Source organism: Cheilinus undulatus, linkage group 16 (assembly GCF_018320785.1).
Source record: "Cheilinus undulatus linkage group 16, ASM1832078v1, whole genome shotgun sequence".
Lineage (NCBI taxonomy): Eukaryota > Metazoa > Chordata > Actinopteri > Labriformes > Labridae > Cheilinus > Cheilinus undulatus.
In genome coordinates, this window is record NC_054880.1 from 34402305 (window position 1) to 34672584 (window position 270280).

Sequence of the window (270280 nt, forward strand, 5' to 3'; positions counted from 1 at the left end):
ACGGGTAAAAAGTGGCAAGTGATGAGATAAAAGGAAAAAAGTGTCAAAAATAGGGAAACCTGGTAAAATAGGTTACATTTTGCAAAATGAGAAGCACATATGGGTTAGAATGGCAAGATAAGTGAAAAAAATTGTCAAAAAGTGGTAAAAATTGGTGTAAAGTTACAAAATGGACAAGAATATAAAAAAATGGGTTAAAAGATGCAAAAAGAGTTAATAGACGGGTTCATTTGGCAAAAAGGAAAAGGTGACTGAAAGCAAAAAAAAAAAAGGCTGAAAATGGGTGGGAAAAGTGGTGAAAAGGGTTAAAAAGTAACACGAGTAAACAATTTCACAATCAGAACCCATTACAGTTTTTCTCAGTCGCTTTGGTACATTTCTCGAATCATCCTGGACATTTGAAAAACAGTAAGTGCATTTCTCAAAACAAATCGTACAAATAGCAAAAAACACCATGGATTACCTGTAAAAGCCAGTCCCCTGCTCAAAATCCTTAGTTAATCTCTCGAAAGTAAATATCTGTGTCAATGAACATGTCAGTGCCATCAGAATGACTAGTCCTTGTGTCATTATGAACGGATAAGACAGCCAAATCACTTAGTCATGTTGTCAATATAACAGTGTACTCTGGAGGGATGTTCTGATGTAAACTATGGCTAAAGTTTTGATGACAGTTATTGTAAATTGTAAGTTACACCTTAGTGTATGTGGGAGATTGATTTCATTGTGATACAGAAAGGAAAAGACAGCACTGCATAGCTCAAAGAAAAAACAAACAAGAAAAAGTAGAAATGTGAACATAGGACAGTCTCAGTGAAAACTGTAGGAATAACAGTGCAGTCTTCCTACACCTCCTGACGTTCCTCTCTGTTGGGACACAAATTCTCATCCACATCACAATGAATATCTTCTCTTGCGACGCAGCGTCGAAAGAATCTTTAGAGTGTCTTATCCAGCCTCTGCAGGTATCGGCTGTGATGTCACCACACGCTGCATCCATGGCAGCCAGAAGGGTCATCTGTGTATGTGGCTGGTGATCATATACTCTCCATCTCCATGCTGAGAAAATTCCTCAATCATCAAATTCTCCTCAATCAAAATCTTTGATCATTGGTTGATCTACTGCTTCACACATTTCCCTTCGTTAGAGAAAGTCAAGATTCACCTGGGAGCAATTTACCAATTCAGGACAGATTTAGGAAAAACAGTAATGGAAATATGCTGACATATTATGACAACATGTTCAACCATTATGCATGTAAAGATTTATGTGATGAACTAGTGCCTAAATGTTGTGGGGGGTGGGACTGTTCAACAGAGACCCATTATAATACATCTTGATCAACATGACATAAGCAATAAGTAATGTAGGAAACAGCTGAGAGTTGTACATAATCATTTGCATGGATGTACCAAAGCATTTGCAACTTGTTCAAAGAAATGAGAAACTGCTTTTTTGATGTGCACAAGTGACACAATGATGTGAAGATTGAACAAGTAGTTTTGAGAATTTCAATTCTGATCTGAGAAACGTACCAAAGCCACTGAGAAAAACTGTAACAGGTTGATACACATTTCAGCTCCAAAATGAAGTAACTGTTAGCCAGGACTGTTGGCCACCGATGCTACTAATTCAATACACATACATTTATATCATCAATAAATCACAGTTGGAGGTCCAGTCTCTGGGGTTTTCAGCGTCCCAGCCAAATCTATGGGCAGGCCTGGGTATCTTATGTAAAATAATATGACTTTCACACATAAAAAGGGTTAGAAAATAGAACATATCCGCACATGACAGATGCTTAAAGATAAAATAACTCTACTGAGACAAAACAAAGCGATGCAAAGAAACCACTGAAAAGCAGCTCATGTTTTCCAGTTAATCATAGTATTTGCATGGTAGACACTGCTGCAGAACAAGTTCATCATCCCCCACCGCCCCTCCTCTTCTCAGCCTGATGACGTCACGAACAGCCGGTATAAATCCAGCCAGTAGGCTCGCAGCAGCAGCCGGTGGCGCTGACTACACTCTCCCCGTCTCTCTGTCTGTCTCTCTCTTTCTCTGTCGCTCACGCCCTCACACCGTTTCTTTCTCGCGCCTGTACCTCCACCCTGCTGCAGACATGGACGCTTTCGTTGGCACATGGAACCTGAAGGAAAGCGTCAAGTTTGACGAGTACATGAAGGAGCTGGGTAAGAGATGGTGTTTTTAATGCTTATAAAAAAAAGATACAGTATGCGCATGCGCGTGAAAGAAGAGAAGCTGCGATGGTAGCGCTGCATGCGAGCACGTGCAAAAATTACAGCTACAGGACACATAAATATTGGTGTTTAGCGTGTTTTAGAGCTGTTGCTGGTGAATATAAATATAGGAAGATTTATACGTAAATATGTGAGGGATAAAGATGGAGGCTGAGAAAAGATGAGGAGATAAAGGGGAGAGGGAGGGAGATGAAGCAGGAGGAATGTTGAACCGCATGGCTTCGGCGCTGGAAACGGGAGGGGCCGTTTTTAAGTGGAGTAACGGAATAACCCCCCACTGTGAAAAAAACACTGAATGGGAACCACAGGCATTCACTCACAGTAGTACACAGACTAACACTCGAGCGTAATGTGGGTGACCCTCGCTGAAAGCTGCTCATTGTTAGAGGCTATGGGAGGAGGAATATCTAAACGGGTCAGTGTAGGATACGGTCAAGAGGTTTTGGTTTAATAATGAGAAATCCAAAATCTGTTTCCATACTGCTGTTTAAAATTAGGAAAACACTGAAAAACCTGGCCTTGGAGTCTGTATATTGAACAGCCAACAGGTTTTTAATTTTAAATGTGAAATCCAAATCAACTTAAAAAAAAACAAAAAAAAAACGAAAAACAAAAAATGAAGTTTCTCATTTTTTATTTCCTGAACCCAGGGGGGTGAAGAGAACACTGATGAAGTACCATTCTTTATTCACAACACCTCCAGGGGGCACTAATATAGGATAAAAATATGAAATTACCAATTTTCTATTTGTGATTTTCCTTTTTTCTAAGAACAAAAACAGCAAGATGAGAAACATACCTTTTTCATTTATTTATTTATTTAGGAAACAAAAGGGTTTTTTGTTTTCTCATGTTTGAAGTGCCTTAAAGAACCAAAGGCAGTTTTTTTCTGTTTCTTGATTTTGGATTTTGCGTTCCAAATGAAAATCTGTTGGCTATCAAATACACTGAGCACCCCTTGGCCCTTTCAGGCAGTTTGTATTAAATTTGGAATCTAAAAGCAGAAAACAAAAAAGAGCCGTTTTAATATTCATTTTCCAAAAAGAATTGAACAAATGAAATATATTCTTTCAATTAATTGTTTGTTGTTCAGATTAAAAAGAAGAAAAGAATGTAAGATCAGTCTCCTAGTCTTTGGTATTACTCCAAAACAAGCAGTTTTTCATTTCTTTCCTTTGTTGAAATTAAAATAGAAACATCACAAGAATCAAAAACAGTTATTTCTTGTTTTCTGTTTTTTTGAATCCAAACTTCAGAAGAACTGCCTGAAAAGCTAAGGAAGTTTTTTTAAAGGCCGGTATTGGGAAGGATGCTTGATGATTCTGTAACGAAATATCAGTTGGCCGTGAAATACACTGGCCTTTTTCAGGGAGTTTATATTAACTTGGGAGTCTACAGATTGAAAACAAGAAAGAGTGTTATCTTTTTTCGAATCTTTTTTTTTTCTTTTTTGCAGAAAGAATTGAATAAATGAAAACCAGTTTTTTTTTCCTTCTTAACATATTTTTATAGAAAGAGAGAAACCAGACACGAAAGCGTGTTTTTTGTGTTCCGTTTTTGATTCCTAGTATAATATGAACTGCCTAAAAGGGAAAGTAGCCTATGTGTGTTGTTTTAAACAGTCATTGGGGAAACAGCTCGTTTCTGGATTTTGGATTTCTCATTTCAGATTAAAAATTGGTTTGCTATAAAGTACACTGACCAAACCGTCCCCTGTGCCAGGGCAGGGAGCTACTGTGAGGACAAAGTGGGCTCTAAATATTTCACACATGCACTCTTCTAGTTTGGTTTATGTGTGTGAGATGTGGTCAGACTCTCTGATTTTACAACCAGGAAAATGCCACTTAGCTATTTGACTCTGGAGCGTGGGAGATATGTGTCGGGTAACCTCACAGCCATATTAACATCGACCTATCCCCTAGTCACCATAGTACCCAGAGACCCCCCAACCTCTAACCCCCCTTGATCAATGAGGCATCAGCACGGACATACAGCGGCTTTTTGTTGTATTGATTGTGGGAAAAGTCACTGCTCTTGCTTTTAGAGACGAACTGGATAGTCAGCCTAAACAAAAAGTAGGTTGTAGAAAAGGGCGTGAGTCAGTGTTGTCCAATGAAATGAACTCTCTTGATCCTTTACACACACTCCCTGAAAGGAAAATGTGTAATCATTGGCACACGTACACGCCTGGACTGGCAGTCAGGTCAATGGGACCATGCAGCGTTTGAAGAACATGCTGCAGGTTTGGACGATAGACCAACAGATAAGAGAGTTTGACTGCTGAAGGAGACCCAGAGGGCAAATTAAGTTACCATACTGACACTTAATAATCCTTCTCTATTTAATAAGTACAGAAGAATTGGATTTATAACTAATATCAGATATTTAATACAGTTAAAGCACATATATGAATAAAGTTTTGGGATGTTAGTTGTGGGCAATCACTTTGATAGAACAGGAAATGTCTTAACTGTTGTATAACTGCCTTGAACCCCTTTGCAATTCACAGAAGACAAACTTTTCTCACTCTGGTGTGACATTCACTTCCTGTGAGGTGTCACTCATTTGACTTTTATGGCATTTGGCACCTGCTCTCAACTAATATCAAAGGAACTGCCTTGAAATTTCATATCAGTTTTCACATTTCCAACAGAAAAGTCAGTGTTACTACCAGCTTTATCAGCAAAGTTTTTCTTATCCTGTCAGATAAACCAACATCTCCGTTATGGACTTGTTGCAGAAGCTCATTGACCCGAGAAGAAGAATCCCATTGACAGTGGTGATCCGAGGCTTCTCCTTTAGCGCATACTCAGGAAAAGTCAGAGCCATACGATGATTGATAAGAGCAAAATGTCTCTGAGTGAACTGATTGCCATTGAATGTAATGTAGATGTTAAACTCACCCTAATGCTGTTATCAGACCAAATATGAACTCAGGTTAGGGTTAGGGTTGGGGTAGGGGTTAGTTTTCAAACCTTTTTATTAGATGAATTCTGTTCTGGGACTCCTCATTGAAATTAAAAATCTATACAAATATGGACAATTTAAAATGATTTTATTTTTTGAAATGTATGTTTTGCAACATTTCTTTAACCAGAAGAGGCAGCCATCAGATTTTGTTTGATTCAATTCAACAACTTTGTTAATCCCTCAGGGGTATTTGGTTTGGCAGCAGCTTGTATAAAAAAATATCGATAAAACACAGTGACGCAGAGCAACAATATGTGTAAACTTAAATTTAAACACACACAAGCTACTCCTGGGTCATACAGGTACAGGCATGCCTTCTGGCAGAGCTATCATTAACAAATGAACAAATTTGTTTGAGTTAAAACGTCTCTAAACAGCAATTTAGTCCGTTGTAATACGTGTTGCTGCAGCTCATATTAAAGCCAGACAGGACAACAGAGTACGTTCGCTTCAGAAATTAAACTTAGAGAGGAGAGAACACGCCTTTACCTCATTACTGTGCTTCACATTAACCACACAGACACTAACGAATGATGTTTGGGTTCTTATCTGACTGTTCTTTAGTGTTTGAGTGAAAAATGATGATGGGTGGACTGAGAATGAGCTGCTTTCTCCCATGTAGCTTGCTGCTACACAAGCCGCATTGTTTACAACACATTCATGCTACCACGCCCAGCAAAAACGTCAAAATTTGGATCGGTGATGTTGCTCGGCACAATCAGTCCAATGTCCGATATAAAATTAACGTCAATATCAGACCCTATACTGATATTGGAACTGGTCTGGCCCATTCCTCAAGATAATAGATAGGGAATAATGGCACTGTGCTCTGCATTGCTTACTTTCCGTCTCGAATTCAGGGCTCTTAAAATTAAGTGCCATAAGCTGTATATACTAAACCATAAACTGCCATTTCATTTTGGGAGAAAACCTGTTAAAGGTGGCCTTGCAGGTTGGCCTTGGTACTCGTGAAGCATTCCAGGATTGATTGAGGACAGCTACTTTTACCAGCTTTTCTCCTCCATTGTGTGAATTACATATATGGAACCACAGCGGTAGTATACTGTTGAGTAAAGGCACATTACATTGTGCAGTTTTGTTGAAACAACTCAGTTCCAATTGACAAGTAAAAATGAAATGTGGGTGGAGCTGAGCAGCACAATCTTGTATGCATATTGGAAATGTCTATCGTAACAGCATTACAGCTAAAAAGTAAAAGATTTCTCTGACTTTGAAAACTGTTTATTGAAGTACTTGACTTGAAATTCAAATAAAATGGGCATAGTCTTTTTTATTAGTCATGTTGACATTTCAGTGTGAAAATTTTATGCATTTCATCTTTACTCTTAAATTTTAGGGCCATTAATTAGTTAATTATCCATTTGAATCCAAGGCTGATAGGAAAACATACGCATATTTTTTCTTTGCAGAAGAGGAATTTCCTTTGAATCATAAAGCTATGACTTCATTTATACTGTCCTTTCTGCCTAAACGCCCTCCTCATAAAGAGAAGCATTTAATCAGCCTCTGGTGTTTTCGCTACGTTAGAGCTAATTTGCATGTAACTTACTTCTATTAGCCTAAAGCACCTCTGTGTGTCGGAACGGTTAAAAGAGTTTTCAGTTCATTTGACGTGTCTTTTTTTTTTTTTCTCTGCAGGTGTTGGCTTTGGAACACGTAAGCTCGGCAACATGACCAAGCCCACCACCATAATCTCAGTGGCAGACGACACCGTGAAGGTGGAGACAAAGAGTGCAGTTAAGAACACAGAGCTCTCCTTCAAGCTGGGAGAGGAGTTCAATGAAGTCACTGCAGATGACAGGAAAGTCAAGGTGAGAGGGCAAACGTGGAGGAAGAGCAGCATGTAGGAGTTTACTAATAGTCACCAAACGTGTTGAACTTTCAATGATAATGGTGATCTTTACAGTCACTAGGATGGTTTATCAAACACACAGCTGTCTAGACTGTGTGTTTCCAAGACTAATTGGAAACAGTAACTACTACATGATAACATCTATTCTGAGACCAAAAATAATCACAACACATTTAAACTAACAACAGAATAGATTTTTCAAAACTATCTTTTGAAACCAGTAACTGTTAGATTGTTGTATATATTTCTACATTATGAACAAAGAACTGCTTCCTAGAACAAGGAGCTGTATCGGGGCACTAGGAGCCTACCGGCTACGGGGTGGTGCTCCACGTACAGAGGTGTTGGTCCTTGAAGCAGGCAGCCTGGGTTCAGTCTGGCCTGTGCCTCCTTTCCCACATCATTCCCCACTCTCACCCCAGTTCCTGGCTATATGCACTGTCTTATTTCTACAATAAAGATATAAAAGCCCCAAATCAATCTTATCAGTACAAAACAAAAACACTCCATCACTAAATATAGCCATAGGTTTGCTGGGCTGGTCCTGAACTGACCGCATGTTGGCGTGCTTCAGTATCACTTTCCTGTTGTCATTTTGAGGCAGGGCTGAATTTAACTCTGCTAGTTTCCTGTGTGCATTTAGCTCTGTTTGAGGTATAGATGTGTTTGAGTTCATAGGCCCAGCAGATGTTTACTCTAGGAAACCTAATCTGCTACTAAAGCTAGCTACTGCAGGCAAAAAATATCTGGGATATTAAGTATACAGCACTAAAGAGGATTTAATAGCCACTGAAAACATTTTTTGGATGCAAATGGGTGTTTTTTTTTTTCCAATTCTAACAAAAACTCAGAATTCTGAAAACTAGAGCCCTGTGCAGGACTCTTCTTTATCTCACGCACGCCCACTCCTGCTGGATTTCTGACCATAACCACCCACTTGCACAGTTGCATGCTGTCCACACCTGCACAGATTCTGACAATCAATGTTTAATATTCAGAACAACACACATTACGTTCAATTAATGAATGGCAATATTACGGTTTTCACTTAAGCACCACGGTGAAAAATCATGAAAAGGGGTGTTTTTCCCAAAAACCTGCATAATGGCTCAGTGACTCCAAGCGGCATTGCTTGTGTGCAATGATAGGCCTACAACATAATAAAAGCAGCATTAAAGCCATGCCTTTTAACTTATTTACAAAGTTTTATATTGCACACTTTATTGTGGAGCTTTAAAAAAGCATTACAGAGGCAGACATAATCTAACACGTTTATGCAGCACCGCCAGACACAACTGACAAAAACAGCAAAGTAACTGTGATTTCTCACACCAGCGTTTAGCACATGTCTTGTATTTTATTGTTTAATATGAGCAAAGGTACTTTAAAGAGAGCTTACTTCAGTCTGGGGTTGTGGATCAGGTGTATCATCACATCCAGGCGTGTCAAATATGTTTCCATGTGGCTGTGTTTCGAAGTGAGTGAAACTGAAGTGAACAGTAAATAGAATATGTTAATATGTATAGAAAATCTGTACATATTTATGTTTTTATGGCAACAGTTTTGAACCAGTACACCTAAGAGGTCTTCTTAGAGGTGTCAAGGACAATTGGAGCAAACGTGTGGTGTGCAAATCAAGACAGACATACAGATGGACAAGCTGCCAATTACAGGAGTCAGATAAAGTCAGAATTCTGACTTTTTTCTTAGAATTGGAAAAAAATTAGCATCTCATTTTTTTTTCAGTGATCCAGATCCTCTTCTGTAATACAGCAAGTGAAGACCCAGTTAGAATGAGAGTGACCTTTACAATTAGCTAGTACTTGGAATGAATAGTCCTGATTTTATTCAGTGAATCAAACATGAATTCATGTGATGATTATGATCTTCCATGAGCACTGAATTTATAAACCGTCTCTGTCTCAGTCTATCGTAACATTAGATGCTGGGAAGCTGGTTCACGTACAGAAGTGGGACGGCAAAGAGACCAGTCTGGTTAGGGAAGTCAACGGCAACAAACTCACGCTGGTAAGGACCGAAACACAATGACCATATTAAATCTCTAACACATGATTGCTTTCTGAATTTTAACTCTATCTTTGTCTTACAGACGCTAACAATCGGCGAGATCGTCAGCACTCGTCACTATGAAAAAGCAGAGTAAAAATCCAAACTCTGGCTCCTTCCTGCAGCATCTTCTTGCATCCCCTGAAGCTTCGTTACCCCAAAACTTAACATCACTTCAGCCCTGGCCAATAAAACCTGTTCAGTGTCCTTAATTTCCCTTCATGCTGTGGAAACAGTATTAACATTTCTGCTGACTGCGACCTTTCCCTTTCTCCATGTCCCTCTTTTTCCTTCTACTGTAAGAAACACTGAATAAATTCCGATTGTGTTGTTTTTGATGTTTTTCTCTAAAATCCCAGGTCTGCATATTTCTTTTGTTTTTTTAGAAAATGTGTGATGCATGGTGCCCATGATAAACCTGGACAGTGTAACATTTCAAAGTTTGCCTAAAATATGTGTACACTACCAAATAAAACAGAAAAACTATGGTTTTGTCCTGAGTACTATCTCTTTTCCCTTTCATACATTTAGTTAAAAAAAGTTTACTCTTTAAATACTAAGTTTACTTAACTTGATTAACTTAACTGTTACCCTGAAGTCTACCAACACTGTTGTGAGCAAATATCCAGGAGGGACAGTACACATTATTCCAGTTTACTACACAATGCAAAAAGTCGATCGCATCAGATACTATTCAGGTTAAGGCCACATAAAACATGAAGTAAGATGAAATTTCAAAGTGGGAAGGCCAATAATTAATCTGAAGTTAAGCTTTGGTTGGCTGACTAAAGAAAAAAACAAAAGGGGAGCCAGATTTCAGAAGTGCAACACAATTGTAGACGTCAAAATAGATCCAAACATGTGACCAAAGTTTCCATCTCAACTAGTTTAACAGACTCCTAGGGAGGTTAATTATAGCTCCTGCTACGGTGTGAGTTTGTATCGTGCCCAGTGGTTTAGTGCAGGGTATACACGAGAATATGGATTATACCCACTTATCTTTTAGTCTTCATAGAGCACAGGTAAAGGTGCATATCATGAAAAAGTTCATTTATTCTTGTGATTTAATTCAAGAATTGAAACTTCCTTATATTCTAGATTCATCTCAAAGTGAAATATTTCAAGAGTCTTTGTTTTAATCTTGATGATTATGTCCACCACTCATAAAATTCAAAAATCCACAATCTCTAAATATTAGAATATCTCAAACACCAGTCCAAAATGAATACAGAAATCTCTCAGTACTCAGTCAGAGCTCCTTTCCAATGAATTCCTCCATCCATGTAATGTATCATGGAGCCAATTAGTCTGGGGTCCTGCTGGGGTGTTATGGAGTCCAGGTTGCTCTGACAGCAGCCTTCAGCTTGTCTAGATTGTTGAGTCTGGTGTCTCTCATCTTCCTCTTGACAGATCCTCTATGGGGTTCAGGTCAGACCAGTTGGCTGGCCAATAAAACACTGTAACCCCATTGTCAGTAAACTGATGGAAGCATGAAGGGCTCTAAAAACTCCTGGCAGGTGGCTGGCAGGATTTACTCTGGATTTGATAAAGACCAGTTGACCAACAGCAGCAGATGACATGGCACCCCAAACCATCACTGACTGTGGAGACTGGAAACACTGGACTTCAAGACCTGAAGAATTCTGTGCCTCTCTGATCTTCCTCCAGACTCTGAGACTTTGATTTACAAATTCAAAATGTACTTTCATGTGAAAACAGGACTTTGGACCACTGAGACCACAACAGTACAGTTCTTTTTCTCCTTTGCTCAGGTGAGACTGATGACACCTATGGTTAGGGATTGGCTCCACTCTAGAAACAGGACACTTGTAGTCCATTTCCTGGACCTGTCTGTGTGGTGGTCCTTCATCCACTGACTCCAACCTCAGTCCACTCCTTGTGAAGCTCCCCTGAGTTCTTGAATCTGCTTTGTTTGACAATCCTCTGAAGGCTGAGCTCATCCCTGATGGTTGTGCTTTTATACCACACTTTTGACTTCAGTTAACTTTCCATAAATCTGCTTTGATACAGCCTCTGTGAACAGCCTGACCTTTCAGCAGTGACCTTCTGTGGCGTACCCTCCTCCTGGAGGGTGTCAATGATTGTCTTCTTGACATTTTTTGTCAGCAGTCTTCCCCATGGTTGTGACTGTGTGAGCTGAACCAGATTGAGAGATTGAAGTCTCAGGGAGCCTTTGCAAATCCACAATATTCTAATATTTAGAGAGAGTGGATTTTCATGAGCTGTTAGCTGTATTCACCAAGATTACAACACAAAAAGTCTTGAAATATATAACTTTTTATGAGATGAATCTAGATTATATGGAAGTTTAACATCCAAAAGTGTAGAAAATGACATTTTACATGATATTAAATGTTTTGAGATTCACACTTGTACCTCTAAAACCACTCTGGTGCCCATCATTCAGTAGTTTGCTGCATATTTTCCCCAATGATGGAGAAGAAACTTGCCTTACTGGGCCTCTTTATTGGCTTGTCCTCATAATTGTCTTTGTTGGTAGCTGATGGCAGCACTTCTTCTAAGCTTGCTTCCTTCATCATAATCTCATGAAAATCCTTTCTACCTTAGGTCAAGCAGGAGAAGTTTAGTGTCAATGTGCAAATACAAAAGGCCTGTTTTTAGGTGAATTATATATCCAAGAGCAATCCTTTCCTGGATAGGTTGTTAAAAAATTTGCAGCATTTATCAGGAGTGTATGTTCTTCTGCTGGCATCACTATGCCATTCTGGTCTGGCATGGTGAGGGGAAAGTTTAATCAAAGCCTGGACTAGGTGTTCTCTGTATGTTGTGTACTCGTACATTCAGTGTGTGAGTGTGGTTTCTAAATTCAGATGGCTCCCTCCTTCAGTAGACGGACGTCATGTGTTGGTGACACACTGCCAACTGGAATCAGGGTGAAGAGGTGAAAGGTTACAGGGCGATTCAGGCCACCTCCTACGGTTACACTGAATGGTCACAAGACAGAATGAGCCATATACACAACAGAAATAGATCATGGCTACAATCTATTTATGACATATGCACAGCTGAAATACACACTTTTTTGTTTGTTTAGGAGAAATGTGGACGCACACTGCACATTTTTAATACTTTAATAATTTTGTTATTTTACTGATTATTACCATTAGAAACAATGGAGAAAAGAACAAGCCCTTCAGTCATGTCTTTAACCACAATGCTGCAGTTTGCATGTGTTTGTTAGGTAATTAGAAACAGTCAGGGCATGCACTATTGACTGCCAACAACTATTATCAGTCCCTTATAGTGATAATTCATGCAGCTATGCTGTGTGTGGATTCATATTTGCCCACCGTGTTAGTTCTCAAAGGTGATCTACGAACAAACATTGTCATAAAGAGGTTTATAAATCACACCTGAAAGCTTGGTAAAGGTTTGTATAAAGGACCAAAAGCAGTACAAATACAAAAAAACATAGCAGGAGAAAAACTCAAGATCATTCATTTAAAAAAAATTGAATATTGAGCAGGGATGAAATTTCACCAACCGTCTTATTGCAAAGGTGGCATCACTCACAGTACCACTCTTGAAGTCACTGATCTCTTCAGAACAACCAATTTATATCACAAATGTTTGTGGATGGAGACGACATGGCGAGGTGAGGATTTTATACACCTGTGGCAACGGGTCTGATTCAAACACATGAATTCAATAATCAATAGGTGTGGCCAAACACTGTTGTCCATACAGTAAACCTTTGCCACAAACTTGGTTCAGACCATGCTATAAAACCCAACTACTGGTTCTTCATATAGACATGAACTTTATGAGTTATGAGAGAAATTCATAATTACAAGATACAATTTACTTTAATAGAACTTTTGTTATCCCTTGAAAAATGCAATTAATTCAGAATCTACCCCCAAGCAATAACACTTATTAAGGAATTATGCAGAAATAATTTATCTTTTTGCTGATTATCATGTTTTTTAGATCACACAGAGGCATCACTATTCATTCTGTTTTGTAACCATATAAAAAAATAAATCCTCACGAGTTTTAAGGTGTAAAGAAATTATGTATAGGGGCTTTTTATTCATGTCACAAACCATGGGCACATACATGTTTATCAGTGTAGAATAACTGATTCACACATTTGTTTTGCAAGTCAAGTAGTGTAATAATTTAGGGATCTTTGCTGACTTACAAAGAAAAATTAAGACTATATAGAAGAGCATGTACTGTTCTCCAATCAGAACTCCCCGAGACAGCCTTGCTGCAGACTTCTCACAGACCGTTATTCTTAGACACCGTCTATTTCAGAATGGAAATTTACGCTAAAACTTTCTAAATAAAATCAGATTAAACTTCCATTCAGGGTAAGGGTTAAGATAAGAGCTGGGATACCGAAATGTAAAATTTACAAAATCTGACCTCATTACAAAACTTTTAATAAAGCTGAGTAAACAGTCTGCAGGAAAAGAAGTTAACCTTCATGAATACATTTTCATGGAGGAAACATAGCTTACACAGCGGCGTTACGTAGCTTACACAGCAGAGTTATGTAGCTTACACAGCGGAGTTACGTAGCTTACACAGCAGAGCTACATAGCTACAGCTAAGCTCACAAAGCAGTTATGCAAGCCACTTATCTATGCAGCTAAACTAACTTTAGCTATGTTTGCTAAAGCTCACATTGCTAAAGCTAACTTAGCTATAGATAGGGCTACGTAGGGGCTACGTAGCTATGTTATCTAATGTAGCTATGTTAACTTTAGCTATGTTTGCTTAAACTCAAGTCACCAAAGCTTACTTTGTTATATTGGCTTATGTTGTAACATCAGTTACATACATTATGTTAGCTTTGACAAAAGCTAACAAAGCTGAAGCGAGCCACTGTTCGTGTAACTACTCCTATAAACAGACCTATACACAACCTTAACCAAGATTAGGACTATGATCTTTTCTGTTTTATTTTTATAAAATGTTATCGTTTAATGAATGTACTTATACATATGTGTAGCTAGTTAGCTTAAGCTAAGTCAGCTAAGGCAGCTATTTAAGCTAAGGAGCTATATTAGCTTTTGTTACGTTTGCTATGGCTGACGTAGCAATGTTATCCATGTTGCTATGGGAGCTTGAGCTAGGATTGTTTAAACTCATGTAGCTATGTTTTCTACGTAGCTACATAAGCTTTAGCTATTTGATGCTAAAACTCAAGCTACCAAAGCTAACTTAGCTACCCTGGCTTTTGTAATGGAGGCACCCTTCATGTAGCTACTCCTCAAACAGGTGTATTCATAATTTTATCCCAGATTAGTGCTCTGATCTGTTTCTCCGTTTTATTTATGAAATGTTTCTTAGTCTGTAATGTTGGTTATGTGGGTACTTCATGAATAAAACTGCCACACTTTGTTAATGAATATAGTTCAATTAAAAAAAAAAATCTAAAACTGGAAATACGTTGCAAATTACAACACTTCCATTCAGAGATACATCTCAGATGAACAGTCTGTGAGAATGGACAGTCTGCAGTTAGACCCCACCCATCAGAACAGATATGCAAAAGTTGTCCAGGATGTCCTGTATGTGGAAACAGATGCCCAGCAGTCAAATTAAACACTAAAATTCAAGACAAAAAAGCATGCCGATTTTTTTAAGAAATATTTTCCACCGGCTCATTCTATTTATGGTGTTTCAATGATGTGCAATTACAGAAGTCCCACATGTGGTTGTGCAAGCTTAGGGTCATGCTTAAAGTTCAACTGGCCATGTCTGAAGTTATCTAAGACATCTGTCTTGTGCAAGCAACAGAAGGAGAACGTTGGGAAATGAAGAGGAGTCTTGAGACTGACCGGTGAACTCAGAGCACTGCCAGAGGAGTAAACTGGATGCAAGTCAAACCGCTGCAGCTGGAAACAATCTTTTTCTCCACAAGCGTAAAATTACGGGTTTAGGAACTGAGTCAAAACAGGACAAAAGAAACAAGAAGCTGATTCCTTAATGCAGCCTAATCTTTTCTTACATTGAAAGGGAGTTTTTAAAATCAGCCATGTTGTTTGTTTTGTGCTTGACCTTATATTTTATGACCTGATCAAAATTCAAACAAGTTAACGTGCCTTCTTACTCTGAAATATTAACTTAGAAGTCTTTAGGTTGTAGTGTACTAAACCTGAGGAATTCATTAGTTATGTTTGTGTTTCCCTCAAGGGCAAGCAACATTGTGAGCTCAAGGTCCAAGAACAAAGAGATCAGGAGTCACATCACAAATGAAAACACTTTTAATGAAGCTAACAGTGGACATGCAGGAAGACGGATGCTTATGTGTGCTGAGAGCAGTCCCTAGGAGGCAAGATACACAAACCACATGTATGCACAACAACCAAGGAACAGACAACCTCAGGATATCACTGAAACTCTGAGTTCCTGTCAGGCTCACTTGTGCTGTAATACACGTCCTGTTAGTGTTCTTCCACTTCCTTTAAACGTGTGCATATTCATCTGTATGTTTCTGTGTTTCATTCAGGGTTTTCATGACGGGTGGAAGAAATAAAAAGTAATGATTAAAATATATATGAACTGATGGATTAAGCATCAAAAATATATGTAAATTTAAATATTAAGTGATGAAAATGTTTGTGGTTGAATAGGAGTGATAATCTAGTAATCAAATACTCATTTCTTGACATTTTCATCATGTAATTTTTGTGAATTCCGCCTAGAAAAAAGATCAAACTGCTCCTGAGCTCATGACGAAAAATATCTGAAACTTCACAGCAGCGATGGAGAGTGTCTAAAGACTTTCGGGTACTTGTTCATCACTTAAGTTAACTTCTGGGAATTTTTAAGACAGAAATTGATGTTGGTGATTATTAAAGTCCCTGTAAACTGATAAAAAATTCTGTATTTCATCTTTGTTGTATGACAGGCCACTTTGTTATGAACCACTAGGCCAAATTTCAGTTATGAAAAAGATCTCTAAGTTTATAAAATCAAGCTTGAAAATGATGAAAAATGAGGCCATAATATCTGCTCTATGTTGGTGTGGGCGTGTCGGCCGAATGAGCTGAAGCCACACCCGCTAATCTGATGGGTGAACCTGACTGGAGGAAACATTTGTGTGCTTTGCTGGACCTGTCAGCTCTCTGTGCCAGCCACCAGAGAAACAATCACATTTATGTCATGACAGTTTAAAGCTAAAAAGTCTCAGCTTCATTTTCTCTTCTAATTTTCAGTCACAGTCTGCTTCTTTTAATGATCCAGAACTAAAGACAAGTGAAACGGGATTAAACACACCTTCAGCAAGAAGATGTTTGTTCCTGCTGCATCTGGTTCAAGTGAAAAACAGACAAGCACTCCAGCAATTAGCCTTCCCCCTGACCTTGTAGTGAACTCTGGTCTGAGTGCGGCTGCCTGGCTCTGTGCCAGAGATGGAAGTATGGATTAAATTTACTGTTTTCTGGTACAAATCTCTCTGTGATGATACTTTAAATGACATGTAGGCCACCGAGGCTGATGGATTTGGAAAATTTATTTTTCAAATGCTCAATTTAAACCAAGCCAGGAAAGAGGGGAACAACTTCACCACAAAGACACAAAGTTTGGATTTCACTTCAAAGGGGCTTTAACATTTACAGTTTCACCAAATTTGATGTTGAATTGGAATATGCTCCATCGTTTCTAGAGTTGAGAAGCTCCAGGCTTAGCCAGGTAAAGTGAGCCAGCAAGCCCATCAGAGACACTCTTGACCTACAGGGACGGACCACAGCAGCTGGCAAAAGCATCCTGGATATTGGACAGGAGGTGTATTTTTTCAGTAATTTATCTAATAGTAGAAACATCCAGGTGAATTAAGCAAGCCTAGATCTCAGGCAGAGGGCGTTTTTCTCTGGTTTTCTATTTGTAAAAACATCACTAATTTGTCACTAGATTGGTATAATTCACCTGGAGCTTCTCAACTCCAAAAACAATGAAGCGTATTTCTAATTCAGGGTCAGATTTCATGCAATGGTAAATATTAACAATGACCAAAATCAATTTATCCCCTCAAAATAAAAAAGTCTTTAAAACCTCTCCATCGCTGCTGTGAAGTTTCAGACATTTAATTCCAGAGTTGAGCAGAAATATGAATTTTTTTTCTAGGTGTAAGTCACAACAATGACATGTAAATGATAAAAAGTGATTACTTAATTACTGGATTATCGCTTTTATTTCCCTTCACAAAAATTTTCATCACCTAATACAAAAACAAATACTATTGCCACTATTTTCATCAAATTGCAACAATTTCTTCAAATCAACCTCAAATGTATCAAATCACTACATGATTTTTTACCTAATTTTTAAATTTACGTCTTTTATCACCTCCACTTTCATCATTATTTTTTCTTTCACTTTCACCCTCCATAGGTTTTTATGCCAGACCCCCTCTAACAGTCCCTCTCTTCATGTCAGCTTAATGGATTTCCCAGAGTCAGAAACCAGATCTCTGGAAATAATATGTGGATTCAGAGAGGGATAGCCACTTGCTGTCATATTGCTTACACCTCTCCTGTTACATATGGTGTGTAAGCCCGTCCCTCTGTGGGAGAGCTGGAGGTTACTTTAGGACAAGTGGAGCAGATAACCTGATTTTTACAGCACTGACCTTTCTTCTTTTTGACTTTTTAAACTTGGTGTAATATCTTAATAAAGAGGCATAAAACATTCATAACTTAAAAGTACAGTTCTCTACAGTTATTGACAGAGACAGAGCAGGAAGTCTGCCACCTCGTCTCTGACCAGCTACTTCCTCTCTTGTGTCTGTGTGTGTGTTACTGTAGAAGTGTGCCAGCCTCAGCTGTGTTTGTGGGATTTATGCTTCTTGTGTTTCTTCTTCTTTTTGTCGTCTCTGTCTGAGTCACGGTGCCTCCTCTTGGTTTTACACTCACTACTGCTGCTGCTGTCGCTCTCAGATTCCTTCCTCTCCCTCTTCCTCTTCTTTTTCATTTTCTTCTCCTGGAGGACAAAAATGCACACGAAGCAAGAGTGTAGAAATAAATCAACTTGAATGAAGACAGGAAGAGAATATCAATGGGGTTGTTTTGCACTGGCATGAGATTGTCCTTCCTTTAAAAAAATACAAAGGGGTTTAAAAAAAAGCTGTTCATATCGTCCTGTGCAGAAATGCAGTATGACACAGACACTGTCGGAAATGTGTGGGTTGTAGCATCAGGTAACTCGAGAAAGTTTTAAACACACAGATAAGAGACAGTAAAGGAGGAGAAGAACTGAAATAAAGGTTATGGTGAGAACCATTAACAGATCCATACCAACATGCCTGCATGTGAGGGACAGAAAAAAATCAATATAAAACACCTGAAAGATGCTGCGATAAAGGTGTTTAATGTGAAGGTTAAAAAAGGACAAATTAAAGAAGGACAGATATGAAAATAAATACATTTATATGGTACATTAATGACTGCTTGTTTACCTTTTTCTTTTTCTTCTTTTTGTCTGAATCGAGCTGTGCTGCAACTGTGGAGGTCTGCTGCTGTGGCTCTCCATCGTCATCTTCTGGCAAAAGAGAGTACTGCAAGCCTGGAGCTGAGAAACAGTCCTTTGTGAAGTGACCTAAAATGAAGGAAAAATACTTAATTTCAAGGACAAATTTCGAGCTAAATTCCAGCAAAAAAGGAAAGATATAGGAGGATTTGTTGTCCTGTTACTGTCAAGATTTTCACCAAGAACTAACAGCATAAGGAAATCCAGACAGACAGATTATGCTCATTGCATAAAAACAGCCTGACATTTAGGCCATCTCTTACAGTAGCTCATCCTAACATAAAAACAATTGAAGAGAGGAGAAAATTGTCCATAGCTGAATCTCAATCTCCTCCTTAAAACCTGAGCCCCTGTGGACTTAACTGACTGCTCCTGTAAAGTCATTGAGTGCATGAGGCTGCAAGGGCTAAAAGTGGTATAAATGGGAATGGGACAGCCCTTTGTTTTTTGTTGATAGTCAGCATCTTGTAGAGATAAAAACAAAGACAAAAACAAGCATGCCTCGCCTGTAGGCCCATTTTCACAGTGCATGAAAGCTGTTTTATTTGATATACTCACAGGAAAAATTCTTCTTTTTTGTGGCGTCAATGCTTATTGCATCCTCCATGTTTTTTGTTTACTGTTTGGCTTTTTTCACTTCACTTAAAACGCGTTCACTAGCTGGCTTCCCCAGGGAATTCCTGTTATACGTCACAAAGCTATTAACTATGGGCAAGGCTATGTCTGCAGATATAACCGCTCATGGAAAGGGTGCAGAAAGGGTTCTAAAGGTCTGTGAGAGATCCCTCATGCACTTTAGAATTTGACATTGGGACAGCCCTGAGCCCTCAAGGACTTAGCAGGAACACGCCTAAAAGTCAGTGAATGTGGACACTGAGACTGGGCCAGCGTCTATGTGTGAGGTCCTATGAAGGACAGGTGGAGACAGTGGCCTGGGAAGTGTTGTTCAGGGTCATGAAACAAGCCCAAACTAGCACATAGCATTTACAGCTTGTCTTTTGCCAGTGGATGTGGTTGTTCATATTTTTAATTGAATATTTTTTAAAGTGTTGTGATGTTTTTTTGTTTTTTTTAATTACAGGATACATTTAGTGGCCCTTTTGGGTCCCAACACCATTATTATAGACAAACTAGATAGCTAACACTTGGACCAATTAAACCACATCTAAAAGTAATGATCTTCATGAAGTAAAACCTAAACTAAAATCAAGAATCCAAAACTAAACAGTAAACTGTATCAAAAAAAAGTCAAAACTAAATAAAAATAAAAACATATAAAAAATTAAAGGTCACATATTTTACCCTCTTAAGACAAGTTTATATTGGTCTCAGAGGTCCCTAAAACATGCCTGAGAAGTTTGTTGCTGAAAAACAATGAAGTATTACATTTTGCATGTCTAAAAACCCCTCTGTTTCCGCCCTGCTCATAACGAGCTGTTTCTATGTCTGTGGCTTTAAATGTTTCTGAGCTTTCTGACTCCGCCCCTCTCAGGAAATGGGTGTGGCTTAATGGATGTGGCTCTCCTGATCAGGAGAGGAGGGTGGAACTTTCTTTCCAGAAGGCAGAATGTCTCACTGGATCAAATTTAACCTACCATGTATAAGTTTGACAACCCTAATATAGATGTTAAGATGGCGAGCTGTGTTGTTTTTTTTTAAAAAAAGAAAAAAAAAAGAAACTGAAGACCAATCTGGCTTTTAATTTAGAAGGATTTATAACCTAGCCATTCTTATCCTGTTTTAAAATGATGTTTTAACCAGCTTTACTGATTTACTTTGTTGCTTCCTAAAAGTTTTGTTTTAATTTTGCCTTTTTAGGATCCTTTGGGGATTTTGCCAGCTACTGTCTTTATGATCTGTTCTTAGTGAAGCACTCTGGGCCAGCTGTGTTAAATGCTACACAAATATATAGAGTTCAGAGTTGGTTCATGGTATTATACCTTTGCATCCACACTTGGAGCACGTCGTGTTGAGAACAGCCTCCAGTGTGATTCTGTTGCCCGTGTGATCTCTAAACTGTTTACGTCGCCTTGAGTCCTGCCTGCAATCACACACACGGTCATAAATCACGTCTGTTCAACATCTGTTCGTGCAAACACACGACAAAGATCAAAGTGTGGAAATGTACTCTGCCATAACGTTGTTCGGGTCCAGGTCCCGCCCTGTTCCCTGATTGACAGCTTTCATGGAGAAGGACAGCTTCACCTTGTCCCCTTGAATCTGTCAGAGAGGATGGAGCAGCAGTCATCCCACTAACACTACAGCCAGTCTGAGTGTTTGTGATTACAGATGTGTGTGAGTGTTGTTACCTCTCTGCCAATGACTTTAATCCACACCTTTTCCCCAACATCCACAATCTCGGAGGGATTTTCAACCCGAGAGGCCGACATCTCACTCACATGTACCAGACCTGAATATGAAGAAAGAAAGAAAGAAAGATTACCTTTAATAATTTATTTAAAGATAAAGAGAAAAAGATTCATAACGTGTTGAACACCGACTGTTTGTGAGGATGGCATGCCTTCATTTAGTCAAGGCTCAGTCTGCCCTCTAGTGGTGGTAATGAGTGAAGCTTGTGTAAAGCTGAGGGAAGGAAGCCAAGCTGCCTTCTTTGGGCATCATCTCTTAGAGCCGAGGATTAAGGTTTAATGCCTTTTATTAATCAAGGCTGATCTCATTAAAAAGACAGATAACCAGGAAAAACTAAGACTACTTTCATTCCCTTTTTCTGAGTTTAACATGTGAGTCAAAGATCTTTGTTGCACCACAAAAAAACGTTTGACTTCAAAACTTCCTGATTCCATTCTACTTACTGATATCCTTGCAATACACAAAATGCTTCTTTGCTTATTTTCTTTTCCCAACATACATTCTGCTTTTTCATTTTATATCTACATTTCCCCAACACACATTTCTGAAGTGAAAATGTCTGAAAAATTGGGTTCAATATCAGTCATAATGGTGATTTTACTAAAACATAAAACCTTTGTACTTACTTCTCTGCATCATTTTTGTATGAGTTGTGCTGCCTTATCAAGGATGCAGACACCCTTAATATTGTGTAAAAATCTATAAGCAAAACTATCTCTCCCCTATTTCTTCTTGACTGAAAAATAACTTGCTTGATGTAACTTAAGTGTATTGCTGTCTTTTTTCTGCACTATCTGCACTGACTCCGCTTTACTCTTTGAACTGGCCATCATCCAATCTCTGACACAGAAGTTTGGACTGGCAAGGGATGTACACTTACAGGCCAAACATTTGGAAGCAGCATCAAGTTTCTTTTCACAATGCCTTTCTTAAAAACCAGTATGAATTCTATGGATTTTGAGACGTATTTACTGCATGATCAGACTTTGGTTTCACTGGTATGCACCCATTTTCCCCAATTTGCCTTTAGGTATGCACTGATGTTACCAGACCATTGCTGAATAAATGTTCACACAAGAAATGAAGGGCTTAATTTTAGGGTTGAGAAGACCTGCCAGAGTCACAACTTCAGTGCAAAAGTTTAAAAAAAAATTAAAAAAAAAATCACAGTTTGCATTATTCACTTTAGCTCTTTGGCTTTTGAGAGTTTGCATGCAAAAATCCCAATAAATCTCAACTGTGTCCATATTTCTGTCAAACTGCCACAAAAATGGCTAGAAAGAAACAGCTAAGTAAAGAAACAAGAGTACGGGTCTGTACAATGAGGAAAGAAGGATACACTGAAAGAGAAACTGCAAAATGCCTACAGGTGTCAAACAAAGGATTTCACTGCACCCTGAAGAGACGAGAAGAAACTGGAAGTCATGATGATAGAAAAAGGTCTGGAAGAAAGAGCATTACTACAAAAGCAGAGGATAACCATATCATTGTCGCCTGTAAGAGAGATCAGCCAAAAACAGCACCACAAATATGGGAGGAAATCAACAAGGTCAAAAGCATTATCACTGACAATGTGAAAAGACGTTTGGGAAGGCTGGTCTGAAAGGTTGTGTATCTGCAAAAAAACAGACAACTTTGTCCCAAAATGAGAAAAAGAGAAATGAGTGGGCAAAAGCACACAAAAATTGGACCTATGATGACTGAAAACAAGTTCTCTGGACCAACAAAAGCAAGTTTGAACTATTTGGTTCAAATGAGTCTATGTCCACAGACAAACTGATGAATGTCTTAAAGCACCATGCCTAACACCCACAATAAAGCACGAATCAGCAGTCTGTCACTGATGATCTCAAGAAAGCTCGGAATAGGATTTCTGGCACCTTAAAAAACTTGTGGAATGAATGCCTCTTATATGCCATGCTGCTGTTAAAGCCAGAGGAGGTTAGAAGAAAGCAAAGTCTAAGCAATACAAACCCCAACACCTGATAATCATAGTAAAAATGAATTCTGATGACTGACTCTTATATAACAATCATGTTTATTTTGTTGCAAAGTATATCAATGAAACTATTATCTTTTTTTGTACAAATTTGATCTTGATTACAAACTTTTCTGTAGTTAAGGTACTCACTAAGCAAGGTACTGCCGCCACATTTCATCTGTTTTTTTCCTTATAAAAAAGTTCCTCTTTCTCTAAACTTAAATGCTTTCACCCATCTCAGGCTCTATAATTTGATCTTACAAGGGTTTCAAATCTTACTGGGTTACCCATCTTATTCAATTTTTGCAATTCATGCATATTTTTAAAATATGTTTCATGATTTTTAAGGCAATGCAAACCTGAATTCCCATCTAGACACCTTGTACAAAGACGGATTTTTGCTGAAACTGATATGCTGATATCTACAGGTACTTCTGACATTAAACTTCCATCCTTAAAACACATAATTTAGTTAAAGGATGATCAAATAAACAAATTTCAGTTCTTAAAACACACTTTAAAGTGTAAGGAATGATGAGGAAAAAAAGAAAAGACTTCAGCTGATTTAGGTCTGTTGGTCCAGACTTCTACTCCACTAACATATTTCACAACTTATGTGTTTGTACGGACGTTATTTAGAGCTGATATTGTTTTGTTTTTTTTTACAGGCAAAATATTGGTTGTAAATATTGGTAGAAATGTTCATATCTGCAGATACTGATATCATATTGATATATTGTGCAGCCCTATTGTAAACAATCCAACATTTCTTTTAATATCTTCAATAAAAGAGTACATATAAATGAGTCAAATACATTTTACCAACCTTCCTTTTTGTATCCAGACAGTCTGACAAAGGCCCCATAGGTCTGCACAGAAACAACCTCTCCTTTGAAAATGCTGTACAGGGGGGGCAGACCTTCCAGTCCAGCGGGCTCAGGTGCTGGGCCATCACTATCAGACATCGTCACAGCTGAGGTACACCACAGGCATCAATGGGAAGATCTGGAAAATTTACAAAAAGATTGAAAATTAAGGATGTTTTGTTCAGCTGATGATGAATACAGAGTCAAGAGAAGACATAAAAGCTGTGGTTTGTTACTTCTTGTAATAGTGAAAAAAAGTCAAAACATTGAACTGACTTAAAAGAGGCCATCCAGCCAACAAGCAAGAAATAGTTTGTTAAAAGCATTTAAATAATAAAAAAATATATCTAATATACTAAAACTACAAATAGAAAGATGATCACCATTGCTCAAAGGTTAGAAAATGCACGGTCCTAACCTTAATCTAACGTATAACAGGTATCCTTTACTCTGAAAAGGACAAGTTTTTGTGGTTGCAAAATTGATAAACTGTTTGATATGTAAGAGCTGATGGATAACTCACTCTATGTCTACTGATTCAGTTGTGTTCTTTTTTGTTTTATTCTTCCTTTCTTCACTGAAATGTGAATTAATAAAGATGTAACAACTACGATGAACACTATATTAACAAAAGTAATTGGCTGCACCTGTTAATTATTGAATTCTGCTTTTTCAGTCAGCCTGTTCCCACAGGTGAATAAAATCATCATCTAGCCATGCAGTCTCCATTTATAGACATTTATAATCCTAAATGGGTCGTTCTAAAGAACTCAGTGACTTCAAGCGTGGTACTGTGATGGATGCCACCTTTGCAATAAGACAGTTGGTGAAATTTCATCCCTGCTGGATATTATGGAGTGGTGTAAAGCACACCGACCCTGGAAATGAGTTCTGGTGAGTGTAGGTTTGGAGGGAGAATGTTACCTGCCTGGCTGCACTGTGCCAACTGTGAAGTTTGGTGGAGGATAATGGTATGGGGCTGTTTTTCAGGGTCTGGGCTAGACCCCTTATCTCCAATGAAGGCCAATCTTAATGCTTCAGCATACCAAGACATTTAGGACAATGCTATGCTTCCAACCGTGGGGCAACAGTTTGGGTAAGGCCCTTTTCTATTCCAACATGACTGTGCCCCAGTGCACAAAGCAAGGACTATAAAGACATGGTTTGATGAGTTCAGTGTGGAAGAACTTGACTGGCCCATACAGAACCCTGACCTCAACCCAATCCAGCACCTTTGGGATGAACTGGAACGGAGACTGTGAGCCAGGCCTTCTGGTCCAACGTCAGAGCCTTACCTCATTAATGCTCTACAGGATAAATGGGCACAAATTCCCACAGAAACACTCCAAATCTTGTGGAAAGCCTTCCAAGAAAAGTGGAGGCTGTTATAGCTGCAAAAGGGGGGCAACTCCATATTAAAGTACATGTATTTGAATATGTCATTACAGTCTGTGTTGGTGCAATGGGCAGACGGCTGAATACTTTTGTCCATAATATTTTTGTGACACTGACTGCACCTTAACAGCTTGTTAAATAGTTAAAATAAATCATAACCAAGAGCCAGTGTTTAGCAAAATTATTTCTATGGTTCAAATGCCCTTAACTGTTTTAAAATGAAGTCTTTTTTCCTGCCCAAAAAAGCTCATGAATGCTTTAGTACAAAGATAACATGGAGCTGTTGGCAGTGACTTGCCACAGTGGGCTGTAGAAGTTAAGCTGTAGTCACAGAGGAGCTCATCATCAATAGAAGCACGGGAGCTAATATTAGCTAGCTATGCTAAAGCAATGTTATGTTGCACATTAACCTGAGCAAAAATACTACTAACTTTAACGGCTGACTGTCCGAATGTTTGGCTTTAATTTCAGAGTAGAAAACAATGCAAATATAGCGTAAATTCAGCAGAAATCAACCATGATATTTATTACCTTGCGTGCTAGCGTAGCGGTTCCAGTTTGTTCTACCTCCGGTGCATCTCGGTTTGACAACAAGCCCTCTGACCAATCAGAGCGGCCGGTGTTACTCTCCACCAATCACAAGCCTTTCAGCCAGCGGAAGTAATCCAGCTTTTCTTCGTTGGTGCTGTTTGGGTCGACGTCCCTCTACGAAAGACGTCCATTCATTATTTCCAGAAGAAAACGGTCAGATTAAGCTGTTTTTGTTTATTTTTTTTTGGAATAAGTCGAGATGATTGAGCCTATGAAGAGGGCGGCGGACATGGCGGTGGTTCCTACCGCTGTGAAGCGGCCCAGGACGGAGCTGGTGGCGGCGGCTCAGTCCCAGCAACTCGTGGCCATGGTAGGGAGCGTTATAGTCAGGGTAACATGTTCTGTTGGTGATTGTTAAAGGGGTTTTAGTGACTTTCAGAGGCAAATACAGTATTTACATGGTGATTTACATTTGCATATTTTCCAACCACATTCTTAGTTGCATTAATTAGATATATTTACAGGGCCAGGTCTAAGTTTACAGCTCTACAGGAAATGAAAACTACAATGCAGTTAGCACTAAAATATGAAACCCATCATTGCCATGAGTTTATTTTGTTATTTTAATATATTGCAGGTTCAGATGACTAAGGGACATCTTAAAATATTCTTCCGCATTTTAGTACAACAGTATAGTGACTCGTCTCATTAAAAAATAAAACTTCAATATTAAGTTTGGCCAAATAGTTCTTGATAGGTTATCATTTTTACCCTTTTACACCAGACTTCACATTAAGTTAGCTCTGATATTTCTCTTCTTCGTTACTCTTTGCGCTTTAAATAATGGCCTCTCTTTTCTCACTTTATTGTCCCCTGTAATAAACATTAAGTGGATAACACCTGAATGAGAGATGCACGATATTGATTTTTTTGTTGATATCCAGTATGCTGATATATATAAATTAGTTTTAGCAAATAATGATATTTAAATGTAGTTCAGACATTAAACTTCAGTCCTTAAAACACTCAATTTGTAATCCGATGATGAATAAATTAACAAATTCCGTCCTTTATCACATTTTAAAGTTTAAGGAATGCTGATGAATAAAGAAAAATACTTCAGCTGATGTACGTCTGTTGGTCCAGCCTAAAACTCCACTAACTATTAATTTGTACAGCTGATATAAGCAGATTTTTATAGCCAAAATATTGGTTGTAAATATCAAGGGAAATGTTCATATCTGTCATTAACAATATCATGCCGTCAATAGCATGCATCCATAGAAATTTCTCTTCTTGGTGTTGGTCTTACTCTCTGTCTTCCTTCCATTTTTTTTTTAACTCTGCTTGGAATATTTTATCTTATTTCTCATCCTCATCATAGTCTACCACCTCCCAAACTCCTCTTCAGGCTCTCAGATAGTCTCCATCCGTCTTTAATGTCAACTTTAACTCACTTTTTCTCTCTGAACTGACCTAAACTGATCCCACATCATTAGAGACAAGTATTTTCAGTTTTAATTGGCTGTGTTTAAACAGCGACAACTGCTTAAATTGTTGTTATAATTATGTTTTACATTGCATTACAATGCAAAATGAGTTTTAGAGGGTGAAGTTGTGTTTAGAGTTAGCAAAAAAACAGCAAATGTGTTTTGAAAATTGAGTCTACCTAGGAAAGGTGTTTTAAGTTTTGCCAACAGAGGAAATGATTCAATAAATGCATTTAGGCAACTGACCATTTGGTTCTGAGAACGGGAAATCGCAATTGTGAAAAAGTGTAATTGAGATTTGTTTTGAAAAGGAACCTTTTTTATAGTAGATTTTATCTGCAAGGCCTGGGAGAAAAGGCAGAATGTAAGCTTATTGTTTGTTACTGAGCTGGGAAAATGTCATGCAACTTTGTGATTGCTTGTACTGAAGTGATTATTTTGGGACACTGTAGTTATATTTCTGGTGTCTTATAAACCCATGAGAGTTGGACACTGACATGTAAATAAAGTACAATCAATTGAATCAGATATTCATGATTAAACCTTTTCTAATTTGTCATTACTCTGCTATCCCGAACTATTTAAAACAACATTTATCAGTGGTCATCTACGTCTCTGTTTGTAATTTTACTTGTTTGATGCACACACTGCTCTAACCCTGAATAATATCAAATTGAACTGTCCAACAAAAATGCAGCCAGAACTTCAACTTTCATTGATTTGTTTTATTTTATTGTTAACACTTCATCTTTTCTGACTTAAACCTCTATTGAAGGGTCCCCCACGCAGCTCCAGCCTGCAGGCTCCCATCATGCTGATGTCTGGCCATGAAGGCGAGGTCTACTGCTGCAAGTTTCACCCCAATGGAGCCACTCTAGCTTCCTCTGGATTTGACAGGCTCATATGTAAGATGTTACTAAAACCATAATTATTAAGAGTAATTATTCTCACACCTACTTCAGTGTAACTAGTTTTACACCGTGTTTATTTGCTGTGTTCCAGTGCTGTGGAACGTGTATGGAGAATGTGAAAATTATGCGACTCTGAAGGGCCACAGCGGAGCAGTGATGGAGCTGCATTACAACACAGACGGAAGGTATGTTCATCAGTTTAAAGGCTTGACTCGAGGTAGAGTAGCAGATAGTCCTGGAACTGTTTTGAATGATTATTGAAACACTTTCATGTTAGCTGCAAATATTAGCTGTAGATATCTGTAGTTTTACAAACATCCTTAGAACGGTGATAAACTAAACATTTACAGTTATTAAACTACAAAGACAAGGCTTCCTTTTGTTCCAATATTTTTTAGATGTAATGAGAGCGGCACTTTCCCAATTTTGTTGTTCTTTATTATGTGAGAAATTTTTTTTTAAATAAAAGTGCCAAACATCTTACTTCATGTTAATAAATTGTTAAATGTGTCTTAAAGGTTGACAGTATCTTTCTGTATTTTTCAGCATGCTGTTTTCAGCGAGCACAGACAAGACTGTGGGCGTGTGGGACAGTGAAACCGGAGAGAGGATCAAGCGTCTGAAAGGCCACACCTCCTTCGTTAACACGTGCTACCCAGCTCGCAGAGGACCTCAGCTCGTCTGCACTGGCAGTGATGACGGGACAGTGAAGGTGTGGTCCCCCTCTTTCTGTTTTATGACATAAATCAGCTGATCTGTGTGGATCTTTTTTTTATTTTTGTGTTTAATTTTAACTATAGTTTATCCTCTGGTCTTATTTGGTTGTGTTTATTTTTCCATGTGTTCCTCTTTTAAGCTGTGGGATATCCGTAAGAAAGGGGCGATCCATACTTTCCAGAACACCTACCAGGTGCTGGCTGTGACCTTTAACGACACCAGCGACCAGATCCTGTCAGGAGGCATCGACAATGACATCAAGGTACAGTCACAAAGAACCCAAAAAATAAGTCATCAACCGATTATTGGCCAGGCCGATTAACCAGGGCCCATATTTGACTTTTTGCCGGTTATCTGTACTGGCATTTGATTTTACAGAATGACTGTTAAGTTGATAGGAAAGTGTGCTACTTTGGCTTCGCTGTGACATTTGTCCTCTCCTCTGACTCTGTTTTAACTCTCTAAGGTTTGCCTTTTGTCTTGCCTATATCTGATTGGCTAATATTCTACGAGTGAGCCTTTTTCATCTTTTTTAGTTAGAATTATTCTAGTTTTTTAAATTTTATATTATATCACATGTTGTAAATCTCAAATAGAAATTACTGAAACTTACTGAAATCTCCTTTTTACTCTAAATTCATACTGGTTCCTAATATCAGTCACTGGTCTCATGAACTATTAATAATCAATATTAGAAATGGCCCAAAAAGTCAATATTAGTTGACCCCTACTATAAATGATCCTGCAAATGATAATGTCTAGAAAATCAGGTTTATTCAGAAGGATTTGATAAATGCCACATTGACATTTTAATATTTTTGATGTTTAAAACAGTAGGATGTGTATTAAACAAAAAGAAGTCTTGAATACAGTGCATTCAGAAAGTATTCAGGCCCCCTTCACTTTTTTCTATTTTATTATTATGTTGCATCCTGATGTTACATTTGAAAAAAATCCGTATGTTTCTCTCATTAATCTACAATCAGTACCCCATAATGACAAAGTGAAAACAAAATTTTAAAAATGTTTGCAAATTTATTAAAGATAAATATCTGAAATATCACTGACATAAGTATTCATACCCTTTACAACAACACTGTTCATTTAGCTCAGGTTCCTCCCAGTTGACTGGATCTTTGCTGATATGTTTCTACACTTTAATTTGAGTCCACCTGTGGTGAATTAAATTGATTGGACATGATTTGGAAAGGCACACACCTCTCTATGGAAGTCGTCACAACTGACAGTGCATATCAGGGCCAAAACTAAACCATGAGGTCAAAGGAACTGCCTTAAGAGCTCAGAGACAGGATTGTTGACAGGCACAGATCTGAGGCTCCAAAAACATCTCTGCTGCACTGAAGAACACAGTGGCCTCCATAATTCTCAAATGGAAGAAGTTTGGCACAACCAGGACTCTTCCAAGAGCTGGTTGCCTGGCTAAACTGAGCAGTCAGGGGAGAAGGGCCTTGGTAAGAGAGGTGGCCAAGAACCTGATGGTTATTCTGACTGAGCTCCAGAGATCCTGTGTGGAGATGGGACAAAGGTCCAGAAGGACAGCCATCGCTTCAGCCTTCCACTGACCTGGGCTTTATGGCAGAGTGGCTAGGCCAAAACCTTTCCTCAGTGCAGAACACATGAGAGACTCCAAGGAACAAGATAATCTGGTCTGATGAAACCAAGATTGAAATGTTTGGCCTCTTTTCTAAACCTCACGTCTGGAGGAAATCAGGCACCGCTCATCACTTTCCCAATACCATCCCAACTGTGAATCATGGTGGGGGCAGCATCATGCTGTGGGGGTTGTTTCTCAGCAGCAGGGACTGGGAGACTGGTCAGGGTTGAGGGAAAGCTAAATGGAGCTCAACATAACAAAATTGAAAAACTGAAAGGGGGGTTTGAATACTTTCTGAAGCACTATTAATATTTTGACTTTACCATAAATTTCTTCTCAAACTGTTGAAGAAAAAATATTCTACAGACAGAAAAAGTAATACTCCAGTAATAATCCATTAATAGATGGTCTTAGATTTGAGTAAATGTGTCATACTTATCACTATTTATCATTATCTTAGATGATATAAACCTGTTTTTTCTCTGTAACTATTACTGCTTTTGTCTCAAAATCAATTTTTACAACTCTACCTGCAAATACAGAACACTTAAGATTGCTGTCCTCAAAAAGATGCATGGAATTTATTAAAAATAAATCACTTGTGGTAAGGACTGCCATAGACAGGGTGCAAGAAATTCAACTGGAGTTTTTCCACAAGAAGGCTTTAAACTCCAGATGGGCATTAACGAGAGCATTTGCAGTCAACCACTGATGTTAGTCTATCTCATCCTCACCGATGTCTCTTAAATGAGCAGACATTCATCATTACTGTAGCTTGCCTGTAAGCATAGTCTTTTTGTTGACGTTATCTCCGTAGTGCCTGTTAGTTTCACCCAAAAAATAACCCAGAAATGTCATATCTCTGTCACTCATTCACTCCACTCTGCTGCAGGCTTAAATGCTGCACAACAGAGCCCCCTTTTCAGGTTTCGGGTGCAACCTTCCCTCACTAAGCAGGTTTCTTCACTTGTGTAATGATATTCCAGAATCGCTCTGTTTTGTCCTCATTCTGTTCGCTCCTCTTCTACAAACCCTGCTGCAGGCTCCTTTGAGATTTCTGTTGCTGACATGTGTTGGAATTTGTGTAGGACCATATGTTTTCTTTTTTCCTGACTCAACAACTTGCACTCCATCTTTGGATATTGCCACAGATCTGACAACGACACATTAGCTCAATAACACAATCACTCAATTACACAAAGGCTTGTATATCAACTGTGTCCAAGCTGTTTTGTTTGTATGCTGTGCAGGTGTGGGATCTGAGGCAGAACAAGCTGATCTACAACATGCATGGACACGGAGACTCAGTAACCGGGCTGAGTCTTAGCTCTGAGGGATCGTACCTCCTCTCAAACTCCATGGACAACACAGGTACGTGGTTTTTGCATGTTTATTTGCTGGATATGGAAAGCCTCTCCTTTCCCTACAGTGCTTGAAAAGTGGTTTTCCCTCTTCCTGATTTTTTTTGTATATTTATCACACTTAAATTTTTCAGATCTTCAAAAATATTGGTCAGAGATAACCTGAGTAATACAAGTGTTGTTTTTTTAAATAATGATTTCATCTGTTAAGGGAAAAAAGCCATCCAGACCCTCCTGGCCCTGTGTGGAAAAAGTCATTACCCCCTAAACCTACCAACTGGTTGTTCCATCCTTGGCAGCAACAGCTGTGCTGTGTGTGCGATAACTGTCATTGAGTCTTTCACATCACTGTGGGGGAATTTTGGCCCACTCTTGTTTGTAGAATTGTTTTAATTCATCCAAACTGGAGGGTTTTCCAGCATGAACGCCCTGTTTAAGGACAGCTTCTCAATCAGATTTAAGTCCAGACTTTGCCAAGACCATGGTAAAATCTTCATTTAGTTTTTTAGTCCATTCAGATGTGGACGATGCTGGTGTGTTTGGGATCATTGTCCTGCTCCATAACTCAAATGCTCTTGAGCTTGAGGTCATGAACTGATGGGTAGACATTCTGTTTCAGGAGTTTCTGGTAGAATATTTTCCCAAAGGTCTTGAAGATGATCAGGATGTTTTTAGTCAAATGTGAGACGGGCCTTTGTGCTCTTTTTTGTCAGCAGTGGTTTTGGCCTTGGAACTCTCCCATGATGCATTTTTTGCTCAGTCTCTTTCTAATTGTTGAATCATGAACACTGACCATAGCTGAGTCAAGTGAGGCCTGCCGGTCTTAGATGTTGTTCTAGGTTTTTTCTGGCCAGCCACTCCTGGGAGGGTTCGCCACTGTTCACAGTTTTCTCTATTTGTGGATAATGGCTCTCCCCATGGTTGGCTGGAGTCCCAAAGCCTTGGAAATGTTTTGGTAACCTTTTCCAGACTGACAGATTTCAATGACTTTGTTTCTCATCTGTTCTTGAATTTCTTTAGATGGCGTCATGATATGTTGCTTTTTTAAATTTTTTAATCTATTTCATTTTGTCAACTTTCCAAAATATGTGATTAATCATAGTTAATTCAGGATTCAAAAGGAGGGGGGGTTATGACTTGTCCACACAGGGCGAGGCAGGTTTGGATGGCTTTTCCCTTTAGTAAATGAAGTCATCATTTAAAACATTTAAGTCTGACAAAAAGGCTGAAAAATAAGAGATCAGGAGTACAATACTTTTTTCACAGCATAGTATTAGACTTTTTTCTCTGACTGTTTTTTGTGTGCCTCTATGTGTAGTTCGTATTTGGGATGTTCGACCGTTTGCACCCAAAGAGAGATGTGTGAAGATTTTCCAGGGCAACGTCCACAACTTTGAAAAGGTAACTTATAAAAAACTCTTTGACCTTTTTTATTGTTCAGGTCATCGTCTACAGCTTACAGTTCACCTACTCCTGATTCAGCCTGTGTGTAACATTTTTCAAAAGTGTCCTATCGCTGCAGTCCAGCTGGTGGGGTTAATACAAGCTGATGAATAAAGTAGATTAACACAGCTTTATATCATCGCGTCTCTCTTAAACCCTCTCACATAAGATATCTCTTTAATCCTTAATTGTGTTCACATGTGAAACAGTCATCTCAATTAGTTCCTGAATTCTCTTATCCAGAATCTGCTGAGGTGCTCCTGGTCGACTGACGGCAGTAAGATAGCTGCAGGCTCCGCTGACAGGTGAGAGGAGAAAATGATTTTTACACACATAAACAAACATGGACATACTCATGCTCAAGGTCCTTGAGCTCAGGGAAAACTCTTTTTTATTTTTACTATGATGAAATATAGGGTTGTGCCCCATTTACAGATGCATAAAAAAATAAGAATACCATGAAAAAGTTCATTGATTCCTGTGATTTAATTCAAGAAGTTAAACTTCCATGTGTTCTAGATTAATTCTTACAAAATGAAATAATTCAGACTTCAATAATTCAAGACTTTTTTGTTGTAATCTTGATGATTACAGCTTACAGCTCATTAAAATATAAAATCCATTATTTCAAAGTATTAAAATATCACAAACATAAGTCTGTAAAGGATTTATAACACAGAAATATTGACCTTCTCTTTAATTCTGCTCATTTATCACTCAGCACTTGGTCTGAGCTCCTTTTTCATGAATTCCTGCATCTATGCTCGTGTCATGGAGCCAATCAGTCTGTGGTCCTGCTGTGGTGTTATGAAGCCCAGGTTGCTCTGATAGCAGCCTTCAGCTTGTCTGGATTGTTGAGTCTGGTGTCTCTCATCTTCCTCCTGACATTTCCCCAGAGATTGTCTATGGGTTTCAGGTCAGAATTAAACGCAGTCATACTATGGTCAGTAAACCAGTTTGGATGTGTGGCTCTAAAATGTCCTGTTAGACGGCTGACAGCGTCAACTCTGGACTTGATAAAGACCAGTGGACCAGCAGGAAAAGATGACATGGCACCCCAAACCTTCACTGACAGTGAAAACTGAAAACACTGGTCTTTAAGCACTGAGGGGTTCTGGGCCTCATTGGTCCTACTCTAGACTGTTGGACCTTGATTTCCAAATGAAATTCAAAATTAAATTTCATCTGAAAACAGGACTTTGGACCACTGAGACCACAACGGTCCAGGTCTTTGTCTCCTTAGCCCAGGAGAGACGTTGATAACATCTGTGGTTCAGGATTGGCTCCACAGTAAGAACATGGCACTTGTAGTCCATTTCCTGGACCCATCTGTGTGTTGGCTCTTGATCCACTGACACCAGGGTCTGTCCACTCCTTGTGAAGCTCCAGAAAGTTCTTGAATCTGTTTTGTTTCACAATTCTCTGAAGGCTCAGCTCCTTTTCTTACCACACTTTTCCCTTCTGTCAACTTTCCATGAATATGCTTTGATACAGCCTCTGGGAACACCCTGCTCTTTCAGCAGTGACCTTCTGTGGCTTACCCGTCCTTGTGGAGGGTGTCAATGATTGTTTTCTGGACATTTGTCAAGGCAGCAGTCTTCCTCATGGATTTGGTTGTGTGCACTGAACCAAATTGGACTTTTCAACAATATCCTATTATTTAGAGATAGTGGATTTTGGATTTTTATGAGCTGGATTTTCACCAAGATTAAAACAAAAAAGTCTGCAAATACTCCCCTTTGTGTGAGGTAGAATTTATAAAAGCTTAACTTTGAAGTAAATCACAGGAAACAATGAACTTTTTCATAATATTCTGATTTTTTTGAGGTGCAGCTGTAGGTTTTATGAGGGCACAGGAAGATGAAGATACACTCACCACTTCACCCTCCTCACCTCACAAAACATCCGTGGAGTTTGCATGCAACAATATACAACCTGCATATGCTTGTTCACTAATCACTAATCATTAGCAAGATATGCATATAATATCAAAATTTACAGCCATTACAAACACATTGTTATTCCTTCACAATTTTTACATCTATTTGTTTGGAACAAGACATGTACAGTAAGATATTACACTTTGCAGGATTGCAGTTTTTCAGAACATTATTACTCATTGAGAAACTTTAGCATAATCACAAGCTTCCTCAGCATGAGAGTTTGCTTAGCATAGCAGAACTAAAACAGCCATTTTGAAAGCCGTACGTCAGGTACTGGCACACCTGGCTGTTTAGTTTAACTCATGTTATACAGGAAACAAGTATTATGAATTAAGAGACTAAAAGCAAACATACACTTGGCTGCTGGTGCGTTTCTGAGCAGCAAGATGATGAGCCATTTAATAAGGCAAGGCATGGACAGCACACCTGCAGTTTAACAAGTGTTTCTTTATGTCTCTGCGGCATTTATATTTAATTGATGCAGGACATGCGGAGGTTAAAAATCAGTGCATAGAATGTTCTCAGATAAAGGACTCAATCAAGCTTTTTATGTCTTCTTACAGGTTCGTGTACATCTGGGACACTACATCACGGAGGATCCTGTACAAGCTGCCGGGCCACGCTGGCTCTGTCAATGAAGTGTCCTTTCACCCAGAGGAGCCCGTAGGTGAGTCAAAGGCTCAGTCCTGTTTCTTTTGCCCCAAACCCTTGTTTCAAAATGCTCCATGTCACATGTTTGATGGACAAATTTCCCCATTTCAAAATTGGTCGACCCTGTTAATTTACCAGTAGTGTCAATGGTATGGACGTATATAGATGCAACAACATTATTGAACATTTCTGCCATAAGCCATTTTTCAGTTTTCATTTTTTCCATGCTTGTTTAAAAAAGGCGCATAATGCATTGAAAAATCATTAGATTAAGATATTTTATTATGAGATTCATTTCTAATTTAAAAAGGAGTTACTTTGTATTTATTATTGTTGTAGTAATATATCCTTTAGTTATTTTAGTTATTTAAGACATGTTTGAGTATTGCTAAGTGAGTATGTTGGGGCGATAGTGGCGGCAGTGATGGGGGGCCTCATATCAGCGTTTGCTTAGGGCCTCACTTTGGCCAGGGGCGGTCCTGGATCAAACTGTCCTTCAATGAATAGAGTATTTCAGAATCACTGTATCATGATACTATCGGTATCATGGACAAAATTGTATTGTAGCAGGGAAAACACTAGAGTCCTATTTGTTGCGATTGTTCTTGCTTCACCAAGTGCTGCAAAGTGTCCTCCTATTCGGTGCTGTGGAACTGGCCACCCTACACTACACCCTTCCCCTCCATTCCAGCAAGAATCAGGACACCCTAGCCCTAAACGTGGACATGCAAACATCAGGGTAGGGCTAAGGCCAGAGATAAAACTTACTGTTAACTACTCATATGTGGATGCATCATGGCTGCCAAGCATCCCCAGTGTCAGTTTGAAGCCTCTGCTGTGCACATCCTTAAAAAATTAACATAACAAAGACGCAATGATGTATTCTGCACAAGTGTGGTAGAGGAAGAAGTGTAATATCAAAATTGCAGCAGAGACGTCAATGGCTTCAAGTTTGAAAGACAAACTGATAAACCGTGATAGTCCATAACACTTCGCATCATTGCAATGTGTCATTGTCACTTCACAGAGACAAACATGTCACAATGCTGTTTGAGAGGTCAGTGTCTAAACCTTTAAAAATTATCAAAATAAGATCAGTGCTGCAGTTCAAAAAATGACCAGCCAGGTGTGTCCGTGCTTGTTTGTAATAGTTTTGGCTTTTTTCATTAAATACATCTCTGATGAGAGTATTGTGATGTATTTACTGTTTTTTTTAAGGTTAAAAATGTTTTTATTGGCTTGAATAGTGAAAAAAAAACATTGCCAATGTGAAATACATCAAAATAATCAACAAAACATCTTTACAAAGTATTGACAATCACTTAATACTACCATATAAATATACAAATATACTATCTAAAAGTAAAGATAATATAAAATTGATGACAATGAAACTATATCTGATAACAAAATTTATCTAACTAACAATCTATTTTCTATTGTGGTGGCATTCAGTAACTAGTAACTAGCATAGCTGAAAATAGCATAAAAGCTGAAGAGTGTAAGAGTTCAATTGTAAAAATGGGAAAATGAAGCTAAATGTGAGAAATGAGTGTCAAAGTTGAACACTGCTGCACTGGGACTAATAACAGCCTGAAATCAGAAAAGCCTTAGCTATAAAAGCTTAACGGCTTGCTAAAACTGCTAAAGATGGTGGGAATCAAAATCACGGGGAGTACGAATAATGGCTGAGCTTTCTGAAAGCTTTTACAGCAGCTAAATAAAACTTAAGTTATGGTGACAATGCTGAAAAAATAGTGCTGTAGGAGACTGGAAAACTGAAACAAATGTAAAAATTTAGTGTGAAAAATTTGTGCAAAGGAAACACCAGAGGCTTGGTTTTTAGTGTTAAAATAGCTAAATTAGACAGATTATACCGTTTAATGAGATAGGTTGTTTTCAGGTTTACCAATTGTGAGTTGAAATGCCTTGAATCAATGCTAAAAGTTAAGCAATATGTAGGAAGCCAGCTAAAAGCTGCAGATTTGATTGTCTTTTCGCTAAACAACATGAAAATTTGATGAGCTCGTTAGAAAAAGCTTGTTGTAAAGAGCTGTAACCTGATAAAAGGAAAGTAGAAACTAAGCATGCATGTCTTTAGAAGAGCTTAGTTAAGTGAGGACAATTAACCAAAGTTTATATGAGAGGGTAGAATTGGTTACCTTGCAAAGCAGATGGATACACCCGTTTCCGTGTTTCTCACTGGCAAATCCATCTTGCAAAACTCCCATCTGAACCACTTGGGCCCGGTTAGAAAGTGACAGGACCAATCAGCGACGAGGGGCGTTACTTTCAGGCACCGCAGAGTCGTGACGTAAACAGGCAGCAGCAAGAGGCCGGTGCAGTTGGCGGAAGAGATTAGCGTGGATGCTGCTAAAGCGCCCGTTTTATCAGAACTTGACGACATTTCTTCATTAAAGGAAGAACAAAGAACAGCAGTGAGTTTTCTTTTCAAAAAGACAGAAGTCGAGTACTTACATGTCTTTAGTTTCCATGTTTCCATGTCACGCGCAGCTTGATGGCAGCTACGTTACGTGTTTTGTTGCTCTGATTGGCCCGTAGAGATGTGACAGACAGAACGTTCATCCAATCACACTACAAGTTTTTTTCAAAGCCTCTGCCTTTTCCCAAACATTTTCTATTTAAGCTTTCCCAGATGGATGTGTGAAACAAATCCATCTGCCATGTCAGGTTATAGAATTGGATTTACAGAGAAAAAATGGACATAAAAATCACGGGAAACAATGAACTTTTTCATGATGTTCTTCACCCTCCTCAGCATAAAAAGAAGAAGAAATAGCAGTAGAAGAAGAAACAATCACATTTGTGGAGATAGTGGTGATGTCAGCATACAATGAGTGGTCAGACTCATTCTTGTAGTGTGGCCAGTCTGTCAGCCAATACTGGACAAGATTTTCATTGCATAGTCTGACTTGCTGCTGTCAAGAAAGACCAAAACATAGTATGTGTAGTCTGAGTCAGCCTGAAACACGTTCTCATTTGTTCCTCCTGTGATTCTGCTGCTGTAACTTGGCTTAAGAAGCTTTTTCTGGCAGCTTCATTCAGCGGGTTAAATAACGAGAAAGTGGACTTTATTGAATATTTCTGATAGTTTACAGTGTTAACAAATTCTTTGTTCTCTAGTTTCTAGTGCTTATGGCGACCTATTTCAATATCTAATGACAGGTCCCTTTTTATTAACAAAACAAACAAAAGGTTACTCATTCATTCATCAGTCATTTGTAACAACCACATTTACAAATACAGTTGGCTAAAAGTCACCAGTGAACAAGGTCACTAATTAAACTGATATACAAGAAGCGTCACATTCATGTACGGGTGAAATGTTGTAGAAACAAATTGCAGACAGTGTTTTTACCACCAGTTATCAGTCTGAGCTGATCTGATGTTACTGTGATTCTAGTATTATGTTTGTGCTGATCTCACACTTACCATTGCATTAACATCCTCAAGTGTTGCCATGTTTGTAGTTTACAGCCCACATACAGGCAGTTGTATACAGCTTGAGCTCTCTAGCAGTGTCTTCCTGTAACCTGCATCGCGCATAAGTTTGTTTACAGGAAAGCTCATGACCCAGCCAGACGCACACGCTAACGCGAGATCAAACGGCAAATATACCTCCGGCCGAAGTGGCAGAGGCGAGGGCTGTATTGGGACTGAGCCACAGTTTCATGTGCAATACACTTTGATGAGATTTGAGATATTTTAAGAGCGTCTGAGTGTCATCATCCAACATTTCTGGTTAGTCACTGAAGGATCATGACTTATAAAAAGAATTTAATCACTTCTCTCTCTCTCTCTCTCTCTCTCTCTCCCTCTCTCTCTCTCTTTCTCTCTCTCTCTTTCTCTCTCTCTCTCTCTCTCTCTCTCTCTCTCTCTCTCTCTCCACAGTGCTGTCTGGCTCCAGTGATAAACGCCTCTACATGGGAGAGATTCAGTAGTATGAGTGAGTGAGTAACCCGGATGAGTGTGTGTTTTTGAGTGTGTGTCCCGCCTGAAACATGGATGGGTGGTGTTCACTGGGTTAGGAGTCTGTAATTTCACATGCTTCAGCGTCATCACAGAACGACCTCAGGATGCGTGTTTGAAGTTTATTCTGCCCCGGGTCAAAAAGGAAAAGAAAAACCTCCACAATGACTGTTTTTTAATTACGATTTGTTTCTTTTTAATAAACTTCACAATTCTGTAAAATAAAGTCTTTTTTGTCACTAACATGGATTCATTTTGGGATTTTTTTAGAGTAAAAATAGAGAGCAGTGTGACCTGATTATGCTTGGAGGAGCTATTTTCGATCATCATGCATGACTACTTTAAAAGAAACCCTGTACCTCTGTGCTGTTGTTGATTGCTGCTGTTACCTAGTTAGTCAGAGAGTGTAGGGGATTGAAAATACTCAGGGAAAAACACAATTCATTCTGATAACACGTTTCTAAAATTATCAGTCATGTTTTTATTGTTATTAGCCATAACACCAATGAATCAAAAAGGAAATGTTTTCATTAATCAACTTCACTGGGAAATGATTTAAAATTTAAACTGGTGTGTTCATTTCATTCTCAGTATCCTTCAAAGAGCACAGCGCTATTCAGCCCGTGGATAAGTCTGTATCCATAGCGATAAATTAATCAGGTCAGTTTAATTAGGACTGTGAAGTCACTGGCTTGTGACTGAAGCTACTTTCCAGTCTAGTTGAACAATGAAGGGGGGGGTTAGTAGCCAAGTAGGGCTTTTATTACAGGTCACTTCATCTAATGGCATTAAATATTTCTGAGTTTTCATGGAAATGCAACATTACACATTCAAAAAGCTTTATACAAAGTTAGGAACTTCAATAACACTGTAAGTAAAAGAAACAAAAGAGCGACATCACAATAATAAATGATTAAAATGTAAATGAAAAGGAAGTTTCTTTTATGCAAGTTCATACGTGAACATCATATAAAAATTATTTTTTCTCCTGTGATTTACTTAAAAAAATTAAACTTTAATATGTTCTACATTCATCTCATACAAAGTAAATACTTTCTAAGACTTTTTTGTTTTAATTCTTAAATTTTGAGCTGTTTACAGCTCATGAAAATACAAAATCTACTATCTCAAAATATATGAATATTGTGGAAAGGTCCAATTTTTAAAAGTTTCCTGAGCCTTCATTCTCTCACTTTGGTTCAGTACACACAAACACAATCATGGGGAAGACTGCTGCCTTGACAAATGTTCAGGTGGCAATCACTGACACCCTCCACAAGGGAGAGGGGTCCAGCTGCAGACCTCCACTGTCATTCGGCTTAACAGCTCCTCCAATGTGAAGTGGAAGCCACCTCCAATCTGGGTTTAATAGCGTTGACCCGAGGTCTGCTACTGCACGGCCCGGCGTAGACCCATACAGCATAGATGTCGGGGTCTGCTACTGCACGGCCCAACGTAGCGAATATACACCTACCCCAATGAGCTGCCCCAAACCAAACCAGTTGAGATTAAAATGCTAAACCTAAGCTAAAGCTAAGCAAGTATTCATATCCTGATGTCACTTCCTTCTGATGGTGGAGGGGATCTCAGAGTGGAGCTTGCAAGAGTGGAGGTCTGCAGCTAGACTGTCTTGCCACAAGGAGGCCAAGCCACAGAAAATCACAGCTGAAAGGTCAGGCTGTTCTCAGAGGCTGTATCAAAGCATACTCGTGGAACGCTGACTGAAGAAAAGTGTGGTAAGAAAGGAGCACAACCAGCAGGGAGCTCAGCCTTTAGAGGATTGTCAAATACAAGATTCAAGAACTTAGGAGAGCTTCACTAGGAGTGAACTGAGGCTGGAGTCAGTGGATCAAGGGCCACCACACAGACGGGTCCAGGAAATAGACTGCAAGCATGGAGTTTCTAGTATGGAGCCACTCCTGAACCACATATGTCATCAATGTCTCACCTGGGCTAGGGAGAAAAAGACCTGGACAGTTGTGGGCTCAGTGGTCCAAAGTCCTGTTTTCAGATGAGAGTTAATTTTGAATTTCATTTGGAAATCAAGGTCCCAGAGTCTGGAGGAAGATCTGAGAGGACTAGAATCCTTCAGGTCTCAAAGTCACGCATTTTCAGTTTCCACAGTCAGTGATGGTTTGGTTTGACATGCCATGTGCTGCTGTTGGTCAACTGGTCTCTATCAAGTCCAGAGTCAACGCTGCCAGCCGTCACAATGAGCAAGACTGGACAAACATCAGCTGAGGAATTACGGGTAAGATCAAAGATTATTGTGCTAAAACAAGGAAAAACTGGAAACAAACCAGAGGGCTCTGTGGAAACGGAACTCACGTATGGCTCATCCAGGCTTTAGAGGGAGGCTTTTAAAAATTCCTGCCTACTTCCTTTTTTTCTGTGACTTTTTAAAACTTTTATTTTTGCCAGAATATTTCACTACTTTCAAGATGCAAACAAAGCTCAAAAATTGGGTATTTTTTGTATTTCCACTTTGAACAATAGGTATAATCGTAAACTGCTCAAAACATGGCCATTTTGGTAGAGTTTCTTTATGCAGAAATCACTACTTGCCCCCCATCTGGAGTTCTCCATTGATGTGTGGCGTCATCTACAAAGGACCTATACTAAAACAGTATTAAATGTTTATGGGGGATAATAATTTGGTCCGCATCTGCATCTTATCATGGGTTGAGTGTTAGATCTCCTTATGTTGTTTCTATTTGTGTTCTGGACGTTATAAACGCTATTTAAGTAAGCTGGGGCAGTGAAAGGAGTGTTTTTTAAATCCTAACTGTCAGTGTATGCTTGATATAATGGTTCTTTTCATTGTCAGATCGGATGTAGTAAGGATAATAACGCTCTTTTTCGTTGATTGTCATATGGCCTCGCGATAACCGCCCACGCGCTCCTATCTTCCTCTTCATCAGTGATATCTAAGTTGACTTTAGAGGAGCTAAATTGAGATAAACAGGGCTAATCTTTGTGTTTATTCTGCTCTGAATAACTTAAGCCCGAGGAAACCAGCAGCGGTGGATCAGTGCCCTCTCCTCGGACTCAAAGGTGAGGTCGGACTTGCATACAGTCTGAGCCTCCATCGACAGCGCGAGCCCCGCTTTCTTTTGTGCTCCGTTCCAAAAGCCTCGCGGGGCTGTTGCTCGGCCGCGCGCACGCACGCGGGTCTGCAGATTCCATGCAGCTCCTCCTCGAGGGGGTCGCGGTGACTGAGAGCCCCCACCCCCTCGTTTCTCTCTCTCTCCCCCCGGCTCCTCCTGCGCCCGCCCCGGCACCGATTGTTGACAAAAGACGCTGCGAGACGGAGCGAAGGAGACCGGTGCTGGTGAGCTTTTCTGTCCGTTAACTTGACTACTTTCTCCCTCAGAGAGGGGAGCGGAGTACCGGGGTGAGGGTGTTTTTTAGGGGGGACGAGAACGGTGCCGTTCCTAGAAAACCTTGAGTCACAGCGGGCTGCTTTGTGTCCGTAGAGGAGTGCATGTAGCCCAACGTTAGCCGTAGTAACGCTGCGGGGTCGGCTCCCTCCTCCCCGCCGCCCCCGTGTGATTCAGTATCATATGACGCTCATTTCTGTCTGCTGCTCGGGGTCGGTTATGACAGCTTTCCGTCTCTCTTTGTGCCTTTGTGTGTCCCCTCTCCGGAAGGTGTGGCCGAGGTGATTCTGTTGTCGGTGGTGGTCGGACCGCAGCAGGCCGGCGTGAACTGGACCCCTCCTCCTTCTCTCCTTCCTGAAAACCTCCGTGATTGGTATTTACCGACAAAACCAGCGGCCGAGATGGGTCACCCACTGTGAGAGAGAGAGAGCAACAGTCGCGGTAAAGGAGGAGGAGGAGGCGGCCTTGGGCTCGTCTACTCAGCCGGGAATGGTGTGAGCTGGGACGGCCAGGCAGTCTGGATCTGACCGGGGACCCGTCATTCCCCCGGAGCCTCCGCGGCCCCAAGCCGCGTCCTGAGCCCTCCAAGATGGGGAAGTGCGACGGAAGATGCACGCTGTTGGTGATCTGCTCTCTGCAGTTGGTGAGTGTTTGTGTGAAGCTGCCTCTCTCAGCACAAAGATATAATTAGAGCAGCGTGCTTCAGACACGCACATTGTAATCAGACATTTTTGTCCAGGCTGAAAAAGCTCTGAGCTGCAGCTGCTGGGGGGCCATGCCACATTACAGTCCAGGGTGTGTATGTGCCTTTGAAGCAGGGGGAGCAGGGCAGGGGGTGAGTTGGTGTCAGGGTGGTCTGTAGGGAGAGAGAGAGAGAGGGGTTACAGACCCATACTGACCAAACCATATGAATGTAAAGCACAGGAGGGACAAGCAGGCCATGTTCACCATCTGGTCTCCATTCTGCATTTAAAGTTAGCTGCTCCTACAAATAACTGGAGTCTATCCCTCTACAATGTAATAAGAGAGTAATATGAGACTGTGGTGGGACCATGAAGTCAGGGGCTTTTGTGTGCAGGGCTGATGGGTTGTTGTTTAGGGGCAGGGGGATTCAACCCATAGATTCTCATTAGTTTGGTCGAGCTTTTGGGGGGATGCTCCTCTTTTTACAGTCACTGGACTGGCTGGTGCTCCAGGCAGTTACCATGGAAACAACTGCGGCAGACCTGTATATGTGTGTCCCTGTCACATAGTGTGTGTGCGTGTGTGAGAAACCTGGATCACTTGTGTGTGTTGTATTTGCATACGTCCTTTAGTGGGGCATCTTTTTCCTTTAATCTTTCCCCCTTTTATGTTTGTTTGTGTGTATTTATCACCCCTCCCCCGTCCTCTAGGTGGCGGCCCTTCAAAGGCAGGTGTTTGATTTTCTGGGCTACCAATGGGCCCCCATCCTCGCCAACTTCCTGCACATCATGGCCGTCATCCTTGGCATGTTTGGCACGGTGCAGTTTCGCTTCAGATACCTCATCTTTGTGAGTGAAGCCCCTTTCATGCTCCTGCTGATGTCACACGTTAACCATGAGTGAGTGTTTCCTCTCATTCAGTGTCTGATCTGCTGTGTTTGTCCCGCAGTATGCAGTATGGCTGGTCCTCTGGGTCGGCTGGAACTCATTTATTATCTGCTTCTACCTGGAGGTTGGAAACCTGTCTCAGGTGAGCTCTGTGTGTTTATATGTCATTGGTAATCAGTGAGGTAATAAAAAACAGTAGGGATGCACAGTATCATTGGTATGATATTGGTACTATAGCTTAAAAAGTCAAATATTAGTGTTGGCAAGTATGAACATTTCTGCTGATATTTACAACCAATGTGGAGGAGACCCTCCCTATGTATGAATAAAATTTGTACTCTAAGTTAATGAAAAATAAAACACTTATATATTTAAGGTGATTCAATACAAACTTAGATAGGCCTACTGATGAATATTATGTTCCATGTTTACCAAGTTTGTTCTGCTAAATGCTACCAAGCTAAATATTACAAACTGCACCTTTAAATGTGTGAACTATACTAAATATCCACAGTTCACTTGGTCATCTCCAAAGGTCTGTAAATATCAAATTCTGTATCAAGAATTATTGCATTAAAATCAGGGATGCACAATATTGGATTTTTGCAAATATGGGGATATTTACAAATTAATCTGAGCCTACAGCTGTATTTAAGTGTAGTTTAGGCCTAAAACAACAGTCTTTAAAATACACAATTTAAAGTTTTAGGAGGAAAAGATGAACAAATCTCAGTCCTTTAAATCAACTTGTGGCCCAGAAGTAAAAAAAACAAATTCAGAAGATGTGAGGAGAAGAATATTTTCTGGTATTTAGGTTATTCTTTCAAAATCCACACAGCTTTTAAACAGCTCCGAAAACACCTATCAGCCATGCATGATAAACAGAAATTCTATTCTTCATTAAAACTACATCAAATTTCCATGCCAGGGCTTTTGAAAGTGGAATATCCATGCATGAGAATCAACAGCAAAGACCTGGTTCCTGCACATATTTTCCACCAATCAAACACAGCATTTTAGCATCAAATATAGTATGGTCAGCACAACAACCAAAGAAAAATGTGTCTAAAATACTTCATTTGCTCAATTTTGGCTGGCTGCAGTATAGGGGATTTCAGTGCTAAAAGCTTAAAATTGCACAAATTTCAGAGAAAATAAAAATATTTTGCTGTTTAGATTAATTAATTTGAAAGTCTGGCCCCCAAAGTGTCTGTCAAGAAGAAAGCTGGCCCTTGTACAAAGTAGGTGATGAGCCCTGCTTTAAAGCATAAGGGATAACGATTTTAAAAAAGTAAGACTTCAGCTGATGTAGGTGAGTTGGTCCACAATAAAACTCCACTTACTTACTTGTTCACACGGCCAATATTAACAGCTGATAGAGGCAGTTTTTTATAGCCTAAATATTGACAAAAATTTCCAAACCTGCCAACACTGATATTTGAATTTTTAAGCTAACATACTGATATCATACTGATAATGTCATGCACCCCTAATTAATATCAAAATAATCCCATTCCTGGTGTATTTAGACAGTGAACAGCATGTTTAAAACGCCGCTGTTAATGATGCATTTTTAACTTTGTCCAGTTATGGGTATAACGGCTAACAGCAACAGGTACCAGAGCTCTGGTGTTTCTGAATATATAACTTTCAGCATATAATACCATTCATCTGGATGCTTGATTTAAAAGAATAAAGCAGTACTTACTAAATTGAGGATTTATTCCTGTCAGAACCTTCCCCACTGGTGCTAATCACTGGGAGCCACTGGGAGGAGTATGTTTTTGCTATTATCATCATTACTGAACTGGAAGTCTGCTACAGCAGACCCCCCAGAGGGTGGATATAAAAAGGCGGAAATATTAAAGATATGAAAAATAGATTAGAAAAGGGCTTCTTCCTTCCCTGGCTTTAACAGAGAGATTTATTTCTCCCCTTATCTTTAAATCTTGTTGGATATCCAGTTCTGTATGTGTTGCATCAACTTCTTTCATTAACTGTCATCTCACATGTCTCTTATTATTAAAGGGATACTTCAACATTTTGGCAAATTCGCCCATTGCCATAATTCCTATAGTCTTAGTAGTAGGTTAGTTGCTTTAAGTTGTCAGTGCAAGCTGTTTTTAGATCTGGGGGGACTGATATACCAGCTGCACAGCTAACGCTATGGAGACAGACGGTATTTTTTGCTTTTCCTCATCAAACTCATCAAATACACAATCCAACAACTCCAAAATGCTCTTGTGGACTAGTTATGACCTGTACATTCACCACGCTATGAAATAATAATGTATAATTATGTAACATTACGACACTACTTTCTGAGTAAACCACTGGGCGGAGTGACACAGTGCGCGCCTGTGGCAGTGCCGTAGTTACTTGGTAGTTCCGGCTTTGCATTTAGCTTTAAAACATCTCCATCTCGTAATGTTCCATGATTATTTCATAGTGTGGTGAATGTGCAGGTCACAACTAGTCCACAGGAGCGTTTTGGAGTTGTTGGATTGTGTATTTGATGAGTTTGATGAGGGAAAGCCAAAAATACCGTCTGTCTCCATAGCGTAAGCTGCGCAGCTGGTATATCAGTCCCCCCAGATCTAGAAACAGCTTGCACCGACAACTTAAGGAAACAAACCTATTCCTAAGACTATAGGAATTATGGCAATGGGTGAATTTGCCACAATGTTGAAGTATCCCTTTAAGACAGTAGACTTCATTTGATGTGAGACCTTGCTGTCTGTTGAACTGTTATACTGCTGATCTTTACAGCGTTATTTTGATGCTAGACCCTCCTGCCTTTTGATCCGTGTTGATTTCACAGTTCTATACAGTCATAGGTTTGCTTTCATTTAAGCTCCTCATCAGATGTGATTCAGTGTTTGTCTTTGTGACTGCCTTGTATTCTGTGCTCTGTTATGTGTACTATTTTTCACGCTCTTATTTGCAGTGAGGCAGCCTGTTCTACCTATTTCTGGCATTTTTCATATTATAATGTTTGATTCCACACAATTAATCTTGCAGTCAGATTATGATGACTCCTTTAGAGTCTATATTGATGTTTTTTGTGGCGACTATTAAGGCTGAATAGTTTGGGAAAATAATTGAGTTTTTCCCCCAACATTGCAATTTAATATGTTATTATTTATGATTCCCTCATCTTTTGTATCTTTCAACAAACACAGGCAATCAATCATTTAATTTCACAATCATTTAATGTTATAACCAACGCATTACATATCTAGTTGCAATTATTTTGACTCATATTGCAAATTTGATATTAATGTAATTTAGAAGGGAGTGATCATTCTTATGTTATTCTCATTTTGATTAGGAAAACGTACAAAAATAAGGGAAGTAGGATTTTTTTTTGGAAACTAATAAAAAATAACACTTGAATGACTGCATGATGTGTAGGGCATAACATCTCTGCAGCAAAAAAGCTTTCAACTGGCATTTTGACACATTTCAGGTTAAAGAAATATTACACCTTCTTTGATTTGAAAATTGCAGTCAGACATACTACAGTTTAATCTAACTTTCAATTAATTACCCAGCCCTAATGACTACTGTTACTGGATTTTTATATGTGCATTAGAAATAATAGTTTGACTCGTCACATGACACCTCACCTGTATTTAAACACCTGTTCTTGATCTGTCTATTATGTCCTGATAAAGACTTCGAGTGGAAATGTGTAGACATCCCTATTAATAAGGAATTTTAATCGCATCAGAGTGCCTCGCTTCCTCAGTTTCTGACTGCTATTTCTTCCATCGACTCTATTTTGAAAATAATCTGGCAAGTCATTTGTTTGTTTATTTTGCTGTTTTTATCCTTGTCCTCTCATCCTAGAGAGCACCTGTTGCTGGTTACATTTTTAGACATTGTAGGGTGACTGTGGCTCAGTAGGTAGAGTCTGTTGTCTTGCAATTGGAAGGTTGTGGGTTTGATCCCCAGCTCCTGCAGTCACATGTTGATTTGTCAAGTCACTTAACCCCAATTTGCTCCGATTGCTTCAACGGTGATGTGTAAATGGTACTATGGATGCATAGAAATGAGATTAGCTATTACTGATGGCCAGAAATCCACAGTAACCTCTGCCATGTGAATGTGGATTGAATAGAGTGAAAGGGTGTAATTGGGTAGCTGTGACCTGCAGTGTAAAAGTGCTTTGAGTAGCCAGATGACTGGAAAAGCACTATATAAGCTAGCCCTCACTCTCCTCTCTCTATGTAAAAATGTATTTAGCTTTAATTTAGTCCAGTAGAAATGTGTCGGTGGTCCATCTTGCACTGGGAATAGAGGTCGGCCGATTATCTGCTTTACCGACTATTGAGGCTGATATTTAACATTTGGTCAATTATAAATGTCAGCATTTCATTTTGCAGATTACTGATAAAGTTAATGAAATCATAAAGTGTGCTACTTTAGCTGCACTGTAAGGTGGGTTTCCCCTCTGGCTTCATTTTCACTTTCTTCAGTCTTACCAAAGGTCCTTTTTTCAACACAATCTGATTTGCTACATGTCATATGAGTACCATCTAATCAGCACTTAAGCTTGGGTGCCACTGACACAGTGATGGATGGAACCACTTCCTGTTTTCCTGTTTCTACTGTGTTGCTAAATTATTTATTTTCCATCATTTTTTTTAATCATGCAATTTAACTTTTGCTCATTAGGTACATTTCTTACATCATAATAAATGTGTATTGCTCCAAATATCGTTTATCAGCCTCATGAACTCCTGATAATTAGTATCAACCCTGAAAAAACAATATCAGTCCACCCCTAATTGGGACACCTGAAATCTGTTGGTAACTATTCTGATTTTTATCCTGTAACATGAGTATGACGAGTTTACAGCATCTCAAAATGAGGCAGAAGCTTCTTCTGTTTTATTAGTTTTCATATGTGGCCAGAAGAAGGTGTGACATTTCTCTCTGTTGTAATTTTAATTGTTGAAAACATATTTAATAATAGTTTTCTGTTTGTGAATTTGTGCGCCCGTGTTTTCAGGACAGGGACTTCATCATGACGTTCAACACATCCCTTCATCGCTCGTGGTGGATGGAGCACGGTCCTGGCTGCCTCGTAACACCGGTGCTAGACTCTCCCATCGCCCCCGATGACCACCATGTCATCACCGTCTCCGGGTGTCTCCTGGACTACCAGTACATCGAGGTTTTGAGTTCAGCCATACAGGTCCTGCTGGCTGTACGTATCTAAAAACACACACTCTTAAACTATTACCCACCAACGTTTTGATGAATCTTTGTCTGAACTTGGCTCATCTCTGACCATCTCTCCTCCTCAGCTCTTCGGTTTCGTGTATGCCTGCTACGTGAGCAAAGTCTTCCAGGACGACGAGGACAGCTGTGAGTGTTTTTGTCTTCCTTTAAAGCTCCTTGATCCTCCTGTAGCGCCTCATTCAGCCGATCAGGTTTACTTATGTCACACTATGGCGGGGGCTTTAGTGTTAGCGATCCATGGCTCTGGGGTGTTATCGCTCCTTGTTTTCTTCTGCCTGAGTCACGCTGAGCTCTGTCACTGCTGAGGATTCCCTGTGGCTGATCTGAGTGCTCCATCTGTAGGGAATACTGGAGAGGTCTACTGGAATATTTCCTCCAAGTGTACGTCTGTCTGCCTGAGAGTGCTCGAACCGTCTTTTCAATTGTGCCATCTGTGAGTCTGAATGGTCCGTCTCCTCGGGTGTCTCCTGTGTGCGATTCTCTCTCAGTCAATGGAGGAAATAAAGTCCTGGAGCTATTTATGACATCATTAGCCTGATATCCTGTTAAGGGGAGCATCATGCTGTGATGTGATGAAGCGTCTTATGTGGTGTTTGTGTGCTTGTTATATAATAACATGCTATATAACATTTATGCATTAGAAATATTTACAACTTTTACTGGGTTTTGTTGCAAGTATGAACATTACTGTCATGTAAGTCTCAGTTATACTCTGTAATGATGAAACGGTTCAAACTAAAGCTTTCGATGAGCATTTGTTTAAGTTACAATGTCAGGCTGTGCCATAACATAATTAGGTCTGACACTTTGAGCTCTTATCCAACCAAGATCCGGTCGGTTTGTTGCAGACGCACATTTGTGTTGGTGAAAATGAAACATGCAGCTGGCAAATAGAGAGATGTGCAGAAGGCAAAAGAAAGAGGAGCAATGCAGCACTGGGTAATCCAGGTAGAGAGCCAACAAAATGATGCAGAACATGTTTGGTTTTTTTTAAAGATTTATTTTGGGCATTTTTGTGCTTTTATTTTGAAAGAGGAGGACAGTGGATAGAGTCAGAGAGGGGGAGAGACATGCGGTAAAGGGCCTCAGGCCAGATTTGAACCCGGGCCGTCCACATACACGAGGTGAGCCTTAAACCACTAGGCAACCTGCGCCCCAGAATGTCTTATTCCAGTTGTTTCACAGCAGTTATGCGATAAATAACTTGTAGACACGAAGTTGCAGGATGTTTGTAAAGAAGTGGCACTGCTGAGAGTCTCTGCTTTGCCCTCTCTCAAATCATTAACTCCTGTAGTCTGTTTCATTTACCGGTCAGAAAATACAAGTATTAAGTCCCTTTATCATCTCATTGAAATGTACACGTCAGCGCACCTTCGTGCATGTCAGAGTTTGGTGCACAATGGGCTTGTGGCACAGCTGCTTTGTTTCATTGACATCTTTTGAACACAGAAAATCCAAAATTCTCTGATCTGTCATGTCTGTTACAGCCAACATGAAATGAAAGTGCACAGTGTAGCTGACTAAAGCAGGTCATAAAAATATTGCTTTGTCTTCATTAAAATTATGACGGCACTGAGTCAATTTGCAGCCATGCCCTGTGTAACGGCAGGGGTCGTATTCTGCACAAACAAAGCAGCAGCAAATCTTCTAGCTGCAGATCAAACTTCAAGACAATTGTAAGACTCTTAGAAAAGTCAAATCTACAATGATCCCTGGAAATAGCTTCATTTTCCACTTTAAAAAAATGCCGGACTTCCTGTTGATTTGATGACATGGAGTCATAGACTTTTTTGTAGGTCCTGTTGCGCTGATTATGTGTACCAAATTTTAAATTTCTAGGTTGTATGTGGTGCGGGCGCTAAGCTTTAAAACTTTATAGGCGGTGCAGCTGAGCCATTTAGCCACACCTACCAACTACATTATTTTTAAGAAATATTACCATAAGAGTGTGTTTGGGTCTGAACCCTCATTATATATGAATACTTTCATTCAGATGGGACCATGCACAGCTGGGTTATGACAACTCCCTTTTTCTTAAAAAAAAAAAATAGAGAATATGAGAGCTCGCCATGGCACATCCTTTGAGTTTTGTACAAAAGCCACATAACTTCTGATTATTAATGTCTCTTCTATGCTTAAGCCAAATTCCACATAAAAACAGCCTTGAACAAGTTAGTCCTAGAAGTACCACAGGAAATGGCAAAATTTCATACATTTTTTCAAGATGACTGACTTCCTGTAGGGAATTCACCATGATGATAGGAGACCTTTTTGTGCATGTTGAGAAGCTGAATATGTGTACCAAATTTCATTCCTGTAGGTGAAATAGTGTCTATGGGCTGTTTTTTTTTTTTGTTTGTTTGTTTGTTTTTTTTATTTTTATTTAGGGTGATGTTATTGAGCCAAGTTTCCAACCTCATATTGAGGAGCAGAAAATATCCAAATTTCTGGCAGGCCACATTTTCCATGAATTTTTGTGTATATATAGATACTCAGAAGTCCAGCCAAACAAAAAGAATAATAATCCTATGAATTTCACATCGTGTCTTGATGAAAAAAAATATGATTAAAGGAAGGTGCATGCTGATCAGCAGTAGGTTTAGTACAAAATCATGAGGTTAAAAAGGTTAATAATGCTTTATAAAGCTTGTTATGATGATTTTTTATTATCCTTTAGAATACCAGAAGGGTGCAATGAGGACCCTTAAACTGTTTTTGAGTTAAAGGAAAGTTTAGTTTAGTTTATTATTACCTGAACAACCAATCATTGGTTGGTGTGTGGGTGTAATTTCAGCTGACCAACTATTTCTTTGGTTGACTACAAGCCTAAATATAACCACATAAAAGGCTGCATTTATTTTAGTATTCTTCTTGAAAGTTTTACTAAAATGCCTGCAGAAAGACCTTTAAGTTTACAGCGGTGCCGCTGTTGTACTTTTTAGAAGTACTTTTATATAAAAAAGGAAAAACTTTTAGTCTTGTTGGAAAAAATGAATTTATTTTCAAAGCATTACAATGAAAATTTCAGGTTTTGTATTTTTTATCCTTTTTGATATAGATAGAAGCCTTTATTGTCATTGCATAAATACAACGAAATTGTACATGCCCCTCCCTGCAAAAAAACTACAAAGAACATCCAAACTACACACTCAGAAATACGCTCAGTAATCCAAACAGACACAATCAGGGGACCTCTGGGGGGGCGCGGGACCCTGTCCGCTCTGACATCGTCAAAGTTAGATGTTCATTAAAAAAAATTAATAAAAAATTACAAACCTAATGAACAATAGGGGCCAACCTAAAAGATTAAAATATAAGGAGAATCTGTCGATTTCTAATCAAAAAGGTCGAAAAAATTGGTTTTGGAAAAAATAAATAAATTTTTGAGATAATAAAGTCTTATATTTACAACATTACAGTGTTTCAAAAGTCTGGGATTTACAAGAAAAAATCAAAATTTCAGAATTTATAACGTCTTAAATTGAACTTTTTTTTTTAAGTTTAAAAATTTTTTAAATCCTTATTTCACAACAGTGTAAAGTCAAAAATGTAAATGAAACCAAACTGAAAACAGTGGTCAGATTTTGACTTTTGGGCTTTATAATCTTAAAAATCCTTATCCAGGGTTTAGGGACGTTTACCGCTTTTAAAGTCATTTTTTAATGAATACATTTTTTAAACCTGATTTTTTTCTTCTTGAAATTAGTCTTTCTTTTTTCCAAGAGGGGTCCTAATGCACTGTAATAATAATGGATAGTTTGGGCATTGATCTTTAGTGAAGAGCAAGTCTATGTAGGTCTGTTATGTTGGGATTTTTTCAATGAAAACAATTTCAAATGATGTGTACTTTTTCCGAGTGGGCCTGAGGGGGGCTTAGCTTTCTCTGATGCCAGTAGGGGGGCTCCTGAGGAAAAAAGGTTGGGAACCACTGGTCTAGAGAGTGGATGGCATCCGGCAAGAATCTGTTTAAGAGTCTGATGGTACGAGACGTGATTGACCTGTATCCCCTCCCTGAGGGCAGACGGGCGAATAGGTGATAAGGGTGAGAAATGTCTGTGATAATGTTTTTTGCTCTTGAATAGTAACAGATGTTTGCAATGTCCTGAAGTGAAGGAAGAGGGCAGCCAATGATTTTTTGGCAGTTTTGACAATCCTCTGTATGTGTGTGTTTTGAGTAGAGAAATACACACTTCCAAAATGTCATTATTCTCTGCATTTTCATTGATAACCAAGCAAGTAGACTGATGAGGCAATTTATGTCATAATTACAAATCACAATTTTGTGCAGTATAATTGCAATCACACATCACTAACCAATCCTGCAGCACTATTAAAAGGTTCATCATTAGTAAAGCTTTGGGAGGTGAGAGGACATTCATGCCATTTTGGTAGTTTTCTAGAAATTGTGAGAAATTAACGTGTTATCACTGGCAAAACAGCTCTTTCATCTCAAGATAACAACATGAATAAGTTAAGATCTCAAGAAAACAACCAAAATTGACACTGCAATAATGGACTAATATAATAAGTGGATGTACAGTATGTCTGTTAAGGGTTTCTATACATGAGACTTCGCCACAATTTCGTCCTATTTTATCCTTATTATGAGCAGCTGCAAAATAGACCATTGCAATGATATAGAACTTGCAGAATAGACACAGACAAGATTCAATAAAATGAATAAACAGACATACATCTGACACTAATACATGTTCAATAGCATGATAGAAATGATATAGTCTATTGATGTTTTTTTTTTGTTAATGCAGATTAAAAATTGAAAACTAAAATAATGCATATAGACTAAAGCAAAGTGAGTCTCAAACTACCTGCACAGGTGGCCTGTGCAATATACAGGAAATCAGATCAAGTCTATGTGGACCTCTACTTTACTTATGCCTCATGAGATGGGCTAACTACTATAGTGTCAGGTTCTACTGTACAAATATTATTATGACCCTTAACCTCCAAAATGTAACCAGTTTATCTACGGATGACTTTGAGCATAAAGGCAAAGTCTCATGAGATATTCATTTCACAAGCAAAGGATGAACACAATATCCAATGACCTTGACTGATGACCTCCAAAATTTAGTCAATTCATCCTTGGTCTGAGTGGACATTTGTGCAAAGTTTGAATAAAAATCCTCCTCAAAGATAATACGTTTATGTGTAAGAGGTGCACACAAGCCCTTTGACCTTGACCTTTGATACATGACCTCTAAAATCCACTCAGTTCATCCTTTGGTCAGGGCGAATGTCTGGGTAAAGTCTGATGAAAATCGTTCATATAATTCTTGAGATATTGCACTTCTATGAACCACAGCCCTAAAACATGATGCCTCTGGCTTTGTTGATCTCCAGCATGGACACGTATAAACAGGGATATAAATGTATCAAACATTAGATCATACCTTAAAGAAAGCAGGTCTCAAACCTGAGGTGCAGTCTGCATTTATAAAGACAGCGCTGCTCCATTCTGGCCCACACATTTGTTCCACTGAATCGATGCAGAAAGATTAGAACAATGTATCAGTGACATAGCAGCAGTGGATCGGTGATGTATCACATGCTCCACCTGCAGTCTGTGCTGGATTTATAGTGTTGTAGAGGTACACTGAGACCATCATGTAATACCTCAATAGATTTTTATGTCATAACAGAATCTGATCTTGAAATACAAATCTTGCTTTAAAAGATTGCAGATTTAAGGGAATGTGAAATGATGTCATCTCTCCCTGTTTCTCTGTTTAAAGTTGATTTCATCGGTGGCTTTGACTCGTACGGATACCAGCCTCCTCAGAAGTCCTCCCATCTGCAACTGCAGCCTCTTTACACGTGAGTTATGAAAACATATATCCTTAAATATTTTTAATCTCAGATATGAAAATCAGTGTAGCAGGGGCCGAGATTCCCCCAACTTTCAGTTTCATGTGTGGGTCAGGAGCCTACATTTTCACGTATGAAACTTGGATGGATTTGAGGTATCCCAGTTCTCATCATATTCAGGATACAGTGCTTACATGCGCACAGATAAAACTGTTTATTAATATCCCTGTACACATGAGAACTACTAGTATCCTGGTTTCTAATTACTGAATCATAGCTGTGTAAGATCTGTGATGTTTACTTTTAACAAACCACTACAATTTTTAATTTTTTTTTTATTAAAAAAACAAACAAACAAACAAAAAACTGAAACTTTTTTCTGGCTTAACACTATTAAATGCCATCGTCATGTTTAAGATGATGTGGTATTCACCTCGTTCCAATTCTTATGAATATGAGGCGATAATAAATATTATTAATCACCATGAAAGTTTAGCCGAGACTCAAAGAAAGAGTTAAGCAATCCTACAGGTGAATTTATTCGCTAAATAAAGGTCTTCACACTCTGGGTCTATTATTTTCTTTGATGTGTTTTTTGGACCTTGCACACTGAGTCTGTTGTGTTTTATTTGCCTTCACTGTGAAAATAGCCGATTGTAGCAAATTGCTTGGTGCTATGAGCCTGTGGCTCTGTCACTCAGGACAGATGAAGGTTTCAGCATCAGTGTGCAAACATGGTTAGAACAACACGAGATCTATTTTCTTTTTTAAAGTGAAAATCCATCCATCCAATGCAGGCAGCTCAAGCTTTTACTGTGAAAATAACACTGGAAATGTTATCGTAGGAAGCTTAGTGAGTGCTGTCTCTCCATACTCAGCTCGCAGACCTCTAAATCTCTGCTACTCGTGAACTGAAGTCCAATTTCATCCAGGGCTGTAAAATAAACAGTTCGGTTCACGTTTATTGAGATATGAGCGCGTTTGGGCACAAAACTGTCATCAGCTCTCACAGACTGATCTGCTGCAGATACAGAAGCCTGATTCTCTCTCTCTCTCTCTCTCTCTATGGGCAGGACCGGACTAGCTGTCCCTCTGCCCCACATCCAACAGATTTCAAAAAGTGTCTAGAAGTGACAGTTTCATCAAAGTCGCGCCTGTACAGGCAGTCTGCAGCTGTCAGAAACCGGGATACGGCGGAGACATTGCACAGTATCCCGTTTTATTTATGAGTTACGAGTAGCGAAACCAGGTTTCTCAAAAACGGGATACTGGCATATCTCGGTTTCTGAAAAGGTCCATGCACAAACAGAAACCAGGATACTCAAGTCCATGTAAACACAGTAGTAGTAGTTTTTGGATTTTGTCAAGTACTTTTGTTTGTGTCCAAAGTATAACAGTGTTTGCATCTAAATTAAAGCCAAGGTTTTTGGAAAAGCTGTGTTAAAAAGTCCTTGCTCTGTTTAAAAGCACTTGGAAAACACTTAAAAAACAAAAAAGAAGAATTTTCATGGGGGGGCTAATAATTTCCTTATCTGTGTCATACAGCAGTTTATTCTAACACTGACATCTAATCTGATCTTTCTCTGTATCTCAGGGCTGGATAACTGCTGGTAGCGCCCCCTTCAGGCCAAACCCCGACAGTGTCACTGTGGATGGAGAGCGGCAGTAGTTGCCTTGGTTACACTCAGTCTGTGTATCACAGTTTATCCGAAGAACGGACTTAACCCCACCCAGAGGGAGCGACGTGTGTGTGTGTGTGTGAGAGAGAGAGAATTAGAGCCCTGATGAGAATGTACGGAGCTCAGGGACGAACCAGCATGCCAGGTGGTGTGAGGAGAAGAAGGAGGAGGAGGAGGAGGAGCTGGGGACACCTCTGTTAAATCACCGAAGACACACTTCACTAAACTGCCAGCTCTCAACGCTCCCACAAGTGTGTATGTGTGGATAATGTGTGTGTAACTCCACAGGACTGAGCTGGAGCTTTGTGGTAGCACCCTGGACTTTTACCACTCCACATCCCTGTGTTCTTTGTTTTTTATTTTGGGTGCTCGGCTGTGTGAGTGAACGTGCGTGGCGCGGGGGTTGTGGGTGGGGGTCACTATAATAAGAAGTGGCACGGCTCGTTCCTGTTGTCGTATTAGAGTGTGGTGATGTCAAACTAGAGCAGTCTTACGATTTCCTCTCCCAAAGCCATCTCTCCCTCCTCCAGAGCCACAGGGTTGGAGATTAACTTTCTCATCTACCTGCCACTTTGGCTGGTGGATTCAAAAATCTACCAACATTTTTACAAGCCACTTTAGCATAGTGTTATAGTATAGTATTCAGGTTTCTCAATCAAGATCGCCAAATTGGGTGGGAGTTAGTGCACCAGAGTGTTGCTCTTTTGAAGCCGTGTTTCCGACCAGTTTGTCCTATAATCGTCCATGCAAACATACAGGGGCACTGTAAATTCATGCGTCCTGCATTATGAGTGTCAGACTTCCATCTATTTTCTATACCGCTTATCCTGTATGAGGCCACAGGGGGCAGAAACCTATCCCAGCTGTCATTGGGCCAATACATCCTGGGCTGGTTGTCAATCATTCGTAGGGCTGCAGACAACCAGGTGCCCTCACATTCACACCTACGGCCAATTTAGAGTCACCTATTAACCTAACAAGCATGTCTTTGGTGGTGGGAGGAAGCCGGAGGACCCAGAGAGAACCCATGCATGCACAGGGAGAACATGCAAACTTCCCACAGAAAGGTCCTGACCGGGAAGTGAACCAGTGAGCTATGTTGCAACAGCCCTAACCCCTGTGATGAAGCACCGCCGTGCAGCTCTATTGCCAGACTTGAGAGAATTAAATATTTTGTGCTCAATTCCTGCAATCTTACATTGGAATTCAAGCCCTGTTTACCTATCTTGGACTTAAAACAAGTGGTTTAAAGACACCTCTAGAAGCCGCAGCACTACTCATATAACACTGAGTCAAATTATCCCAGCACACAGCCGTCTGTAAAGCCCTTTCAGACTGGCTGGGTGTTTTGCTGTGTGCATGTCCGCTCTGGCTCCTGTCTTCAAAAGTTTTACCTCAATAAACTGTCCTACATGTATCTTGATTCAGTGTATAGGGGAACCCTTCAAAATAAAAGCATTCTGTACAAACGATGGAAATTTCCCTAAAGAAATGAAAAACGAAGCTTTTATTTTGAAAAGCACATATATATGTAGATGTATTTTAGGTCTTGCCTTCATCAGGGGTGTTCGGAAACAGGAATATTTTCTGCCATTGTGAACATACGTATTTGCCACGACAAAGTAAATAGGGCTCTCTATTAATCATTTTCCTGTCTGTTTATTCTATAACTGCGGTTTTCTAAATTCTCTGCACCTGAGCCATGCAAGATGCGGCACACATTCAGGCAGTCTGAAAGCCCTGACTTGTAAACATGTAAACAAACTTGTAAACAAACAAACTGAAAATCCAGCCATGTTGCAGCTGAGACGGGTATCTCACACATCCAGTCTGAAACGGCTTAAGCATTTGACAGCAGCTCTGACTCTGAGATGAGGAAGCAGGGTCCTTCGGTCAATCAGTGAATAGGTCTGCTTGGTTCTGGTCACAAAGTTGGTGGAAACACGCAAAAAAAACACTTCAGCCCCTCCAATGAGGCAGCAAAACAAGGCTGGTAGAGCATAAAGCGAAAGCTGTTTGGAGGATCAAGCTGGGTGTTTTATGTATTTTTATCAAGCAAAACAAACAATATCTCTTACACACATTTGTTTGTTCTTTGTGCTGTAAATTAATTTTAAAAAGTTGCAGAAATATACTAAAAAAAGAGAAAAATAATACCCAAAATAGCCAGGCAGTGTAGCTTTTCACAAATATCACCCAAACAACGGCATAGTGCTTTCATGTGGGACTATTTTTAGCAGCGCATGTGCTGGAGCAGTGAGTCTGAATGGGTAACATCAAAACTAATACATGATAATGAAACGAGTGCAGTTTTAGAAGTGAATGGATATAAAAAAGGGATTATTATATTGTTGTTCAGGGTTTGCTGACATTATGAAAATTACATAAAATCACCAGATTCACCCCCCAAAGTTCAGATCTAAAACAGCAACCCCAGGAGAATACATTTGGCCCACCCTCCATGTAATACCGCTGATTAGGGATGCAGATGGCTTTGGGATCAGGCATTAGTGTGTCTTTTGGTGGGGGCGGGATCAGGGGGGGATATTGTGCATGTAAATAACCAGCCAATGATTGTTTTGTTGGTTCCATTTAGAAATAAAAGGGGGTTGCATTAGGGGGTCGGGCTGGGTGAAGAACGGTACTGTACACATCAGAGTTTCTCCTCATACCTGTTTCTCTTTCTTGGGTTGTATCCATGCTGCCCTTTACCAACTCACAGCAGCTAATTCTGTCCAGAGGGGAAGCACGATCTCAAAGAGAAGAAAATATATGCAGTGACATGCTCTGAGTAGGCTGTCTGGACACAGGAAGAGAGAGACAGGTATGACCTGAAGACCTAAATGAGCGTAAGTTGAAGTTTGAAATAATAAAAACCACTTTCTACATTGAACTTGACTCCTATCGATCTGTGCGTCCATGCACGTTTAGCTGAGCATTACTGAGAGTTTATTAAAATGAGTGCTTCCATTCCCGTCTTTGATTAAATTATAGTAATATCGGAATTACGCCACACAGAATCACATTTGTGCTAGATTAGTTAAGAAGATTATAGAAATAGTGCTGCCTGCTGAGGTCGTATTGCCTAAGGAGGATTTTATCGATCAAAGTAATAGGATGCATTTCATGGAAAGATAGCTCAACTTTACGAAATACAAAAATAGAACAATTATGATGATGATATTTATCATAGTAGTCATTTTTATGCCTGTCGTGTGATAAAATGAACCATTTCCTCAAATGAGGTCTAACGTAATTTTCTTCTTTTCAATTAAGCTTAAGTAACAAAATTCCCACAACAAAAAAAAGGTTGATGATGGTGCCCCCTGTGGACAAAACAGCCTCTTTTCCTTACCATAATTTGACCTGTACGAAGGGTTTTGCTGTGAAAAACTCCCCTTGCTTCCTTATTTCAGTCTGTTTCCCTTGAAAATAAGAAAGTCTGCAGCAGAGGTTTACAGAATTAGGGACAACTCTGTGACTGTCCTAGAGGGGACCAGCCAGAACCCTGACTTGAACCCCATCCAACATCTCTGGAAAGACCTGAAAATGAACATAAAATTCAATCTTATGTTTTTCAGTTAAACTCATAGATGGTTTGTGTGCAAACCCTGCAACCCTGGATGGTCCAGATAGATGGAGTAGTGGGTGGTTGGTGGATGGCCACCATGTCCCAACAAGGCTGTGACATCAGCAAGGAGGGGGTGGATTCATGAGGAGAGAGCTTGTAGGCCCCTTTAGGGTCCCTGAAGGTGTGAAAATGACCTCGGCAAAGTATATAGAGTTTCTGACTGACCACTTTCTTCCATGGTACAAAAAGAAGAACCATGCCTTCTGTTGTAAAATTGTCCTCATGCATGACAATGCACCATCTCATGCTGCAAAGAATACCTCTGTGTCATTGGCTGCTATGGGCATAAAAGGAGAGAAACTCAAGGTGTGGCCCCCATCCTCCCCTGACCTCAACCCTGTTGAGAACCTTTGGAGCATCCTCAAGCAATGGATCTAAGGTTGAGAGGCAGTTCACATCAAAACAGCAGTTCTGGAAAGCTATTCTGAAATCTTGCAAGGAAATTCAAGCAGAAACTCTCCAAAAACTCACAAGTTCAATGGATGTATGAGTTGTGAAGGTGATATCAAAGAAGGGCTCCTATGTTAACATGGAACTTGGCCTGTTAAGATGTTTTTGATTGAAATAGCTTTGATTTCAGTATATATGACCTCCTAACAGTGGTAATTTTGTTGACAAACTATTTTCTTTATAGTTTTCGTTAATAGCCTTATTTCCCCTGACAAAAACTAGACAGTAACTAATAAAAACAAGTGCACATGGACAAAAACTAAAACTAAATTAATTGACATTTTAGTCAACAAATAAAAACGAGACGAAAATGTTTGACAGAGACTTTATCCAATCAAACCTAATTTCGTCATGTAGAAAGTAGGGGCAAGTTAGGCATATATCAAATCACAGCTACTTTGGCTGTGTGTGAAGGTGGGACGAGATACGGGGGAGATCCAATCACAACTGCTTTTGCTGCATGGTGGCAGGGTAAGTTGGGGAGAGATCCAATCAGTTGACTAAATTTACTGTAAATTTCGTCGACTAAAATGTTGGGAAGTTCTGTTAACTAAAACTAGACTAAAACTAAAACAATTTAGATGACTAAATTATGACTAAAACTAAAATATATTTTTGGCAAAAGACTATAACTAAAACTAAATTAAAAAGTGCTGTCAAAATTAACACTGCCTCCTAATGCTGCAAATTCAACAAATGACCATTTTCAGTTCTTTACAACCTATACAATGCTTTGAAACACTGTTGTGCATAATAATGTGGAACAGTAAATTCTGAGTTTTATTTTTGGAAAAAAAGTTATCATTGGGAGGTTTGTTCAATAAAATTTGAATTATGCTCTAACGGTTGATACCTTGCAAAATATACTGACTGTCATTTGCATCAACTATTTAGGAAAATCAGAGAAAAATATAATTTGCATGATAATGTGGAACGTGGTGTACATAACTACCAGCAGAGGGTGATTTACCATTAGGCAGAGATCGGCAATCACCTACCATCATTAACAACAGACATCATCTTAACCCTTTCTCCTGCACCAGCTGATATCCTGGCTGTGTGGAATTTCAAGGGCTTTACACTCTCATTAAAAGTGTGAAATATAAAGTAAACTTGGTCATGTTATAGGCTGTCAGGAAAATCTCAAGATTCCCAAAGTCCAGCAGTAATAGCTCACAGAAACAGAAACTAACCCACAGGAAAGAGAAACTGATTATCTCCATAATTTTGGTTTTCTATTTGTCATGTCTGACAGGGGCAGTGTATTTAAGAAAGTTGACCCTCTGTGTCTCAGAGACTGTAACAAACAAAACAAACGCACCCACATGATCCTGTTGTCTGTTCTAGCTGAATTATGCTGGCCTCTTTTTGAGAGGTTTTAGTAAAACATGACCAGAAAGCAAGGCTGTAGCCAGTGTTTCAAATTAGTGAGGTCCAGAATTTTATATATATATATATATATATATATAAGAAAACTTGTTATGCTGTGGCATGACACACACACATCATCTCGGTATTACAATAACACATAGAGTCTGTGCAAATTGCAATTTAGCCTGAGTTAGTTGAATATAAAAGATGCCATTCTTAGTTGTAAATGAGTCATCACCAAGGATAACATACCAAATCTACCACAGGCCTGTGTCTTTCAGCAAAACTAACTTTTATCTGAAAAAAGGTCATAAAAATGTCTGACTTTTTAAAGTTATTTTCATCATAACATTAATCCCACATTTTTTAGCTGTTTTATTGGGGTTTTCCCTCAGAATTAAACTAGCATAAACCAGTGAGCTTGCCCCCCTCACCCCCCCTCAAATACACCCCTGCACCCCTCCCCTTCCCTGACACAGCAGCTCCTCCGTTTTGCTTTTGTATCTCCCTCACTATGTTTCTGCTTCTGTGTCATTATCATAACTATTATATCTTTTTTTTATTTGTTTTCACCCGCGATCTGACTTTGAAACAGCTGATCAGCGCGAAGAAGTGCTACAACGTCAATTAATTCCTGGTCAGAACCAGCGCAGGAGCTTTAAGGAGTTTTACCATAAATTCACAAACAAAAGGATAATAGGAGCTGACTTTTGACAAGAGAGGTTGCAGAATAACTAATAGATAGACAAATAGAATAGAATAAATAGATATCGTGAGGGTTGATTTACTAAAGTAACGACCAGGTAAAGTTTTTGTTTGGTCAACATTGCATATACATTACCACGATCATATTTATCATACAAACACTGGACTGTTGTGCAGAGAGAGAGAGAAGAAAACAGATGCTCAAAGTGAGGCCCCCCCTAGATGTTGAGGCCTTATGTGCTATGCGTAGTTTGCGTCCAGCTGCAGCAGCTACAAACCACGCCCTGTACAAAACACGCCTACCCCAATGAGCTACCCCTAAACCTAACCAGTGGAAACTAAAATGCTAAAACTAAGCTAATAATACAAGTGGGCGTGTTTTGTAGGGACCGGTTTTTTTTGTAGGGGGCGTGGTTTGTACCGTACCCACAGAAGTGGGCGTATTTTGTGGGTAGCATGTTTTGTAGGGGGCGTGGTTTGTACGGTGGCCGCAGCTGCAGTTGGGTATAATTGTCTAGGCAGGGGCAGGCCTGACGTCAGATAACTTCTTCTTCTTCTTTTGAAATAAGGCAGTTTAGACACTTCCAGGTGTCTTCAGATAATTTCCTGCATACAGTTTTAAAATAAAAGCTGTCCGGTGTGTTAATATGTGTTTAACATGCTGTTTTGGGCTTCTTCTATTTTCTTCTCTCTAAAATTTTTACTGAGGTCTGGACCTCGGTGACCTCATGCCAGAAAGCAAAATAATCTAAGATGGAATGCCGTTTTTTTTTTTTTTCGCTTTGGGTTAGTTGTCATTTAATAAAAACTTACATTTTGTATCCTTGGGTGATGATGTTAGAATCAGTCAACCGTGTTGTAGTTCAATATAGCATAACATTAGCTTTCTACTTTCGTTAATGATATTTACAAACCAAATATGATACTTTTATTATTGTTTTATGAAGATTGTCTTTATGGACAAAAAGTGCAAACTTTTATTGGACACAGCTCTATTTCTTCCAGGTTTTGTGTAAAAAATCCTCTCATCACTGCATCACTTTGTTTCTCATGAGTGGGCGTGGCTTCAGCTCATTCAACTGACATGTCCACACCACCCTAGAGCAGATTTCACTGCCTCATTTTCATGATTTTGAAGCTTAAATTTATAAACTTAGAGATGTTCATAAGATATTCTGTAGCACAACAAACCTAAAATAAAGATTTTTTTAAAATCACTTTCCAGGGACTTTACTGTTTATATGCTTATATTTTTCAACACAGTCCCAGATATCCTTACATTATTGTTGTGTGGAGATTGATTAAAAGACATTACTAGTTGCTCTTTCTTTGATAAATAAGAATTGTTAAAAAGGAGGGGGGGGGGTTAATGTGGAGGGCCCCCATGCCTATGTTAATGCTAAGTCCGCCCCTGACTGGCAGTCTGTAGCCTGTGTTACACCCCGTCTCCGTAGATGTGAATAGATTTTCTGTCAGGGCTGCCGTTCGCTTGTAGCATTACGTCATTCACTCCGAGGTTGAGGACAGTTTTTCGACAGTCTGCAGTCTCGGGGTCTCCATTAGCACACTTTAAAAATGCTAAGGGGGGATTAAGGGGGGGTATTTTGGGCCACACCGCTCCCGTACATACCGGAGGTGTAACGGAGCGGTCAGCAGCTACACACTCCCTGACCGTGTGGCGCAGCACGTTGCCATGGCTGCCAAGCACCCCGTTACCGGGGAGACCCCGGTACATTGTGTCTAGTTTCAAAAGACTTTAACCGGCAATATCACCGTATAGTAGGAGATAACAGGTGTTTATTTTATAGTTTATGCTGTAAGTGACACAGGTTCACTAATTAAGATAAACTACATGCATCGTTTTTTAGTGTCGTCCTCACTTCAGCTCTGTAGCACGTGAGTGTTTTCATTTTTTCACCATTGATAAATAACTATAATTAAGTTGGGATAATATAAATACACCCTTTAGTACAAATAACCCAGAGACATAACAAAGAGACCCGTCCGGTATGACCCTCCCTCTCCTCCCGGTTGGCGCAATGAACCGCACGCTCTCTCTCATCCCTTCCCATCATGCAGCGCTCTCGCCTGCTCCTCCGTCGAGCCGCCATGTTGTCGGAGTGAAAGCCTGGGGTGTCAGAGAGAAACTGGGGCCGAAATCCGCGACCATCCACCCTCTCCGCCGGTGAGTATCACCTGCTACCGGTCCGCGACACCTCGGGACATTGTTTATTCTTCCAACGGGGCGGGTATTGTCGCTAAAGCCGCCCTGAGAGGGGATAAAGGGGGCTATTTAGTGAAGCTGAAGCGGCTACCTCCCTTTCTGCTGCTCGCCTCCTTCCTCTCGTTGTGTCGGTCTTCCGCTCCAGACAGCTCTCGGGCCTTTGTTAGCATCCGCGTCACGGGGACCTGTGGGGCTGCGAGGTCGGCTCACAGGTAGAGACCCCCCGCGTGTTTGTTAATAACAAGAATATGTTGTTTCGGGGCTACTGCGGCTGTGTCAGAGATGGTCTGGAGCCCTAGTTTGGCCACCGGTTCTCCCGGGCTGTGCTTGTGTCGGGAGGCCGTGTTATTGTTGGTAGACATGGGCAGTGAACCCTCCGTAACACATCCCCGACTGGTGCGAGTGGACACGGGTGCTTGTAAATGAAACCCCCGGTAAATGTGACAGCTTGTTTTCACTCTTTCTCCCCACATTTCCTCGGGTTTTGTTGTGTCATGTCTGTTTGGAGGGAGATGTTTGGTCTGTGTTGAGACACCTAACGTTAGCTAGCTGCAGGTTGCTCGCTCGTATTGTCACACCCCTGTCTGTGCCCGGTATGCGGTGGATTGATCCCCGGTATTGAATAATGATTAACCCAGTTAGATTGGGGAACACAGAGCCTGTTTCCGCGTGCTAAGTGGAACTTGTAGCATAACAGGTCGTGTGCAGCTCGCTTTTGGGATCGGCCACAGTGTTGTGGATTTCCGGGTGTTTCTCTACCTGATTTAGCAGAGGAGAAACGAGCTAACATTTCCATGTTTCTGAATGAAGAGTGGAGCAGGGAAACAAACACGAGCACATATGTGAATGATCACTTGGCAGGCTAGTTTGTTTTTATTTTTCGGGACTGTTCAGCCAGTCAGCTTGTGTTTTTGTGTCTGTATGGAGGTGGTGTGTTGCACAGTAGTTTGAGTCGACTACAGAGAAAGCTGCATGCTTTTGATGATGTCCAACATGCAGACAGACTCTGACAAAGTTAATTGCTGTATTTAGCTCCGGGTGAAAGAAGTGCGTTTAATTTCCATGTGGTCTGTAGGAACACTAATGTGAAACTTGTAATTTTAACAGAGATTAGGGCTTGTTGAATAAATAGAGATTGTAAAATAGAAATTATCCCTGTGAATGCTGGAAACCACTGAGGGTGTTGTGCCCAACATTGACCCTGATCACCAAAGAGATGGGCCTGTGCACATTCTGCATGTGTGTTTGAGCAAGATGACAATCTGCTCACCACCCTTGAACCAGGATTAAATGACAGGGCCTCTCCAGCCTTTCTGTTTCAACACCCCCAATTAGGCGCCATTCTTGGTAAACAGTATCAGAGGACACCCCTGTCAAAACTTCTGAACATGATTTGAATTGCTCGTGTTTAAAAAGTATAATTAGTTGCATGTTAATAATTTGCACTATTAGTTCTGTTCAGGTGTTTTAGAGCAGTGGTTCTCAACCTGGGGGCTGGGACCCCCCTGGGGGTTGTGAGGCACAGAGGGGGTCACCAGATGCCTTCCAGAGATAAAGAATACGTCAGTGATTTCAAATGGTATATTTTACCCAGTCCCAATAAAATTCTTAATAAAAATGCATGCATAAAATTAGTTAAATGTAAACACAAACATGGTCATTTGGTGAGATTCACACAATAAGCAAAGCAATGTTTTTTAAAACAAATCTTTATAATGTAAGTATGCACATAACTATTCTTGAATGTGCATGGCTGTGTTCAACTGTGCTTCAACCACCCTCAGATAGTGAGGGTGGGTGGTCTCTGGCACCTTTTTTGTAGGGAGTTGCAGGCTGAAAAGTTTTAGAAGTCCTCGTTTAGAGAAGTGTCATCCAAGTTTGTTGTCACTTTGACAGATGAGCTGTTATAGCTACACTGGGGTTGAAATAATCTAACTTATATTCCCCCCCTCCAATATTGCAATCACAGTTTATTTCATATGATTGTGTCTTGTCAGCATCTTTGAGCCCTTTGCACATCTTTCAACCATACTATCACTGCACACAGACTTTTTTTATACTAGAAATACTACCTACAAGAGCGAGCTTGTACATATTTATGTTTTGGAACTGTTTAAATTACATTTTGCAAATATTTTACAAAATGGACATTTCCACCAGAGCTTGGTTTATAATGTAACACTGCTTATTTTAGTAGTTTGCTCTTTAACTCTTGCAACAACCCATATTATACTTACATATTCAAATATATTTGACACAATTCCAGTCATCTGTTCCATTTAGTAGACTTGTTTGAGTCTCTGCATTCACTGGGCCACTGTTGGTAGTTTTGTCTGTTTCCAGTGCAGTTATCTTTTTTTTTTTTTTTTGCAAACAACCTAGCTATCACTAATGTATACCTGTGATCTGTTTTGTAAATCTCATCAGGTGAAGTCCCATGAAAATATTTTCTTTTTTTTATTTTTTATTTTTACAGATTTCTGAAGGTCTTTAGTTCTTGGGCTATCCCAAAATATATGTGTTTAATAGCTTATACATATTTCAATCTATCTTTTTACAGTTTTTCAGTTCTTTTTTTTTTACATGTGTAATTGCATTGAGAGCAAAGCTAACTGGAGACAAATTCCTATTTGCGTAAGCATACTTGGCCAATGAAGGTGATTCTGATACGTGATTATTTTTAAATTCCTCATCTAAGGCTCAACAGTTTTAGAAAAAATATCTAATTGCAATTATTTGGACTAATTGCGAATTTGATATGAACTGTTGTATTGAAGGGGATAATGATGCCCTCTAATTTTTGAGAAGACAAAGAAACATACAAAAAACTAGGAAAGAGCATAACACCACTGCTAAAAACATGAGTACCTGCCATATAGTTCACTCATTCTGTCCCACAATGCATTGTGACAAGTAGGGAACAACTGATGGTCACTAGCCTTACAATATTTACCATCATGCGTTGCAGCTCAAAACGTTACTGAGCAGAAACGGAAGGTTGAGTTCTCTCATAAAAGACGAAGGTTTTCATTGTGAGTATTGTCGGAAAACATTTTTATGTTGTGCCGGTGAGTCCACTGTATAGTTCAAGACGGCTCACTATAGACAGCCCACTATAGATGGCCCATTATCTAGTGCAGTAGTACTGAAACAGGGGTCTGGGAGCTGCAACTTGTGTCCGCACAATAATTTAAGATTAATTATTAAAGTAATGCCATGTCATTCAAAATCAAATAAATAAAACACATACACATAAAACAACCTTACTTAATCAATGGTTCCCACATAAGTGTGCTATGGGCCAATAAAAACTCAGATGTGATTGTGACATATCACCTCGTTCTATCATTCAACACGCATCAGTCCCTTTGCTCAGGACGCCTTTGATGCACAGGTCAAGCTAACAACACTGGATAAATAATCATCCCGTGATGCTTGGCCCAAACCAGTTAAACTGAGAAAATATGATGAAGCTATCTGGAGTTTGGTTTTATTGAGAACAGTGACGGAAGATCAAAATGTGTCGTGTATCTTCATGTTAAGCAAGTCCGCCAAGCTAAAGTGTCACCTGATAAAAAAAGCATGCAAAGTTTAAGGACAAAACTAAAGATTCTTTCCAATGAAAGGCTGAGAAATCAGCGTGAGGGTTATGTGGAGGTCTTTGGAAGTGGGTCCATAGCCCTGAAAAGTATGAGAACCCTGATCTAGTGGATAGGTATTAAGCAATAAGTGTGGTTTCAGACACAGCCACAGCAAGCCAGTGGTATCACTTCTTGTTTTCCTGCTGCTGCTTTCGTTTTGTAATGTTTGTCATACTGATAAAGATAAGGGCTAAACGCTTTTTTCAGCATTTTTTTTTATTATGCAATTCTACTTTTGCCACATTAAGTATGTTTAGTACGTCATAATAAACTTGTATCAGTCTCATGACCTACTAATAAGTTGTACCGTATCGGTCCTGAAAAATCAATATCTGTCACGATACCAGACTTTCAAACATCATAATTTTAGCATGGCTGGAAAGTCACTGATAACAATGACTCATAATAAAGTAATTTAGGAGCTCCTTTGTGTTTTTGTCCTTTTGAGTAGTTTTTAGAATCAGTACTTTCACTTAAATATATATATTTTTGAGTTTAGTATTGTATATCTAAGCTGTTTATGTAGAGTATAAGCTTACTGTCAAAAATATGAAACTGGCCAGTCATTTGGCTTCGATCACATGTTGACTGAAAAGTTTAAATTGTGTGTTTGAAGGACTGAAGTCTTAAGTCTGAACTACATTTAAATATCTGTATCAATATCAGTATTGACTGAAATAAACTTGTAAATATCGGCACATCAGATATTGGCTAAAATTTAGTTTTGTGCATTATTAAGTGATACTTGTGCTAAAATGCAAGCAAAAGTTCTAAAAGCTACCTTAAAGCTACCTAAAATGCAAGTTTGTGCAATATTGTGTGCTTTATCCCCCTAAAGGGAAGATGGGGGTCCCCAGTCTCTGATGCAGTTTTGTTGGGGACCATGGGCTGAAAAGTTTGGGAACTCCTCATCTAACAGATCGTATCACTTGATATCGTGTTATATAAAGCATTTTCAAACTACTTAATTTATTGACAGCCTTTATTTGGCGTGTTCAAGTTTAGCTAAATGACAGACTGAGATTCAAGTCTCTAAGTTACTCCTTTAGTTGTGTTATGTCATTTTTGGAGAGGGATTTATCTGCATTTGTTTTCAATTTTGCAAATAAATTTTTGTTTGTTGTTGATCTACACTGTCTACCACATGAATATTAAATCTGCCCACACTGATGTGAATAGACTGCACAGAATATCAGAGAAAAATGTCAGAATAATGCAATGAATTTCAATATCTCCAAGTGTAGCATCCTCAGGGGGCACAAAGCTGTATCATCAGCACCTCTCCAAGACAGAGTAAACTACACTGTTCATTATTATATGAAAAATTGGAGGATGTACTGCTCTATTGAATAGCATTTGCTTTTGTTGTTTGTACATAATTCACATGCAGATGATTGTGTATGCAGTACTGTGGGTGAGTAGGGTTGCTAAGATGACATTATAAACATTGCTTAAAACTGTAAAGCTAGTAAAACGAATCAAATAAGTCTGAGTCTTAACCAAGAAAACAAAAATAGAAGTCCTAGGCGGAGTTGTCTTAATAAAACGGATGGTGGGGTAGAGCAAAGAAACTCAGGGTAGGACGGAGCGTGACATCAGCAGCAATCAAAACAAAATTCTGCAGTAGGGCCAAATGATTTCTAGGTTTCAGTAATAAGGCAGTGTGCACATGAACAGTAGCCACTTCGCAGGACATGTGATGTAAGTCACGTGAAACACTTCAGGCTAACATTTCTTTGTCATTAGAGTTTTCTCCTCTCTGTGACTTATCTGCTGTATGTTAAAATCTCTGATATCACCATCAGTCAGAGAACCAAACGTGCAAGTATGTGTTTGTGTATGCAAGTTCAGGTTACAGATAATGCTACTGCCGTTACGGATACACTTACGCAAATGCAAGGCCAGCCTGAAGCCAGTGTATTCCAGCAGTCAACAGCACCTCGTCCTGGTGCTTGTTAAAACACTGTCTGTAAATGGTATGCATGTGCTGGTTGTTTACTTTAAATCAGTAAATGTAGTAGAGGCTTTGTCTGATCATAAGTTACACTTGCAGGGCTAGCCTGGGTGACTAAACATAACTTTTAATGTTGGTAGGAAAGGTCGATAACATTGAAGTAAATAAGCAACAACTTGGTACGTAAAGATTATTAAAAAACGAGTCACTCTGTCCACCTGCTGTCTCTCTCCTCTTTTCCTCCTTGGTGTGAAGGTGTCAACACTGTACAGTGCGTTTCAAATCTGTAAATAACATTGAAAAATGTTTAATTTAAAATAAAAAGGCAATGCATGCATCTGGTGTATTTTCCCTGTTTGTGAAAAATAGCAGAATATATTGCAGGAAGAAAAAAAATCCCATTGTTTGATTTTTCCAGTATTCTGCTCTATCCTGCACCTTCTTCATATTTTGTGAAGGTATTGACGTGCTACTTTAGCATGTCTCGTTTGAGTTGAAAAGATGACTATAATTCTTCTTTTTCCTTTTATAACTTTGGCACTTATTGTTTCTATCAAACATGAGAATAACAGATATTGTACCGTTTATTATATTGTTATTATGAAGTGTTTAATCATTGTTTTTTTTATGACCAAAAATTGCAGACAGGCTCCTGCACAATATCTGAATTGCACATTTCTTTGTAATATTTCTGTACACAAACATTGCCAGCATTCTTATGTAATTTTAGTGGTATCTTGGGTTGTAACCAAAAATAGGGCCTAGATCCATTCTTTAGTATTCTCTCTCAGTTATTACACAAAATGTAGGTGAACGGACCTTTGAATTGATCTACTCTGATCTGAAGAAGAAAAAGAAACTGGAACCTGGGTGATATCCTGGCTTAGAAGATGCTTTAGTTGTGTTTATGAGTGCTGCCATCTTCATGAGTCGTAGATGTATAAAATATCTGGTTGGTGATAACTATGGTCTGCTCGCTCCCACTGTTTATTGCAGGGATTCTGTCTGAGGTGGCTCAATCAGACCTAAAATCAAGTTTGTTGCCATCTTTACTTAAAGTCAGGTTTACACAGATTTTAGAATGATTGAACTCTGGAAGAGACCTGACTAATATGTATCATCCCAGCGTGGGAAACTTAAATCCATCATACTTAAGCCACAAACAGGAGGATGATGTCTTCAATGTTTTATGAGTTAATCTAGAATACATGTTTGCAGACTGTAGATAGGTTGACCCATCCTCTGGGCTGGTTAATTGAATGATTTTCCAGTCTTGAACTGTTGATCCCTTCTCTGGTTTTAGATAGTCAGTAAATGAGTAGCTTTAAAGCAGGTCGTTATTTAGCTGTTTGACGCACCATATGAGTCATTTCATGCTGTTTCCTATGAGACTGTAACCTGTTAACTTTATCATGAACTTTGGGCTCTTGAAGAGGATTAACCTGATTAGGTTAATAAATTCAAATAATCCTTATGTCAGTTTATTTTACTAAGAGGACCAGTTTCTTTCACAAAGTGAGTGTTGTGGCATTAACAAGTATTTTTTATTTACTTCTTTGGCTCTAAACTCAAAATATTACTTTTCTGTGAACGTTCAGAATAAAACTGACTGGGAAACACACATTTGAGGTACCTAAAACTATTACAGTTTAACAAATATTAAGCTGACTTAAATTATGTTACTCTTCATTTTTTGTTGAGGCCTTTTTAGACAGATGTAATGTTGATGTTGAATATTTAGATTTCATGTGTTGAAGTTACAGTCGGTATATTTACATACTACGTAGGGGTGGACAGTGTGGAAAAAAATCATACATACAAAAAAATCTGATATGCTTTGTATGTATCCTTGTTGTTTGTATGTATTCTGCTTTACTTTTGGTTAGGGTTGGGTGATAAATTGATTAAATCGATAAATCAGAACCCTGTAAACAAAATGATCGATTTTTTTTCTTACATATTGCTAATGGGTAACCACAGTGTTCTCAAATAAAGAAAAACATCCTGCTCAGCTTTAATAATCACATTCATTCTGAATACGTTCAGTAGAAATTGAAATTAAAAGAAGTTTTGGTCTGCTTGCCAACATTTTTATCTGACACTGGTTCTGTGGCAGAGATGACAAGAAATCAGATACAGTAATCAATATTCCTCTGATGCTCTTGTTTACTTGCATACGTCATGGAGAGACTTTAGCGTTACTTTCTGTCTGCTTCTTAAGCAGATAAAAACTTTCAGAGTCTGAATGTTCATGTAAATAACCCTCAGTGCACTTTTAAAGACAAGTTTACAGCTCACACTTTAGCCTTTAAAGGAACAATCAGTTCAATTTTGTTACAAATAAACATTATAAAAACATTATTATTATTATTGTAATTCTTATTATCATTATTGATAAAAATGAAAGAAACCAGTTCGAGTATTTTTCTTTTTCATATGAAAACAAAAAAATAACATTGATTAAAATCATTAATAGAGTTTAGTGTGGGAAAAATCAGATATTCCATTTTTTTAACCATATCACCCAGCCCTACTTTTGGTACAAATGTGATAAAAGCTGTTCCACTAGCTTATGGTGATTTTTGAAGGCTGCCCGTAACAATGACTTTCTTTATGCTTAGCATTTATTCAATTATAACTCCAGGCCAAAGCCCACTGTGGAGACTGACATGTGTACACAACACCTCGACTAGTCTGGTCTGATTGAGTCGTACACATGCAAGGAAAAAAAAGCATCTCTAATGAACATGCTTTTTAAAAGCCAAAATTAAGTCTAACACAAATATCTGATGTTTGTTAATGCATGTTAACATACTGAATGTTTGATGAGCTTTATTTTGCATGTCTTTTTTGGCCTGCAGTTGTCAGATGTGGGCAACCCTTAGAGACAGATCATGGTTAAGCCCCACCAACACCCAAGAAGAAACATTTTTGGTCAGTATTTTCTGTTGCTTCGAGGTGCCTCCTGGTCAGTTTATGTGAAATTGCAACTGGCATTTAAAGGCCTTAAAGTTGCTGTGTAATGGGTTGCATAACCAACAAGGTTAAGGATGGAAAGTTTTTTTTTTTTTTTTATATATAAGAACTAAAACAGTAAAACAAGCAGCTTTGGAAGTCAGAAATGGCTACAGGCCATAAGGAGAGAGGTAGAAGCAGCAAAATGATAAAACTGAAAGATAGAGGATGAGTAATTTGGCCTGAAAACTGTCGAAGTTCAAACTTGGTGATTGTTTGACTTTGTTCCTCCAAAGTTGATTTGATCAAAATGTGTTTAACCTTTAGCATTCATTTGGGCTTTTTCCCTGAGAAAATGGAGGAGCAAAAGTAAACAAGAAAAAAATAAGGCCTAAAATATAAGGTTTGCTCATGTCTTTCCTAAAATAATCAAAAGACACTGAAACTGAACATTTTTAGCAAGCTAACGTCATTTTATCAGTGAACTGGCTGCCTGGGGTTTCATATTTTGCCGCATGGCCCTCAGTCTCTACTACTACTCTGATTATGACAAAGTTATCAGCTGTATTTACATGCCATAGCATAGAGACTCTTGTTTTAAATGATGGAGAGCTGATGTATCTGGCATTCAGAGCAGCAGCAGCAGCTCTCTGAACTTTGATCGTAACCATTTGGGAGAGGGAAATGATCAGAGGGCCCATTTGTTTGAATCTGCTGTCACGCAGTCTTCACTCATGTTTGGCTGCACAACATGAATCATAGTTTGTCATGATTAAAGTGCCGTAAACATTAGGGTTATACACTAAAAACACACTGGCAAAAAGCCTTAAAAAGTGCATTTGAACAAAGTCACAAAGTCTGGTTGACCTGCTGCTCCACTTTGACTGGACTTATGTTGCTACAGCAGAGGTTTGCATGCTAAATGCTATACACAGTTTAGTGCATTTAAACTCATGCAAAACTGACACCTTAACAGCCCTGCTGTAAAGCATACAGAGATATTACGTCCCTGTCTTATTTAACTGTTAAAGAAAGCTGTTTGTTTTAGTTCATGGTCATTCTGTGAGCTGTACTCTGCAGTGTTCTTCAACTGAGCTGTTGATGCTGAAAAACATTTCAGGTATTGGACAGTTTTGTCGTACAAAGATGCAGCATATTTCCTTTTTTAACTACGTCCTTGAAGCATCTTCTTTATCACTTGTTAAAAGAGAAGTGTTTAATCTTTATGAAGCTTTCAGTGACGTTTATTTCCATTATACTGCATTAGTTTTGCATAGACTGAGTTAAGCGGTCACTTATTTATTTTTGTTGTGTGACGTGTGACATTTGTGTGTTTTTTCTCCTGACAGGCTGTGGTGGAATGAGCAGTGTGTGTGTGTTGAAGAGGAAAGCAGTGCTCTGGCAGGATTCATTCAGCCCCCACCATAGAACTACATCTCCCAGCATGCCTGTGGTGCTGAGCAGCGGAGGACATGCCCCTCCAACTGGGCAGACCCCTCAGGCCACACCCCCCAGCCAGCAGGTAAAAACCCAAACACCTTGACACAGTTCATAAATCTACTAAACAAACATTCCCATAGTAAACCTGCCCGTTAATAGTTTGCATCACAAAATATTAAATCAAAATATCCATTGTTGCTGTCAACGTGCTGGAACCAAGCTCCTTATCGTTAAGTGAAGGAAATAAATGAAAACACCACATAACAACTAAATCTTTACTAGTCACAAGAAATAAAAAAAAACTCTTCCATTCATCAGCTTTTCCCACAAACTCTGAAACCCTAAATAGAGAATGAATCAGCTAATCTGATAGGTTATTTTTTATTATTGGGCGGCCAAACTGTGCTAATGTTCAACCTACCCAGACTGTCTTTGAGTAAACTTGGCTTGATAAAGCCTGAGGTCATCGTCCGAGATATTAGCTATCATAAAGCTGATTATGAACTTCCTTTGTGAACTCAGACTTCCTGCTTCAGGCTCTGTGCGTGCTCACACAAAACAGGGTGTGTAGTGCGTCATTTTGAAGTAATTTATTGTCATTGTAAAACCAGTTGTGTTAAACAAACTTTTCAAGGTGTTAGAATAAACATAAAAAGCATCAGGTTGTCATGATGCTATGTCCTCATCAGCAGGATAGATGGTAAAGGTGAAGTGTGTAAAACTGGGAATATCAGCAACATCTAACAATCGGTTCTAGATTGCGGGGCTGTACCTTAACTTTTTGTCCACAGCACTGGTGTTACAGAGGTTGACAGTCTTGTAGCACAAGATAAAAACTTGTCTGTTGCATTGCTAAAACAACTCGATGACCTAAAATAATTCTTAGTGATTATATTTTAAAAACCAGTCGACACTAAAACTTTCCATCAGTGGCACCAACACAGAATGGCCCTGTCTACCACTGACTCTGTCCCTAGCCAGGATGAGAATGACACTGTGCAGCAGAGAAAGCAGACGCTGGCGTTTCATCACTACATTCAGACACAAACTGCAGGACACTGCCAAACTTCATAAGAGTGTTGGTGCTTGAAGATGATGAAAGCGTTGTGATTTAGAAATAAGACTTTAAAACGGAGCAGATAGGGGTGCAAATAAGGGTTTTTCACACCGCCATTGCTGTTGTAGTCCTTTTGAAGTTTTAGGTCTTTTAGGTTTTTGGAAGGCATCTGACGAACCTCTCTCAGTGTCTTGTGACCCCCAGGGGGGTCCTGAACCCCACGTTCAGAACCACCGGCCTATCCAATGGGCCTAAATAAAAACACTCACAGGCAGCGCTCTCCTTGTGTAATGTTTACCTTGAGTCGGCCCGTCTGTCACCTGCAGCAGGTGACATCCTTGCCATCTTGTCAGCGTTGGCTGCCCGTGCTCCGAGTTCAGAGGGTTATGCACGGTGGACTGACATTCAGCTCCATAAAAATGTTCCACAAATACAGCATAAAGAGAGTGGAAATGGCACGAGTCTCAGATCTCGACTCCAAGTCGAGTCTGGAGCCTTTGAGAGGCAAATTAAAGTTACATTTAAAGTCACATATGTGTGCATGACAGTACACATAGATATACCTCTCTCCCAGTCTGTCATCCTGCTGGTGCTATGAGATGAAATAACATTTTAGCACAGAGGCATGCACAGCCCTGATTGTGATTCTCGTTTGTCTTGTGGAAACCAGTGGAATTTTGAAAAATGTGTATCCGTTATTTGGTTGGAGTAAAAGGCTTATTCTGAGTTAATTAAAGCAAACATTTGTTGTATTCAGGTAGACCTACTTATAAATATTGGGGTTGGGTATTTTCATATAGAAACATCCTACACCAGTGGTTCTCAACTGGTCTGGACTCAGGACCCACTAGTCTGTCTTATGACCAATCATGACCCAAGTTTCCAAAACATTTTCAGTGCATGTTTAGTTAATTGAATATGCTGCAGTTTGGAGCAAGATTGAACCAAAACATCTGATATAAAAAAGAAATGGGACAACAATTTTAGACACATTTTATACCCTCTTTATACCCTCTTTCCCCATCATTATGTGTCAATATTTGCCAATTTTCCAAAGAACGTGTGAAATTATTTCATTATCATGGGAGAAGTAGCCATTAATTGCAGGAAAAGGAACTAGATTAGTTGAAATATTGATCAAACATTTAAATTCACCCAATTTCACAGTGAAACGGTAAAATAAAAGGTATCAGTGCGTATGCAATAAGAACTTCAGAACTTTAGGCACCATTTTTTTTTCCAGACACCTAGTCGTGACCCACTGAAAACTGCTCAGTGACCCACTTTTGGGTCCTGACCCACCAGTTGAGAACAGCTGTCCTACACAGATTTCCCCACCTGTTCTGTGTTGTAGAGGATAACAGAGGAGAGGTAAAGTTTTATGGCTCTTAATGTCAAAACACCTAAATTCAGATCTCCAGAGATCCAAGTAAATTTCAATAGTCTATTTAAAATTATTTAGCTATTAATGGATGCAAATACAGTAATACTTAACTTCTAAACTTAAAATGGCACTCTCTTGTCTCTCTAGGTGTTTTTCTTCATGCTTTTCATACAGTATTCTGGTTTCACTTTCCTATAAGCCCACTTGCATTTGCATAAGAATGACATTTTGCTTTACTTCAGCATGAAACAGCAGCACTGTTTCTGTAATGAATGAGGAGTGAGGATTGAACGTTACTAACATTGTCTGAAGAAGCTGCTTGAAGTCTTCATTATCAGCACTGCTGTTCTCCTGATCCCGTTTAGAAGTTGAGGGAAATTTTGACATAGCAGTGTCATTCACTGCTGAACAGGACAGCACAGATTAGCCTTGCTGTTGTTCAGGAAGAATGGTGTTGTTGGAGTTTTTTACCTTGAGTTTGGACAGCTTGAATGACTCACACCTATCTGCTGCCTTTGGGGTGTTTGACGGAACCAGAAATAATCCAGTATCTTTGCTTTTAGTCTTGCTGGCAGCAGATAAAGACTATGGTCCACTTTACCTGATTTGAGTATCACCTTTAACTTGTTATGGTTAAGTGAGAGGTGTGCGCTGCATCATACAGTTTTACAACTGCTGCCATCTGCTGGATTTTTTTGTCAACTTTCCCCTGGGAATGTACATTTAAACTGCTGTCACAGCATTTATGTCCATATTGGTTATGCGAAATATAATATTGATCCACATATTGGAAAGATGCACGTGACGATATATTGCCATATCAATTTTTCAACACGGTTTCGTTTTACCAAGTATGTTCAGCTGTAAGCTACTAGGCTTAATATTGCACACCATACCTTTTAATGAGCTCCTTTAATGAGCTAACTAGCAAATTATAATGTGTTCAAGGTCAGCTGGGAAATTTGAGTATTAGAGGAATGGGCATCGGTAAATAAAAAGATAACTCCATTCCATAATTTATTTCAGTATCTTTATTTATTCAAGACCTTCTTGGTAGGGGTTTGCAGCATAATTCTTGATTTAGATGCCATTTATTTTGATATATTTTATTTCTAATAAATGTAAAAAAAAAAGTAGGCCTGGGAGTCTGAACTAAAGATGCTGCAAGTGAGACAATGTGTTCATGGGAAGTTTTCAGGTCTCCAGTCAAGAAAAAGAAACTCTGGGTTGTGTTTACTACATTAGCGACCGCACCAAAGACGTACTGAAAACGCGACTTCTAAAACTGAGGTGCATACCTGTCTGTATTTTTTTAAACTTTACTTTGAGGGGAAAATGAGGAACAAGGATCAGTAACTGCTCAGTCCAGCCTGACTGGTCATCTTTAAACTTCCAGCTCCATTTTCAAATAAAACAAATAACAGAGCCGGGCTGTTTTCTGTACATACTGCTTGGTTTTTGAATGACTGTTTCCTGTGGGGAATAATGAGTTTACCCTCAGTGAGTAAGACAGGAAGTCAGTGCAAGTTCTTCATATTATGTACAAAGAAATTCTCCCCCCTCTTTCTCAGTACTTGAGTTTTTGAGAAGAGGATGTGGCCTTGAACCTTTCAGACTTCTGCAGTCAGAGGATGATTGATTCAAAAAGTTTTTATGATAATTTTGTGTCACCTGGCTAAAAAAATATGCTGTCAAAAAAGCTTTGATAGATTTTTTTTTCTTGTGAGCCTTTTTTTTATTATTTGTAATTATTATTTCTTAAATTTTGATAATACACCAGTGTTTCCCACACAATTTTAGGACACGTTTTAAAGTTAGATGCACTAATCTTGTACATTTTTAGAGTAAAATAAGGAGGCTTTATCTGTGGAAATTTCTTTTGTAGTAATCGAATCAGAGGAGAATGGAGTGAGGTTTAGAATATATTCATCACTAACTGAATGCTTGTTGTATCTACTGTTATAGTCCAGCTTCATCTTGTGTCTTTTTTGATGTACCGTTACGGCTCCAAACATTTCTATAAACAGATTCTATAATCAGATTCTATCAGGTGAGGATCTGGACTGACCATGGTGAACACCGTCAAGATGGGTATTAAAAACACTTTTTGGCTGAAATAGTGCGTTTCCTGCTGTAAAAATTGAATAAAGTATTTTTGATTAGTCCGAGATATTTAGTCTTATAAAGCTGTTAGGAGGCTGTGTAAGGCTGCCACTGTGCTGACTGCATGACGGCTCATACATTTGCCTGCATGGTGTTGTGATGGTCTGCTTCAGCATGCGTTGTCATGATTCCACTAACTGTCTATTCTCTGAGTTTCAGTGCCGTTGAACCTACCTTTATAAGAACTACCAAAAACAAGGTCATAAGCAAACGTTAGTAACATTTCTGGGCTTTATAAATGTCAAAAGAAATGATTCAGGAAGATCAAAGAGGTACGCTACATGACAAAATTCACATGTCAACAAAATATACAGTACATATGAACTACTCTTCATTTAACAGGCAGTTAAACTTTATTTACAATGGTGGTTTCAAGGAGTTGAGCTTTTAATGAAGACTTTATTTACATTAAAAACAGGTCCTTAATTTACATTTAGCCTCAAAAACACCTGTGTAAAGAGAGAAGAGGGAGATGAACAGAACGAGAGATCACACAGGGATAAATGCTCCCCCTGTAACCTGTTGTTACTGATTATTAAAATGATGTAGTCACTTAGATCTAATGAGAAAACATGTTTTTTATCTTTCTGTCCTGTCAGGGAATGCTTTAATGGGTTGTTGGGGTCATGCTTTTTAGAAACAGTGTCATAGTCTACGTTTAGACCGGAGTTTAATTTACACAAACAGGAGCAGAGACACTCAAGGTGTGTTTCTATCAGGTTTGATTGAGTTAAGTTTGGTAGGGTGAACTCCAAAATAGCTTGTGTTTCCAGACACCTGTACCCTCACTTGGTGGGTGGACTGTAGAAGGTGGTCATGTTACGTCACTGGCAACATGAGTCTTTGTTGTTCCAGCTGCTGAGTGGCAGAAATCAGTCAGGAAACAATTACTGTAAACCGAACCGGACCTCTTGGTGGAAATGACTTATCAGAACGAGAGAAATATCACAAGTTACCTGATTATCTTTCATTATTTACAAATTATATATCAGGCCTTCTGTGACTTGTGAAAGTCTAGCAGAAATTTGAATATAGAAAAGGCATCATGAACCCCAAAGCTTTTCTTATTAGGGATCATGACTAGAAAAGGTTTGGAACCACAGTTGAATTGATGCTGAATTACTCATTTCATTGATACTTCTTTCTTCAGTTGACACCTCTAGTTGACACTTACCTGTTCCTGTTGTTGGTAATTTTTTAGATAATAACCACCTGTACTTGTCTGTCTGTGTGTCACCCAGGGTGTGGCGGGTGCTGGACGTTCTCAGGACGATGCCATGGTCGACTATTTCTTCCAGCGGCAGCACGGAGAACAACCTGGCAAACATCGCTGGCCCACCGGAGACAACATCCATGACAGCCAGGTGTGTGTTTGTTCACCATGTGTGCATATGTGTTGCACAAGTACCAGCATACTTTTGCAGCGCTGGCGCTGTTATTGTATTATGTCACGCACTGTTGTGTGCCTGTACAAAGTTCACAGGAACGTATCGAAATAGAAAAGTTTCTTAAAATGTTTTCTTATGTAAGTGTCAAATCCAGCCAGAGACGTATACAAATAAAATCTCTGTCTGCAAAATATAGTTTTAGCTCTCATGAAAAGGCACAGAGGTTGATGAAAATGGCTTTGATAGGTTTTTAACATGACCATCAATGGTCTTAAAAACTAAACTGTAGACATAAAGGGCATAATTTTTATTGTCTTTTCTACATTTAAGCTAAATCATTCATGATTGCTAATTAACAAAGATGATTAGAGCTTGTATGTTAGTTAAACATGGGATGGCGGTCATTTTTCCTAGCTTTAATGTCTGACTACCGTCTCTCTCTCAGTTCAGTTTAGTTGGCTTCATTGAAACGGAAAACATTATCAGTTTGATTACAAAAGCAATGTACAGATTTTCAAAAAGAATAATGCATTCTCTGCATTTACTGCATGCCTTATTCTCATGCATTATTCTCTCTCTGTGCAGGTTCGGTCCATGGACGAGCTGAACCATGACTTTCAGGCTCTGGCTCTGGAGGGGCGGGCCATGGGAGAGGTGAGACATCATGGCCAGTGATCTTGCCTTTTCTTTAAAATAGAGAAGCAGGAAACACCTGAAATAAGCATTTACTCCTATGCTTTTGTTTCTTTCTTGACATTTAAACTATGTAGTAAGCTTTTCAGCTCATAAGTTTGTCTTTAGAAGCAGCTGCCTCATATTTTGTGACTCTGACACCTGACTGAAAAGACACATGATGATCTGCTCACAGAGTCAAACTTGAAAAACAGGAAATCCCAGGAAAAGAGCTGGATCAGTTGCTTGGTTGAAGGCCACTGAGTCAGAAGCATTGTGGACTTGTGTCAGCTTTGTTTCTCCTGGCTGAAAAACTCTGAAAGATGAGAAGCTTTGGACTGACTGTTGGCATTTATTAAACAGAGTCTACACATTCTGTTAATGCTGGACCTGTGCCTGAAGTTTGTTTTAGGTTTGTGAACAACAAAGTCCTGATACTTACTCTGTTGTGTCTCAGTGGCTGGATATGATATGGCTGCAGTATGATAGTGACATTTACATTGGTTTTATTTTTACACAGGGGTTTTTCCTGCATATAAAATTACAAGGCGGCTGCCACTAGCAAATTTTTCTACTTCCCCCAGCTGTCAAAACTCTGACGTCATGAACTTTCATTTTCTGACTAGCGTTGCATGAGGTGGATATCATCATTAACTGAAATTGTTACACTGATTAACGCTGTGCTCTGTGCGTGAGTGAGCTAAGGACACAAACTTTAGGAGCCTATGCATTTAAAGCTAAACACGCAGCTTTCTTTACACTTGTTCCTCTCCACTGCTGTGGGATCGGAATATTAGGTGTGCTACCCCAATTTATGCGAACGCTTCCACTGTCCAGTCCATCCGTCTGTCACATGTGCACATGCTGGGTAGTGTCCAACGTTTGTTTAGATAATATTGCAGTAATGTCCTTTTCTTAAACGATTAAACCGTAGCATATTATTACAAAGACTGATTATATATTGATCAATATTGAGAATTAGGGCAGGTATGAACCTTAAATAAAACTTCTTGCACACAAACCCGGTTTACTGACACACAGAGAGGGAGGAAGCTGTCAAGTTAACAAAGTGAAGCAACAGCTGAACCAGGGATGTTAGATGCGAAATTTTAGCGTATCTACATCAGCTCTAAAGCGAGTACAATGTACCATATTTACTCATTTATTGCATCGTATTATGATATTTCAGTTCTATATTATAGTTGGATCATGAAAAATGAGTGAAATTTGTATTTTAAACACCTAAGTTAGTAAATATTGAAAATTAATATTAAAAAAAATGTCCATCTTTTACCCTAAACGTCTTGCACCTGCTGGCGGGCCGGAAGTTTGACACCGCTGCACTAGATTGATGTTACTAACTTTTAACATGTACACTCTTTTCTCCTGGAGGAGCATAGAAAGAAAAGTCAGAGTGCTAATGATCAGAATGCCTCAATTTGAGTCAGGAAAAACCCTGTTTTTAAAAATATTTGAGATTTTGGAAATATCAGTGCAATGGATAGCTGTTATTTCTTGTTGCCTAAATAGAAGGATCATTTGTGCAGATCAAAAACACATTTTTTTATAAAGATGTATTAAAATCATTTACATTTTTTTTGTTTACAGCCCAAAATCTCATTTTAACTATATAGGTTACTGGCTCCCTGGTCCACTGACTAATCGTGTTTGATCAGTTACATTTGCAGCTCAGAACTGTAGTCTTTTGATGTTCTTCTGTGAAGGTCCATATTACCTCAGCTGATCTCTGAAAACCCCCTCAGCCCTCAGTGTGGTTACAAAGTTTAATAGGCCTCATCGCTGTGGATGCAGTGACCTACTGGCTTAAGGACAAACCTTCAGTGTTTTATAAAATAAACTGTATTGAAATGAAAAAGGCTTTGCAAAGAGGCCTCTATGGAATAATTTGGACAGACATTTCTAAAGAGGCCTGGACTGAACCCGAACTCAGCCCTTACTCAAGTGGAAAACGGCCACACTACTAAATGAATACACTGTGAGAGTATGTTGGTATAGATAATGTGTTTATTAAAAACTTCTGTTCATATAAAATAAACAAACAGAAACCCTGTAGTCTAGAGGCGTTTCTGGCCTAGCAGTAAGGTTGCATCTAATGTACGAAGGCTGTTGTCCTCAGAGCAGGTGGTCCAGGTTTAAGCTCCTCTCCAGCGTATCACTGCCCCACTCTTTTCCTCCTCTATCTGCTCTTTTTCCTCGTGCCCCAGACTTGCATCGCTCATATACTACTTTAACCTGACTTGTACTTTTCTCAAAGTCTTTGGACTCAGATTAGAGGTTTGAAACTTGAACCAAGTCATTTTATTTTGTATATCTGGTGCGTTATCCATGCTTTCTCCCTCACATCATGCATAAACTTTTGTGTCTGCTGTAGCCAAACTTTTCATGTGACTCGGTGATGAATGTGAAACCTGAAGCTGCAACAGACCAGGCTGACTCCCACACAGTAAGGGTGATCACCTGGGGTGGTACATTCTGGAGGAGCGCTGCCTCAGACCCTGAGTTTTTTGTAAAAGCCTCGTATACAATGCTCTGTACAGTTTGCTTTATTCTTTCAGTGTCAGTTGCTGCTTTTCTGTGAAGTTTGGTCCATAGCATGAACATATTTCTTTTCAATAATAATAGGAGTCGGTAGAAAAGGCTAATTTCAAGTATTTCTCATGTGAAAGTGGGCAACAACAACTGTGTGCAAAAATCAATTGTGAGTCAGAAGTCAGTGTTTCCCATCTGTGAACATTTTTGGCACTATTTTATGATATGTCGGTAGTCAAGACCTTGAACTACTGGAATGTGTTTTTTTTCCCCATTGGAGAGACGATGATGCTCTTAACTGGCTGATTAACAAGTTCAGGCGTTGTCTGTGTCCAAGAGTGAAAAGCAATATATTAAAAAATGTGAGCAGAGCCCTGATAAGAACCCAGAGTTTCTGTGAGAGTCTGAACAAACAGAAATATAAAACCACTGAAATGTCTGACATTTGAAATACAAAGACTGAGCCCTGATGGTTAGTACTGCTTTTGGACACTTGATTTTAGACTTTAGTCACTCGTCTAGTTTGAAAGGACTCTGCCTGTTTGTTTGGGGGGCTGTCAGGGGTCAAAGTACTTCCACTGATGTGTGTGTTTGAGTGTGTTTCTGAAAACTGCAATGCAGCACTGACAGCTTGGCAGGAAAAACACAAAAGCCAAAGAAAATGTAAGAGATTATGAGGGTTGTTGGAGATTTTAGGACTCTGTCTTTGAAGGTTATTCGCCAAGACAGTCTTAAACTGACTTTCTATGTCCTTCCTTTGTAAACATTCCTCCTCTGTGTCTTTACAGCAGCTGCTAACTGGTAAGAAGTTCTGGGAGACAGACGACTCTGGGAAGGATGGACCAAAGGGGATCTTTCTGGACCAGTGGAGGGACAGCGCCTGGGGGGCTTCAGGTATCGACAGTGGTGTTTATGTTTTTGAAGACAATCCTATAGGAGGATGTCAGAAACACAGAAACAGTTTACTAACTCATTAGCTAACCAGCAGACCAATCATGTCGGAGTAACATCCATGTGATGAGTAGATTTCAGATTGCTGGTGTATCATACCAGCAAAGTGAAGTTATTTCTCCCTTCATTATGAGTAGGGATGGACATCAAAATCCAGTTCTGCTCAGACCTATATCTGGTCTGAGCAGAACTGGAGGTGAGTAAGTAATGAGTTCTGCATAGAGAAACTCTACCAAAAAATGGTTAAAATGATAAACCAGGGACTCCTAGAATTATAGATCTGGAACTTTGTTCCTTTTTTTTTAATCAGTAAACGTAACCATAACACGTCTGACATTTGGAGGTTGCCATACATTAAAATATTTGAATAAAATCTTGTTTGGGGAAAATTATCATACATTTGGGTCACAATTTCTTATTGAAGAGTTGATTTTGTGTCTTGAAGTTCCACCAGTGGATAACCTCTGGTCTGGACCTGCCCTCCTTGTAAAGTGTGTCAAGATAACTTTGGTTATGAATTTAAAAAAAGAGATTGATTGATTAATAGGAGCATGTCTATTAGTAGTGATAGAAGTGGTAGTGTATCCTCTTTCTATTGTGCACTGGGAAATGGCACTGTGGAAATTTAGTCCAGTTTAGATAGTTTTGGTTCATCAGTTTGAGTTTCTAATGAATGTAAGAAGCCTTAGCAGGAGAATCAGGAGTGATATTTCATTTATTGGATTATAAAAAGACTGATTAAAGTTTAAGGGCCAATAAACGTACCATTAAAAGTCTAAAAGGTGATCTAATACAAGAGAAACGGATATCTCTCTGAGTTATATGATGAAATGGATATTCCCAGAAAAGAGACAGTAATAGTGAAAAGTGAGTTTTAAACTACTGAAAGACTGTAAAATTAAGTCAGAGAGGAGATCTGTATGAAAAGACTGGAAAAATAGAAACAGACCTCTCCAGAAGCACCTTTATCTGTGGTTTTTGACCTCACACTAGGAACAACCAACATTCAGGTGTGTGAGAGTAATAAACTGCTGGTTACAGTTAGAATAATTTAGGTAAGGCTTCTAATGATGTCTTTATGTTAATACTGTTCATGTGATGGAAGCTGTCATTTTATGACTTAACAGTTTGTGTAAATCCCTTTGTGCACGAGCATTATTCAACCCTCCCTGCTCTTCTCACTTCAGATCACTCGGTGTCTCAGCCAATCATGGTGTCCCGTCGGCCCGGGCAGGGTTTCCATGGCGGGGGTGAAGTCGGGGTGGGCTCGGTGATGTCACCGCGCTCTGAGAGTGGAGGTCTGGGAGTCAGTATGGTGGAATACGTCCTGTCCTCCTCGCCGGCCGACAAACTGGATTCCTGCCTCCGAAAAGGCCCCTATGTGAGTCCGATCTGTGGTTCTGTCCATCAGTGTTTCATTACTCAAAATGTTTGTGGCACTGTTGACACATCAGCACCACTCAAGAGTTTCTCTTCTTCATTTTTATCCGACAGGGGCAGCGAGACGGAGAGGTGGAGGAAGAGAAAAGAGAGAAGCCGAAGGCGACGTTTGAGGGAGAGAAACTGAAAGAGTTAACAGAAGGTGAAACTGATGTCATCGGTGATGTCATCAACCCCAACGGGCTCCCAGTGCAGAACGGCCTGGACGTTGACGTCAAAGAGTTTGGGTAGGACTCAGCTTGACAGACGGTGTCTGTGAGACAACTTTGTCAACGTAAACTGAACTCCTCCCCCTTTCTCTCCCTCAGTCGACCCCCAGGCAACATGCCGGCGCCTGGCCCTGAGGCTGACCTGCTCGGCGGTCCTGGTGGCGTAGGTGCAGAAGGCCTGACGCCCCTTGGAGGCGGTGGAGGCCCCAAACCTCCTGAGGACTTTTCCGGTGTGGACCAGGGCGGTGTCACCATGGACCCCATGGAGTCAGTGATGGAGCCGCTTCAGTTTGACTACAACTCCCAGATGCAGATGGACTCAGCACCCACTGTGGGCTTATTTGACTACACCAACCAGCAGCAGGTAAAAGCAACAGTTGTTTTTATAATCAACACCTGCCATTAACTCTGAAGCAGCTCAGCTGATATTAAAGCAGGGTGCCTGCAGGGTTTTAAAGACTATTAAAATGTCTGAAATGGCAGATCTTCAGGTCCTAAATTTTGTCTATGTTGTACTTTTTACATTTGTCTGAGGAGGTTGTAGGCTTGTTTTTCTGCTTTTATTTTTACATTTACTTTGAAGTGAGATTCTGATGAACTCCTCCACATCTGATGTCAGTCTGTACGCTTGTGTTTTGGCCTGTTGAGCTATCCGTGCATCCTTGCAGCTCTTCTGTGTCTCTGTCTCGCGAGTTATCTATCTGATCTGGTGATGTGTGCATTTAATGAAGGTTATATCAAGTGTTCTAGGATGTGATTGGAGGAGAGAGTGTTGGAGCTGAGGCTGGGACTTATCCTTATCAACAATCTGCAGGATTTTGTAAATAATGCAGCTTTGCAATGAAGCTTTTTCCTCGTGTATAGGGATGCACAATACTGGATTTTGCTGATATATGATATGGCCATATTTACTAATAAATATATATAGATATCAATATTTAAATGAAGTTTAGACCAAAAACTTAAGTCCCTTAGAAAATTTCAAAGTTTGAGGAAGAACAAATTTCAGTCCTTCAAACAGACTTTAAAGTTCAAGGAATTAGGAGAAATAAATACAAAGACTTCAGCTGACATAGGTCTGTTTTTCCAGCCTAAAATTCCACTAACTTATTTGTTTGTTGGGCCAATATTTACAGCTGATAGAGGCAGATTTTTTAGCCAAAATATCAGTTGTAGATATCAGCAAAAGTTCATATCTGCTGATACTGCTGGTTCACTTTGTGAGCTAATATTTGCCAGTATGGATATTAAGGGTGTGACAATTCAGAGGTCACGGTTCGGATTGAATTTGGTTCATCGATTAATAAAGAGGAACATAAAAGTCCCAGATTTATAATTCTATATTTCCCTCTCCTGTTATTGCTATTTTTTAAACTAAGATTGATGCAGCTTATTCTTTCATCAACCTAGTGTTACATAGAACTATCAGTGATACAGTTGGTTCAGCCTGTGATGAGACATAAAAAGAGGAAAGCATAAAATATGCAAGAAAACAGCTTAATACCTGATTTGAAAAAAATAATAAATACAAAGTAAAATGTGAATTAAGTTCCTGCGTTTAAGAGCAGTGTATCGTATTTATTATTTATCAAGTGTGCTATGTTGGTAAAATGCTGGTGCTGTGGTTACTCCAAATCCTGACTCATGTCAGTGAAGGACCGCAGACTTTCTAATGTAAACACGGGACGGGACGTTGTAATGGAGTCTGAGCAGACCGCTCAAAAACATGCTTGTAGTTGCTGTTTACTACTCCTACCAGTCCATGCATTGACTTTGGAATATATTAGCAATAGGGATGGGCGATATGGACGAAATTTATCGTGATGTTTTTCTGTATTTATTGCGATAATGATATACTACACGATAAAAAATAGCACCATTCAACACAACCTTTTTGGCTAGGTAAAATATATCAAATTGGCTGCTTAACTACACAAGCTACATATAAATAAAGATATATGAATACATCTATATTTATGTAAATAGATATCTATTCATGTAGGGATATTTTTGTAAAAAAAAAAAAAAAAAAAAAAACCTATGTTGCTTCTACATTTAAGAGATTCAAAGAGAAACGTAGTTAGAAATAGTACAAAGAATGTTCCAACTTGGTACATTATTAAAAATTTCAGTGTTAGCATTAAAAATTGACCTTAAACTAGAAGTATTTACATCACTATTTTACCTTCTTGTGGCCCATCCTGGATATGTCCAGTTTGCCTCTGTCTTTGTAGTGTTTGAATCCAAAATTCAGTCTGATATCCTCTTTTACGTCTGGAGGTTCCTTTAGTGGAGCAGAGCTGCCAGGCTCCACCATGTTTGTTTTTACAGAGATAAGTCACTTACTGCAAGTCCAAGTTGAAACTCTTGTTGTTGAATTAATACAAATAAAAATCAGTAAATTGGATACATTATTTTTAACTGAGTTTGATTAATTCCACGATGGATAATAACACTGGAGCTTATAATGTGGTAGTAGTAGTAATAGTCAAATTTTCAGATATAGTGCATACAGTGTGGTGTTTTAATGTTTATCTGTCCCTCCATCATACACTTCTGTCTGTCTGTGAGGTGTGCACTATAGACACCTGTGCACCTAAAAGACAGAACCCACAGCGTTGATAAAAATAAACGTGCATCATGTTATCTATTGTGACATGTACATTCTATGTTGTTGTAAATGCTAAATTACGCTAACCTTATAGAAAATCTGCATTAGATGCGAGTTTATTACTCATATCTTTCTAAATATTAGACTAAGTGCTCCTAGTTTCCTTGTATAAATGGTGGGGCCATGCGTAATGTCCGCAGCTGTAAAACGGAGGAATAGGGGATCTTAAAATAAAGAACACAATGCAGTTTATCGTTGTCTGCTCCCTTTCTGATTTCCTCTTAACAAAACCATTTCCACATAGCTCCTCCTTCAGCAACAAACTCATCCTCTGTTTCAGCTCCACCTTCGGCCGTGTTTATGTTTCTGCACTTGAGTTACGAGTGCGTCGCAGTTGATGATGTATGTGAGCGCCACAGTCGCAGACACATACGCCATCAACTATAGTTTATCGTTATTATTGTTGAACGCCGTTTTCTCACGGTGGTAAGTTTTTTCTCGGTATATCGCAAACAATAGGACATCGCCCATTCCTAATTAGCAACAGTAATATCTTTGACCCTGTCTGTGCTTGTGTCCTTTTTTAAAACAGCGGGGTGACGAGGGGAGGAAAAATTGCCTTCTGGTCCCACTTGTCTGCTTCTTTTGCAGCAGGAGCAAACTTTTGTTCTTCATGAGTTTTGTTATACTGGCGTCTTTCTCTTCTTAGTTGGTTGTTTATCTGTAGTTAGCAATCAATTAAGAACATTACTGCCTCCTATGCTAGCGGTTAATCCCTCGTCACATTTGCTTGGTGGTTTGCTTTTCTTTTTTTAATGATTCACAATTTTTTTAACAATCAGATATATGCAAAGCTTGCAGCAGTACAGCTTTAAGCATGCACATGTTCTGTTGTCATATCTATGATACATTTATTTATTTGTTTCTAGTATTCTTTTAATCTTTGGGCATTGCTGAAGAGCATGCAGAAATATTCCTTCCGAGTCCGGAAATTTCCAGCACTGTGCTGTGTTTTTAAGGCCCAGTCGATGTAACCTAAATGGTTTCCAGTAAAAGTGGTTAAGAATTTTAAACTGGATAAGCCTCACTTTTGTGTCCCTTGACAGCATTCTTACATTTCGGGATGTCTTACTCCATTCTGAACCTCTAAATGACCCTTTTCAATCTTTTTCCCAAACCGTCTTCAGAGCTTATGAGGGTGAATTGGTCTGGCAGAGTAACTTGAAGTAATAATGAGAAACTTTGTGGCCTAGCCCAAATATTTTAATAACACCAGAGAGCAAATTAGAGTGTTGTGGAGGTGTTGTTAGAAAACCCAGCTCTGGTTTGCTTCTCAAATGATTAGGACATATTCGTTGGACTAGTTGTACCAGACTGGGACCCCCAAGCTGTGACTTTACGGTATTTTTGTACTACAATAACAAATATTATAGGCATTTTCTTGACTTTGTTGTACAATTATTTTACAGTCTGCACAAAAAGCACAGAATTGTGTCACTACAGTAACTGGTTATAAACTGAAGATGCAGTGGCATCTCAAAGTGTACTGATAGGGTCTCTGAAAGGTATTAAAGTATTAAATTTGATGTCAGATGTTCTGTTTATACCCTGTAAAGTGTGCTTTATCTGTCACTGTCCTGTCCACAGCTGTTTCAGAGGAACAACGCCCTCGCCGTGCAGCAGCTAACAGCAGCACAACAGCAGCAGTACGCCTTAGCAGCAGCACAGCAGCCTCACATCGGTAAGAACTGACTCAAAGTGTGTGAACATGTGAGAAACCACTTCAGCACCATATCTCTTCTTTACAGACTGTCTGCTTTAACATCAGATGTGTACGATGCACTCTTAAAGGGATACTTCAACATTTTGGTTAATTCGCCCATTGCCATAATTCCTCTAGTCTTAGTAATAGGTTTGTTTCCTTTAGTTGTCGGTGCAAGCTGTTTCTAGATCTGGGGGGACCGTTAAACCAGCTGCACAGCTGACGCTATGTTAGCAGACGGAATTTTTGCTTTCCCTCATCAAACTCATCAAATACACAATCCAACAACTCCAAAACACTCTCATGGACAAGTTGTGACCTGCACATTCACCATGCTTTGAAATGATAATGGAACATTACGAGACGGAGATGGTTAAAGTTAAGTGCAAAGCCGGAACTACACTCCAGACATGGCCGCTCCACTGTATCACTCCACCCAGTGGTTTACTCAAGAAATAGTTACGACTATTTGCTTCATGTGTCGTAATGTTACATAATTATACGTTATTATTTCATAGCCTGAAATATAGCCTATCGAGCGGTGTCCCACAATGCTCTTTCAAGATCTGTTTCCAGTGGTTTGGTTTGGTTCAGTTTCAGTTTGGTTTAGCTCATTAAATTCTGATCTTTCTCGGCTGTCCAGTCTCTCTTGTTATGATGGGAAATCGGTGTCTTTTCAGAGAACCAAATCATTTGGCTCAGCTAAATAGAGCTGGTTGTTTGGCTCCCAAACAGCTTCTCATTTGGTGCCAGTTTGGCTTTTTAAATGTGGATTAAACGACAGAGGATGGAAGAAAGGAAACTGGCACTCAAACAGGAGCTAGCTACAGTGGCTCAAATTGAAGAGCCGTTCAGTAGAACAGACTCGTTGCAAGTGACATGTCTTTACTTGGTTGCTTACGCAACCAGATTTATTCAGTTGATACTGTATCACCGTTTCAATCAAAGCCATGTTTGTATCAAAATGAGGATTTTTTTTTAATACAGGGCTTGACGTTAACTTTTTTCCCAAGGTGAACATGTGCTCCTAAGTTGAAAAAGTTAGGAGCACATAAAGACATTTAGGGGCACAATGAAAATTGATCAAATAATGTGTTTTCCGTAATAAACATGATGCAAATAGACAAGCAAAATTATTTAATGAATTTGTATTCAAAATGTACAGAAAGGTAAATTCATCAAGTTTTGAAAAAGTATTGCAATTTAATTTTGTCTTTAATGTTACTAATTTTGGTATTTTAAATTTACTTTAAATTTGGTAACTTCAGTCGGAGTTGGTCTAAGTGACTGATAGGTTTCATTTTTGCGTGTTTTGTATAGTCCGGGGGACTCAGTCCGTTTTGGAACGGAAAGTGCAACATTAAAACATATAGCGTAACTGCAGCTTTAAACATGAGCCACAAATCTGCTTGACTCTTTAAAGTCGATCAGCAGATAGTCTGCCACACTAACTGGAACTCCATTAAAAAAACATGCAGTAGTCTCTTCTATATTGTTGCACTTTCCTTTGGTTTGGTTTGCATTCACACTGCTCTTGGTCAAACGGACCAAACCAGACCTACAACCTCTGCCCCTAAGGGCGCTGTTGTCACAAACAAATGGCGACCAAGAAGAAAAGCCGGCATAGAAGAAGGCGAAACGGGGAAATCCAGGTCCTTCCGCCGGTCTTTTTGCCACATAAACAATGAAAAAACATCGAATTACGCTGTCCTTTGGTTTCTGCTCTTGCATTGGGGCATTATGAGCAGTCAGCTAGACGGTGAGCTGTCCAACATATCCTTAACATGAGACGAATAAATAAGCACGGTTATGATGTGTTGCCATGGCTACACAGACGCTAAGCGAGGCATCTCTCATCCATGGATCTCTCCTTCGGCTGCTTTGGCTGATTTTTTTATGTGCACATGTGCCCCTAAATATTTTTTACAGTTCGCACACACCTATTTTTAGGTGCAAATGCGAGTGAAACTCACCCACTGTCAAGCCCTGTTATATGTCAAAGAAGCTCAGCTAGCCTTTTAGCTCAGTACTGGACTACTATAGACTCTTGGCTCCCTTCATCTGGCTAGACGATTGTGATAAGGATTGTGACCACACCAGGCAAATTGATAAAACTGTGGAAAAATCACTTTTTTAAGTGTAGGAATCATACTTGATGTATGTAGAATTTTTCTGACAATTATTTCAGCTTTCAGGTCCATTTAGAGTTGTAAAGTTCTAACTTTCCTCTTACTACATTCATTCCTAATGGCTGTCCCCCACTCCCTGACCCCTGCACGTCACTTCCTCTCATGTTGCTTCTGTTATGATTGTGGCTCGGTCAAACCAAGGGCCTTGGCAGTTGTGTACTCCACTGGACATTTCTGATTTCCTTTTATTTATTTGGTGATGGCGAACAGCTTGAAGAAGTGCTACAGCCAACATCCGGCTGTAGTATCGCAATACACCCAGGTGCCATAAAAAATACTGGAATGAAATTAGGTTTTTCTATTGAAAAAATAGTTGCGTGATATCTTGGTTTAAAAGAAAATATTGGCTGTTTGAATATCTGAAAGTCATTGCTCATGCTGGCATCTTGCATGTTGCACTTGCGTATATGCCAGATATGCCTTCTCTATTCTCAAAAATTAAAGGACAATTTGTCTTTTCTTTGTAGTTTTTGGCATATTGATATTAATTTACACAGTTGTGCTCACTGGCTTAATTGAGAACTGATCATCAAATAACACCAGACATCATCACATAAACTTTACAACAGAAATGTCTGCAGGACTCTGTAATCTAAACTAATGTGAAGAATAGAAGCTTACTTGGAAAACTTCAGACCAAAAGTAAGACTTAATCCGCCCCATAAATCCCATAATTACTCTGTATTTGCTGCACTTGTGACACAGGCTGCTGCAGTTTTGAGTGTTTCATATTAGAGCACAAGAGCACAGAAGTTACCAAAGTCTTGTGGTCACTAATTAAATTGGGTTAATGTTTCTCAAAGGAAGGCAATGTTTCGCAAGCCTAAATAGTATTAAAATGCTCTGTTCAAGCACTGGCTGTGCTCTTTCTTTCAAAAGTCATTTGTTCATGAATGTCTAGAGTCTTAAGTATGTGTTTATTTGCTATTTTATTCTATCAATTAATGTTAAGTATAATTTGAAGCCTTCTGGCTCTAGGTCATTCTTTCACTCTGTTTTTTTCAGGTCTGGCCCCAGCATTTGTGCCCAATCCTTACATCATAAGTGCTGCTCCACCAGGGACAGACCCCTACGCAGCCGGACTGGCAGCAGCAGCAACACTCGGTGTGTGAAATTGAACCCTGAGCTCTGTCTAGAAACGGCTTCATGGCTGCAGAAACATCCATGATAATTAACGTTCCACAATGAGGAGAGACAGCTGTATTTAATGTTTCTTTTTTGTCCAGGTCCGGCAGTGATGCCTCCTCAGTACTACGGTGTTACCCCCTGGGGGGTCTACCCTGCCAACCTTTTCCAGCAGCAGGCGGCTGCAGCCAACAGCTCGGCCAATCAGCAGGCGGCAAGCCAGGGCCAGCAGAACCAACAGCAGGTCAGTCGGCTGTTCGCCAAAGAGAGAAACTGGCATGAATATTGCCCCTGGCTAAAGATGTTTCTGTGCGAGTGCTCCTCCTTATGTGCCAGTAGAAATGTGCATTCACTGTTACTGCTGCCCTGTTTGGATCTATAAGCAGAAAACTCTGCATCGCCTGGGGAGATTATGAGCCAGTCAGCAGGAAACGCCTCATACGAATGCTGTTTCTGTTATTTACTTTTGCTTTGCTCATAAATTTAAGCTAACATAAGGAATGTGCTCTCATCCTGGTTCTTTATTACACCCCACTATTTGTCTCTCTGCTGGTCGCCACATTGCTTCAGACTCTAACTGCAGAGGATTTAAACATGATACAGCATATTACACCAATAATTAGCATTTTTATAACAGGAGTTCACTGTAAAACACCCTTTTTTCTCATTTTGTGAAGGTGATGCGGGCTGGAGGCAACCAGCGACCTCTGACTCCCAGCCAAGGTCAGCAGGGTCAGCAGAATGACCAGCTGGTTGCAGCAGCAGCGGTCAACTCAGCCCTCGCCTTTGGACAGGGGTTAGCAGCAGGAGTCCCTGGTCAGTATGAGAAATTGTCTCATTGCAAGAACAATAACATTGAAAACTGCAATTGAACTTTCCTGATATCTGCAAATGTTTCAAAATATGCAAACAAGAACCACTCTGAGATGTAAGCTTCTGTGATGTAATATCGAATCTGGTTATGGAATTAATGTTGAAGTCTCTTCTTCAGGGTACCCAGTCCTGGCCCCTGCAGCCTATTACGATCAGACAGGAGCCCTTGTGGTCAACACTGGAGCCAGGAGTGGTCCTGTTCGCCTCATGGCCCCCGCCTCAGTCATCATATCACCTTCCGCAGCACAAGCAGGTGAGACCGTTTTAGAATACTCTGATTTTAGGAGGTTTGCTTCGTCCTTGTTCACCAAAACCAGCAGGACAAGGGAGGATGCCATGTGCACATAAATTTCTTTGAGGAGTTCCCACAGTTGTCACAAGATTTGTTATTAGATTAAAATCTCACTAAAACATCTCTTTGAAAATATTTGTGGCATTTGGGCGAATGGAAAAACTCTGAGTGCCTGTTTTCTGATTTTATCAGTTTTGACTTGAATAAAACTCAAACCTGTGAAATCACTTCCTCTGTTCTCTCCTATAGTCGCAGCAGCAGCGGCCTCTGCAGGTGGTGCCAACGGTGGTCTTGGCGGTGGGGCAAACGGTCCGTTTCGTGCCATGACGTCCCAGCAGCCTCAGCAGCAGGGCGGCCCTGGCGGTGCTCTGGGTGGAAGCTCTTTCTACGGATCCTCCTCCCTCAGCTCCTCGTCCCAGAGCTCCTCTCTTTTCTCACAAGGCTCAGCCCAACCCGGACCGGGCTCGGCCTCCCTTGGCTTCAGCCAGCCTGCCTCCTCCTCCCTCGGGGCCACACTGGGGGCCACTCTGGGTGGCTTCGGCACTGCAGGTAGGAGTACACCTGCCTACCATAGTCTTACTGGGGAGGTTGAAATTTAATGCTAAAACCAAACTGAGCTGTTAAACAAAGATGACTTTGAATTGTTCCACTCTTCCTCTGAATACTGTCTCATCTACATCTTTGTCTCCCTCTAGTGGCCAACTCGAGTGGTGGCAGCGGGTCCAGACGGGACTCCCTTACAGGAAACAACGAGCTGTACAAACGCACGCCCTCCAGCCTCACCCCGATCGGCCACGGAGGTTTCTATAACGGCACCTTGGGCTTCAGTCCCTCCCCTGGCCCTGTGGGCATGCCCCTACCCAACCAGGGTCCATCCCACTCCCTCACACCCCCACCCTCCCTGTCCAATCACAGTTCCTCGTCTAACCTTAACCTCGGTAAGTGTCTCAGTGGACAACTGTGACATTGGTTTTTCATTTCCAACAGAAATTTGCTGCTACTATATGAATGAAAATATAGATGATGATTCAGTAACCTATGCACATGTTAAACTGCAGTTAAAGCAGCTTTTAAAAATGACATTGTGGAGAGACACTGACCAGAGCTCTTCGATGAAACAGTTGATTAATGCTGGTTATGGTTCAGGAAATGAGAAGTGAGTTTCACCTTAATTTCTTGTATAGTTCAGAAATAACACATGGTTGTACAATTTCCCGAAGTACACTAAGACCTGCCTTACCATGTGAGAACTGCTGATCTACAGTCTGCTGTGGAGTTCATTATTATGTTTATTCAAGCATCTCACACTGAGACATAACAGATGTGTGGACATATAAATTGTAGAAAACAGATGCTAACCTGACAGGGCAGATAGACTTTTTCATATCTACATGTCATGGATTAATTCACATTCATCTGGGAAGTCTTCAATTTAAAGTGTTTGGGAAGGGCAGGACTGTTCAAAAAATTATCTTGATATCTTATCGTGATTGGATTATTTTTCTATCTACCACATTCATGACAGGCCAATCATAGCGTCAAGACAAAATGAGGTTGTAGACATGTGCAGCCCCACTGCTAACCTGAGCTTTACAAGCTAACATTTCCATAGTTCATGAAAAGCAAAGCTTATCAGTGCCTGAATATAAGCCAAAACCTATCGAGAGATGTGCATAAACATCTTCTCTGCCAGGAGAAGCTTTTGCTGTGGCTCTTTGCTTTTTTAATAAAGAATTATGGTTGAAGTCTGATTAAGCTGCTGCTTTTTTACACCTACATCTGAGTTAATTGCTACACGGTAGCCACTGGCTTACAGTACCACTTAATCCCACCTGTAAGAGTCATGAACACATGTTGAAGCAGGTCAGGAGAAGAGCCTGAGCATTTTCTCTGTCTTGAAAAGTTTTCATTGTGTCTCTTTGCTCTTGTTTTAATAAAGAGTTCTGTTCTGATAAAATTGCTGCTATACTGTAGCTACATCCAAGCAAACAGCTAAACACTACTAGAAGTCATTGCTACCAGCTGTAGCTATCACTGTCACCTTGTTCATCTCAAATAACACTGATCGGTCCAAACCACTTCCTGGTCTGGCCCAAATGTTGCAGATTGGTAACCTTGCAAAGCAGATGGATTTGCCTGTTTTTGTGTTTCTCACTGGCGAATCCATCTTGCAATGCTTATGTCTGAACCGTTTGAGCCCAGTTAGAAAGTGACAGGACCAATCAGCATTGAGGGGCAGTGCTTTCGGCACAGCAGAGTCATGACGTAAGCAAGCAGCAACAAGAGGCCGGTGCAATTATGGCGGAAGAGATTAGCGCGGATGCTGCTAAAGCACCAGTTTTATCAGAACTTGATGACATTCCTTCGTTAAAGGAAGAAGAAAGAACAGCATTCAGTTGTTTTCTTGTCAAAAACAACAAAAGTTGTGTACTGACATGCCTACAATCGCCATGTTTCGCGTTATGCAGCTCTCTATGGAGTCTACTCCTTGGTAGCGGCTACGTCACGTCTTTTGTTGCTCTGATTGGCCCGTAAAGATTTGACAGAATGTTCATCCAGTCCCTCAGAGTTTTCTTTCAAAGGCTCTTACCTTTCCCAAATGCTGTCTATGAGAGGTTTACCAGATGGATGTGTGAAACAAATCCATCTGGCGTGTCAGCTTAGTAGATTGGAGCTTTGCAAGATGGATTTACATGATGACAGGCATGGAGTCTGGCAAATCTATCTGCTTTGCAAGGTTATAAAATGCCATTACAAAGAAGTATTTCGGCATCTTTGTTTCCCCATCACTTACATGCAGCCTACACAGCGAATGAAACGAAGAGAAGTTAATTTCTGCATGACAGCGCCGATGCACTGGCACCGTTTCATTCAGATGAGCCTGCCCCATGTGTTAGGATAGGATCATCACCCTACCTGATTCCCTTTTCCCTCTCGTTTTCTTAATCATTTGTTGTTTGTGGTGTGAGAAAGTTGAAACGGAAGGCAAGCTTTCACGCAAACTGAAACATTTCTATGTTGTGGAAGATTTTTAAAAATCATTAGCACAAGTAACAAACAGTTCAACAGTTGTGTGTAGCTGCAGTTATTTCTATCATTTAGCATTTAATGTCATGTTGAAAGGCATTTTCAGCATTAGTTTAGCAAAAGAGACATCTTTTCACTCTTTCTAGTGAAGGCCATTTTTATATTTAGGCGGTGCTGCCATCCTGTGCTGTTTCTGTTCTGAATAAGTATGAGGTGACAGACGTGATGCTGTCTCAATATTTGAATACTGCAGGGTCATCAATTAAAGAAATAATCCATGAGAACTCATGCAAATAATCACTGCAGCAGTGTTTGACATTCAGTGGATTAAATGGAGAAAAGAACTCTGAATTTTTATGAAGAATTAGAAATTTGCTGCTTTAACACTATTTCTATTCTCTCTGACTCATCAGGAGGACTGACCAATGGCAGCGGACGTTTCATCTCTGCAGCCCCAGGAGCTGAGGCCAAGTACCGCAGCGCCGCCAGCTCAGGCTCCTCCCTCTTTTCTCCCAGCAGCCAGCTATTCCCGTCGTCACGGCTACGCTACGGCATGTCGGATGTGATGCCTTCAGGCCGGAGTCGCCTGCTGGAGGACTTCAGGAACAACCGCTACCCCAACCTGCAGCTCAGAGACATCGCTGGCCACATCATGGAGTTCAGCCAGGACCAGCACGGCAGCAGGTACGCACAGTAACACGTTAGAGCCATTTAGGACTTTGAAACATCAGAGGAGAAGTAAGACAAACAACCAAAATTAAAGCCCCTATCCAGTATGAGTAACGTTGATTTTGCTGCTGCATATTATTCTGAGGGACAGTATAATTTAGTTTTAAATTAGAATCAGCTTTATTGTCCGAGTATGCTTATGCAACAAGCAATTTTACACCGGTTAGCTTTGTACTCAATGTTCAGGAATTAAACATTTAATATGAAAAATAATCAAACTGAAAAAATTATTAAAAAATAGGATTTAAATATGTACAAGCTCTTGTTAGGTATTTTTCTAGTGTATACAAGAGTGTGTCTTGATGGTATGGATGTAAGATGTGCAGAGGGTGCAGTCAGATTGTTTGATGACAAAACAAAGAGGTTATAAACTTTATTTGTGTAAAATCTTTAGTGCTACAAAAATCTGAATAGAATAAATCCAGACCAAATAAAAACCAGACATCAAATTAACTAAAAGACAAACGCATAAAAAAGTAAAGTGTCATTAAAGTTTAGAAAAAGAAAGGAAAGTGGCTTTTTAATTAAAAAGTGTTTCCTGGGCTCATCAGACAGGTTTTTATCCAAGTTCAGAATCTCTAAATGTGAAAAACGGTATCACATTTAGAATCACAGAGAGCCCAAAATTATAAAAGATGAGGCATTTGAGAAATTTGGTGACAGGAAAGAAGGGCAGAACAGGAGGAGATGTAATGAATGAATATTTCAAGTATGAGCCATTTAACATAGAAAACAAAATGCATGCATGACAAATTCACCTCTGCACTCTGGATTGAAAATATAAAGATCTTTGGCTACAGCTGAGAGTTTTACAGGGTTTTTAAGTATGTTAATTGGTTGCAGCTGTGGCATTGTTAAAAAAAAAAAAAAACGACAAGAAAACGGAGGATTGGTTAGACCAAACAGCAGCCAGGTTTTACACAACATTTTGTTAATTGATAAATTTTGGATGAATCATGGCAGCAACCACATTGTGATCAGTGTTTCTGAAAGGGTTATTCAGAGGAGATGCTGCTGTACTGGTGCAGCAGAAACTCAAATTTTCACTTGTTAGATTTTCCTGACTGATAAATGCCAGCGTGCCTTAAACCAGACCACCCATGATTTCAATACAGGGGGAGTGTTAGTCAAAATTACATCTATGGTGCCCATTCTCACCAAACATTTGTGCCCCACAGCAATCATGATCACCAGCTATCAAACTTGTCTAAAAAGATAATGGCCTTGCAGTACATGGAGTCAAATTCCTTGCTCTAATTCTGGTTTTATTTTATTTTGAGCCAGGTATTGTATATTTTATCATAAGTAATCTTCTGAATACCACCCTCAGTACTGAAGCAGTGCTAGAAAACTACCAGGATCAGGTCGTTGTTTCATGTTCATCACACAATGTGATCATACCTGATGTGAAATGTTTGAGTCTGAGCCCTCAGGACGCTTCTGTAGGTTCATGCGCAGTATTTCCTCCTATAGACTTGTCTGCCTCTGGCTGCTCTTTTGTATAAGCTGAGAACGTGAGTGGAATCTCGTGTTACCCCATTGAAGCGTTTGTTCTCCGGTATCAGTGTTGATACTGTAAGCCACTGATATAATCCAGACGTGGTAATTTGAGGGTCTGGGCCCCTGTCAGCACCTCAGGGGGTCCTGGTTTCTGGGTCTGTCTGTGTTGAACCGGCTTCACCTCATATGTAAACTTTCCCTCTGAAATGATCTATAAATACCCGTGACGTCCAGTCTGCACATTCCAGACATATTCCTCCTCAGTCTCTCCTACATCACTCTGCTTTTTTATCTCTGCTTCTTTCTGCCTGGCATCCATCACTTCACCTCCTCCCGCTACTGCTCCTCTCTTCTCCTCTCTGAGCTTCGTCTCCTTTTGTCTGACTTTTCCCTCAGGTTAAAGATATAGGAGCAGCTCCCTCGCTCCGTCTTTGCACATCTGTTTCACTTTATTGCTCTGTCAGCTTCTGAAGTGTTTCTCTTTATCTTTGAGTTCATCCAGACTTTGTAAACCTCCTTTATATTCTAATCAGGGTCCGGGAGAGCAGGAGCTACACTTATGAGTTTATTTAGATAACCCATTCAGGAGAGCGCCACATGAGTCACTACAATTTGTATTCTCTCTGTCTCTTAAGGTTTATTCAGCTGAAATTGGAGCGAGCCAGTTCAGCTGAGCGTCAGCTCGTCTTCAGTGAGATCCTGCAGGCAGCTTACCAGCTCATGGTGGACGTCTTTGGAAATTACGTCATTCAGAAGTTCTTTGAGGTGTGTATGAAAAGTCGGTCATCGTTTTCAAAGATTTGAGTCAGTGTTTGGATTAAACCTCTGAGCCCTCAGCTTATTTTAACTATGTAGTCTCTCCTGGACTTACTGTCTTTAAAAGCTTGTAAAATATCAACCCTGTGGTGCAGGGTCAAGCTCAAACATTTTTTTACTTCAGGACCTAGGCTTAAGAATATGTGAGCGGCAGTAATGTCACTGGAATTTTAGAAAAGTTATGGGACTATAAAGCTAAAAGAAAAAAATGGAAATTAAAACTCATAAAGATTATTATGCATTACACAGAGTACAGAACAATGACTAAGGGTTTTGGCATAAGCTTGTTCTCCCATTTCTTGGAGACCAAAAAGTGAAAAATAATCATTCTTTGACTAGGTCTTCAAAATATTCTCATTTTTACAAAGAAAGTCCTTGTGTTTTTTATATTGGCTGATTATGAGTCATTATTCAAAGTAGCTCCTGTCTGCAGAGACACAGAGGGTCACGTCATGGGCTCTGTGTCTCATTCTCTCCATTATGAGTCATCCAGGCCATGTTCAGACTAGAGCGGCACAAAAAATTAAATTATAATCTCAATCAGGATTTTGACAATCCCAGGATCAACGAAACACAACTGTGGGTGATTATTTACTTTTTAAATACATATTCATGTTCTGGCCATGATAAACTCCTCATGGTTGTCTATTTAATATAAATTTTGAAAGCATTATCCTGCTGAAATCTTGTTAGGTTATATATCAGGTTTTGTGAATATTCTCTTATATTAACGTTTGTTTGCATAAAACTTTAATCTGATGATTCTGCTCACCTCTGTCATCTCTTCTCTGTGAGTGCACACATACATAAACACACACACACACCAGCGTTCCTGCAGGTCTTTAAAAGGCTTTATTTTTACTACTGAGAGGTCTGAAATTTTGAGAGGCACTTTGTCTTGGACGTGTCTTTATCCAGTCTTTGTTTTCTACGTTTATTCAATTCAATCATTCTTTTTTTTTTTTTTGAGTATGCGTGTTTTGTATGTTATGATAAATATCACTTTACTAAATTTTGATAGAAAAGAGGCATTTAATGTGCCAAAAATCATCAAATTTGTGTGTTTTTGATCTAAAAATCTCTTCAATCTACATTTCATCAACTATCTTTATACCAGAAAATTCAGCTCTTTTCCATGTAGAGAGGAATCTCACATCCCTTTCATTTTTGACCCTTTGCCACACAAAATACGGTTTTAATTTTTCTCAGCTCAGGTCTTTAACTAGTCTTAAAAAGTCTTTGCTTTGTTCAGCAGTTTCGTTGGTAAAAATTAATCAGTAATGACACTGAAATAAATAATAAAAAGTAAAACTAGCGTTTAAACAGCTTCACTCCTGATTCCACTGTTGCGTATGATCAGAATGTGATCAGACTTTTAAACTTTTTTTCCATTTCTTTGGTTGTAGTTAAGTTACTGCTAAAATGGTGATAACCAGAACTTCTTCTATAGTTCAAAATAAGAGCATTTTCCAAACCGGGAAGTAAGGTTTACTAGGCATAACAGTACAAAATACAGATGTATAGGATCGACAAATAAAACAAAGAACAGTTAACTGGGAAAATATCTCCGTTTAAACATCCTTAACTAAATTACTTCCCAAAGCAGTCATAGTGAGCTAAAATATAAAGTACTTTTAATAAAATCCATTCGTAGATTAGGATTAATATTGATCACTTGGTCTAATTCTTTGACATTCACTCCTTACTTTTTGTACTTTTCAGTACAAACTAGGGCAGTCAAGATTGACAGAGTTAATCAGGATCAATCAAGGACCTACGTGCACTCATTTTTTTAATCCCGATTAATCAAAGCTTTATAGGCTCTTTCAATACAAGAGTGGACTTTATAAAATGTGATAAAGAGAGTTCTATTAATCACAGTTAACTACAGAAATTCAGCGATTGATCGCAGTTAAACATTGCAATCTTTTGACAGCCCTAATAAAATCATTGTGTAGCCTATCAGTGGAGCAGCTGGTGAATTCAGAGGCTGCTGTTTCATTTTTGACTAAATTTCAGCGCAGCTGTTGGGGCGCGAAAATGCCTGAGCAGAATATTTGTCATAGTCTAGCCCTGGAAAGACGTTAGTTGCAGGATTTAAGGGTTTCAGAATTAAAAATAAGTAATTAAAATTGCCCTTTAAATAAAAGAATCATAGTGATTAATAATTGTGATCTCAATGTAGTGCAAAATATCATTTTGGCTGAAACCATGCAGCACTAGTTCAGGCCCTCTCCTCCAGCTTCTTATTGTATACACATGCTCTGTTTGGCAAAGCATGTTGTGATGCCAGGACAGCCTGCCATTAGCTGAAACAGCCCATGTGACATTCATTTAGTGAAAGCATTACTGTAGCTAATGCTAAGCTAGCAGGATAGAAGATCGAAAACAGATTAAAATGAATAAAAACGTTTAAATCTTTGGAGTTTCTGGTGTTGATTTAATCTTTAAATGCCCCGGGGAGTCACCAAAGTTCCAGGCTTGATTGAAAAGCTACGGTGAGGACTATAAAGGATCATGTCATTAGAGCGGCAAAATTGAGGGCTTCAACAAGGAAAAAGTAAGTGGCCAAGACTTATGGGCCAAAAGTTAATTAAATTTTATATAACCTGTTTTTGTAACAATGTTTGTTGTTTATGTGAGAATCACAGTCTTCATTCTCCAAAAACCCGCCGTACATTTCCATTCTTTGTGGCCTCAGTAAATCTGCTCAGCAGGTGGCATTGTCATGTATTAACAAATGGATAAGAGGATTCCCGAGCTTAAATTTTGTGTTATTTGTTTGTGTGTTTTCAGTTTGGCAGCCTGGACCAGAAGCTGGCTCTGGCAGAGAGGATCCGGGGTCATGTGCTGTCTCTGGCCCTGCAGATGTACGGCTGCAGGGTGATTCAGAAAGCTCTGGAGTTCATCCCCTCCGATCAGCAGGTCATTGTAAGTACGCTGGCCCTTACTGCATGTACAAACAATGGGAACAGACTGCACCTTTGCAGCATAATGACCCTAATGATCCTTTTTCTGCCATAACCCTGCTGTGAGTTTAAAAAAAAACATCCTTGTGCTCATAATTCAGCTGTGAACGAGGCTGCTTTGTGGCTGGATCACTAATTTCTGTTTATATAGCACAATGCTGAATCGATAAAGAGCAGCTCCTCACGCTGAAGTGGCATTTTTCGCCTACATTATAGGTTTTTATGATAGAGCTGCCTCGTGCAGCAGCAGGTTCCTCGCGGGCTCTCTATCATCAACGATGAATGAGGCTAATGATTGCACAGTTTATATGCAAATGTTGAACTGCAGGTGTGAGGATAAATGTGACTGAATGTCAACAGGAAATCTCTGCTTAAATTCAAGGGTTTGGGGAAAAGGTAAGAGAGTGTGTGACAGAGAGAAAAAGAGATCCATCTCTCCTTAATGGACCTCGATAGATTTCTCCAGGGCCGCTGTTCACAGCCCGCTGTTATTTGTTGGCCTGTGAGCCGGCGTGAAAAATGAAGGAGCAGCTGGAAAATGCTTTCAGGCAATATTTGACTTCTCACAAACAATTACATGTCCCATTCTGCAATCTTCCTCTCCCTCTCCTGTCCGTCCCTGCAGAGCGAGATGGTGCGGGAGCTGGACGGCCATGTGTTGAAGTGCGTGAAGGACCAGAACGGTAACCACGTGGTGCAGAAGTGCATTGAGTGCGTCCAGCCTCACGCACTGCACTTCATCATAGACGCCTTTAAGGGACAGGTGGGTCCCCCTCTGTGGACACGCACACACTCATAGACACACTAAAAATACTTCCACTTCAATCACTGAAGCCTGCCAGAGCTTGGCTGACATCCACACATACATTTAACTCAGAAGCACACGCACATGGCTGCTTCCTTGAGGCAGCGAGCATATTGTCACCGCCAAAGTACATAGACACACAAGTGCTCAGTCCTTCCCAGGGACAGGGTACGTTACCATGGCAACAAAACCCTCAGCCCAGTGGCGACAGCCATCTTCTATCCAGCAGCTAAATGTTACATTAACATAAAGTGTTAAAGAGAGATTAAGTGTGTTCATGCATGCACCTTTCTGATGGAAGGTTCCAGTTTTTAGGAGGATGTTAATCTTCGACGTGTGCGTGTTCTGCCTGTCACACATTTGCATGTTGAGCAGCTGCATGTTTTCTACCCGACGACTCAGGTTTGTTTGTGTGGGTGAAAAACACGTCAGGAATGAGCTCTCACCTTCCCTTCAGGGGTGGGCTGGGTTTGTGAAAGTTGTGATTACTGGTGACGGTAATCTGAGCGACTCTGCACCGTTTCAATGTTTGGACGGAGATAAACTGTGCTCACCTCGCCCAGCTCCAGGAGCGCTCAGTGTGCATGCTGAATAAGTAAAGATGTGTAATTATGTGCGTCTCACAGGTCTTTGCCCTCTCAACTCACCCTTACGGCTGCCGAGTCATCCAGCGCATTCTCGAACACTGCCTTCCTGAACAGACGCTGCCTATACTGGAGGAGCTCCATCAACACACAGAGCAGCTAGTGCAGGTAACACGTCAAACACATCATGCTGGCTTAAGTAAATCCTCTCTGTCCAGATTTTTGATGCCGTGTCTGTTTGAAGTGACGTCACAGGCACCAGCTGCTCCCTCACGTTTTTACTTGATGTGTCTGTGTTTTGTTTTATTTAGGACCAGTATGGCAATTATGTCATCCAGCACGTTTTGGAGCACGGCCGAGCCGAGGATAAGAGCAAGATTGTGGCTGAGATCAGAGGCAATGTCCTGGGACTCAGCCAGCACAAGTTTGCAAGGTAAATTCCAGCACAAACACAAGTTTACAATCTTATCTTCTGTCCTCAAGGAAGCTTTCTGTCATTCCACTCTTTTTTTATTCTGTGCTTATGCTTTCCTTCCTTCGTCATTCTAGTAACGTAGTGGAGAAGTGTGTGACCCACGCATCTCGAGCGGAGCGGGCGGTGCTGATAGACGAGGTTTGCAGCCTGACCGAGGGCCCCCACAGTGCCTTATACACCATGATGAAGGACCAGTACGCCAACTACGTGGTGCAGAAGATGATCGACGTGGCCGAGCCCACCCAGCGCAAGATCGTAATGCACAAGGTGGGCGGACAGGAGAGGGCTGTCTGACATGTTCCATCAAAATGTTGGCATTGGTGTCAGCTAGAGCCATTAATGGGTATTACTTCTATAAACAGAGCAGGCAGATGTCAGGGTTTTAAAAACAGGTTTGTTGTGATGATAAACGTCAACTTCAACCTCGTCATTCAGAGTGTTTACCATGTTTGTGGAATATACGAAGGCTAAACAAGAAAAACATCCTGTTCTAGAAAGATGGACCCAATGTAGGGTTGGATTTTTGTTTAACAAGTCTGGATTGACCCTTATTATTTACATCTTTCCTTAAGACAAACTACCATTATTTAATAAGAATATCACAAACATTAGTCCAAAGAAGGATTTACAACAAAGAAATGTTGATCTTCTGTTGCTCTGATAGCAGCCTTCAGCTCGTCTGGATTGTTGAGTCTGTTGTCTCTCATCATCCTCTTGACGTTTCCCCAGAGATTCTCTATGGGGTTCAGGTCAGACCAGGTGGCTGGCCAATCAAACACAGTTAACATTATGGTCAGTAAACCAGTTTCTGGTAATTTTGGCTTCACAGTGGGCAGGTGAAAAGGAAATCAGTATCTCCATAAACCTTCTCAGCAGATGGAAGCATGAAGGTCTCTAAAATCTCCTGGTAGACAGCTGACAGCGTTGACTCTGGACTTGATAAAGACCAGTGGACCAGCAGCAGCAGATGACATGGCACCCCAAACCATCACTGACTGTGGAGACTGGAAACACTGGACTTCAAGCACCTTGGATTATGGGCCTCTCTAAACAATAGGAACAGACTGCACCTTTGCATCTTAATGACCCTAATGCTCCTTTTTCTGCCATAACCCTGCTGTGAGTTAAAACAAAAAAAAACAAAAAAAAAAACATCCTTGTGCTCATAATTCAGCACCTTGGATTCTGGGCCTCTCTGATCTTCCTCCAGACTTTGGGACTTTGATTTCCAAATAAAATTCAAAAATTTGTTAAATCTGAAAACAGGACTTTGAACCACTGAGACCACAACAGTCCAGTTCTTTTCCCTTCCTTTAGCCCTGGTGAATTGCTGATGAAACCTGGGGTTCAGGATCGGCTCCACACTTGGAACATAACTCTTGTAGTCCATCTCCTGAACATGTCTGTGTGGTGGCTCTTTATCCACTGACTCCAGCCTCAGTCCAGCTTCCTTAAGTTCTTTAATCTGCTTTGTTTGACAGTCTTCTGAAGGCTGAACTCATTCCTGCTGCTTGTGCTCCTTTTCTTACCACACTTTCCCTTCCAGTCAACTTTCCATGAGTATTCTTTGATACAGCCTCTGGGAACAGCCTGACCTTTCAGCAGTAATCTTCTGTGGCTTATCCTCCTGGTGGAGTGTGACAATGACTGTCTTCTGGACATTTGTCCAGGCAGCAGTCTTCTCCATGATTGTGGTTGTGTGTACTGAACCAGAGCGAGAGATTGAAGGTTTAGGAAACCTTTGAGATTTGGATTTTTCCACAATATTCTTATATTCTGAGATAGTGGATTTTTTATTTTCATGAGCTCTAAGTCGTAATCATCAAGATAAAAACAAAAAAAGGCTGGAAATATTTAAGTTTTTATGAGGTGAATCTAGAAAATATGGAAGTTTAACCTTCTGATGTAAATCACAGGGAGAAAAAAAGAACTTTTACATTATATTCTAAGTTTTTTAGATGCACCGGTACATTCTGGAAAATTTCCCAGAATTGCGATGTCACAGAATTTCTTTATCCTGATTTTTTTCCTGCCTGCTATCTCATTGAATTTCTGCACGCTGGTATCCATTGTGAGCCTACAGCAGGAAACATTTAGGAAAGTCAAACATGAGAATCTTATGAGCACAGAATGAAAATGCATTATCTCTCCAGCTTGCGGTCTTTTACATTTGTGTTGATACTGTTACACCTGGCATTGTAAGAAATTGTCTCATAATGGCAGCTGTGTGTCTTCTCCTGTTTTGGATTTTTTTGTAAACTCTAAACTTTGGCTTTCCAGGCATTCTTCTCCAGCATTTATGCTCTTCTAGAAATGTCAATGAGTGCACATGTGAAAGGGGCTTTGACCGCCCATCAGATCTAAAACCAGTATACTAGGGTAACACTGCATGAAAAAATTGATGAACTTTTAATCTGCCACTATTACAACTGATCTTTGATAAATTAAGTTTTAATCAACCAATCAGCACTAAATATCGACCTTTGGAAGATCCTGTGGGGAAAAAAAAAACATCGACCCATCATCTAACCTTTTATTTACCTGCTCATCGATACATTTAAATCACGTCAGTGGTTTCCTGGGCAATGACACCAGAGCTGACAAAGTGACAAGTGATCATTGATTTTCTATAAATTAGAGGATGGTGATTGCTGTTGACATGAAAAATCAAGGCTGCTGTTGTTGTGGAGAGAGGGAAATCCACAGTGGGAGTGTTTACAGGATTCCTGCAGATCCTTAAAAAGTCTTAGATTAGACTTTTTAAATTTGAGGCTATAAAAAATCTTAAAGAAAAAAAAAAGTGAGTTGTCTTTTCTTTTTCCTCTTTTCCTTTGTTTAAAAAAAAATTATATTTGCTTAGTCATTTGTAAAAGTGGTTTTCTAATATAAATTTGTTTCAGACTTTGTAATTTTGTATTGCACTTCCAGGCCCCTGTATCCTACTACCCATAATGCCATTTTCATGTGTTCATCATGTGCTTTTTCTGGTCTCGGTGCAGATCCGGCCTCACATCTCCACCCTGAGGAAGTACACGTATGGCAAACACATCCTGGCCAAGCTGGAAAAGTACTACATGAAGAACGGCGTGGACCTGGGTCCTCTGTGTGGGCCTCCTAACGGCATCATGTAAACCCCCCCACCCCCTCCCTGCCCTAAAACCACCTGATCCTAACCTCCCTCACCTTTCCCTTCACCCACCCCTCTCCTGTTCCTGTCTGACCCTTCCAAAATCATCATACCAACGCCCCCCCTCCCCCTCCAAATCCTGCTCACCGAGGACGTCGAGTACCCTCGTACCCCTGTTTCCATGACAACCCTTCGGGAGGAGCCTGTTGCTACAGGCAGCCTTAGTTTTTTTATTCTGATTTTGTTGCCCCTCCCCCACCTGAGCCTCGGCCCTAAGAGCTCTGGGAGGGAAGGAGGGCAGGGAGCGGGGAGAGGTGAGACCTGCTCCGCTCCCTCTTTTTTTTTGTCTTTTATTTCCTCTTTTGTGATAAACTAAAAAAATCATTTCACCTTTTTGCTACTGCTGCACACACAATCCTGCTGCCCCCCCCACTCCTCCTCTTCCTCCCATCTTTACTATTTACCACTATGAGATGGATCGAGTATTTAATTTGTCTGACGTCACAGAATCATAGACGAACACACACACATGCAGCATCAGCTAACCAGCAGACAGATCATTTAGCATGGGAGATTCGTTTTCTGGTCTTGCTTCTATAAATATAACGTGTATACTTGGTGTAGACCTTTGCATATATATATAAATATATATATAAAACTTTGTAGTTTTTCTGGTTTTTGATGTTGAATCTGTATCTATAATGTATCCTAGTAGTGACCACATACTTCTGACTGTATAATTGTACATTTGTAAACCCTTGTAATGTAAAAGTGCTTTACCACCCTTTTTGGTATGAGAAGAAAAAAGAAAAACGCTCACTCTGGAAAAAAAATCTTAGAAAAAAACCTGTGCATTTCAGTGTATATTCTCACCTCCTTGGTTGTGACATATGAGTTGTTGTATATTGTAAATTGTAATATCAAATTTTTGTTTTGAAAAGCCCTTTCTATACAGCGTAGTACTTGTACAAAGATTCGCCACGCTTGGTTTTATCTTTATCTTGTCACTGCTTAACTTAAGACGTCGATCTCCCACTGACTCCCAATTGGACACACTCTGTTAGACTTAGTGGTGTCTCTGGTTTATGTTAAAGGTTTTCTTTCGTTCTCTTTTTTTGACCTTTTTTTAAGATCTTTTTATAGGAATGCTTTACCCCATGAAATGCGTCATGTGTATGGGTATGCTGGCTGGGTGGGAGATAAACTTTTACTCGTTTAAACCCTTCGATTACCCATGACTGTTTTCAGAGGGGTAAACCCACGGATTGTACAGAGGAGATTCCTGTGTTTTTTGGCATTTCTCTAGTGCTGTAAGTGCTGTATCATACTGTCTATGTCCTTTTGGGTGAGAGAGGCATCCCGCCACAGTGCGGTGTACATTTGGAGCAGCCTTGTGTATATTTACTACGAGCACACCTGTAACCATATGTGTATAGTTAACAGAACCTGTGTATGCTTATTGCCTGGGCAACTATTTTTTGTAACTCCTGTTGTAGATTGTCTCTAAACAATTGTGTGATCTTTATTTTGAAAACCAAACTGAACAAAAAAAAACTTTGAAAATTTAACTGTCTCAAGTGTGCTTCATTGAATGCAGTTACATGGGATTTACTGCAGGGGAGTAAAAGATGTTTAAAGCTGAGAAAATAAGGGAACTGCCTCTTTTATTTTCCTGATATGGTAATTTAACTTTGCTTTGATAAAACAAACTGCTCAGCAGGAGTCAGGCAGAAATAGTCTCACCGTTCTCCTTACAGTTCCTATAAAAAGGATTTTAACCCTTTCGTTTACTTTATAATCAGTCATGGTCAATATAATTTGGCTTTTTGACAAAAATACCCACTAATGCCAAATGGAAAACAGATTTCTACAAAGCAATGTCAACTAGATAAAAACAGTGGTGGCAGCAACATGCTGCAGGGATGCTTCTCAGCCCTGGAAGGCTTGCCAAGGTAGAGGGTAAAATGAGTGACTTATTCCCATTGGACACCATTGAGTTTCAGCAGTACATGACCACACCCATCCAGTCCTTCATTAACATGTTACGGAAACATGAGGACAGAGAGTAGCACTACAGGCATACTGATGCAAACGTGTGATATGAGTGGAAGGTGATCTGCTAATGGAGAGTGATTGTGGTTTAAAACGCACCTATAAAATGTTTTTACACCCTTGGATGTTTTACCCTTTTACTGATTTTATAAATCAGTCATGGTCAATATAACTTGGCTTTTTTGACCAAAAATATGTCTCAAGTGATTGTAGTATAAAGACACCTGTGTCTGGAAGGTCCAGTCCCTGGTTAACCAGTATCCTAGTTACCATTGCACCATGAAGACAAAAGAACACTGCAAGCAACTCAGCGAAAAGGTAAATGAAAAGTATAATTCAGGGAATGGATACAAAAACATTTCCATGGCACTCAACATCCCCTAGAGTTCAATTAAATCCATCGTCAAGAAATGGAAGGAATACGGCACGTGTAAATCTGCCCAGATCAGGCTGTCCTCACAAACTGAGCTTGCAAGAAGGAGACTAGTGAGAGAGGCCACCAAGACACCCATGACGACTCTGAAAGAGTTACAAGCTTCAGCAGCTGAGATGGGAGAGACTGCAGACAGCAACTGTTGACCAGGTTCTTCACCAGTCAAAGCTTTATGGGAGAGTAGCAAAGAGAAAGACGCTGTTGAAGAAAACTCATTAAATCTGGACTAGAGTTCACCAAAAGGCATGTGGGAGACTCCATGGTCAAGTGGATCAAAGGTCTTTGGTCTGATGAGACCAAAATGGTGCTTTTTGGCCTTCAGACAAGACACTACAAACACACCATCCCCACTGTGAAGCATGGTGGTAGCAGCATCATGCTGTGGGGATGCTTCTCAGCAGCTAACTGTGGGAGGCTTGTAAAGGTAGAAGGTAAAATGAATGCAGAAAAATCCTGGAAGACAATCTTATTCAGTCTGAAAGAGAACTACGGAGAAGTTTTATTTTCTAGAAGTACAATGACCCGACACCTGATCCCTGTACAGGTGACAGAGCTTGAGTAGTTTAGCAAAGAACAATGGAGTAAAATGGCAGTGTCCAGATGTGCAAGCCTGATTAAGATCTGTCCACACAGACTCAGTGCTGCAATTACAGCCAAATGTGACTGTTATTAAATTTTGACTTGAACAAGGGCAGTGCTTTCTATAGGCTCTGTATATTTCTATCTTAATTTAACTTTGCTTTGATAAAAGTGTGACATCACAGCAGGAGTCAGGCAGAAATAATCACACTGTTCTTATGATTCTAAAGTGTGGCACATTAAAGAGCTGGCATTTGAGAATGACATAAAACCGCCGAGTGACAGCACAGCCATGTTGATCAGTTACAATAATGCCTGCTCTCACTTAGGAACATCTTACATTTCAGTCATGAGAACAGATAACAGTGGCTATTAGTTTGATTCAAAGACCATTCCTGGATTTATTATCCAGATAATTATTCACAACTGGCTGAACAATACTGAAAGCTTTCATATCATTTCTCCCGGGCAGGAGTGAAAGGCTACTGGTGTTTGAAGAGAGAACAAAGGGAAAGTAAGCCCACGCAACAACCTGATACTCTCATAATTATACTACACATGAGTAATGGCCTGGAGGTTTGCACCAAGAGATTATCAGAGTACTCTGCAGTGTTGAGCACAAGTTTTATTAAAACAACATCCTGCACTCCGTTTCCCTACTGTGTTTTTGGAGGGTAAACTAAACCTGCCATTACCTGTCCTCCTTTTGTGTCTTTGTGTTGTGGGCCGAGATGTAAACAGAAGGACTCTTACTTTGAAAGTCTGGCAGGGTGTGTCATAGGTGGCTGTAATCATAGATTTCTTTAGTGTACAATAATTCTGCAAGTGGAAGACATGAGGATGTTGCAAGCAGTGATTTTAAACCACCTTAACAGTATGCTTCCGTAGTCTTTCATACTGACTGGGTCAAATGTGCAACTAGTTTCTTCCTTTGCTCTGTTTTTGTTGCATCTATCTTTAAAATGTTTGGTAGGGTAATACACAAGTAGGCTTACATCGGATTACCCACAGATACTTTACCTTGCACACAGAAACAAAATTATTTTTGACAAAACTACCAGGGTCTAAATGATGACCCCCCTTTAGAATTGAACTTTTTGTTGAGCCATAGCACAAACCACTGTTGTTCAATGATGGTCTTTAATTTTGTAATGCTCAAAGCTTGTAAAATAAAGTCAAACTGAGGGTCATCTCCACATTTACACAGTCTAAAAGTAAGGGTTTGAGCTGTCACTGGAGAAAGCGTCATGAAGTCAGTTTAGGCTCAAGAAAAAGAAATGTTGATGCTCACAAAGCAGGAGAAGGATCTACAAATCAACACAACAACAACCCCAAACATTTGTGGCTCCTGGCAAGGCCGCCCATAAGGAAGGATAAAGGGGAGAGCTTTCTGGGGCCCAGCCAAACTGAGGGCCCATGGAGGTCAGCACAATCAGGGTCCACTGTAAAGTTAGGCTGTGATGAAAATATTTATTTTACAACTTTAATGGTGAACACTCTCATGAAAGCAACTCACAATTATATCCATTTATTCTGCTGTTGTACAATAAATATGTTTTATTTAGGCTATAATGTGCAGAAATGCCAGAAGACAAGGAGTAGAAGAAACTGGGACAACTTTTTTTTTGGAAGAGAGTAGAGATATTGTCAAGGGAGACAAAAAGCACAAAAAGTGGCAAGACCTGGGGTAAGGTGTCAAAAAGAAGTGGTAAAAGAACAAGGCAAAATGAGCCTTAAGTGGTAAAACTGGACAAAAATGACAAAAAGGTGGCTAAAAAGGTACAAGGTTGCAAAAAGATGTTACAGAAATGTACAAAAAGTAGTTAAAAAAGGGTGAAAAGTAGCAATCATTGAAGTAGTAGAACTGAACAATAACCGGAAAAAAAACATGCATAAATGGGCAAAAACTGGGGAAAAAAATGTGTTAAAAAGTGGCAAAAAATGAGCAGTGGTGGACAAAGTATTCAACTCCAGTACTTGAGTCAAAGTATTGATACTCGTGGTCAAATCTTACTCAAGTACAAGTAAAAGTTGCTTGGTGAAATTTTATTAAAGTTAAAGTACTAAAGTACTTACTTTTAGAATACTTAAGTATTCAAAAGTACAAAGCACATTTTCTATTATGAGTACATTGCTGTATTGTTTTCTCAGTGCTTTTACGGAACCTTGTAACTCTCTGAAACCACCTAATAAAGTACTGACTTACACATGGAACCACTCTGCTACCAAAAGTCTATAAAAACACCTGTATAAACTTCACCATAAAAATGCAATCAAAAAACAAAACAAAAACAAAAACAAAAAAAAACAATAAGGACAACTATTGTCATTTAATTTTTGATGATATGAATCATTCCTCATTTCTGAAATCTCAAATATCGAGCTGAGATATGGCCATGGGTACGCTGGTTTTTCAGCTTGAGTTTCTTCTGCCATCTCCATTGCTGAGTTTTGTTTGAATGAAGGCGGGAGAGCTTGCTACACGGAGCGAGGATGATGTAGCCTATTTCCAAAATCCATCCCAGGTGTGAGCGGTGACTGTGATTGGTTCCCTTCTGTGAGGAGCACAGCGTGTGGCCAATTGCATTTTAGAAAAGTGAAACACCAGCATCTGACTACAAAGCTATGCTGAACCTAAAAGGAACGAGTAACGACAAGCTTCCTAGAAATGTAGTGGAGTTGAAAGTACAATGTTTGTCTTTGAAATGTAGTGAGTGAAAGTCATAAGTTTGCAAAAAAAACCCAAATACTCAAGTACAGTACTCAAGTAAATGTACTCAGTTACTGTCCACCACTGAAAATGAGCAGAAGTGGCATGAAAGTGCAAATGTGTAAAAATTGTCATAAAGTGGCTAAAATGGGTGAAAAGCAGCAAAAGTTGCAAAAAGATACAGAAATGGGCTAAAAGATGTAAAAATGGGGTAAGGTGGCAAAAAGGGCAAAAACTGGCCAAAAGAATGCATAAATGGGTAAAAATGACCATAAAGTGGCAAAAATTGGCAAAAAATTATACAAGGTAGCTAAAACACAAACAAATCTGCAAAAAGATTGTAGAATTGGGAAAAAAGAAGCAAAAATTGCAAATATAGGCAAAAAGTGGCAATAATGGATGAAGAAAAGTGATGAAATGGGTTAAAAAGTAGCATGAATAAATAATTCCAACATCAGAACCCAACAATAGCTTGACACTCTCCAGCTCCAACATGCTGTAACTATTAGCCAGGATGCTAGCACCAATGCTACTGATCCAACACACATGCTCTGACATCGTCAACAAATCACAACTGGGGAGGGCCCATTCTCTGAGTTTGTCAGGGGCCCACACAACTCTGTGGTTGGGCCTGGCTCCTGGTGGAGAAGTACGTCCAGAGGACCAGACTGGCCAGAGAAGAGTGGGCCGGGATTCCTCAGGAGATGTGTCTGAGACTGAAACTACAACAAACCACTGCAGGCTGTTATCCAGCAAAAATGAGACAAAGCTGACTATCAGCATCAGGGATCATCATTTAGACCCTGTAGGTTTGGTGAAATATTTTTGTTTTTGTAAACAAAGTAAAATAATGTTAGCATCCAAAATAACACTGGGGTGTTTAGAAAGGCTGTATTAAAGTACTTTAAAAAATTAGACTTTCACAGGGGCTAATCATGTCATCCTCATCTGCATGCACAGGTATGCACAGGTGTAGAGCTCTGCTAAAGGAGGATATACCTGTGCGATTCCTTTTGTGTGGATCAGGTCCCTGGTCCTGAGTGAGCAGCGGTTGCAGGGCCACACCTGTTCCATTAGCTCGCTGTGCACAGGTGTGCTCGTGGGGGATTTTTGTTTGTTTTCTCAACGGCTCCAGCATGACTCAGCCAATCACAGCAGAGCATTGAAGCATTGAAGCTAAAGGTGTGTAATAATGGCGCGAAGCCAACCGGAACCACCTGAGCGGGAACAAAAGACTGAACCTGGGAGCAGCCATAACTGCCCTGCTGCTCCTGCATGTGTGTCGAGTGTGTGTTCTGAGTGTGTTTGTGTATTTAAAGGCTGCGGGTGTCTAAACGAGCTGCAGGGGGCATCCTCGCCCTTGCTCGTGGAGATCCCCCCCCCTCCACCTCTCTTAGCAGACACACACCATAGTCTCTATCACACTCACACACCACTCCTCCTGCCAGACTCCCAGGCCAAGCAGCGTCGCCATACGGAACATCCTGCCCTCAGCGGAGAGGGGGAGGAGAGAGAGAGAGAGAGCCCGAGAGTGTGTACACAGTGAGGGGGGAGAGAGCGAGGCTGTGAGTGTGCTGAGAAAAAGAGAGAGAGGGAGAGACGAGGTCTGGCGTCTCCCTGTAGTAAATCTATCAGGTCTCGAGCTCTAAAACTCCCAGGACCGGACCGAGGAGAAGAAGAAGAAGAGGCCTCTATCTAATCTAATTGTGCCACTAACTGGTGACCTGGACCAGCAGCGCGTGAAGCCTTGGATTAAAAAGCCCGACTAGAAGGACGGATGGTCGCGCGGACGGGCGGCGCGCTGTGAAGTTGGACAGACTACCGAGACACCGACAGCGGCAGCTTTTGTTCCACCACCTCCCCGAACCCCGTGAAGGCAGCGGCGGCACCGGGAGGCTGCTCACGCGCACCCCGACCATGAAGCTGCCTTGGCTCCTCGCGCTCACGGCGCTGCTTGCTCACGCCGCCACGGTAAGCATCAAATCCTTTGTTAACCGGGGAGCTCTCGTGCACACGGGAGCTTAGGCATTTCTGTGCATCTTGCTCGTATGTATGTGTGAGCGCGTGCTACCGTGAATAAGACGGTGATATCAGTGATCGGTAGGAAATCCTGCACTCGACCTACTTACCAGCTCTTATTGGCCGGCCGTGACTCCCGCGAGGGGGGCTGGCGACTCCTGTGCACCCCCACCCCCCGCTTTACGCACATCCACGCGCCTTTGTGTCTCGGTGTCGGGGTTTATTGTGGCCTCTCGAGTCGGGAGGTGTGTGCGCGTGCACGTGTGCATGTATGAGTAATTAGCGGGTGATCTCTAATTGGGCTTGATTACGGGTCTTTATGCGCTGCCTCGCTCTGTGGTGTCTGTGTCACCAGCTCACATCCTGCCGGTAATTTGAGGGGCTCCAGCCGTACTGCGGCTCTCACCACTTTATCACCGGGCAGTCGCGCTGCAGGACGTTTGTGTGACTGTTTCTCTGCAGGACTGGAGGTCTGATACCCAACCTGCGAGTTCCACGTGAATTCCCAGGCCTTGTTATCCGGATGCAGGAATCCGACTCGGGGCATCCTCCCTGTTAAAGCTGGAGGTGTGTGTGTGTGTGTGGTGGAAAGTGGGTGGGGTGAAGGGGAAGTTAACGGCGATGCGGTGCACGAACGGAGGCGAGGATGGGAATGATGTCATCGGGAATCGCGAAGGAGGGGGTGCTGATTAGGAATGCGCGAGCCCCCCCATCTCTCCCTCTCTCTCTCTCTCCGGAACCATCCACGCCGAGATTCACGCGCCCCTCATAGCACGCCCACACCTTCCGTTACCGATTAATCCAGATTTATCCTATGAGGAGGAGGTGGAGGAAGAGGAGTGTGGAAGCTCATTGAATCATTCAGAGAGAAAAAAAGATGCAAGCTCTAAAAATAGTCAGGACTACTTTAGAATCTAACACAATAAGATGCAGCATCCTTCAAAATACCCCTGTCTGTGTTATTGGTGCTCACTATAGTAATATTATATAACACTAATGATGCTAATATTACCTCCATTCATAGCCAAACACAGCTGTGTAGGACAGAAATGTGCTGCTCTTCTGCCCCCTGTTCACCCCCTCACCTCCAAGTTCCCAGTACAACCAGTCCTTCTTCACTGGAATGATAATTAAAGATCCTTTCCAGACATGTTTGCTCAAGATGTCTCCACTTCTCCATAAAGACCCCTCAGAGTGTTTAATTTTCCCCGTCACACCTTTGCAAATTGTAGATTTTATTGGATTATTATGACAGGTTTCTAAACTTGAGATGTCACTCTGGTATGTCCACCCTTAAACTCAGATTTAGGAGCAGAGAAACTTTCCTTTTTTTGTTTATGGATGTTAAAAATGAAAAAGCTCTCACTTGAACCAACGCAGTGAAGCTCTAACTTCAAAGGGAAACAAGTTTAACTTTTTTTGATTGTAACTTTAATTTTTTAATTGAGGAACATGTGGCATTAAACAGAAAGTCACATGACTTCAGAGTAGACTGCTTTAACCCCTTAAAGCCTGTTGTATCATATTTGATCTGTACTTTTATGATACTTTTATGATACCTGTACATACTTTATGACACCTATTAAAAAAAAATCTGAATACAATCTGATAATTTATAAAAAAAAAGCCCTCAAGTGGATTATCAGTTACCAAAAACACTTAATGTATCAAATGAGATACAAAAATATATATGTTACATTTTATGGAAATTTGGATTTTTTTGGATTTCAGTAGAAAGTGAAATAAACATTTTAGTTCCAAAAAATGAGAATTTTTTTGGCTATAATTTGTGTATTCAGGCTTTAAAGGGTTAAAATTCAGAATCCACGACAAGACTTCAAACTGTTTTTGCTTAAAAAGTTACACTTGTGTTGTCCTCTCCTGTGTCTGCATGCAGTATTTGACCTTTGGGCCCACATGGGTCTGTAAACAGGTCAAGAGGTCTGTCTGCTTCTGTGCAGCACATATCTCAGTCTAACTGCAATTGTCGTTATAAAGCAGTGGTTCATAACCTTTTTCCTAAGGGCCCCCCATCCAAGAAAAGCTAGCCCCCCCTGGGACCTGCTTGGAAAAAATAAACATAAATTTTAACTGTTTTCATTGACAAAATCATAACAAGATAGGACTACTTCCTTACCAAAAAAGATTTGTCCACTTTTAATTGTTAAACTCTAATTTTTGAGGAAAAAAAAATAACTTTCAAGTATAAAAAGTAGTAAGTCTATGAGGACTTAAAAGAGACATTTCTGTAAACTTTGACTATGCAACTATTTCTTGTAAATTTAAAACTTTTAAATTTCATAATCTTATGATTTTATAAACTTGAAATTTTTGAGAAAATTACGATTCTTTAAACTCTAAAATTCTGGGTTGTCTTCTTGTACAAATCTGACTTTACTTTCAAAAAGTTTGTTCTCAAAAACGTATGGCTCCTCTCTGCTCTGACTCTTTTAGGGTGGTCCTAATAAACTTTCGTACAATGTGTCTCTAATCAAGATTGAAAATAAATATACATGCACATCTAATTTTGACAATGTCAGAGCAGGTGAGGCCCCACCCCTCTGAGATCTTTGGCGCCCACCTTAGAGGTGCCCTGACCCCGGGTTGGGAACCAGTGTTTCAAAACATCAAAAAAGTACCAAAGCAAAAAGGCTTTTGGATTGGCGAGGAATGAGCCCTTCAAAAACGGCAGACGACCTCGTGCATACTGGTCTCATCTGTGTTTAAAATTCCTGTATCATGACCGGGTTTCTATTTCTAGAGTATGTAAATACGCCGCACATACATCAACCTACACAGAGAGGATCAAACGTAACTGAAATAAGCTCGTAGAGCCTCGATTTTTTTGTACTTTGTTCTTATTCTGTTGAACATATTTCAGATTTGGGAATATGTGGCATGCAAGCAAAACTAATAAAACTGAAGAGCAGATAAGAGGAGACGTGAACAAGAAAGTGTCACAAAATCCTTAAAAAATTCCAAATAAGTGATAAGATTGTCTAGACTTTCAATGCTTTAAAAATAACACCTACTTTATAAGACAGGTGGGTCAGAAAGGAATGAGCCACAGTACTCTGTCTGAATCGCACAAAAACTTAAGCAACATATCATTTTGTAGGAATAAGTTGCATGTAAGAACAACAAATATGACTCAGTAGTGAAATATTATATCAGAAAAAACAAAACATTCCTGAACAGCACAGACTCAAATACAAGTTTGTCAAATTGCGAGATACCAAGTGTTATATCACACAGATCCATGCTCTTTAAATAATAAAAGAAATACTAGAGCTGAAAATACTTGAAGCTTTTTGATAGGAATGAAGAAGAGGAATGAATTCATTTAATATTAAAGGCAAACTTAAAAAAGTTGCACAAAAAAAGTTTTATTTTCAAATATAGAAAAACATTAGGAATGCATGATATTATCAGATGATATCAATACTGCAGATTGAGCTCAGAAAGTTAAATATATTGGCAGATATGGAAAATATATTTACAATATATATATACAGAATTAATGGAATTAATTAATGGGATTAAGGCCACTGGAAAAAGTAAATGTGACTCAATTTTTTTTTCTAAATTCTCACTTTAATCTCACACCTCTGACTTTTTTCTCACCAGTAAAAACATTTTTGCATCTCAAAAAAGTTTTCTCAGTGGCCCTAATTCTCCGTAAAAATCAGCTGTAAATATTGGTCATACATACAAATAAGTCAGGGGACTTTTAGTCTGGATAATCTAAAGTCTTTTTCTTTATTTGTCATCATTGCTTACTCTTTAAAGTAAATGTGTTCATTTCTTCATCCTCAATCTTTAAATTGTGTTTTAAGGACTGAAATTTTAGGTCTTACTTAGGGCTGAACATTTGGGGAAATAATCTATCTGCAGTTTTTCCCCAGTGTTGTGATTTATTTTGTGATTATTTTTAAAGTCTCTCATCAAATTTATTTTTCAACAAACTGAGGCAATAAACCCATCCATATTACCACCAGCATAATATTAGATGGAATAACCAGGGCTGAACAACTGTGAAAAAACATCCAATTGCAAATGTTTTGACTCATCTTGCAAATTCAGAATGAATTGTTGTATTGAAGGGAGTAATATATTTTATGTCACTATCATTTTTGATAAGAAAATAGAAAAATAAGTAAATTAGGAGTTTTTGTAAATTCTAAAACTTAAATGTTGGCATGATGTGTAGAGAATAACGTCTCTGCAGCAGTCAAAATGTATGTGAAATATTACACCTTGTTGTGATTTGTGTTGTGGCTCCTCACTTAAATATGAGTGAGAGCTGTTTTGGTAGCAGAGGTGGAGCAAACATCAGAGGCTATTAATGTGGAATTGCTACAACCCTATTTCACTAAAGTAGGGATGCACGATTTTATCAGCCTGACATTGGTTGCAGATTCTGCCGATGTTTCAAACCGATATTTCGGCTGTAAATATTACCGTAAAAGACTTTACATTTTTGCCATTTGTGCTCATACATTTTGAAGTTTTATCAGTTGTACCAACTGACCTGTCGTGGTTCATTCTCAGGCTTTAAACTTCAAAGTGCTTTTCCCAAAACATGAAAATGTGCTTAAAGTGTGCTCTAAGGACTGAAGTTTTAGGTCTGAAATACATATTTGAATAATGATATTGTTATTAATCTGTAAATGTTGGCAAAAAAACCCAACCACTCTAAATGAATCAGCTCTGGTTGGTAAAATCTCTCTGCAGAGTTCATGGAGCTTGTTATTTGTGGTTAATTGCCTTTATTTCCACGTTTTGACTCAGTGTTTGTGTTGTCAACATCTCAACACCTTGGACCGTCACTGTGCTGGATCTCCTGAGATGCTTCACCGCCTCCGACAGGGGTTTTCAACGCTACACCTCACACACAAATTAAACACCACACACAGTCGCCCACACGCTGATGATTACTGGGTCAGACGGTTGAAGTCTTTGCCAAAGATCCCCGGCCCTCCCGCTGACCTAATCTGTGTTGAAGTGTACAGATGGAGACAGGTGTGACACATATACACACACACTCTTAAATATACACCATGTTAGCTGAACACAGATGGACGCTGTCGCTCAAATAGGTAGCGCACATCCCGGCACGGGAGCAGGAGTAATTCCACGAGTCACCTCAAGAAACCCAGCACACAAACACGCACACGCATGACCCACAGTCAAACGCATTTGCTGACAAGATCTTTCTTTAGACGGCCCCTGGCTCCGGACCAGCTGACCCTTCAGTGTGCTTTCTTCTCATGTGTGATCCCTGGTGTCATGTCTCTGTGGGTATTTCCTGCCATCAGAGCTGTGACATCATATCCGGGCGCCTATACTTCACATCGGAGACCAATTTTTCCCACAGACATCTGTTGTATCCCACGTTTAGCTTGAGTGTGTGTGAGCGTGCTCGGTGTCCATCTGTCTGTGTGTGTGGGCTCAAAAATAGTGAATCTCCACTGCCAAAAACTTGTTCTCGCCAGCCTTTGCTCCTCGAAAAAGTGTGTGCGTGTGAATTAATGTGTGGTGGAAGAGTGTGGCGTTCTCTGGGATCATGTTGAACGCGCATGAATCAGTGTTTTGTGCGTCCGATGGCTGACAAAGCCCCCTATAGAGAGATGGAGAAAGAGAGAAGAAGGAGAAAATAGCCCGAGCGAGGCGGGTTGAGGGAGAGTGTGGAATGTGAGAGGCAATCTGACACAGGAAGTTGCTCCTTCTCACTCTCCTGGAGGACAAAGTCCCCTCACACAGGTAGAAGCACTCCTGCTGAGGGGGGGGTATTTCAGGTGTCTGTGTGAAAGGATGAGTGAGGGTGCGGGGTCACCTTCCAGTGTAGAGAGGAAATGAAAAGGATCACGGTTCATATCCGGATGTCCCGACGTCTGGAGGTGAGAGAGGGAATAATGACATCCTTCAGTGAGAAAACATCTCCCCCTTTTTCCTCACCCGCTCCCCCTTCTTTGTATGTGTGTTGGTTGTGCACACATTCATATCTGAAAGCATTTTCTTATCACATGGGAAGGACCGGCTCGGCAGATGCGGTGCATTTGACTGAAATTAGTTTTCCTTTCTGGTGGAGAAAGTTTGATTCAGCTCTGAGGAAGTTTTCCATTTACTATTAAACTGATAACAGCGTGCAGGGGCGCAGAAATTGCCACAATACCTGTTATTTCTGCGGCTCCAAACTGTGCTGAAAGAACAATGGGCGCAGTGAATCTGCAGCAAAATTGGAGCTCCATTTATTAGAAACTAACCAAGAGTTCAGCCCAGCATAGAAAAGCATTAGTCTGAATGAGAATAAAAGAGATGCTGCCATTATTCGCCCCATGAGAGCTCAAAAGACCTCACAGAAATCTAGTGTCTAACTACAGTTTGATAATTTTAGTCTTATCTCAGATTTTTTTCAACATTCATGCTGGACTTCTTCAACAGAACTACTCCGAAAGACAGCTATTAATTCAATTTGTCTTACAAATTTAATATAGTGCAAATGCCAGGAAAAAACCTCTACCAATCAGGCGGTAATGCAGCCTGAGAGTCAAGCTTGAGGGGAAAAAAACCTGTAATCACTCATCGCTGTTCATTAATTAATTAGAGCTCTTTACCCCTGGTGGAAATGACACCCTTGTTTCCAATCAAGACATGATGCTCATCCAAAGATGATAGCAACACACTCGTGCTGTTTTATAATTCTAATGTCGAATTCTAAAAGGAGCAGTTCATTGATGTCGCCTCAGATTCAACAATTCAGCTGCAGTTTAAGGCCAAGACATGGTCTGCAATTTGGACTGGAGTAGAAAAGAAGAGCCCACACAGGCAGGAGATCCCTGTCAATGCTCCTTCCTTTTGTAACATACTATCAGTGTGAGATCAGTTCAGATCAAAGCTGGACATTGTAAATGAAGACCGAGTGGAAGTCTCAAAACTGCACCCAAGACTGGAGAAGAGCTGTAGCCCAAACCGCTCCTACAGTAGTCTCTGGAGGGATTGCAGGACTGGGAGTATAAATCTTGAAGATATTCAGAGTTTTTATTTTTTAGGGAATCGTTCAAATTCGGATTTTTTAAAATTCTGGTTAAGGTGATACACTAATAAATAATGCAATCCTGATACAAAGTATAATACACTGAAAAATGCAGTCAGTGCAAACAGTTTTCACATCCATGAGTTTGCAGCTTGTATCTCCTGAATCTGTTTTGCCGAAATCTTTTTTTCCATCATTTCACTGACACCAGTTAATCGGAGCTGAGCTGGCTCGAGCTTTTTCTGCCTCAAACTGATGTGAGAGCTTCACCACTATTCTTAGACTTCCATACAATATTTAAAATGTGCTTATGCAGAGTAAGAGAGCATTGCTTGTTTGCATGGAATATACTATTTCTTATTTACCTTAATATATTCTGATTTTTTGTCAGCAGAGCTAAAATTGAAGCCATTGAGCTTGGTGCTTAGTAACGTTTGAGTCTTTCAGTGTTAATTTTGTCGACTAAAACTATGACTTCAAAATTACTTAAAAAAGACATCTTCATTGCAGGCTTCTTAAGGGCATCTCCCCACTGTGGGCCTGGGTAATCAGTACCCCTTTCCCCCCTGTGCTACGCCCGTGGCCCTGACACAAGGAGGTTTTTGGTCACTGAGCGTGTAGATCAGCTCGGCTGTGCTCATGAAGTCAGCAGGAACAAGCAGCACAATTACACTGTTAGGTTAGGCTACTTTTATTTACCTGCTCCAGTGGCCATTAAGTTGAGCAAATTCATGTGACACTGCTTAAAGCCCTGCACAGCGGTGCAGGGGTTAAGGCTGTTCCCTCACAGCAAGAAGGTTCCTGAAGTTTGTGCGGAGTTTGCATGTTCTCCCGATGCATGCCTGGGTTCTCTCCAGCTTCCTCCCACAACCATAGACATGCTTGCTGAGTTAGTTGGTGACTCTAAATTGGCTGCAGGTGTGGGCATGCCTGGTTGTTTGTCTCCATAGATCAGCCTGCGATTCACTGGTGGCCATTCCAGAGCGTACCCTGCCTCTGGCCCTGGCTCCAGCCTCCCATGACCCCAAATGGGATAAGGGGTGTAGAAAATGGATGGATGGCACCTGCTTTAGGGCTGGCAGCTGGTGCTAATTTCTCACCCTGTTTTAAAATGATAAAAGCTCTTCTCTTTTGAGGATATGTTAAATTGAAAGTACAGAAACCTCAAAAAACGGTTTCTGTTTCGCAAGACAGGTGCATGGCAGAGGAATGAATCAATCAAAATTGCAGGTTTAGGCTTGCCTTCATTGCATAAAACAGTGGCAAAGTCTTTACAAGTGCAATCTCTACTTTGATGCCAGAGTTTGCATGTGATCTCTGGTGATTAAAAGCAATGTTTACTCAGGATTGGATGCCCTGGTATTGCCATGGTATTAAACAACATATTGGCTGTTAAAGTTTAAAATTCTGGCATCGTGACAACCCTTTCAGCACTTTCATGTATCCGACTGCACGTAAGGAAGATAAAAATAGCAGTATAGCTAAATCTTTACCTTTACACACCAAGACTGATGTGGCCGATAGAAGTACTTTTTGTCTCTGTGTTCACACAGCCAGTCACAGTTTAGAGAGTACCTTTTTTCTTCAATCACTCGCCTCCGACACATTGTGCAACACTAAACTTTCCCTGAGGAATGTGTTCAAGTCGTCCCACGAATTAGAAAGAATGCAGCCAGAGCTCGAATCCACCCGGCTGGAAACTCCTCTCATCACGACCGGTTACACTCACACACAAGTGCAGACATGCTTTTCTCACATATATGCATCGATGCACATTAAAGTCCTGATTATACACACACAGGCACGCTCACACAGAGCCACAGTGGTGGTGAATAACGGTGGTGTGCAGCAGTTTTGTTGATTCAGTGAGTCAGAGGGAGACGGAGAACGCTGGAGGTGTTTTAGGTAGGTCAAAACAGGCTCCAAACACGGCTAAACACACATAGAGTCTCCCTCACAGTAATTTGGCAGTGCTGCACAGACATACATACGTATCCTCAGGAGGGGAGGGGGGGGGGTCGATGAATATAAAGAGGAGAAGGGAGGGAGGGGTGAGGCATGGAAAAAAAGGGGAGGTGTGCAGACCACAGGATAATGAGAGAGGGAGAGAGAGAGGTAAGGATGGAAAAAGAGTTAGGATAGCTGCGAGATAGCAAGGGAAGATGAGAGAGCGAAGAACAGAAAAATGGGAGCAGGAGGAGGATAAAGGAAGGACGGGATCAGGAGAGGGAAGGAGGAGTGGGAGAGGAAGGGAAGAGAAGATGGGGGATGTTTGGAGTCGGAGGGCAGTGAAGGGACAGAAGGATGGAGATGAAGATGGAGGGATGGCGATAGAAAGAGAGAGAGGGAGGGGGAGGGCGAGGGAGGCGTGTGCGCTGCTCAATCCCAGGAGACCGAGCTCTACCTGCTCTCTCTGCCGCCGTCGCCATGACAACCAGGATGGCTGCCGCTGTCACTGCTTTATCTCCCCCTTTCCCCCTCTATCATTCTGTTTCATCTTTTTCCTCATGTATCATCTGTTTCTCATCTTTCATTCACAATTTTTCATTCTGTTTTCTGATTCAGCTCTTTTTTAAAACTTTCCGTCGTTCTCTCCCTCCGCTGTCGTCTAATTTTTCCACTACAATAAATTGAACAATCGAGAAGAGGAGAGCAGCGGTTGTGTTTCACCTTTACAGTAGTGTGTGTTTAGGAGTGTGTATTTGTGTATCGTTGGGCTATAACAGGACTCTAAATTAGAGAGCATAAATGCAGAGCTGAGTCCCATAACCACAAAGCATTCTGGGATTGCTGTGTGTCAGAGCATTCGCTATAATTTAAAACCCCAAAAACAGGGAGCCTCCTTCCAACAAACCTTCGAGTATACAGAGCCTATAAAAGTTTTCTCCTCCTTGGATGTTTTACCTTTTTATTGATTTTATAAATCAAACATGGTCAATGCAATTTTTGCTTTTTTGACCCAAAAAATTAAAAAAAACCTCTCTAATGTCAAAGTGAAAACAGATTTCTACAATGTAATGTCAATCAGCAAGAATGTAATGTAAAATAAGTGACCACAAATTCTCTATTGGACTGATTTCTGGGCTTTGACTTGGCCAGAAAGTTCTCCTTGTTGCCTTTAAACTATTCCCGTGTGCCACATACATTTTACCCTCTACCTTTACGAGCCTTCCAGGGCTGGCTGCTGAGAAGTATCCCCACAGCATGATGCTGCCACCACCGTGTGTCACAGTGAGGATTGTGTGTTTGTTGGATGGCCAGAAAGCTCCCGTTTGGTCTTATCAGACTAAAGAACTTTCTTCCACTTGACCATGGAGTCTCCCACATGCCTTTTGGTGAACTCTAGTCCAGATTTAATCTGAGTTTTCTTCAATGGTGGCTTTCTCTTTGCCACTCTCCCATAAAGCTCTGACTGGTAAAGAACCTGGCCAACAGTCGATGCAGAGTTTCTCCCATCTCAGCTGCTGAATCTGTAACTCCTCCAGAGTAGTCATAGGTGTCTTGGTGGTCTCTCTTACTAGTCTCCTTCTCGCGCACTCACTCAGTTTGTGAGGACGGTCTGATCTAGGCAGCCGTATTCCTGCCATTTCTTGATGATGGATTTAACTCTGGGGGATGTTCAGTGCTTTCAAAATGTTTTGTATCCATCCCCTGACTTGTACTTTCCAATAACATTTTCTCTGAGTTGCTTGGAGTGTTCTTATGTATTCATGGTGTAATGGTAGCCAGGAATACTGATTAACCTGTGACTGGACGTTCCAGACACAGGTGTCCTTATACCACAATAACTTGAGACACATTCACACAGGAGATCCCCATTTCAGTAACTGTGAGACTAAAACTGAATATTGAAGGTGAATAATTTTAATAAGCACATGAGTGTTTTGAATCACTAATGCTCTCCATTATCAGATCACCTTTCACTCCTATCACACCTACGTATGTATCAGTATCTCTGTCCTCACGTTTCCATAACAACATGTTAATTAGGTTAACGAAGGACTGGATGGGCGTGGCCCTGTACTGCTAAAACTCACTTGGGTCCAATGGGAATGCTGGAATGTGGACTTCCTGGCATGGGAATGATAGGAGTGGATCATGGCAGAGATAAGCCTGGTCTTTACACACTTGACCAGAGCCTGGCCTCCCTCTGACCCCGACACTCTGCTCCCTCCATCCTCTACTCCGTCTGTGTGGTCGTTTCATGGGGATTATGTTTCACTGCACATTGGGTCATTTATTCTACCTGCTTGTTCACTTGTTCTCTGGAGTCCAGTGATCTTCATTAAGGAACACTGGGTTCTTAGTTATAGTGAATCTTTCTTTATAGAATTGTTTTCTCAGATGGAAATGCAGGGTGAGAGGGATGACAGGCACTAAATGCTATTAGATCTTGGAGCTGAACCAATAACCAGTGCAACAAAGACTGTAGTCTCAGGATGAGGTGTCTGGCCTACCAGCAAAGCTAGACCAGCCATCAGGAGCATTCAAATGTACTCAAATAGCCTTTAAGGACTGTTGAAGAATGATTTGTAACTTGTTGTTTGAGTTTTCTATATTTAATTTTAAGAAAATTGCCAAACATGCTAATGTGTAAAGCTGACTGTTAAGTGATTAATGAACATTTATGATGCACTAAAGATGTTTCAAAGCATCTCTGTTCTTTCATAGAGTGGATTGTTATGGAAACTTTCACATATTTCTGACACTTAAAAAACCCATTTAGATAATTGGATGAATCAATAATGCAAATAATATTCAGTTACAGACCGAGGCTGTCCACTAGTAGATGGAGTTGTAAACTGATTGTCTACGCCAGCCTTTGTCAACCAGGATGCAGTGGCACCCTGGGGTGCCTTCTGGCATTGTCAGGGGGGCCTTCAAAGTATTTGAAATTCAACCAAGAATTACAATGAATATGCATATTATTAGTGATCCAAGCATAAACGATCAAAACTATCTCATGCCCTTCTCCTGATATCCTGTCAGCATCAGGGTCAGCAAATATAAAGGCTCATGACAACACACACTGGGCCAGAACAACACCCTTCATTGTTCCCCTGTTAGGCAGGTAAAACATGTCAAAGTATTTTTTTAAAGGCTTACTTGGCCATTTCTTTAAAATATAGGAATTTTAATTGTTTTTAGAGATTGCTTTTGAGATTTTTCTTGTTAATTCTATTTAAAATTTTAAATGTTCTATTTCTATATATTTCTCAGCACTCACGGGGACGTCAAATGTAAGTTTTATTATCAGCACATGTTGACGGACTTGAAATTTTTCAAATTTTAAAATGTTACCTTAATGGAATAAAGATTGAGAAACACTTGTCTAAGCCGGGGTTCTGGGTGATTGAAGCATAATAGAACACAGCCATGCACATTCATGAATGGTGATGTGCAGACTTACATTTTTTAAACGGCACCTTGATTAAAGCATAAATTTCACTAAATGACCATGCTTTTATTTTACATTTAGCTAATTTGCGTGCATACCCACCTTATTACTGGGAGGCAAAAACATGATTCTTCCAAGGGCTTACTGAAGTGATTTAGCATCAGCAGTGGTTCTAAAAGAAAGAAATGACTGCCTTATTTTTGTTAAATCAAACATCTTGCTAAAGTTATTGCTGAAAGTTAAAAATGATATTTTCTATAATGCTTAGTACCTGTTGCTGCATTTGTGGTACTAATAACGTGACAAAGGGAAATGTATGTCTTCAGTAACAGTGTTTTAAGGCTGTTTAAATGCATCGGGGATGTGATCCTTCATTTATCGTTCATTCTTAATACTACATTTGAGATTCACCAAACGGAAGAGTTGACAACTTCATTCATGGTTTGTAATATTAATATAATTCCCACATTTTAAGAGGGATTATTTGGTGAAATAAGAATTTCAACAACTCCACCAAATAGAGAAATTTTTTTGAAGGTGGTGTCCAAAGTCCTTTGACAAAGTGTGATCGTCCATTAGTATACTGATAGGAAGCTAATAGAGTTAGCTAAATATGCTTGTCTAGGTTATCTGAAGTAATTTCATCACTTTGTCCTGTAGTAGAGGGCGGAGAAGTTATAATATTTTCCCGTTTCAGGTGTAACAGACAAAGTTGACATATTTTAATCTCCAAATTGCTCTAATAATCACGTTATGCATCTAGTTTCCATGCAAAATCTCATTTAGACAGAAATATATGTATAGTTTTTTGTTTTATAAAAGGGGTCAAATATACCATTTGAAATAATTTAAGCATGTTCCTTATTTTTCTGAAGGCATCTGCCGACCACCTCTCAGTGTTTCAGGATTGAGAGCCTCTGGTCTAAGCCATTAGATTTACAAATACAATGACAGTATTTATATAATTTTTTTGTCTGCTTACATTTGTTGACTACGTGCCACTCTGTGTTAACTATTTTTATAAACAAGCTGCTCCAAACCAATCACCCCTAAAGGGATTAATATAGTAGTTTGAATTGAATTGTAACCCTCCTTATATTCCAGTGAGGATTTTTATTGCAAGTCACTCGCCATCTGTTTCCTCTCAAATACTGTAATCACTCTACCGTTGATTACTCATAAAAAAAAAAAAAAACTATATTGGGTTTCTTTTTTTTAATTATTATCTAAGAGCCAAACCTTCTCTGTTTCCCCTCTCGGAGTCTCTTCCTCTGATCTATGATTTTGTGTATTGATCTGTTTTTGGCTCTGGAAACTTGTGGCTATTTTTCACCTGCTTTATCACAGTTTATGATCTTAACTACCATCCATGGACTTCTGACAGGTATTGATTTGACTATAAAATAATAGCGCGTGAAGTCTTCTGTGCTTTTGTGATACACTGACATAAAGTAACAAATTATAAACCTTGGAACAAGGTAGAAGGTTTTGCTTCAGTAGACCACCAATGACAACAAATCTCAGCTGACTTTAACCCTTCATATGTCAGGAGTTTTTTTCATTTAAATCCCCCACAGACATTTTGTAAAATCCTTAATACAATACTTTTAAAGCATGAACTAAGCTAGCCAGCTCACTGAATATCCCTGGCTGTAAAAGGTTTGATTCTGCAAAAAAACTGTTTGAAAACAGAGAAAAATCTAAAGGAGAAAGGAACTACATATCCCACAGTCCATTGCAGTTTATTTAATTGTTGCTAATGATAGCTTTTCAAGCTTTCAAATCATATATGGACTTCTTCTGTATTTACGTGTCATTTTTATTGTAGTTTGATTATTTATTTCTTCATACTGCAGCAGCATGTATTGTCCTCATCAACAGTTGACAGCCTTTGTTAACAGGCTCGTTAGACATTTACATGGTTACTGGAACCCCCACCAATCAGAGACATAGCTGTGACATCCAGGGATTGTGGGTAGTGTAGTATTTTTCGCTGACATTGCAAATAAACTATGCTTTTTCTTAAAACAAGGTTAATATCTTACAAACTGTAGTTGTCTACATCAGTATTTATGTCGCTTCACACCCAGGTAGCTCGTGGTCAGTCTATTTCAGATAATATGGCTAATAATCAAGTCTACTAAGGAGAATATAAAAGGGATTTTTACACCCAGAACCACACTGTTGAGCCCTGTAGGTTGAGATATTAAGGACTAACCGGCTATAAATACGACCATCGCTCCACTGGGATTGTCTTTCAATGGTCCTGGCTCCCTCAAAGCCCTGCTAGTCTGTTTGCTTGTAAATGAAGGCATTGTTGAGGAAAAAGACAATGTAATCCCTGGGGGTTGTCTTTAAGGCTCTACAGGAAGACGTAAAGATCAAGTAAAATGGGAACAAGGACAAGCCAAATGTAAACTGAGGGGATCTTCTAAGCGTGAAAATTGTAATGGCCTGTTGTTTAGTAATTTGTGAAAGTAACGGCCTCCTTCATGGGTGGGTGGGGGTGGGGGGTGCTGGCTGCAGTTAGAGTCCCAGGTCAGGCCTTGAAGGAGAACAAATCACAGTGAGATTTTCCCCGATGCATGCACGCACATGATTGGATATACAGTATGGATGTTTTGTCACCCAATTTGTCACCACTTCATCTTTGCCGGTCTTTGATCTGTCAGCGTCACAGTCTCTATTTTCAAACGACCTTCCTGTCATCTTTTCCTCCGATAACGAAGCGATTTTTGTCAGGTTTGATGTACAGATATGCTATTGTGCTGCATGTTTTTCATCAAGGAGATACAGGATTTATCACTCCCATTTTTAATAGATTTTTTGTCTTATCTATGTTGTCATCCTCTTTGAAAGCTGGGTAATATTTCGTCATTATTCCATTAACACTGACGCCATGGCAGAAAGCTGCTAGTATGCATACTGATATGAATGCCCTGTGTGTGCATTCAGAAAGTATTCAGACCTCCGTCACTTTCTTCTATTTTATGTAACAGCCTGAGGCTACAGTCGACAATATTAATTTCTATTATAATGTAACTACACACATTAATTTAATTTATTTAAATAAAAAACTGAAACATCACATTGACATAAGTATTCAGATCCTTTGCCAAAATTTAGCTCAGGTTCCTCCCATTTCTCTGGGCCTGATTGGAGTCCATCTGTGGAAAATTAAACGGACTGGACATGATTTGGAAAGGCACACACCTCTCTATAGAAGGCCTCACAGCTGACAATGCATATCAGAGCAAAAATCAAACCATGGAGTCAAAAGAACTGCCTCAGAGCGCAGAGACAGGATTGTTGACAGGCACAGATCTGGAGAAGTGTAAAACTCATGCAAGCGTGCTTGGCTTCATTAAAAACAGGCAATGAGTAGCCTGTTTGAATGGGGGGTTTTTTTATGTACTTTTTCTGACCTTTTTAGGTCTCACCCCTGACAAATATCCCATATTGTTAAAAACAACCCTAAAAATAATAAAAACTAAACTAACAAGCCAGTGGTAAAGACAAATTAAAACTAAACTGAATAAAAAAAAAAAAAAACTAAGTAAAAATAAATAATTCAAAATCCCAAACTATTATAAGTAGGGATGCACCTGTGCTACAGTTTTTTTTTCAGACCAAGTAGGAGTATGAGCACTTACATTCCAATACCTCGTATAAATATGAGTGCTTTATAATACTAAACTGCTCTGAAATTATTTTAAGTTTTATTTTAATACATGTTTCTTATCCCTCCTCTTGAAAGGTGTATCAGTGCATGGTTTATAGTCTGCTCTACTTTTGTCATCCTCATTTAGGTTAGAATATCTCCAAACTGCAGATGACTTCAACTTTGACTACATACTCTCTTACTGAGTACAGCAGGGGTGTTCAAACTATGGCCCAGGGGTCAAATGTGGCCCGCGGTCCATTTTTGATTGGCATAAACATTAAATGAAATACGGTCCACATTTGAACATGAAGCCTGTGCTTGACTGTATTGTACTTTTTGGTTTCAGCACAAGGCAGTGCTACCATGTTACTGATGTAAACAAACATTTTGACAAGAAGAATTTATTGATTTGAATTTTTGGGGGGACTGAACAAAGACAACACTGTAAATGGAAAACATATTGGCAACCAAAATAAGAAAAATATTTTGATTTATAATGCCCTGATGGATTACAAAGAAAAATAGCAGGACCGATGGTGTGCTAGGGGCAGAACCAGAGGTAGCCAAGGGTGACTAGGGCCTCCTGAAATCTGATTGGCTTCCCTAAAATCCTTAAAATGATTGGCTATTTGCCTTGTCAGCCATTAACAAGCCATCTAAGCTTACTCAATCACTATGCATATCTTAGCCATGATAAGATTGGTTTTTACTGACTGTACTATCCTCAAGGTGAGACATATGAAAGTGGCCCCACCATCCTTGTATGGGCTGTATGCGGCCTTCAGCGGGAAAAGTTTGGACACCCCTGGAGTGCAGAATCTGCTGTGTTTCATGAGTATCTGCTGTGTTTTATGAGTACAAGTACTAAGATTTAGTATTGTCACTGATACTGGTATCAATATCTGTGCATCCCTAATCATAACCTTTGACCATGCTGATTAATAAAAGCACTGCTCTAAACTTTTGTGACTTTATCATTGAAAAAACAGACTGGGCTTTTACTTTGAAATTGATTTAGAAAAATACATCATGCCTTACATTTTTACCATGATTTGACAGTCAGGATGCAGACAGTGAATCTGCTTTAGAACACGCTGTCTACCTCATGGTGCTTTTTAATTCACTGTTCTCCAAAAGTATGAACATTTAGCTGGAAGTACTGGCTGAGCTTCAAATACAGGTTGCATCGCCTCTGTTTAGCAGACATAAAATGAGTGCATCACAGCATGTGGTACAATAATCATTTACTTTTGATCATCTTGCTGTTTTTGATTTTGTGAGGCTAAGATCATCATCATGATTAAAACTCAGTCACCCAGAACTGGTGTGTGATCCTCATGACCTCTAGGCCTACGACTTTTTCTTCTTATTGAATTAAAACAGGTATATTTAAATGTGGTCTCTCTGTAAGTGTTGTTCTCTCAACATGAAATTGTTTATTATGTTTGTTTCCTATGGAAAGGACACAGGAAGAGAGTATTTATAGATCCGGCCTCCAAGCTTTAAACAGGATGAAGCCTCCTGATTGGCCCAATATAGGTGTGTGTTTTTATCTGTTTACGTGAGAAAAAGAGGAAGAGGAGGGAGTGAAGGAGCACAGGGAGGCCGCTTGTGTGAAACGAGAGCGAGATAGAACCGTGTGCGAGAGGCATGTGACTGTGTGTGTGCGTTTGAATTATTTAGCCCCAACGTCCCGACAGAGGAGTGAACGAGGTCAGGAGCTCATTGCTGCAACGTTTTTCCTCTCTCTCTCCATCCATCCATCCATCCATCGCTACACCCACCAGCTTTCTTCCTTCCTCCTCCTTCTCCTGTGGAGCTTCTCGTTTACTCGGCCTGTCTCCATAAACAGGAACTTAGTAACAAAAGGCTTCCTACATGTTACCCGTGTCCCCTCAATTATCGGCGAGCCATGAGGGAAAAACATCGATCCAATTAAAATTTAGACATTGAAACCTGCTGTGTGCGAGTGCGTGCGTGCTTGTTGTGTGAGTGTAGACTCTCTCAAGTAAACCTTTCAACCCTGGTGCTTTAAAGGGCTCTTTCAAAGGCGTTCAGTTTGAACAAGCCACTGGAGCTAATGAGCTGTGTGTCTCTGTGCATTTGGGATCCTGTAATATTGCCTGCCGGTTGCAGCAGGTTCTCTTTTCCGTAAGGCCTTTCTTCACGCACATGCACAGACATATACGTGAAGACAGAGACGCAGCCGTACACACCTTTGCAGCAGGTCATTCATTCTTAATCTTTCATTCCAACAGTTGTGGATTAGCCCTAATCTCAGCCCGCAGAGACCCAAGTCTGAAAGGCTGACTGACACTGAGAGCATTTGTGTGTGTTTGTGTGTATCCATGAAAGTATTGTTTATTTAGCAGTGTGTGAAAGAGACCTGATAATTATTTCTCTGGTTCAAGAGTTGTATCTGATTCAGATAAACATGATAGAACATTAGAACATCAGACCCAGCAGGAGAGGAATAGCCTACATGAGCATTTTCTCACAATCTGACTGAATTGATTCTGATTGGATATTTAAACTTCTCTGTCAGGGACGCTAAAAGATGCAATCCGATTGAGATATGCACGTTCATGCATCATACTGTATTTCTGATCTGAATATAACTACTCTGACATATGCATCATCATCCCACCAGTCAAATCTACCAAAAATGTGCCGTAGAAGAAGAAATACTTCTTCACCTTTGTTGTAAATAAACCGCCAGCACCCGCTCATTTGGTTTGTACTTCTGCTCGTGCAAAATAGAGGACTGTTCTACTATTTCGTGTCTTTACCTTATTCTATATAATCAAAAAATTCTGAGCTCTTCTAAAGTTTCACATTTCTTGACAACATATCAGTTTTGTTTTGCTACCGCTGTGTTTCTGTTCCATCCGTGGCACAGACATGCACAGTAAGACAAAAAATCACCCCAAACTGGGAGAGATGATCAGATTGAGCGTTTTCATTGCGGCATCAACCAGCCCTCTCGACCAAATTAATATTTCTTTTCAAATGAGCTGAATGTGGGGATTTTTTTCCAAATAAAGTGTTGATATGAAGCATTTTTATTCAGATTAGGCATTTAATTTGATTGCAAGAGGTCTATGGAAACATAGAGATGAGTCACGACCTCTTTTTCTTATATTCTAGTAGATTAAAGATTTAGCAATTTGCTTAGCCTATAAAGCACATAAAACTGATAAAATCAAAAATGAAAGGCTGGCTTTGTCCTCACTGCTCAAACTCAAAGATAGTCATTATTGCAGACAAATTAAACATTCAGACGGTCAATTTCTCAAATGATAAAATAAAATCTGTAAAAGAATGAATAAGCTAACCAAAAAGAAGGCGATTGTCTTACTGTTTTGGTTCTAAAATGTGCATTCCTAAAAAATTTCTGTCAGATTTCTAGTGGCGTGCACCTAAAATCTCCCTGAGTTAGTTGTTCACACATGCATACTGCAGTGGGAGACTATCCTTGTCAGATGGACGGCGAGTGGGGGGGTGTACAAAGAACAATGAGGAACTGGCAGACGATGCAACAGACTGCTACATGATGCTATAATGAGAATACTTGCTGTTTTATCAGAGGTATGTGCAGCTCTACATATTCACTGTATCTGCAGGAGAGGGCAGAATGAAATACTGGCTGACAGGAAACATAATGAAGCTGTTTGATAGTGAGCAAAATAGTGATGTAACTGCATCAAAATCTCACAGCATGCTAGAACCTTGGTAACAAGTCCATGGTACAGGTTTTTTATTGTATTAAATAAAAACGACAACAAATGAAGACTTGGAAAAAAGTGACATCAGCATTTATTAAACAAAAATTGCATTCTAAATATTTCAGTATGTGCAAAAAGTGTTGCAGTTATGCATTAGACTTAAGAAGCTATACTTTGTCTCCAGTGTTTACTAGCCTTCTAAAACCTTGGTTGTCTTTGTTGATATCTTCATTGATGTGTGTAGCTCTCATCTGATATCATTCTGGATTTTCACTACATGTGACTGTTGAGCTGTTGTGGTGGAGTGGGATTGCAAATGCTTCTTTAAGAGTCTTTTGGCCTGGCCGGATTCTGCTCCTCTCATCTTTGTGAATCTGTTGGGGGGTCATGATTTGCCAAGTGTCTCCTCATGTTTCTCATATTCCCCATAAAGTGAGTCACCACAGTCTGGCAGTGTCTGCATATTGTTTTTGTTTGTCCGTCACCTTTTCTCCTCTCTTATTTCTTGACACCAGGAAACCAAAATGCTTCCATGCATCAGAGTTAGAAATCACTGGAGCCCCAGCAATCTCAAAAACTTCAGCTGCTCAGGTCACCCCGTAGACTGACCCTGCCTCACCGCTCATAGTATCCACCATTTTCACGCTGTTTGATCAAGCCAATGAGTGTAGTGCAAAGGATGATAGGTACACAAGGGCCAATGGGGACTGTAGTTCCTACTTCTCTGTGCTCTGCTTGACTAAAAAAAAAAACAAAAAAACACTTTTTGCCCTGAAGACATATTATTTGAAACCATCACATGTCTGAGGTGCTTCTGTCAATGTGATAGCGCAATATCTACAATACTGGTACATCTCTAGTGCACAGAGATTATAGCTGGAGATCCTTACACAGTGTGTTTATGGGCCTGTGCAGGATATAAACCTCCTCTCCCCCTCCTGGTCACGCCCAGTGATTTTCCTGAATGTTGCATATTAATTTCTACTGATACACCAATGCATCAGTGGAACATTGGCAATGGTCTATGGGTGCCCTGTGAACCTTCATTGGCCCATGGCAAAAAAATGCAACATGCTCCAATGAAAGTTGCTGTTGTGTGCCAAACGTGGAAAAACAGACAAATTTAAAGTGCTGCAGTAAGAAAAAATGCTAAAATACAATGAAAGCAATGACAGACAGCTGTCTTACAAGTTTGTGTTGCATACACCCTTCAACTTCCTGTCTAGAACAGCTGAGTTTGCAGCACACGGCATTCTTTGATGCTGACCAAAATAGTTGGACATTTTAAACATTTCTCCTGTAGCCTATTCACGTCTGCAGGTAGTGAAAGGTCAGTCTGGACTGAAGCTAAACCCCCCCCCCTTTAAGCAAAATCAGGACCTGCATGAATGTTGATTAATCAGTATTCTTGGCTACCATTATACCATGAAGACAAAAAACACTCCAAAAATGTTGATATTTGGGCCCTAAATAGTAAAAATTATTGAAAAAAGAGACGGGGAAAAACAAACATGTTAGAAAAGCACACTTCACAGAAGAATATGCATGTGTAAGGCTTATTTTATACAATTCTCCTAAGATAGCATGGAAGTTTGGTAATTTCTCTAAGAATTTTCACATTATCTTGGGTAAACCAGCTTTATTTCCCAACAACAGGGAGATAAATAGGCAGGAATACTGAGAAAAATACAGAATTTTACTTGTAATCATAGAAAAACCTAACAAAAATACATGTTTCAAATTACTGTATGTCCACTTAGGGCTTCTGTAGATGGAGTTTTTGTCACTTTTTTTCCTTGGCACACACTCACAACCCACTAAAAAGCTTCATGACCCACTTTTGGGTCCCGACCCACCAGTTGAGAACCACTGACCTATATCAGCATCAACTTTCATTTCTCACATCAGCCTGCTCATTAATGAGCTTTAAACTACATATTATATGAAGACTAACAATATTCACTGGATCATTAACCAAGTCTGATATCAAGCTGACTCACAAGACATTAAAACTACGATTTCTGACTCAAATCAGAGATTTTTTCTCTGACTCACAGCTACACGCTGTTGTTTGTATCCCTGTATTAAAGTTCAGTTTCCAACCTTTCATTGTGAAATAAATATTTAGCACAGTAATGCTTCCTGAGCATAAATTGTATCTTTACACTTAACAGCTCTTGGGAAAAGTTTCCCCGGAAAAATTGCACAAAGCAGAAAGGTGCAGAGACAGATTTGAAGGTGATTAGATATTGTGTGGAGGAGATTTGAAGGGAATGAAAGGGGGGGAATGAGGTCAGAGGCAATCACAGACAGAAGTGATATTAAAGGAGGGCTGGAGACTAAAGTGCAGTGGGGCAAAAAAAAAAAAAGGAGGGGAAGCAGATTGAAGCAAATGCAGCCGACGTGGCGAAGAAAAGACAGAGAATAGGATTTGTTAATATATGAAAGTGGTAAAAGGATATGAGTTGCTCATCAGAATACGTGTGAGATTAATGGGGAGGGGAAGAGTGAAATGATAAAAGAGCAGAGGAGCTGACGAGAGAGGAAAAAAAGAGAAAATGCAAGGGAGATGGATGGTAGCAGTGAAGAGAGATAGAGAGAGACTGGTGGTTAACGCGGGGCTGTAAAGAGCTTAGAGCTGCTGAGACGGATTGTATGGAGAGAACAACCTGGACAGGATTACACCGAGGAAGAAGAGAGACGGAGGCTGTTAGAACAAGATCCTATCACCGCCCATGAATCTCCCTGTCCTCCAGTTACACTTTTCTACTGGTTTAACACATAGGCTGGGCGGCAATCGCATTTTAATTAAAGCAGACTCACAGTATCAAGGCATTAATGATCACCACGATTGTTATAGCAAACACTTTGGAGCTAATCTATGAATTAAACGATCATTCACCAGCCATTAGTTCCTTAAACCCACCTCTTAATTAATTAGACAGTGAGTAATGACGCCCACTGAGGGATGGAGCTATCTTTAAGCGTGCTGCTTACAGTCAGAGATAAGCGAACATGCTCACACCTGACGCTGCTTTCAGATTTATTTTACAGCTGAGGTGATTCAGTGGGGGCTGATGGGAGATAAAAATGTCTGAGCAGCAACAACTTTTGTGCTTTCGCCCATCAGTCTTCATTAGTTGCTAAGCGCCTATATGCTAGCAGTATTCGGACACCTGACCATTACACCATCAGGGACTGTAATGGCATTGTATTCAAATCCATGTACTTTAACATGGAGTTGCCCCTCTTTTGCAGCTATAACAGCCTCCAGTCTCCTTAGAAGGCTTTCAACAAATTTTTAGAGTGTTTCTGTGGGAATTTGTGCCTATTCATTCTGTAGAGCATTTATGACCAATCTTTACAGTTGGAACAGTACAGTCAGGCAGGTAACATTATGTCAGCATCCTCCAAACCCAGACTCACCGTCTGACTGCCAAACAGAGAAGTGTGATTTGAGAAGCGTCACTCCACAGAACACATTTCTACTGCTCCACAGTCTTGTGTCAGTGTGCTTGGCACCACTTTATCTGATGCTTGGCATTGGACTGGGTGAGATTAGGCTTGCATGCTGCCGTTCAGCCGTGGAAACCCATTCATGAAGCTCCCAGAAATCAGCAGAGCATCGGAGACTTTTACGCACTGTGCAGCTTAGCAGTAGTTGAGCCCGCTCTGTGATTTAATGTGGTGTTTGGCTTTGTGGCTGAGTGGCTGTTGTTCCTAAATGCTTCTACTTTCTAATACTATCACTTACAGTTGACATTGGAACATCCTGCATGAAGGACGTTTAACAAACCGTGTTATTGCAAAGGTGGTATCTGTCACAGTACCCACTTTAAGTCTCTGAGCTCTTCAGAACAAAACTTTAGGATAAAAAATGTTTGGAGACTGCATGCACTGCATTAAACACGTCTGATTGAAACACCTGAACTCAAAAATTAACAGGTGTGGCCAAATACTTTTGTCCAAATAGTAGATTTCCATATAGAAGATTTGTTATGTGAGCTTTATGCTGCCTTATTGTGTTTAGTTTGGTAGCAGTTAGCCTTGTTAGCATAATCACTGAAGTAACTGAAAAAAGCCAAGGATTGAATAAGCCTCTGTAAGAAGTAAGGAGCTTTGCTAACAGTCTCTCAACTTTAAGTTAGGACTAAGGACATTCATGACAATAAAAAAGCAGCATTTCTATGCATCCGTGCTGGCGATAGCTGAGGCCAAAGGCACAATCCGCCCAGGCCATTCTTGTGAATTTTGTGGGTTATTTGCTTCATAGTTATGCCATGATCACAGAAATTAAAGGTAGCTGCACGTTGCTCGTCTCAGGGTCAGCTGTTATTTTAGTACAAGAGGTTAAAATAATCAATAATGCTCCATAAAGCTTGTTATGCTAATTTTTAAGGTAATTTTGACCAGCGGCTACCAACTGGTTTTCCTTGGAGCCCCCCTCTAAGTGTATTGAAGAGAAGCTGAGCCCCCCCAAGACCCACATGAAAAAACTGTAAATATATTGTTGTCAAAAATCAACATCTATTTAACTGTCTAATGGATAAAACCCTAAGAAAAAGGCTCTACATGTGTTTTTCTTGCCAAAAGATCATCATATAAACGGTTTATCCAGTGCTTAATCATATTTAATATGTGTACATCTTTTTTTGACTCGGAGCAAACCCCTGAGATCTGGCAGGGTCCCGGACCCCAGGTTAGGAACCACTGATTTAGACTACCAATGACGGCCCTGTCATGGATTTTTTTGTTCTAACCTGAATGACCAATCAGTTGGTCGGTGCATGAGTGTAATGTCAGTCAACCAAAGTTTTTCTTTGGTTGACTACAGGCCTAGAATAATAAAGTTTTATATTCTAGAAGTTATAGAAATATTCTTGAAAGTTTGGTGTCTCGGTGTAAAACTTGTCCGGATCACAGATTTGAAATGTTTGCCTCCTAGGATCTGATAAACTCAGCCATATCAGCCGATGAGGTAAAGCAACATTTGTACATCTGCTGAGACAAATCATGAGCTATTTATTAAATAAAGCAAATGCCTCATTTCCTTGTTGGCTTCTGATTGGTTGAGGTCTTCTGACACTGATTCTTTGAGTTAATCAGAGCCTCATGATAAATCTGTCATCAGGCCACAAGCACTGACTGTGTGTGTTGCATTAAGACAGACAGAGTCTGTTAGCTTCTCTGTTCAGTCCTCAGCCAGATCTCACAACCGGTGTAATTAGTGTTTGCTATCAGGAGCCTTTATGATACATGAAGAATCAATCGGAGACCTGGCAACGGCTCCAGGGCTCGGGGATGGCTGCCAGTTTGCCCAAAGTCAGTCAACCAATGAAAAAGAGCCAAAAGAGCGTGGCAAGGTCAGCCGCTTAGGAATGCCCCCGGAGCTGCAATTTGTTTACCTCCTCTGTGTGTGTGTGTTTGAGAGAAAAAGGACAGGTATGGCATGATAATAATATGCCTCATGCCCTCTGCGCACACACTCCTAAAGGTGCATCCCTCCATTGCAGATTGAATTACACGGGCCTGATTGGATTTTTCTCCTCGCCATCAAAGACAAAAACGCTCCTGTCTCGTTCTCCTTCCTCTCCGCCTCTGGCTCCATCCATCCCATCATTGCCTCTTTTTCTTTTCCTCTCAAGTATTCTCCATTTGTACCAAAGCTCTGCCTTTTTTTCATTCATCGATTTTTTTCTTACTTCTTGACGTTCCTTTCCTAAGGGTCTGTACAGTCGCATGACAGTCATTAGCCTGATTGAGCTGACTGTATTAAAAGGAGCACACAGATAGATGCAGCCTTGTGATTCCCATAGAAGCAGTAATGTGATTCTCATCATGTTGATGGGGTTTTTCTTGCATGTGTATGGAGTCATTACTGCTGCAAAACTCAGGAGCGGCATGACTCATTGGGTTTGGGCTCAGATTTCACTTCAGATGCTCAGTGCGTTTAAGCTCAAAACCCTCTATGTGCAAAACACAAGTAAAGATTAGAGATGTTCCAATACCATTTTTTCCTTCCCCATACTGATTCTGATACCAAAGGGTTGGGTATCAACCGATACTGAGAACCAGTCCGATACCAACGTGAACTTTCTGACTGTACAGACTAGCAAATTATTTTAGACCTACATTTGACTCAAAATATGTCTCAACAATTCATAAGTTATTTAACTTCTGATAAACTGTGTCACTTCTTGTCGTGTACGACAGTGCCAGCCTGGAAGGAATTTTAACGATCACAATCAAAGAAAAAAGGTCACGCAGCCACCATTGTTTACTGCTGCAGTGGTTGGTTCTTCTACGCTGCTATTAAAACGGTAGCTCGTGGATGCAGTATTTTCCAGCAGCAAAAAATAATTGATTTCCAGTTTCCAGTCATTTTCTAACGTTCTGCAATTTTTAAAATTCCCGTATATTTTTTCCTAACTTTTGTTTGTGTTATCAAATAACTAATGTTGTCATTGCTGGATAAATCTCCCATTTATTTCCTCCTAGGCCTCCCTTTTTCTCCGTTTACATCAGTCTTTATCTTTTTAAAAACGTAGTCTCTATCTCTCGCTATCGTTGATGAACATTGGACAACAGAAGTCAGCTGGAAAGTGTGCAGAAAAATCTGAGCCTAAAGTCCATGCCATGCTCTCAAAATGTTGAATTCTCAAAATGTTGTGCTCTTGAGTTTTGCAACAATAATGACTCCATACATGTGTGTCAAGGTTTTCTCGATTTGGGGCTGAAAGGAGACCATTGATCACCGTTTCTGAGTGTACTCAAAGTGGCCCTCTCCCTCGCTCTCTGCAGCACAAAGGCATCATGGTCCGCAGGGCGCTCGCTCTCACACGCAGCCGCATTTCTGAGCCCTTTTGAAAAGTTCCTTAGAAACACGAGAAAAGTTTCAGCCACAGGCGCCACGCCCTCCCACTGGCCCTGCAGAAATAGGCCCATTGAGCCAGGCTATAATCACACAAACACACATGCACTCACGCACACGCTCACACACATTAAAAACCGGCATTCACCCGCTCCTCTCTCTCCAGCTCTTCATGGAAGCAGCCACAAAATCGCAACCCATAGACCCACCAGCTAAGGAGCAGCATTCATCGCTCTCTGCAACATTTTCAAGCAGACATCAATACAACACAGACTTGGAGACACTCAGAGACACTCTCAGAGACACTCCCTGAACACCACAGACAAACCGTCCAACACACAAACCCTCGTAAGCACGCCAACGCACGCCGTTGTAGTGTGGAGTGTGGGAGCGGCAGTTGTGTTCGTATCTCAAGGCATTTCTGGCTGCAGGACAGTGACACACACACTTTGAGTCAGAGATGCATGTTTCATAAGGTCATCTATAATGGAGGAGGATTCCACACAGAGGGCCCCGTGTGTGTGTTTGTCTGCCGTGTGCCACTGTGTGTGTGTAGCTCTGAGATGTGGTCTGTAATCCTGCAGGATTGTCAGATTAGTGTAACAGCTGGCTCCTACATACAGATATACATCTCTCTGTATCACCCCTCCTCCATCATAACCCCCACTCCTCCCTTTATGCACAGCTAGAAGCTGCCAGCATCCATGCATTAGTGTGTGGTTTTGTGTGTGTGAGAGAGAGAGTGTGTGGCGATCTAACAGCTCCAGTCCATTACTCGGTTTCAGACCAGCTGATGTGTCACTACACGGTCATGTGACCCCTGCTGAGTCTACAGCGAGTTTCAGTGTCAGCTGCTCGTTTTGTCGCAGATACAGAGACATTAAAGGTTAAACACGCTTCGCTGCTGCACGAGTTTCTGCTCCTTCAAAGCCCTGATCAGCTGATCAGCATACAGGAACAGAATATTCAATGTCACTACCACAAATCTTTACTTAGTGCCTCCAACAGAACAAAAATAAAACTATAGATTTTATATACAGAACTGGTTTTGTAGTTCTCAGCTCTTGTGTAGTAACAGCAGTTTAACACTAAAGGAAATCAGTCAATCAATAACTAAAATCCCCTATTTCGCCACCTGATTAGGCAAGCCTACTGCTTCTAATTTCCTAGTTGGTCTAAAGCTAAGGATAAATTCAAAAAATTATACAGAATTCTAGCACTGAAATGCCTTCATTAATCTTAAAAATCATGACTCCAATGTTGTATACATTCTTTAGTTAAGTAAAATATTTCCAAGCCAGAGAAAACCTTACTTGCATCTTTGTAACTGCCTGTGTTTTGTGCCACTTACCTGTGATAGACCACAGTTATCACAGAACTCCAACACCCAAACTTGTGCAATGGTGTGGCCCCACTAGACCTTTCTAAATCAAGTAGAGATGTGCTGTTCAGCTCTGTCCAGCTCCAGTGTGAAGGGCTGGAGCCCAGTTGTCATTGGACAAGAGGAGGGGTACACCCTGGACAGGTCGCCAGTCAGAGACAGGCATGCTGACATTCATATCTATGGGCAATTTAGAGTCACAGAGCAGCCTAATAGGCATGTCTTTGAACTTTGGGAGAAAGTCATGCATGCACAGGAATAAAATGCAAACTCCACAGAAAGACTGGGATTTGAACGGGGAACCTTCTTGCTGTGAGGCAACAGACCTAACCTCAGTGTTGCCATGCAGCCCACTCCATAAGGACTATATACTAATTACAAAACCTCAATACCAGAATGCTTTAGTAGTTTGCTGCATTAACCAGGAAGGCCACTTTTAACATGTTAAATTCATCCATGAAACAAAAACAGTTTGACTGTTTAGACATATACCACACGGAGTGCAGTTTTATTGAGCAGAGTTCTCAGTTCATAACAAGAAGTATGCAGCAGAGATGAGCAGCACATCTCTACTTCTCATTTTTGTTGTTGTTTTGATAGAGAGCCCCCTGCTGGCAGGAACTTACATACTGTGTGTTTGACACAGCTAAACGTGTAATCCCCAAACTGGTTAGCAGAGTGTGGCCAACAGTAATGCTAGCAATGCCATCCTCTGATATTCCCTGTGGGTTAGATGGGTTAATACTTTATCCTTCCCCAGAGGGGTAAAACAGCAACACAAGAGAAGGTGGTAGAAAAATACAAAAGGATTCAAATTGGACAAGGAGGCATATATTAAACGGAATTCAAAAGAAAGGGAAGGTATACAGTCGACATTCTGTGCAATAAAAAACAAACTGAGGTGATGTGTTGATGTAAAGTGACATGGCAGCTAGTTCTGGACACAGCAGTGGTATGGCATGAAGATGGGATGGTGCAGAAAAGTGAGATGTCACAGGTACAGTATGGCAGCGCAGCATATAAAGATAATATAGACAGAGCAGTTTGAGATGGTATTATGAATATTATAATAGATATTATAATATCTCTTATTAATCATTATGTAGTAGTATAAAAAGTATCTGACCTAGAGTGTTAAAGTGCAGTAATATAACATATAATATATCAGTGCCGTGGTTGTAATAGAATATGGCATAGTCACTGTGCAGCATTTATGGTATGAGTATGAGCAGCAGTATATTGTGGATATAAACAATGAAAAGTACCAGTGGTAATGACAGTATTAGTAGCGATAGTACACCAGAGTACAAACAGTATGCCCCAATCACTGGGCCTAACACTGGTCACGGCTGCAGCCAGTCCTTTGGCAGGCAGCTGAGTCATAGCTTAAGTACAGATGTAAAAATATTAAATCAATAATCTGAGTAACTGACTCATGATTCAGGTCCCGAGTACCGAGAGTGATGGCTTCTAATTGTTTAGTCATGCACTTCTCCATTTTTAGTTTAGTAACTTTATTTTAGTGAACTGCATCATAAATCTTGAGAAATGACGATGATGATAATATTCATGGCACTGATTGACTGGCTTGCTTTATTGGGTTGTACAGAGGCATTAATATTGATTTAGTTTCTTATCAAGCTTACAGGAGCTTTAATGAAGGAATTAATCAGACTTTGTTTGAGGACTTTTTATACAAATCAAAGCACCATGAAGTGCTTCACACCATACCCTGAACACGGATGAATTAATCTTTTTAAATGATAATTACTCGAAGCTTTTCAATGAAAAATGACAAAATAATGATATCTTTCAGTTCAACAATAAATCAGACACCAAGAAAGCATCAGAATGAATAAACTGACACTGTGCACTGACTTCTTCCTAGCTGATTTTGGGGTGAGACAATGGTGCTCCTTAGCTGCTATGCTATGGACTGGTTAATGGGGCTGGTAACAGGGGCAGGGAATTGTGAAGCGTCATATGGAGGTGTCCAGATCTGGACTTTACTAATGATGCTGTGATCCTTGCAGAGACTGTACATGTCCTTGCGGGGGCGCTTGACTTGCAGAGTGAGGCAGCTGAATGGTTGGGAATGCACGCCTCCTGGGCCAAAACAAAGATCCAGGTATTTGGGGAAACCTTGGATGCTGCAATTGAATCTGTGCTTGTGAAAGGTGAGAGCAGTTTGCCTACCTTGGCAGCGCAATCCATTGATCCACTGACTGCGAGGCTGATACTGTATCAACTGCAGACTTGGGGCGATGGGTTCGCTGAGAAAAACAGTGTGGCGCACCTAGTAACTGAGCATGTGGACTAAAGTCTTTTGGTCCTCCTGGCCTTACTTTACTCTTGTGAGGCCTGAAGGCAAGAAGCACTGGCTGGGCTCCTTGTGACTTCTCTTTGGCGCATTTTGGGGTATTGTTGTTAAGACCTTGTCTCTAATGCTGACATGCTCAGAAGAGTGGGGATGGGAGGGGCCAGCTGTCTGATACGGGAACAGCAGCTTACGCTTTTATGGATGCGCGGCACGCTTTCCCAGGCCTGATCCAGCTTACAGCATACTGGGTGCCCACATTCTGATGGGCTGGTCCAGACACCCGGGGGGCGGCTGCGTGGGGCGTGGAAGGGTCAGCTGGGAGGATACCTGTAGAGATGGGGCATGGACTTGGTGCGGACCTGGAGGATGGCCATCAGGAGAGTAGCAGTACAGGACCAAGGTAGACACAGCAAAGTGCCAATCTGGCATATGCTCCCATACCTGACCTGCACATGCACAAGAAGTAAGGATTCAACAGCCTAAAACTCCACTAACTTATTTGTAAAAATAAAAAAAAATAATAAAAATCAGATTTTCATATCTGCTACTACTGATTAACCTGGCACGCCAGATCGATTTGTTTCACATATCCAACTGGTAAACCACTCAGATACAGCGTTTGGGAAAGGGCAGAGCCTTTAAAAAAAACTCAGAGGGTGATTGGGTGAACGTTCTGTCTGTCACAAAAGAAAACAATGCTGTTCTTTGTTCTTCTTTTAACGAAGAAATGTCCTTAAGTTCTGATAAAACTGGCGCCTTAACAGCATCCACGCTAATGTCTTCCGCCATAATTGCACCGGCCTCTTGTTGCTGCTTGCTTACGTCATGACTCTGCTGTGCCTGAAAGTACTGCCCCTCATTGCTGATTGGTCCTGTCACTTTCCAGCCAGGCCTAAATGGTTCAGATGGGAGCTTTGCAGGATGGATAATAAATAAAAGGCGGAGTGGGAAAAATCCACTATTTCAACCAGGATTGATACCATAATCATGTCAGCAACAATAAATAACTCTAAATAACTATTCTTAATGCCTCTCTAATGCACAGTCACAATCTTGCAGTCTTGCTAACAAATCAGTGCTTTCCGTTCCTTCACAATAAAGCCACTCATGTCTTCCTCAAAACACTTTTAATATGAAGCAGCAGCAGCAGGAAATGCTCTACATTAGCCGTAACCTGATACAGCTCTTGGTAAACAGTGAGGCTGATATCAATGGGATGAAATTACACAACGCTGGATGAATCTCATTCACCGTCTCCTGTGAATCCTCGCTGTGTAGGACGGTAATCTGAATCCCTCACGTCATTGACAGACTCCTTCAGCTCCCATAAAAGCTCTTTCTTAGGGAGGAAGTTGCAGAGAACCAGAACAAAAAAAATCATATTTATTGTTGGCAAGAGGTCAGAAAGTCTGCTGGTGAATGACTTTAGCAATCCAGTTAGTAGACAGGAGGAATTATCCACACACTCAGCGAAGGGAAACCTGATTTTATTGTACTTTTTGTGTGATTTATTGGCAGTGAACCTCAGTTTCTCATTTTTGAGACACATCATGACCTCCAGAATCAATTGTGTAAAAGAGGGCGGGCAGGCAGGCTTCCACCTAATGATGATTAATCGTTGGGCTAACAATGAAGCAAACGCTACGCCACGCTCTGTTGGAAGAACACTAAACTGCCACAAATGGATTTTGCTGTATTGTTCTGACACAGACGAGAAAAATATTGAAATGATTGTGCATGAAAAGGGATTTGGATTACCTTTCAGGGATTCAGATGCAGGATTTTTCCTCCTCTCTGCACCTGTTTTGTCCCTGACCAAACCACTGTACCTTACTCCATATTTTTAGCCTCTCCATAGGGGCATTCATCACTTAGATCATCTCTGTCCTCAGAACTCAGCACAGAAAGATAATATTAGTGCTTTTCAGCTGTGGTTTGGAGACAGCTTCAGGGCTGGAATAACAAACTCCAGCCGGTGAAACGCCATCCTCCCATAGGTTCTGTACGGAGGGAATTAATACGGCCAACGTGGCCGTGATTTGGATCAGCCACAGTTAGCGCTATCAGGAATCTGATCGTGCTAAAAATATCGAAGGGAGGAAAAGTGTTTCACTCATTTCCTGGCTCTTACATGAACATGTTTACAGTTTTCCCTCAGCGGTTCAAATTCATTGGTCACAGGGTGCATTTGTGTGTGAAAAAACTGAGACAAACATGCAGGAAAAGATCAGAAATGTGTTTGGCAGAGAGGCTAAATTACCATTCCTACCTTCCCACTCAGTGCCACTTACAAAATCATGTCCACGAGGATATTTTTTAGCAGTTTTAGATGTATCACAACATTGAAATTACAAATCCAGCTATTAAATGAAAGCCCTTCCTGACATCTATTGCACTTTTTCAATTAATCCCAATGTTGTTTGATTTTATTTAACGCTTCGAGGACCACTTCTCATCTTTTAAACTGCTAATCAGTGTTAAATTGCTCTGCAGGCTTCCTCTTACACACAAATTGATCTCTGCTTATGACCCCCTGCTGCATATTCTACTGCAAATAATATTCTTGACACTAAATGATAATTTGACTTTAAAAACGGGAGCTATTTTACATGACTTACTGCTGAAAAAGAGGCCCAGAGGCTGGAAGTGCTTAGACATTCATCACAGACATTAAAACTTTGACAGTAAATGTATGCATTAAAACATCGTTGGATCATTCTGATGGATGTTGAATGGTTTAGTCCCTGAGGGTGAGGGGTTTTAGACATCATTTATATGTAAAAAGGTGTGCATTCATCTTATTTAAAGGTACTATCTTTGTTTTTTTAGATTGCCTAACAGCATCAGCATTTAAAGTTGAGTTTCAAAAGCTTTTAGCAGCGAGCAGAGAGGAAGGTTTGTGATCCAGGAGCTCGATTAGATGCTTAAAAAATGGATGCATCGCCGAACAGGCCCCTGAGCAAGAGTCTGAAGTCTTAAAGTGACATTTTTATCCTGCAATATCAAATATCTGTTGATACAAAGTCTGATCTGATATAGATTTTTATGCTTTTGTTCATTTTTTTTCAGCTGCACAGTGCATACCCAGGCAACAGTGGGAAAGCTTGATATAAAAATAGAATAGGCTTGCTTTAAGAAATATAACCTGGAACACAGGATTCATTTTGTGTTTGAGTGTAATTTCTTGTTTGTTTTTTTGCCAATTAACTTAAGCACCATGTGGGAGGGAGCCAGAGTACCAGGAGAAATCCCCCGCAGGCTCAGGGAGAACATGCAAGCTCCACAAAAAAAAAAGAGTGCTTTGCATGTTCTCACCGTGCCGGTGTGGGCTTCTCTCCAGGTACTACGGCTTCCTCCCACAGTCCAACAGCATGCCAGTTAGGTAAATTGGGGACTTTATTTCGCCTGCAGGTAGAAGCGTGGGTGCGAATAGTTGTCTGTCAGCGCAGTGATTGACTAGCGACAATACATGATGCACTCCTACTCTAGCCCAATGACAGCAGGGATCGGCTTCAGGCCTTGAAACCCTTCAAGGAAAGGCAATACAGCTAATGGGTGATCGGTGTAAAGATGACAGGATACTGAATACCTTTGATACCACGCTTTTTAGTTTTCAACAATTGCTCTATGAATGATTGCAGCACATACTGCAGAAGAAATGTTAAGATATGTTTGGTACCAAAGCCTTGCCTACAGAATTTTGGAATAAAGCCATTGAACAGGAGTTTGTATGCAGGCTTTTGTGACTGCAAAACAGAGTAGAACTCGGCACATGATGCTGGATGCCTCGGACTAAACAGGTTCTCAATGTTGTTTGACTTTTACTTGATTAATATAGAAATTTCAAAGTCTGGTATCCTGACTATTTTTTTATAAAGATGTGGGACTCAATGTAAGTAGACTTCCTCTATTTCCATTCATTCCTAATGGTTGCCCCCACATCCTACAGTGTGCCCATCCACACTGTTAACATTACCAACAAAAAGGTAATTTTGTTTTAATCCTCCATACTGCTGGTGCTTGTGCTTGCAGGTGCAGATCTTGTGTCTGTTTCAAGGCACCCCCTGACCTCTGGATGACTTCTGTTCCCTTTGTTCACCATATATGATCAGTCTTATGCTGTTTTACTATTTCACTGTTTCGAGATTCCCCCATGCCCCTTCAACGACCAGCAGGTGTAGGTCCCTGCGTGAACCTGGGCAAATGTGAGGGGGACAGACAGTTGTCATGGCAGTTTTGAGGTCCCCCTTGAACTCTGTCACAGCTGTCCCATATAAAATACACACAAACATGGCCTGTACAGTTTCACAGTTTCAAAAACCACTAGAAACAGCATTTTTCTTGATTTTCTTGATACCACAATGGTAGACATAAATCCATCTTAATGTGGGTCAAATTTGAGCCCCAGTGTACAAAAATTTGTAGCACCTGCACAAAAACAATGTTTTTGAAACGTTATCAATTTTGTGTATTTTGAGTCACTTTTGGAAATGTCGTCCAATTTCAGGCTAAAATCATAGACTGTAGAAAGAATTGGACAAACCCCGTGTGACGTCAGTCGTCTGCTTACAATAGGCGGGCCAAAATGGCTTTTGAAGCCCATTCGTGGAGGCTTCCATATTGAAATCGCGGTCTCAGCCGAACGTAACGCCCACCCACTAAGCGCAACTTCCTGTCAGCCTGCTAGCTAGCATTCCGGTTGACAGAAATGGAGCCTCTGCCTGCCGAGCTGTCTGTCAATCAAATGAGACGCACCAATCAGCTTTCATCCTAAATATAATCCAAACGATCGTGGTGCAAAAAAATTCACCCCCCGTACAGTGGGAGCACAATAACACACTAGCTAATGAGATACGTTTGGTGTTTTGAACCAGGCTGTAAACCAGTTTATTTTGTGCCTCAAAACCGGCTGTTTAACATGTGTACAGACGGAACTTCTGGTTTTCCTGCAGCCAGCCTCAAGCGGACAGTCACGGCAAAGCAATTTTTGGCACTTCCGCATTGGCTTCATTTTTTAAGACCGGAGGTTACCACTTGGCTAAAATAATGACATTTGGGGTAATTTTACTGCTGTCAAATATCAGAACAGGTCAAAATTCACCCAAACAGTATGTAAGGGTAAGAAAATTTTGAATAAGGCTGTACTGTAGAAGCATAAATAGATAAAATCAATGTTTTGTTGCTTTGATAAGAGTGGTTAATAATAAAATAGGGTTATTACAGCTTAACTTTGCTGACCTCCATGGCCTCCAGTTTGGCAGAGCCCCAGAAAGCTCTCCCTATTAAGGGCCTGTGTCCAAAGCAGGCTTTCTTTCTTTCTTTTGTATTTTTTTAGCTTATTTCAAATTCAGAACCCATTTAAAACCAGTGTTATCAGCGCTCAGCACCCTGGGCAGAAAAGCAGCCTCAGCGTCAGCCGTGTTTGTCGCTGCACTTATATGCTCTTGGTTGAAAGTCTTTTAGAAGAGTGCTGCACTCGTCAGCGTCACTTCTGTCTCACCTGCCAATCAAAATCAAGAAGGGGTGGGACTTCTGACAATACAGACAAACTGATTTGACTCTGTTTTTCTTTAAGGGTAGTTTTCAGGTTTGCAGCTGTTACCTGTATCAGGACAGGAGTCCTTTACATTGTGTGGTATTTCCTTGAAATTTGGAAATATGAAGCACACAGAGATATTTTAAACAGCATTTAAGATTCTATCTTAAGGAAAGCTGGAATTGTTTTTTGTAACACAGCAAGAGAAGCGCTTGCAAGAAGCACTCTGGAATTGAAGTGTGGACAGGCGGCCTACCCCCCCTTATGGATAGTTTTCATGGTCCCTGATGGTTTGCATTATTAGCTCACAAAGTGGAAGCAATGTTAATTTAAATGCTTCATAAGTGGCAAAAAAACTCCTTACAGGAGTTTTAAGAAATACATAATGGTCATGTTTCCGTCATGATTTCTATAAAAGGTCTAACTAAGTGTCTGTTATGTCATGATGTTGTGGTTTTAGCTTGTGAATTTGCTCTAAGGCGCCCATCTGGAGAATTAACTCCACCAGCTGTTTATCTCCACGCACCAATCAAAGCAGTAGTCCATGAAACACTCATTAGGCAGCTTTTTTAGGAGCAAATTTCCAAATATTTGTGGTAGTTTTAGAAAAATTCACCCTAGTACTGGTTAATAGGCAAGTTTGGATCTATGTGTTTAATAGCATGATAAGACAACATAAGTGTAATGTTGTGTTCATGGTCTGCGATTGAATTAGAGAGTAAGTTTGAGGATCACACATCACCCCAGGTAACCTGACACAGGCCTTCTCTGATCCCCTCGGCCGTAGCGTGCAGGTGTGAGCTGTTTAAGGCTCACAGGAGCGTGATTCTGACGTCATCGTTACAAGATACCGTCTCGTCACCTGACCACCTGGCTGTGTGTGCGTGCCAAATGTGTGTGTGTAACCGTGCTGAGGCTTTCTGTGCTAATCTCAGCTGAAGGTGGCAGGTGTCTTAACCAGGCCATCACCTGGTAACCTACTCACTCACTCACACTGCCCTCTATCTCTCACATCTGACGCTAAGTGTGTTAGCGTCCACGTTTGGCCGCCGTCCAACCTGCCCAGCTGGTAAGAGTGGAGGGCGTAGAGGGAGACGAAGCGGAGAGGAAGAAGATGGAGGGAGATTAGAGGTCACTTTTGACAGGGTCGGGGAAGAACAGTACAAACAGTAAACAGACTGCAGTTTTTCCTGTAAACATGCGATTGCTCGAAGGACACATGCCAAGCGGTCTGACCCTTTCCAGGCAGAGTTACCCACGGTCCATTTCAGCAGGGCTCAAACTCAGCACTCTCTTATCAGCGCAGGTCAGGCGGGCGTGGAGTGGAGCAGACGCAGAGTCGGCTGTGAATCAGCGGCTGCTTCATGAAGCGTGGGCACCTCCACCTACAGTGAATTAAACTGCAGGGAGGTTAGAGACGAGGCCCTCAGAGATCACTTTACCTCATTTCAGTCTCATATTCCTGCCAGATTATTATTACTGTCATGCTGCGTTCAAGCAGCCGTTTGAAACGTCTGATATGAAGCACTTCGGCTCAGCCAGGACACCCACATTGAAGTTTAAGCCATTCATTGTGACAATAATACACATTTACTCAGGTGAAGTAACTCATAAGAGGCCTTGGTACACAACTGAGCTGGGCTGTCTCTGAAGTACACAGCAGTGAAGATATAGGCGACATTTTTAAGCAGAATCAGCAATATCTGCCATAAAAAGGGTAATTTCTCTGCTTTTCAATTCTCTAATATATTTACACTTAAATAGACCCCTGAGTAAGGTAGACAAGGGTAAACAAATCCAGTCAAAGAATGACAGCCTATAACAGAGTATATACATATTCTTCAATGAGGCTGCAGAGCTCCGTGTTTTCAGACTAAATGAGCTCCAAATGTTTGTTTGGACCACCTAGTGTTAGAGATATGTCATCCTCACTAAGAGCTGTATACTGAACATATGATTATCTAAAGTACCACATGGCGTTCAAGACTGTATTTACTGGTCCCATGGTTACCAACCTGTCTGCCTCGAGCTGCAAGATGCTCCACGGATCAAGGAGGAAGAGCAAACTGTTCTACTTTACATTCAATCTCTCTGCTGTTTCTGGTGAAAGTTTAGACATTCAACTGATTGACGTCATATGGAGAAAGGATAAAAGCATCTTTAGTTGTACTGAAAACAATGTTAAAATATTTCAGGTTTATTTGCCCTGTTTGGACTATTTGCCTCTTATAGATGTGGAGTTAATTTTCACAGCTTTCAAGGCCAGATCAAATATTTAAACAGGAATGATTTTAGAGTACAGAGGTATATGGATCATAATGTTTTTAATAGTGTTTGCCTCCTGCCCTGTTCAAATATTGCACCACACTAAATCAGATCAAATCAGAGTCCATGCTCTCCAGTCCTACATGGTGAAGAATACATCAGACCACAAGTCTGATATATTATCACTATATACATTAACACTATATATTATAGTGTTATATTATCCTGCCCTATCCTAAATGGTACATGGACTTGAGCTTGTATAGCACTTTTTTAGTTGTCTCACTTCTCAAAGTGCTTTTACACTGCGGGTCAATCCTACCCACTCTATCCACAGCCATACACAGATGGCAGAGGTTGCTTAAGTATTAGCATCTATGCCTTTTTACATACAACCAGTAAGGCAGTGGGAGCAAATAGGGGTGAAATGTCTTGCCCAGCATGTGACTGTAGGACCTTCCGATTGCGCGACAACAGACTCTACCTACTCAGTTAAAGTGGCCCCATATGGTATGATGTGGTATGGCATGGTATCATATTATGTTGTATTGTACTGAATTGTATTGCACTGTGCAGTATCTCAGTGTGTCTTGTCATATGTTAATGTATTGTACAGTACCATAAGATAATGTACTGTACTGTACCTTATGGTATCATGTCTCGTTATACCATATTTGGTATCATTAGGTATTTTATTCAGTTGCATCAGGATGTATCATGTCGTAACACAACATAACCTACTGTATTGTGCCGTTTCACATTGTACCATACTATACTGTCTCGTATCATGCCATGGTAAGATATGGGATGGAATGGTTTGGTATGGTATAGTATGGTATGGTGTGGGATGGGATGGGATAGGATGGGATGGTGTGGGATGGGATGGGTTGGGAAGGGAAGGGAATGGTAAATTTTGGGATGGGATGTATGGGATGGAATGGGGAGGATGCAATGGTATGGTATGGTGTGGGATGGGATGGTGTAGGATTGGTTGGGAAGGGATGGTAATTTTTTGGATGGGATGGTATGGGGAGGATGCAGTGGTACGGTATGCTATGTTATGGTATGGTATGAAATTGGATGGTATAGTATGGTGTGGTTGGAATGGGATGGGATAGTACAGTGTGTATGGTATGGTATAATATAGCATGGTGTCATTCTGTATTGTACCATTTGTGCCATATTGTACTGTACCATATCTTCTATCATATTGTATCATATCATATCCTGACCTCCTATCCTAACCTACATCAGTTAGTATTGTTGCACATCTTATGCAGTCATATCAATTTGTATCACAACATATTGCGTTCTGTCTGACTGAATCATATCACATATCACATCATATCATGTTTTATTGTACTATCTGTCCTATCCTAACACATATATATCGAATTGTCTCTTCCTATCCCAGTGTATTATTTCCATATGCACTCTATTGTATCATACTGTATCAAAAAGCACCACATTGCATGGTATTGTAAAAATAAACTCAAAAATAGATTTGCAGTGTTACTGCTCAATAAGCTCATACAACATATTCTTGCAAATTACCAACTGCATTTGTATCAAAAAATAAAAGTTGTAAAATACATGCATGTCTGAACTGCAGACTGCAAGATGATTCATCAAAACACAGAAAAAAAAAGAATTTAAAGAGAAGGGAATGATTTTAATCAAAGTTTTAATAATATATTAAAGAATTAAAAGACTCAGGGATAAAAGATCACAAGTTAAAGACTGTATTTCAAATCTATAAAATGAGAAATGTGAGATGTTTGGAGGTTGAAATTTGTCTTAAGTTAACCAGCACAAGGCTCTTATTCTTTCATTTTATTCTAAAACCCAATGCTTCATTTTGAAGGGTAATACATCAGGGAGGTAGAAGCCATTGTTCTGATTTGTTTCTGGCAATGCAGAAAAAAATCTTGTATAACAAGCAATGAAAATGGAGGAATTCATCTTGTTTGGATAAAAACATACTGTTTTCAGCCTGTTTGTGGTAAGGACTGTGAAAAAGGACAAATTATAGGATGCAGATGTCTCCACATCGTGATTAGATTTGAGAAAACATTCAGTATTTAAGACTGTTCATTCCCTTCCTACAGACAGTGTGGTGAGAAAAGTGGCCATAAAAAAGAACACAATGGACAGGACCTCGGTGTCTCTCTCATTGTGTTCCTGTCTCCTCTGACTCTGTGGATGCAGTAAATGGAGGGACAGCTCGAGGAGTGGGACTCACAGATGGTGCCAGAAAGCTGAGGGAGTATTCAAATCATTCTTCACAGTTTGAGCTCTCCGAGATGCTGCAGCAGCCGAGAACATTCGCTCTGATAAAATCTCACATATTAAAAAGCACAATTAACGATTATTTCTCGGAAGCAGAGCAGCCCTGGATCTGGAGCTAAAACGCTTGTATATGCACACGCATGAGTGTGCATATATGAGCGCGTGTGTGAGCCAGGCATTGTGCAGCAGTAGCCGCAGCCTCTCGGGTTACTGTGGAATGCATTTGAAGTCAATCACAATGAAGCTTTCTATCTGCACAACGAGCCTGAAGGGGATCTCCGAAGTGAACGGACCAGCTAGTGAATCAAAAAAAAAAGAAGCATTGGATCACACACATCTGCTAGTCAGCCTGATGTGTGCGACCTTGTTTTGTGAATTAGTTCGTCTGCCTGCTATTGTTATCTGACTTCCTGCGTCTTAGTGGTAGCTGAGCTGCATGCACCAACTGTTATTACAGACAAAACAAACACACCAGGGTTTTCTTTCCTTATAATTGTCATATATGAGCGGCAGACACCTCCTATTACCGCTTTAATTTCACACTACCTTCTTCTTTCCTTTCTGAGACTTCTTTTGAATTCTGCACAAATTAAAATCTGGAACAAATCAGCTTCAGTGGTTTATTAAAATCTGTGAAACAGCAGCTTTGTCAGCTCAGGTATAAATCCTGGCTGTAAAATGAGCTCTCTTCCTCTCACACATGCAGCAGCTGTATGCAAGGCCGCCCGTAAGGGGGGATAAAGGGGAGGACTTTCTAGGCCAAACTGGAGATCAGCGAAATCACAGCCTATTGTAAAGTTGTGATAACCATATTTTATTTCTTAAAACAGTATTACCTTTTTTTTGTAGCTAGGTCACAATGTACAGAAATGTCAGGATGCATGAAGCTGAAGAAACTGAGACATTTTTTTTCTTTTCGAAAATAATGGAATAATTGTGAAAAGAGACAAAACAATATGGGAAAAGTAGCAAAAATTGGTAAAATAGGCAGGAAATGGCATAAATTGATAAAAATGTCAATAAAGGACAAATACTGGCAAAAAAAGAAGTTGCAGAAATGAGCAAAAAGTGGCAAAAGTAAGTGGCAAAAATTGGGTAAGATGGCAAAGAGAAATGGTAAAAATGGGCACAAAGGGTCCGAAAACTGCAAAAAAGTGGCGAAAATGTGTAACAATGGGCAAAAGGAGGTTTATAGGGATATTTCAGTTTTTTTCAAATTGGGCTGTATGAGGTACGTTGCAGCAGTAGTGACATTAGCCTCCAGTGATTTCAGTGAGCACTGCTCCTTTAAGAGGGACTCGCTGGTTGTACCCAAGCGGCAAACTCCAGTCGTCCTGAAAAATGAAGCCAATGCAGAAGTGCAAAAAATTGCAGTACAGCAAGTGTCCACTTAGCTCGATAGGCAGAAGCTACGTTTTTGTCAACCAGAATGCTAGCTAGCTAGTCGACAGGAAGTCGAGCTTAGTGGGCGGGCCTTTAGGTTGATCCAAAGTTAAGTTGAGACTGCGATTTCAATATGGAAGCCGCCGCGGATTGGCTTCCAAAGCAGCTTGAGGCCGCCTTTTGTAAGCAGACGGCTGACGTCACACAGGGTTTGTCCAATTCTTTTTACAGTCTATGGTTGTACCAGGCAGGAAGCTAGGCTATATTAGTTAACAGATGGGTACAGTTTCTTCCTGGAATTTAGCAAGTTTGTGGTGAAAATGGGCCACAAAACAATGTTGGCTCAAATGTACACACTATTGAAAACTTTTAAAGCATATTCATTTTTCACCCAGAAAGCCTCTGTGTTTTTGGCACTCTCTGGCAGCCCAGGCTTTTGCCACCAGTTACGTGATCTTGCATTGCAAAATAATGACAAAACACAGAGGCTTTCTAGGTATAATATAAAATGTGTCAAAAATTTAAGATTGTGTGTACATTTGAGCCAACATTGTTTTGTGGCCCATTTATACCTAAATTCAGTGGAGAAACTGTACCCATATGTTACACTGTACAGCCCAGCTTCCTGGTCAGTGCAACCAGCGATTCGTTCCAAAAAGAGCAATGCCCACTGAAACCCTTAGAGGCTAATTCCACCTTTACAGCGAGGTACTTCATACAACTTAACTCTAAAGATACTGAAATGTACTTTTAAATAGGCAAAACTATGTTGCAGAAGTTGGCAAAAAGTGGCAAAACAAGGGCAAGAAGCAGTTAAAGATAGCATAAATGTGTAAACAAAAGTGGCAAAAATTGACAGTGAAAGGCCAAAAATGGACAAAAAGATGCTAAGATGGCAAAAGAGGCTAAAATTAGCAAAAGTTTCAGAAAGATGTTGCACAACTGGGTGAAAAATGGCAAAACAGTGGCAAAATATAAATGTCAAAAATGGGTGAAAAGCAGTAATTATCGGTTTAAACTGGAAAAGGAAGTAGCAAATATGGATGGAGTGGTAACACTAATAAGATATATCACTATCAGATCCCAATAATAGCTTGACACATTTTATAACTCCAAAATGAGATAACTGTTAGCCTGGATGCTAGCACCAATGCTACTGATCAAACACACATACACTGATATATCATCACAACTGGGGACGGCCCATTACCTGGGTTTTTCAGGGGCCCTGCAAGTTCTGTGGACAGGCCTGGCTATAGGATGAAATGTACAGTAACAGTCTGTTGTCAGCTTTGGATCAGATTTCTACTTGCAAATGCTGGCCTAGGAGGATGCACCTGCTTAGTCAGGACATGAGAAACAACATTGTTAGTCTGTTTCCTTCAAATTTGATCCCCCCCCCCCTTCTCTTTCTACACAAGTATACATAATTATATACTCCACGCTCTCAGATTGTTTTAAAATGACTCCAATGGCAGCGCTTCATACGTTGCCAAAAACCAGGATTGCTTTCAGAAGCTGTCATCTTACCGTTTCCTTTTATAACGAATGGGAAGAAAATACAGCGGTGGAGGGAAATTGAGGGCAACGTACAGATGATTTTGGCCCCCGGGTTATGTGTGCGGTGAGGGGGGAGCTCCTTGCGTCTCATTGTGGTTAGGAGACGGAAAGTACGGCTGTTTATAGCTGCTGAAAACAGAGGCATAAATGCAGAGCTGGCCTTACTGGATCACATAAAAACACATACACAACTTGGGATACGTCTAAGGGGCATTTTGTGTCTGCATGTACGCATGCACCAAAACAAAACCTGTCATTATACCCATTCAGACAGGCTGTAATTACATACAGTGACGCACCACTGCCCACCGTGCTGTGAATTCACACGTATAATATCATAGATTAAACATTGCAGGGACTACGCATCCAGGTTTGAGGCTCCAAAAGTGGAGCTAGCCTCTGCTGGAGGGTGCTGCCGTGTATATAGGGGACTTGTTAAAGGGGCCCCCTCGGGTGGGCTCTGGGGGCTGGGTGTGTGTTTATTTAAGTGTGTGAGTGTTTTCAGGGGGAATTCATGGGGCTAGCCTAAAGATAAGACTCAGAGAGTTTGAGATGAAAGGAAAATGGGGCGAGGACGGGGATACACTGGCTGAGACGGATAGGGAGGGGCCGACGGAGGGAGAGTGTTGTTTTGATGTTGGTTTTTAAGGTTGTTTATTAGACGTTACATAACACCTTCACTCACATAGTTAGAGCTCTTAAACGTGTTAAGAGTGTGTGTCTGTGTATGCGTTCGGTCGCTTCTCACAGAGAGACGGGAATTTCTGTGAAGGGCTAAGGTTGCCCATAGCAACTGATCCTTGGAATAGTGCGCACACATCCACTCATTCCCACCATGCTTGCACCAAAACGTCTTTTCTCTTCGCCACTTTCAGGCTTCAACATGGCCAGCTCTGCTCTCAACCTTTTACCCACACAAAGCGTGAAGCTCTCTCTCTCTCTCTCGCTCGCTCGCTCTCTCTCATCGGCTCGCTCTGTCCATCCTTCTGTGTGTCCATCCTCCCCACGACTCGGAGTCAATTTGATTTTCAGGAGGTACATCTAGCGTTTCAGCTGCACCTCACGCTGAGACGTGATGGACGGAGATGCTCGGGTTTCCAGATTCCATTATGCTTTTATTGGCTTTTAAAGGCATCGGGTTTCCTCTGTCTGGAGCCGGGGAGGAGCTTCTCTTCCTCTATGTGTGTGTGTGTGTGTTTAAGTTTTTATGTGTGTCACAATTAGCATCACACAGGCTAGTGAAGACAGCGCTCTGCCAGGCCTCAGGATGGGCTTAAGATTGCTTAAAAGATAGGTTTGTTTTTGGTCACATTTTCAGCAGCCGGCTGAATCTGGTCCAGTACCTGGAGCCAAACGGAGCCCTTTGTTCTCTGCATCATAACAGTTCACTACTTAGTGTTCACTGAGCTGAATCTGGGTTAAAAAGGCAGTGATGGAAGGAGAAATCAGCTCCTAACTGTAAATAAAAATAGAAATACCACCCTGCAAACCAGAGCATGTTCCCATGTTTACTTCCTCCTCAACAAAACTGTATTATTGTTCCCACAGCTCCAAGGTCTCAGATAATATTGGCCTTCATATTTTAGGAGGCGACTCAGAAACAGCAGTCTCATCTTTTAGGTACTTGTTTATTCTAGTGGATGGCAGCCTCTGTTTAAGAGTGTTTGATTAAAAACAAATTAAGAAACCAAGGCCAAGGCTGGCCTTTTTAAAGGGCTACTTTGGTGTTTTTGAGGTTGGGTCATATACGGTACTTGGCAATAGTAGTGGCACTAGCCTCCAGTGATTTCAGAATTCATTGGCTGCCCTGACAGGGAAGCTAGTTTATACAGCATAACAGAGGGGTACAGTTTCTCTGCATAATATAGCACGTTTTAAGCAAAAATTGGCCAAGAAATAATGCTGGCTCAAACATACACTCTGTTGAAAATTTCTTTTGTAGCCCGTATGCCCAGTCAGGACAGCTGATCAGGAAGAAGACACGTTTGAATGATGCATTGCAAAATAGCGCCACACTAAGGCTTTATGAGTGAAAAACAAAACGCTTCAAAAAAAATTAAATAGAGCGTACATTTGAGCTAACGTTGTTTCTTGGCCCATTTGAACTAAAACTCTCTGAATACCACAGAAAAACTATAATGCTGTACAGACTACTTTGCCTGTTGGTACAACCAGCGAGGCCTTCTTAAAGGGGCAGTGCTCACTGCAATCACTGAAGGGTAATTCCATTACTATTGACTAGGGATGGAATCATTTGGGTTTTTCCGATATCGGTGCTAAATTGATACTTTTTATATGGTGCTGATGCCCTAACTTAGCCTGAATCAATACTTTTTCGAGAAAAAAATGTGTTGAAAATCGGAGGAAGACTAAAAACTGTCTGGCTATCATAAAAGATCCACAAAAATATCTTTATAAGATGCCAGTCAAGTATTGGATAAGATAAGGAAACTGGTTTAACATAACTCAAAAGTCACACAAATTCCATAACTATTTTCTTGGCTTTCATTTTGGGTGGCAGGGTATTGAAATGAGGTATTGATATGTGTGTTGTGATTCAGGTAGTATTTAGTATTTACATCAATGCCAGAGGAAGTTCAGGACTCTTCAGCCAAGGACTCAGCAGAGAGTTGGAGACTCTTACAGACATGTTGACCCCGCTCTGTGATTTAATGTGGTCTCCTTTTGTAGCTGAGTTGCTGTTGTTCCTGAACTCTTCCACTTTATATCACTTACAGTTGACCATGGAATATCCAGCAGAGATGAAATTTCACCAACTGTCTTGTTGTAAAGGTGGCATCCATCACAGTACCAGTACCACATGGCTAGGTAATAGTTTTATCTGTGGACACGGGTCTGATTGCAACACCTGAATTCAATAATTAACAAGTGTGGCCAAATACTTTTGACCATGTAGTGTATATACACTGTTAGCAGAAGAGTACCCCAAACTTAAAACTCAAATTACACCCATTGTAAGCTAAACATCTTTCATACTGTCGATAAAACAAAGATTAATGAGAGTGCACCTTTCAGGATTTTAGTTCACTACCTGTACACAGATGAGGATTATGTCTGCACAAACAGCCTTTTGTACAAATGTAATGACAATTTTCTATATTTTTATGATGTTGTTACTCATTGATCTGTTTTTTAGAAATGTGTTTTTGCCTTAAATGTATTTGTGGAGAAGTATTGATCAATTTTATCTTCCATTATTGTGTGCTCTCTTCCAAACATCAGCACCAATATCACTCTGAATGTGTGAAACGGTTATACGCAGGCATATCCATTTAAAAATGCACAAAGCAGATGTGAGAATACTAAAACAGGACAAGCTTAGTTTTAAGATAAAGCAGACGAAGAGAAACACGACTAGTGTATTGTGTATGTGAAGTCTGTGATTGACAGGAAGACTAACCGTATATAAACTACCTCATTCTCTCATAAATAAACAATCTGATCTGATTTTTCTCATCTTCATTAAGTGGAAGCAGACAGCAGCATTTGGATATATTCCTTTCATATCTTGATAATCTCCCATCAGTCTCCTACAGCTGTTATGATTTATACTCCAGTCAGAGCACTCAGGCTTTTGCTCAGAATCTACCAGAGTTGATTTTTGCCGTTTAGCACCCTGCCCATAAAATAACCTTCAGAATAAACTGCAGCTTAATGACTCTGTCTCCCTCTGAGAGTTCAAAGCTCTGATAAAAAGAGCTGTGAAACTGAGGAGTGCTATTACTATTCCTAAGATGCTTTCATATTATGTCTTTGTTGTTTCTTCTCTTTTATTTTATATTACCATTTAGTAACTGTCTGTCATCCATGAGCGACGTGCTTTTTGTCAGTCTGCTGTTGGAGAGGTGACATCTCAGACGCGTCTCCTGAGAAGAGGTTTAAACCTCAAGGGTCGTCCCTTTTGAGCAAGGTTGAGTAAAGTAAACACTGCTGCTATAGAGTCTATTATAGCTATAGCTAATATCACATATGTAACAAAGTCTGCATATAGTGATTAATCCAAATGATCAGCTGACTGTAAGGACTTTTAAAGGTTTCTGTCTCTTGTCTCAGTTCTGCATTAAACTGCAAATACTCCAATCTCAGCACGTTCATTTTCTTATTCCAGTCAGAAATATCTAATTAGACTTATTGGAGCCACATATCCCTGACAAGTCTAGATTTAAACAGCACATTTAATTGGAGAGTATCTCACACTTGGTGATCCATACCAAACACTGCCCAGTGTCCAGTTTGTGTGTCCAGTGTGTGTGCTTTACAAGCACGATACACTTCTATGGCTCTCGCATGGATGATAAAGGGAGACTTCAGCTGGATAGGGTTGCTCATGCACACGCAGAAGAACAGGAACGCAACATGGCTGCAGCATATAATTTAAGTGAATTGATGCCCTGCGTGATAGAGAAATCCAGGAGTGTTGGAGCACTGCGTCTGACCAAAATGACTCAAAAACATGCCACAACATGATTAAAGTGGCAGTCATGTCTGTGTTATTCTCCGTTGTGCTGACTCCATGACTGCACTTCCTGTAAACAAAGCCATATGTCTGTTGTATAATGATGTGATGATGTATGTACAAGAAGTAACCATGCTGGGACCTGCATGGGCCTGGAGACATGTGAGTAAGCCAGTTTAAAGACATTGAAAGGAACATTTGTGGGGTGCAGACGGCCTAGTGGTTATGTCGTGCCCCTGTGAAGCTAGTTCAGTGGGCAGGTTAAGTCTGACCTGTGGCTTCTCCTGATTTCCTACACTATTCACTTTACTGTCCTCTCCAGATAAAGGCAAAAATCCCCAAATAATCTTTAAAAAACAGTAAAATTTGCTTGCCCCAATGGCAAGCTGTTAAACAGAGCAAGGAACATCTTAGTTTCATTTGGATGCTAACATTATTTTACTTTGCACCTGAGGACTCCCTGTCCATTCTTCATTGGCCAATCTCTCGAGCTCCTCCAGATTTGATGGTCTTCTAACATAAACTTTGGTCTTCAGTTCACCCCACAGATTTTCAATGGGATTCAAGTCAGGGTTTTGGTCAGGCCGATCGATAAGGTTCACTTTGGTCCCCTGGAGGTAGTTCTTCACCAGGAGCCATGGATGTTTTAGGGTTGTTGTTGTGTTAAAGACAAAGAGATGACCCAGACTCAGTTTAGCTGCTGAGGTTTTTTCTTTCTAAAACATCACTTACGTTAAATGTCTTTCTTCATGATTCCTTCCACCTCTACCAGATTCCCAGTTCCAGACTCACTGAATCATCCCCACAGCATAATACTCCTACTGCCATGTTTCACTGTGGGGGGGGTGATCTTTGGGTGACCAACGTCTTGATGGCCAAAGAGCTCTAGTTTGGTCTCATCTGACCAAAGGACATGCTTCCTATATCAGAATCTTTCTCCAGGTTGTCCTTAGCAGACTTCAGTCTGGCTTGATGTTGTCTCTTCAGCAGAAGTGGACTTTTTCCTGGTCCATTCCTGTGCAGGGCTCTAGTGATGGTCTTCTTTGAGACTATAGTTCCTGACTTGGCTAAGTCCTTCACCAGAGTCTTGGCAGTTGTTCTGGGGTCTTTAGACAATCTTTGTCCTGCTACCTCTGCTAGGCTTGTTCTGGACTGTGTGGCTCTCTTTGAGTTTCTTGATGATCCTTCTCACTTCAGTTGTTGTCTCTTGGAAATGCTGTGATAACTTTGTAGATCCTTCTCCTGCTTTGTGAACATCAACAATTCTTTTTCTCAAGTCTAAACTGATTTCTTTGGTTTTTGCCATGATACTTTCTCCAGTGACAGCTCAAACCCTTGTTGAAGTTTTTAGACTGTGTAAACTTGAAGATAACCCTCAGTTGACCTTGATTGTTCAAGCTTTGAGCATTTCAAAGTTAAAGACCATCATTGAACAACAGTGGTTTGCTATGCCTCAACTGAAAGGTTAGATCTAAAGGGGATCATCATTGAGTATGGTAGTTTTTGGTTTTTGTGAAATAATTTTCTTTGTGCAAAGCAAAATAATGTTAGCATGCACAATAAAACTAGGGTGTCTGGAAAAGCTAATAGATCTTAGGAAATACTACTAATAATTCAGTCCTCATCTGTTTGACAAGCTTTGGTTTGTTTCCCATGCTGGTGAATTCTTTTTTTTGGAGAAAAGTATAAAAACCGTGTCTCTGATGTCCTTGTTCGGTATAAAGTTGGTGTTTCCACCTCCTTTTGGCTGCAGCGGGCGCACAGTCCATCTTCTTTAAGGATCCAGCTCCATCATTAAATCTTAAACTGTGAACTAACTCGAAACTGTGGCTTATCAGATGAATTGAATGGAGCAAAGTATTAAGGAAAATAAAGGGGGGATCCCTGTAAAATTGTGGCAGAGTCTAAACAAAAGATAAACCTTCTTATTATATTCCACCAATGGAGAAGAAGCACAAACATTATTGGGTATAATCAATGAAGAGGCAGTATATCTCTAATGAGAAAAAATGTATTTTATTTGTAATTGAGGATGTGTTTGAAAGACCAAACTTTGCAGTAATTTGGATATTTTTTATCTGTTTTGCAGCCAGTGCTTTTAATGGATGCTCTCTCCAGTTAAGTCGTCTTGACACACTGCATGGTTTTCTGACTATAGTTTGAAACCCATCCTCGCTCTGCAGCACGGGCGGCGTCTCTTTAGTGCATCTGATAGCTGTATTAGTGACCCTGAGTGATGGATGTGTGCCGGAGTGTGTGTTTAAACATTGCAGCGATGCGTGGCTGAGGTGAACAGAAATAGAGAAAGATGAATGAAGAGCGAGGAGGAGGGTTCAGCCTCACAGCGATCGGAGGCTGAGGTCACTCGCTCCAGAGCTTGAACCCCTGAACGATCCGCCACTAATCTCTCTTACCTGACCCTGACAGAGGTCAGCAGGCGAGCCGGCGCTTTCCCCTCACAGGCATGGATGAAACAGGAACAGATTAAGGTGGAGTGATGAGTAGAAAGGATGCTGTGAAATGATCCAACAGAGGCAGTAACAGTCCGATTACTCAAACTCAGACGTAGAGCGATGTTTTAATCCTGCATGAATCCACACAAGGTTGAAATAACAATGAAGGGATTTACCAATAATAATAACATAAACAGGTAATTATTCAAAGTCATTAGTGAAGCAAAATGTTGACTTATTAAAGCTTCCAATAAGAGGATTTTCTCAGATTTACTTTAGTTAATGTTAAAAATAAGCCTTTTAAAGTGTGCTATTGGAAACTCTGAAGGCCATACCTGCTCCAACTTGTGGATAAATGAATAATGTAATGAAAAATGGTCCATCTATCCATGGAGCTCAGATGGCTGAGATCTTAATGCCTCAGGTGATCTACTAATTTCTAGTCTGGCTGCAAGATGAGAGAAAGATTTTTGGGCTTAGACTGGAATGTCTCTGTAGATATCACACAGATTTCACTGCATGAAATTTGGTTCCCACATTTTTGTTAATTTCAGGATTCATTTCATAAAAAAGAAAAAGAAGTGAAACTGTATCTTTTCAGCCAGTATATCAAAGCAAAGTTTGTGTTTTGTCTCATGAACTAGTATCCACAGAGTTTATGATGTTACCATAAGACACAGCTGCTAATTTGTTGTGCTGATGTAGACATGGTCAGGGACGTTCTGGGACAGAAATTCAGCCCAGGACTTTGAGGTGTAACGGCTTAATTATGCACTCCGTCCTGACTTAGGCCTCAGACTCCCTGTGTATGAACCAGGCTGTCAAGTCTAGTGTTTGTTCATAGGCCACATTACCTTGTAACTAATAGGCTGCACTACCGAGAGCCACAGCGGGTCAAAGGTGTATCATAACATTGTGTCAGGATGTTTAAAGGTAGGTCGGTTAAACCAACAGTGCACACACACATGTTGTCACATAGGTGTGTTACTCTGCCGCCAAGGTCAAGCTTAACAGCATTACTTTTGTCTGGGCCTTTTCATCCCTGGTGATAGGCCTAGATTCTGCAGGCAGTTTTCGGCCCTTGGGACATCCACAACAGGACCAGGGGCTCATGGCAACCCTACTACCTGCCCAGACAGTACCCTAGGCTGTGCTTACTCCCAACATCCACTCCTTCTTCTGCCCTAAAGGCATGGACTTTGTTTTTTTTTTTTTTTTTTCAACAGATGACTTTCCAATGGTGATATGCAAGGGCATCCAGAGCATAGCCTGGGTTGTGCCAGTCCCCCTAAATGCACCACTGTCTGTGTGATGCCAGAACTCCTGCTTATAATGCCAGGTTTATATGTCAAACAATGAACCAGGAATGGAAAGAACTCACTCACATATACTTGTATGCCGCAGCATGGTGCACGTTACGGCACAGCGTTCTGGTTTTCTTTAAAGTCAAAATGTTTAACGTGCACCACTGGTTGTAATGTGATACTCAGCAATGTAAGTTTAAAAGCACATTAACTCCTCTATCTGGGGTAGTACAGTGATGGGAAATGATCTAATGTTTAGGTGCTAAGTAAATGTATGTTTACTATTTATATGATATATGTGGATGAAGTTAAAAGATACTTGTTGGTTCTTTCGTGCACTTAAATAGCAAAATACCCCCATGGAAGTCACTGCCTTGTTGTAAGGGTAATGTTAATTGGAGCCAGAGCTGTGCAGAAGTCCCTGCTGTGGTTTTAACAGACTCACACTTAACAGTGAACACTTTGGATAAAAGAGCAAAGATCCATCTGTTAGTCCAGTGCGCCCAGCACAGCAGGAGCCTCATCAGTCAACTGAGCGGTCAATAATGGCGTTTTGGTCTTCTTTATAGCATCAGATAACTAATGTAAACTAAACATACAAGAAAAATAAACTCTTGGACTTGTATAACTTATAAGGACAGCCTTTAAAAAAAAGAAACAGTGTTCAGTGAAAATTAGCCAATGTGTAGTTGGATTTTTAAAGTTTGCTCCATCTGTTAACATTGAGGAGGCAGGGTTTATCACTATTTCTGCAGCTTTTGTTGTCTTCACTTTTTGGGTGTCATCCATCTTTTATAGTTAAGTCATACTTGATTAATCCCTGAAGGGAAATTCACAGTTTACACTCTATTGTTAAACATGCTACACACACATAGGCTGAATTACATACAAACACACATGCACAAACAGGATCCCCATGACATGCACTAATGGAGAGATGGCAGAGTGATGGCCTTGCTGCCCTCGTTGAAGAGCTGCCATGAACTGTTGAGGATTCTGGGCCTTGCTTAAGGGCACTTCGGCAGTGCTCAGGAAGTGACCTGGCATCACTTCAGCTACCAGGCCAAAGTCCAGATATGGTGTGCCCGGTGACTTTCCGATTCCCAGCCCAAGTCCCTCCAGACTGAGCTACTGTCACCCCCTCTGAACTACTGCCGCCCTACGACTACAGCCTATGATATACTGCAGGGGTCTTCCGCTACATTTGTACAAGGGCCATCTTATGTCTAAGCAGACGCTGTGAGGGCCGATGCATTGAAAGAACATTTTTGTCTAAATAATTGTATTTTTACCTCTGCCAAGGAGGTTATGTGATCAGGTGGGTTTGTTAGTTTGTTCATTTGTTTGTTCATTTGTTAGCAACATAGCTCAAAAAGTTGTGGACGGATTTTGATGACATTTTCAGGAAATGGCAGAAATGGCATAATGAAGAACTGATTAGATTTTGGGAGTGATCCGGATCACCATCTGGATCCAGGAATTTTTAAAAGGATTCTGTACTATTGGGAGATAGGGCCAATGGCAGAGGTCTGCGCTGTTACCACTTTACACCAGGAGATGGCAGACATGAGTAACTTATTCAAAGTTTTGGAGTTTATAGAGTTTGAAAGACACATGCCCGGTTGAGGAGATGAGTTGGTGCATAACAGAGAGAAAGACAGCAAATTGTTGCGAGAATACTCACAATGCTGGGAGGAATAGAGGAATATTTAACCTCTGCCATGACTTCAACACGTAGTGAAGCCAGTGCTTTGCCTCACTGTGTCTCCACCCCATTGGGAAGGGAGTAATCACGAATTACATTTTGGGAGTGATCCGGATCACCGTCTGGATCCAGGCATGTTTTTAAAGCATTCTTCACTATTGGGAGATAGGGCTGATGGCGGAGGTTTGCGCTCTCTGAGTGCTTTTCTAGTCTTTGAAATGTAACTAAATTTTAGCCTTTAGCAGTGAACTCAGTTGCTATTCACACAGTTAAATTCCTATACTGCAGCAAGCCACAAGGGGGCGATTGAGATATTTGAGCCACATATTTCCAGGGCTTCCATGTAGTTTGATGTGACTCTGCTGAGTCCTCATTGGTGGAAAACACATGAAAGAAAAATATATTTTGTTTTAATTCTCAGGCAGTGAAAAACTATTAAATTAACACAGAAACCTGCTGGTATAATCAAGACTGAACTTATGAGTAAGTTTGTCATGCATCTTAATAAATAATTATGAAAAATGTTCAATTTCACTCATTTCTAGAGTTGCTTTAATATCTGTAGGGATCATAAAGGAAAGAAAGAAAATACACCCTAAATATAGCAATATTTTTTTTCCTCAGCACTTTTTCTGAATTTAATCAAGCTTCTGGGACCCAGATGGGAAGCTATGGGGGCCTGATGTGGCCCCCAGGCCTCCAGTTGGTGATCAGTGGTACACTAGCTGGTTAACCATTTATCCATTGGCTACTCTATACCTCTAATTTTTTATGTCCAACCTTTGACTGTGGTATTTTCTAAGCTGTTTATGATTGAAATTATTGACCTTTTTGGGATTTTATTAAATTTGTTGAACAAAACTCCACATTTAAAGATACTACCTTTGGTTTTGGAGGAGTTAAATGGATAAAGTTCTGTATTTTCTAGCCAAGGAATAAATTAATGAATGATGAAACACTTCACAGATTAATTGATGATAGAATAAATTGTGCAGTTCAAAGGGAGCTGGCTCTCCATCCTCAGCTACTTTACAGGCTGAGCAGTGTTTGTAACGGACACGTAAGCAGAGACTGAATGAAACCCCTCTCTCCTTTAAAGCTTTGATGTTTCTCTGCCAAAATCCCAGCTTTAGATCAACTCATTAACTATGCTCCTCCACAGAGTCACAGACGGACAGATGTTACCCTGTCCACACATAATGCAGCACCCTCTAAAACACAGTGGCGTGCGTGTGAGCGTGTGTGTAATCCGCCAAAGTGGTGTCTCATATAAATGAAATGACAAACAGCTCTGCCCTTCTCTAATCCATCTCTCCCTCTCTGTCTCTCTCAGGGACAGACTTGGTCACCGTCGATCGACGATGAAGGCTCGACGAGAGACGAATTCTACGACGACGAGGATCTCTACTCAGGCTCCGGCTCTGGCTGTAAGTGTGTGTTTCCTAATGTGTGTGTGAGGTTTCACACACGCCCTGCTTCTTTCAAACCCGACAGCTGCTGGGTTTCAATCTGCTGACCCTGAAGACCCCCAACCCCCCCACCTCCAATGTCCTCGAGTTATGGCCGCTCTGCTCGCCAGATTACACACAAAGGCAGCGCAGACGCACAATACAAGCACCTCGCTTGGCTCGACAGACAGGTTTTGATTCAGATTTATTTGAAACACCTTTAAACACGGACACACCCTTGCAAACAAGCAGCGACCCGGGCTCTATTCACCCAGATCTTATTTGCTGTAATCAGATTACAGTGCATACAGATTAGGCCGTCACACGCACACCAGCATTCCTGTGCAACTATTTACTAGCCTCTCTGCCTACAACAGGGCGAGCTGGCTGTCTGCATGAGGAGGAATTACCTACTTAACGTAAATCACATTGGTGTAATTCAGCCTGATTTTCTGATCTGGCTGTTGAAGCTTGAATGTGGCTCTTCTTATTAAGCATGACTCATTGGGGGCTGCCCTCAGTCAGACGCTGCGCTAGTGGAGAGACTCACTCCAAATAAATTACGATTCAGAGCAGGAGAGTGCAGCAGAGGCACCCCCTGTGGTCGAAAACAGCGGCCCGGCAAATTGCTTTATCTCATAGGGTGATACGGAGCCGTCTGATTCAGAAGGGAGAGCTCATTCTGAGCAGACGGATGTGCATTTTACCTCTGAATGTAGCATTTTAGGGCGTCTAATAAGTTTAACTGAAGCTGCATTGTTCGACTGCACATTTCGATATCCTCTCCAGCTCTATTGTCAGGCTTCATGTCTTTGTGCCTGTAAATTCAATTTGCTTCTCTTTCAAGCCACGGAGCGTCACTGCAATAACAAAATGAAAGGTGCTATAATAATGCTATTATGAGGTTTAAGAAGAAGATGAATCAGTAAGCACAGTCATCTCTGCTCCTCTTTTTCTTCCTCTCCTCTCTTCTCTTCTCTTCAGTAAGCTTAAAAAAATGCTGTTTATGTGCAGCCACATCAGCTCTTTTTACGTCATTTTTGTCAAATGAAAAAACACACCTGATAAAAGGAGATTACAGCCAATTTATCCGTGTTTTAATGCAGCTGAAGTGTTGCTGCTCTTATTTGCATATCTTCCCGTTTCTGTTGTCACAAGGCTAAATGAGCAGAAAATAAGGGTTTGATTGCAGCACTGATTGCTGCAGCAAGTCGTCAATAAAATCAACAGTTTAGAAGCTAAAGTCATTTGACAAAACAAACACAGCGAGCTGTGTGATTGGCTGTATCGGCATTTTAAGTGATTGTCTCTTTAAAGGGCCGTGCTGCTGCTTCTGCATGTAAAGGTCAGTCGCAGGAAATGCTCAGAGCATTTCCTATCGTGTCTACTTTAGATCCAGAAAAGCTTTGTCATGTCTGAAAACACAGTAAACCTGATATCAGTGATACATTCTGTTGTTGTTACCTTGCCTGTGGCTTGAAGACTTAACCCTCTGCTAGGGATGGCTGGTTTAAATGGGCTGGGAAGGCTAAAGCATGAGAAAACTCAAGTAAAATGGATCATTTGCCCCAAAATATCCCTCCTTCAATGGTGATATCCAAAATGTGTTAACATCAAGCTCAATGCACATGGACTGTATGGACAAAAGTATAAGGCCACAAATATCAGTTATTGAATTCAGGTGTTTCAATCAGACCTGTTGCCACAGATCAAGCACCTAGCCATGCAGTCTCTACTTGCAAATATATGTGATCCTAAATGGGACATTTTAAAGAGATCAGTGACTTAAAGCATGATACTGTGATGGATGCCAACTTTGCAATAACAAAGTTGGTGAAATTTCATCCACGCCATCGACCTGGACTGTGGAGCAGTGGAAACGTGTTTTGTGGAGTGACCAATCACACTTCTCTGTTTAGCAGTCAGATGGGTGAGTCTGGGTTTGGAGTATGACGGATGAACGTTACCTGCCTGACTACATTGTGTCAACTGTGGTGTTTGGTGGAGGAGGGATAATGGTATGGGGCTGTTTTTCAGGGGTTTGGCCAGACCCCTTGTCTCCAGTGAAGGCCAATCTTAATTCTTCGGCATAAAAAGACATTTTGGACAATGCTATGCTTCCAACGGTGTGGCAGCAGTTTGGGGAAGGCCCTTTTCTATTCCAACATGACTGTGCCACAGTGCACAAAACAAGGACTATAAAGGCATGGTTTGATGAGTTCAGTGTGGAAGAACTTGACTGGCCCGCACAGAGCCCTGACATCAACCCCACTGATCACCTTTGGGATGAACTAGATTGGAGAGCCAGGCCCTCTGGTCCAACATCAGTGCCTGATCTCATAAATGCTCTACAGAATGAATGGGCACAAATTCCCACACAAACACTCCAAATCTTGTGGGAATCCTTCCAAGGAGAGTAGAGGCTTTTATAGCGGCAAAAGAGAGGCCTCTCCCTACTAAAGTACATGTATTTTGAATACAATGTCATTACTGTCCTTGTTGGTGTAATGGTCAGGTGGTCGAATACTTTTGTCCATATAGTGTATCACCTAGTCCATCTAATAGCCACTATTACCTTCATTGAAGTCTGTTTTACTAAAGACGTGTCAAAGCTTGCATGGAAAAGTGATACTGGACTGTAAGACCTTGAGCTCTGTACTTAAAGTCGACCTGGTCCCAGCCTTTCTACCTGTGCATTGTGAAAGGCCAGTACATTTTCTATGCTTTACACCTGTTTGAGCTCCCTGCTTTCATCTTACAGCAGTGTTTTTCAAAAGCTTGCTGTCCACACTCAGATAGGTGCTTTCAAATACACCCACTCCAGAGATTTCTTAACAAGTTTAATTTATGGGCAAAAAGTGTCAGCGTGGATAGAAGTTCAAAACAGAGAGAAGGGGTTTTCAAAAGAAGTCTTTACCATGTAAATCCAGCCAGTGTCCTTGTCTGAAATATATGAAAGGCCCTTTAGTATCTGCTGGTGTCCTCTTTGTTGGAGGCTCAATGACACTTACGTTCATTGGAAGGATGTAAGGACACTGAGAGGATGCAGATTTAACAAACTGCCTATACTGCACATTGATGCTTAAGCTATGTTTGTTTTTGGATGAGTAGCTGTTTTAGACATTTGATTTAATTACAAGTAAATGAAATCTAAAACGAAAATGTGAAAACAATTTTAAAAAGTGTGATTTTCTCTTTTTTTGTTGTTCTATGTTGTTATTGGTAATCTTCTCCCTGCGTTATCCTCAAGGCCTTTGCTTACTCAGGCCTTTCTTTCATCTTTCTTTTAGAAAGAGATACAAACTTATATTGTGTTTATCATTTTTCAAACTGACTAGATAAATTTTGTCTGTCATTAGTTTTTTTTTGCATCTGTCTAAATGGGTGATTGACTAGTCAGAACAGCAGCTGCAGCTCATTTCTCTCTCTCTTCCTCACACTGGAGCTTCTCTGTGCTTTGGCCATGTAATGCAAGGATATCAACTATCAAACATAATACAAAAATATAAGAGATAAAGATCAACACACATGAGCTCCTGAAAATAAGCTGAATACAATCAGGAACTCTGTCGTCATTCATTCAACCATTTTATTGCAAAGTTGTACAGTTTTACTTGACTCTGCTCTCAAGATTCTCCTTGGGTTAGTCTAGCAGCATGCTTTGACTTTCCAGGGAGTGCATGACCAGAAACCCTCATATTGATAGATACATTTATAACAATGCATATTGAATACAATGAAATAAGTTCAAAAGCAATTCATCCATCTGAATCTGAATATGAGGGTGAAACAAGCTTTATGCTATAAAGGAGGAGGCTGGGGTGGAGGAGGTGAAGCTTTGCCAGCAGCAGCAGTGTGGTGCATCAGCATTAATGCAAGCAGTGATTAGTGAGAAGTACTTCATATTTAAATAAACAGCTGTGTTAAGAGAAAGAGCTGTGATTGACTGTGAGAGCTGGGAGACGATAATTGGGATCAGCTGGCTGTCAGCTGATCATGGGTATCACGTCCTACATGAGATAAATGTAGGCTTCATCAAATGAAGGGCTTTATCAGGAGTGGATGGACCCAGTTTTCTTTTTTCTTTCTTAAGGAGAAAAGGAGTTACAAAACCACCTTGTCTTCTCCACAGTAGGAGGCCATTTTGCTTCATGCTGTGAATTTTTGTAATGAAGAGAAAAATCATCAGACTCTGTGTGCAAGGCTCGATTGCATTAAAAATAAATAAATAAAGGGTCTAATGCATCCAAAAGTAACAGACTCAGTGTGCACTGACCTTCAGTCTCGTACTACAGAGGTGTACACTAAAAGACTTCCCCCACCCGGGCACTGATCTTGTGACGTCATCAACGTCACAAGATCAATGCCCGGTCTCAGCACATGTTTGGTGCATGTCTTCCCACATTTTCTCCCCCCATATTTCCAGTGTCTCTTCAGCTGTCCTGTCAAATAAAGGCAAAATGCCCCAGAAATAATCCCCTCCCCCTCAAAAGAAGACAGCTCCTGGTCCCCACTGACCGGACTAAAGAGAGGGGGCAGCGCCGAACACAAAACAGAGAAATACTCTTTATTGCTGAGAAGGATCCACATTAGCATTGGCATATGGCTGCAGCTGCTCTTCCTGGTGTCCAAAGCATTAAGCAGTTCACGTACAAATAGTTCAGACAATAGTAAATGAAATGAAACTTAAAAATTCATTACAACCCTAGTACTACCATTCATACTTAACCCTAAATGACAGAGTATGCCTCGAACAATTAAAACAATAGTAATTAAAGAAACAATCAAACAGAAGCAGAGCAACTTTCTTTTGTTGTTTTTGTTGCACAAACAGGAGTAAAAAGAGACAACAACTTAATCTGATCCTCTGTTTTAATGTTTCTCAGTTTACCACGGATAGTGCAGATCAGTGCTCTCTCATATTAAAAGTGTGCTGACTGCATGGATCTACTGGTAACTTGAGAGGATCGTGGCTGCTTTGTTTATCATAAACTATCACCTTGTCATAGGTCCCATCTATGTGAACCTTCAGTTTGAATTTGTGGCCTTGTGTACATGTGCTGTCATTAACAGTTTAAACATTAAATTTTCACCTTATTCATCTTAAAGACTTTCGATGATTGTGCAGGATTGATCCACTTAAGTCCGATTGATCCTCCCCCTGTGCTCCCATAATGCAGATGTTTGTTATGTTGCTAGGTGAACAATTTCACATCCAATTAAGCACAAAGTCACTGCATTTAGTCAGATAGTCTAAAACAGTGTCTCTCAACTCTTGGGTTGAGACCCAAAAGTGGGTTGCAGAGCTTTTTTTAGTAGGTCACAAAGGTGTGCCTGGAAAAAACTGCAGTAAACTCCATGATGTATGGACGGTAAAACAGATGACAGTTTGCATGATAAAGTGTACGTATTTGATTGTTCTCTCAATACCTAACTCATTTAACTTCTCTGTGAACAAAACTATTTTTTTCATTCTCAAAATATCATGAAAAAATGTATGCCTTGTCATAGGGAATGGAATGAATACAATGTATTCATGTGTGTCAGTTTAGAGTGAGGGTTTAAAATGACAAGCTTGTCTTGTCCCTTTGTTAAGTCACATTTAGTTCTTTAAACTTCAATATTCTTTGTTCAATGAATTTAAGTGGATGAAAATTTTCAGAAATTTGGGACACAATTGCTGATTCAAGATGTAATGGTAGCATGCAGAAGTAGGTATATTCTCTATTAAGAAGTGGGTATACTCCATGGGGGCTAAAAAGTAAAGGTATACTCCATATACCTGCGTACATCCTGCACTACACCACTGATATTTTATCTTGAGTAGGGCTGAACAATTTTGGAAAATAATACAGTACTTGCAATCCCTCCCGATACTGCGATTTAAAATGTGATTATTTCTATGTGATTATTAGTTCCTCATCTTAAATATTTCTCAACCAACAAGCAAGAAATCATTCTATATTATAACAAACACAATACTTGGAAGATTAAACTAGGGCTGAAAAATTTTGAAAAATTTCTAATTGCGATTATTTGAACTCATATTGCAAATTCAATATGACTTATACTTAAGGGAATGATGAATTTGTCTTTTTGTTTGTTATACGAAAAAACCTTTTCGTAAATTATTCCAGAAATAACGGACACTTTAACGTTTGCATGATCTGTAGTGGTTCTCAAACTGGGATGCGGGGACCCCTGGGGGCTTCAGCTCCTGTAGGGTAAAGCCTGTATAAAAATCTCGGCCCTTTGGTCTCCAGGGCCTCTCAACCTTGCCAGGGCCACAGGGGTATACTTAAAGGCCGAGGTCATCCTGTCATGCTGTCATGATTAAATGATCCTTCATGCTAGGCACTTTTACAACAATAAAACAATCACGGCAGCACTTTTAACTATACCAGAATAAAATCCCTCCATGGTATTGTGTGTAGAAAAATCTCAACAATGAGATGAAACATGTTTACATGCTCCTTTTTGTGTTGTTTCCAGTCCCTCTGTGCCGTCCTGTAGTCATGCTACACTGCACCTGCTAGCTGTGATGTCAAATGACAGTGACTGAAATCTCAATTTACTGCTCATGGAGTGTAAATTATTGAGTGTTTATTGTACAGGGAGCAGTGAATGAGTGTCTGAGGGATTGATTTCAGACTGTCTCTGATTTACAGTGAGTGTGTGTGGATTGACTTGACTGAGTGAGATGTGTTCGTGTTTTTTTTTTATTTCTGCTTGTTGTAATGAAGTCATTTTTAATCCCATTTTCTTTCCTCTCCAGTCCCTGACATCAGCATACGGCCGACATCAGCAGGTGTGTCCTTCACCACAGAAGAGCCCCTCCCCCTCTCAACCACACAGGCCACAAGCCCTGCTCCTTCTGCCTCACCTGCGGCCGAGCCAAGCCCTGACCCAGAGGAGCCGACCGCCACTCCACTGCCCACGGAGGCCGACGGAGAGAGCGGCGTGTTCTGGGAAAGAGAGCGAGAGCTGGAGAAGGAGAGAGAGAGGGAGTTAGAGAAGGAGAGAGAGAGAGAGGAGGAGAGGCAGAGGGAGCTGGAGAGGGAGAGACAGATGGAGCGTGAGAGAGAGAGGGAAAGAGAGCGGGAGCGGGTCCGAGAGATGGAGAGAGAGAGAGAAAGGGAGAGAGAGAGGGAGAGAGAGAAGGAACGTGAGAGAGAGCGAGAGAAAGAAAGAGAGAGGCAGAGGGAGCTGGAGCGAATCAGAGCGGCCGCGGCTCAGACCACCGCTGCTCCACGATCCCCCGCAGCTGTCCCAGTGGTGACCACCAACCCTGCCCTCACCCCCTCAGAGAGTGCAGTGCCCTCTTCTGATGACCTCAGCACCACAGAAGAAGAAGACGATGTCTATCTGTCACCTGAGCCCACATCGGTCTATCCAGGATTCAACATGGAAACCACCACAGAAGAAGACACGGCCACTACAGCAGAGACCACACCTGAGCCCACCACAGCTGCACCCACCACCACCACAGTCAGGACCAGGGTTCCATTCAGGCCAAGGGTTCCCATGACGACAGCCACTCAGGCGGCGCCATCAGAGAGAACGACCCGTCCACAACAGCCAACAACAACCCCACAGGTGAGCTTAAAGGGAATCATTTTGTTTTTAATAGTCAGCGGCATGGACCAGGTAACATATGTTATATGGTATCTTATAATGATGTAAATCACCTGTTTCATCACAATACGATACATATCAATTCTATGTACAGATACGATATTTTCTGATATCATAAAATGATACAATTTTGATCTGATATAGGAGCCAAAATGTCCAAAATATGCAGGAGAAATTTCAAAATAAAAGCACAGCTTAAAGGTGACGTGTTTATCGATGTTTTGACCCTCTGTCGATCTGATTGGACACTTAATTGACTAATCGACGAATTGATAAACATCAATGGATTGTTACACCCCTAGAGTTTTGTCATGTCACTCTGATTGGCCTGTCAAGAATGTAACAGACAGAACATTTGTCCAATCACCTTCCCAAACACTTTCTATAACTGTATCCATGACATAGAGATGTGAAACAGTCTATCTGTAGTGTCAGGTTAAGACTCTCCATGGTACAAAAGAAAAACATCTATGTAAGGGTTTCATCAACACAGACAAGATTTTTTTAGGATATCAAATCACAGTTTGTTCCTTTTATTGTGAATCTGTAAGAAGTGAAGTCAAGAATATCACCTGTCAAAAAGTCGACTAAGGGCGTGTCCTTCTCCTCCACCATTGTTGTGGACAAAGATGACATCATAAGCCCCACCCACTCTTTATTTTGATTGGTCAGTGAAAGTGAGTGCTGTTCCAGAAGATGAATTTCTTTCCTAGAGAGGCTGCAGCAACAACAAACACAGCTGAATCTGAGTTCAATTTGGCATTGAAAAAACTGGACTACACTGGCTCTGTGTAGAAAATGAGCTCAGCCAACAGCTCTAGGACCTTAAACTTAAAACTGTAGTGAAACACAATCAGCCCTACAAGAACTACAAGAAGAGAAGAGCAGTCCAAGACTATAAATTTAAATATGATGTAAATCAGGATCAACTCATCAACACAGAAGCTCTTTATGCTAATGGAGTCATTTAATTCAGTATCAATAAACTATTGAGGTTTGATACCCACCCTGCTGTCTGACTGCCTCTGTACCACTGACAGCTTAATTATTTGCAGACCAGAGTCATTTCACTGATTGGTTTGCCTCTGTTTATTTGGAGCAGAACTATGGTGTATTTAGATTTGTCTGCTTTTCCACATTGTAATTAAGCTGCCAGATTTTATGAAGTGTGTATACATGTTGGACAATGAGCGACTTTCCAGCAGTCAGAACATACAGAGGCTCATTGTTTCAAAACGTGAACATGTGCCATGGAAATGTCTCAGTTTGTGTTGGTTTGGATGAGTTTCAGCGAAGCGGACTCATGGAACAAATGTGATTACATCCAATGTCAGTTTTCCTCTCTTTAATCTCACTTTTCCCTCTCTCTGTTTCAGGAGGGAATCAATGAGGTGGGTGCTGCCGGGCCGAGTGGAGATTTCGAGATCCGCGATGACCGACGTAATGATCTCGGTCGAGGTATTGTGCCAGTGGATCCTGATCTGATTGGCAACACGGTGGATGGAGGCAGCTCTGCTGCCCAGCTTCCACAGAAGAACATCCTGGAGAGAAAAGAAGTCTTGATAGGTACGAAATCCCATGGAAGTCTACGGTTTTCTTTGTACATTTCTATTCTTCTGTCAAATAAACCACCTGGTTGTCCCCTCTTAGATCAACAGATTACTTTCCCCCGTTGCCTCCTGTATTCTTTCCCTACTGTTAAGATAAAGCGGCCTTTACTTACGTTGTGCAGATTCATCACGATAAGTGAATGTGCTACTTAGCCCCGTTTGACCCGTCGAGAACAAGCAATCCTCTTCTTGGGTTATCCAGCCCCCCTCCTTTCTCCCCTCTTTTTCTCATCATTTTCCCCTCTGGGTAAATCCAATTTATTTTCAAGTTCACCCCCCCGCCTCCTTACCCCAGCCTAACCCCCACCTCCTCATCCCAAAGAGCTGTTGAAGAAAGTGCGGGAGCAGCCAACTGTCTGACCTGACTGGCTCTCTGTCTCTCCTTCAGCTGTTCTGATTGGTGGACTGCTGGCGGTGGTTTTCGCTGATTTCCTGGTCACCGGTAAAGAGCAGGAGGCAACAGATGTTAGATTAGTCTGTGGACATGTCGGGCTCATATTCTTATATGTAGTACTTTACATATATACTAATACAATAATTAATACAGATACAGCAAACTTTCTGAACTTTCGCCGAAAAAACATATTGAAGCTGGTCAATGGTAGTTTGTAACTTCTCTAAAAGTCAATGTGGTTGTCCGGTTTGCACTATCCTAACCCTGATTGGCTGTTTACATAAAACTTCACCCCCAGTTTTGAGATAGTACTAGGACTCACTCCAAATAAAGCCGCAACTTGGTTTGTCAGAACACCAGCCGGAGGTTGCCCTATCCAGGTCTGGTAAACGAGGTATGCCTATTCTTGGAGCAGACACCTGCTGACCACTGTAGCAGGGCCCATGCTCACAGGAGTCAATAGCAATGGCAAATAAAGCTGTTCAGCAAATTTTTCATGGACACAGCCTACATACTCAGCTCTGCTACTCATCCCACAAATGCATGTTCCTTATAAACGGAAATAAACAGGCTTTTCAACTGTATTTATTGACAAGAAGCATTGTTACAACAGAAATAATCTACCAAACACAATTTTTTAAACTTTTGTGCTAGGTTTAGAAACAAAGCAAGGTGCTTGCAGTCACATGTTTATTTCAAGAAAAAGGAAATGTGTTATTTCAGCCAAAAATTTCAATGGATTACTTTTCCTGTCTGTAGCTTTGAGTATTGATTACCAAATGATCACTTCTTATATATATATAAAAAAAGACTTAATTTCTCCCCTTTTGCCTCCCTTAATATAAAAGAACAGCCCTGTCTGGCTACATTGCCTAGCTATAAGCTAAATAATAAAACCATATAAACATGTCATTAATTAGTCCAGTGGTTCCCATCCTGGGATGCAGGACCCCCTTGGGAGGGCACCAGAGATTTCAGGGGGGATAGAGGCTCTGTCTGCTTTGAGGCTGTTAAAATTAGAGTTACTCATAATTTCTTAAATCATGAATGAACTCTTATGAATAGGTCAGACAGAGTTCTTTAGGTTAGAGCATATGAGTTGGGCTGTTTAGATTTGAACAGTAAAATCGATTAAAAGTGAGATTGATTTTCAGCAGAAATTCATCACTTTTTTGGTGAGGGTCCTGGGGCCTTGGCTCTTCTTAGATACAAGGGGGCTCAAAGGGAAAAAAAAGGTTCAAACCTGAATTAGAGGTTGAGGCTGAGAAGAGTTTCTAGCTGGTTATGAGCAGACTAAAAATGAAATCAATGTGTCTCTCTGATCCACAAACACAATAAAAACTATCAGAGAGTAGATTCAACTTTTGTTTGTGAATTAAAATGCTGGTTAAGAATGCTGCAGAAGCAGTCTTTCATATTTAACAGCATAAATGATTTCTCTCATTAATCTACACTCATTATTCCATCATGATGAAGTGAAAACTGAATTTTTAGAAATGTTTGCAAATTTATTAAAAATAAAAAACTGAAATACCACATGAAATAAGTTTTCAGACCCTTTGCTGAGATCTTTCTACACCTTGACTGGAGTCCATCTGCGGTAAATTAAATTGATTGGACATTATTTGAAAAGGCACACATCTCTCTTTAGAAGGCCTCATAGCTAACAATGCATATCAAAGCAAAAACAAAACCATGAGGTCAAAGGAACTGCCTGCAGAGCTCAGAGACAGGATTGTTGACAGGCACAGATCTGGGGAAGGATACAAAAACATTTCTGCTGCACTGAAGGTTCCCAAGAGCACAGTGGACTCCAGAATTCTCAAATGGAAGAAGTTTGGCACAACCAGGACTCTTCCAAGAGCTGGTCACTCAGCCAAACTGAGCAATGGGTAAGAGGGCCTTAAAGAGGTGACCAAGAACCTGATGGTCACTCTGACTGCGCTCCAGAGATCCTATGTGGAGATGGGACAAACTGGTTTGGGGAATTTTATGCCGTTCTCCTTTGCAAATCCTCTCAAGCTCAGTCAGGTTGGGCAGCCATTTTTGGGTAGCTTTCCATCAACCCTGACCAGTCTCCCAGTCCCTGCTGCTGAAAAACACCCCCACAGCATGATGCTGCCACCACCATGCTTCACTGTTGGGATGGTATTAGCCAGGTGATGAGTGGTGCCTGATTTCCTCCTTTCAGAATTGAGGCCAAACAGTTCAACCTTGGTTTCATCAGAGCAGAGAATCTTGTTTCTCCCAGTCTGAATACTTCAGGTGTTTTTGTGCAAGCCCCAAGAGGGCTTTCAGGTGTTTTGCACTGAGGAGATTCTTCTGTCTAGTTACTCTGCCATAAAGCCCAGATCAGTGGAGGACTACAGTGATGGTTCCCATCTCCACACAGGATCCCTGGAGCTCAGTCAGAGTGACCATCGGGTTCTTGGTCACTTCACTTATTAGGGACCCTTCTTTCCTGATTGTTCAGTTTGGCCGGGCAACCAACTCTTGGAAGAGTCTTTGATGTACTTAACTTCTTCCATTTGAGAATTCTGGAGGCCACTGTGCTCTAGGGCCTTCGATAGAAAGGTGTGCTTTTCTAATCAGTTTAATTTAGTACAGGGGGACTCCAGTCAAGACGTAGAAACTTCTCAGCGAAGATCCAGAGAAATGGGAGGAGCCTGAGCTAAATTTACAGTGTTGTTGGAAAGGGTCTGAATACTTATTTCAATGTGATATTGAGATGTTAAGATGTATTTCAGGGATTTTACTGCCTTTATTGGAGTGACCGGAGTGGATAGAGTTGAAAACTAAAGAGAGAGACAGTGGGAAAAGGCTCCATTGGCCAGATCTGGACCAGGGCCATCTACTTAGACTAAACAGCTTCTCTATGAGACATGTGATCCAATCCTCCACCCAGGACAGTGATTTTTATACCAAATTCCCAGTCAATAAATCATTTTTTGTGAAAACAGTCCTGTCGTTGTCCAAACATTTAAATATGAATATATGTTTTAGACTAACCGTTTTTCCGTCTGTGGCCTCGGTTTACTAGCACGGCTAAAAATAGCCTTTTTTTTAGTCAGTGATGGTAATGAAGATCTGATATTATGGATTCAAGGAAAAGTAGTTCATCATGTCTTTTTTATGAGAAACTGCAAATGGTGCACTTGAAAGAGTGAAATTAACATTCCTCATCTCTTCAGTACCACAAATGTCCTCCACAGTAAAGTAAGGGATGGTAAAAGTTCCTATAACTGCACAATGTAATGTAAAATTTGATTAGATTTTCTTTCTATACTGAGAAGAAATGGTGCGAAAAGTCATAGAGGGTGAATACTTGTGCAGCGACGGAGCATAAAGAAAAGAAAACTAGCCCAGCCTATGCTCTCTGGTATTGGCAGAAATGAATAAACAAAGTAAACACCTCCCACGCAGTGAATGGAAACGAAGTGTTCCTCCAGCATTTTGGAAAATAAACACTTTGTTCTCTGTTTTGGCATCGATACCAATTAGTTGAAGGAGGGGAGTTTTTTCTGTTTGATAAGTAGACACTAATCTATTGCACACAGCACCAGTTCATTAGTGATGTGTGCAGAATGCAGAGTGTAACAGTCAGATTCAAACAGTCACATTAGTCACAACACCATGGAGCACTGTAGGGCTAGAAATTAGTTCAAAGCTGCAAACATATGTTAGCACAGCCACGCTCGGCACTTAGCAGCTAGCTGTTAGTGATGCTGTGGTAGCTTTGCTGAGTGTTTAAAGGTTGTGTTGTAGTCTGTAGAAGGATGTAACCGTGGCTTTAATGGTGTTTCAGTGTTTGTTTACGTTTGTTGGATCAGTCATGTTTGAGAGAGTTTTTAAGGAATCCTGTCTCTTTGTGTTTCTCCCTAGCCGTGATAGTCGGAGGAGTCGTGGGCGCCTTGTTCGCCGCCTTCCTGGTGATGCTGCTGGTGTACAGGATGAAGAAGAAGGACGAGGGCAGCTACACGCTGGAGGAACCCAAACAGGCCACCGTCACCTACCAGAAGCCAGACAAGCAGGAGGAGTTTTACGCATAACACCCATTTTCGTACAGAGAGACGCACCGCACGCCGAGGGAGAGATACAGAGCGAGAGAGAGAAGAGAGAAAGATACTCTAACCCCCCCCCTTCCTGCTTCTTCTTCTTCCTCCTCCTCCTCCTCCTCTTCTTCGTCGCCTCCCCCCTCATCTGCTCCTCGTCCCTCTCTCCTCTCGTCTCCAAAACACTTGAGAGCGCCTTTTCTCTCTGCGGACTCTGAACTTTCTTTTCAATGAAATCGAAAAAAGAGGACAAAAAAAGGAAAAAAAATCCAAATATATTCTGAAAAAATAACACATACACACAAGATGTTTTTAAAGTAAATGTTGTTATTAATATTCTGCAGATTCTCTTGTTCTGTATGTAATGATATGATTATTTTGTAAGAAAAGAACAAAACACAAGCTCTTATGTGTTTTCCAGCACAAAAAAGCAAATTCCTCCTCTGTTTTTAATGGAGCAATGAAAAGGCAAAGAGAGGAGAGGAGAGGGGCAGAGCGAGCCGAGCGAGACACAAAAGAAGACAGAAGGGTGGGCTCGGCTCTGCCCCCCGTCCCCCCTGAAATACACACAGCGCGTCTGGTTGGCCGCACAGAGCCACACGGGTCAAAAGGTGAGAGGAAAGGTCTCTTTTGTGCCTTCCATCGCTCTGGTGCTTAGACGCATACGCTAATCTATACAGCCCCACAAACACGCTAACACACAAATACACACATGCACACACAGGCTTGTGTCTGCTTGAAGGTGGCTCTGACCTCTCTCTCTGTGCTCGGCCAACCAGAAAACGCTGATCAACCTCGGCGTGTTTCACAACGTCGAGGAGCCGCTGTGGAAACATTGGATGGTCACAAAAAGGTTCGCACGCGCTCACATGGAGCTGGCGGCCTGTCTGCTCCTCTAAGCTGTACAAAGACTAGTTACGGATAGTAATAATAACCAATAATATATCGATGTTCTGGGCTGGATGGTGATTATAATAATAATAATAATGATACCATAATAATAATAATGATACTTAAACAGGAGGATATGTATTTAGCAGTTTAAAAAAGTTTATATGTAAATATCTGCGTATCCTTTCTGGCATCACTAACCATCTGCATGATCATGAAGAGTTTTTATCAGTCACATCATCACCTTAGATGAGCTGTGCTCTCGTCCGCCACACACACACTCACATGCACGCAGACACACACTCACACAAGCAGACAGAAAACTGTGCATTTAAAAAAAAAACACCACACGGACTGAAATATACTGTAAATCATATCATTCAGACCCATCTTCATCCTCATCATCATCAGTGTGATCACTTGTGATACGAGCGAGATCAGTTGGTTTCAATATGTTATTGATTAGTTATGGATCTGTTGCAGGTTGGTTTAGAGTTTGGTCTGTTTGTGTAAAAGCACAACTTCGTGTTCAGTCGTCATGTCATCAGATATTACCCTCAACACCCCCCCACGCACCTTTTGCATGCCTCACTTTGTTTTTCGTCCACCATTGGCTCTCTGTCAGGGGGATGGGGGGGGTCTTTGGGAAGCGATTGGGGCTTTAATGAATATTAAGAGAGTGTGAGCACTTGCAGGAAGTTGCTCCCACGTGCGTTAATTTGGCTGAAGTTTTAACTTTTTTTTCATTGAGGACAGATTCTGAATTAGCGCAAATGGGTTCACCTTCTCCTGAGGCTTTTTGGGAGGGTCAAACTGAGGAGGGAAAGGGGGTTAGGACTGGGTTCGGGAAAAGGAATTCACGGTATTCACACAACGGACATTCGCCTCTGATGTCAGGATGTCACTTCCTTGATTTAAAACTTTTCAGTCGTGTTTTTCTCCTCAATTAAAGGTGCAGTGTGTGATAGACTAGCAGCATTTAGTGCTGTGTTTAAATTAGTGTTTAACCATCTGAATGTACAAATTGTTTATATTTTTATTAATTAAGAGCCTTTATTCATGCATAGGGAGGGTCCACCTCACAGACTCAAGTATCTTGAAATTTTGCCCTTCAAAATAAAATTCAAACACTTTTAGTGTGGTGCTGCAACAGCAGGAAATGTTTTTAAAAGCAATAAATTGGCACAGCGCCAAGTAAGCTCCTGGTATAGAAAATGAAAAATACACAAAATAAGGTAAAATAAAAATTTGTGGATCCAAAATATGATTCACTTCCAAAATGTGTTCGCACAGGATGAGCTTTACCAGGGAACTCTGGTTATTTGTTTTGTAAATTATTTGATTTTTGGATCTTAACTTGCAATACTGGTTCCACCTTTTTGTTATTGCTGAATCCCATGTGTTTGATTTATCCCCCTCTCTCTGCAAAACTTTTGACACAATACCCAATGCTGTTAGGGTCCCCGTTTCAATGACAGTCTGTCCATCCATTTTTTACACTCCTTTTCTCTTTCTGGGCCTGGGGGGGGGGGGGGGTTGCTGGAGCCTATCCCAGCTGTCATTGGGCGAGAAGTGGGGTACACCCTGAACTGGTCGCCAGCCAATTGCAAGGCTAACATACAGAGACAAACACATCTACAGGCAATTTAGAGTCACCAATTAACCTAACAAGCGTGTCTATGATGGTGGGAGTACCTGGACAGAACCGTTGCATGCAGAGAACATGCAAACTCTGCACAGAAAGGCCTTGACTTTGCACCGCCATGCAGCCCGTGACGGCAAATAAGTGAAAATATTGAACGGTTCTTGTCCTTAATGTTCTACACACTGCACCTTTAACAACTAAACACATGAAAATACAGTGAAATATGAACGGATGTTGGACAGAGTTTCACACTAAAACAAGCTTATTTGTCTCCTCTGGCTATGTATCATTAGAAAACAGCTAATACTAGCATTCAGCCACTTCTTAGTAAGCAATTTTTTACCCTTATGTTAGCTTAGGAAGTTAATTTCCAAGTTTATGACTTTACTATTGCAAAGTGTAGTGTTACAAAAAGGTACGATTAGATTTTAGCCAATTTTAAGTTAAAGTATACATTTGCTGCTTGGCTTGCAGGGTGTGAAATATGTTGTTTTGATGCAAATAAAGGCCAATGTTCCTCCATATTTAGGTGATTAATCAAAAAACAGTCAAATGATAATGATTTGAAAGATAAATTATGATTTTAGGACATTTTTGAGGACACTTGGGCGTCCCACACTGAGTGACGTCAGGGGAAAATGTCCACCGTGTGAATATGAAGAGGCAGGAGGGTTGTGCTTCTATCTAAGAGATTGTAACAATAACCACACCAGTGCGACTGGGCTAGTAGCTTCTATTATACTCAGTACTGTAGAACTAAATGCATGGGAGTCAATACTAAAGTAGTCTGGGTGTGCGTGTGTCTGAATGTGTCTGAATGCAAGCGAGGGGTGAGTTAAAGTAGGAATGTACTGTGGTGGAGTGAGTGTTTACCTTCTCCAGCAGATCTCGTGCTCTTCCACAGACAGGTAACACACCTCCTCCACACCTGTGCGTGTTCGTCACCTGCCCCCTCTCTAGTGTGTGAGAGTACGAGTGTGTCATCTAAGCCCTCCACCTGTGCGTGTCATTGTGTGAGTGCTTCACCTTGGTATTTCACAGCAGACTCTTGTGTACACTGACTAGCCTGTCGACGTGGTCTGTTCTCTGCTGGATGAGGGGCAGCTGCTCCCTCTGTGGCTTTCTCACACACTGACTGTCTTTTCGCTGTCTGTCCGTCTCTCTGCCCCGGGACAGGCGGACAGACACCAACACGCCACTTTCACACAGGCAGGAATGATCTTGACACGTACTGTCTTTTCTAAACATGTGTTTGTACCCATCGAAGCCTGCGTAGCCAAATAAGACGTGTGTGTTTGTGTGTGAGTGTGTGAGAGTGTGTGGGTTTGTACGTGTGTGCGTGTAGGTATGCATGTGTGAGCGTTTGTGTGTGAAGCCTGATGGAGGCGACACGACTCTATGTTTGCTGTTCCCATTCCTGTTTTTATACATTTGCATTTTTTTAAGGCTGAGTTTCTGTCATTGGCTGAGTGAGCGAGAGGAGGCGGATCCTCCACGCCACCGCCCTATCACTAATCTGCCACTCTGTTCCAAATAAAAAACCTGATTGGGTAAATCTGACCTCTCTTGTCTTTTTTGATATTAAGTGGAACCATCATGACGTCTACTTTGCTTGTACAGAATAAACCTTAGAGCAGGGATTTTCAAGCTTTTCAGCCCACAACCCCCAAAATAAAGGTGCCAGAGACCCCAGGGACCCCCACTGTATCTGAGGGTTGTTGAACAAAGCCATTCAAGAATAGTCATGTGCAGACAAGGCCACCCATGAGGGGGATAAAGGGTAGAACTCTCTGTGGCCCAGCCAAACTGCAGGCCTATGGAGATCTGTGATATCTATAATACATTTTTAACTTGAATAATAACCACTATTATCAAAGCAACACATATTGTTTTTATTAATTTGTGCCACAGTACACAGCAATCTTAAGAATGTAAATCTCTATTCTTAAAAAAAGGATTAAAAAGGGTGAAAAATGGCAGTACAATGGTGGAAAGGGCGGTGAAATATGATTTAAAGTGGCAGAAATGGGTTAAAAGAAGAAAAAAGTAGATAAAAGTAGTGAAACATAGGCAAAAGAAGTAGTAATAATGGGTTAAAGTGGCAAAAACTTGCATAAAAAGTGACAAAAGGGGTTAACAATATGCGCAAGATTGGTTTAAAAGTGCCTTATAAGGTGGTGAAATGAGATTAAAAAGTGTCAGGAATGGGTTTCAAGTGGCTAATATGCTTGTAAAAAGTGGTGAAATGGAATTTAAACGTAGGGAAAATTGATTTTAAGTGTCCATAATTGGTTGACTGAGGCAGAAAAATGGGCAGAAAGTGGTAGAAATGGGTTAAACTGGCAAAAAAAATGTGTATAAAATTAGCAAAAATAGGTGTAAAAACAGGTGAAAATTTCTGCCAACAGGGGCAACAATTGGCGGAGGTGGCATGAAGTGGTTTTGAAGTGTCAAAAATGGGCAGAAGAATAGTAGAAAGTGTTCATAAGGGACACAAATTGCTTAAAAGTGGCAACAAATGGTGGACAAAGTGATGAAAACTGCCTAAAGTGTGGAAAAAATTGTGTAAAGTGGCAGAAATGGTCTTAAAGAGGTGAAAATGGACATAAATTGTGTCAAAATTGGGTGAGAAACGTTATTAAAAATGTGTCACAGTCAAATACTTTATACAAAAGCAAATGCATTTATATCATCAGTAAATCACAGCAGGAGAGGGCCCATTCTCTGGGTTTATCAGGGGTCCAGCCAAATCTGTGGGCAGGTTAATGAATTTCCCTTCTGGGATTAATAAAGTTATTATTTTTTTTGTTACCTTTTACTGATTTTTTGAACATGACTTTGATTTCAGCATAAATCTCACCTAATGACAATGTTTTTCTGATGTTTTGCATATATTTTCATAAAAATGAAATTTATAAACATACAGTTTACAGTTTAAAACAATTTAAAAATAGTCTTAGATTTTTCAGGCATCTGACAACCTGAGGGTCTCACAACCCTCTAGTGGGTTCCAACCCCCAGATTGAGAACCTCTGCCTTAGATAACTGGGTTTCATGATTAATAATCCACAAAACAGTGACACACTGTGTGGACAAAAGTATTTGGTCACACCTGTTAATTACTGAATTCAGGTAAGATCATCACCTAGCGATGCAGTCTCCATTTACAAACATGTGTGATCCTAAATGAGCCTTCTGAGGAGCTCAGTGACTTCAAGCATGGCACTGTGACGGATGACACCTTTGACATAAGACGGTTCAAAACATTTCCTCACTGCTGGATATTCCACAGTCAACGGTAAATGATATTATCAGAAAGTGGAGGCATTTAGGAACAACAGCAACTCAGCCATGAAGCAGAAGACCACGTAAAATCACAGAGCGGGGTCAACGACTGCTGAGGTAAAAGTCTCCAACGCTCTGCTGATTCCATATCTGAAGAGTTCTGAACTTCCACTGGCATTAATGTAAACAGTAAAACTGCAGTGGGAGCTTCATGAATGTGTTTCCATGGCCGAGCAGCTGCATGCAAACCTGACAACAAGTCCAGTGCCAAGCATCAGATAGAGTGATGTAAAGCAGAGGCTCTCCACTTGTAATGCATCCGGACCCACCAACACTATCTACAAGAAAACATGCTGTAAATTTTCAACTGCTTCAGTAAATTTCATAAAAAAATGAAGAACTTAGATGGAACAAGATGCAAACGTTTTTTTCCCAAGACAGTGTAAAATATTTAGTAATTTCTTGAGGAATTACCTTGTCATCTTGAGAAAACCAGCTTTTATATCCTAAGAAAGGGAGATGAATAAATAGAAATGTACTGTTAAAAGAGAAAAACTCTAAAAAGTATGGCTGTATTTCCACCTAGGGCTTCAGTGCACCATAGACTTTTTGCCAGTTTTTTCCAAGCACTCATTCGCAACCCACCTGAAAGATCACTGTGACACACTTTTGGGTCCTGACCCACCACTTGAGAATCACTTGTGTAAAAACACAGACAGTGGAGCAGTGGAAACATGGTCTGTGGAATCACACTCTTCTGTCAGCAGTCAGATGGATGAGTCTGGGTTTGGAGGATGCTGGTGGAGGAGGGATGATGGTATAGGACTGTTTTTCAGGGTTTGGGCTAGCTAATAAGTTTATTGAACAACCTTCAAAAATAGTACACACAGTACAGATACAATTGATTATTATAGGAGAGTGAGGTGTCTTAATGAAATGCTTTGCAGATCTTCCTGATGGAGTTTGTTTTTTGTAAGTTGAGAAAAGACACTGAGACTTTAAACTATTGTGCCAGACGAATTGTGGCTTTTCCAACCTAATAATAAACAACCTTTGAGTATGGGGGTGTTATAAGTGACAGCATTAAATTAATATTTAGGAAGCCTGCCATCAGCAGGAGACACACCAAAGATGGCAATCAAGGAGAATGAGTCAGGGTGATGTTAAGAACTTCAGAAAGGGTGTCAGAAACTGAAGTCCAAAAGCAGTTGAAAGCTCTGGGCAGGAAAAACGTGTGTGTGTGTGTGCGTGTGAGCTGCAGAGAAACCAGTGAAGAAGTTGTTTGTATCTGGAAACAACTTTTTCTGCCTGGATCTACGGTGCAGGACCATAGCTAGCCATGGGTGGGGGGCTTGTTTTACATAAAAAGGGGCCTTTTATATGAGATTTTTATGAATTTTTAAAATATATTTTCAAAGGATTTGCATTTTTTACACAAATTCTTAGCACAATCATTAAAAGAAGGAGAATCACAAAAGTGCTGCTTTTAATCTATTTCCAAGGCACTAAACACCCCCCAGAGTTCAGTTAAATCAATCATCAAGAAATAGAAGGAATGTGGCACATGTGTAAATCTGCCTCGATCAGGCTGTCCTAACATAATGAGTGAGCGTGCAAAAAGGAGACTAGTGAGAGAGGCCACCAAGACACCTGCGACTACTCTAAAGGAGTTACAAGCTTCAGCAGCTGAGATGGGAGAGACTCTGCGTACAACAACTGTTGGCTGGGTTCCTCACCAGTTAGAGCTTTATGGGAGAGTAGCAAAGAGAAAGCCACTGTTGAAGGAACCTCAGCTTAAATCTGGACTAGAGCTCACCAAAAGGCATGTGGGAGACTCCATGGTCAAGTAGGAGAAAGTTCTTTGGTCTGATCAGACCAAAATGGAGCTTTTTGGCTATCAGACAAGACGCCAAACACTGCACATCACCACAAACACACCATCCCACTGTGAAGCACTGTGGTGGCAGCATCGTGCTGTGGGGATGCTTCTCAGCTGCTAACCCTGGAAGGCTTGTAAAGGTAGAGGGTAAAATGAATGCAGCTAAATATGGGAAAATCCTGGAGGACAATCTTATTCAGGTTGTAAGAGAACAACGGCTTGGGAAAAGATAGATTTTCCAGCAAGACAATGAGCCAAAGCATAAAGAGAAAGCTGCATGGAAATGTTTCTGAGACAACAGGGGGAATGTTCTGGAGTGGCTGAGTCAAAGCCCAGACCTCAGTCCAACAGAGGATTTGTGTCTGGACTTGAAAAGGGTGCTTCACACCCAATCCCCATGCAGCCTGAGAGAGCTTGAGCAGTTTAGCAAAAAAGAATAAAGTTGCTGTGTCCTGAAGTGCAAGCCTGATTGAGACCTATCCACACAGACTCAGCGCTGCGATTGCAGCCAAAGGTGACAAAGGTGCCCCTATTTTGTAGAATCTGTTTCCACTGTGACACTGAAGAGGCCTTTTTAGTTGTTGTTTTTTTTTTGTTGTTGAAAACACAAAATTATAATGAGGGTTGGGGTACTTTTTATAGGCACTGCAGATAATGGACGGATGGATGTTATTCTTACCAGAATACCTTTAAATTAACAATCTAATAAATGTTTTATAATGAATTTATTCATCATAGCACCCTCTAGGACAGGGAGTGTCAAACTCAATCACAGCAGGGGCCAGATTCTGGATTCAGGTCTAACCTGAGGGCCTAACAGGGTCACCTTTTTAACCATAAACTGTCAACCTTGTGTCACTGGTAACTTTGCACTGATGATACATGATTTTGAGAAACTTGTAGTGTCCTTTTTTAAAAAGTTAAAAAGATAAGTTTAAAGGCTCATAATCTGTGAAAAGTACATTTATTAGTTCAAAAAGGTCAAAACATGACATTGAAATGGAAAAAATATGTCTTTTAAAGACAAATATAGAAGAAAGAAAGTCAAAATTATGAGTTTAAAAGGTCAAAATATGAAATAAAATTTGTAATAATGAAATTAAAAGTCAAAATATCATTCCAAACTTTAAATTGTGAGTCTAAAAGGTCAAACTATGGGATTATGAAGTCAAAGTAAGGAGTTAAAAATATGGGATAAAATACAAAATAATCTGTTAAAAATGTGAAAAAATGACTTAAATTATTAAATTATGAATCTAAAAACTCAAAATATTATATAAGAAGTCAAAATTATGAGTTGAAATGCTCAGAGTACAAAATAAAAAGCCAGAATCCTAAGTTTGAGTCCTTATTGAGATGCAAAATTGAAAATATGAAATTTAAACACAAATCAATTTCTTTTCCCACATTCCTGACTCTTTATCTAAATATTTTTACTCCTTACTTTTTCAGATTTTATGACATAACAAGAAAATCTCAAATCCTCAAGGATAAGTTTACATTTTAATACTAAAGGAAATCTGCATACTGATGGGCCAGTTACAACAGAAATATCATATGATCTTGCGGGCCGGATACAACTGTTCCAAGGGCCGGATTTGGCCCCCTGGCCTTGAGTTTGACACCCCTGCCCTGGGAGCTTCCCAGGTTGGGAGCCAAAGGCTTAGACTATATTACCAGTATCCCTGACTTTGTAAATTGTTGTGCGTCGCTCAACGTCACTCTCACACTGAAAAAAACAACAAAAACAACAACAGCATATTGGTAAAGGCATACACCAGTTAAGGGTTAGATTGACATTAGATTGAGGCAGATATGTTTGTCTCTGGAGGTTGTTAAGAGAAAATTGAATCCCCCCACCCTAGGGAAATCTCTTATAATGGAGGCAATGTCAGTCTGAGGATGGAAACGAAGTGTAACGACTACACAATTCTGCCAAATATCAGGAAAACCTGGCTCTGTCTAAAGCTGAAAAAAGAAAATCTACAACCAAGGCCTTCTAAATCTGAGCAGAGCAAACAATTTATCTGCTTTGTTTCACTAGGTTTAGATACCTCTTCAGGTGGTTGTGTTCTGTTTTATTCCTTATCAGAGTAGAGTGAGCTTTTGGAAGAGCATGTGGGCGGATTTTTCCCATACAGGAAAAACCTTTTACCTTGTTTACAGTCTTTATAAGCCAACTGGCTCATGGCTGTAGCTCGCATCCATCCTCTTATTGCACTTACAGTAAAAAAAACGCAAATACATATCAAAATACTTTGTTAAAGCAAAAGATTACACAACACTGTGAGAGCCATTTTAGTTGATATTGTATTTAAGCTGCACTAATTCCCTCTAAAATGCCCAAATAATCAAATTAGTGGAACCAGTGAAGTAGCAGTGCAGCTCAGAATTTGTTTAGCCTCTTGGGGTCAATGTAATCCAGTTTTGTTCATTAATATAATTATGACCCATCCATGGTGTAACCTGCCTCTCACACATTGTCAGCTGGGACGAGCTTCAGCCCTGAGAGACCCACTGCAGGAGTGCAGGTGAAGATAATGGTTAATGACTATTAGGAAGAACATTATGGATGAAAACGGTTTCTCTTATGCTCCAATCACCAGTCAGTCTTTTCATTCAGCAGCTCCATGTGTGCAAGCAACAGAGAAGGTCTGCATGGATCAACAAATGCTCCTTGCTACCTAATCTGCATCTATTTGTAGATTTTTGAAAGCAATTCCCCTATAATTATGATAAGTGCTCAGGGACAGAGGTTTATTTTCTGGGGTGGCCCAAGTATGGCACTGATTTATGCATGAGTATCAAGCAGCATGCACAAACGCAGATGTCTGAATAGTACTGATTAACTAATTCTGTCTCCATTCATAACATACAGATAAGGATGAAATTATTAGCCCCCCTATGAAAATGTTGTTCTTTTATTTCCCAAGGTCTGTTAAACAGAGCAAGGACTTTTAACACAGCTTCTCCAAACATCCTAGTTTTATTTTGGATGCTAATATTATTAAACTTTACACACAGAAAAAAAAACTACCAGGGTCTAAGTTGTGTGTCCTTTTTTCTGGATAACAGCAGCGGTTTACTGTAGTCTTCAACTAGTCTTAGGAACGTCTCCTGAGGAATCCCAGTCCATTCGTCTTTGGCTTCTGGCATGGACCTTTGTCTTCAGTTCACCCCACAGATTTTCAATGGGATTCAAGTCAGAGCTTTGTACAGGGCAGTCAGTAATGTTCACTTTGGTCTTCTGGAGGAGCCACAGATGTTTTGGGCCGTTGTCGAGTTGTAGACAAAGAGACCCAACTTAGCGGCTGACTGCTTGAGGTTCTCTTTTAAAAACGTCACATACGTCACATGTCCGTCTTTCTTCATGATTCCTCCTGGTGAATCATCCCCACAGCATAATACTCCCACCGCCATTTTACTGTGGGGACGGTGTTCTTTCTCCAAACGTCACCAATATCTCTATGGACAAAGAGCTCTAGTTTGGTCTCATCTGACCAAAGGACATGCTTCCAGTATCAGAATCTTTCTCCAGGTTGTCCTTAGCAGACTTCAGTCTGGCTTGATGTTGTCTCTTCTGCAGAAGTGGACTTTTTCTTGGTTCATTCCTGTGCAGGGCTCTAGTGATGGTCTTCTTTGACTAAGTCCTTCACTAGAGTCTTGGCAGTTGTTCTGGGGTCTTTAGACACATCTTCTCTTACCTCTACCTGGCTTACAGGCAGGCCAAGCCTGAAGGCTACCTGAGCTGGTTGTTCACTAATGCGTCTCATCACTAAAGCCTGACTTATATCAACTCCATACTGTAGCATGTCCTTGGTCCAGCCCTAAACCGTCTGCAAAGGCCTACACAGTTAGCCAACATGCACCTCCACAAAACTGAAATAATGAAGACTACACGCCCTGTGATTGGTCCACTAGGTAGTAATGGGTGACAGGCAGTGTCCAAGTAATGTCAACAGGTGTTGTCTGTGGCTCAGTGGTTATGTCTGCACACTCTATGCACAACCGTGGTTGTCATCAAAGCAGCCTGTGGTTCCTTTCCCCACTCTTTCTCTCCCCGTGTCCTTACTCTAGCTCCTTCCTGTCAAAAATAAAGCCATATAAGGCATACTGCATGTACGACACATAAACCAGAAAAAGGTGATCTGCTCATTTCTGCATTGTGTGAGCTAAAATGGATATGTTTTGTAACTACAGAGAGAACAGGAAAAAATCCGGAGAAAACAATGAAGAACAATTTAGTTAAATGACTAATTAAAGTTAGGATTTTCCTAGATTGGTCCTGGTGATTCTCTGTGGCCACTAATGACAGCATGAGGCCATGTAAACTCTGGCATCACTGACAGTAAGCAGCCAAGCTTGGTGGCCAAGCCACAGAGTTTTTGGACAGCAAAAACCATTTTGGTCTTTTCAGAGGAGGCTTACTTTGTCACACTTTAAAAATCCCTGCTCTAGAGTGAGATAAACTGCTGCAGACAGCAGTACAATCAGTCAAATCCACTTGCTGGCATTTCCTCATTCATGTCTCTCATTGGCCGAAGGAAAGCAAAAAATCTCCCTTTCTCAGCTGATTCAGCGGCTGTACTTGCTATCTCATCTCATTTCTCCTCTGTGTTTCTTTGCAATAATTGCAGTTTAATCAGCTGCTGCTCAGTGTTTATCGACTCCAACATGACATTCTGTTGCCATGGTTTCCTGTACACAAACAAGCAGGAAATGTGGGGACAGGGCTGGGAACTGGCATTGAAATCACACTGCAGAGTAGAGTGGTGTGGCACTGTGACAAATGCCACCTTTGCTATAAGATGGTTTGTGAAATTTCATCCCTGCTGGATATTCCATAGTCAACTGTAAGAGATATTATTAGAAAGTAGAAGCATTTAGGAACAACAGCTACTCAGCCATGAAGCATGTAAAACTGGCCGTCAGATAGAAAGGGCACATGTTCCCACAGAAACAGTCCAGAATGTTGTGGAAAGCCTTTCAAGAAGAGTGGAGGCTGTTATAGCTGCAAATTGGGGCTAACTCCATGGTATTTGAATACAATGTCATTATAGCTGGTTGTTGGAATGGTCAGGTATCTGAATACTTTTGTCCATATGTATGTGGTGCGTGCAACAGTGTAGGCCATGATGGTGAAACTGAGGTGGAGATTTGTTGAGGAGAGGGTCTCAGGAGTCAGGACAAGGTGGAAATGGTGGACAATATTACAGCATCTGACGCCATGATTACAGTTTTTGTCTTGATGTCAATGAAACATGGTGGGACTTATTCATGGAGTTCACAATGGAGTAGAGAGGATCATACTCGTGAACAGAAGCAGTTTCATCATGTGATTAGGGATTGCAACAGCTGCATGCCAGTTGCTCAGTAGTAAGACGCCCCGCTTGCTCGGGGTATATTCTCCTTAATATTTTCTGCTGCTTTTACACATGCTGCTCATCCTGAATGCACAAAGAAAATTAATAAGAATGCTGACGGAAAACACTCCTGTTAAAGTCGAGGTGTAAAATTTGAGACACACAGCTTACCCAGAAAATGTCACATTTTTAGGAGTTAGTACATGTGTGAAAATACTTACATAGCGTGTTGGAACCTGGATCAATAGTTGGTTTTAACCTAAATTTTCCTGATGGTATGCAGTAGCTATGGTGCTAAGTCTGCAAAACTGTGCAGTTAAGGTAGATCATTTAATTTATTCTGAATCAAACAGCCTATTTTGGTTTGTATTTGTTTGTATTTGGATGTTTTACTCTTATTGATTTTAAAAATCAACCATTGTCGATACAATTTGGCTTTTTTAACAAAAGAAATTTACAAAAGACATATTAATGTCAAAGTGAAAACAGATTTCTACAAATTAATGTCAGTTAAATAAAAATATGGCATGTGAAATATGTGCATAAATATTCACCTCCTTCAAGTCAGTGTTTAGTAGAGTCACCTTTGCAATCATAGCTCTGAGTCTGTGTGGAGAGGTCTCAATCAAGCTGGACTCTGCAATTTTACTCCATTCTCCTTTGCTAAACTGCTCAATCTCTGTCAGGTTGCACAGGGATCAGGCGTGAACAGCCCTTTTCAAGTTCAGCCACAAATCCTCAACTGGAATGAGGTCTGGGCTTTGACTCAGCCTCTCCAAAACATTCCCCCTGTTGTCTTAGAAACATTTCTGTGGAGCTTTCGCTGTATGCTTCGGCTCATTGTCTTGCTGGAAAATAAATCTTCTCCCAAGCTGTAGTTCTCTTGCTACGGAAGTGGATTAGGGCCATTTTTGGAAGAGAAAATAATTTTGGACAAGTCTAGATTAAAGAGGAAATGACGAGAATAAAGTCAAAATTTCTAGAATAAAGTTGAAACTCAATTTCAAGATCAAAGTCTAAAAGATGAGAAAAAAGTTGAAATTTCGAGAATCCAGTTGAAACGCGATTTCAAGACTAAAGCCGAAATAACGAGAAAAAAATGTGAAACTTGTTACTAACAGCGGATCATAGACGCTGTGTGTTTATGTGGCAAAGAGAGAGAATCTCTTTGTTGTTAAATCCAATAATGAGGTATAATTTTACATATTCTCTGATATGAGGCATAAGGCATACTGTAGAGACAGCACGATTCTCTGTTATTGTCTTGAATATACATCAATGCAGATTATTTGGACAAATTATTGTTTGTGACAGGCACCACTCAGTATACTCCCCCAATTGTGGGGAGAGGCAAATCTTGCATAAAATCCTGTAGTATGTGGCTGGCCCAAGATTGTCCTCCAGGATTTTCCCTCTGCGTTTGCAAGCCATGCAGGACTAGCTGTTCAGAAGAATCCCCACAGCATGATGCTGCCACCACTTTGATCCCATCAGACCAAAGAACTTTCTTCCACTTGACCATGGAGTCTCCCACATGCCTTTTGGTGAACTCTAGTCCAGATTTAAGCTGAATTGTCTTCAACAGTGACTTTCTCTTTGTTACTCTCCCATAAAGCTTTGACTGGTGAGGAACCCAGCCAGCAGTTATTGTATGCAGAGTCTCTCCCATCTCAGCTGCTGAAGCTTGTAACTCCTTCAGAGTGTTCATGGGTGTCTTGGTGGCCTCTCTCACTAGTCTCCTTCTTGCGCACTCATTCAGTTTGTGAGGACGGCCTGATTGAGGCAGATTTACACATGTACCATATTCCTCCCATTTTTCTTTGATGGATTTAACCGAACTCTAGCGATGTTCAGTGCCTTTGAAATGAATTTATTTATCTATCCCCTAACTTATACTTTTCAGTAAGATTTTCTCTGAGTAGCTTTGAGTGTTCTTTTGTCTTCATGGTGTAATGGTAGCCAGGAATACTGATGAAGTAGGGACTGGACCTTCCAGACACAGGTGTCTTTATACTACAAACACTGAGACACATTCACTGCACTCCAGTGATCTCCAGTTCACTAACTGTGAGATCAGTTGGATGGATCTCTGTTGAATTATGTCAGTATCTTCAAAGGGGGAGAATATTTATGTAGTCACTTATTTCACATTTTTAATATCAAAGTGAAAACAGATTTCTGCAAAGTAATGTCAATTAAATAAAAATATGCAAAGATATATATAGACAGTGCTTAACAAATTTATTAGACCACCACCCAAAGTAAGGTTTATGCCACAGCTGCCCTAAATTAACAGCATTGGTAATTACCAAAATCATTTTTTTGTGTTTCTGCAATGGTTAATACACCAATATGTAGAAGCTCTTTAACCCAAATGATATTTTTAATGCTAAAATATAATTATTATTGTTATCCATGAATTTTCAAATTTATTGATTTACAAAAAAACTGAAAAAATAGTAAAGCTGTCAAATTATAGTTACCTCCGCCAAGGAGGTTATGTGATCGGGTGGGTTTGTTAGTTAGTTGGTTAGTTTGTTAGTTTGTTAGCAACATAACTCAAAAAGTTGTGGACGGATTTTGATGAAATTTTCAGGAAATGTCAGAAATGGCATAAGGAAGAACTGATAACTTTTTGGGACTGATCCAGATCACTGTCAGGACCCAGGAATTTTTTGAAGGATACTGTACTATTGGGAGATAGGGCTAATGGCGGAGCTCTGTGCTGTTACCACTTTACACCAGGAGATGGCAGACATGAGTAACTTCAATCCCAGCAGCATTTTCGCTGTGTTTCCATTCAAAGTTCTGGAGTTTATAGACTTTGAAAGACGCACGCCAGGTCCAGGAGACGAGTTGTAGCGTAACAGAGAGAAAGACAACAAATGGTAGCGAAAATACTCATAATGCTGGGAGGAATAGAGGAATATTCACCCTCTGCTATGACTTCCAGTGGTCCAGTTAGACCATGGGTGAGACTGTCAGTGCATCTGCTGGCACCAGCAGGCAATGCTACCACTATAAGCCAATGCTTTGCTTCATCGTATGGTTTTTGGTGGGATGGGGGGGGGGTTTATATTGAACATGATTGATTTATAAATTCAATGAAAGGATAAAAAACATCCAAGGGAGCAGAAAACTCTTTATAGGCACTGTAAATGTGACATCGTTGAGTCAGTTCATACAAAAACAGCCATTTGACAAACCTTTGTTTGCTTTCACTAGCCTTTTTTTAATCAATATCTGTCTGCCATTTCTGCCAAACTTAAATTCTATTTGTTTAGCTTCCAGCGGATCATGGAATTACAAACATAGCATTGTCTCTGTCTACATGCAGTGCCCTGGTTATTGTTGCTAATCCAGAGAACAGGATGTTGTCAGTGTGGTCTTTGGATAATCCAAAGTAACCAGGACATTGTTGCTGGAAAGACAGGCTACTGTTGAATTATTTAAATGTGATTTTGAATGCTGTTAGCATTACAAATGAAACTCCATTTGCCTCCACTTCTCCAGGCTGGAGGAGGAAATCTCAGAGACAGACAAAACTCGGGCGAAAACAACGACAAAAACAAACAGTTTGTTGTCGGATACATGATATTTTGGAATTTGTGTGAGCTGATTCTTTCAATCCTCTGTCTCGCTGTCAGATTTGAGGACTGGGATTTCTCGGTCGTTTCACTCAGTGGATAAAAAAGGCAGCTCGGCGAGGCTGTGAGAATATATTTTAGTAACATCCATTTAAAAGAACTCGCATGCAGACACAAAGTCTCGCTCTGGTGTTATCACACTCCAGCATTAGCTCGGCCTTCATACCGCTTTCTGACCCAGTGACATTAAACACAGCCCTGTATATCTGATCTGACAGAGCGACTGTACATGTATATGTACCAGCACAGCCTCTCAGCAGTCTATTTACACCCGCTGAACTCAGCCAACCCTCCAGGGACGAGCAGCCAGAGATGTTATTATTTTTAAATCATTACACAAAAATGTTCTTCTGGTGATTAGATAAACTGTCCATGGGGAGGTATGGAAGTAATACAGCAGTTTACATTCTTTGCATTAAACCAGATTAGCAGAAGGTCTTTCCCTGGATTCTGAGAAGACAACAAGCTGTTCTGGCCTTGGTGATATGAGCCTCATGCAGACGATGAGGGTTTTTTTTTTAATGTGAGGGCTCTTCTCTTCTGTGTGGGAGGAGTAAAATCTGCACACTAGAGTTGAGGTACACTAGAGAAGGTTTGAGAGCCAGAGGTCCAACCAGTACCCCATCTGGTGGGTAAGAGAGGAACAGCTGCAGCAAGAAAAAACTGTCTGAGAAGGCTTTAACCTGGTGTTTGTCACATCTTACATGCACTTCTTTGGACAGGGAGCCGGCTGAATCACTAATAATGAGCTGTTTCATGTTTTTAGTTTTCTTAAAGACTCTTTGTTGGAACATTTAAGGCCTTTGTGCAATAAGAGGCTCAAAGGATCAGCATTGTTTATCCTCAGTTTACAGCTGTGGATCCAAATCCAGGGGGCTGAACCCTCACAGGGTCTCCTGGGATAAATATAAAGGGGTCAAGAGATTCATTATTTTTGGAAAGCAGAATAAACAAACTTCTACAGAAGCCCAGAAGGATCATACCACTAATATACATTCATAAATTACTCAGAGCCCCTTTCATATTTTATGTTGCAGCCTGATGCCACGTTTGACAAAAATCATTTATATTCTCATTAATCTACACTCAGTTCTCAGGATCTTTGCTGAGATGTTTCTACACCTTGATTGGAGTCCACCTGTGGTAAATTAAACAGATTGGACATGATTTGGAAAGGCACACACCTCTCCATAGGCCTCACAGATAACAACGCATATCAGAGCAAAAAAACCAAGCCATGAGGCCATAGGAGCTGCCTGCAGAGCTCAGAGACAGGATTGTTGACAGGCACAGATCTTGGGAAGGCTACAAAAACATTTCTGCTGCTCTGAAGGTTCCCAAGAGCACAGTGGCATCCATAATCCTCAAATGGAAGTTTGGCACAGCCAGGACTCTTCCAAGAGCTGGTCACCCAGCCAAACTGAGCAATCAGGATAGGAGGGTCATGACAAGAGAGGTGACCAAGAACCTGATGGCCACTCTGACTGAGCTCCAGAGATCCTGTGTGGAGATGGGACAAAGTTCCAGAAGGACAACCATCACTGCAGTCCTCTACTGATCTGACCTTTATGGCAGAGTGGCTACATGGAAGTGTCTCCTCAGTGTGAAACACATGAAAGCCTGCTTGGAGTTTGCAGAAAAGCCCCTGAAGAACTCTCAGACCATGAGGAACAAGATTCCCTGGTCTGATGAAACCAAGCCTGAACTGTTTGGCCTCACTTCTAAATGTTATGTCTTGGGAAACCAAGCACCGCTCCACCTGCCCAATACCATCCCAACAGTGAAACATGGTGGTGGCAGCATCATGCTGTGGGGGTGTTTTTCATCAACAGGGACTGGGAGACTTGTCAGGGTTGAGGGAAAGCTGAATGGAGCAGAGATATTCTCAATGAAAACATGTTCTACAGCACTCAGGACCTCAGACTGGGTAAAGGGTTCACCTTCCAACATGACGATGATCCTAAGACCAAAGCCAAGACAACACAGGAGAGGCTTAGGTACAACTCTTAGATGTTCTAGGGGGGCCCAGCCAGAGTCCTGACTTGAACCCTATCCAACATCTCTGGAGAAACCTGAAAATGGCTGTCCACCGACATTTCCCATCCATCCTGACTGAGACTGGGAGGAATCAGAAAGAAGAATGGCAGAAAATCCCCAATCCTGGTGTGCAAAGCTTGTTGCATTGTTGTTCAAAAAGACCCCAGATACTTTTTTTTTCTGAGAGATCTTTATATGACAAAATTTTCCATTGAAAATAAGCCATTTCTGGTCATTTTCTCATTTTTTTTGTCCTTAGATAACACCATTTTTGCATGTTAATTTCATAAGATTTTAACTGAAAGTGACACCTTTTTCTAGAAAAACATGTCATTATCCTGAGACAAAAAATAAAGGAGTCAAGATCTCGACAAAACCAGCATGCAATATTAAGACGCATGCCTTTTTAAAACCTCTGTACTCTTAAATACAGAGAAGTCATGTTTTTTCCAGTCTTTCACTGAAGGTTTTTGCAAATAATTCAGATTTTTTTCCCCCGAAATCACCACACATTGTTGACTTCATGAACTAGAAATGCTGCCTGTCTTTGGCTAATGGTTGAAACTGGGTGCAGCATGTGCAAAAAGTAATATAGAGGTAAGTAAACATTTCTTTGATTTTGTTGCGAGTTGCACACTTTGTTTTCTGCTGTTTAGAGTATCTACAAGCCATTTTGGCATTTCACAGTGAACATCTGAGACAGGGTGCAATGGAAACCCAAAACGCATCATCTAGTGCTGTGACGGTTTAGTCTTTTAATAACAGTATTTTATGGTGATATGATTCACAGGCGTATGATTACATTTAATCAAAGGCTAAATGGATTTTTATTTTCACAGCCAATCTTACAAACAATAACCGCAGTAATCCAAAAGTCAATTACAATGAGATACACACAAGTCCCAACCGAATTATCATCATTATTGCACATTAAAGTGTTGAAGTGGGAATCATAAGGAGATAATTGGGATTCATCACAAAAGCATAATGATCATGAAAATCAGTGGTCGGTAGTTTACAAAGCTTTTCTCAAGAAACAGTACCATCTACACAAAGTCAGAGCGGTTTAAGTGCTGAAGTAAATACTAATCAGTGGACTTCATAATGAAGAGTTAACATGTTGATGCGGGTGACACAGTTTTAGAGAGTAAACAGCATTATAAGGTTATCAATCACTGATACAGATTTGGTGTGATAGGTTGATTATAACTGCAGGGAGTTAGAGTGGCTGAATCAAATTCAGTACTTCATTAAACCTAAAATTAAAAGTAAACACTCAAATGTTCAACAGCCATGCTGGAGGCTGCAATAACACAGACACAAACCACTGACTTACACTGAGGTAGAATCTTTCTGTGATTGTATGCTTTTTGTTCTCTGTGTTATTCCTTGATCATGTCTTTTTTTAATCTGTATTTATATTTCAGAGTTAGTTTTAACTGAATCCTGAGTGAAACAGTCTACCGTGTTGGATTTATTTGACAGTATTGATCCACCAATGTTAGTTCAACTCTGTACAAAGTCACTTTGTCTAAGCTCCGCCCACTGCCATTTCAGATCCGGGCGGATGTGTTGGTGAACCCAACATGCCCTTGGGCAGAGTGTTTAGATGCAAACCGGGGGCCAATGGAGGTCAGCATAATCATGGTCCATGGTCCAAGTAAAGCTGTGATAGCCTTATTTTATTTTTAACCTGAATGGTAAATCAAAGCATCATTAAAAAATGTTTATGCCAAAGTATATAGTCATCTTAAAAATGTAATCCCTTTTTTTAAAACATTACTTAAATGATTTAATGTTGAAAAAAATTTACAAAGTTACAAAAATCCCCCATCAGAAATAATGGTGAAAAGAGGTAACAGATGGCAAAATGGATGTACCAAAATATTGAAATGCAATCAAAAATCCCAATTATTGGTGTAAAATTTGTGGAAGGAATTAATGTTGGCAAAAATCGATTAGCAGAGGCAGCAATATGTGGAAAGTGGCAAAAATTGGTCGAATAGGACAAAACTAGGCAGAAAAGGTGATGAAATTGGACTTGAAAGGTGCAAAAATATGGTTTTGGATGGCAAAAATTGGTGGAAAAAGTGAAAGAATGTTGCCAAATGTGGTTTAAAGTGACAAAATTGGTTAAAAAAATAAGAATAAATAAAAATAAATAAAAAATAAAGAAGAAGAAGAAAAAGAGAGGCAAAAACTGATGAAAAGTGGCAAATAAAAATGGCTTAAATGGGGGGAAAAGAAGTTAGGATTAAAGATTGCACATACACACCCACACACACACACACAATCCAGCATCAGAACCTTTAAATATTTTTTTGCACACTTTTCAGCTCCAAAATTAAGTCACTGTTATCCAGGATGTTAGCACCATTGCTACTGACCCAACACAATAAAATAAATCACAGCTGGGGAGGGCCCTTTTTCATGGTTTGACAGGGTCCCAGCCAACTCTATGGGCAGACCTGTGTGTTGTATATGTGTTTAGTTGTGTTTGGATGTTGCCTGTTGTTCTGTGATCTCTGCTGGGGTTCCTTTGCTCATGTTTGTTTCTGTTTCTGATGTGAGATACATTTGCACCATGTGTGAAGTTATCTGCTGGGTTAGATGTCTTGCCTAGGTGTTCCTAAAGGATGTAAAGTGCATATTCTCCATCAGTATGCACTGCCTTCCTATGAGGTTAACTCTCTGCTTTGTTTTTTTCTAGAGGAGACTAACTTTACCACATATTTTCAAGAGCTACTGCAGCTGTTATATTGTAAAATACTGAACACTTAACTGTGTAATTAAACTATATGTAGTGTTGACCAATATAGACACTAATAAAGTGTTTCAACTTTCAAGTTAGCTGTGTACTTTACTTCAATAAAGAGGTGAACAACCTGGTTGGAGATCTATTCTCTTGTTGTTATTGCCAATAAGGAAAGATCAGGTTTTACTGTACAGTTATCCTCATAGCTCCTCAGTACTTAAAGTAAACCTTAAATTCGATAGTTTTCACTTTTACTTTGGCAGATTTATAAACCAGCATTTTTACTTTTTAAAAAGTAAGTTTTAACTAAGGTAACTGTACTTTTACAATAATCATGTACTTTTTTCACCTCTGACTTCGATATGTGAACGTTTTTTTGCCACTTTTTTTTCCACCAGGCACTCCTTCTCCACCCAATGAAAACAGCCATGCAACCCACTTTTGGACCCCAACCCACATGCTGAGAACCCCTACTGAACAGCTTTTTATTGTTATTCGGTTTGGATTAAAACTAGTCAAACGTTGCAAACACGTCAACAAACTAGCTTATAATGATTAATTTATCCTATTTATCGAATATTCGTCCTAAATTAAAAATAAATACATAACAATAAAGTGCTAATATCAAGAGTATTTCATTGTTTCGTTGGTTAAAAACAAAATAATCTTGTTTCAGTGATAAAAAAAAAGGCTTATTGGGCCTATCTTGATCTATAGATTTTAATGGGAGCTGTTCTGATCGCTGATTGGCTGGTTAAGCTTACCTTTCACGCGATACTTCTCTGTCACACCGCTGAAGGAGGTAATCAATCAATCCAGCTCATTAGCCCCCAGTTCAGGAGCTGTTCGCTTCGTGAACCTTAGAGGCTTAATTGACTAGAAGTCCAACTTTATTGGTTTTGACTGCGAGCATGGAGGAAGACTGTGATTTAGCAGAAGATTTCGGTAAGGACCTTTAATTGTTTTATTGGTTTATTGTGATGTTCACCTGCCGAAGCTGGACTCCTCCTGTCACACACTTTAGAAAACTTTCTCGGAGTATTTAAGCTCATAATCTTTCCTGTGAGGTGCAGCTCCCCGCGCTGCTCGGCTCCTCAGAGACAATTTAAAACTCTGTTATTAACATTCACGACCCGCTGTTTGTAGGTGGGGACAGGTTAGCTAGTTTAGCAGCAGCTAGCCGCGCGGAGTTAATTAACGGTCAGGTGAGGTGGCACGAGGCGCTGCACAGCTGGGACACTAATTAAGTCATTATAAGCTGCAGCTCCTCGTGAGGATGACGTTATCAGGTTTTCTTCGACCTGCAGGTCATCACATAACTCATGGAGTATGAAAGACACAACACCTCCTATATTATGAAGTTATTTAACAGTGCAGGCTCAGTTTGAGGTGAGATAATCAATGTTTACTGCCTTCAGGGGCCTTTTCTTCTATAATTGAGGGAGTTAGATAAACTGATATGAATTTATACTCATGCTATAGCATCACATCCTGTCATGAGTTGCCAAGAAATGTGAAATCACTTCAAAGCATTGCCAAAGACAAGATTTCAAGCTCCCCTTTGCAGCATTTTACATTCTGAAACGCTGTTTTACCACATACTATCCTGTATTTTGCTGCATTTAGATGTAACATGGTCACAAAGCTTTTTTTAAGTGACATAGTGAAGCTGCAATCAGTTATCTAAGCCTCTTCAGTGAGAGGGTTTGCAGGATTTTTTTCTAGTTCTATGATAAACAGATTTTTTTTTATTTTGCTCCAGTTGGCTATGGAAAATAAGCTTTTGAAAAATGTCAGCTTCAGCTGTAGGCATTTCCTTTTCTTTTTATTTCTGCCATTTAAAAAATGAAAAGATTAATACCTCAATTGACATTTTGCAGTAGATTAGACAGTAAAAACCAGCCTTAAATAGTTAAGTCTTTTTGCACTTATAATGGACCTTTTGTTTAATTTGATTTTGTTTTTAGCTGTGGTTTCTGATGAACTAGTATTGCAAGAAAGTGCAGATAACAGACAACATATAACAGCTCTCACTTCACTGTGTTGCAGACTGTTCAAGCCTTCTGTGCGAGGAGCTGGAGGATTTGGACACAAAAAACAACCAAGGCAGTGTGAGGAAGAGAAGGGAAGGAGGAGAGGAAGAAGTGTTTAATGAGAGGGAGGATGAAGAGGCCGAAGAGGAGTCCAAAGAAGACAAGGATGGGGAGACAGAAAGTAAAGTTTTCATGTCAGCAAAGGAACGGATGTCTGTAACAGAGGGAGAAGAGGAGGAGCAGGTGAAGCCTGAGAGTGGGCCGAGAGCGGAGGAGGTGCAGGAGGTGCAGATGGAAGGCGACACGATAGAGAACAACGAGGAAACAATTGCAGAGAAACAGCGGGATGAAGAAACAAAAGATCTGAAAGAAAAAGATGAGAAGAAAAAGAGTAGGAAGAGGCGAGGTAAGGCTCAGAGTGTGAGAAACAGGAGAAATATGAAAGATGTTTCAGAGGAGGAAAAGAGGAGTCAGATACAGGAGGTGTCAGCCATGGGCTCTGAGGGGAGCGTGATTCTGTCAGAGCCTCCTATTGGATTAATGAACACCTGCGACCTGTCTGATCCTGTTTATCTGGACTGCGGGGGGACTGGTCTGTATCGCCAACCAGTCCCTGTTCCCCTGCTCTACTCCTCTCAAGCTCCTGTCCCCATCCAGCCTGCGCCTCCTCACCCCCATGGGACAAAGAGACCTCACAGCCCCCTTCTGTCTCACAGTGTCCCCCAGCAGGGCCCCCAGCCTCTTGAGGTTAGAACAGACTGACACTGTTTACTAATCACCTGTTACCACAACACATTTTAGAGGAGTGCAACAGTAGACCTGATCTAATTCATACTGGCTCTCTAACACACCTTTATTGAAAATTACCCTCTTTAAAATAATTAAGCCTGAAATACAGCTATTATTTCACTGCTTCCTGCTTGATCAGTGAACAAAAAGACAATCAATAAGGAGAACCTGAAAGAAAACATTAACTTGCTGTCATGGCCAATATCTGTAAATTTAAGCCATTTCTATCATACTGACATTAGCTATTTAAGACTGCCATTAAATGTGAATTTAAAGGTACAGCGTGCAGAATTGTGAATAATAGTGACCTAGACATGGAAATAGGTTGGTTCAGTCAGTGTTATTTAAAGAGAATGAAGCGGTAGCTATGGATGCAGTTTAGTTGTACTGGAAGCTGATTACAGTGGCTGCCACAAGTGTAGCTATTATCCCAGATGTTGCTGTAGTATAGCAGCAGTTTTATGAGAACTGGACCACATTTCTTTATGAAATAAAGAGCAGAGGACAGCACTGAAAGCACTTCATGATGCAGAGATGTCTTTGCTTTTCTCTTGACCTGCCTCAGCAAGAGTTTGTGGTCGTTGTGGATGGGATTAAATTGCACTATAAGCAGATGTATCCAACGGCTGCTACCACTGCAGCGATTGGCTTGGGTGTACAATACTGTGTATAAGTTTTAGGCGTGTTTGGGCCAAAAGATAACTGACATAACCAAGATCGTGCTCTGGATGTCCTTGCATATTACCAGGGGAATAATCTGTTGAAAAAATAACAAAGTCTACACCTTTAGGGTGGCATACAGAGTGGATGTGGGGAGTAAGCATGGATACCATCTGAGTAGAGTTGCCACAAGCCCCTGGTTGTGCTGTGAATGCTCTAGGGGCCCGAAAAATGCTGGTGGACAAAAGAGATGTTGTTGAACTTGACCTTGGAATCTGAGTGACAGACACCCCCCTCCAAAAGTATTGAAACGCTGAGGCCAATTCCTTTATTTTCCTGTCGACTGAAAACTTTTGAGTTGGACATCAACAGATGAATATGAGACAAGAGATCAACATTTCAACTTTTATTTCCAGATATTTACATCTGGATCTGATACACAACTTATAAAGTTTAATGAACAACTTCTCAAAAAATTCTCTGAAGTTGATTGGACAAATGTTCTGTCAGTCACTGGTCAATCAGAGCAACAAGACAAAATGAGGTAAAAGACATGTAGCTTCAGTACTAACCTGGTCTGTACAGACTTCTCTGCCAAGACAAGCTTTCACTGTGGCTCTTTGCTTTTATTTTAATACAGAAATGAGTTTGAGATCTGATTAAGATGCCAATATACAACAGCTACATCCGAGTTAAAGACTACAGTGGTAGCATCCAATCTATGCACCAGCTTATAGTACAACTTGATCTCAAACTCATGCCAAAGCAACTTGGCAGAAGAGTGAAAACATCTTTTTCTGTCATGAAAGCTTTCAGTGCTGTTCTTTGCTCTTTAATTCATAAAGAAATGTGGTCCAGATCTGATAAAACTGCTGCTATACTTTATCTACATCCAAGCTAACAGCTGCCCTGGTGGCAGCCATTGCTATGGGCTTTAAGTGCAGCTATCCCCCACTCACAGCTACATCCTCATTCTCCTCATATGAGGCTGACTGGTTAGTAGGGCTGAACGATTAGCAAAAATAATCTAACTGCAATTTTTTTCCCCCAAAATTGTGATTGCAATTTAATATACAATTATTTTTTTGTTCCTTATCTTGTATTTTTTTCAATAAAAACAAACAAGATATCTAATGAACACAATATTAGATATAATATACTAGGACAGTGGTTTTCAAAGTGTGAGGTGAGCCTCCCCTGGGGGGTGCCACAGGACTTCAGGGGAGGCCTGGAACCATAAACCACAAAAAAGGTGATTTGCTTTGCCAGCCTCTGCTGTTCATGGGGAAAATTGGACAGAATTATAGTTAATGTAGAGTTGGCTATTAAGTTAGGATTTTCCTGCATTGGCCCTCGTGGTGCCCAATGGCCACAGTGTTTAATTAGCAAAGATGTACGCACTAACAACGGCATAAGGCTTCTTAAGACCTGAGGTCATATTGAGACAAAAGCACTAAGTCTAGTGACCAAACCAGGGAGATTTTTTTACATGAAGGAATTTTGGTCACTGAAGGTAACTGAGAACGCCATAAACACTAAGACAGCCTGTGCGAGTGCAGGTTTTTTGCACCAACAATGACCAAACACGATTACCAGGCAAGGCTGGTAATCACTTTTTAAATAAGAAAAACATATACATATTAAATTTAAAAAACACATATCGTAAAGCAGGAATTTTTATTCTTAAAAAAAAGGGGAATGTTTGCATTATGTGCATAAAATCTCTGCTGCAAAAAAGTATTAAAGAAATATTGCGACTTTTGCGATTTGTAAATTGCAGCAGGTCATATTGCGATTTAATCTAATTTGCGATTAATTGCCCAGCCTACTGGTTAGATTTGTTTTCAGTTCTGGTGCAAATGTTTCAGACTGGAGTGCTGCAAAATGGATATCCCTGATGACAGACATAGAGTCTGGCAAATCTATCTGCTTTGTGAGGCTAGTTAGATATCCACCTTTTGTGGCAGCTACTTGAAAATATAAACATCCGTGGTGTCCTGAAAGAACAACCCATGGCTAGTCAGGTGTATTTGATTTCAGTTTAATCTCCCATCTTCATTTTAATGCATTTCTACCAAATTCAGCTAGAGAAATTTAAATTGTATAAACTGAGGGCCATTTACAAGATAAAGTTCTATGTGTTGAAAAATGTTTCAGAACCAGAGGTTTGACCTCTTGAAGCAGACATATATTTGCGTGCTTCAGTTAAGACTTTCCGTTTTCTAATAATAACTCATTGTCATGTATAATCACGGTGTAATGTGTATGAAATGATGCACACCTACAGCCTTCTGCAATATTGATGATTCAGCTGTGAAAATAGCATCCTGGATTTGGCTCAGTGTGAAGTGATGTGAGGTGATATGAGTGGCCGACAAAGCTTCATTAAAAGTAATGGAACAAGTACACATAGAGTTTGATAATGTTAATCTGTGTACTTGTTTAAAAAAAAAGTTGAGCTGGATATTTTGAAAGTATGAGATTATGGACAAAACCAACCAGTTATTACTGTTTTATTTGGACCATTTTCTGATGATCACACATAAAGTCATGGGTTTGAATAGGAATGAATTTCAGGTCTGCTGATTTCAGCCCTCAAGGGTGTCTTTCACAAAGTGAAAGTATGCAGCAAAACAACTTCTAGATCAAAGAAAATGCCTGTTTTGCTTCAGCTTGGCCTGTAATTACATCATGTTGGATTCAGGGAGGTTGGTCCAGTCTAGAGATGAAACAGTCACCGGTATTAATGATAACTGTGTCAAAATTCCCCCACGGTTATCATACCATTCATATTCCAATTATCATGATAACCATTAATGATAACTGTGCTCTGATATCACTATAAGTTATGTCCAGACAGCAAGTAACGTAGGTCAGTTTATTAAGGTGAACCAGAAAAAACTTCCACAGGTCGACTGAAGATATAAAACGCATCAGAGGAGGAGGCACAGCTGTCTGCTCTCTCTATCGTGTGCATCACTTACTGTGATTGTGTGTTGGAGCCCAGAGAGATGGACAGACAAGTTCATCTGTTTATTTATGTGTTTAAAAGGATGCCCAGCTAGTTACTATCAGGGTAGCACCTGGTCTTCCTGGGGTCTCTCATCAACCAACATTACACAAGATATTCAAAAGAAAACATTTTAATCCCCATAGAGTCCTACTCACCCACAAGCAAAATCCCACAACCCACCAGCACCCAACATCAACTTCTCCTTAAACACCACTGACTACAGTAAATTTCATATCAAGTAAACAGAAGAAAAAGTGAAGCACAGTTTGATACCTACAACCTTTTCCTCTGCAAGAATGTCACCCAGCCAATACTTTCCATTCAAACACAGAATTCATGAGAATGACTATGACTTTAAAACTATTACTGTTGCAGAAACATTAATAATATCCTGCTTTTAAGAGTTCATATTCATCTTTTAGTTAATTTTTAAAACACATTTTACTGTCCAATTCCACCCGCATTCAGTTATGACAGTTCATGTCAGATATTCATAAAAACAGTGTTTTTAATTTAAGAAATGATGATATCAGTGTGTTGACTTTAGCAACACCTTGACAAAGTTTCCTCCCTAAAGGAAAGAAAATTCTCAGAAAAAAGCACAACCCTCACATCCTCATCATACAAAACAGTGCCACACATGGATCAGTGTGTTCATTTTGACTGCTGTTTTTGATTTTAGTCAGTCTTAGTCTTTATACTAAATGTCTTTTAGTTTTAGTCACATTTAATCAATTTTATACCCTTTATAGTTTTAGTCTACGAAAACCCAAAAACCTTTTGGTCTAGTTTTAGTCAATTAAAAGTCCTCACATTTTAGTCTTAACTTTAAGTCTAAACATTTAATATCTTGCCTGAATCTGGTACCAAAGCTTTAGATGACAAAACTAACACTGACATGGATTAAAACACATCTGGGAGTCTCTGATTTAACTCCTGGTTATGGCTTAGAAATACCAATGTCAAAGCAATATTCACTGACTTTATTTACACACAATTTATTTTAAAGTCATACAGAGGTGGAAATGTTTCCTGATCTCTGGAAAGTTTGGTGCCATATAAAACTGGAGCAACAGACAGTAGGTTCAACTTTACTCTATTGAAGCCTTCAGCCTTCAGTTTGCAGTGATTATTCATTTGACTTCTTTGAAGTTTTAGAGCATGCACTTTGTTGTGGAGCTTTAACAAAGCAACACACTGTTTGGCTGCACAGAGACTAACACATATGCAAACATGTTTATGCAGAACCACCAGCTACAACTGACTCATAACAGCAAATAAGCCAAGCCCATTATTTCTAGCACCAACGTGTGACACGTCTCCTGTGTTATCTTGTTTAATATGAGCATTAAGATGTGCTTCAAAGAGTGCTTATTTTAGTCAGGGATTGGGGAGCAGGTGTATCGTCACATCCAGACATGCCAAATATGTTTCCCTGTAGGTGTGTTTCAACAAAGTCCAGTTGTTTTCCAGCTCTGTCACTTTCTCTATCAGTTACAAAGAAAACCAGAGTCATGAGCCCAGTTCAGTTTCTGTCTTTTAGTTTGTGTGCAGAAGAGCGACGGCTGTCTCCTCTTCAGCACTGTGGTGGAGTGAGCGTATGTGTTATGTAGAAGAAGTGACTGGTGGATAGGGACGGGGGAAACTGAAGTGGAAGGTGCAACAATTTTGTTTTTTTTTAATAGAAAATCTGTATATTTCCTTTTTTTTACAGCATCTATTCAAACCAGTACACCCAAGAAGTCCTCGACGAATCACTGTACAATTGGAATAACTGTGTGGCATGCAAACTGACAAAGACATACCACCAATTATGGTAGTAGGATGCCATGTTAATACTGATAACGATGATATTTTAGTTCATGATTATCGTGATATGAAATTTTAATAGCACTGCATCTGTTACCTGGTCTCATACAGAGATCATTCTAGAGGTAAAGTTAGTATTATTGAGCTCAATTATCCCATTGATTGGTAAGATGATTATTTTAAATTGTAATTTTTTAAAAACAAAGACACACACACACTCTGAAAATAATCTCTCAAATGTGGGGTTTTACTCTTTTTTGTTTTAAACTATGATGAATCTGATTCATATTTGGCTTTACACTGATTTTTAAACATTTTCTAATGTCAGAGACTGAACAGAGACCTAACAGTTGTAAATCTGTTAAAGATGAGTTTAGATGCATCATATTCCTTCCATGAGGTGATTAGGCTGACTAGAAATGAATATCTTCATCTATAAAATATGGATAATTATTTTCCCAGTGAAAGACATGCATTTCTCTTTGTTTATAAAATTGTGTTGGCCTTTGGTCTACACCTCCACACTTGACAATGAGCAATTGTTTGTTTAAGAAAAGACATACAGTTTGGGAAATGTTTCACTGAATTTGACTGAGATCCTGGATCCTGAGTTATTTGTCTCAACAGATGGATATCGCGCAGATCTTCTCCAACCGGCGCTCCATCCGCTACGGCAGCAAGGGTCGAGGCCGAATGCTTAGCTTCCCCCTTATGCAAGGGTTAGAGACGGTGGACAGCAGCATGCTGCCCCCAGCACCCAAAAAGAAAACACGGACTCTCTACAGCACAGGTAACTGTGCTGTCAGTGTGGAGAAGTGTCTTCAGGTTTGACTAAGTAAATATTTATGTTTCAACTTTTTTATTTCCAGAAAAAAGAGAGGTGCATGACAAAAGTAGAATAAAAAAAAAAAAAAATATATATATATATATATATATATATATATATAGAACCCCCCAACACCCCTAAACCCAACCCGGTCCTCTTCTTTCATAATTGAGACAGTAAGAGAACTGTATACTAACTACTAAGTAAATATTACCTGCATTTGAGTGTGTTGTGTGAATGTGTGAATGCGTGCAGATCAGCTTGAGCACTTAGAGGCCTTGTTCCAGGAGGACCACTATCCTGATGCAGAGAAGAGGAAAGTTATCGCTGCTTCAGTCGGTGTTACACCTCAAAGAATAATGGTGAGACAGACATCTACTGAAAGATTTACCTTGGGTTTATTTTTTGGTGTTGACTCTTTCTTTACCCCCGTCCTTCTCCTCACCTTTTCTTTTCTCCATCTGTGTTGGCGCCTCAGGTTTGGTTTCAGAACCGAAGGGCTAAGTGGAGAAAGGCGGAGCGCTCCATCACAGCAAAGATTGAACAAAGACAGAGTAAAACTGGATGCAGCAGCAGCCCAACACATAATCAGATCAATCCCACACTGCCACCAAGCAGGTATTATGATTTTGTCTCTACAGTATGTGATCCTATTTCTCTACATGGTGCAAATTCCTTATATTCAAGCTCAATATTATGTGTATTCTTTCGCTTAGTAAGGGAGCTCCCTCTTTTTCTAGTCACTTTACCACCAAGCTGCCCCCACTCGCCCCTGCAGCACATTCTTTCTCCACCCTGTCCAGCCAGACTCCACCCTCCTACAGCAACCTACTGACCACCTTCAAAAGCCCAGGTAACAAACCTCGCATTACTTCACACAGGATGTGTTTCTTGCTCATATTCCTCAAACGGAAGGGTTTGTAAAATCAAACCATATGAGCTTAGTTTATGAATGTCTTAGTGATCAAGCATCAGGCAGATGGCACCTTATCCACGGCTCAGGGATTAGTAATCTTTACTCCAAGGCTGGTATTAACAATTTTATTTAACCAAAATGCACCACATTTGGGGTTAATAATGCCAAAACATTCATTTAGGGGCTCATACAGCAACTGGTCTAAGGAGGAACTTGTTTTTTTATAATCCCTCTTATGCACTTTTTATTAAGTTTCTGACATTCACAAAAAATGTTCTTACCTAGGATTTGTTCATGTACTATCGGGACAAAAGTATAACCATCATTTATTAAGTCATAGTTGATCACTTGAAAGTTTGTGTGTAGTTCAGTAAACACAGTGTGTTTGTTTACAGTCTTCCTTCCAGGTATAGTCTAGTCTAGCAAATCTATGGCTCTTTGGACTTATGCTCTATTCACACAGGACTACTATTACCTAGGGACCTCAGGTAGTTTGTAATAATAGCGCAGGTCGTCTGTGTTTTTAATCCCATGCGAATTGACTGTGTCTATCATTTCTGAAGTAAAAATTCCAGGACAAATTATCTAGCGTGTTTTAGCACACAGAGAGCTCCACAGGTAATACTACTCCTGTACGAATCAGCATCACTGTACTGTAGGGTGGTAATTATGTTATTTTTACAGCCTGTGTGGCTATTCCTGAACGAAAACAATGATAGAGGCTGATTAAAAGATTGTTAACTAAGTTTTGACACATCGAGGTTATATATAGTGCTTCTCTTTGAGTTAATTTCATGTTATTTACTCTCTCTTTATATGCATAGCACTTCTGCCCTGCTCACTGATCTTATATCAGTATTATTTAGTTGTACATTTCATGCATTACATAATTTATGATTTGAGATGTATTGCTCAACATTCATTGGTTAGGCTGCGACAGCTGATTTGCAAGAGAAGGGTTGTTGCAGTTGTTGCAGATGTGTACCGATCCCAAATTTATAGAGCCCAGACTAATATTCACAGCGTCACCTGCATAAAACTGTTAAAAGTAACAGGAGCGGTTCATATTTAACATTAGACGCCTCTTTTATATGTTAACAGGAGGGATGCTTGACTTTCTCTCCCTTCCTCTGTCTGGTCAGCTGCAGATATGCACAGGTGACCTGCGCAACTTTGATGAATAATGTGAGATTTTAAAGAGATATTTCACTAGTTTATTAGTCATGGACAAATTGCTACAGATCTAAAAAATCTTAAAATGTATAGAGAAAAAAAACACCTAAGCACACATTGTCTGTTGCAGGGGTTCTCAAACTTTTCATCCTGTGACCCACAAAATAACACTGCAAGAGACCGTGGACCCTTCACTGTACCTGAAGGAGGTTCAAGAATAGTCATGTGCAGACTGATATTGTAGGATTTTTGTAAACCATCTGGCAACCCCCTGTCAGTGTCTTGCAACCCCATGTTGGGAACCACTCATCTATTTGAAGCTCTGGTTAACGGTCTGTATCTGACACATGCTGGAAATGTCACCTGCAGAACGCAATGTGCACACCATTGCATTTTTTGTATGAACTTGAGGAGTAAAAATTCACTGGTTTCATTGCCGCAGCCATGCAGGACCTTCATGTTTTCCTTCAGAAATGTCAGTAAATTTGGGTTCATCACAGACTTTACACATCTCATGCAAATGCACGGCATCAAACACTGACATCAGGCGGTAATACACAATTATCAGTGGTCCACAGGTAATACTCATCCTGTATGAATTATACTGTAGTGACCATTGTAACAGATGGAAATATTGTGCAGTCTAACCTTGGTTTAAAACTTGTCTTAGGATCTCGTTCAGAATACATTTTAAAAATCTTGAGAATATATTGTTGAATGAGGCCCACTGAGAGCAGAGGTAGTGTGTGAAAATATGCACAGGTAAACAGGCTGGATAACCAGTCCAATCATTTAATTCTGTCAAGGTGAAATAAAAGGATGGACTTATCACAAGCCTTCAAAAGCTGCAGATATTTTCATTTTTTTGATGAGATTAGGCACTTCAGCAAGAGGCCTTACCTTATCCTTACAGCATTGGTTGCTGTTAGGATAGTATTTCAGGAATTAAATGAAAAAATCGCTTATAAAATAGCCTTCTAATGATGAGAAGTGCACTTTGTCTTAGCCTTATTATTTTACATCACAAATGGTACATAATCTTAACATAAGTCTCTGAGGTCTCACTTTGTGTATTGACTTAAAACAGTTACTGATTTTACTTGTTTAGTTGCTTCTCAACTTCTCAACTCTTGCTCTTTTTTTTTTTGGTCTGAATACCCACAGAGAAGAGGTGCTGCCAAAAAAGGTCAAACTGAGGGAAAAAAATCAGAATATTAGTCATTTAATTTTTGGACACAACTTCACCAAAGTACTTGGTTTGAGCTTGGTGTAAAGCTTTAAATGATATAAATAACAATATGTAGTATTGCTAGCAGTCTTTGATCATTTTTTCCTTTTTCAAGAGAAGATTTATCTGGATGCAGCAGGAATTACAATACTTGTGTAACCTCAGACCTCAGTTGACTTTCAGTCCACACGCTCAGGCAGTAAAATTCCCCAGAAACCAAACTACAGTATCACTTTAATCCCCAGGTTTAATCTCTGTTTCATCTCCAAGGTCAATCCAGAGGGAGAGATGGGGGCCAGCACCAGCTTTTATCTCAGGGGGGGCTTGCAGAAAACCGCCCCCGCCCGATGCACAGCCCTCCCCCTCTACAACGAGCCAGCCTCCCCCTTTTTACAACGGCTTACAATCAGGCCAACCCCACCGCACCTCTGCTGAACAGCCTCACCCCACCTCTGTTCCTGGACGCTCTGGAGGGGGCCCATCGTGACAACCAGCCTCTGCAAACTGACACCAGGTCAGCTCAGCACACAGCTTACAGTGATATGAACACTAGAAGATGATTTGAACCGTGACAACGACTACAAGACATGACAGGAGGACAGAGAGTTGGCAGGCTGCAGACACGGGCAGGCATCCTGTGAAATACTGATTTAATGATGCCTCAGACAGTGTCAGTGATAGTGGGGAGTCAGATTCAGCTGGCGCTCTGTAATATTTTAGAAACCATGCTGGGAGAAGTCTCAGTTAGTAATTACTTTGAACAACATTTTGTTTGTTTCACTACAATCATGTATCACAGCGCAAAAACTCCCCAATGCTAGAGAACACAAAAATAATGATGAATATGAATGCATTTTCTAGTCCTGCTGTTTGGAGACTTTCAAATGTTTGAGCACAACGTACCTCCAATCTTTGTGAATGACAGCAGAAATCTCCGGCGAGTCATTGGGAAATTTGGGCATACTGTGCTAACTGCTATTTGCATTTTAGTTCCCTTTCAGAGATAAAGAGGTTTTGAACTAATCATTCCCCAACCTCAACCTCTATTTCAACAACTACCACCATCAGTTACATTTTAAATGTAACAGTAACTATTGAGTAAACACCCCCAAACAATCTGGGTCACATACAAGACTAACAGCATCATGCCAACACTAAAATTTGAAGTGAGCCTGGTAGAATTTACCTTTTTAATATTGGCCTGTTAAAGAATTCACCGGCTTGGATGTTTTACCCATTGATTGATTTTATGAATAAATCAATCTATATATATATGTATATTATATTATATTGATATATATATCAATATAATTTGGCTTTTTTAACAACAAAAACCCTCTTTGATGTCAAAGTGAAAATAGAATTCTACAAAATAATGTCAATTTAATGAAGACAACTCTGAGAAAAAGTTATTGAAAAGTATAAGTCAGGGATGGACACAAAAATATTTCCAAGGTACTGAACATCCCCAGAGTTCAGTTAAATCCATCAGTAAGAAATGGAAGGAATATAGCACATGTGAAAATTTGCCTAGATCAGGCTGTCCTCACAAACTGAGTGAGCGTGCAAGAAGGAGACTAATTAGAGAGGCCACCATGACACCTATGACTACTCTGAAGGAGTAAAGCCTGCCACACATAAAGATTTTAAAATCCAATTTTCCAATGTTAGGGACCCCGCACATGGTGGCAAATAATGACAGATTTTCCACTTTTGTTCGTGTAGTGTGTGATGTTGAATGAGAGGATCAACTCAGAACGCCACACATTAACAGATTCCTGTCACAGACTACCAGAGCCTCGGCCTGGCCTCATCTCTCAAAATACCAAATCTTGCACAGTCAGACGTAACCTTCGAGGGAAAAAGCTCCTGTGGTTAGCCGTTAGCTACATGCTAAGTCCATTAGAGTTGCCATTTCGGTCCAACTTCCTCTCTTAGCAGTTTGTCTATGGTGTGTTTTACAGCACATGTTGTTAAATGCTCATTTTGTTGCCACAAATCAACAAGTTTCAGATGTCCATCCAACTTTATGCTTCCCATTTGCCAGTGCCGCCTATGGTGCTGTTGTTTACTATCGTGCCTTCCTCCTTCAGTCGTCCTGCTTCCTGATGGACTATTCCTCTATATCTCATCAAATGTCTGCTCGTATCTGCTCAGCTGTTTTCTCATATCTGTTGGTGCTCAGCACACACAACCAGATTTCTGGTTGTATATATTGAACTTGTTTAATTTTTTCCGATCTCGGAGTTTGAGGCAGCTCTCATCAGGTTGAAGAGGGAGAGAAGTCATGCGTAACACACCAGACACCACAGGATAATCTGGTAAAATAATCTTAAGAACCATCTGTAATTGGGTCTTTACTGACTTTGGCCAGAAGTATTCAGCCCAGCAATTGGCATGATTATCATGTAGTTCGAGGCCAGCTTTACAAGCTTCTGCAGCTGAGATAGGAGAGACTCTGCATACAGCAACTGTTGACTGGGTTCTTCACCAGCCAAAGGTTTATGGGGTAGTGGCAAAAAGAAAGCCACTGTTGAAATTAATTTTGGACTAGAGTTCATCAAAAGGCATGTGGGAGACACCATGATCAAGTGGAAGAAAGTTCTTTGGTCTGATGAGACTGAAATGGAGCTTTTTGGCCATCCGACAAGACAAACACTGCACATCACCGCAGACACACCATCCCCACTGTGAAGCACTGTGGTGGCAGCATCATGCTGTGGGGATGCTTCTCAGCAGCCAGCCATGGAAGGCTTGTAGAGCTTTACATGAATGTGGAAAGTCCTGAAGTACAATCTAGTCTGCAAGAGAACTATGGCTTGAGAAATATTGATTTTCCAGTTAGACAGTGAGCCAAAGAATACAGCAAAAGCTCCACAGAAATGGTTTAGAGGCAACAAGGTGAATGTTCTGGAGTGGCCGAGTCAAAGCCCAGACCTCATTCCAGTAGACAATTTGTGGCTGGACTTGAAAAGGGCTGTTCATTAATGATCCCTTTGCAACATGACAGAGCTTGAGCAGTTTAGCAAATAAGAATGGAGTAAAACTGCAGAGTCCAGATGTGCAAGGCTGATTGAGACCTATTCGCACAGACTCAGTACTGTGATTGCAGCCAAAGGTGACTCTACTAAATACTGGCTTGAAGGGGGTGAATATTTATGCAGTCACTTGCTTTACATTTCAGATTTTTTTTCTATTGGCATTACTTTGTAGAAATCTGTTTTCACTTTGACATTAAAGAGTCTTTTGTAAATTTCTTATGTGAAAAAAGCCAAATTATATTGACAATGATTCATTACTACAATCATTTAAAGGGTTAAACATCGAAGGGGTGAACACTTTTATAGTTACTGTGCAAATATAAACCAATAGGCTGTTTGATTCAGATGAAACTGAAATGCTCTGCCGTAACTGGACAGTTTTTGCAGACTTAGTGTCATTGTTACTGCATACGAGGAAGTTATTTATTTCCACTTGTGTTCGTGTTTTAACAGCATCCGACAACTGTGGCACCCAAGCTGTTAAACCGTTGACTGCAGCTCTGTATCTGCCCCTGAAATTATCCCCACTGGTAAAGTGATGTGTAAAACTACATTGTGCTTCTGTTTCTGTGGGTGTAATAAAAACTGCAGTTGTCGCCTGCCTGGCTTGCATAAAATTAAATTTTCTCACCTCGTAAGTGTCAGTGGTTGCTTTAACTCTCTGCAGATTTTGCTGATCTCTGTAGGTGAATTGCTGTCCTATGTTTAATGTAGATGCCCTTGAATGTTGTAATTAATAGGAGTGACCCTTTTAGATTGTGCTGTGGAGCCATGTATCCAATATGAGCGATTAGAGTGGAGGCTGTAAAATGATGTTGTTAGTGATTTTTGACAGAACTGTGACTGCTGTGCTTTGCAGTGCATTATTCAGCATTTACTCTCTTGTGATTTCTTTTCCTTCAGTTTTGAGATGGGCAAGAGAAACACAGATTTATAGAGCTATCTCCTTGTGTTTTCAGTTCTCTGTTTGACTTTGGGGAGAAGCTCGACTACCTGACCTCAGGCCAGCAGAGCAATGCGCTCTCCTACCAGCTACAGACCTCCTACCCATCCACTCAGCCCCAGCACCAACCTACAGCATCTCTGCCCCGCATGGCCTACCTCACCCCCTCCCCCTACCTCACCCCCAACCCTCCAGATTCCAACCCTACCTCCTATCTGACCTTTGCTCCAGGAGGAAACTCCACTGGGATGGTGACCTACTCGACAGGAGGCCACACTTACTTCCAGTCACAGAGTACAGGACAAATCCTTCTGCAGTCTGCTGGTCATCACGGTGAGAGACTGGAATAATTCATAATATATTCTTTTTTTGAATCACCAGAATACAGGAAAATGAGAACCTTCATTTCAACAAATGTAGAGTAAATGCAGCCTTACAAAGCTGATTGCTATGTACAAATACAAAGTCTGTAATTAGGCAGATCCATTTTGCAAAGCTTCATCTGTAGCTATGGGTGTATTTTAGTTGTAGCCTGTACTGGCAGCCAGGAAAGAGATTTGCATAGATGCAGCTATTGCAGCTGTTTTATCAGAAAAAGGGATGCAACTAACAGCTGTGTATATCACAGACTAATCATTGTCTGTTGAGGCGAATAGTTGACCATTCGGATGGGCTTGCTCAAAACCTGTGATCAAGGTAATATGCCTTCTATATATTGAGGTTTCATCTCATACAAAGGGAAACATTTAAATACTTTTTTTTGTTTTAATCACAAAAATCTAAAATACACTATCTCTAAATACTAGAATATTGTGGAAAAGTCCAGTTTGCAAAGGTTTTCTGAGCCTTCATGATCTCTTTCAGTCCACAAAACCACAATCAAGGGGGGGGGGGGCTGCTGACTTGACACATGTCCAGAAGAAAAATATCGACATCCAACACAAGGAGGGTAAGCCACAGAAAGTCACTGCTGAAAGGGCAGGCTGTTCTCAGAGGCTGTATTAAAGCATTCATAGAAAGTAGACCAAAGGGAAAAGTGTGGTAAGAAAAGGAGCACAACCAACATTGATGAGTTCAGCCTTCAGAGGATTGTCAAACAAAGCAGATTCAAAAACTTAAGGGAGCTTCACAAGGAGTGGACTGAGTCGGTGGGCCAACTTCGGCTACGGACAGGTCTAGGGAATGAGCTACAAGTGTCCTGTTCCTAGTGAGGAGCCGATTCTGAACCACAGACGTTAATCGGGGTTTCATCTGGGCTAAAGAGAAAAGAACTGGACCGATGTGGTCTGAATGTTCCAAAGTCCTGTTTTCAGATGAAACTAAATTTTGAATTTCATTTGGAAATCAAGGTCTTAGAGTCTGGAGGAAGATCAGAGAGGCCCAGAATCCTTCAGGTCTTGAAGTCCAGTGTTTTCAGTTTCCATAGTCACCATGTCATCTGCTGCTGTTGGTCCACTGGTCTTTATCGAGTCCAAAGTCAATACTGTCAGCCTTCTTCCAGGAGATTTTAGAGCCCCTAATGCCTCCATCTACTGAGAAGCTTTGTGGAGATACTGATCTCCTTTTTCACCTGCCCACAGTAAAGCCAAAACTACCAGAAACTGGTTTACTGACCATGGTATTACTGTGTTTGATTCGCCAGCCAACTGGTCTGACCTGAACCCCACAGAGAATCTCTGGGGAAATGTCAAGAGAAGATGAGACACCAGACTCAACAATCCAGACGAGCTGAAGGCTGCTATCAGAGCAACCTGGGCTTCACAACATCCCAGCAAGACCACAGACTGATCGCCTCCATTACACGTCACATAGATGCAGCAATTCATGAAAAGGAGCCCTGACCAAGTACTGAGCGAGAAATGAGCAGAATTTAACAGAAAGTCAACATTTCTGTATCATAAATATTTTTTTAACCAATGTTTGTGGTATTCTAATATTTTGAGATAGTGTATTTTTTATTTTTTTGAGCTGTAGGCTAAGCAGTTATCATCAAGATTAAAAAATAGTTCCCTGCAGTGAGTTAGCACACTCTGTGCAGACAAACAAATTTTGCCTCGAGACTCCTAAATTCTCCCCTAAATTAAAGTCAGTCTTCAGGACAAATGAGCCACTAACAAGAAAGTAAAACTTTTTTTTAAAGTCTAGTTAATTTTTCACCTTCATGTTTGAAAGTTAGTCTTAGAGTTATCATTGAAAATGAAAGAAGCAGAAAAAGTTCTGTCCAGTCATCCAAACATTTTTCAATCACAGCTTTGTATTTTCATAAGAGATAAAAATGGTCTCTATTAAGGATGCCAGTATTTATAAATTGATTTTAGCTGATACAGATATTTAAATGTAGTTCCAACCTAAAACTTTGGTCCTTAAAACACACAATTTAAAGTCTGAGGATGAACAAACCAACAAATTTCAGTGCTTTAAACAGACTTTAAGGTGTAAGGCATGATGCTAAATAGGAAAAGACTTCAGCTGACATAGGTCTGGTGGTCCAGACTACACCACTATGTGGAAACAGATCATACACGATTGTTGTGTGACTGCTTGCCCAGGCTTTAGAAGGAGGCTTTTTTAATTCCTGCCTGCTGATGTCTGGCTGTTTTTTAATACCTTCTTTCTCTGAATATTTCACTACTCAGGATACAAAAGTAGCTTAAGAATTAAGAATGTTTTTATTTTTGCATTTTGAATGCTTGACATGGTCGTAAACATATGGAACATGGCCTTTTTGGTAGTTTGTCTTCGCAGAAATCACTACTTGCTCTCTAACATGTGTTCTCCACTGCTGGATGATGCCATCTGCAAAGAACCCTTAGCCAAAATATCAGTTCTAAATATCAGCAGAAATCATATCTGCTGATACAGATATCATGCACAGGGTTGTTATGACGTCAGGTTAGTAAAATTTCAATTGACTCTATTAAAAAATGGATTGATGGGGAGATAATAGTTTTGATATCAGAGCTAAAAACTGAAGCCCTAAACATTCAATAGGTTCTTTTCAGATTTCATCACACAGCAGTGGAGAACTCCCAATAAGTAATTTCACCATAGAGGATCGCTACCTAAACGTCATGTTTGAGCAGTTTATGACTATCCCGAGTGTTTAAAGGGTGAAAATATTGACATTTTTAATTCTTAAGCCACTCTGTGTCGTGAAAGTAAAGAAATATTCAGGCAAAAAAAGTTTTAAAGACTTACAGAATCGGCAGCAGGCAGTGCAGTGCAGTTTTGTCACGGTTTAGCTCATTAAACTCTGATCTCACTAGGGCTGTACACAACTAAAGAAAAATCTTGGTCGACAACAGAAACAAAAACAGTCAGCTTAATCCGTGACAGGTTTCTCATTGCAACCTTCTGGCAGCATTGTGAATTGTTTTTAACCTCATTTTGTTGTACTAAAAGAACAGCTGACTCAGAGATGATCATCAGCACCTGCCTTTAACCACATAATGCCTGTGATCACAGCATAACTATTAAGAATCATATAGCCTACAGAATATCCTCAGATTATTGTTTATATTAACTTACAATGATAACTATTAACGGGAGCCCTTTTTCCAGCCTGTGCAGTGTCATTTATGAGCATAAATCAGACAGCATGCAGTGTTTTTTTACTGAGGTGAAGGGGGAAAAGTTCACTTGCCAGGACTTAATGACCAGGAGACGTTGTCTTTGCTCTCTTCTGCTCTCTGCTTGTCTGTAACAGACACTAATGCTGACATGAACATTTTAATCTGATGATAAACAGACAATACTAGGTATTTACTGACCAGTGAATTAAACAGGCCGTGGGAGTCCGGGCTCTGACAGAGTGCTGCACGCTCTGTTGTTTCATTCTCACATGCACGCACGCAGCAAACAAACAAACAGAAATCTTGGTTGGATGAGAGCATATCAACAAACCTCCCAACCAACTGAGCGAAGGGTGTCAGCCCTAGATCTTACCTCAGCTGATGTCTGTCCAGTCTCTCTTGTTGTGATGAGGAATCCATCTCTTTATAGAGATCTAGATCAGTAGAGCTGGTTGTTTGGCTCTCAGATCTGGTCATTTGGTACCAGTTTGGCTTTTTAAATTTAGATTAATCACGACAAAGGATAGAGGAAAGGAAACTGGCACTCAAACAGGAGCTAGCTACAGTGGCTCACATTAAAGAGCCATTTCTTAGAACAGGCAGATTCATGAACTGCTCATCATAACTCTGTCTCTTACCCCACAAGGTTTATTCAGTTGATAGTATATCGCTTTCTATTAAAAGTATGTTTGTACGAAAATTAGGATCTTTTTCTATGTTAAAGGGGCTCAGCTAGCCTCATAGCTCAGTACTAGACTTCTATAGACTCTTGTCTCTCTTCATCTGGCTAGACAATGCTAGAAGGTCTGCAGGAATAAGTTCTTTGTGATATTGATGCCTCCATGCCAGGTTCATCTGTTGAACGACAAATAATCAATTTTTTGTAAAGTGTAGGGATTGTACTCGATGAATGTAGAAATGTGATAATTTGATAATTGCAGCATACAGGTCGAATAAGAGCTTTAAAGTACTAACTTTCCTCAGTTTCCATTCATTCCTAATGGCTGTACCCCACTTCCTGGCCCCTTACAGACATCCATCCATCATTAGAGTCATGTGACTCATTTCTTGTTCTTAATTACCAGTTATGCAAGCAATCTCATGCATGCAGTCTAAATTGCTGTAACCAATAGGCAGTGCACTTTCTCTCTCAGCAGCTTTTGATTCAAAATGTGACTGAAGACCTGGATTATTTAAAGCCTAAATACTTGCAATTCCAGTGATCTTTAAAAAAAAAACTGTATAGCAATACAGTTTTTTATGCATTTGTAATTAAAAAATATAGTACATTTTGAAAACCTTAATGCAGAGAAACCAGACTCTTAAGAATAAAAAAGACAATTCAGGGATCAGAAAAGATTGTGGGCAATGTTGGGACTGATCATAGAAATGAAGAGGGACATCATGGTCCTGCTCCTGAACCAGGTAACCTCTGATGAGGCCCAATTGTCACATTGTTGTTTTTTTATTTCCTGTGTCATGTGCAGGTGGGATCACTGCGTACCAGTCATATCCCTGGGCTAATATGTATAGTCAGCCTGCCCGCCACCAGCGTGCTCCATGCCCTTCAACCTATCCCGCCAGCTTGGGAAGTGCTCGGGATCACCTGCCTCCCTCCTCCACCCTGCCTCCCCCTTCATTCTTCCCCCATGGGCCCTCACATGTGAACCCTCAGCGCTCGTCACACACGCTCTCTCAAACCATCAGCAGCAGCAGCACCATCCTTCCTCCAGTGTCCACCCTGCGGCCGTCTCGTCTCAGAGCGGAGATCACTCCGACCAAGGCTGCATCCCTGCTGCCTTCTCAGGTCAGCCCTGCTTCTCCAGAAAGTCCTTCAGTGCCCCCTAGTGTCAAGATTGAGTATGACAGCCCTGGAGAGATTCACAGCCACTTCCACTGTGACTTCTCTCCCCCCATACATTTTTGAATGAGAGTTTGTGTGACAGTGTGTGTTGAATGCATATATCCAGTTTAACTGTGTGTTTCAGCATGTCTGTGTTTAATTTTTACTTATCTAAAAATGTTATTGTGGAAGTTTGGTTGGGCTGCATTCAGATTGGTGGCAATAAAAGGCTCATAGCTGTGTTAACACTTTACTCTTTGCATGTTACTTGCTTTTCTGTAGTAAATCAGGAATTTTCGGTCAGTTTTTTTTGGCATGTTTTGTTGAAAAGTATTTTTGCCAAGCATTTTTGTGCTTATTAGTTCATGTGTTTTTGTTTTTGCATAAGCCTTGATATACAAAGTTTAAATGGTTAAAAGAATAGGACAGAACACAAGTTCACACAAGTTAATCAAGTTTACAATAGATAAGCAAGCAGAGAAGTTAGCAGATATAAGTATTTATTATGGCATTTCTCAAAAATGATCACTCTTCTGTAGGAAGCTGCCTAGATATTAGACCTCAAAGTGTTAAAAAGACTCTAAGATTTACTTTGTATGGTTTAAATGTGTTTTCTTAATGCAAACAGCACTACAGGTATAGCTTTCCCTGTGATCTTACACAGAGATCTCTGTATCTAAATACTGAAGTTGGAGGTTGATGGATGACAAACAGGTCATTCAGAAAGTATTCAGACTCCCCTTCACTTTTCTCAGTTTTGTTATGTTACAGCCTGATGCTACAGTCGTTTAAATTAATTTTTATTCTTATTAATCTACGCTCAGTACCCCATTATGACAAAGTGAAAAAAAAATTAGAAATGTTTGCAAATTTATTGAAAATAAAAACAGACATATCACATTGACATAAGCATTCAGACCCTTTACTCGGTACTTAGTTGAAGCACCTTTGACATCAATTACAGCCTCGTGTCTTTTTGAATATGACTCAACAAGCTTCGCACACCTGGATTGGGGGATTTTTTTGCAATTCTTAGCAAATTCCCTCAAGCTCAGTCAGGTCTCTCCAGAGATGTTCATGTCACAGCTCTGGCCGAGCCACTCTAGGACATTCGCAGAGTTGTCCCTCAGCCACTCCTGTGTTGTCTTGGCTGTGGTCTTAGCGTCATTGTCATGTTGGAAGGTGAACCTTTGGCCCAGTCTGAGTTCCTGAGTGCTGGCGAACAGGTTTTCATTGAGAATATCTCCGTACTTTACTCCATTCAGCTTTCCATCAATCGTGACCAATCTCCCTGTCCCTGCTGCTGAGAAACCCCCCGCAGCGCGATGCTGCCACTGTTGGGATGGTATTGGGCTGGTAATGAGCGGTGCCTGGCTTCCTCCAGATTTAGAATTGAGGGCAAACATTTCAATCTGTATTTCATCAGACCAGAGAATCTTGTTTCTCGCAGTCTGAGAGTTCTTCAGGTGCTCAAACTTCAAGGAGGCTTTCATGTATTTTGCACTGAGGAGAGGCCTCCGTCTAACCACTCTGCTATAAAGCCTCTCTGGGGCTCAGGCCTTTTCCACATATAAGCAGGTATTTTAGAAAGCTTTTTTTTCCTGTTCATTTTGACCTTCCCTACACAGGCTAACAGCATTTAGGTCACTAAATAGGAGGTTTTAACCTGTAACTTTATACTGTGCATCTGTTTCTCCTCTGTTTGACGTCTCTGGTGTGCAACACTGACATATGAATTTTTGCAAACTCCAAGTGGGCTTATGCGTTTTGCATTTAGGAGAGGCCAATTTGCCATGAAGCCCAAATAGGTGGAGAACTGCAGTGATGGCTGTCCTTCTGGAGCTTTGTGACCATTGGGTTCTTCATCACCTCTCTTACTAAGGCTCTTCTCCTCTGATTGCTCAGTTTGGCATTAACCTGCTCTTGAGAGAGTTGTGCCATTTGAGAATTCTGGAGGCCACTGTGCTCTTGTGAACCTTCAGTGCTGCAGAAATGGATTCGTAGCAACTCCATATGGGCTTTCATCCCTTCAATCCTGCCTCTGAGCTCTGCAGGCTGTTCCTTTGACCTCATGGCTTGGTTTTTGCTGATATACATTGTCAGCTTTGGGCCTTCTATATAGAAGTACGCACATTTCTAAATCATGTCCAATGGATTTAATTTAGCACTGTTTGACTCCAGTCAAGGTGTAGAAAGATCTCAATAAAGATTCAGGGAAATGAGGGGAACTTGGGCTAAATTTACGGTGATTTTGCAAAGGGTCTGTATGTTGACGTGATATTTAATTTTTTTTTCATACATTTACAAAATACCCCTGAAATTCTGTTCACTTTGTCATGATGGGGTACTGAGTGTACATTAATGAGAACAAAAATGAATTTAAACTTTTGATTAAATCAAAAATGCTGTTCATTCATCTTTTCTGCCTCTAGACCACAAGAGGGCACTGTTGCTTCATGTGAGAGGACCACATGGTGAGATTTATCTAACAGCATGTTGTTTCTCAGATGTCCCTCTGTGGGGGGGGGTGGGAGATGGGAGGCAGGGGGTGACAGTTGCTAATCGGATGTAAGAAAAAAACGGCAGAGTAGTTTCTAGGATAGAGACGTCCCAGACAATCAATGATGCGGCTGGATCCTTAATCTGTGTTGCCATCTGCTGTGTTCACACATTTACTGCACTTTCCGCTCTGTTTATTCTTAGTATGCTAGTCAGTCGTAAGGGGCTTCAGGAAACCGAATCCCTGATGGAACCCCGCCCCCTGACAGAGCTGAAGGCGTTTTCCTGAGACTAGAACAAACGTCTGGGACCAGCGTGCCTTTTCTCGGTGGTGAAAATAAAACCAAAAGTTTCTTGTTTAAACTCTAGTTAATATTCCTGCTTCATAGTCCTGCCGTATGTAAAGCAAAGTTTGAAGCGAGGATGACGATTGTGGTGGGAGTAAGCGAGAGGGAGCTGTTTGATGACAGCAAAGGGGAGGTGGCAGGGACCAGGGGAGCAGATAAAGGAGAGAGGGGTGAGGTAGGAGGGTGAGGCAGTGTGATGGTCTGGGGAACAGGGGAGGAAGGAGATGAGCTGTTGCTATGGGAGGAGGAGAGGATGATGGGTGGGCTCTGCCAACAGGCGTGGGAGGGGGAAGGAGACAGGGAGGGCGAGGGGAGGAGTGTGATGGAGGCACAGGGGGTTCTGGGATGAACAGAACTGTTGGTTATGTAACGGCTGTATTCGGGTTTTAATGAACCTCTCTCTTCCTGCTCACTGGCTACTGAGCTGTTACTGTTGGCAGGAGCAGAGCAGCACAACACTCACACAAGCACACACATAAAAACTTCTTTTGCAGTGCAGAAAATTTTCAAACTCTTGCATAAAACACACATTCATGCTAGGAATGAAGCCCCAAGTGTTTGGGCTCTTTTTCGAACTTGGTGTAGTAAAGTTTGTACTCTGAGTTTTAGTGATATTTGTGCACCCGAGAAGCTAATTATTCTGCCTGTCTCAGATTTCTTTGCATGTGCTACTGAGGAGGGTTTCATGTCGGTTTAACTTTGTAATTAATTTTTCCACGACTTCCCTGATGTGAACAGAGAGGGCTCAGAGCACAGCTGGAGGGCACGTGTGTGGATGTATGTGAGAGGGTGTGAGTACAGGTATGGGATGCTTCAGTCCTCCCCGATTTCCACCGTGTCAATATTTGCTCAGTATTCTGAGATTTGAAGAAAGGGAACTTGTTTCAATATTTATGGATGTGGTCAAACATAAAATCCTTACAGTCTTTCCAAGCCTTTATGCACGTACACACTGACAGGGGAGAAAGTGAAAGGAAACCTTGCACCCCTTGGACACAGTCAAGTGGGTGCGTTTATTGATATTAGTGGATGATGTTTATTGATATAACTGATTGAAATTAGAAATGTTTGTTGTTTAACAAAGCTGAGACATGGTTTGGAGATCCTCCAGTCCTTTGGTCCTCTGGCTCCGATGGTTGTTGATCTTTGGTTTGTTTTGAAATGATACAACAAATAGACTTGTGTTGGGTTTGGAAAAAACACGATGGAAAGTGGCTTTGGAAAACAAAAATGTGCCGCTTTAAATGGATGTGTATGGATGAAGACACAGTGGAAAGAGATAAAATATCTCACCTAACCATGATGATAGTAAACACTGGATGTGGTGTTATTTGAATGTGGGCTCATATAAAAATGACTAATGTCATTCAGTGTGGCTAATATGGAGAGATTTGTTTGCTTTAGACTTTTTTTTACCTTATGGGCTTGGCAGAACTATTGTGATGAATATTTTTCTAAATTGAGCTCCCTGAGGTGACTCTGCTATTGGCAGAGATGGAGGATTTACAGGAACATTTCCATTTTCAGTAAAAGAGCAAATATGTACAGGCTTATTTTACATTTTTATTTTGCTACTAAAAAGGAAATGAAGCAAGAGAAAAAGGAAAGCAACCAATAACACTTTGCATTCACGGTAAATATACTGTGATTAATACGAGACACTGAGTATTAGAAACCATTAATTAGTGCTGAAACATGGTTAAATTAATCAACAATTTTTGATACCAACATGCCTTGGGCTGCAAACCTGGCATTTTTTCATTAGCTATGTTATTTTCTGTAGGGATCACATTTGTCTGCTGCTGAAATTGATGATCTGTAAGTGTGATCAACTGATTTTGATACCAATCATATTTTGTGTTTTGATAGAGCAGCTAGGGCTGCACAGCAGTGCAGGGGTAGCCCTGTTACCCCACAAAAAAGGTTCCCCATCAGGGCCCTGTGCATGGACGTGGCATGTGCTTCTCATGCGTTCTCTCCGGGCACTCTGACTTCCTCCCAACACCAAAGACATGCTCGATAGGTTAATTGGTGACTCTAAATTCCCTGTAGGTAAGAGTGTGAGCGTGCCTGGTTGTTTGTCCCTGTATGTCAGTCCTGATATTGACTGGAGACCAGTCCCAGGTGTGCCCTACCTCTTGCCTGATGACAGCTGAGATAGGCTCCAGTCCCCCATGACCCCAAACAGGATAAGCGGTGTAGAAATGGATGAATATAACAGCTTGTTTAGCAGGTAGTCAGTCTAAACTTAGCACAAAAAGAAAGGAAATTTGTGTTTGGTAGGTTATTTCTTGTTGTAACAGTGTTTCTTGGCAATAAATCTTATACAGTCCAAAAGCCTGTTTATTTCCCTTTATATGGTGCCAGATTTGTAAGGAACGGGCATTTCTAGGATGAGCAGCAGAGCTGAGTATATGGGTTGCGCCCATGAAATTTGCCAAATCTTCCCTACCAATGCCAAACAGCTTATTTTGCTGCTGATACTGACCCTTGTTTGAGCTTTTGGTACTCCTGGATGCTAACAATTAGGTGCCTTACTGGCAATGAAATTCTGCAACCAGAGACAATCCCATATCTCCCAAGTCAGGGACCGAACTCTATCCTTCAAGATGACAACACTTGCCCACAGAGCAGGGTTCATCAGGGATTACCTCTAGGATTTGGGAGTGGAGAGGATGGAATGGCCTGCCAGCAGTCCTGACCTCAACCCCACTGAACACTTGTGGGAGCCAGAGTGACCAACATAACCGCGTTGGCTGACTTGCGACAAATGCTGATAGAAGAATAGGATGCCATCCCACAGCAGTGTGTGACCACCAGGCTGGTGACCAGCACGAGGAGGAGATGCCAGCCTGTTGTGGCTGTGTATGGTTCTTCCACACACTACTGAGGCTCCTGTTTGTTAAATGTTTAAAGTACTGAATTGCCAATTTGTCTTGTTTCTTTAGACTTTAGTCATCGAAACACCAAACAAGAGTCAATAGCAAAATAAGCAGTTTGGTATTGCAGAGAAGATTTGGCAAATTTCATGGGCGCAACCCACATTCTCAGCTCTGCTGCTCATCCCACAAATGCATGTTCCTTAAAAATGTGGCACCATTTTAAAGGGAAATAAACAGACTTTCCAACGGTTTAAGATTTATTGACAAGAAGCGTTGTTCCAACAAAGAAATAATCTACCAAACACAAATTTACTTACTTTTTGTGCTAAGTTTAATTAGCTTAGATACTTCAACCTCATACAGGTGGTAGTGGAACCAGATAAATAACAGTGGTTCATAATCTTTTTCCTTTGAGCCCCCATACTTGCATCTAAGAAAGTTTGAGGCCCTCAGGGACAGATGTGCAAAAAGAAGTGGTAAAAAAAATCAACATCAATTCTAATTTTTTAAATTTTAAATGTAAACAAAATAACCCTAAATAAACATGCTCGTACCCAAAAACTTTTGTGTAAACCATTGTTTTAGCGTGTTTTTATTCAGTATGTGCAAATCTTATTTGAACTGCTTTAGAGCAGAGAGAGCCTTGCACCCCCATGAAATATCTGGCACCCCCCAAAGGGGGACCCCAGGTTGGGGGCAGAGGGCTTAGAAAGCCACTTTATAAAATGACTTTTGTGGTCCTTTTATCAGGCTACCCTGTCACCTGTAGAGCATTACAAAACTAATTAGACAGACCAACTGCCAAACCGGTTACTAAATTAAAGATATTAAAAATAAGGGATACCGGTTTAGCTCAGTTTGTAGCGCAGTCACCCACACACAGATGAAAGAGTCCTCCATGCAATGGTTTCAGGATCGGGACTTGTTCCTGCAACCAGCTCTGTTATGTGCATGTCCCTGTCACTTTCCCCATCTCTGTCCTGTCAGAATAAAGGCAGAAAGGCCCCAAAGTATCTTTGAATTAAAAAAAAAACAAACAAACACAAAATATGATCTGTGCCTATCTCACACATGATCAGTATTGACAGCAAATAGAAAAGGAAAAATTGAAAACTCTAAACAACTTTTTATTTTTTGTTTTTGTTTTGGGGGGTTTTTGGCTAAAAAATGATTTTCCATTCCTTAAAGTTACATTTGAGCACATTAGAATGGCGTTTTATTTTCTTTTTCTCAGTAGTCATTTTACCAAACCGACCTCAAACACATCAGGATGTCAGGCTGTGTAACCTCGTGTAATGACAGTAACGAGGCTGCAGATGTCAGACATCCATAAACGCATGCACACTTGGACATCTGTAATCTGTAGCCCCTCTGAACACACCAAAGTGACGATGTTCTGACGGAGCCGCGTGCTCCAACCACGTCCTTTTTTTCCAGTGAAAACTGAACTCAATAAGGTGTAAGTGCTATACTCTAATCCAGGGGTCATCAACTACATTTGTAGTAACTACATTTGAGTTTCAATGGAGCTAAATTAAATCAATATTTTTGTCACATTTACATATTATTAATTAGTATTTGTATTTTCTTGTGAAATGTCTGTAACTTTTAGGCATTAGCAGTGAGATCAGCCCTACCCCCTATACTGCTGCCACAAGGAAGTGATAGATAATTTAGCTTCATATTTCTGGGGTTTCTCTGTTGCCCATCACTGACTTTGTCAATACCAGTTAGTTTTCTCAGGGAAAACTACTCTCTCCATGAGTCTGTAGTGGGAAGTTCACACAAAAACCTGCAGGTATGGCTGGCTGACAGGTGGCTTTCTGTATTTTACAGTTATAAAGGTAGGAAGACTACAGATATCCTAAATTTACATACATTATATACATTTTCTGAATTTGATCATCTTTTTGAGGCCAGATGGGAATCAGGCTGCCTGTTGATGGTCACTGCCCTAAACCAATGTTTTATATCCGTGGAAGAATTTCTCATAGTGAGAGGGAAGACTATCCAAAAGTGCTGCAGCCTTCCGCATCAAGCCAGAATATCTCGGCACTTTCAGAACAGCTTTTCTCTATCAAAATGTGAAATTCATCCATGAAAATGAAATGTTAGTTAACTGTATGCCTTCACCTATGGAGTTCTGTTTTTATTGAAAAGACACAGAAATTTAAAAAAAATAAATAAAAAAAAAAGAAGGCAGCGAAGGTGGGTGGAGAACGATGGTCTGTCAGATCGCTGCTTGGATGGGTTCAGTGGGTCCGTACCCTTAGTGCATATGCAGGACTAAGTGCCATCTGTGCCTCCTTGACTCTATCTATCGTTCTGCCTCAACACCTGTAAAGTTATCGCAGAAAAAGCAGGGCTGATGTAGTACCAGACCCAAATACATTCAGACATGTCATCCAATTTTACTGTCATTTATCTGATCATGGAAAAAAACATGTTAGGGAGGGTTAAATTGAGAATCATACAGTTGTTTATCCTGTTTTGTCTTTGCGATGAAACTATGAAAGAAAAGTGCAGACATTAGGCCAATTAGAGCCTTATTGATGGTGCAGTTCTTCAGCTTTAGTTAGCAGCCCTGCAGATGTTCTCGGCCTTGACGTTGTGTTCTAACAGTAACCTAAATAAAGACATCAGATTGTAATTCATTATCATTTTAGATACATGCAGACCTTTTTTTCTGAACACACCTCGACAGTCCCCCTCTATCTCTGAACCTCTAATCACAAGTAAACACAGGATGAAAAATGGTTGAATTTTTATCAGAAAGTTTCCCAAACGCTGATGGATGTAGGTAAAACTCGTCCAGCTCGCTGCTTATGTTTGTGTTAGCCAGCCTGCCAAGCAGACGAGGTTACATAACCTGCGTGTTTGTGTGTGTTTGTGGATCTACTGTATATGTTTGTGTGTTTGCGTAAGTGTGAGTTTGTGTCTCCTCTTCTGAGCCAAATGGCTGCTACCAAAGATGACACACTGTCCAGGAATAACATCTCCAAACTTTCATCTCGACCATCATAACACAGAGTTACTGTTGATTTTATAGCTTGTTCAGTTCAGTGGAAATCTGTCTGGTTAGTTACTGTACAGCCTCATCACCCCCCCCCCACCCCCCCACCCCCCCCCTCCTCCTCCTCCTCCTCCAGAGTGCCCCCTCAATTGCGGCTTGTTCAGGTTATGTGTGTGTGTGTGTGTGTGTGTGTGATGGAGGTGTGTGTGGAAGAGGAGGAAGGGGAGGTGTAGAGGAATGCAGGGTTGGGTCGGGTGGAGTGGGATGTTGGAGTGAAGAGAGGGGTCTCTATGTGGGTCTGTATGTGGGCCCTTTAGAGATTAAAGATGTGTATGTGAGCACATTGATGAAAGTGTGTTTACTCCACTGGGGCCCACTGCCTACCTGACAGTGAAGAAACAGGCGGGAAGAAGAGGCAGAGTCAAAGGAAATACATCTACCTGCATTAGTTTATCAGGCTGGAATTAGGTTTTCTAATTCTAGTTTTAATAGTAGTTTTTCTTTTTCAGGTAATTCTGATCTAAAATACATAAACATCATGTGTGTGACTTGAAAATCTGGAAAAATTGAAGAAAGAAGTCAGAAGTTGAACAAGACAGAAGAAGTTGCAGAAAACAAACAAACCAAAAAAGTAAAGGAATAAACAGTTGTTCCATTTTTATTATCAAACATCTGATACAACCTAAACTGTAGGTAAGAGTTAGTCAGTGACACAGCACATCATGTACAATTTGATATGGTACATGATATAAAGACATAATCCACAGCTTGTAGTTAAACTGGCATTCAACTATTAAACAAAGGTGCCAGCATAGTGTATGTTTAAGTCTAACCAGCCCAGTGGTCGATAACGCTGTCTTTGCAGTGGCAAGCAAGAGCGGATTCTTAATGCTGTAAGTTATGGAGAGGGGTAAGGTTGCATTTACCACCTATGTATTTTTTACCTTACACACCAGATAGACTTTTTGGATATATTTCACATTCATCTGGGAAAGCTCCCATACCTAGCCATTAGCCATTTGATACGGCAGAAAACCTCACCTGTAACAACTGCAGGTCAGCAGAAGTCAAAACATCGTCATGGAAAGCTTTCAGTGTTGTTTTTTATCTTAAGTTCATTCGGAAGTGTGATCCAGTTCTGGAAAAAGTGCCACTACACTGTAGCTATATCTAAGCTAATTGCTAAAACCATGGCAGACATTGCTATCAGCTTCCAGTACATCTACACCCCACCTGTCCATAAGCCAGGCATATACTGTGAAAATTGGAAGTTGCACCGTGCGTCGTTTGTCGTGCAGTATACAGTGGGACACGATGACTGACCGACACCCGACTACAGGCCGACCATTTGCTCCCGACTTGCTGGATGGATTTCTGCCATGTTTGATATTTTGGTTGTACCACTCCAGACACTCCCACAGTGAGAGCAGAACCACAAGCAGCATTTTTGGGATATGTTTATCTTTGTAAACATCTTTTTTCATCATGACAACAGCAGGAATGACTCCCCCCAAACCCCCATGGGCTGCTAAACAAGCAGGAAATATTCCTCACCCCGAACCACCAGCTGACAAGGGTGGCGATGCTGTTTGTGTGTGTTGGATAGAGAGAGGGATAGCGGGAGAGAGAGAGAGTTCAAGAGAAGGGATATGACGGGGTATGACTTCACCCTCAGTGTGTCAGACTTTTCCAAAGTAAACTTGACTGAGTTTTGTCACAGTCCATCTCGTACGCTCGCACAGTGCAAGCACTCAAGTCGTGCAGGACCATCAGACCATATTGTGTGAGCACATAAATTATGTGTGATGGTCATGTGTCATACCCGATTCAGTTGAACAGTCTGAGCTGACATTCTGCTACGACTGTCAGGCTGTATGCCTGGCTTTTAATAGTGTTGTTTGGTCAGAACTGTTTCAGGTCTGGCACAAACGTTGTAGAGTAGAGTAAATGATAAATGGACTGGAGCTAGTAAAGTTTTCTTCTAGTCGTTGAACTACTCAAAGCACTTTTACACCACAGGTTACACCTACCCATTTATACCCTTTCCCTCCATTCAGTCCAGTGATGTCAGAGGTTGCTATGGAGAATTTGCCATCAGTACTAGCCAATACTGATGCAGATCCATACCCATTTACATGACACCAACAAAAATGTGGGAGCAAACTGGGGGTTAATGACACATTGAACATGTGACTGCAGGAGCTTTTGGTTGTGATGACCGACTCTACCTGCTTAGCCACAGTCTGGCCCATCCACCTAATTTGCAAGGTTAGAGGAAGTAAGCTTTAGCCATTACTTGAGTAAAGGTGTAAGAATCTATGGAAGCCCAAAGGGGCATGAATCCATACATGTACTCATTTCTTCCTGATGATGGCAACAATTTTTGGTTATTATTGTTCTTAATGCAGAAACACAAAATATTTATTGAAAAAGACTTCAGTCTCTTCATCATTGTGGGCAATATAAGCGTGATATTTTGTGGTTTTGTCTATTACAGTGACCAGCCTAATGTTTTGTTTTTTTATCCAATCAGAAAAAAGGGTCCTGTTTTCTTGAGAAACCAGGCTTTGTCAAGAGTATGAGCTTTTTCTGTTGATAATAAGGGATGCATGATATTGAATTTTATCCCATATCAGATACATCAGTATTTCCAGATTCACTTGAACTGATACTGATATACACACCCCCTTTTTTTTTTTTAACTGTAAGAACACAAATTATTTCCTGTATAAAAAGAAGCCGAGTCAAGTGGAGCTGAAAGAGGAGCGGGAAAGTGAAAGTTTGGGGGTTGTTTTAGGTTTAGAGTTTCATTGAAAATGTTCAGGGCTCATTATGGGCCCACCTTGAGTGTGCAGCACCCTAGGAATTCACCTTTTCCTGAGTATACAGTTGGACATTATTATTTATTATTTCAAGCCGATATTTGATTTATATTGCCAATATATATGACCGATATATCGGCAGAAATGTTCATATCTGCTGATACTAATATCATGCTAATATCATGCATCCCTATTAATAATGGGAAAACCAACTTTTTAAGAAAAGCAGAGATTTTGAGAAAGCAACTTGTAGTAACTAACTATAACATGACTGTAAAGTGAATAAAACCTATTGATGCATACAATTTAACAACATTCTACCAAAGTTATTTTTAAGTTTGATGCTTTAGAATTCTAAAAAACTGTGAATTAAATGGATGAGCGTGAAGCTCAATGAGAGAAAATGACTAAACTAAGTGGTAAATGTTACGTAAAATTCAGCCGGTCTGAACTGAGCTGAACTTCACATGCTTAAACTGGCTTGTATACTTTCACTTTATACAGAAACGCATGCTTATGCAAAAACATTCACAAACACAGGTATATGGTAACGTGCAGAGCAGCAGGAACACTGTGAGCTGTGTACGGCAGCCCTCCTTCACTTCCGCACCATAAATGTGTGTTTGCTATACGAGGGAACACGGAGGAGAAAAGAGGAATTCATGTAGCTGTTTATTTGAGCTTTGGCCAAATCCAACCTGGGGCGGCTGTGTTGGCGCGCTCTGCACCAAACCCCAGCCGCTCCTGGACCCCCAGCCAGACACACACTACTGTACACTGGAGCACACACACTTACTCATACCTGTCCATCCCAGCCGTATCAAGGTGTGTTTGTCTTTCTCTGCCCACCGTTTTGGTCCTCCCTGAGCAGGTATTTCCCTCTCTTTCCCACAGACACACACACACATTTACACACACACACCACAGCTACAGAGGGGCCTGTCTGTGGGCCGACTGTGTGAAGCAGTTGCATTGATAACCTGCAGCTCACAGTCACTCAGTCTCACTTTGTGGCCGTCCCCCTGGCGTGGAGCTCCCTTGGCCTCTGCTCTGTCTCCCCTCTGGCTTCTCATTCTAAGACGGTCTGCGGACGCGCTCAGACCCCTGTACCTGTCACCCCTCTGTCGCCGTCACCATGACGCCCTCCCCGCTGTTGTTCCTACTGCTGCTTGGCCTTGTTAGCGCTCAGGCTCCCGTGGACCTCCGTACAGCCGCCGCTATGGGTAAGAATGATGACCTTAAACCCTTAGAGCTGATCCTGACTGTAGTATTTGATGGTTGGATACCTGACATGTAACTCCTCACCACAGATATCTAAACTTTATCAACCTTGAAACCATTTTTAAGGAATATTCCTTTAAATCTCCATCTTATTTTGAAAGTTCCAAATGTTTCTTTTTAGGATAAAATTGTTTTATTTTAGAAAATCTTTTGGACAGTTGTTGCCACACTTTGTTCTGTACTTAAGGGTGTGATTATACAGATGTATTGATTTATATATTCTACTAATTTAAATGTATTTATTGATCTTTGCAGCAAGTGTTGGTTGCATTATGTATCTCCAACTTTATGACTGTTTCAGGATGGAGGAATAGAATTTGTTCACTGTATTTTACTGAAGCTTGTTGGACAGAAGGAAAGAGGTGAAGGGTTAGGAGGGAGATCAGTGACGTTTGCAGGCTGTAGGTTTCAGAATATTATTGTGTGGAGAAATAGACAATTTTTACTTCACTGAAAATCCATCACATCCTCTCTCTTGCACAGTCTTGCTCTATGATAAATATAATGAATATCAGGGCAATTTTTCAATCACAGATATGACTTTCGTTTTATGAAACAGTTCAAGATTTTCTGTGCAAAAAAGACTCCATTGAGATCTCCAAAATTTCAATGAAACTGACAATATGTCAAAGGTTAGGTTTAGGCATGAAGCCCATTGACTATATGTCAAAGGTTAGGTTTAGGCATGAAGCCCATGGACTATACGTCAAAGGTTAGGTTTAGGCGGGAAGCCCATTGACCATACGTCTAAGGTCAGCTTTAGGTATGAAAGCCACTGACCATACATCCAGGATTAGAGTTAGTTTTACCTCTCTGATAGTCCTTTATTGTCTGATAGTATATTAATTGTCATCTTAAATAATGTTCTCTTAATCTGGCAGCTTGTCATCTGATCATTCTCTGTCCTTCATCCTTACATTTTTGATCTGTTCTAGCATCTTCCAGCTCTTACCTCTCTGCATCCCGCCTCCCTTTTTTTTTTACCAGCCTCCATCCTCTACACCCTCCCTTTTCTCTCAATGCCTCTGTTTTCCTCCTGCTCCTCCCACTTCCCCCTTTTTCCCCTTCACCACTTACTTAACATCTTCATCCATCTAACCGTATTCTCTCATAATTCTGTGAATGCACATTTGTTATGTGAACTATCGAAATATTAAAACATTAATCCACTTTCTGTCTCTTCATGTGCAGCGGCAGGTTTGTGCAAAACCCGCCCTACAGACATTGTGTTCATCATCGACAGCAGTCGTAGCGTTCGCCCTTCAGAGTTCGAGCAGGTCAAAGTCTTCCTGGCCAAGGTCATTGAGGGGCTCGATGTCGGTCCCAACGCCACCCGTGTGGGAGTTGTCAACTATGCCAGCCGTGTCAAGAATGAGGTACAGGGGGAAAAGTTGGCAAACACTTGTACTTAAACTTAAGCCTCTCTAACGTTGTTATTATCCAACCTAAGGTGTCTCTGAAGACTCACCGCACCAAAGCCGGGCTGGTAAAAGCCGTGACGAAGATCGAGCCTCTGTCCACAGGAACCATGACCGGCCTCGCCATCCAGTTTGCACTGAATGTGGCGTTCAGTGAAGGAGAGGGCGCACGCGTCAAATCCCCTGACATCAGCAAGGTCAAACACACATTTACAGTCATGTACACATAAGTCAGTGTACACTTATGAGGGCTTTTGTAACAGGACTACCTCCATTTCTTCCCCAGGTTGCCATCATCGTGACAGACGGGCGTCCCCAGGACAATGTGAAGGATGTAGCTCAGCGTGCTCGGGATGCAGGGATTGAGATCTTTGCCATTGGTGTGGGCCGTGTTGACATGAGCACCCTGCGCCAGATGGCCAGTGACCCTCTGGATGATCACGTCGACTACGTAGAGAGCTACAGTGTCATCGAGAAGCTCACCAAGAAGTTCCAGGAGGCCTTCTGTGGTAAGATGGAGTGAGGAAGAAAGGTTTTTGATTTAAGGGGGGAGGGAGACAAAAACAGGGATTAGTCTTTAGAGATTTCTGTCAGGGTGGGTAATAAGTACCCATCATCCCTGTGGAGAAAGCTGTCTTCTGGCCCCCCTATACTGAGGGTAAGGTGTCAGGACTGTCATCTTTTCATTCCAACATATTGTTTTCTCCCTTTTGTCCTCAACAATACAACAATATGTTCATTCATTAGACCTCATTAAATATTCCCCGTGCACGAGGGCATCAGGGCAGGAACAACCTCTTGGAAGGAAATTCGCTCCTGTACTTTTGGAGGCGAGACTGATCTCTCTGTAATTACAGATCCATTAGTGACAATCATTAAACTTCTAATTAGCGACGCCCTTTGGCTCTCCCAGTCTGCGGCGGTTAGTGACTGCTGTCTAACAGTTGCTCTGCAGCAGCCAGTCACGCCGCAGATGATTCATTCAAGGGCAAAGCTGCATGATGGCAGTGCTGGATTATTATTGGATGAGCCTGTGTTTCACATTCAGAGAAATATAATAGAACTTTTTAATCTGAGGCTCCTCCAATCTTTTCCACCTGTTTGTTTTAAGGATCCACTGGATTCATGCATAAAAATAACCATGCAGGTCACAGTGGATCATTAAAAATCAATGCTGAATTGTCCTGTTTTCAAACTGACATAGATCTATTCTCTCCTCCTAACTCCAACCACCCCACCCGTCCTCCTCTGTTTGTGCGTGTGTGTTCCTCTACATCTATCACACTGTGTGTGCGCCTGTGCATGCACACGCACACACAGTGTCGGACCTGTGTGCCACCGGAGATCATGACTGTGAGCAGGTATGCATCAGCAGCCCTGGATCATTCAAGTGTGCCTGCAAAGAAGGCTTTACCCTCATGGACGATGGTCGCAGCTGCAGCGGTGAGTGTGTGATTGTGAAAATGTCAGTTCACGTGCACTGACTGTGTCATCAGAGTAACACACCCTGTTGTGCGTCTGACATCACCAGCCTGCAGCAACTCTGCAACAGACGTGGTGTTCCTGATTGATGGCTCCAAGAGTGTCCGCCCTGAGAACTTTGAGCTGGTCAAGAAGTGGATCAACCAGATCATTGACAAGCTGGATGTTTCTGAAAGCAAGGCTCACGTGGGACTGGTGCAGTACTCCAGCTCTGTCAGACAGGTATGCTCTGTCTAATCACACATCAAAAATCAATCCCTTTAAAGATCATATTGTGCAAAATACAATTTCTCAGGCTTTTCTAACAAAAATATGTGCCCCTGGGCTTTCCACAGTCACCCCAGAAATCACCCACCCCCCGCCATCCTCTCTTTTCTTCACCTTTCAGAAAATGTGTGCTGAAACAAATGGTTCTCAGATTTTCCCCTCATGATGTCATGTGGGGAGTTAGCACCGCCCCCAGGTTCAAGTAGCCCTCCCCCACTTGGGAGAAAGTTCTGCTCTCCTCTCAGGATCAGGAGAGCCACATCCATTTAGCCAAATCCATTTCCTGAGAGGGGTTGAATCAGGGGCGGAGTCAGACAGCTCATTGACATCTAAAGCTACAGACACAGAAACAGCTCATTCTAAGCAGGGCTGAAACAGAGGGTTTTTAGACATGATAAAGTCCAATACTGGAGTGTGTTTTCAGGAACAGACTTCACAGGCATGTTTTGGGTACCCCATGAGACCAATATAAACTTGTCTTAAAGGGGTAACATATGTGACCTTTAACCCTTAGCGCATTTTAGGAATTTCTCATTCTTCATTTTTCGATCATTTTGGCTGTGTTTTTCTATATGCCATGAATTTTTGTAAGATTTTGTATTTTTAAGTATTTAAGTAGGTCTTAAATAACACTGTTTTTAAGCAAGAGTTACACTGAATCTGTTAAGTGCAAAAAAATGCACCACTGAAACCCATTCAAACAGCAAATTTTGGTCCCTCTTCCATTAACACATAATACATACACTTTATTATATCTGGGTGTCAATCTGGGCTTTTGCCTTGGAATTTATTATTTTTACTATGCTCCACCAGATGGCGTAATTTTGACCATATTTGGCATATGGAAAAAGGACATGCTAAAATGTGGGAACAATAATTATGCATAAAAATCAATTCTACTGCTAATCATTGTCATATCCCAGGCTGTAATAATTCAAAACAAAAAAAATTACTGTGCATGTAGTATACTGAACCATTCAAAGGGTTAAAATATTTAAAAATTATGAATATTTGATATCAATAATTAGATCAGTTGTAGGTGAAAAAAATTAGCTCAATGAAAGCAGAATAAAATGTTAATGTTTATTATTTTTATAGCTACCATATGAAAAATGCATTCTTTTGTGCTCAGCAGCTTGGTTGTGACTAATATTAAAAAAATCAAAAACAAGTTAAGTCTACTTGAATCTTCCATCTCCCTCCTGCAGGAGTTCCCTCTGGGCCGCTACAACAGTAAGAAGGACCTGAAGGATGCAGTGAAAAAGATGGCCTACATGGAGAGGGGGACCATGACAGGTCAGGCTCTGCGCTACCTGACAGACAACAGCTTCGGTCCCGGCCAGGGCGCACGCCCGGGAGTCACCAAGGTGGGCATCGTCTTCACTGATGGACGCAGCCAGGACTACATCGGAGATGCAGCTAAGAAAGCAAAGGAGAACGGTATGTATAGATGAGCTTAGAACAAATAGCCTGATTTTACTAGCCGTGTGAACTTGTTTGTTTGTTCTACAGGTTTTAAGATGTATGCAGTCGGAGTTGGCAACGCAGTTGAGGATGAGCTGAAGGAGATTGCCTCTGAGCCAACTGGAGAGCACTACTTCTACACCGCTGACTTCAAGGCCATGACTCAGATCGCCAAGAAGCTGCAGATAAATATCTGCCAAGGTTACACATGATAAGAGAGCACTAACAGTTAAAATATTTGCAATATTTCCTTGTTTTACCTCAAAACATGAACTTGTGCTTTGTGTTCCCACAGACGAGGACCCTTGTGAGTGCGACTCCCTCGTAAAGTTCCAAAAGAAAGTAGAAGATGCCCTACAGGCACTAACAAAAAAATATATCCTTTACAACGGTACAGAGAGATTTTTATTGTTTTTATCATATTTCCTGTCTCCAGTGTTGCTTTCCTTAACAGAATCTTACTAGACAGCATGTCGAAGAGGATCGCCTTGCTGGAGAACAAAATCGTCTGAGGACTCACATCCCACTCCTCACTCTCCATCTACACACCCACCCACATACACACATAAACAAATACACACAAACACACTCTCTGCTTCCTGTACAATACTGAAGAGGAACCCTCTGTGTCTGTGTGTGTTTGTGTGAACCCTGAACTCTGCTTGCACCCTGAGCTCAGCCCTCTCCTCTCGGCCTCACCTCTTCCACCCTTGGGTCTCCGGGGACACGAAGCGCCGGTTGCCATGGGGACCACGCCTTTGTGTGCGTGCTCTCCGAAGGTCATCCTCCATAGCCAGCCTGTGTGTTTGTTAATAAAAGTCTTCCCTCATAGGGAAACAGTATGCTGAAGGGTTTTTTTTTTTTTTTTTTTTTTTTGCTGCGGTGTTGAACTCCACAAAGCCTGTGCCTCTTTAAATGTCATCACCTCACCTACCTGTTCATATCTGTCACCTTTCCCCCTCTGAAGGTTTCTCTTCCTCCAACACAAGGGTATCTCATATTTTATATGGTGTATATTTAAAGATATCAAGTTAATTTAATACAAGATATATGTCTGACCATGAGGGTGTATGATTTTTTTCTTTAACTTTCCTAAATAAAGGGGATTCAGGAAGTACATATTACAGCATGTAATACAGATAGATAATTTACTTGACAAGCAAGAACAAGAAAGTTGAAGTCTTAAAGTCCCTGCAAAGTGAAATCCAAACTGTGTCCAAACACCAGGGCTCCTGTAGATCCATGAAAAGTCTTTAATAGTACATTTGAAAGTTAATGCCTTAAAATGTCTTAAAAAGTCTGAATTTTTCCAGTGAGAGTTCTTGAATTTTAAAAGAACCCCAGACTAAGACATATTCTTGTCCAATCTTTGATTTCTAGCCAACATTAGGTGATTTTAAATATCCTCCTCCACAATCAATACATAATTATTCTTCTGAATTTGGGGAACACTGTGATGGATGCTCTAAATTTCCTGGATGAGGACCTCCCTACCCCTCTTTTATTTTATCTGGATCACTGTGATGAAAAACACTCTGTACTGTTGTCAAACACTAGTGCAGTTCTCTAACATACACTACTCACAAAAAGTTAGAGATATTTGGCTTTCAGGTAAAATTTCAGGGAAATGTAAGAAGTTCACGCTACAGTGATATTGTATAATGAAAGTAGGATGTTTAAGTAGAGGCATGCAATGGTGGTTTCCTCATCTCAAACAACTTATTGAAACACAAGCCAACAACAGTGGTCAGTATACCACAACGAAAAAATGTCAGTGTCTCACTAACCCGTCATGTGCCTATGAGCATCAATTACAGACAACAACGTCTCATGCTGTTCACAAGTTGACTTACTGTCTGCTGAGACACTCTTCTTGAAGGGTGGCCCTCAGGTCATTGAGGTTCTAGGATACAGAGTTATAAGCCTCTACACAGCGATTCAGCTGATCCCATAGGTTTTCTATGGGATACAGGTCTGGAGAAAGTGCAGGACACTCCGTTTGAGGTACCCCAGTCTCCAGCAGCCGTTCCCTAATGATGCAGCCTCGATGAGCTGGAACATTGTTGTCCATGAAGATGAAATTAGGCCTGTGTTGTTCATGCAGGTGCACAATAACTGGATTAATGATGTTATTCAGTAGTATGGGCTTGTCACTGTACCATTCACAAAGTGTAGGGCAGTTTTGTATTGACTAGACACACCTGCCCACACTCTAACACCACCACAACCACCAAAGGCTAGCCTGGTGACAACAGTGGCTGATGCATAGCGCTCTCCTTGACATCTCCAACATTGTTGGCGGCCATAATTTCTGCTCAACGTGAATTGATTTTCATCAGAGAACAGCACTGAGGCCCACTGGTCCCTCATTCAGCGTAAATGCTCCCTGGCCCATGCAAGACGATGACGCCTGTGCCTGGTGGTGTGGCCAAGGACCCTTGCAGGTCGTCTAGCACGCAGACCACGCTGATGTAAACGATTTCAAATGGTCCGACGTGACACTGGGGTGCCTCTCGCCTCCCTTAAATGTGCCTGGAGTTTAGTGGCATTCATCATCCAGTTCTGCAGGGCACTGTTCACAATGAAGCGGTCAGCAGTGTGGGATGTGCCCAAAGGACATCCACTTGCCTTTTTGTGACTCCTCCAGTCGCTCTGTGTCTCTGCTGCAACCTGCAGATGACACTCTGTGAAACTCCAAGCTCAGTGGCCACTTTCATCTGAGAACATCCTGTTTGAAGCCTCGCAATGGCGAAGTACTGCTGATCAGTTGTTAAATGTCGATTTGGCCTCATTATGTCAAAATGTGAACAGCATGATGAGGAGGACTGTTTAAATATCAATTCTAACTGAACCAGGGAATTTATTGGTCGAATCATGAATCCAACACCTGTCATGAATTTTGCCGTTAAGCAAAAGTTATACAGAAAGTACTGAAACATTGAACAGTTGGACATGTGCATTCAATAGTTCAGAGAAGGTCACATTACATTCAACTTTAAAGGTTATTTTGCATTTTAGGTTCATCCTGAAATTTCACCCGAAAGCTGAATATCCCTAACTTTTTGTGAGAAGTGTATGTGCTACCAGGTTGCCCACTTCAACATCCATGCAGGCCACCCTTATTTTAAAAGTTTTTCCCCTACAAAAACATTGTTCTGCTTTTCAGTACTTAACCCGTAAAGGCCCAGCTAAGCACGCCTACTAAATATGAGCAGATGTGCTGCTGATACTGATAAATATCATTAAATGTCATATTGATGAGACAGAGGCATTTCATGTGCTAGAAATAAGCAAATTTAGGCATTTATGACCAAAAAATTCCTTGAAATCTCATGTCTTTCATTTTTTACCATTAACAGCGTGAAATGTGGCAATAGTTTTGCTCAGTTCAGGTCTTAAAACAGACTTAAAAAGTCTTAAATTTTATTTTTTTAAGGGTTTAGCAGCCCTGAAACACACTAGATATGTTGGGATATGGCTGCTGAAAACGTGAAAACACTAGGATCTAAATGTGACTCAATTTTGAATTTAGACTGTTAGAAGTTGTTTGTTGAAGCTCTTTCCTGGCTGGGATTAATTTGGGCAGGGCAAACATAGCACCCCATGACATTTAGTGGGGCTACAGGAAACACCCCCCCCCCCCCCCCCCAAGGCTACAACAATATATAATCTCTAAGCAGCTCATCTCAATACAGTCTGTCATTAACCGATGTCACTGCCCTCCTTTAAAGCTAACAGTGCTGTGTTTTTGTACATTGTGTGGTAAATTTGCCAAATCTACCAGCTATGGTGGACTAAAGATTGTTAAAAGTATCATAACAGAGAGATTTGTACCAGAAAACAGTAAATTTAATCCCCAACTTCTGTCTTTACTCTGGCCCAGAGCCAGGCAGCTGTGCTCTGATCATAGTTCGCCATAAGATCAGGGCGCAGGCTAATTGCTGCAGTTCTTGTATATTCGCTTGAATCAGGCACAGCAGGAACAAACATCCTACCTGCTGAAGCTGTGTTTTAATCCATATTTCACTTGTCTTTAGTCCTGCATGATTCACAGAAGTAGGTTGGGAGCTGGCAAGTCCAGCATTGCAGACAGGTGATTCCTCCTTTCATTTTTTTAGATATGAGAGGATCTTATTTCTTGTGAGTGGGCGTGGCTTCAGCTCAGTCGAGTGACATGCCCACACCAACCTATAGTGGATATTACTGCCTCATTTTTCATAATTTTGCAGCTTAATTTTATAAACCTACAGATGTTTTAAGTGACTGAGATTTGGCCAGGTGCTTCATAACGAAGATGCCTGTCATACAATAAACCTAAAATAACATTTTCTTTAATCATTTTACAGGGACTTTAAATTAAAGATGAGTTTTAAAAAGAACAGGAATTATTCCTCTGGCTTCTCTGAATCATGGGCTCAAAGGACCAAACGGGGCTTAACTGTATCCAGAGAAAACTGGACGAGTCATTAACAAAACTTTCTGCAGTGTAAAACTGCTAGTCCGTAACACTTTGAGCAGAAATGCAAACCTGCATGGAGCCTTTGGGGTACTAATTCTTTTAAACCGATGGCAGTGATAATACATAAAGAAGGATTTCTTTCGCTTTGCTTCCCTAAGCTTCCCTTCAGGGAAAAGTTTTTCAGGGCTTTAGATTGCAGAATTGATCAATATTTAGGCAGGGGTGGAAAGTAACAAATGACATTTACTCAAATTACTGTAATTGAGTAGTTTTTTTATGCACTTGTGCTTTAACTTAAGTATATTCTGGATGGAGGTTTTGTACTTTATTACATTATAAAAAAGCATCAAGTACTGTGGCGGTCCAAGCTTGTTTAACTTTGACAACCTGTGATGGTCAGTAGCACATGGAGAGAAAATTATTCCACTTTTCATCCAAAAAAGCTGCTGGAGGTAAAAAACCCTTGGGTATAAAAGTAGCTTCTCTGTACCAAGGTTATTGTAGTTTACTAAAACTGATGAAATAACAAACTAAAATTTGAAGAGTATTTGAGTAAACTGAAACTAAATTTAAAAAAAAAGATTTACCAAACAAACTAAAACTAACTTGAACTTAAATCTGAGCTTGATAAAATAAAATAGAATAAGGGACTAAATTTCCTTTTAGCCTTTGACAGCAGAAGACTGACTGACATGAACACATAAGTCTGAAGAGAGTAAAATGCTCTGGTTTGATTGAAGACGACTGTCCTCAATGGTAATTTGGGTACAAAGTTGTATTCAAACCTGACTTTAAACATAAAAAGAATAACCTTGAAGTGTAGCCTGTTTGAACATGTTTTTAAAAACTGCGTGATGTTTACTTTTTCTGGCCCTTTTGGGTCTCGCCCCTGACAGATATCCCATAATACTGAAAAAAACTAACACTGAAACTAATAAAACTAAACAAAAAACTAAACAAAACAAATAAATCAACAGGAAAAACTGATTAAAAAAAATAACTGAAATTGAAAATAAAAACTGATGAAAAAATCCAAAACTATTTTAATCTTTCTCAGTTCTTTGAGTAAACTTTAACTGACTTATTTATTTTTTTACTTTTATTTGAGTAGATTGCTAAACCAGTGCTTTTACTAAGTTTTGACCAAATTAACTGTATTCTTAGCAGAGTTGGAAAAAGTAGGCTAAACAACGACTGTACGCAAGTAAAAGTACAGTTAGTCTGGTTAAAATGGACTTAGGCCCAAGTAAAAGTACTGGTGCATAAATCTACTCAAGTAAAAGTAAAAAGTATTTAATTTAAAGTTTACTTTAAGTATGCTACTGACTAGTTACTGTGGATTGGTTGTGCAGTAGAATAAGATCTTTACTTGATGGCAATAACAACATGAGAATATGGATTTTTCAGGTAAAGTTGCACCTCGGTATGTATGTATGCAATTATCAGGGAATAATGGACGGAGAACGAAGATTTAGGCAATCTTAATTCTGACGTTTCAAGGCATGATATGTCGTAATTTTGGGACTAATAAGGCTAATTGATTAAAAATGGATAGCTGGGCATAGAAATTTATATTCATAAAAAATATACAAAAAAAAAAAACGAAAACTTGATCATTTTATTCTCAGTTTTTTTAATCAAAACAAACGAAACATTACTTTTGCCGTACTGATGCTGAGGCCAACAACTAACAACAGCACATTAGAAAAAAGGAAAATCCTGTAATGATTTGAAGAAACCGGCTAAAAGGTTAAAAATATTCACGTTTCCACTGGAAAAAGTTATCACTTCCGGTGTTGTAGCAGCTCGAGCTCAATAGTGAAAAGTTTTAAATACGTCACGCTGACGTCATGTAGGCAGGAAAAATGCTCTCCAACTCAACAGCAGAACGAAACCAGCGGGTTTAAAGCAGTATTTTTGCTCCGTGAAACTTATTTTAAAGTGAATGTAGATTTTATTTTAGCCCAGAAGTGAAATGCAAACATAAACCACTGGATAAGAGTGCTTTTAAGTCTAAATACACTGTTAAAACAGCTTACGGTACCTGCTAATAGCAGCTAGGCTAACTTAGCAAACTAACCGGCGGACTGTTTTTACGGTCAGATGTCAGGTATGAATTCGCGTTGAATGTAGCCTGTCGGTGTGAATGATTGTTGACATAGATGATTACCTAGTAAGTCGAGGAAAAACGACACACCTGCTTCATTCATTCGTCAAGCTAACGGTTGCGTTACTACTTAAGCTAACAGCTAGCTGCTTCGGCGTCAGGTAACGCAGCCTACAGGTGCGTCCGGACCACTCCGGGAGATGGCTGATAATCAAACTGCAAGTTTTAACTGCAAGACTAACGGGGACAACAACCCACGACACGGGTCCGGTCCTGGCCGTCCGTGTCGCTACGAGTCAGAGTCAGAGTCTGACAGTAACCCGGCGGTGAAGAGCTTAGCTCGGCTCTGCAGCAGGGACGGAGAGGAACGAGCAGCGGCTCTGGAGGAGCTGAGCCAAGCAGTTCTCGGTTGTTTAGGTCTGGACCGGCCTGGTTCGACACGGCTCAGTAAACAAACACTTCTGCACCTGCTTCGTTTGTCTCGGTCGTGTCCGCTGCAGGAGATACGGGGGAAATCAACCGAGCTGCTCCGGATCGCACAGGTAATGATGAGGTTTATATTCAGTCCTTTATAGTGTCTGATGAAAGTCTCCCTATCCCAGAATTAAAGGGATAATCAACACGAATATCTCAGTAACAGTAAAGTTTGTTTAATTAGCACGCATGCTCACTGTGAGATTAACATGTCAGCTCGGTGATTGACTGTTATTAGACATGATAACCTCACTGTTGATCAGCCGTAGTTATCAGCTGATAATTGGCCTCTATCAGATTGCTGGATGTTTCATCAGACGTTGAACTGTCGGAGGTGATGCAAGACTCCGCTGCGGTGTGCACAAACAAGCAGGCCGGTCACGCCCCCTCCAGGCGCCTGAAAAACACAGAGGGACACACCCCCAGGGCTTCATTTTCACTGTCAGCCGTAGCTTCTAGAAATATTAAAAATCAGCCTGCGTTTGGCGGGTAATCACTTTATTTGTATGACCTGTGAAAAGTTAACCAGCGGTGGTGATCTGCAGTCGGTGTTTCCATGATGTCGGTGAGTTTTTACGCATGGTTTGGTCACAGACTTTATGGGCTGCTACAGGTTATGAAACGAGTCTCTCCAGTTACAGTACAGCTGCTACAGTAAGTAGGCCTGCTCAAGTACGGAGGGGTTGAAGCTTCCTGCAGACTTACAGTTAACTTCTGAATGTCTTTGACAATAATTTGAAGTTTATTAAGAGCAGGAAATGGTTTGTTAATTTAAACTCTTAACACTCGAGATTGCTTGGCAAAACAGTTATGAAATATGGGTCAAAGTTCATGTTTTTTATCTATAAGTGTGTGCTAAACATATTCTTGTTCCTGTTACTCAGGTGTGAAAATTTAATGTGTTTGTGTTTTGCTCGAATTTACTATAAAGAAGAGGCTATTTCTGCAGTTTTAATAGAACAAATGACTTATTAGTGAAAATGTTCATTATTATTTGCATGATATTTACTCAACTACCTGTGTCCTGTTCTGTCTATTAGGAACACGGACTTGAAGTCCCTCGGGCTCTGGCCTCGGGTCCAAGTGCCTTCATCCATGCAAAGGAGGTGTGTATGGCTTGTTTTAGAAGTACTGTTATTTACAACAGGGTGTTATTAGGCAAAGCAATGCAATGCAAGTTTATTTATAGAGGACTGCTCATGTAAAACCAATGCAAATTGCTTTAAAGAGTTAAAAACAAACATTTATAACATTGTAAGCACTAGAAGACAAGATTTTTTTTTTAAGGTTTATTTTGGGCATTTTTTTGCCTTTATTTGATAGAGGAGAATAGTGGATAGAGTCGGTAACAGGGACGAGAGCAGAGGAGAGACATGCGGTAAAGGGCCTCAGGCCGGATTCGAACCCAGGCCGTCCACGTACATGGGGCGCGCCTTAACCACTTGGTCACCTGCGTCCCGAGAAGACAAGATTTTGAGGAAAAATAAAACAACATGGAAAATATGAAAATACACAATCAAAAAGAGCTGAAGAAAAATGACAAATTATAAAATTAAGCTCAAAATATTTTGAAATAAACTCAGTTTTGGCAGTTGATGATTAGCCATATGTTTAGCTTATCCTATGTGTCATAGTGCTCTGCCATCCCTGACTTTACAGTCTTACTCTTTACACTGACACAGGTTAACGTACTGGCCTTGCCCTTATTAAAAATATTATTATTCATTATTATTCAGGATATGAATCAATATGTTTGACCTCTTGAGACCCTGCAGCAGATCCCAATCCTCAAACTGTTGGGAATTTCTTGAATTTTCAAGTGTATTTTTGAGAATTTGTTTGGATATTAGGAGGGTTTTGTTTGTTTTTTGGAATTGTTTGGGAAAACATTTAAGAGATTTTCCATGATCTTTCATTGAATTTTAGGGGTAATGTTTTTGACATTTTGGGGGGATTTGATTTGACATTTTGGGTGAAATTTGGCTTGAAATTTAGGGAATTTGCTTAAAATTTAAGGAATTTTCCACAGATTGTTTGGAGGAACATTTCATTTAGATTTTGGGACTTTTTCAAAAAGTTTCACTCAAATGTTTGTGGATTATGCAGAGAAATTTTGGGGTATTTTTTTAATGAGATTTTAAGAAATGTTTAATAATTTTCACAGGGATTTTTGGCAATGTCTTGGAATTTTAGGGAAGTTGTTCAATGTTTTTGAAATGTTTAACAATTTAAAGGAAAAATCCAGAGTCCTTACATAAGTATAGTAACAATATATTTTATGCTTACCCCAACAAGTTCTTGTTGTTCACCATCAGAAAAATGACTACTAATGACTGACACCACCTTACTGACTGAATGGCCTCCTTGCAGCTGGCTGACACACAATCAAAATGAAACAAAAACCTTCTCAGCAGTGTGTTGTTTCTGCAGAAACAGGGGCTTCTGGAGGTGTGTTGTGCTGTTTGAGTTTGTCTTGGAGCAGCCATCTTTAGCACTTTTAAACATGTATTTTTTGTGAAAGTGACTTCCTAAAAGTAAAGAAATAATAAGTTTGTTTTGTGTTGTACAGTAAGATAAGCCTATTTTCCACAAATGCAGACAACATTTTTTGATGAGAACTACTTCCTGTCCAAAGACAAACACTCAGGGTCTCAGGAGGTGAATGTCCTGTGAGAAGCTACCTGTAATTGTGTTGTAATTTCAAGAGCTGGTTTAAAATAATACTCCTCAAGATGCAGACAGGCATCTTGAGAAACAGACTGTGTTTGTGTTTCTGTCTGCTGTTTCTACGTCTTTCCATCTTCAAACTGATATAAAAAAATAATTGTTAAAGTTTTCAGAAACTAACCATATACATTACAAATGCAAGCAATGTAGCTAACTTTTCTGCTGCAATACTGAGGTGTCTGTTGCTCTATGTCGTCGAAAGATGCAACATCAGACATGTATTGCCAAAGCTGATGACTGAAAATGTGCTGATTTCAAGTGTGACTCACTCCAAGCTTTCCGCTGGAGGACGTGGAAGTGTTGTCAACTCCGTGGCTGCTTATTTCCAGCGCTTTAGAGAAACATTTCTGAGTGGATCCCCCGCAAATATTTCCTCAAGCACACTTAAAATACACTCACAGTGTAGTATGAGTAAAATCTGACTTCACCCGTCCAGGTTTTCAGTTGTTTATGTGTATTTTATCTCTCTGTTTCTCTGTAGATGCTGAAAGAGGGGCCAGACCAGCACATCCTCATTGAATCTTTCCTGTCGTCGGGTCGCGTGGACCACATCACCATGGTGATGGCACTGCACCCCGCTTACCTCAGCTGTTTCCTGAGGACCCAGCATGCTTTGTTTGAGCTGGACGGCCCCTTGCCCCGTCACTGGAGACATTATATCGCTGTTATGGTAAGAAAGCCACAAATTAAGTGACACGTTTTACACAGACACAGTTTAACAAGAACATCATTCAGCAATAGATAAACTGATTTGGGTCACATGCTTTAAAGACTTGAAGTGGTCCAACCTTACAAATTGTCTTAATTTAACCAGGAAAAACTTGTTGAGATAGAAATATCTCCTTTTTAAGAGTGAACTGGCCAAGAAAGGCAGCAGCACATGGAACAAAGTTTCAGACAAACAAAAAGCAGTAATACACAGCAAACATAATACAAGATAAATAGATGACAGTCATTCAGTCTCTTAACTCTTAACTATAGCTAGATGACTTTCAGCTTTGGTTTGGATTGACTAAAGTGGGTGAGCATGGTCAGTCCAGTTGGATGCTGCAGTTGGATGCTATTGTGTTGATGAATTACTCTACAGCTTTGCAACAGTGTTTTTTTAAACACTTATATTTACTCCTGTCTGGGCTGGATGGGAAAAAAGAGGAAAAACAGACACTACAATCTTTTTCTCTCTACAGCAGCAATACTCAACCCGTGGCTCGTGAAACACATGTCTTTTTTGTGACGACTTGTGGCTCTTTTAAGTGTTACCTGAAAAAGAAGTGAATATTTGTGACGGTTGATGTCTAAACTAGAAGTTGTATGTAGGAACAGATATTTAATTCTACATTTTTTTTTCCAAAATTTGACTTTTTTTGACCATCATATCTTGACTTTTGTCAACTCTGTTGGACACACTAAAATGTATTTGTTTTTTTTTTTAATTGATTAAAGTAGAAAGTCATGTTTTTAGTCGTCTAATGCTGGTGTTCATGATATTTAGAAATTAAATGCATTATTTTCACTTATTTTCTTTTTTCACCCATCTGAAGTGTCTCATTTCAGAGTTTTATGATTTTCTAAGTTTATCTTTGATATTAACTATGATAAACTAATGTTTTAAGTAAATTAGTTATTATTGTATATAGATTAGCTGGTATTTAAACAAATAGGCAGAATAATGCCCTGTTGGTATGGGATAAATATTACCTGGGGACCTCTGGTAATTAGTGAATTACACCCTGACGTCAGTGTTTGGTGTGGCGCACTCACGTGGGATACATAAAGTCTGTAATGTACAAGTTTTCTAAATTCATGCAAAAAATGTAATGGTGTTCAATTCATGTTCTGCAGGTGGTGTTTCCTTCATGTGTCCTATCCAGACTGTTAACCCTATGTTAGATATGAACCTCTCCTGTTAGTTTTAACAGCTTTTATGCAGTTGATGCTGTGAATATTATTCTGCACACTATTCATTTTGGCTTGTTATGCATCCATAACAACCCTCCTTGTGGAGATCAGCTGTTGCTGGAAAAAAGGTTGGAAAACCAGGAGTGAAAAACTGGCTATAGAAATGTTGTCGAGCTTGTCCTTGGGGCCGAGTGATACATGCATGTGTCGACATGTGTTGAGCTTGACTCTGAACGAATCCATAGTGCCCTATACACCTAAACATTATGCAAATGACTTTACGTACATCAGTTGTAAATTTTATGTCTTTCAGCTCTAATTTACTTCAACAAAACATCATCAAGAAATCATCGTAACAAATGTAAAAATATCACATATTATGTTTGATGACGGTAGTTTTTCTAACTTAACTCCGTCTGAAAACTGTTTTAAATTATATATTTAGATGGGTGGTATTGTGATGCTGTTTATAATGGTAATAATCTTTATAGAGAATTTTTCAAAACAGAGTTACAAAGTGCTTCACAAGTGGCAGAGACAACAAAGTGGTTAAAACACCAGTAAAATCCGCCGGCACAATGCATACATGTAAAAAAGATCAAAGCATGCTAAACTTGAATGAAATCTGGTAAAAATAAAAGTTAAAACTCAAGTACAATCAGGAGAGGCTTCTAGATAAAAGTATGTCACAAGTAGAGATTTAAAAGAGGTTATAGACTTGGCCAATCAGATTTCCTTAGGCAGGATATTCCAGAGCCTTGGAGCCCAGACTTAAAATGCCCTGTCCCCTTTAGTTTTTGTCTGGGGCCCCCCTGGGAAAGCTAAGAGACCCTTGCCTGTTAATCTCAGAGTATGTACTGGCTCATATGGGGTTAAAAGGTCTAAAATGTAGGTGGCAGCCAGGCCATTAAACTGCAGCCAAAGCTTTGACAGTCCCAGTCAGGCCAGCTGTAGAAGACAGTAAATCATTGGATTCAGGCTGAGCCATTGGCTAAATCTTCCCTTTAAGTAAGATGATATCACCACACAGAAAATTTTCACTGTGTCATAGCTCAATGACAAAAGCAGCAGCTGAAATAGTACGATTAGTTTTAGTTTGCTTTTTGTCCAGGGGATGGATTGGAAACAGTTTTCAGATGGCAAGGGAAAAATGCAACAAATAAAGAAAAGTATGGATGTGTAGACTGTTCTCCTCTCATAAGCATTGATGTACTGTCACTCCCCATCAGACTAGACAAACTGGGAGCCATCTTTGTTTCTTCCACTGATGTTTTCCAGGCTGCAGCACGACACCACTGCTCATACCTGGTACAGCATCACAGCGCGGGCTTCCTGGAGGCCGGAGGAGAGGAGAGCTGGCTGAGTGACCTCCAACATGCTCCAACCAAACTCCGCAGCCTGCAGATGCTCAACAAGCTGCTGGCACACAGACCCTGGCTCGTCACACAGCAGCACATCCAGGTCAGACACTCCACCCACACGCTGCTCGTCTCCCACTCTGCTGCTCTCTTTTTAAGCTTAATGTTTCAATATTCTATCTAAAATCACTCCCTCACTGAATAATAATACTCCCTTTAAAAAAGATGATCTATATTTACCAGTACATGAATAATGGGGACACCTAAGAATAATCATTGCTTCACCAGTAACAGATGTAGTTTATCTCTAGAAACGATGATTCAGTCTGCCATGCTGCTGTATTTAAAGCAGCGTGTGAACACAACTTGTCTTGTTCCATTCTAGTAGTTTAAGACATTGTAGAGTAGACTAACATATACACTCTACAGTTAAAACAACAAGTCAGTACTTCATGACCCCTCATGGTCGTGCTCATGACATGAATAAAATGGAAGTTAATTGGTCGAGACGATGTAAACAGCAGGATAAAAGAATGAAAAGTAAACACCATCAAGTGTAAAAGAAGGTGAAAATGACACCAAACTGCAGTGAATAAATGCAATACAAAAATTAGTGCTGCCAAAAATAGCAAATAATTCTGATCACTTAATCACAGAATAAAATAACATAATTAAAAAGAACACAGAAAAGGGAACTTGTTATGGATTAAAAACTACATAAGGAAGAGATACAGATGACTTCTGGCTTCTATGCTGAGCTGTAAAGTGAAATAAGACATTAAGGAGCAGTGGTGGACCCTTTTCTTTTAGCTGTGGCTGCAGGGAAACATTGCCAAACTGTGCAGAAAGGGGCAATAAAGCATGCTATTAATATGACTAATTAAGGTCATTAATTGCATTGCTATTAAGGCACTAATGCAGACAACCTTAGTTTTACTAATACGTCATTCTGGGGGTTTACAACAAGCTTATATTTCCCTCTCCACACAAGAAAAGGAATGTGTATTGTATGAACAAAATACACTATATGGACAAAAGTGTTTGACCGCACCTGTTGATTATTGAATCTGGGTGTTTCAATCAGACCTGTTTTCACAGGTGTATAAAGTCATGACCTAGCCATACAGTCTCTGTTTGCAAACACTTGCGATCCTAACTGGACCGTTCTGAAGAGCTCAGGGACTTCAAGCGTGGTACTGTGATGGATACCAGCTTTGCAATAAGACAGTTGGTGAAATTTCCTCCCTGCTAGTTATTCCACAGTCAGTTGTAAGAGGTATTAGAAAGTGGAAGCGTTTAGGAACAAGAGCAACTCAGCCGTGAAGAGGAAGATCATGTAAAATCACAAAGCAGGATCAACAACTGGTGTGTAAAAGCAACCAAGGCTCTGCTGAGTCCATACGCTGAAGAGTTCTGAGCTTCTGCTGGCATTAATGTAAACACTAAAACTGTGCGGCGGGAGCTTCATGAATGGGTTTCCATGGCTGAGCAGTTGCATGCAAGCCTCACATCACAGAGTCAAGTGCCAAGCGTCAGATAGAGTGGTGTAAAGCACACTGACACTGGACTGTGGAGCAGAGGAAACTTGTTCTGTGGAGCGACCAATCACACTTCTCTGTTTGGCGGTCAGATGGGTGAGTTTGGGTTTGGCGGATGCCGGGAAAACGTTACCTGCTTGACTGCATTGTGCCAACTATAAAGTTTGGTGGAGGAGGGATAATGGTATGAGACTGTTTGTCAGGGTTTGGCCTAGGCCCCTGGTCTCTACTGAAAGCCAATCTTAAGGCTTCAGCATACCAAGACATTTTGAACAATGCTATGCTTCCAACTGTGTGGCAACAGTTTGGGGAAGGCCCTTTTATATTCCATCATGTCTCTGCCCCAGTGCACAAAGCAAGGACTATAAAGACATGGTTGGATGAGTTCAGTGGGGAAGTCTGGCACAGAGTCTGTGACTGACCTCATAAATGCTCCACAGAATGAATGGGCACAAATTCCCATAGAAACACTCCCAAGATCTTGTGGAAAGCCTTTCAAGGAGGGTGGAGACTGTTACAGCTGCAGAAGTGAAGCTAACTCCATAAAGTTCATGGATTTGAATAAAATGCCATTACTGTCCCTGTTGGTGTAGTGGCCGAATACTTTTGTCCATATAGTGTAGGGTTTTTTTTCAATGTATGTGTGTCTGTACAAGTTTTCTTAACAGCACATCTCCCAGTTGATTAGATATTATGAGCTTGAATGAAGTGGTGGCTCAGAAACAGCTATATAATATTGTCCTTCTACAAACCTGTTAATCTAATCCTCTCGGTCGTGCAGGAGCTGGTGTGTCCTGGGGCAGATCCTCGCTGGTCACTGGCTGAACTCATCCACGCTGTGGTTCTGATGGCACACGCTCACTCGCTCTGTTCGTTTGTGTGGGGCTGTGGATTAAACCCTGAACCTGACCACATAGGAGGTTACACTTTTCAACCTCCATCACCCGGGCACCTTCCTCGAAGCCCTCACAGCCCCGCTCACGAGGATGGGAGGCAGGAGGTGAGTGGAATGGTCATTACGTTTTCTCAGCTCTGAACTTAGAGGCGAAGAACAAGTGGTGTTTAATTTGATACTCTTACCACTTCACATTCAGCTTGTTGATGGAGCGATGGAAGTGGAGGTGTTGATGAAGAGGATGGTGGAGCTGCAGCAGCAGCAGGAGGAAGAGGAGTGCACGCAGGAGGAGATGGTTACTCGCTTTGAGAGGGAGAGGAGCGAGAGCATACCAACTGGTACAAACAGACCTCTTTGTCATCCCTCATACTACTTACCTGTTTTACTTTGTTTATTGACTTCCTCTTTGTTGTGTTTACACAGCGGTGGTGAGGGGAGCACCACCTGACCTGGTGCTGCACCTGGTGGAGGATCCAGAGTTCAGATATGAGGACTTTGCTCCCAGAGGAGAGCAGGCCCCGCCCACCATGAGAGCACAGGTAGTGTCGAGTATTTATTCAAACTGACTCCCTGAAATATTATTTTATGCTTTCTAAATCATGCATGGCCTGTTTATGCTGTCATAAACCCGTGTTTGTTGATGATGTTGTCTCTTTCACGCAGGACTACTCGTGGGAGGATCACGGCTACTCGCTGGTGAACAGGCTTCTGCCAGACATGGGTCAGCTGCTCGACGAAAAATTCCAGGTACTCTTACCTTTAAAGAAATATGCTCAAGTTCTCTTTATTGACTTTTTCCCATAATCCAAATACAGTTTGAGGAAATTGAATACCAGAAATGAGATAAAACTGAGCAAAACCAAAACATCTGTGTCAGGGTGGCTGATGCCTGATCTCATCTGTCACAAATAGGGTCTATGCTGGAAGAAACTTGGCTAACTTTACTTTTAACCAATCAGCTCTGAGTTGGTGCACTTGGAGTTCAGCAAGTACAACACAACCATAAAAAGCCATCGTTAATGGTGCTTGAATACAATGATTCTCCATGGTAACACATGGCAAGAGGTCCATGTAATTTACCCTCTCAAACTAGAAATCCACATGTGGAGAAACGGCAAGTATGAGCTTATTTTTAGAGTGGAATTACACTGCTTCTTCTTCAAAGGAGAGTACAACAGAGGATTCAGTTCACATAAGAAAAAAACAAGATTTAAAGATTAAATCGAACATTTCTGAGATTAAAACCTTAAATCTGAAATTTCTGATATTAAAACCTTAAACCTCTAAGATTAACCCCTTGCATTACTGAGACTAAAGTCTTAAATTTCTGAGATCAAAGGATTACATTAAAGAGAATAAGTCTTGAATTTCTTGAATTTAAGTCATACATTTCTGAGATTAAAACCTTAAATCTCTGAGATTAAGTTGTTAAATTTATTTATTAATTATAATTAATTAATTATTAATGCTGATTTAAAACACATCAAACAGTTTGAAGAAAACTCCCACACATCAGGTTTGCCTGATGTAGGTCCAGTACCAAAACAAATAAATCCCCCCCTTTTTTTGCAAGTTGGACAGTGTGCAGGAGTTTTGTTTGAACTGTTTGCTGGATACCTTGCCCTTTTACACAGCTGTCCTAAGAAATAGGTGCGCAAAGCAATTCTTCCATGGTGATTTCAAAGACATAAAAATCCTCTCCCCTACAGCCTGTAGAGTTAAAGACAAACTACACCTACAGACGTCAATGTAACTTCCTGCTGAGTGCTGCCCGCACCTTTCTTTATGCTCTGACAAAAGCATGTCATGTTCAATTTTATTAAGTTTAGTTTATTCCATTTATCAATATCCATTTAAAGTAATGTGGATTTTTATCAAAAATAAATGTTAAGAACTCCCCTTGCATGGACTGAATGAATGAAGGCAATAAGATGAATTGAGACCCATCACTGGCTCTTTGAGAGAGGAAAAGGGGAGAAAGTCTGGTTTTGTTGAAGAAAACCTGCTCCTAATCAGGTTGTAATTACAGACCCAGTTACCACGGTAACTGACTCAGAGCTTAAGTTATCTGGTTTTGTGAAACATGCTTGGCTTACCCTTCATCCCTGAGTTACCTCCCTATCTTAGGTGTAAAACTCAGAGTTTCCCTCAATTCAGGGTTAACAGACTCAAGGTTAGACTTAAACCTGCTTTATGAAACATGCATCTGGTCTTTTGTAGTCTTTCCAGCTTCATTAAATAAGGGTCGATGTTTACTAGCTGAAATTAGGATTGGGTGATATTAAGTAGATATGCCTTTTTCCTTAATTACTGTCTCTGTGCAATAATGGGTGCAGTAATGTTGTAATGAGGCTTTTCATTGGCATGTCCTACTCTGTGGATTGTTGTTGCATTTATCATCCTTATTTCTTTGTGTTGTGGCTGATCTTTGTGGGCAGCACTTGAATTCTGAGACTATTTCCTGAAGGGGACAGTCATGTCTATCACATCATATCATATTGTATAATTAAGAGAAAAACATGGAAGTACCTAATTGCAGTGATAATGGAAATTTTGCCTGAGATTTCTTTTTGTATTTTTTTCCAATCTTGAAATTTTTCAGCGAGTGCACAGAGTGAAATACTTGTATAATATAAATATTTAATATTTCTTACATCTAAAACCCAACTCAAGTTAAACAGTGCAAGAGGAAAAATTACTCTTTAACAAGGAGTCTTAAGTTGGCACGTCTTTCATGAGGTTGTTCTGATGTTGCAATAGTCGACACCAGCCCAGCAGAAAATATTGCGGTTCTTGTTGTAAACAACAAACAACTGAAATGTTGAAAAATGTGGGAAAAAATCTTAAAGGAAACCACATATGCTGACAAAAAAGCTCCGTTATGTAAAAATAAATCCTGCTTTATCTGCAGAGAACTGACAGATTGATGAGTTTCTAATAATATTAATTGTTTTGTTTGCAGGTGGTGAGTAACTTGACCTACCACAGGATGGCCATGCATGAAGGTGTGGACACCCACACTCTGAGGAAAGCTCTGTGGAACTACATCCACTGTCTGTACGGGATTCGGTCAGTGTTACACACTGTTTAAAATCTGTGCTAAATATGTTTTTCAAATCTCTGCTGTGTCACTAACCTCTTTATGAATGTACCCGTGCAGCTATGACGATTACGACTACGGCGGTGTGAACGTGCTGTTAGAGCGCTCTCTGAAGGTGTTTGTAAAAACCATGGCCTGTCACCCTGAGCAGACCACGGCACGCATTTACCACGCTTTCTGGAGACACTTCAGACACTCTGAAAAGGTCACGATCCACCTCTTTGACCATAAAGAACCAAACATTTGGAGTTTTTACATGTGCTCTCTCTCTCAGCTTCACAAAAATGTTTAAAACTTCAACTTTGAAATGTGTCCCTTGTTTTACCTCACAGTTTAAATATCTTTTAGAAGAAAGCAATACAGAAAAGACTGATATCAAGCACCCTGAAGGTAGTGACATTGTTTGCTTGATGTTATTCTTGCAGGTTCATGCAAACCTCATAGTGATGGAAGCCCGCCTACAAGCAGCCCTTCTTTACACCTTGCGAGCGATCACTCACTACATGAGATGACGCCCTCACTCCCACGTTTCTGCAGATGCTGAGCCAGCTGTGATGTAGCACCACAGCCCAACGCACGGAAAGACAATCTTGCACGCACACACACTACAGTGAATGTTTCTAAATGCATATCTTATTTTTCAGTGTTAATGTTTCTCAATGCTGCTTTGCACCCAGATATCTGAGATTTAGTTTGTTACTTATTTTGCACTGAAGTTTATCAGGTTGTTTTTTTCACTTGAGCCTCGTGTTTTCCTTTCATGTGTCATCAGTAACCTTGACATATCCAAATACATGCCAGATGTACTGGCAAATAAAGAAATCATGATTTCTGGATTTTCTTTAAGAGTTTAGCTGTTCCCCGTGCCTCGGCCCTCTGTGTCTGCAGCACACAGAGGCTGAGATTGGAAAAATACAAAATAACTTGTATTTTTATAAACAATAAAAAGTGACTTTGTTATCAAAATGATGTCCTTGTTCTGTGAGAATGCATCATCTCTAAATGTGTCAAAGACAGCATTTTGGTCTTAATGGCCCTCTTCACACTTGCACAAAGCTCCTGAAAATGTTCAGAATTTACCTTGGTGAGCTACACAAACGGCACCCTGAAACTTTCCCTCCACTGACCAACAGTCAAACAAAGAGAAACTTCCTGCTGTGAGTGATTAGTGAGCACGCAGGGTTGCATGTGTGAGAAGGGGTTTAAAGTCTGCAATCCAGGGCACAAACATTCTGAGAATCCTCTCTGAGAGATCCTACCTTAGCTTTTAAAATCCTACTAAGGAGTGCTAGCTTAAAAGTGATTTAGGAACAGTCTTACATCAACTCTGAGCAAGGAAAGGACAGAAACTTTCATCTTGGTGAGGGGGTGAGGTTGGCCTTGTTGCTAGGTATGACACATTCTTTTGTAAGCTGTGATTGGTTGATCCAGAAAGAGAACAAAGACACAGTAGACAACCTACAAAATGTTTTAAAACACATGGCCTTTTGTAGAAGTCTCTTCACATACTGATAGTTTTATCAGCGAAAACCCCAGACCCCCTACTGAGGTCTTAATAGGCCTGCTGACGACATATTGTACTGATCTCAGATTCTAATGCAAGGTCTCTGATTTACATTTCACAGTGCATTATATGAAAAATGTTTCTTACTGAAGGCAACAAAACTTAAACTAAAAAATTCCTCTGCTAATCTTAGAGGGTAACTTCAGCCTTTCTCCATTGTGATGATGAAGTGCTGGGGATGGGGACGCCATGTTGGCTAGAAACGGCCCTGTTGAAAGTCTTCACTCCTTTTCACCTCAGCAGCTCTTAGGGGCTAAGGTGTTTTTTAAGATATACATTTTGGGCATTAATTCAGAGGAAGGGTCAGAAACAGGGACAGTGAGAGCAGGTGTGAGACGTGGGAAAGCAGCCACAGGCCAGAATTGAACCTGGGCCGCCTGCAAACATGGACGGACAGAGACAGATACTTAATTAATCCTGATTGAAATTCAAGATTTGGCACACCATAACCATGAGGCCATCTGCGCCCCAGGGGCAAAGAGTTTTTAGAGAATACGTTTCTATTTAACCAGGATTTAGTCTTAACATTTAGGAATTCTTCGGAAAAACTCTAGATTTTAAGAATTCTCTTAGATTTTTGTCACAAGGAGCAACTCTTTAGACCAAATAAGCTTCATGAACACCAGGAGTAGAAAGTAACTGTAAATTTATTAAAATTACTCTGATTGAGTCTTTTTGTGTTCTTGTACTGTTTTGAGTACATCTAAAATCAGTTGTTTCAGTTTTATTTAAGTATATTTTCGGTAAGTAATGTACGCATATTTTAAAAGGCATCACTACCTGAGTAAAAAAACAAACAACTCTATTAAGTTGTTAAGACCAGGGGTTCTCAGCCCCAATAATAAAGGTGCCACAGACTGTGGACGCCCACTCACCTGAAGGCGGTTGAAGCAGAGTTAACATTGAAGAACAGTCATGGTTAGACTTACATTTTTAAGTATTTCTTAAATATTACTTTGATTTACATATAAATATAACTAAGTGATCTTTTTTTTTTTAAAATCATTTTAAAATATTTGTTTTTTTGGAAGGCATCTTGGCAAGCCCCTCTTAAATGTCCTGCAAACTGCCACAGGGGTCCTGACCCCCACACTGAGAGCCACTGGTTTAGATTATATTTAGTCTTAACCAGATAAATCAACACCGTCAATTTTGCTGCATTTTTGACTTTAACATAGAGGTGTAACTTTACCTGAACAACCTGGTTGGAGATCTGTTCTCTTATTATTGCCAATGAAGAAAGATGAGATTTTACTGTACAAATCCACAGTAACTACTCAGTATTTAGGTTAGCTTTTAAGTAAAAACTTTTTAGTTTTCCTTGAGTAGATTTATGGGCCTGTATTTTTACTTGTATTAGAGTTAATTTTAACCAGAGTAACTGTACTTTTACTTGTGCCATACAGGGTGGGAAATCAGCACCCACCACCAGCCAAGTGGTGCTTTTAAACAGTGTTGGGTGTATTTCCTCAGTTTAACAGCCACTGGGGCAGATAAATAAGTAGCCTAACTTAAGAATACTTTTTTCATAGTAAATCACACAAATTAAAACCCCTTTTCTGCTTTTTCTCCTGACTTTATGAGCAAAGCTAAGCAGACCTTCATGCTCACTGCCCAAAGAAGCCCAACTCCTCCTCCTGTATCAGAGCTTCTGTTTAATGTTTACAGGTGGCTGTGTGCTGGGGTAGTTTGTTTCTATTATATGAGAGTAGTTCTCCTCTACAACTAGTATATTTTTGCTAAAAGGGCCTTGCAACCAATGTCTTATCTGTTGCAATTTCATGGTTCTTAAACAAAGCCTGAGTTTTGGCATGAGACTGCCGAAATCATGCACAAAATATTCAACTAAAGCAATTCTGACACTCATAATGCAGGAAAGTCTATGACTTTTCAGTCCTCCGTAAGAAGCACAGCAGACGTTTGCAAGGCTAATGCAGGACTAAGTTGTTGAAAATGAGCTGCAGTTTGGATCATTTGTGCACCAACTCTCTTATCAAATAGCCTATAGAGTTCTATGAGCCTTGATTATTATACTATACCTTATTAAATAAAATGCTGCTTGCTAAAATAAAGTGGCTGGTAAAAAGGTTTGTGGCTAACTGGTTTTTGAATCCACTTGCCACATTTGCAGGTGGACTAGAAAGTAAAATTCCAACCCTGGTGCAATTATAGTCGTGTACTTTTTCAACCTCTGGTGAATACGGCCCCAGATCTGTGGGCATTTTTACAGCGACTCGCCACAAGAGGGAGACAAAGACTTGAAGAAAAGTGAAATGGCGCCCCTCTTCTACTTGAAGG

General features: G+C 40.5%; 9 protein-coding genes across 14 annotated transcripts; 8 read left to right on the top strand and 1 right to left on the bottom strand.

Annotated features, from left to right (window-relative positions):
* Window positions 1-2000: 2000 nt before the first annotated feature.
* Window positions 2001-9661, top strand: fabp3 (fatty acid binding protein 3, muscle and heart). Its single transcript, XM_041809267.1, has 4 exons — window positions 2001-2196; window positions 6895-7067; window positions 9035-9136; window positions 9219-9661. Exons 1-4 carry the CDS (start codon window positions 2127-2129, stop codon window positions 9270-9272), a joined length of 399 nt encoding a protein of 132 aa, XP_041665201.1. The 5' UTR covers window positions 2001-2126; the 3' UTR covers window positions 9273-9661.
* A 5759-nt stretch (window positions 9662-15420) lies between these two features.
* Window positions 15421-25930, bottom strand: zcchc17 (zinc finger, CCHC domain containing 17). The gene is made up of 7 exons (XM_041809164.1): window positions 25841-25930; window positions 23875-24053; window positions 21007-21107; window positions 20826-20917; window positions 20638-20738; window positions 18627-18766; window positions 15421-18151 (listed from the first exon to the last, which is right to left on the bottom strand). The coding sequence occupies exons 2-7, from the start codon at window positions 24011-24013 to the stop codon at window positions 17990-17992; spliced, it is 735 nt and encodes a 244-aa protein (XP_041665098.1). The 5' UTR covers window positions 24014-24053; window positions 25841-25930; the 3' UTR covers window positions 15421-17989.
* A 48-nt stretch (window positions 25931-25978) lies between these two features.
* On the top strand, window positions 25979-40204 carry snrnp40 (small nuclear ribonucleoprotein 40 (U5)). The gene is made up of 10 exons (XM_041809163.1): window positions 25979-26210; window positions 28106-28235; window positions 28333-28426; window positions 28788-28953; window positions 29098-29220; window positions 31824-31944; window positions 33253-33335; window positions 33621-33682; window positions 35884-35987; window positions 39884-40204. The coding sequence occupies exons 1-10, from the start codon at window positions 26100-26102 to the stop codon at window positions 39931-39933; spliced, it is 1044 nt and encodes a 347-aa protein (XP_041665097.1). The 5' UTR covers window positions 25979-26099; the 3' UTR covers window positions 39934-40204.
* A 2949-nt stretch (window positions 40205-43153) lies between these two features.
* Window positions 43154-60544, top strand: nkain1 (sodium/potassium transporting ATPase interacting 1). The gene is made up of 8 exons (XM_041809710.1): window positions 43154-43292; window positions 43612-43984; window positions 44736-44873; window positions 44974-45054; window positions 49930-50127; window positions 50228-50288; window positions 55919-56000; window positions 57586-60544. Exons 2-8 carry the CDS (start codon window positions 43931-43933, stop codon window positions 57593-57595), a joined length of 624 nt encoding a protein of 207 aa, XP_041665644.1. The 5' UTR covers window positions 43154-43292; window positions 43612-43930; the 3' UTR covers window positions 57596-60544.
* Window positions 60545-65905: 5361 nt separating this feature from the next.
* pum1 (pumilio RNA-binding family member 1) lies at window positions 65906-112307 on the top strand. 3 transcript variants are annotated; one of them, XM_041808629.1, is made up of 23 exons: window positions 65906-66012; window positions 75951-76123; window positions 81887-82009; window positions 82619-82687; window positions 86044-86149; window positions 87394-87587; window positions 87701-87873; window positions 87955-88219; window positions 92114-92207; window positions 95423-95521; window positions 95644-95786; window positions 96220-96358; window positions 96534-96668; window positions 96957-97256; window positions 97403-97645; window positions 100148-100418; window positions 102599-102728; window positions 105576-105710; window positions 106374-106511; window positions 107180-107305; window positions 107449-107570; window positions 107687-107879; window positions 110612-112307. In XM_041808629.1, the coding sequence occupies exons 2-23, from the start codon at window positions 75962-75964 to the stop codon at window positions 110741-110743; spliced, it is 3492 nt and encodes a 1163-aa protein (XP_041664563.1). In that variant the 5' UTR covers window positions 65906-66012; window positions 75951-75961; the 3' UTR covers window positions 110744-112307. The 3 variants fall into 3 exon arrangements, with proteins under 3 accessions (XP_041664563.1, XP_041664562.1, XP_041664561.1); XM_041808628.1 differs by lacking the exon at window positions 65906-66012 and adding an exon at window positions 74525-74580 and having other exon boundaries at window positions 86047-86149; XM_041808627.1 differs by lacking the exon at window positions 65906-66012 and adding an exon at window positions 74526-74580.
* Window positions 112308-117727: 5420 nt separating this feature from the next.
* On the top strand, window positions 117728-191119 carry sdc3 (syndecan 3). Its single transcript, XM_041809171.1, has 5 exons — window positions 117728-118484; window positions 173233-173326; window positions 180123-180943; window positions 182359-182548; window positions 186869-191119. The coding sequence occupies exons 1-5, from the start codon at window positions 118431-118433 to the stop codon at window positions 187033-187035; spliced, it is 1326 nt and encodes a 441-aa protein (XP_041665105.1). The 5' UTR covers window positions 117728-118430; the 3' UTR covers window positions 187036-191119.
* Window positions 191120-209334: 18215 nt separating this feature from the next.
* LOC121524573 lies at window positions 209335-230639 on the top strand. 3 transcript variants are annotated; one of them, XM_041810018.1, is made up of 9 exons: window positions 209335-209485; window positions 210590-211320; window positions 217472-217634; window positions 217926-218032; window positions 218149-218288; window positions 218387-218523; window positions 221258-221501; window positions 224988-225304; window positions 230031-230639. In XM_041810018.1, exons 1-9 carry the CDS (start codon window positions 209452-209454, stop codon window positions 230468-230470), a joined length of 2313 nt encoding a protein of 770 aa, XP_041665952.1. In that variant the 5' UTR covers window positions 209335-209451; the 3' UTR covers window positions 230471-230639. The 3 variants fall into 3 exon arrangements, with proteins under 3 accessions (XP_041665952.1, XP_041665954.1, XP_041665955.1); XM_041810020.1 differs by having other exon boundaries at window positions 218411-218523; XM_041810021.1 differs by lacking the exon at window positions 209335-209485 and adding an exon at window positions 209805-209929.
* A 12445-nt stretch (window positions 230640-243084) lies between these two features.
* matn1 (matrilin 1) lies at window positions 243085-248846 on the top strand. The gene is made up of 10 exons (XM_041809426.1): window positions 243085-243172; window positions 244422-244606; window positions 244681-244845; window positions 244935-245157; window positions 245969-246091; window positions 246180-246352; window positions 247606-247837; window positions 247910-248062; window positions 248157-248237; window positions 248324-248846. The coding sequence occupies exons 1-10, from the start codon at window positions 243085-243087 to the stop codon at window positions 248371-248373; spliced, it is 1473 nt and encodes a 490-aa protein (XP_041665360.1). The 3' UTR covers window positions 248374-248846.
* Window positions 248847-254152: 5306 nt separating this feature from the next.
* Window positions 254153-267236, top strand: sesn2 (sestrin 2). Of its 2 annotated transcripts, none has more exons than XM_041809526.1 (11): window positions 254153-254969; window positions 255942-256007; window positions 258110-258298; window positions 260806-260988; window positions 263205-263423; window positions 263518-263656; window positions 263742-263857; window positions 263982-264065; window positions 266281-266387; window positions 266479-266623; window positions 266844-267236. In XM_041809526.1, exons 1-11 carry the CDS (start codon window positions 254628-254630, stop codon window positions 266928-266930), a joined length of 1677 nt encoding a protein of 558 aa, XP_041665460.1. In that variant the 5' UTR covers window positions 254153-254627; the 3' UTR covers window positions 266931-267236. The 2 variants fall into 2 exon arrangements, with proteins under 2 accessions (XP_041665460.1, XP_041665461.1); XM_041809527.1 differs by lacking the exon at window positions 254153-254969 and adding an exon at window positions 254997-255466.
* The last annotated feature ends 3044 nt before the right edge of the window (window positions 267237-270280 follow it).

What these genes read in the sequence shown, in the direction of transcription:
- fabp3 (XM_041809267.1), top strand. Translation starts at nt 2,127, where the DNA reads ATGGACGCTTTCGTTGGCACATGGAACCTGAAGGAAAGCGTCAAGTTT. An exon ending in CGAGTACATGAAGGAGCTGG is followed by an intron (nt 2,197 to 6,894) that starts GTAAGAGATGGT and finishes TTTTCTCTGCAG; the next exon opens with GTGTTGGCTTTGGAACACGT. An exon ending in CAGATGACAGGAAAGTCAAG is followed by an intron (nt 7,068 to 9,034) that starts GTGAGAGGGCAA and finishes TCTCTGTCTCAG; the next exon opens with TCTATCGTAACATTAGATGC.
- zcchc17 (XM_041809164.1), bottom strand. Translation starts at nt 24,013, where the DNA reads ATGTCTGATAGTGATGGCCCAGCACCTGAGCCCGCTGGACTGGAAGGT. An exon ending in GTCTGGATACAAAAAGGAAG is followed by an intron (nt 21,108 to 23,874) that starts GTTGGTAAAATG and finishes CTTCATATTCAG; the next exon opens with GTCTGGTACATGTGAGTGAG. An exon ending in TTAAAGTCATTGGCAGAGAG is followed by an intron (nt 20,918 to 21,006) that starts GTAACAACACTC and finishes CCTCTCTGACAG; the next exon opens with ATTCAAGGGGACAAGGTGAA.
- snrnp40 (XM_041809163.1), top strand. Translation starts at nt 26,100, where the DNA reads ATGATTGAGCCTATGAAGAGGGCGGCGGACATGGCGGTGGTTCCTACC. An exon ending in CATTACAACACAGACGGAAG is followed by an intron (nt 28,427 to 28,787) that starts GTATGTTCATCA and finishes TGTATTTTTCAG; the next exon opens with CATGCTGTTTTCAGCGAGCA. An exon ending in GCTGCAGGCTCCGCTGACAG is followed by an intron (nt 33,683 to 35,883) that starts GTGAGAGGAGAA and finishes GTCTTCTTACAG; the next exon opens with GTTCGTGTACATCTGGGACA.
- nkain1 (XM_041809710.1), top strand. Translation starts at nt 43,931, where the DNA reads ATGGGGAAGTGCGACGGAAGATGCACGCTGTTGGTGATCTGCTCTCTG. An exon ending in AGGTTGGAAACCTGTCTCAG is followed by an intron (nt 45,055 to 49,929) that starts GTGAGCTCTGTG and finishes CCGTGTTTTCAG; the next exon opens with GACAGGGACTTCATCATGAC. An exon ending in CCATACAGGTCCTGCTGGCT is followed by an intron (nt 50,128 to 50,227) that starts GTACGTATCTAA and finishes TCTCCTCCTCAG; the next exon opens with CTCTTCGGTTTCGTGTATGC.
- pum1 (XM_041808627.1), top strand. Translation starts at nt 74,541, where the DNA reads ATGGTTAAGCCCCACCAACACCCAAGAAGAAACATTTTTG. An exon ending in GCCTCCGAAAAGGCCCCTAT is followed by an intron (nt 87,588 to 87,700) that starts GTGAGTCCGATC and finishes TTTATCCGACAG; the next exon opens with GGGCAGCGAGACGGAGAGGT. An exon ending in GGGTGGCTTCGGCACTGCAG is followed by an intron (nt 97,257 to 97,402) that starts GTAGGAGTACAC and finishes GTCTCCCTCTAG; the next exon opens with TGGCCAACTCGAGTGGTGGC.
- sdc3 (XM_041809171.1), top strand. Translation starts at nt 118,431, where the DNA reads ATGAAGCTGCCTTGGCTCCTCGCGCTCACGGCGCTGCTTGCTCACGCC. An exon ending in CTCAGGCTCCGGCTCTGGCT is followed by an intron (nt 173,327 to 180,122) that starts GTAAGTGTGTGT and finishes TTTCCTCTCCAG; the next exon opens with TCCCTGACATCAGCATACGG. An exon ending in GAGAAAAGAAGTCTTGATAG is followed by an intron (nt 182,549 to 186,868) that starts GTACGAAATCCC and finishes GTTTCTCCCTAG; the next exon opens with CCGTGATAGTCGGAGGAGTC.
- LOC121524573 (XM_041810018.1), top strand. Translation starts at nt 209,452, where the DNA reads ATGGAGGAAGACTGTGATTTAGCAGAAGATTTCG. An exon ending in GACCACCTTCAAAAGCCCAG is followed by an intron (nt 218,524 to 221,257) that starts GTAACAAACCTC and finishes TTCATCTCCAAG; the next exon opens with GTCAATCCAGAGGGAGAGAT. An exon ending in GCAGTCTGCTGGTCATCACG is followed by an intron (nt 225,305 to 230,030) that starts GTGAGAGACTGG and finishes TGTCATGTGCAG; the next exon opens with GTGGGATCACTGCGTACCAG.
- matn1 (XM_041809426.1), top strand. Translation starts at nt 243,085, where the DNA reads ATGACGCCCTCCCCGCTGTTGTTCCTACTGCTGCTTGGCCTTGTTAGC. An exon ending in ACTCCAGCTCTGTCAGACAG is followed by an intron (nt 246,353 to 247,605) that starts GTATGCTCTGTC and finishes TCCCTCCTGCAG; the next exon opens with GAGTTCCCTCTGGGCCGCTA. An exon ending in ACAGGCACTAACAAAAAAAT is followed by an intron (nt 248,238 to 248,323) that starts ATATCCTTTACA and finishes ACAGAATCTTAC; the next exon opens with TAGACAGCATGTCGAAGAGG.
- sesn2 (XM_041809526.1), top strand. Translation starts at nt 254,628, where the DNA reads ATGGCTGATAATCAAACTGCAAGTTTTAACTGCAAGACTAACGGGGAC. An exon ending in TCACACAGCAGCACATCCAG is followed by an intron (nt 260,989 to 263,204) that starts GTCAGACACTCC and finishes TCGGTCGTGCAG; the next exon opens with GAGCTGGTGTGTCCTGGGGC. An exon ending in CACTGTCTGTACGGGATTCG is followed by an intron (nt 266,388 to 266,478) that starts GTCAGTGTTACA and finishes GTACCCGTGCAG; the next exon opens with CTATGACGATTACGACTACG.